At 40.5% G+C, this 282,470-nt stretch overlaps 9 protein-coding genes and 1 long non-coding RNA gene across 13 annotated transcripts; 6 read left to right on the top strand and 4 right to left on the bottom strand.

Moving 5' to 3' along the window:
* The first annotated feature begins 9,227 nt into the window (after positions 1-9,227).
* Positions 9,228-14,412, top strand: kcnk18 (potassium channel, subfamily K, member 18). The gene is made up of 3 exons (XM_008428975.3): positions 9,228-9,585; positions 9,799-9,945; positions 12,527-14,412. Exons 1-3 carry the CDS (start codon positions 9,357-9,359, stop codon positions 13,342-13,344), a joined length of 1,194 nt encoding a protein of 397 aa, XP_008427197.1. The 5' UTR covers positions 9,228-9,356; the 3' UTR covers positions 13,345-14,412.
* A 4,327-nt stretch (positions 14,413-18,739) lies between these two features.
* On the top strand, positions 18,740-42,841 carry slc18a2 (solute carrier family 18 member 2). Its single transcript, XM_008428976.3, has 16 exons — positions 18,740-19,084; positions 19,203-19,379; positions 21,130-21,466; positions 27,458-27,516; positions 27,620-27,703; positions 29,513-29,605; positions 31,086-31,175; positions 31,301-31,344; positions 32,045-32,105; positions 33,318-33,413; positions 34,497-34,575; positions 36,630-36,681; positions 37,184-37,247; positions 37,330-37,449; positions 39,288-39,421; positions 41,711-42,841. Exons 2-16 carry the CDS (start codon positions 19,247-19,249, stop codon positions 41,816-41,818), a joined length of 1,554 nt encoding a protein of 517 aa, XP_008427198.1. The 5' UTR covers positions 18,740-19,084; positions 19,203-19,246; the 3' UTR covers positions 41,819-42,841.
* Positions 42,842-45,347: 2,506 nt separating this feature from the next.
* Positions 45,348-79,341, bottom strand: pdzd8 (PDZ domain containing 8). The gene is made up of 5 exons (XM_008428977.3): positions 78,310-79,341; positions 70,171-70,296; positions 67,712-67,814; positions 50,023-50,185; positions 45,348-49,919 (listed from the first exon to the last, which is right to left on the bottom strand). Exons 1-5 carry the CDS (start codon positions 79,200-79,202, stop codon positions 47,590-47,592), a joined length of 3,615 nt encoding a protein of 1,204 aa, XP_008427199.1. The 5' UTR covers positions 79,203-79,341; the 3' UTR covers positions 45,348-47,589.
* Positions 79,342-83,741: 4,400 nt separating this feature from the next.
* edaradd (EDAR-associated death domain) lies at positions 83,742-109,951 on the top strand. Its single transcript, XM_008428978.3, has 6 exons — positions 83,742-83,972; positions 101,467-101,534; positions 101,890-101,932; positions 103,689-103,762; positions 106,654-106,702; positions 108,273-109,951. The coding sequence occupies exons 1-6, from the start codon at positions 83,939-83,941 to the stop codon at positions 108,659-108,661; spliced, it is 657 nt and encodes a 218-aa protein (XP_008427200.1). The 5' UTR covers positions 83,742-83,938; the 3' UTR covers positions 108,662-109,951.
* A 3,209-nt stretch (positions 109,952-113,160) lies between these two features.
* On the bottom strand, positions 113,161-120,491 carry LOC103476563 (uncharacterized). The gene is made up of 5 exons (XM_081616384.1): positions 120,474-120,491; positions 118,785-118,855; positions 118,583-118,703; positions 118,304-118,479; positions 113,161-118,099 (listed from the first exon to the last, which is right to left on the bottom strand). The coding sequence occupies exons 2-5, from the start codon at positions 118,785-118,787 to the stop codon at positions 113,456-113,458; spliced, it is 4,944 nt and encodes a 1,647-aa protein (XP_081472510.1). The 5' UTR covers positions 118,788-118,855; positions 120,474-120,491; the 3' UTR covers positions 113,161-113,455.
* An 8,360-nt stretch (positions 120,492-128,851) lies between these two features.
* On the bottom strand, positions 128,852-142,641 carry exo1 (exonuclease 1). Of its 2 annotated transcripts, none has more exons than XM_081616386.1 (14): positions 142,483-142,641; positions 141,865-142,053; positions 141,647-141,766; positions 141,228-141,351; positions 140,858-140,995; positions 138,758-138,970; positions 137,599-137,687; positions 137,369-137,471; positions 137,067-137,280; positions 134,662-134,857; positions 131,857-132,379; positions 130,718-130,810; positions 129,933-130,129; positions 128,852-129,074 (listed from the first exon to the last, which is right to left on the bottom strand). In XM_081616386.1, exons 2-14 carry the CDS (start codon positions 142,023-142,025, stop codon positions 128,990-128,992), a joined length of 2,256 nt encoding a protein of 751 aa, XP_081472512.1. In that variant the 5' UTR covers positions 142,026-142,053; positions 142,483-142,641; the 3' UTR covers positions 128,852-128,989. The 2 variants fall into 2 exon arrangements, with proteins under 2 accessions (XP_081472512.1, XP_008427203.1); XM_008428981.2 differs by having other exon boundaries at positions 137,599-137,786; positions 142,483-142,630.
* Positions 142,642-146,101: 3,460 nt separating this feature from the next.
* Positions 146,102-150,567, top strand: yipf4 (Yip1 domain family, member 4). The gene is made up of 6 exons (XM_008428982.3): positions 146,102-146,363; positions 147,624-147,777; positions 148,452-148,623; positions 149,199-149,276; positions 149,392-149,505; positions 150,201-150,567. Exons 1-6 carry the CDS (start codon positions 146,306-146,308, stop codon positions 150,336-150,338), a joined length of 714 nt encoding a protein of 237 aa, XP_008427204.1. The 5' UTR covers positions 146,102-146,305; the 3' UTR covers positions 150,339-150,567.
* A 1,232-nt stretch (positions 150,568-151,799) lies between these two features.
* On the top strand, positions 151,800-228,156 carry birc6 (baculoviral IAP repeat containing 6). Of its 3 annotated transcripts, none has more exons than XM_081616382.1 (73): positions 151,800-152,229; positions 155,727-155,908; positions 156,629-156,766; positions 159,000-159,193; positions 160,067-160,178; positions 160,987-161,069; positions 161,175-161,400; positions 161,489-161,658; positions 163,018-163,076; positions 163,227-164,861; positions 167,466-167,615; positions 167,706-167,931; positions 168,269-168,429; positions 169,329-169,460; positions 169,763-169,894; positions 170,179-170,345; positions 170,604-170,737; positions 172,469-172,630; positions 173,095-173,226; positions 173,313-173,410; positions 173,503-173,650; positions 173,744-173,877; positions 174,553-174,699; positions 174,772-174,959; positions 175,425-175,733; positions 176,625-176,724; positions 176,858-177,072; positions 177,173-177,381; positions 177,539-177,891; positions 178,000-178,219; positions 179,083-179,219; positions 179,299-179,436; positions 180,253-180,380; positions 180,474-180,605; positions 180,728-180,943; positions 181,022-181,205; positions 182,673-182,876; positions 183,185-183,318; positions 184,402-184,555; positions 184,647-184,763; positions 185,635-185,795; positions 188,313-188,439; positions 188,526-188,636; positions 188,728-188,986; positions 189,058-189,629; positions 190,398-190,573; positions 190,685-190,781; positions 191,822-192,016; positions 192,117-192,317; positions 192,520-192,799; positions 193,631-193,887; positions 194,492-194,600; positions 194,778-195,005; positions 195,094-195,994; positions 196,079-196,222; positions 197,308-197,437; positions 200,421-200,552; positions 200,663-200,824; positions 200,904-201,077; positions 202,098-202,297; positions 202,505-202,841; positions 202,983-203,200; positions 205,537-205,701; positions 206,238-206,403; positions 214,011-214,233; positions 214,530-214,675; positions 215,515-215,625; positions 216,612-216,829; positions 217,693-217,854; positions 218,875-218,952; positions 221,432-221,620; positions 224,539-224,673; positions 226,867-228,156. In XM_081616382.1, exons 1-73 carry the CDS (start codon positions 152,025-152,027, stop codon positions 227,044-227,046), a joined length of 15,009 nt encoding a protein of 5,002 aa, XP_081472508.1. In that variant the 5' UTR covers positions 151,800-152,024; the 3' UTR covers positions 227,047-228,156. The 3 variants fall into 3 exon arrangements, with proteins under 3 accessions (XP_081472508.1, XP_081472509.1, XP_081472507.1); XM_081616383.1 differs by having other exon boundaries at positions 175,422-175,733; positions 180,477-180,605; XM_081616381.1 differs by having other exon boundaries at positions 175,422-175,733.
* Positions 208,176-211,294, bottom strand: LOC108166965 (uncharacterized). Its single transcript, XR_001777362.2, has 2 exons — positions 210,250-211,294; positions 208,176-209,195 (listed from the first exon to the last, which is right to left on the bottom strand). It is a non-coding gene; the product is annotated as an uncharacterized LOC108166965 (long non-coding RNA).
* A 3,955-nt stretch (positions 228,157-232,111) lies between the features above and the next one.
* Positions 232,112-282,137, top strand: ttc27 (tetratricopeptide repeat domain 27). Its single transcript, XM_081616385.1, has 20 exons — positions 232,112-232,420; positions 238,386-238,569; positions 239,126-239,249; positions 241,548-241,691; positions 243,804-243,906; positions 249,080-249,238; positions 249,377-249,522; positions 252,649-252,761; positions 256,519-256,585; positions 262,599-262,712; positions 267,328-267,423; positions 269,551-269,673; positions 273,891-274,118; positions 275,425-275,523; positions 276,383-276,435; positions 277,945-278,110; positions 279,796-279,993; positions 280,395-280,506; positions 281,575-281,675; positions 281,907-282,137. Exons 1-20 carry the CDS (start codon positions 232,330-232,332, stop codon positions 282,030-282,032), a joined length of 2,547 nt encoding a protein of 848 aa, XP_081472511.1. The 5' UTR covers positions 232,112-232,329; the 3' UTR covers positions 282,033-282,137.
* The last annotated feature ends 333 nt before the right edge of the window (positions 282,138-282,470 follow it).

The raw sequence follows: 282,470 nt of genomic DNA, 5'->3' as shown, positions 1-282,470 counted from the left end.
ACTTCACTCTGTTTAACATCGACTGTTATTACTGTTTGGAGTTGAAGCTCTCGTGGTTAAAAAGTAGGTAATGAAGGGAATCACATTCCTAAAGGAACCTGTGTGTTAGAAGAGCTGCATGCTGTGTCAAGATTATCTGTGTGTCTGTTTTTGACTTGCAAAATGTACAATCTGATCGTTTTTCTTGGACGGAAAACTTTTTTAAACTAATTTAATTAATAAGATGAACTTAGTGCATTATTTGGTAAATGATAGAATACTTATGATTGAATTTAAATTACTTTTTTTGAAAGTACCTTGAGATGGCGTGTGTTTAAACTGAATTAAACTACCAAAAAAATAAAAGCATTTTCAATTGGTTTTAGAATGATATGGTAAAACCTTGAAATTAAAAGTCCTGCCGATGAGGAAAGTTGAAATTTTAACTTTTCCGACTCTTGAAATTTTTCATTCCCCACCTGAGTGTCCGATTACAAAATGACATTTTCGCACAGAAAGGCATTCGGTTTTGTTCTGTCCTTTTAGACAGCATCATAAAAAAATAGGCAAGCTGACGAGTGTGAGAGCACGGACCACCTCTGGTGACTGTGACTCAATCTGTGTGGAAATGCTGTAAAGTTATGCAAAAACAAACATTAAGGAGGAAGAGAAAGCCGGACCTGTGAGACGTTCACAGCTTCTCTACCAACTGCACCCGGATCTGTAAGAATCATCGCAGCCGTTTGTCAGGATAACAAACGTGACCGAGGGCAGGTCAGCGTGGATCTGAACCCAAACACTTCAGCTCAACATGACAAACATTCACTTGGATGATCTCACCTCTGGATTCTGCAGAGAGGACGGAAACATGTTAGTTGGTCACACAGCAATGAGGCCTGAAGGAGACAAAAGTTGAGATTCTGCTTTAGGGATGGGAGATTTCATCAACAGGCATCGGCTGTCTTGTTTACAGCTAACGCAACAGTTCATTTTTCTTTTTTTAAATTGTTCTGACTTCACAGCCTCACCTGCATCATCCAGTCGTCGCTCCTCAGCTGCAGCCCATCGGCATCGAGCCACGCCTTGGTGTAGCCAATCACGATGCCAGCCTCTTCTTATAAGGCCCTCCACCCAGGGCTACATCTGCTCCTCGTTGAGCTTCAACTTGGCCTCCGCCCCTTCTCCCCCCCCATCCTCCCAGCTCCATCAGGCTTCCTTCATTCCTTCCTTCAACCTCCACTCCACCACCAGGGGGAAGACGACGTCTCTGATCCTCATCCTGTAACTGCTCATCTATGTTTATTGCAAAAACCCTTTATTCATGTCAATAAAACTTTATAATTGCTGTTTTGTCTCTGTGGGAGTCTTTTCAGGTTGGGGTGAAATGAACAGAAACTAAAATCAAATACAAGATACATTTCTGTCCTTCAGGAAAGTAGTCAAAACTACAAGTATTTAAAAATATACACGTATACACGAAATATACACGTAAGAACTGGAAGAAAAAAGAGCAGAGTGTTTTTTTTTTATAATTAAGCTAAGTGAAAGAGAAAAAGCAGTTTGAAGGACTAGTAATTTTTTAGAGTCGTACACAAGGATTGTGTAAAGATTAGACAAAAATAGGAATCAGTAAAACTCCAGCATTAATAGTTACAGTGTTAAAAATAACAGAGCCTGATCTGTATCAGTAAGACTTGGAAAGTTTTGGTACAATATTGCAGGATAATAACAGGGAATTTCTTCATTATCATTGCTGAAAAAACGGAAAATACAATGACAGAGGGAATTGCCATCCTTTCTCCTGAGTTACAAAAAAAACACACATACTTTTAATGTTTGCATCGAAAAGGAATGTAAAAAATAACCATGGGCAGCGATCTGACACTGAACCGGACGGGATTCTGGACACAAATCTACGGTGTCGCGTGACAGCGGTCCATCCACTCACACATCCTCCCACTGCTTTCAGCACAGTTCAGGTACTTTGTTAAAAATAAAAATAAAAACATTTCCTGTGAACATAATCACGCCTGTGATCAGATTGCGCCTCGACATAAAACGAAACGCGACGGAACACTAGAGTGACACAAAGTCTAGGTCACGACTAAATTATGTGCAGACAGAAGCAAAGTTCAGAGAACAATGTTCACACAAAAGGAACGAGAGACGCTGGGAGACGAAACGGGAGTTAAACGCAGACGACACGACACATGACGTGTGGGAACGGCTCCAAGCTCTCCTGAATCAGACAAGCTGAGCTGCTAAATCGCTGTAACATGATCTGAACTTCTTTAGTTTGTCATGAGGCTCAAACTGAATTTTATCCAAACACTCATGGAGATCTGATATGCCAGCTTATCTGATGCCAAGTGTTGCAATTTGGCTTTAAATGTGAGATTGTTTTTAATCAGTGTTCACTGTGGATGGAGGCAGAGCTACGATGGAGAAACCAGCCGGGATTAGGATGTGGTGGCAGCGTTTAGGGGTGGAACACGGACGGCTGCGCTGGCTGCAGTATCCATCACCGCTGGGCGTGTTGACATCAAGTCTGACTTGGCGACTGTTATCTGGCTGCGTATCTGCCTTGAGCTGCATTTGTTTAGCAACATGCACGTTCATTTGATACTGTAGCGCAAAATTTCAGCAGCAGCTAAGCCGACCTGCCACTGACTGGATAACTGGGTCTGTATTAATAGTTGTATATGTACATGAAATGTGTCCTTTAATGTATTTGTCTGTCTATACCTGACTGTTTCTTGTGTTCCTCTGTGTCCATTTTAAGGGGTTTTGTCCTCCAGCTCCGACTTACTTCTTCTTTTGTTCAGGGTCCTCCAGGACAGTAGACATAATATAATAGACGCCTCATGTACCGCTCTCGCCTATTGTCGCTGACGAGATTTAGGGCGGCCATCTTGGAGCGGTACTCCACTCCACTCAGCGTTATGTGTTTAGCAGGTACAATGACGTATCAGCGCATTTAATCGATCATAACACGCTTTTTTGTTACTGGAAACCAGATTCAATCATCTATCAAATCTACATTTATAACAATTGTATTTTTTAAGTATGTTTTTAATACATAGTTCAGCATATTTAAATATGCTTAGTGGCTATAACAATAGAATAGGAATGGAATATTCTGATATTGATGTACGATGAGCATATTACAAAGCACACAGCCGTTCATAATTTATTTAATACATTATTTAGTAATATTGATACATATTTATATAACTATATATAACAAATAAATAATAATTAATAATGACACAAACAAATAATGATTAATACTGAATAATATATATTGTATGTATGTATGTATGTATGTATGTATGTATGTATGTATGTATGTATGTATGTATGTATGTATGTATGTATGTGTACATACAGATATGTATGTTTTTCAGCAGATGAGTTCTTGCTTCAGAGAGATTCAGAAGCTGAGATTGAGTCCAAAATCCGATGTGAGATTCATCCGTGCTGCAGTGAATCCGTCTCTGTTTAAAAATGTCTCCCACTTCTTCCTGACATCGTGTCTTTAGGAAACCTTCAAAACAAAAACGGAAGATTTGGAATCTTTCTTACTTTTGACAGAGTGAACAAATTACACATAAATAATAGTCTTTACCACCTGTGTAAACTTTGCTGGTGAATGTTATAACACGTAATATAAGTTTTATAATATATGTCACATTGTTTTATTTCTAATGTAGGCTCTTGTGTCAGATAATCTAAGTCAGTGTTAGAGAATAATACAATTTTTTAGATTTACGGAATTTCAGTTAGCCTTCATAGAGGGGCTGTAAAGTAATATTCTAATCACAAAATATACACAATAATATGTCCATCTTACTTGTGAAATGTTGTCTGTGGAGCCCTCACATCAATAGTCCATCAATCAGAACAACAATATTCCTCAGTGCTGAGGCATCTTCTGCTGTTTTGGTTGAGCAAAGTAGGAGGGACTACCGCTCCAAGATGGCCGCCGTATTTCCTGCGCCAGAGCAGCCAATGCGGGGTCTACTCTTATATTATGCCTATGTCCAGGACTACTATAAATATAAAGTTGTTCATTTCCCCTTCCCTTTTTGTTATTTGTTCCATTGGGAGGCAAGTTTTATAATCCATTGCCATCCTTTTAATTTGCATTGCTCAATTTTTGCTTTTTCCTTCTGTATTAATGATAGGCATTTGAATATTTTCACTTGAGTGATTATTGCACCTTTATAACATTTGACGATGCTAAACATGTGATGTGAACGTGATGTGCGCTGCATGCTAGCACTATTTTTTCGTACAGATTGGGCTGGAGAACAGAAGCACATGCTATTTTAACCAAAACCAATGAGCATCAACACAAATTTACTAAAAGAAACTTCCATACATTCACCACTAAATGCTTTATATTAAATAAAATGTAACTACTGCCACCTTAAACCAAACAACAACAACAAAAAAAACAGAATCATCAGATGCAGTTGCCTTGATGGCAGCTACAGTCCAATTACCACATAACACACACAGTGCAGAAGTTCACCAGTCGCACCTGTGCATTGTGACATCCAGGCCGCTGTGTGGTAAATGTTCCAGCACAGAGTCAAAATATAACATATAATCTCGTGAAGAGGCTCAGTCTGCACTGATGGTCAAGATATGCTTTCATATGCATGTTTTGATGTTGTCTGGTGTTGTGTTTGGTAAAACACTCAGTGACTTTATGAGTAAAAAGTGAGTTATAAATAGAGTATTCCTCCAGAATGGTCAGAGCAACTCCTTCTGATCCACTTACTCATTAATTCAGCGAACAACTGTTTGCTAACTATGCTTAAACAATGTACAGGGTGAACTCTGCTTGGTGAGAACTCCAAGTGTAGTGGTGTTATGGACTGCTGCAGAACGCAGCCGGTGTAACACATTGTGAAGGTGGCCATGCTTCATGCTCGTGCTTGTTCCACATCAGGTATTTCAACTTTATACCCATATTTGCATGTAAGAGCAAAGTAGATGCTGCATAACAGCAAACAATATCGATTTAAGATCACTAGAAACATTTAATGTCAAAATATTCTACACTTGGAAATTGTTCAGCAACAGGGGAAGATCAACCAAAAGGACCATCGAAAACCAGGTGCTGCTGGACTGGCAGCCACACAGCTGACTGAAGGAGCTGAACAGTTTCACAGTACGGCTTTTAAATGGACATTAAACTAAACTGCTTAAGGAATAAAGAAAAACAACAGTTTGTTTTCAGACATTAGAAGAGAGCAGCAGCAGACCCTGATGAATAAATGCTTTACGAGGAGAAGTCTCGTCTTTTTATCGCTCTTCTATAACGGTAAAACTTCTCTGAGTGTCTGCTGAACTTTGTGGAACTTCACCCCACACACACATACACACACACACCCGTCACGGAGAAACACCCGTCACACACAGAGAGACGATAACTCATTAGACTTAAAGAAAAGAAAAAAAACGGAGACAGCAGCAGTCAGCTGTTGCAAATGAGTCTGAACGGGATTCTAAATTACTTATTTTACCTTAAACCAGCACAACATTTATCTAAAATGCACAAGCGTTCCCACCTCCTCGAATATTATGTCCTAAATACAACAAAATGATTCATTCTGATAATGTTTCTTCTAATCAAAACATCCTTTTCATCTCTTCGGCTATAAAAAAAATGTCCTTGGGGCTTAATCAACTTTCAGTATTTAAAAAAAAAAAGTGTCTGTGCCAGTGTGATAAAACATTTTATATACAATGTCTAAGTAGCTCTTGACACACATTTCTAAAGGCTCTGCAGTACTGCATGATCCCAAAAGTTTAGATGTTCTGCCTCCTTGTGAAAGCTCTCACTCCTATGATCTAAATAACTTTGTCCTGATCTAAAAGCCACTCTGTCTAATAACTGCTGTAGGATTCCTAATTAACAGTATAAGCTTTGTGGGAATCTTAAATGACAGCTGAATAAACCCTTTTCACACCAAACACCATTACGCCTCTAAGGTTGCTTGGTTCAAAACCTTGTTTTTTTAAAAGGTTGTAATCAATTTTTTTTTTGCAAATTCTGCAACAAACACGACCAACAAAATCAAGGTTTTACATTCTGTCACTCTTTGTTGCTAATGGCTTTATGCTACGGTACCAGCCGGGTCTTAAATAATGTAATCATAACTTACTTTGAAAAACTATAGCTTTGTTCCGTATAGTAGCAAATTACTCAAAAATGAAGCAACATGATATTCTTTCATCATAAACCTAGACTTACACTTACAAGTAAATGTTTTTTGGGGGTTTTTTTCCACTTGGAACTCTTAACATGGACATTAAATTGAAAAAAACCAAGACGCACAAGTCTCTTTAATTCATAATGCTTTTTATTATAAACAATCTCATTCGATTTAGATGAAAGATTCAATTTGCATTGTGAGAATTCACTGTAATGAATGTTGATGTAGTACCGGCAAACATCACAACAAATATTATTTGTGCCAAGAGACAATATCAAAGTCTCAAGGCACTTATGAAACAGAAAGTCAGTCCAATCAAATCACCCAGACAGGATTCAAGTTCAATTACACACATTCCAGTTTGACCATGAACCTACGATCAAATTGTTTTTAAATCATTCAGGTTTCTCATAATAAACTCAAACCCACCCACAGCGTCAGGCCCTGAATTTCGGTCGCATACAGACTGCGATCTGCTTGACCCAGACCGATTCCAAAATGCCAGACGGTAAACGATGGTCTCATTAAGGAAGCCGGGTGAGTTATGAAGTCTTCCCTTCACTCCTCAGCTTCCAGCCTGAGCCTGCAGAGGTGAGCGGGCGCCTTCCAGCAGCGCCCCGCTCATGACGGGACGAGCGGCCGTCTGCTGCAGCAGGCCGCCATCATCCTTTTCATTAGTTTGCTGAAAAGCACAACAGAGGAGCACAATGGTTTCAGTGAGCAGCGACTGATCACACTTCTTACTTTAACTTCCTTCATGCTTTAGAACTATAACCAAGAGACATGAAAACTGGGCATTTGTTCTTTTTTATATTGTACACAGGCATACCCAGACACAGTGAGAGGTTCTTGAAATATTTTAAAGAAATGCCGTATCTGCTATTTAGTCAGTCTTTGCTGCGTGGCAGTAAATTGATGAGTAATAATAATCAGAATCATCATTACTGTAATAGATTACGAGTAATTTGCTGACATATTTTCTGTGATTGCCATTCAGTATTAGCTTCCATGTCTTTTAATAATGGAAATGTGCTTTTTATGGTTCACAGATTATCTATATGGGAACAACAGCAGAGCACAAATAGTAGCGTTAAAGTTCAAATAAAAATTCCCTCTCGTGTTTTCAGTCTCTTCAGTACCAATGTCTTCTATATTCTTCTCCATCTCTAGTCATACTGTTTTCATCAAAATGTTAGAAATTATTTTTGACCAAAACTATGCAACGAACAAATAATCATCCTCCCTAAAGTGTTCGAGAAAAGCTCATCCTTTTCTTTGACAGATTTCCAAGTGCATTGTTCATCTAATTTTAATTTTAAAACAACAAACAAACCATAAAATTGGTGAATATTGTACAGTCAGTCTTGACATCATGTAAACACGTGTTAGAATCTTCACTCACCTGAAAAAGAAATCTGCTACTTTGCTACAGGACTCAGTCTGTGCTCACTCCTCCACCTAACGCGCCACATCCACACTGAATGAAAAAAACAAAACAAAACAAAAAACATAATGTTTGATTTCAATGCAATCATGCTCTGATTTGCCATTGTTGATTGGCCATTGTTCCCAGTCCATAATCAAAAAGCCAATTTACACAATAAATAATGGTGCTGTCAGTCCCAGATTCATCGGCTGCCAGGAGGGTTTATTGGTAGAATATCGTGGGCGCCGTGGAATCAGATCACTGGGCAGTTCAGCAGCCAAAAATGACTCAAATGCAACTTTTAAGCCTCTAAGGCCCTCTTGTGGTCTTAAAAAGTAATACATCTAATATATGCATAATAACAGCATCTCTAGATGAACATATTTCCATGTACATCTTTCGTATAGTTTAAATTTTTATTCATTTTTTATTTAGGTTATATTTAAATGCATATTTTGTACATATTTTGTAAATTTTGTGTCGCTTGTTGTTATACATTTGTATGTACTAAAACTTAATACTTTGGATGGAGTAATCTGTCAACAAATAAGCAATTTCTTCTTGGGGATCAATAAAATTTACTCTATTCTATAACAGTGAGCCACAGGTGTCCATTTTAAGCTTCTTTTTGTTAAAAAATAAAACTCAGCTTCCTATAATGGTTAATTGAAATGATGTGTTGCAAAGAGAAACATATGCAAGTTACTTTGTTTTTGTCAAAAACTGTTGAGAGAAAAAAAACTCTCTTCAGTCGTTGTTTCCCAAAGACGAAGGAAGAACTCATTATTAGTAGTATTTTGGTTTAGTCTTGCAGGCCTCTAATGCAGAAATAATTAAAAGACCAAGATAATCTCCATATTCAGTGCAAAATGTCTCCTATGCAGGAGTAGGAACTGACCCAGGGTCCGTAACAGAGACAATAACTCTTCCAGTCTCTTTGTAATACTAAGAACAACTGATGAAATGTTTATTTGAATTTTAAGCTCATGCTGCCTTCTCGGATGTTTCTTTTTTTTTCACTTCACCTGTGTCTTCTTTGTTTGATGCCGCTGAAATTAGCCTTTAAAATATTGAATCAATCAGGGGTTATTTCACAGTTTTAAGAAATTTGGAATATCCAAAGCCATTAGACAGGATTATTGTGGAAGAAGTTCTTCAAGGTCCAGTTATGTTTGTATCAGTTCACGTTATCTATAGAAATGATGTAAAGTATCTACATTTTGTGGGATCTCACCCGGGTTCACAAAGATTTATATATGTATTTCTCATACAAGGATACTTTACAATGCAGATATTTTAAATCATCCTGTATTTGTGTGTATTTTCCTTCCTGTGATTAGACTTTCCTGTATTTTTATGAATAGATCTTAATCAATAGCTCAAGCCATTTATTTATTTATTTATTTATTTATTTATTTATTTATTTATTTATTTATTTATTTTATTTATTATTATTTCTTTTTTTTTTTTTACGAAAAGCGGTACTCTCCACATTCAAACCCGGAAAACGTTTAAGGAGACGATGTCGATTAACACAATATGATTACCGATAATGCATGTACGAAATAAAATAACATTTTGAGCCACATTCATACCAGTAGGTGGCGCCAATGCATGCCATACTTTTTGCTAACAGCCAGTAGAAAAAAAAAAGAAAAAAAAAAACTCATCAAGAGGAAGCAGAGACACCTGCTGAACGCTGCGTGGAGACAGACGGGAGGATGATCGTGTCAGGAGAAACAGCTGTGCTCCACGAGACTTGGCACGGGAGATGCCGCGCGCGCTTCGGGAGGCTCTTTCCTCACCTGACGCTGTGCTGCGCCTTAGTGGCTTACACGATGCTGGGCGCCTTCATCTTCATGCTGGTTGAAGGGGGAAGTAAATCCAGCACCAAAGATGAATACCGCAACTTTCTGTCGCAGATTGTCGAGATGGTCCAGAACGATACCAGTAAGTCTGAGCGTATTACAGCTTTTATTGGAACATATATAAAAAAATGTGTATATATATATAATTTATTTATTTATTCATCGTAGTGATAATGTTTGGAAATTGGATCTAGGTACATAAGAGTTGTTCTTAAGTCATTCCATTAACCTGTTTTGCGGAAACAGTTCGTTTTGTGGTTTTGATGTCCTCTAAGCATTCTCCTCTTGGTTTCAGATAACAATTCCTGCACACACAACCAAACAATTGACAAAGTTGTGAGACAAATGCAGGAGGGTTTCAAGTTTATATGGTTCCAGAGCCCCAGCAGATGGGACTTTTTTGGTTCCGTCTTCTTCTGCTGCACTATTTTTACAACTGTTGGTAAGTTGGTGTTAAAATGTGCGGTGCAATGTGGACAGGAGATGGATTTGATGACTCTTTCTCCAGGTTTCTGAAGTGATGCCTTCCAAACTCTCACACAGCAGATGCGTTATGCGTCTGGGCGTTGCCGTGGTGTTAGTAACCAAAGTGATCACAAAGATGCTGTCAAAGTTCTCAGACCGACATAGTTGATCTGATCATTTATGTGCACATTATTTCCAACAGCGAATGTGTCGTGGATAAACAAATTATTGATCTCTGAGCTCCAGCCAAAGTGGATGACATGTAGTCGAATGTTAATCTACTTAAGATCACAACAGACAAGATATGCGGATGTTAAATAAGAATTGGCTAAGTACTTCCTCATGTTAAAAGAAAACTGTCATTTCGAGTTAATGTGGTTATTCAACCATTCTTCACTGAGATAGTGTGGACAGTCTTATGAACACAACGGTCTGTTCATAATGCACCCATAAGCAGAGCATCACTCCACTCTGCTAATTAGATACTATAAGCAGAGATTATAATTTAAAGCAAAACTACAAGAACATCAGTCTCACGCAATCCAAAATAAGCAAATCTCAGGGGATTATGTTGTCTCTTCAGCTTTCCTAGTGTTTGTTATGTTTAAAGTTCACTAATTTAAACATAACAAACACATTTTCTTTTCTCAAACCTACTTCTCCTCCCATGACTTGACATGAAAGAAACAAGTGAAGATATCACTGACGTCTTCTTCTGTCAGTTGCACGACTAAGTACTAAAAGGCCGTCAACTAATGGCTAATGGCTTAGCAGCAACAGGAAGTCCAGATCACTCAGAAGACAAGCCACTTTAGATTGAGAATGCCTTTTACGTCGCCACAAAGAGCTTGTTAAAGATTTAGAGGCCTAGTTGCAGATTTGATTTTTGTCTTTGTACAATCAAAATCCATAATGCACTCAGAGGGAAAGCAAAGTTCTCACTACTGTCAGATTTAAAAAAAAAAAAGTTATTTGTTGGACTGGCACAAAATATGCTTTTCTTAAAGGACATTTTTTGTTTCCTTTTCAGATGAGGCTTGATTTGACTAAAGCGCGTTTTGGTAGTCTCTGTAATTGAAACGTTTAATGGAAGTCGCACCCGGCAGGGATATCCATTTGCAATCCATCTACAGCCTCACAACCTGATATTTTACTGTGAAATATCAGGTTGTGAGTCCGTAAGTTTTCCAGTAACAAAGGTTACTGGAAAACTTACGGACCACTTGTTCTCTGTTGTTTTGTCTTCTAATCACTCATGTGTCATTTACATTTATTGCATTTATCAACTTCACATTGTCATTCTGTTTGTCTTTCCATAGAAGGTGCACCTGGCTCAGTATCTGTGTGCTGAGCTGGTTTCAGTCATGGACTTTAACTTTATTATTTTTGTTTTTAACTTTGATTACTGTAGCTAATCTCTTTCTTTTCTGGGAAACGTATTCCTGGCTTAATTCTTCTGTGTTTAGTTGTACTTTTCTCATTAATGCAGATGCACTGTTGAAATCAGAAGTTTGCATACACTACAGAAAAAAAACATTTTCTTTTTCCTTTTCGCACAGTCTGACATGAAATCAGAATAAACCTTTCCTCTTTTAGATCAGTTAAGATTACCAGAATGTTTCCTATTTTCTAAATGCCAGAATAACGAGAGGGAATTTTTATAGGCATTGTTTTTTTTTATTTAATTGTTGGTAGGAATTTTGGGCCATTCCCCCTGACAGGATTTGGGAAACTCAGCCATATTTGAATGCTACCTTGCTCACACACACACCTGACTTTTCAGTTCTGCCCATAAAAGTTCAATAGGATTTAGATCAGTGTTTTGTGATGGCCGCTCCGAAACACTGACTTCGTTTTTCTTAAGCTTCTTTGTAACCAGCTTGGCAGTATGCTTTGGGTTATTCTCCATTTGGAAGACCCATTTGTGTCCAAGCTTTCACTTCATGGCTGATATTGCATCAGTATTTCCACATAATGTTCTTTCCTCAAGATGCCATCTATTTTGTGAACTACACCAGTTCCTCCTTCAAGAAAACAATCCCACAACACACTGCTTCCAGCCATGTGTTTCACAGTTGGGATGGTGTTCTCAGACTTGCAAGCTTCCCCCTTTTTATTCTCCAAATGTGTGTGTGTGTATATATATATATATATATATATATATATGTGTGTGTGTGTGGTTCTAATTTGTAAAATCATCAGATAGCATGAGTTAAATTTCCACCATTATGTTGACGACACTCAGCTGTACTCATGTAGTTTGCAGGCATGTCTTGGATTGTAAATGTTCTGCTTCCAGTTTCTGACAAAAATTGGAAGCAGAACATTTTTGGTTCTGGTTCAAATCGTCTTTGGACCAGGACCTCTGAAAAACAAACTGCTCAGTCACTTGATCTGGATGACATTAAATGAATGTTAATAATCATATTAATCTAAGGAGTCCCATTAATTTGACTACATTTGACGGTTTCAAGACCGAAACAAGACACCATGCAGGAATGTAAGCAGGCTTTGTCCACCATGTTGATAAATTGTCAATTGCTCCACTGTGACTGTAGGATATGGAGACATCTATCCAGTCACCTTGCTTGGTAAAGTGCTCTGCATCATTTATGCGATGGTGGGCATTCCTCTCATGCTCCTGGTCGTTCTCGATGTGGGAGACTTTCTCGCTTTTGGGATGTCCAAAGCCTACAACCGCGCCCACACCCTCTTCAAGAAGTGGTTACGGTGGAGAACTCGCAGGAGAAGACACTGGTCAAACCGGCGGACTCTGGACGACGGCACCTTTGTTTTCAGGCACGACGGGGTGATTCGCCAACCTCTCGATATCCAGCAGGTGCTGAAATCTCAGGCAGATGTTCGACACCACTCTATTCATCTCCAAAAAAACAAAGATATCTTTGAAAAGCTGCTGGCGAGAGATAATTTAATGAGAAAGGATCCACTGCTCAGGTCCCTCTCCTGCCCTGAACTCGACCAGATGCCAAAACCACCTAGGGAATTTGCCATATGGGATTTCTCAGGGCTAGGCAATGTAATGGAAGACTTTGACGTTCCATTTATACTGATTCTTTTCATTGTAATTGCATATATTTGCTTCGGAGGTATAATCCTACCACTGTGGGAAACTGAGATTGAAGGATTTGACTCTTACTACTTTTGCTTCATCACACTCACTACAATTGGATTTGGTGACATCGTACCTGAAAACCACAAGTGCTTCTGGATAACTTCCCTTTTTATTGTTGTTGGCATGAGCATTATGTCCATGGCTTTCAAGCTAAGCCAAAACAGAATTGTTTCTTTTTATCAAAACTGCATCCGGTTTATTGGCCGGGCAAATACTGATGTGGAAAATGTGGGAAAAAAGTAAGTCAAGCTCTTCTGAATCAACTTTTGGGATTGTGGAATTTAGTATTTCCTGGATTTAAGCAATTATTTATTGTGTGTTTTTCATAAGCATGGGTAATTATGAAGTCATGCATGTGGCAAACACTTTATCCAGTGAATAGCTGTCATCATTAAAAATATTTGTTTTCAAACATTTAAAGATGTAGTATTGTTTTCCAGTCACTTAGTTTTCCACACAATCAAGTAACTGTTACCTTCATTTCTTATAATACTGCATATATCTTAGTTTAATGCCTTGAAATAGGGCCTCTGTCTCTTTAAAACCTCCTGCTCTTTCTGAAACTCCACCTTCAGGAAGTCATTACAACATGGCTTCTCTATTAACCCTTTAACGTTTTTTTTTTTTTTTAACCAGCGTATCACTGAGGTGTAGCTCCTATAATGAGCTCAGCAGATGCACAGTTCCTCCTGGTGTTTGCCAATTGCTTCTGGCTAGTTTGAAGGAGCTGAGTAGGTGAGTTGTGTGAGAGGTGCTCTATGAGGTGGAAGCTTGGAACCGCAGCCGTGAGGTTCCAAGCTCACAGCTCGCCTGCCTTCATCGTAGAAGGCAGGAGAAGGAGATGAACCTCCTGCTGTCTTAAGAAATGGGATCATTTGTGCTTTTACAAGTTTTTTTTTTTTTTTCATGGTTTCTGATGGGAAAGCCCCCCACCCCCACTTCTCACTGTCAGACCGTGACATTTGCCATCCTCCTCCTGAGCGTGTCAAAGCGCATCTCGTACATGCATGAGAGAATCATGTTGATACTCCCAGGTATGTTTTTGATGAGGGAATAAGATGATGTAAAGCTAAAAGTCCATTTTTACAGAATACTGCCCCTATAAAAACTGCTCATCAGGATTATCCTGCAAGAAAGTGATTTGACAGTTTTATTTTTGAGTATTGCATGAGATTTTTTATCCAAAAGATTTACTGCAGAATATGCAAAAAAAAAAAGTCCATATATTTTCTCTACATGGAATTGATTGCAAGTTATTTGTGTTTTGATTGTTGTATTTGTTCTTTGTAATTAAAGGCATACTACCCTCAACTTGAATCTGTAACTGACTTCTCATGCCAGAGGTCAGCTATGCATGGATTATTATTTTTAAGTTTACATTTTTAAACATGTAGCAGACAGCCACACATGAAATGCATAGAAAAACACAAAAACAAACAGGATAAAGACTCGTATCATACAGGCCAGGTGACACGGATGGAGAGGAATCTGGATCCTCAGGCTTCTATGTGGTGTCTGGAAAACGTTCCCAGATATGAGGTGAGTCCTGTAGCAGAACAGCTAAAGCACTAGGTAAATTAAACCCTAAAGTTCCTTCACTTTTTTAAAATTAATTTAGTTTATTCAATTTAATCATTTCAACAGCGTGTTGACTTCCCTGCCTGAGGAAATAAGATGTTGGATTTGTTTTGTGCAAGACTTCCTCTGGGAAGCTCGCATCACGCTCCTATTTTTCCTCTGTTCTGAATTTAAACCCCTTGTGTAGAGACGACCTGTGATGAAGAAAACCGAGAAAGTGGTCACAGGAAGCAGGACTGTTTAGTGACGTAGACAGGGATGCTCTGTGCCAGCCAAATGGAAGGGCTAATGGAAGTCATTATGACATGACTGTGTGTGTGACTGACACAACTGTGAAGTGTTGGGGTCAGAGGTCAGAGGGTGGTGCCATCACGTAATTGATTATGTCACATTGAATAATTATGTGTAGTTATTGAAACGAGCTCCAGATATAAAACTATTGGCCTGATTGGGTTTTTAAAATGCACAATGACCTAAAGATTATTACTAAAGAACAAAGGAAATGTTTTGAAGTGGTAACTGCAACTTCCTCACCTCTAAGTCCCATAGAAAATCTGAGGGCAAGGCTGAACACTTCAATGTGAGCAAACTGGCCCTAAAATCCTGATGGGATTAGGAGGAATGGGGTCGACCGCTATTCTGAGAAATTTGTGGAAGGTTACCCAAGCCGTGGGGTTTCTAACATAATTCGCCCAGATACTCAGGAAACGTATTCTTCTAAATTTGAGAAAAGTTGAAAAATCCCTAAAAATATCTTGCATTATTTTTTGACTTTTTAGCAAATTTCATACTTTTAGTAATCCTGGCATAACACAGGGTCACTTTGGTTGGATTAAAGGTCAGACAGCATCCACTATGCTTCTTTTTTAACATGATGAAACCATGCAAAGGGAAAACTGGAACATGTGAAGCTCACACAACGAGGTTCCTCAGGTTGCATGGACCATCCTGTGAATTAGCAGTGCTAAGCAGGTACTTTGCTGCCCTCTGTGGGGATGGATACGGTTAAACATATTAGGTTTTATTATCACCAAGAGCAAGTAGAAAAAGAAAAACATTGCCACATCCAGCTAAACTGGATAATTTAATTCAGTTTGGTTTATATATCACAGATTCACAACAAAAGTCATCTCAAGGCATTCTTCATCCTCCACTTCTGTACTATATTGTGGCCATTAATAGAGAGCATAAAATAGAGAAATGCCTTCAATTTAAATTGTCATGATTGCTTGGTTTGAGGAAAAATAGCTTCATAAAAACATGTTTTCTAAGTTCTAAAAATGACAGTCATAGTGTAGTCTACGTCTATTGTAGATCGGAAAAGGTCATGTTAAAGCTCTTGAATGTTGCTGAAAATTCCTCAAGTTGACATGGGGGTGGGGGGGGAATTCAAGTAATAATCCCCTGAAAATAAAATATTAGATATATTGAACTCAACTTCCTTTGAAATGACATTCCGCTGTTTGTTTAAAACATGGGTGTCCGGATCCAGACCTACCAGTTTTAAATGCATCTCTGCTCCAATGCAGTTGATTCAGATGACCCAAAGGCGTCTTCAGCATGTCCAAAACTCTGTAGACGTTCTGCGAATGAACCATCATTTCATCCAGGTGTATCGAGCTAGAGAAAAAAGTAAAACACACAAGACAGCGGCCCGCGAGGACTGACTCTGACCACCACATGTAAGTGTGTTTTGTCTACAGCAGCAGCACCAGATGGTGCTGTTGTCAAGCAATAGTAAAGAGTATAAAGTGCACAAAGCCAACTTTTACACCAGTAGGATTGTTTGTTTTTTTCTAAAGATATCTATTACATAAACTCTAATAGATCATTTTTACTCCCAGTTTGAATTAAAATATGTGAATGCCAAAAGAAACAGCGAAAGGTGTGCTATTAGTCAGTTTCCATCTGCCCATTCGTTTTCTAGCACACTCATCCTTGCAGGGTGACGAGGGCAGTGGTGTCTGTCTCCAGCAGCCATTGGACGACAGGCGGGAACACCCTGGACAGGTCGCTCCGTCCATTGAAGGGCGTGCTTTGTTCTGTTTTCCGCAAAAAAAAAAATCAACAAATGTCTCAGTCAAACCTTTAGTGTCAACATCTTTTTAAATTTTTTTTTTTACATGTGCGTCTTATAGAATGTTATTGAAAAGTTTATTTATTTTAGAAATTACAACCAATGGAAACACAGCATTTAAGATTAGATTATTACAATGGACCAATTAAAATAAATAAACAGAAACGTAAGCTCAAAAGAAAGTTTAATACATGCTGAAAGGTTATGATGTTCAAAAGGTACTTTTGAATAATTTATTGGATATGACTGTTAAGTCTCCAAATCAACATCATAGTCACAACAAGAAAAAAAAAGGTTTTTGTCTTGTGTTTTTTTTTTTGTTTTTTTTTACAAAAGCAGCAGATATCTTTGGGTTTAAATATCTCCAGGTTGCAGATAATTGCTGATGCTTTTTTAGTCCTATATTTCAGGGATTTGAAGGTTGTGCCAGTTTGTGAATGAATTTCATCTCGTCTTTAATCTGTGACTGGGGGGGTTACAAATGTTTGCATATGAAGGAAGGGGTTTTTAACCCGACTGGAGCCTTTGGTTGATGCAAAAACTACAACATAACAAACAATGCACCAAATGCACTAATCATGGCGAGGCTAAGAGGGACAGAAGACTCTAATCCTGACACCAGTCGACCAGAAGCAAAAGGCCTTCGTAAGGAATAATGCAACATCGTGGTCATAAAGTTCATTTGTTCATAAAAGTGTCATACTACTAACAGATTATATGGCAATCTTCTTTCTTACAAAAAAAAATACAAACGGTGTTCTCAACAAAACGCTGTGTCGTCACATCAGGTCTGGGCACTTTCATTTAAATACCAATACTATTGATACCAGGGTGAAGCTGATCAATACTTTAGCTTCCAGTCTCTCTTCCATATGTCCAGCAAATTACTAAACTTTGCTCAGAGTCAGTATTTAAAATGCCAACTATCAAAAGCCTACGTTTTTTTCATTTTAGTGCAGGATTTTATTTTATTTTTTTAATCTTTACAATATTTGCTCTCATAACATCATCTTTCTTAATTGCACAATCTGTTTACTTCCTCCTAAGTACAGCTCGACTCCGACGCTGCGCCCAAACAGCACACTTCTGTTTTAGCTCTCTCAATTTTAGCATGCCGCTTAAAAACAATTCATACTGGAACTGAAAAAATATGCATGTATGTAATGATGTGTTCAAAGCTCAATGAGGTTTTTCTCTAGCCTGTGGAATCACTGACGCCTTAGTTTATATGGCACTGGATGAATATTTTATTTTTATTGTTTTTATTGTTGTACTGTCTGTTTTTGTTTTTGTTGTTTGTTTTTGTTACTTTTTATGGACCTTATTTATGACTGAATAAATAGGATTTTAAAAAACTATGTATGCCTCAAAACTTAAATATTACTATGACTGAATATAATAACCTTTTTGTCTTAAGTGTTGAAGGAGAAAATAGTACACCTGTTTACAATACATGCAGATTACAGTGACAGGTGATAAACAAGTTTGTGCAGTAAATGAATGTGAATGTGAATACAATATGAATATGAATGTGCAGTAAATTATTTGATTTTTTTCTATATTTTGTTATATTGTAGTCAGTTAATAAAAATAACTTTCATTAGCCCTAAATTGTCCTGTATTTTATCAAAATTATTAGCTTCTGACTGAACTCAAACCACCAAAATATTCAATGACAATGACAGTAGAAGAATAAAAATATATTATCAGAATTGGTTTGTTATAAAAGAGTTCCAGATACACCTGTGTCTGCTACGTCACATCTACTTTTAGTGTAAACCATGTTCAAAAAGACAGACAGACAAAAAAAAAAATTCCCATTTAGCATCTCTGCTACTTCTGTGTCCAGAAAATGTTGTTTATAAAATCTAAGACATTAAATGTGAATATTCTCCAAGAAGCAGCTGCATTCTGGTTCCCTTTTCTTCAGCTAAAATTTGAAATTTTATTTTGTTTATGTAAAAAAAAAAAAAATTCCACGGGAGGGAAATGTCTGTTCCAGGGCATTTGATCTGAAGATGGGTGTGGAAACAGCAGCTCTCTTACGGCCCTGGAGGCGTTTCAGCGCCGCGCCGCAGGGACGCTGAGGGACGGACTGCTCTCATGTTTGTCTGTGTTATTCCGGGCAGCGCTGCTGTTCAAACTCTGGCTTTGTGTTGTTCTTGGTGGTGCTGCAGCATCTCTGCCCTGATCGCGTGAAGACAGGTCTGACGGGGACGTAAACATTAAGAGGAGGGTGACGTCAGCAGCAGCAGCAGCTCCAGTCAGTAAAAAGACTTCACCTCATCCACCTCCTCCTCCATCTGCGCTGCTGCCTGCTCCCCTGAGGTAGGACAGGAGTTCCTCTGAAGGCTCACAGTTTCATTCTAACCCAACACTATTTATTTCTTTTTCTTTCTTCTTCTTCTTCTTTTTTTTTTTTTTACTTTTTCCGTCATTTATTCAGGCAGAGTTAAAGTCCTGCCGCCGCTCCGCTGGGACTAAAACACCATGGGGGGACTAGATGCGCTCCGTCAGTTCACGTTGATCAAATGGCTGAGAGAGGAGCGACAGTCCAGGAAACTGATTCTCTTCATTGTTTTCGTCGCTTTGCTCCTGGACAACATGTTGCTGACGGTGGTCGGTAGGTGCAACCCGGCGTCCCTGCATGAAACTTTTGCACTTTTCTCTCTTTTCTAACTCATGTTTTGTTTTGTCCCCCTCCTCCTCCCTAATAATCATCTCTGATCTTCTTTTCTACGTGACCGTATTTCAGTCCTTGAACACAGGTGATGAAACTATAAGCTCTTCTGCGGCCACTTATCACCGCCGTGTTGTATTTCAATATATTATTATTATTATTATTATTATTATTATTATTATTATTATTATTATTATTATTAAAATAATAAGTTACGATGGCAAAAAAAATTACGTTAAGCAATTTTTGAGATTTTTAATGGTTTAGTTGTGTTTTTTATTTATTTTTGTTGTTGTTGTTTGTGTTTGTGTTTCGGGCTACCGGGATCCATTTTGACTTCATCTCTGTTCAACACAGACAGGTCCGAAATCATTGTAGGACCTGGAACAGGCCTGATCATTTACATTAAAACCACAACTGCATCTTCTCACTTCTTCTTCCTTCCTTCCTTCCTTCCTTCCTTTTTATTTTTTTATTTTTTATTTTTTTTACCAAGACTATCTGATTCTTTACAGGAGAAGTTTGCTTCTGGAAAGAAAACTTAAGAAAAGCGACCATAATCTGGCAAAAACACAGCAAACTAACACAATTCAGACTGTTTCTCCAGGCATTTTTTTTTATTGATGTCATTTTTGCCTTAATGCACCATGTCAAATTTCAACTCCACAGAATATGTTCTGCACATTTGAAAAAAAAAAATTATTATTTATTTTGTGCCGCACAGTTGCCTTTTGAAAAAATCCACCAGGCACATCTCTGTAACCCAGTCCTACTGCAGCCATTGCTTTGAGCCATACCTTGTAGTGAAGGTAATGCAATTTCTGAATAGCTTCTGAGGGAGGAAAAAAAACGCATTAAACGGGGATTTACTATGGAAGGAAATCATTTAAATGTTAATGTCTTAAATATAAAACCTAAAATATATGTTTAAAAATACATTTATTCTTGCTTTTTTGTTATTTTTTGTAAGTTTATTGTTAATCATTCAATTGAGTCGCAATTTTAAAGCTTAGACTCTTAAAATTGTTCATAAATACGTGTTGTATACATGTCAGGCTTTTGTTCTGCTAACGTGGTTGCGGCTACTCGGTTCCGGTACCAACAACGTTTCCCTCCAAATGACATTCCTTTTGTCCTTTAGGCTTCAGGCTGTTTGGCTCTTTGATCCTCAATCTGATAAGTAATATTTGTCTTGAAATCTTCCGCCATCTTAGAATTCCAAAACTAAAATGCCAAATGCCCCATGTCTAAGCAAAGATGTTCTGATCTTGTGTAAAATATTTCTCCACTCCTTCCATCAGTGCGATGCCAGTCAGCCTGGATGTCCACCTGGGATCGTTGATGCTAAAATATCGCCTGGTCTTTCGAAAGCTTTGTATTCAGCAGCTGTTTGAAAGTGTTGAAAAGTAAACTAAAGATAAAGAGAGACGTTACTAGTCATGATCATTACGTAGACATATTAGTGAGTAAAATGTATTTATATAGCACCTATCAGGGAGATAGGCTTTACAAAGATGCAAACATAAAATCATAAAGACATACATACATAAAAGGCAGCAGCCTATTATTATTACTTAAAGAGAAATGTTTTGTGATGCGTTAGAATAAAACTTTGACAGCTTTATTTGGATACTGATGTCCATTAGTCCTGTTTCCCTGTGTTGCTGATGCGTTTGCCTCTCTGTCCCTGTAGTTCCCATCATTCCCAGCTACCTGTACAACCTGGATGAGTCTGCGGATGTGGAGATAATGAACGGCAGCCTGTCGCCACAGGCTCCCTCCGGCTCTTTCCAGGCTATTGTGTCTTTGTACGACAACAGCGTCAGGTTATCAGGCTCCAACTCCACCGTCAGCGCGGGTGACCCGGCCCGCCCCACCCCGGCCCACGCACCGCTTCCACGCAACTCCTCCGACTGCCCTCAGTCCACCAGCAGGCTGCTCAACGAAAATGTCAAAGTTGGGATGTTGTTTGCTTCCAAGGCCACTGTGCAGCTGCTCACCAACCCCTTCATAGGGCCGCTGACCAACAGGTACGGCTCTGCTCTGCTTCGCTCTGTCAGTTACAGACCGAGCCGTTCCTACGTTGAGCTAAATGTCGACATGCGCCTGAGTGAACAGCTTCTTAGGGATTATGCTTCATACCACTTTTATATACTTTGCCTTCATGTTTTAAGACCTCAAAGAAAGAAAGTTGTCTTCTTTAGCCAATTTAATAATGAAACAATCACTGACTAATATTGATAACAATGATTCAAATTTGACCCGTTTTGTTGGATTCCAAATTGGGTCAAATCTAGAATCTGCAACCTTCTACCAATTTTGAAACTTCAAAACAGTTTTCATCTAAAAAACTATTTTTGTTTCACAAAATGAAGACTGACGGTCTTCCCAAACTGTTTTCATTCACGGTTAAGATCAGAATTATTATCCCCGCTGATGAAATTACAAAACACTCTCAATAATTCAGTTCCAGACTAAAGGTTTTCCCATGAAAGTTTGAAACGTGGCGATGTGATTTGGAAGTCTGTTCTTTGGTCCGAAGAGACCAAACCTGAGCTCTTTGGGCACAAACAGCGATACTTTTGTTCGGAGAAGGAAGAGAGAAGTCTTCAAACTTAACAACATAGTTCACAATGTTAACGGTGGTGGAAGCATCATGATGGCTGAGGGCTGCTTTTTCTGCTTCAGGCACTTGGAAACTCGTTGCTGGATCATGAAACTAGAACATAATGTTGGTATTTGGAAGGATAAGTTAAAGAAATCTGCTGCGACATAAAAATCCTAGAGTGGCCCAGATCTCAGTCCCATTGGGAATCGGTGGTGGGTGCTTCCAATAGGCCGTGCAATCTAGATGAGCTGCGATGATTTGTCATGGAGTATGAAGAGACGTGCGTCAGCGAGGCTGCTGTCAGATGTACGACAGAGAGGCCACCCGATTGGCCATCAAATGTCAGGAGGCGTAACGATGTTGGCCTCACCAGTGTTTCAGTTTTCTGGTCAGAACATCTAGAGCACATACTGATCAAACTGATGGAGGTTTTCCTCTTAACGTTTTGGAAGCAATATGAGTAGGTGCAGTAATAAACATGGCCATGTCCATGGAAACAGTAAGAATATGAGTTTCCATCAGAGGCTGTAGTTGTTCCTAATGTGCAGCAGAAAGATGCTGCCTCAGAAACGTTCACATTTTTAATGCAGATATTGGTCTTTATGTGTATTTAGTTCTAATCATTTATTTATTACCTGTCAGGTACTTATTATCTAATCATTTATTTAAATTATTAATACTGAGTACGGAGGAGGTCCCATTTCCAATGCAGTTAGAAAAATATAATAAGTGGTAAAGTAAGAACTAATTTGATCAATAATCAAGGTTATTCTGCAGGCTGCTCTAAAAAAACAAACAAAAAGAACCTCTGAAATTAAGTAATGAGTAGCATATCATCTAAATATCAACTTGTGAGAGTTTTTGTTTAAATGTGCGCACTTTACTAGAATATCATTAACATATATTAAATTCACTTTTTATAGATTTGTAGTAAAATCTTAGACTGGTCATTGTTTTGTTTGTTTTATTTAGTAGTTATGGAGAAAGCTCATCCCAAAACTACTGAAATAAATGATTTAAATACAACTGCTTTGTATCTCAAGTCATAAAGTTTATTTACTAAAAAGTTTTTAGTTTTGTTTTCAGGGTGATAAAAACCCAGTGGAAATAAGAGTAATCATTTCTGCATAATATTTAATCCAACAATCTAGTTGCATTTTGCTGTAATCTTACAGTACGTACACTATTACTTTTTGGTTTTCTGCTCAATGTTTAGTTTTATATATTTTTGATCAATCCTATGTGTTTTTTTCCTCATTTCACTGTATGGTTTTAATCATTTTTAATTCTAAAGTTTGTGTTTTTGAAGTGCAGATGTCTGAATCGTTTGCAGCATTTCGTTCACATGCTGTCAATTTTTTGAATGACAATAAAGTGTCAAGTATCAAATGAGCATGTGAGCAAGCTGACTCAATAAGAATAAGTTTAATAGTAATAGGAATTTGGATGTAAAATTCTTAGCTATTAATTTAGATACAGAGTTAAAAAAAAAAAACATATTGAAAATCTATGCACAGATGGATAAACTTACTTGGCCTGTTTGGTTTAAAACCTCCTCAACTTGATTTGTTTAGTCAGAACTTTCTTCAGATGTTACGGGAACCTAATGGGATTTTGCAATAAACTCTACAGAAGAAAAACTGGAAGAGAAAAATATCTGACATGAACCAGACTGGATGGAGCTGCAGCACTGAGACACACACTTCTTACACATCACAGGCTTCCTGTCAGAAACGGCTGAAATTGTGAATTAAATTTCCCGTTGTGTTTTTAAAACGGAAAGCATAATTGCATGTATGGTCTTATCTATGCCAATATCTAACAAAAAAAAAAAAACAGACTCCGTTTAGGGGGTTTTGATGAAATGGCAAATGACAGTTTGATGGGGAATTTTTTTTGTGGATAAAGATTCATAACGACATATCTAAAACCACTGGATCAAACAGAGCAGAATTCCTGATTACAGAGGTTTGGATGTGTGTGCATGTTTACATTTGCCTGCTTTTGCCCAGATGACTGCAGTGTGAGAGATGCTCAGATTTCAAACCAACAGGAGCGTGACAGATTGAAAAAGAAGAAGAAGAAGCAAACGTCAGGATCAGCTTGTCAAACCTGATAGCTGGAGCAGCCACTGACACAAAGACAAGAAGCATTTGGTTGGTTTTTATGGATTTAGTTCTGTACTATAGCTAAACAGTTTTGAGATTAAAGCCAGCGTTTCATCGGCAGCTGCAAACGTTTAACACGAAACTGAACAAAAATCTTTTCATCTTTAGATGTACGATCTAGATAGATACAGCGATGGATCCGAGCTGCTTGGCTGAAATTGATTTTTGACCAAAACATGCACTCAACTAAACAAGCTGGTTGCTGCTATCCCACTGTTGCGATAGTTGCAATAAAATGTGCAATAATAATTACTGCTGTAGCCTAAGCAGAGGGTAGACCACAGGTTTAAGATGTGCTGCTTTCTGACAGGAACAGATTGTGTCTGTGTTTTTGGTTTGGGTTTAAAATATCGGTTTTGTCGCTCTAACATGAAGCACTTCACTCAGTTGTTGTTCCTATCAAGGTTTACCAGATCGCAGGGCAAAATATGCAGCCAATGGGATCATTCAGTGCAAAAGTAATGCTCTCAAATTGTCCCAACATGAGGCATCAGTCATCATTTGTCAGTGTTCTCAAAGGCCTGTCATGGCATCACTGATCACTTTAAACCTCAGTTTATTGGAATGGCTTCATGACATAAACTGAACGAGTGCAAATGTAAATTAAGTAAACTAAAGATACATTCCGTGGTCTTCATTGATCACTTTCATTTCTAAAGTTCTTAAATCAGTTTCTCTGGGTAGTTTGTCACATGTTTCTCATCTTTGGTTGTTAATTAATACTTAATTTCCTTTTGTGGTCAATAAATCATATATTTGCATATATTTTAAATTAAAATAGGAGGTGCAAATGCAGTGATAAAACTGTTCTGCTCTATCTACTGAAAAAGATTATTGCAACTATTTGCATAATTTATTCATTTTATGTTAAAAGTTACTTATTTCTTTACATGAAAAGTAAAATTCAAGTAAAGTTAAATACATTTTTGTCAAGAAGATTAAGCAAAACTAAATGTAGTAAAGGAAATTAGTAAGTGCACTGGAAAATCTAATCAGTTCACCAGAGTTGAAAACATGGTGCAAACTCATTGCCTCAAAACAATCAAGATTGAAGTCTTTAAAATGTTAGCAAGTTGTACATCTTAAGTTTATACAAAACATACAACTTTAAGGCATTACTAACTAACTTGATCATTTTAAGTTCAATTAAGATAAACAACTTTTGGTGTCCACCTTGCATTAACTGTCACTGGAAAGCAGTGATAGTCTGATGACTTATTGTAATAAAATTGATAATCATAAGCAGAGTGGGAGCGGCGCAGACATCTCACCCATGGTGCAGTTTCAAATATGCAAATATAAATGCCATAAATAAGCGCTCTGCTGCTTATTTATGGCAGCAGAGCGCCGTAAACTGGTAGTATCCTCATTCTAGATGAACTGACTGCATAGATAAAACTTTGGAGTCTTTGTTTTGCCTTCAACATCTTAAAACTAATTTTTGTGATCAATACAAAAGTGGTTTAATTAGTTGCTGCTGGTGGTGGCACAATGCATTGTGGGATAGCTTGCTAGCTAATCCTGACTGCCACATATAAACCAATGTCCTAAAAAAAAAAATTATATTGCAACATATAAACGCAAAAGAAACTATTATGTGGTGTGATTTAAGTATTGTAAACCTAAAATAACTTGATGAATTTTGTTTAGCTGTACATGAACTAAATAGCAAAGACATCTGAGCATATTTACTACAGCATGGTCCAGGGCAGCAAACTGATAGACATATATTTGTGTAAAGATACTAACTTGAGTTTTTAATGCTGGTTTCACTGATTCGGTCACATTAAATTTACTTCACCACAGATTCGTTTTTCTCAATGCGGCAAATAAAATCATTTGGATTTTTGTTGGCTTTAGACCCAGAGCATCCAGACATAACGGTGCTGTGCCTTAGATGTAATGATGTGCTGAAATGATTAGGTTGTCTGGCTGCTCAAGATTGGCATCGCTGGAGGATATTCTTCATGTATTTCATTATTATTACTATTTAATCTTCCAATTATTTGATCAGCCATTTTTGCTGTCTTTCTTATGTGTATGTCCAGAAAGCGGGTGAACATTTAACAGTAGTTTGTATCTGAATTATGTTTCTGGTTTACAAAGGAACTGTGACCATAACCCACAGCGCACATTCATTGTTTCAGACCCAGCTTGACCCATTAGTATTTGATTTAACCACTAAGCTTATGATGTAAAGAGGACAAAAAAAACAAAAAAACAACCCTTAATACAGACAAACTTGTAGTTATACTGCAATATTCAGCTGTTCTAGAGGTCGGCCGCTTATATCGCCTGTTCTGCCAACTCCACAGCCTTGGAACCCCAAAAACATTTTTAAGCGTGACAAAAAAGGAAAAACTGAAGAACTGCGAAAGGGAGCAAATATTTTCACAGTTCCAGAAGCGAAGAAAAACTCTGCTAGATCAGATATTGTGTTATTTATTTATTTATTAGCAAAATTGCAAGTACGTGCTCTCAATAAATTGACATTAATAAATGATTCTCAAGCAGGTCTGCAGCTTTAACATAGCCGCCCCGTCCCTGATAACGAGACGCGTTTTTAGAGGGAAAACAAAGGGCTGACTGCCTGATATCTCCAAAATTTATCCCAAAAGCAATATTTAGTTTTTCAGAAGGACACTTCATATGCAGTAATTGAGGCATTGCAGCTTGACTGTGCCTTTCACTCCTCACAGAGGACAAATCGAGACAATTCAAGTGTGCCTGATGTTTACTGCGAAAACATTGCAACTCTGATCTGACGAAAACCAAGCTCGGATTAACACGGCTGGTTTACCCTTTCAGTCCTCACTAACACAGGTTGTGATGAACAGACATGAAGACATAAGGACACAGTAGGAGGACAGATTGTGGAAATTAAGGTTTCTTATTTGTAAGAGGTAAGCAAAATGAAAAGACAACAGGTTATTATCAAATAAAATAAAAAAAAACAGTTTACCTTGTTTACAAATGTCTCTTGTGAGTTATGGGTTTGTTTTCAAAGGGTTTCTGTTCCTGCCTTGTTTTCAGATTGATAACAGTTTTCTCAGTCGTTGCTTCATCCTCACATTTTCAGATGAAATAGATTTTTTTGTTTAAACGTGATTTTTTTTTTTTTTTACCTCCTCAGCTTCTACTCAATTCTCCATAAAAATGCTTAAGTATTTCTACAACCCAAAACATGATGTATATATTGCTATTGCAGATAAATAACACGGCTTTTACCTTCTGTGTCCCTTTAGAATTGGATACCAACTTCCTATATTTGCTGGCTTCTGTATCATGTTTCTGTCTACCATCAGTAAGTTCAATCAAATCAGTGCTGATGATCAATAAGTCGCCCTGCCTGCTCTGTGTCGGATGGTTCATTCTTTGTAATTCTGCTGTTTTTTCCTGCTGTGAAGTGTTCGCCTTTTCATCCAGTTACACTTTGCTGTTTCTGGCCAGATCGCTTCAAGGTGTTGGCTCCTCCTGTTCATCAGTGGCTGGTAAATAACCTTTTAATTTTACAAACTGAAGACAACCTGCCGGTCTGTTTGTCTATTTGAAAGTTGATGAGGTTCTAATATTGGAACAAATGCCTTCTATGCTAAGGTTTTCCCCAACTTTTATTGAATCATGCTACGTTCTTAAGCTCTGGGTTTAAGAACATCTGGAGTTAAATGTAGGTATCATGGCTTTGACTTTAGTCTCTTTCATTAAACATTTTGATGGGCCCGTTTTGGTCATTTGGTCATAACTCACCAATCCATGCAGGAACACGTCGTTCTCACACTTTCAGGAATCAGTTTGGGATAATGGAACCAAACATGGAACCAAGTTGGCCTGGTGTGACGTAGAGCAGGACGCATAAAATGTGTGCCCCACTTCTCTGATTCTCGGTGTTTCAACACATCAGTGGTGTGTATGGCCAATGGAGAAATCACCCTTGAGTAAAAACCAGTGACCTCTTTTGTCTTGGTCCACGTCACGATGACCTGCCCTGTGTTTATCCAGATAAAACTGGATAGTCTTTGTATATGAAGTACAAGTTTACTTTAACCCCCCCAACCCATTTCATCGTGATCTTTTTGAGAAAATGTTTTGGGAAAGTATTATGCAATTTTAATGTAATGTCATTGACCTTTTTTTTTCCTTGGTCCAAGTCAGTTGCTATTCTGGATCAGGTCAGGAACTGACAGTGTATAAATGGCTTAAACAACCCCCAGCCTCGTAGCTTGTAGAAACATGCTAGGAGGCTGGGGGGGAGGGGGAAGCAGGGGAAGGAGGTGAGACATAATGTAGCATCAAGGGATGAATTAGAACCCGACCTCAAACATACTCATTCATGCACAGATGACAGGTGACATCTTTAAATTGTACAGATTACTTCTGATATCATCCACATTTAACACTGTTCAAAATGTAAAAATTAAGTTATGACCAAAAAAAAATTTAATGTGAAAATTACAAATACAGGATGAAAACAAGCTGTGGGTCCCTGGACAGACAAGGTTGATGCTGGGTAGAAATGTTGTGCAGAGGTTCTCTTCTCTTCTCTTCTCTTCTCTTCTCTTCTCTTCTCTTCTCTTCTCTTCTCTTCTCTTCTCTTCTCTTCTCTTCTCTTCTCTTCTCTTCTCTTCTCTTCTCTTCTCTTCTCTTCTCTTCTCTTCTCTTCTCTTCTCTTCTCTTCTCATCTTCTCTTCTCTTCTCTTTCTTTTCTTTTCTTTTCTTTTCTTTTCTTTTCTTTTCTTTTCTTCTCTTCTCTGAACTGAGCAGCAGGACAAACACAAACCATACTGTCATGTCTGGCACATGACAGTTTATTGTGGCTAGAAGCAGTAAAATCCTTTCATTTACAACTGAAGTGTTAATATTGGGATCCTGTGAATAAATACATTTTTTAGAATTATTTGCTCTCAATTGTTTCATGCAGGTTTGGCTCCCTGACAAGCAATTCACCCGTCAGACAAACAGGCGTTAGATAACACAAAAAAAAGTCTAATAAATTGAGACTCATAGAATATTTATTTTTTTTTTTTTTTAGTATTTAATGAGACTGATATTATTTTTAACACATGCTGTTCATACCCATACATTTTGTGTAAGCGTTAGCAGGGAAACATCTCATCCAGCCACTTCCACTTTGTTACAGTTATATCTTTCACATTTTATTATTTTTTTAAAAATATTTTTCATCTCAACATGTCATTACTTTGTCGTCTCAATCTCATTGTGACTCGGTTGTGCGTGTTTGGAAAGACGTTTTTAATCCAAGGCTTGAGCTGAGGCTGCGGTGTGTTGCTGCGTGTTTCTAGGTATGGGGATGCTGGCCAGTGTGTACACAGACGACGAGGAGAGAGGTCACGCCATCGGGATCGCCTTGGGAGGTCTGGCTCTGGGAGTGTTAGGTATGCACACACTCACTGCAGCCTGGCTTCACATACTTCGGCTGCATAGTAGGAGCCATGTGTACCGCACGACCTGCAAACACCTTCAGCATTTTCCTGTTGAGTCCTTCCTTCACCCATATCTAAAGGAAAGATATATTGTTATTACTATTATTTTTAAATATATAAAGCATGTCTTGTATGTATTGATATCTTTATTTTAGATTGTTTTCGTTAGTTTATATGATTATGTTCATTAATTTCTCAGCAGTATATATAATATGTTGCTGTAGTGCAAAGGAAGAGCACTGAAAATGCATCTAAGAATAGAACAAGGGTTCTGTTGTGTTGTTCAAGGGCACTTCAGCACTAAGCAGTTTATGCTTCCAGTCCGAGTGTTGTTGCTCCACCAACAGTACTGGGACTGGAAGCATTATGAGCTGATGTGTGTGTTTCTTGGTCAGAATCAAATAGAAAGCTGCACTCACACTGCAGCCTGAAGTGACCCAATTCCGATTTTTTATTTATTTTTTTTGACGTAATGCGACCTGTATCTGATCTTTTCATGGCAGCCGGAACAGCACAGGTTTTGTTCTTTTTCAAATGCGACCCGGATATCCGACACGTATCCGATTCAAATGTGACCTAATGTCCAGGTCGCATTCATCCGACCTGAACGTCGCCTCAATCACATTGGGACATTTTTGAGAAAAAGCATAGGAAGCCTCCAGGTTTAATTCCTACAGCACTGCACGTACAGTTTTCCTCTAGGAGATTGATGTTTTCTTTGTGTTCTGCGTTCTGTTATCATAATGATACAATCTTTCATTTCAACAAATTACAGTAAAAGCGTAAATGTTTTTAACTGATGTCCCATTAACAGATGTCCCATTTTTACATTTTATATTATTTGTCTTTAAAACCTTATCCATAGTTTACATCAGAGTCCTCTGTTACATTGACCAAATGTAACATATACAGTGAAAACAAAGACTTGTCATTCTGAAGTACTGGCATGTTCACTGGCACACATATTTAATTTTGAGAGACAAACTAAGGGTTTTTGAGAAAGAAACTTTCTTTTGCATTTAATCCATGGTGCTTTGTTGTTTGGAACAGCTGCTTTGAGAAAAGCACGTGCTGTTCTGCAGATGTCAGAAATGATTTGAGAAATGCACCAAAGCGACTGAGGAAAACTGTAACGGGTGAGCATGTTGCTGCCTTTGGAAAAGCAGGTTCAGTCACTGAATGCAATTCATGGATCAAAGACGCCAGTCCTTGATCTTGTTTAGCAGTAGATATCACTATTGACCACACATAGAGCCCATCATTTAAGGACAAAGGCCAAATAGAAAAGAACATGTAATTTTATAAAACTCTGTACCCGGACTGTCATTTACAACAAGAAAACATAGGGTTGCCCTTTCTTAGCATCCATACATTCATTGACGGATCGGACGTGCTAACTGCAGTGATTCTCAGTCATTGTTGTCTCCTACAGTCGGGCCCCCGTTCGGCAGTGTGATGTATGACTTTGTTGGGAAAACGGCTCCTTTCCTTGTTCTGGCATTCCTGGCGCTCTTTGATGGGGGTAAGCGCCGATGGAGAACAGGCAGACTCCTAAATATTGCTCAGGGTTACTTTACCACTTTGAATCATCTCTAATCAACTGGATTCCAGTATCTTTTTATTTTAATATTTAATATATTTTTTCAGCTCTGCAGCTCTTTGTTCTTCAGCCTACCAAGGTAGAACCTGAGGTCAGTGTGTTTCTCATCCATTCAGCTTGAATATGCAACCCAGCTGCCCTACAACTGTTAATAAGTCGTACTGTGTCGGTTATCTGTCCGGCAATGTTTTCTACATATTTTATAAGATGCCAAGTTAGAAATTGTCAAAGCCTCACATGGTGATGTGAGGCTTTGGCACTTACATTAAGCTCTGAATGCATATTTAATTAAGTCTCATGCCTTTATTCAATCAAATGGCTCCCTGACAGAGAGAATTTACCCTTATTGAGTTGAAACTGAGAGATAAATAATCAATTTTGTGAGACTACAATTTTCCATAAATATTTTTTTCTTTATTTACTTTTTTTTTTTCTACCTCCTTTCTTGCATGTTATATATAACCAATGTATCAGTCACATCTGTTGATTGATACATTTAATATTCCACTGTTTGGGAGTTGTCAGTCACCGCAGTCATATTCTCAGTTCATATCAGAAATGATCTATTTGACTCTTCATTATTAGCACTTCTGTTCTTAAAGACTCAAATTTTGTAAAGCGCTTTACAGAAAACAGAAGAAACATGCAGTTTGTAAATAGTTGTTATTGTCAGTGTCGGTTATAAATAAGAAACATATTGCAGTGCAATGCTTCTAAAAGTTGCTTTGCTCAGAGGTATCGACATGCAACGCTGTACGTTATAATCTACATGTTTTTCTTCGTTCACACAGAGTCAGAAGGGAACGCCACTGTTCACGCTGATGAAGGATCCGTACATCCTGATCGCTGCTGGTAAGGAAGCAGTAGCAGCACTGCAGGTTTGAGGGAAGTTTGTTTAATGGCGTTGAAGAAAGAGCAGGAAGACTGATGGACTCAGATGCTGTTTCAGGTCATGTGGCCAAGCTAACAGAACCAAAGCTCTGCTTGGTTCAAATCACGACTTCTAGTGCTGCTTGCTAAACAGTCTGAAAAACCGAGGAAGCAAATTTTATGTCACTCTGACTATTTTCACAACATGTGGGCAAACCTGGAACAGCTCTGGGCCGAATCTGGGTGGGCTAAAGGGAAACGCTCCTTCATCTGACCTTACAGAGAGTTCCACACCCCACTGTCTGGACCCAGTACTGCACACATTTTATTCCCCTTTTTTTCTTTCATTATGTAGCTATTTAGAGGCTGTTTGCATTATGGACACCGCCTCAGTATTCCAGAAAGAACATCATGGTCAAGACTACCTTTATATTTAACTAAATATTTGCAGAAAGGGTAATATTTACAGAGGGTGTTGACAATTATTGTAATGATCGAGACTTTGTGATGCAAACTAGTTGTTGAATTTTTGTATACTTCCTCCCTACTGCCTTTAAATTGACAAAAATAACTTGTTTTGGGATTTATTATTTTTTGTTAGCATCATTTCAGTGGTTACGTTTTAGTCAGAGTTATGAACTAAAATAAAAAAATGGTAAATGGACTGAACTAAAAGACATACATTTAACAGAAAATGCTGGTTCGGTTTAGTTTGGTTGACAATTCTGTTCCATATCTGATAGGATGGATCGTATGTATACTAAATTCTCTGAAATAAAAAAATAAAGTGAAAATTAGTCCAAAGTGAAATGATGTTTATTTGTAGACTGGAGAAATATGTAATATAATAACAAAAACACTAAATTAACCTGCTATTGCCTTGATAAATTATTTCAATGGAAAATTTTGTTGATGTTTTATGTTTCCTTTTTCCTCATAAAAGTATGACTTTGAAAGGAAGAGTAGCATTTATGTTAGCATAGCTGTTCGTGATTCTAACCAAATTCTTCAGCTCCAGTGTTATAAAACATCTGCCATAATGGGATCAAACAGGTAACAGAGGCAGCTGGCTGGAGCTGTTTATGTATCTTGTTCCAGATGATTGTTTGTTGGAGGAAAAACACATTAGAACCAAAGAACAAAAATAAACCATAATTGAGACTGTATGTAGTTATCTTTAATCTTCATCTCCAGGTGCCATTTGTTTTGGAAACATGGCAATTGCCATGATGGAACCAACTCTGCCGATCTGGATGATGGAGACCATGTGTACCAGGAAGTGGCAACTAGGTATTTAAGCAGAAAATGCACAAAACTCACACCGCAACCTACACCGCCACAGAAGCACACAAATGTAAAAAAAAAAAAACACAGCATATAACCAGAACATCTGCTGGTTCAGGTTTACTGTGTTGAACTGTAAGTGAGACTCCTTTCTATGAACATTGTTGTTCAGAAGAAAATTTAGAAGAATCTAACTTTTAAAAAGTCTATAATTTTACATTGTCATCTATTCTATTGTTAGATTTTCCCACCCCAGGTGGGACTCTTTGCTGCTTCCCCACGGTTACCTTGGTCAGGTAGCTGCTTCTCTGAATGGTGCTGTCCTTGTCAAGCTGTTTGGTTGAGGTATATAGCTGAGGTTTGTGGTTGTGCACTACTCTTTCCCCTTTCCAGATGAGGAATTCTGGGAGAAAAGTTCACAGTTTTGGTTATTGTTTAAGCGTCTCTACAAACTTCCTCCGTGTCTGCTGGGTTTCCTGGTCTTCACGATGCTGCTTGTCCTCCAACACCAAACCTCTAAGGATAAGTCCTTGCTAAGGCAAAACAGCTTTGTTGGGGAAATGAAAATACATACTAATGGGTTTGTTCTGAAAGGGAATCAGGTGCTCTGGATTTTATTTGAGGTTTGTCAAAGTAACATTTTTAACTTCATCATTAGAAGCTACTTTGCATTGGTCTATCATCAAGGAACTGACGATTGATGTTTTAAAGTGATCAAATGTAGACAAGTGTATTTAGAAGGTATACTTTCAACTATGAGCTGTGTGTGTATGTGTGTGTGTGTGTGTGTGCGTGCGTATAAAGCTCTGTTTAAATTGTCAGTTAGCAGATGTTGTTGACATTGCCTTGCCACAGACTTTTCTATTATATTTTTTTTCCTGCTCGCTTGTATATGAAGTCTAGGTCAGATAAAGAGGATGAAAGGGGAACAGGATATTAGGATGTCACATGCTGGCAGGTGGAAAGGAGACTTCATTACACACAATGCGAGATGTACAGCAGCTCTGTGTGCAACACTGATAAACATCTCCTTATCTTTGCCTTTCTGCCCACACCTCTGTTCCCTTTGTGTCTCTGTCTGTGGCCCAGGCATCGCTTTCTTACCAGCCTCCATCTCCTACCTTATTGGAACCAACATCTTTGGCTCGTTGGCACACAAGATGGGAAGGTAGGGAGGGAAATTGTCCTTATCTACTTTCCTCCACTCTGCCTCTGTGGATGTGGTATCTGTTTCCGCTCCTATAAATGAGTTTCAGGGGTTTTAATGTTTGCGTGATTGCGCCGTTATTGAAGCCTTGACAGAAAAAGGCATTCGGTAATTCCGTTATAAAAATGTAGACTTTTCTTTAAAAATGATTTTGTCGTTTGGCAAGCAATGGTTACTGGTCAGTGTTACAGTAACAAATTTCTTGAGAAGTATGAGAGTGCTGGACATTTTATATACCGTTTTTTTTGTTTTGTTTATTTTTATCCTGCCTTTATTTCTTCATGAGCCCTGCCCATTATATGATTCATCAATTTACAATATCAATTTATAAGTTGCAAAGAGAAAAAACAACAACAAACAAACAAACAAAAACGTCATTCAAACAAGATTTTTAACAGGAAATTTTTATCTGGAGCTTTTAAACAAATGAATTACAAGAGGAGAAAATGTCAGATGGATATGTGCATTTCTTCAGCAATGTTAGAACAAACTTTAAGCTCTTCATCTGTTAGTTTCATTAGTATTCAATCCCAAATCAATATCAGAGCACATTCAGTACAGTCAACCCACAAAGACAGCAAGGAAAGGGACAAGTGACATGAGGTGGGTGATTCAACATGACACCAAACCTGAATCAGTGACAACTGCTAATACTATTTAGTAGCAATTCACACCATAAGTTGTCTCAAGATACTTTAGAGAAAAAGAAAAAATGTTTTCTTTTTAATCCAATTATACAGATAAATTCCATATCAGCCATAAACATTCAAACTGAAAACTGGCTAAAAGGTTTTCCATCTTAGAAAACTCAGCCTTGAGTCATTCACTCACTGAGAACAGTGGAGAGTTGCTGTGTTGTGTCGTTGACTTTGCAGCAATCGCTTCCATCAGTTTGCTGCCCTGGTCCATGCTGTAGTGATGCATATTTATCTTAACGCCACTTGACTCCCTGACTTTTCTCATGTGTCCTTCCTTTGTTCCAAAAGATGTTCATGAATGGCTCTGGGGATCGGCAGCCCTAGAGCTAGCCATGTACTATCTACCAGGTGCCTTATCCACTTCTGGTTGATCTGAAAGATCCAGTCATGGATCCAACCTCTGCTCATCCCCTTTAACCAAGTACTAAAATTGGGAGACAGCTTAACCTGCAGTATTTGCTGATTCACTGCAATTGTGTTGATTTTGTGGTGCCAACCAGTGTGACAGATTACACAAATTGTTCCATCAGGTGTTTGTCCATAGAAGATTGTGTGACTTTCAAACACTGTGGACAAAACGACTAATTTGTTCATTTTTGCTAATTTGTGAAAAGTACATTGAAAAAGCCCCTGAGTGATGCAGCCACGCTGGGCAGAATGCCTTAGCAGAGCCAGTTTAGTCAGATTGTTTGTTTCAGCACACAAACGGGTAGCTTTACATTAGCTGCCAACACACAGCGATTTTTACAGGAAACTGAACTCCTAACCCCTTATGCACGACTTTTGGACCAGCACGTTTCCTCCTCTCGATTCATTGTTTCCGCAGCATTCAACTTCACGTGTACTAACAGCCACTTTTGTTCCAAACACTAGTAAATATCTCAGCTGTCATTACTCAGAGGACTATTGGCTCGGAACAATTAGATTAGTGACGGACTGTATCCTGACTACTTCACATGCTCGTGGAAATAAGAGATGACTTGATTTTTTTCTTTTTATCTTAACTTCCTTAGTTAATGAAAAAAACTTTATTTGTACAAAAGTCTGCTTTTCCCGGAATGTTAGAAACTGCCATGTCTTAAATGTGGATCAATAATCATGTTATGCAGATCTGCCTTTTGTTGTGATTCACCCAACAACTGCAAAATGGTATAACAACGCTTTAAATTATTCCTTTTAAGCTGACATATGAAGTACACAAACCTATGAACTGTAGAAAATGTGCTGATGTATTTGATGCTGTGCCGACCTTACATTCATCCATTTTCCCTTACATTGAAAATGAGTCAGCTGTGACAACACCTGTTTGTTTTCCAGGTGGCTCTGCGCTCTCATTGGAATGGTGGTGGTCGGCTTCAGTGTTATTTGCGTGAGTATATGAGAGACGTTTGAGGAAACAGAGTAAACGCACACCTTAAAGTAAATTTTATCAGCAGTACTTGGTTAAAGTATCAATTTAAAATGGATGTAAAACATGAACCGAAGCTGAACTTTTTATTGGGATTCAGCAGAGTGGCCAACTGGGTTTGGCCCCTTGTTGCTACAGTTTGTATGTTTCTGTTTTCCTTGATCATGCCAGGATTGTAAGCCAGTTTCCTCCACAGCTCAGTGTGCATGTTTGTTGGTTGGACATTCTAAGTTGCCCTGTAGATGTTAGTGTTTTCCTGGTTGTGTGTTTTCCTGGCTGTGTGTCTGGAGAACAGGTGGCCTGTCCAGAGTGTTTTCCACCTTTTCGCCCAATGACCACTTAAAATAGACACCAGCCCCCCCACATCCCACAATTCTTAAAAGAGAAACATAATTAACTGAATGGATGAATTTGTGATAAATTATAGAGACACTGTGGTTAATAACTAATTTGTCTGCTTTAGGTTCCTTTTGCCAGAGACATCTACGGTCTTATTCTTCCAAACTTTGGTGTTGGTTTTGCCATTGGTGAGTTCTCACGTCTACTTGCTTTGTTGCTACGTGTAGTCTGAAGTGATAGTTACACATGATTTCTAAATGTGTCTCACAGGCATGGTGGATTCCTCCATGATGCCTATAATGGGTTACTTGGTGGACCTGAGGCATGTGTCCGTGTATGGAAGTGTGTATGCCATTGCTGATGTAGCTTTCTGCATGGGATTTGCTTTGGGTAAGTAAGAAACCAAAAATAAAAGCTTTGAACGATACAAATTATTTAGCTAAATAATAGCTAACGCTATGTCAGAATACTTACGTTTTTTTTTTTTATGTCTGTTGAGTGTAAAAAATGTACTGACTTTGTCTTTTATAACTGAGTTTGTTTATCCGCATCAGTTCATTAAAGAGCCATTAGGTAAACTGGCCAAATGCAATTCATTTACATTAATTTGATCTAATTGCAATTCAATTCAATGCCATTTGCATATAATATAGTGAGGTTCAGACACAAATTTATCTACGGAAATTTTAAACTAGAACTACCAGCAGTTATCTACAGGTTCCAAGCTTGACTGAGCCCCTGGCAATACCCCAGGGGCAGCAAGTATCCTCAGGATACTGTGAGGATGAGGGCATTCTGATCCTGAGGTATCCTCTCCTCATCCTGTCAGCCCAGTGTTGTCTGGTCTTGACTCCTTAAAGGTGCAGGCACCATGCAAAGCTCTCCTCCACGTTTCCTATCAGCTTGGTCTCTGCAGGTGTCACTGCAGGTCAGCCAAGAATTGTGAATTTGGAGGACAGTGGTTAATTCTTCAAGGTTTTGCAATTACAATGCATTCAGCCTATGGGTAAATGTGTAACACATTTTAAAAATGTGTGCTGTGTAATCATAAATACTGTAAGACGACTCTGTTTGCATCTGGACCACACAACAGCCACTGAAAAGGCCCTGGGTCAAAGGAAATGTAATTAAATAATAAAAAAAATCTGATCTGGAGTTAAAAAAAAATAATAATATAAAAATAGTTTATCATAAAAATCCCAACATGTTTTCTGATGACTGGTTCTAAATCTGGAGTAATATAAACATATATCCATGTCCCCAGACTTAATGACTTTTTAATGAACCATAGTAATCTGCCATTTCAATCTGTAACTTGCAATGCATACCCCAATATAAAAAAAATGATAAAGGCATTAGATGTTAACAGGACCAATGACCATAGCACAGGTCAGGAAACATAATGAAGAATCTCCACAGTTCCAAGAGGGTTCCCTGTTCGACAGGATCAGGAGAACGGTCAGGCCTTTAATGGTCTTTGCTTCCCTCCGCGGGCTTGGAACCCTAATTACCATCTGACTGCAATGTGTTCCACAACCAGAGTGTAACATATGTTAGAATCTATTATGTGAATGAGACCTTTGAGATTTTGATTGGAGATTTAAAGGGCTTTATGATTATTATTATTATTATTATTATTATTATTATTATTATTATTATTATTATTATTATTATTATTATTATTATTATTATTATTATTATTATTGTTACTATATGGAGAAGCAGCATTCAGCTTCTATGCACCATAAATCTGGAACAAACCTCCGGAAAACTGCAAAAAAATTGAGTTCACTGTGAGGTGAACTCAAAGATCGTCTAAACAACAGCAACACAGAGATGAGAACAGAAGTTGGTTCTCTTGACTGAGCAAATGAATTACACCCAAATGACTTACTAATCAACTAAAAAGTTCAACATCTTCTTGTGAGAAACAAACTAAAGCTTTCATCCAACTTGATCTGATCTTATATGTTCTCTTGTTCAAGAATGAACAAAATGCTTGTGTTAAAACGCTTCATTATTTTCCAACACCAACTGTTCGCCAGCCTTTGGCCCAGATCTACTTTCCTTCATAAACAGCCTCTCTATTCAAGATATGACAATCAAAACTCCAGAACTCGACTTCAGTGTCCTCTGACTGTCTACTATTAATCTACAGCTCAGATTTATTCATCTCAGCACTAAAAAAAGTCAAGCAAACAAATCTGTGCAGTGTTTCCTTGTTGCAGGTCCATCCATTGGAGGATCCATAGCTGAGAGCATCGGCTTTCCTTGGCTGATGACCATCATCGGAGTAGTGGACATTTTCTTCGCTCCTCTCTGTATCTTCCTTAAGAATCCACCTGGACAAGAAGAGAAAATTGTAAGTTTTGACCCTAAATTCAACGTTGCCTATAGGAACAAGTCCATCAATGAGATGTTACCCAAAATAAAACTCCAGGATGGTGCACCCTGGACAGAAATTTAAGTGAAAATGAAAGCAGCCGAAGCAAAAAAAAAAAAAAAAAAGATTCATTTATTTCTCTACTGTTCACCTCGGTTTAATGCATTGCGCACTTTTGGCCTGACAATACAATTTGGCTTGTTGAACAGGTAACAAAAAAACAAATAAGCAAGGCTCAAGAGAAAAATAAAAAAACAAAAAAACAATCACCTCTTTAGCTCAGCCCCAAGCGAAACACAGCACAGCGCCACTGTGTTCCACGTCAATTGGATTTTAGGGAATCTGTCGAGAAGTAAATGTTTCCAGGTTGTTAAAAGGTTACCTCGCCACCTGGATGCAGGATCAAAATAAAAAAGTGAAGCAATGTGTTGTGTTTATTACGCTGTAGAAACATATTGGTATTAAACTGATCTGAGCTCTATTGAAGAAAACCGAGTCTGAAACAAAAACATGATGTAAAGAACATCTCGGCCTGCCTGGAGAGCAGACTGCAGCACTGAGCCGGTAAAAACAGCCACATCAGACTGTGTGGTTTTTATCTGGACCAACAGAATTAGGCTGGATTTTATTCTGTGTGGGTTTGTAAAGACTCCTTGAATTTCACAATGGCTTTTTTTTTTTATCTGCATGTTTTGCTTGTGATGATTTTGAGCTTTGCTGGCCGACTGGAGGGGCTTAGGAGACAGAGTGAAAAAAAGAAACAGAAGAACTGATGTAGTAATTCTTTCCATGTTAATATAAAGTAAAAAGTCAATAGCAGGAGATGGAAAACGTTTAGTTGCTGTTGCGTTATCTCAGACGATGTCCCCCTACAAAGGCATCACAGCTAAACACAACAGAAGCTACTTCTAGAGGCCAGACGGAGCTTCTGTAGAACGAAGCAAAAACGAAAACAAATTGGAGAGTAGTACAAAAAAATAGTCAGTTTGTCCTCCAGACGCCTTAGCTCATTTGAATTATTATGTATTTTATTTGACTCACAGTTTAAGAAATTTTTAGTGCGTACAAAAGCATAAGAGGTTTTCTGATTCATCACAGAGCAGCTCTGAGACAAACAACCAGACGCACATCTGATTCATTTAAAATGCATGTTTTGGACATTATCTGGAGAATTACAGTCAGTCAGATCATAAGACCTTCTGGTTGTGATGAAACATTGAGAAAACTTGGCAGAGCTGGAGTGAAGGTCAGCTGAGGCCAGTAAGGTCAGCCATTTAATTCAAGCGTCTACAGGAACACATCCATCCATCCATCCATCCATCCATCCATCCATCCATCCATCCATCCATCCATCCATCCATCCATCCATCCATCCATCCATCCATCCATCCATCCATCCATCCATCCATCCATCCATCCAACCATCCATCCATCCATCCATCCATCCATCCATCCATCCATCCATCCATCCATCCATCCATCCATTTGATTGTGTCTAACTTTGATCCCACCAACATGAGCTAATCTTTGTGAGCTGGCCTGATACAGTCCAGCAGTGTTTTGTTGATCTAATCCATCCACCTGCCTGAGTGCCTTAACCACCTGTGTGCGATTCCTGGTAGAGCAGCCGTCATCACAAGCACTCTGTGGCACGATGCTCATTTGTTTTATTCCACTCAGCATTCATTGGCTCACTAATTCCACTGTTGTTTATCTTACATCCATCTTTTGATCACCTCTGCTATTCCCTATCTTCGGGATTTTTAAATCTTTTCTGAGTCTTCTGATACGTTTAAGGGTTCGGACAGGATTTTTTTTTTTTTTTTTCAGGCAAAAGGCTCATTGTCCAAACGTCTAAGCTTTGGACAATGATCACCTCTGGTTAAATCAGAGCAAGATCTGTAATGCTAGCAATAAAGTTTTGCGGCACAGCCTTGAGCTTGCTCCAACTGTCTCAACAGGCTGAAACTTCTTCTCTGCAGCTAAATCTTCTCACTTGGAGTTTTTGGATTGTTCCAGAAATCTTTTCTTTTTAGCTGCAATCTTCTCAGCAGTTTCCCCAGAATGGCGGCTGCACTCCTTTGTTAGGAGGAAAGCGTTGTTGGCAGATCGACCAACGCTTATAACCCTTGACTTTTAATAACAGTCAGTCTGTGTGAGAACTCACCCTGGGAATGCATTGAATAATTTTCATGCATTCAGGTAAGGTTGTTGGGAAAATTATTATCATTATTTTAATAAGAAAACCAATTTTTTCTGTCTTTGCAGGCGATCTTGATGGACACAAATTGTTCAATGAAGACAAGGTCCTACACCACGCAGGGGACGTACTACCAGGGCGACGACATGGACCCAGAATATGACGATTATGATTAACAAGACGACAGCCAAGCAGCTGAACCCCCTCAGATTCTATATTTTGTTGTACAAAAAATTTAAAAAAAGAAAAGAAAAGAAACCCGGGGAATAAAATGAAGAATCACAGCCAAGATAATTCCATGTCAATGTTCCTGCATTTGGTCGTCACTGTTCAGTGTTCTCTTCACAGTCGTATCGGAGGAAGCCAAAGTTGTTCTTAATATGTGCATTTTGTGACAAGTGGTTTTAGCCGACAGCCTTATTCAGTGAGAAGATGTGTCAAAAAGCACTTTGCAGATAGGAAGGGCAGCGAGGACAGTCTCTCTGATGGTTTATTTCGAATTCAGAACATGTTCATATTTAATGTTTTTTGCCCTTTGAGTTCATGTGTGTCAACATTACTGTCTAGAAAATATTAGCGGAACTTGATGTCCGGGTTGTGATAACTGCTAAGTGTGTGATATGTCAACAAAAGTAAGAGAAATTTGTTACATTTGTTTCAGATTGATGCAAATAACTGTTATGGATGAACTGCAAGGGGACAACAGTAGTGCCAAAAGTAATTCATTATTTAAACCAAGAATATTGGTTTTTGTTTGGCGATATGTGTTCAGCTTTAATTCCACAGAATTTGACTAACCCATGAAAAAAAAGAAAGATACTAAATGAATTTGAAAAAAAAAGCAGCAAGTGCAAACATAAAAACGTAATGAAAAATCTGTAACATTTTCAGTCCAGGATCTATATGGTTCTAAAGTAGGGTTCCTTTTGTTTTTGTTTCTGCTTTTGTATGTTGAATTTTGGCAAGACACGTTAACAGTTAACAAAAGTAGTTGCTGTCCTGTTTTTTTTTTTTTTTTTAAAGAAACATATCAAATAGGAGTATAAAAATATATCCAGCTTGTGAGACTGTACACTGTACTGGGTTAGGACAAGGAGAAAAGATTTTAACGATATTTTTGGGGAAACTATTAAGCCCATGTTTTTTGTTTTGTTTTGTTTTGTTTTCACAAATAAAGATTTTACAAATTCAACTCACAATTATTGTAGAGTAATGCGATACAGTCTTGACCAGTCCTCTGTTAACAAACGCAAAGTCCACAAAAGTGTGAAATAACTTCAGTGACAATTACTGAAAGTTTCTGAAAATGAACCAATTAAACTTATATCTCATGATGATGATGATGGTGGTGGTGGTACCTCTAGAAAAAATGTAAAATCATTTGACCATAGGGACATGTAGAGCTGAGCTATGTCCTCTAATTAGCATAACGGCTGTCTTTAAGCTGGTAACCAGTCAATTGGCCTATTTAAAGGGTGACCAGTTGTCAGTGTGCTGTTTGGTGACGTGGTGCACCACACTGAACATGTACTACAGGAAGCAAGAAAACTTGATGCTCCTTTGGCTGCTGCTGCACAGATTATTCAGATGTTTCAGAGGTTTCGGTAGCCAACCAGCAGGAGGAAAATCAGAGAAGGATTTCATTTTAAATGTTCTTTACCCAGAAACATACCGTTTGTAAAATCTTTATGTGGCTTCACGTGTCATGGACTGGGATTGGTTTGTTTCTTTTTTTTTTTTTCTCTCTTTCTCTCTCTCCATGGAAACGATGACACTGAAATCAAATCCAGCGACAGTTTGGATTTTCAGCACCATTAGCTTCTCTCGCCTTTAAATGCTTTGAGTATTTTACTAATGGCCGTCTTGCTTTACATGTGATTTCACATTCCACCCATGGGAGCTCAGAATGAGTCAAGCAACATGCGAGCTTTTTCAGCATGCTCCAGGAAATACTCGTGTTGATTGTCTGAAGCGCGTGCTGGAAGACAGCACAATGAGTTGCCATGACAGGGAGATGTGGGAGACAGTACACTGTAATCAGTCTGTCCATCTTAAAACTGGGCTTCAATTACTTTGCAGATGCTCGCACAATACCTCTGTTTCCTTATCAACAAAAACCGGAACATTTGTCTTCTTGAATAACAATATTAAAGGGAAAAAATATATTTATATATATATATATATATATATATATATATGTTTTGCAAAAAGGTGCAGCAGTAACATTAAAATATTCCGAGATCCTCAAAGGAACCCATCCTAAACTAGAATACGATATGATATGCCTTCCCTTACAGGCAGTAAAAACTGTCTCACTACAGATTATTAGTCTCAGCATAACAGTTGCATAAATGGAGAAATAGGTCTTTAATTTTCTGATACATATTGTTAAGAGGGTTTCCCCTCAGTGTATTACAAGACTGGTGGGCCACCAGGCTTTATTTGTGCTCCCACCAGGATTAGCATTGTTAATTTATCTTAGTGTTTTTTTAATGTTTGCCTTTTTTAAAATACTTTATAGTTGGTGTCTAGGTATTAATCTTCCAGTCTTCCAAAAATGCATAACTATCAAGTGAAATTTTCAAATTTCTTGGGAACTTTGAATCTACATTTTTTAAATCAAAAACATGGCGACTGGATGGAAGGCCTCCCTAATGCCCCGAGCACTAGCAAGTTTTCTGGGGGAAACCCTGGTTATAGATACTGAACTTGGGACTTCCAAATAGGGCTGCACAGTGGAACAGTTGGTAGAGCTGTTGCCTGGGTTCGATTCCCAGCCTGGGGTCTTTCTGCATGGAGTTTGCATGTTCTCTCTGTGCATGCGTGGGTTCTCTCTGGGTACTCTGGCTTCCTCCCACAGTCCAAAAACATGACTGTCAGGTTAATTGGCCTCTTTAAATTGTCCCTAGGTGTGAGTGTGTGTGCATGGTTGTTTGTCTCTGTGTTGTACTGTGACCTGTCCAGGGTGACCCCACCTCTCGCCTGGAATGTTAGCTGGAGATAGGCACCAGCAACCCCCCCGACCCCACCAAGGGACAAGGGTGCAAAGAAAATGGATGGATGGCTCGATTTAAAGGAACTCAGTGTTTCAGCAGTTTCCTGGACAAGCTGCCACCAACCCTTGTAATAGGACATCCCTCCTCAAATAGGACAGGCCTGTCCTCAAAACTTCGGACGGACAGGTTTTTTTGGGGGGGGTTTTGTGGATTACAAACTCTTGAATTTCATAAACGGTACATTTTCAAACCTGAAAAGAATACTGTACATCTTTTCCTGAGACACAATATTTCTCAGAAAAAAGGAAATCTGAGAATAATCTTATGCAGTAATCTTATGTTCCAGTAAAAAAAAAAAAAGGTGTTACCAAAAGGGATCCAAACTGAACACAGTTGAGCTGATATCACTGAATTTGTCAAATTCAATTGGTCAAGCAAATGGTGCAGGTTTCAGGTTCTGTTCACTTGGCCAACGTATGATTTGTTGGAAGAGCAGACTTGGACAAGACTGACTCGGTGCAAATAGTTATATTGTTTTAAGATAGTCTTTAATCAGAAATGAAGCAAATGAAAAGGTCTTGGACCAACTGTTCTACTTTCAATCACTCACAAGCAGTTGTCTGGTTTAAAGACATTTAAAAATTAGCTGAGTTTTAAACATGAACTAAGTTGAAAGTAAACTGGGGGGAAAAAAAAGGCAAAACGATGGTTGGAATTCAATTATTCCTGTTTATTTAAGCTATGTACAATAAAGCTTCATTACAAGTCTTTCTCCAAAACTTTATACAACACCCCTTAAAATACACACACACACAAAAAAAAGAACAAACACCATGTTGACCTGCTTGAAGCTGCGGTGGGCAGTCGTACGGCCACTGAGGGATGATGAGGGCAGAAGCGTTCTTTGTGACAGAATAAGCAGCAGAAGCGAGAACATTGCTTCACAGCCCGACGGAGGGATGTAGAGTTTAAAGTCGACTACTCCTTTGGGAGTTCACCACTTCACAAAATCCCCCCCACAGTTTATTTCTGAATCTGGGATTTATTCCTGATCATCAGTTTCAATGCAACAAAAACCAAAAACACTTTTGAAAAATTTCTGCAAAGGGAGTTGGAGGTGGAGAAGTAAGCAGAAATCTAAAAAAATAAATAAAAAAAAAATCATTTTGCTTTTTATGGCTCTGGTTTATTAATTCTCTCTTGGACATGAATGTTGCAGTTTGGGCAACACTTGCTCATTTAATTGTTAGTCACTATTCTACAAACTTTCTAAGCAAGTGAGTTGTTTTATGGAAACAACACAAAGAGGAAGCTTTGTGCTGCAAGTATGTTTCGTCTTCAGCCTCACAACAGAAGACCAACTGAACATGGGCAGGACATCACTCTGCAAATATCACTCCATCATCTTTGGTCAAATAATTGTGCAAAAAAAAAAAAAAACAGGACATATTTAGTTTGTTCTTGGTCAATAAAGAGAGACGCCAACATAATTCCACCAACACAGAAGGAAAAATTTTCACCCTCCCTTAAAATTGCCCTCCCCCAAAAAATCCTCAAATACTTTTCATAGAATGTTAAAACTTAGTAGCCTGTTCCCAAATGTCTGTTTTAGTTTGTTTTGTTTTTTCTTTTCATTATTTTTTCCTCTAGCTCAGCATCTTGCTACAATTGTTGGGAATGCCTCTCACCACCTGCATGGGAAGCTGCAGTTTCTACTGGCCACCCAACAAGAGCTGCATTAGTAGCACAAAAACAGAAAAACTTCTTTCCCATAGAGAACGTCTCATTTCCAGCCGCACTAACTGATCTCGGATGCAGAACATGTTGAGTTTTGGGGGGGGGGAAATTTAGCTGGCTGCCATTAGCTGCACCGCTGATTTTATTTTTATAAAAAAGGTTGAGAAACAAAGCTGTAAGCACACATTACCCACTAAACAAATATACATTCATCTGGGCTAGAATCCTAAAGCAAAAAGAGTGTAATCCACAGGAAGTTAGTTTCACTTACATACATGAAAGCAAACAGCTTGAATTAACATCTACATGCGTTCGGGTGTAGCATTTATTCAGAGAAATTAGGTGAACCGTCAAGGATTTCTGACGTTGCATCCGTAATGGTTTGTATAATAAAGTAAAAGAGTCATAGTGAAGTCCAGGATGGAGAAGAGTTCTGCACAAAACGAGACGTTGGAAGTCAAATAAATAATAATAATGAGCACAGGAATAGATTAAAATTAGCAATCAGGAAAATTCCATCTTGTACCACTAATTACTCAAAATAAACTTAGTTACAAGCATTTAAAGAAGGAAAAAAAAAAAATAGTACCAGTGCATAAATACGTTGCAACAAATATTAAAAAGAAGTTTTGCAGCAGGCCGAGCTGCTGCCAAAATTCTCACATTCATCGGGAAAAATATCATCGAAACAAGAAGGAAGGATGAATGCAATCATAGGTAAGTGGCCGAATGGAGGGTTTCTCATCCATACTTCAGATTGGCCTGTTTCTCAAGGCAAAATTCTCAAAGTGAACAATCATTAAATGTTACTGTTCTCCACTTTCAAAAAATGAAGAAATGTGCAAATTTTGCAAAGACCTTCAAACCAAAGTAAGATTACAAGGGTTCCAGTAAAACAAAACAAATCAAACAAACCTGAAAAACAAACACTTAGCACAGACAATGAAAACAAAAGAAATCCTAGGTCTTGCAATGGGATCACAAATAAAAACATCAGTAGTGAAATCTCCAAACCGTAATTTTATTAACATTAAAGAAAAGAAAAAATAAAATAAAATAAAATAAAAAGGTGAGAGTGAAAATACCTCAACGTCCGTGTGTTTAGGACGGACTGGACAAAATCCTCAGTATCAAAATCATAAATGGGACATTGCCTTGCTGAAAAGCCCAAACCCACTCCACATGTTACGTTTTCATCTCTTTCCAAATCTGTACTAGTGGAGTGCCTCCACACAGATCTGCTCCTCACTGATCTCATCCATCAACGGCACCTCCACAGGGCTGCAGATGTCGCTGTCATACACCTCTGGTCCCATAAGGACTTCCTCCTCCAGACTCTCCGCTTTGCTTTTGAATCCTTGCTGCTCTGAAGGAGACATACTCTCCACAGACTCCAAGTCCTCTATGCCTGCTCGGTAGTGGATCATCAGAAGAGTGAGGGCCTGAAGTCTCTCACCTGACTTGGCCAGAGCAGTACAGATGAGGGCCTTTCGCCGTGAATCCGTGGCCTCCTTCTCTTCCACCATAAGAGCATTATTGTGCTCCAGCTCCTGGTCAATTTCTTGTTGGAGTTTGTCCAGCATCAGCTCCAGCTTCTGCGAGCGCTCATCTGTGGGCAGGCCCCTGTACAGGTCCCGGCCGATCTCCTTTACGGCGATGAAGACGCTGTCGTCCAGTCCGCCCTCCTTTCGTACAAGTTTGCTGGTGCCACTGCCGCTAGCTGGCTGCTTTGATGGGCTTGCTCCACTAGTGTATGTCTCAGTGTCACTGCTTTCGTTGTCAGATGTGTTGGGCGTTTGCTTGGGTGACGGTTCCACAGCTCCAGGCACCACATCGGTCACCTGCTCGAGTCGTGTCTTGGGTACCTGGCGAAGATTAAGCAGACGTGAGCTGGTATTGATGATGTGACGCGTTAACCCTGTGGCCCGGTTCATGGTGGATTTGGCTTCGGGATCAGCACCACGACGTTCAGCCGTTGCCACGCAGAGAGGACTTTCAGCAAGGCACTTATCCTGGCACTTCTTATGGCAAACGTAGGAACAAATTATACACTGCGAGGCTGCCTTCGTCCAAACTTTCTTTTTGCAGTATTCACACCAAGTAGGGTTCTGGAACTGCGTGTCGTGGAAGCTGTGACGGACTTCTTGTGACTGCATAGTGCTGTAAACCAAATCATCACGTGGCGCAGAGGGAGTGGGTTCTTTCTCTCTCAAATCCTCATCGTGGAGGCTTCCTTCACGCTCCCGTTCGATCAAGCCCACCGGACACTCTAACTCACCCTCGGCCAAGTAACAGAAGTTTAAAGTGATATCTCCATAGCATAGCTTTTCATTGAAACCCTTGTGCGTGCTGAGATTGCGTAGTGCAGTGCGGCTGACATTTGCTTTTGGCTCTGGGGGCCCCAACCTAAAGATGCTCTGGTACTCTGCAGAAGACGTAGCCATACATTCCAGTGCCACATGCTCCAAAGGGAGGCTGACATGACCCAGGCACAACAAACTGCCTAACTTAAAGGGATCTTTGCACCACAGGGCCACATTGAGATACTTATGGTGAGTCTCCACCTCAAACACCACAGAGGCCTTGGACCAGCATGCTGTATGTTTACTAAATACAGTTTCTGGGGATTCCCAGAGTGAGTGGTCATCTAGACTGTCTCTTGTGCCAAAGGAAATTTCTGAAACTTTGTCCTTTGCTTGATCTGCCTTGCTGCTGGTAACAGAGCAAGAACTAAGAATCTCATCACTGGTGTCTGCTGCTTTTGTATTCTGTTTTCCGTCAGACTGCTTGATGCTCGTCTTCTCTGTGCCACTCTTATCCTCAGTGGTTCCACAAACTGAAATCTTGTCTAACGATTTTTCAGAAGCACTGGTGGTGGTAACAACAACAGTGTTTGTAACCAAGTCAACACCTTCCAGAAGACTGGTTTCTGAGGATGCAGACGTCAACCGTATCTGTGGTCTTGGTGGCACCGGGGGACGTGAGGGAGGAGGTGGAGGAAGAACAGTGGGCCGATGCACACTCTCACCTGGTTCACTGCTGGTTTTATGTGGTGAGGGTTTGGGTGATTCTTTGGGCTGGGGCTTTAGCGGAGACTGTAGACCGACAAGGTTTAACTTTCGGTTCAGTATGGGTGATATAGTACCAAGGGGCTTGGAAGCCAAGTTGGCCACTGTTCTTTTAGGACTTTGGTTAACAGCAAGTAAGAAGTCCTCCTTGGTTTCACTGATATTTGCGTTACTTATATTAGGTCCACTAGGCTGGTTGAGTTTGGGGTCCACAAGCAACTCCTCAAACTCAGAGTCCATGTCTTTGTTGTCAGAAATATCAGAAAGATTGGAGATGGGGGCTGGGTCCTCCTCATAACTTGTTGGCTGCGGAGTGAAGCCAGTTTCCTCTAGCTGACCAAGTCCCTCCTGTAGAGTCCCAAGATTTCCTAAAGGAGGAGTCTGATGGCGAATTGGTCTCTCATATAATACCACCACCCTGTCTCCTGCCTGTTTCAACAGTTTGGGCACTTGAACTGAAGATGTCACTTTCACTCCTGTCAAAAGAAAGCACACATTTTTCCTTCAGTAAAACAAAGACATCTTGCGTCTTTTAAGCTTTCAAAAATACATTTTTCTCCTTAATTAAACAATGAATACCTCCAATAGCAATGAGGCGATCGCCCTTCTGTAGGTCAGCCTGGGATGCAGGAGAGTTGGGTGTTACCGTTTCTATGCTGACATAGACTGCATCACCTTCCAAGGCGGGTATGTGCCTGAACGTCATCCCCACATTGCCACATGGTCCTTTAACAACCTCCGTCTGATGCAAACAAGCAAAAGAAAATTTAACAGTTACGGAGATTGAGATTTTAGAAGTTATACATGTTGGATTACAACCTTATTCTTTACAAGCACTGACAAAGATATTGGAAGGCTCAAGGTTGCATTATGTAATATGATCAGCGTCTTAGCATGGGGTGAACATTACTGATATAAAAAGGCATGCTCTAATCTGATCCAGGGTGGCAGTCAAGGAATTTAAAAAAAATTGTATTGAAGTCCCTGACCAAACTCAAATCCCTGTCAATGTTGATTACGACTGGTCTGTTTGAACGGTCAGTTGCATCATATCAATCAATCAAGTTTATTTGTAAATCACATTTCAGCAACATGGCAGTTCAAAGCACTTTACAAAGGGAAACATAAAAGAACATCATACTCCCATCAATTGTGAAAACAAATAACAGACATTACATTTTCTCAAGTGCCGTCATTAGAATCATCAATACACATCAAATGTCGATCAATATTCTGTTTATTATGGTTCAAAAGCAACTCTAAACAAGAGGGGGTTTTAGCCTTGATTTAAAGAAACTCAGTGTTTCAGCTGTTTTAAGGAAGTTTGTTCCAGATTTGTAGTGAATAAGAAGGTGGTGGGTTAGTACAACCTTCTATGTTCCACCAAGCAGCAGGTCTTTTAGGTATTGTGGTGCTAAGCCATTCAGTAATATATAAACTAACAACAGTATTTTAAACTCTATTTTCTGAGCTCCAGGAAGCTCATGGAAGGACTTTACAACCGGGGAGTCGTGCTCTACCTGCCTGGTTTTAGTGAGAACGCCAGCAGCAGAGTTCAGATTTTGGACCTGAACCTTAGTTTCTAGCAGTAACAACTGAAACTATGTGCTGACTCAAGGTCGCTCTTCTTTCGGACCACAAATAATTACTTTAGTTTTGTTTCTGTTCAGCTGGAGAATGTTATGTCAGATCCTGGCATTTATTTGTTCTAAAAATCTGTTCAGTGCATGGATGGGTTCAGAGTCACCAGGTGACATGTAGAGCTGTGATTCTCCAACATGGAATATTTTCATATGACTAATTAGAAAGAAAGTCCAACTATGACGTCTTCAACCCATCCGAAGTCACTCAAACTGAGGCAGTTATTTGGAAGAGTTCATATCTGGCCCAGAACCACAGCTGCAGAAATAACAACATGCTCACTTTATGACTATTTGTGCAAAGCAGCAAGAAGTGAACAGCAAATAATAAAGTGAATACAACCTGGAAGTATTTTAAGGTGACCAGTTGAGATTGCTAATCTGACAATCGTATTTTAGGATGTTTCAGAGTATGGGAACTATACGAATGAGGTGAATATGGAAAACATTGGCAAGGATAAAGATGGTGCAGGTGCCTTCATTTAAAAGAAAGAAGAGCTGACATGGTGTGGGAAGGCAGAGACAAATGACTGTAATTTCCCATGCTATCATTTGTTACTGTTCAGCTGGAAGGTAGTGATTGAGTTAGAGCTGGCCCTGAATAAGCAGATGATCTATACATACTGGCAGGCGAGGGGGTGAGGGAACGGGTTCAGCAGGTGGAGGGCTAAAGCTCACTGCTATGGGTGTCCTGAGCGACACTGTTTGTAGTCAGGTTACATGCCAAAATGGAACCAAACGTAGAACTGATTTAAGATACAATCTCCCACATCAATGATACAAACTTACCAAACATTTAACTTTTGTGGATTTTGCCTTGCTGATTGAAAAAACTGCATGGCTCTGACTGCAATATTACTTACGTGATGTATATGATCATGACCATAGTTCTTATAAACAGGTTTTAAACAAGTTAAGTAAATTAGCTTCTCCCCAATTAGATAACAATATAACTAGACGACTATTAACAGAAGCATTTGACAACACTGACTTTTTCTTTAAATAAAAATGTAATATTTCAGAAACAAAAATGCTTAAGACATTTGAATGCTTGCAGTGATTTTGTTCGACTGTACTTTTCTCTTCACAGTGGGAAATTACTGTTTACAGCACACACACAATTTCTGGTAAGCTTTATAGCATTGCATCCTATTACGGTGGCGCTGGCACATTACATAAATCAGCCAAACATTTGCGATTGGGTAAAATCCGATTCAATTGTTTAAAACTTCAACAGAGTTCACGCCTCCAGCAAGCGATTGTTTCTCAACAGGTCCAGACCTTCCGTACGAAGCAATGTGTAGAATAAGTGGCTAGTCTTTTCCAGGCTAGTAGTTTACCCATTGACACAATTTGTACAAAGTGAACTCTCCACACAGACAGCAGAGAATATTATAATGACTGAACAAAGATTGTCAGAGTCCTTAAGTATAAAATTAAATTGTTTTTCAGGGTAGGAGATGTGGTTTTAGCATCTGGGGCAGTTACACTGATGCCATACATTACAAATAATGTCATACAACACAAACTACTACACAAAGAGTAGTTTGTGGTGAACGAGATAACTTGACAATTCACTCAAATAATTATATATCGCACCTTTTTGGCTAATAACTGGGATATTGACCTCCATGCAAGCACAATAATTGGAACAAGTGCTTGTCCATGTAACCTACTTTGTGTGAGAGTAACACACAAAGGAGGCCATAAGGTTCAGGGTAACCCTAACCCTAAGGTTACTATGGGGACAAATGTAGAAGCTACTCATAATAAAATAACTTTCATTGTTTCATCTTTGAGCAAACAACCTGAAAACTGCATAGAACCACAGGATATGCAAAACATGGGGATATTAAGCAGGATATTAGAAACAGAAGAGGACATATATCCTCATTTCAAACCTAATGACTTAATCCATCTAACACAGGGTGTCGGACCAAAAGAGGAAATCACCTATTCTTTCTGAAGACAATGATTCGGCATTAATTGTCTTGGACACCATGCTTAGAAATAAAAGTAAAAATAAAATAAAAAATAAAAACATGCCTTTTATATCAAAACTTTTTTGCGTAGTTTTCATGGTGGAAAAAAAAAATTGGGCTCAGTTGAAATTATTCATCTCTAACTCAAGTTTGGTTGCAACAAAGTACAGGTTTGCTGAACCATGCAATACTTTGTGTTCTCTGTTACTCTTCATAAAAGCTACATCTGGTCTGGCGTTCTGTTTTGCTATGGGGTGAGTTGGGGAGGGGTGGGAGTGGGGGTTCACACTGACTAAGATAATGCTGCCAAAAAAACGTAATGCACTGCACAGTCTCTCTCCTGGACAAAGCTTTTGCTACGACTAACTGTATGTGCCCAGATTTATCCAATAGACTAGAAGACTGGTTCAGAGCTCACCTTTATTGTACTCTGGCTCATTGTGTTTGAGGAAAAGAATTTGCTCAGCTTTACCTTTAACTAAATCAGAAAAAAAATCTCATCCGAGTATCGTCTCCGACCTGGATTGAATTTGGTGCAGCTTGACCACCACCTCACATCAAGGAAAACTTATTTGATAAGGAATTAAACTTTCCATCAGCAGACTGAGTTGCAGAGGCTTGGACAGGCTCGCATTGTGGCGCATTGTGTTGCCACCATTTGATAAACACCATTACAGAAAAAAAAAAAAAAAGGAAAATTAATAATATCAGGAGGCTGGTTTTTTAACAATTAAACCTTCACTCCATGTATTTCATATGCTGTCACTATTGTCCATGTGTTGTGTCAATATGTCAGTGAAAGCATCATATCAATACAAATTCCAAGCATAATGCACATGTGGTTGAATTTCTCTTTACAAAATGAGGTAAGCGAGAAGCTAGCCACTGGTTCATGACCGTCACTGCAGTCTCTATTGTGGTCACTCGCCTTGCAGCAACTGCAACCGACAGTTGTGTGGCAAATAACGGGATCATATTGGCAAGAAGGGTGTTGAAGTGCGGACTTCACGCGGCTGTAACAACCATTTGAAATAGTGTGTCTGAGAATTTCTGCTGGCCAAAACAACAAGAGTCCACTTAGCCACCTGTGCAGATCCTGGAAATGGAGTCCTCTCCTCAGCCCAACCCCACCCCCATCACCACTGGGCCTGCTAATTAGATGTGGCAGGGAATTGCTGTGCACTTGCCTTGCAGCGACTGGTACCCTATAACCATACACAAATCGATCTGACATGTGGTATGAGATTAAATTACCAAGCAGCGCAGTGACAGGAAAGAGTTTTCTCCTCCCCAACCTCTCCATCTCACAAACACCCTGGCAGACCTGCTGTAAACCAGAGGGATGTTCAACCAAGCAAAAGGAGACGCCGTTTCAGTCCACCTACCACCTGGTTACCTTCCACTGGAAATTTGTTCCAGGTAGTCAAATAACCTTCTAGTCTCAGAAATTTATAAGAATGTTCCCTACAGAAGATTCGCTTTGGCAGATTGTCAATCCAATCTCAATTAACTGTCCACATAAATAAAACAAAGCAATTGCATATTTCAATTATAGTTGCAAAAGAAAAGCTGAAAAGCCACCAATAAAAACAAAAAAGTCAAAAGAAGGAACATTTTCCAGAGATTTCTCAAAAACACGTAACCAACAAAAGATGAAATTGAGTCAGTAGCTGCTGCCTGTGTCGACAAAATGATAAGACAGTCAAATAGATTTGTTTCAAAGTTCCAGGAGGATGACGTCTTCAGCAATTTTCTTTATTGTCGCAACATATCAACAAGGTCTTAATTACCCCAAAGAATCTTTCCATAAATTATGTGCATCTGTCTTTTCCCGCATATCCATCCGGCTCCGCCAACATGTGGACGGCTGCTCGAGTCCGCCTCACTGCACGCCACACACATCGAATGCATTCACAGCAGAATGAGAAATAGAAATATTGCTATTTGCAAGGCTTTGTGAAGTGATGTTTGCCTATATATAACTTGCACAAATAACGCTGACATTTTAAGAAGTGGAATCGAATTGATTTAAGGTGGTGGGTTTGTAGCAAACATGGTAACATAAGAAACCTTCAAAGTTCAACCTCTTCGGTTTTATAATGCAACTGCTTTAGTGGCTAGAAGTAATTTTGGTCTAGTAGCTTTACTTTTTTACATTCTGGTGCATATGGTCTGAAGCTCACAATGCATCAGTGTGTAAAATAAAGCAGTGAGAGGGGGGATTTTATCAGAGGTTCTCTTTGGGATCAAAGAAAGATCGGTCCAGTTTTCAATCCCGGAGGATAACAGGAGATCATGATAGCTCCCAATTTGAACATATTAACCTTTGATTTGTTTTGTGGCCGAGCAGATATAAAGAGAGGCTGCTTCACCAAAACAGACGGTGAATTGTTCCATTTACATCTGGCCTGTTCATGCTGCTACGTGCCGTTTGGTTTTTCTCCTCAGAGACAAGAAACCAGGAGCTGCTTGTTGTCTTAGTCGATGTTAACAAGGTTAGCCGCTGCTGCTCAGCCCTGAGAAAAAGCACCAGCACACCACAATTAAACTGCAAATTGCAGACGCACTAAACCAGCTCTCGGGAGCCGAAAGGGCAGAGAATTCACATATCACATTTTGCATTTAAAATGAGCTTTCTTTTGTAAGTACTAAATAAAGATAGTTTTTTTAATAGTTCCTAAATTCAGATGAGTTTGACAAATTGCAAATGGTTAAGATAAAATGACCAAAAAAAGATTCCATAGGGAATTATTTTTATCCTGTCTGCCTTCGACTTTAACTTTTCAACAACTGGATCATTCTCGAAGCGAGCCAACATATGAGCAATGAAATTAAAGTCCACAAATACATTGACCAATAGTCTCCTTTAATGCCACACAGAAGAGGTTATGAATTAAAATATTTAAAGAACTTTTTTTTTGGAGGAAAAAATGTTCTTTATTTTATGTTTCTTGAAATTGGGCTAATATTGTTTATGGTTAAGAATTGAATTTTGTTTTGTTTTTTAAGATCTGTAACAGTGGTGGCCTTTACTGAACAGTGAACTGACATGAAATATGGTAGAGAGAAAAGGGAAAGATATGCAGCAAATGGCCCGAGATGGGAAACGAACCAAGGTCCACCATGTTGACAACCGGAGGCTCTAAACACGGAGTCCGTGTTCTGCCACCTCAGCCATCAACGTCACAAGTTAAAGAACATTTATGGCTGCTTCTTGACTGTAACATGCAAAATTTTTAAACCTCCTGAAAGAAAGAGTTTGGACTTTAGTTAATAACCTAATTCTTCAGCGCATGTTTAAAAAAATAAAATAAAAAAATACAATGTTCATTCAAAACATATGTGCTGAAAGAATGAGCAGATCTTTTTAAAACTGAGCAGATTCTGAGAAGAAAGTCTCTAAATCAGATTTTTTTTAAATTATAATGTCACCTCAATAAAAGCTAAATCCTTACACAACGTCTAAGGTTTGAGCAACGGGGTGAATTTGAGAATTTGGGGTTGGTCAATTCGCGTAAATTGCAAACAAAAGAAAACATGCACTTTAATTCACAACTAGACTGACCCCTTTAGCATTACAGATCTCTACAAGCACCTAACAATGAGATCACATGTTCCAGTTAGGCCAGTTAGGACGATGTGCAGTTTTCGGTCACTTTGGTTTGAATTGGACTGAAGAAACTCATTTGGGATGTTTGTTTTTATTTTGTCTCTTTTTAAAACCAATAGTGTTGATTGATTCATTGACTTCTCTCGTTTCTTGGAGGGACGTAACATGTTCATAAGTTGTAGCTCTACTAATAGGAACATTAAGGTCACTGGCCGTACCCCCGTGTTCAGCTCAATGTTGACAGTTCAAGCATGTTCGTCCATAAAAACAATTTTCACAAAAGTTAATTTGCATGATTCTGGGAATGTAATATTCTCTCCGTATGCTTGGGCTAAAACAGATACACAGAATAAACACTATCTGTTTCATCTATGAAGTCAGCAGCTGCTGCTCCTGAGCAGTGACCGTATCACGGGAGGTTTGTTTGCGCCACAACTGGAACATATGAGAGCTTTTGACAGAGCATATACTGGTGGTGTGTGGAAATGGGAGCAGGCCTCTATTTGCACTTGAGCAGAATGGACTTGCACTCTCCTTTGTGAATCTATTATGGGCACAAAGGTGACAGAGCATCCAGTCAAGCAGCTGTACACATGCTACAGGCTTGCTCTTTAGAGGAACTTCTCAGAAGTCAGCTTGCAACTAATTTCACATCCCAGCCCCCACCCTGTCAGTTGGCAGCAAGACACCAATGGGTCCCAACTTGTCAATAAATAAAAAATAAACATGTTACCTGACAGACTGGGGTCAGACCTGTGCTGACTCGCCTGTCAGCATCCCACCACTACTGCAGGCTTTCTGTTGTCCTGGATAAAATTAGATGAAATATTGTGCAGTGTGTCCCCAGCTTAACTCAATGGTTCTGATTTTGGTTGATTCAAGTATTTCTATAACTGACTACATGTGGATTTTTTTTCTCTCTCTGTTTTAACTGAATTGTAAATATGACAATACGAAGACTGATCTAGTTCTGACAATCTAAGAATAAAGAGCACCGGCCGACTGACCTCCAATTTGTACAATTAAAATGACAGAAATGACATTACAGCCTTTAATACACCCACATAAGTAAGTTAATTCATGGAACTCCAACCGGTTTATGCCGTAAAAACAAATGAACGGATGTTCAGCCCAGCACTGGATGGCATGTGTTTCTTGAGCTGAATGATTAACCTTAGTGTTACATTTGTGATTGTTTTGAGGCTCGAATCTGAATTTTTAAGTTACTTTTTCTTTTCTTTTTTTTTTATTGTATGAGGCAGGTTTCAAAAGCTTGAACAACAAAAGCTTTGCCATGGAAACATAGGAAAACAAAAAGGTGTTCTGGCTAATTTGCACTTGAATTGACAGGAACAGCGGTTTGGTCGCCCACACAGTCCCCTTTCATAGCACGGTCATTGTGCCACAGCTGAAAAATAATCATCTGTCATGACTGTTGCATAATCCTTGCTGATTGGATGACAAGTATATTTTCACCTGCTAGCAGTCCCCCGAAAAGGACTCAGACATCATCTGCAATTTAATACATTATCAATTTGGCATTTTGGTTTTCTTCCCTTTGAGCGCCGTGGCTCGTCTGTCAAGCAGACGCCAAGCTTGTTTCACTGAACTCCCATCAAGTGGCCCCTTGACCGCACAGCATTTACTTATTCATGTAACATTTGCACACTCTCACCTGATTTTATCCAAGGAATAAACAAGTCTGCAGGTTTTGAAGTCAAAAGCAACTTGTTTTTTTTTTTTCAGCAAAGCCTCTGAATGTCCATGAAAATACAACATCAAACACAAATCTCTTTTAGAACAGAAACAAACTAGTGATTTAATTTGTCTAATATGCTGCACAATAAATCTTATAAAATGTAATTTTTGTAAAAAAAAACAACAAAAAAAACATAAGTATATTTTGTGGTTTCCATCATTCTAAATAACGTTAATATGGCTGACAAAAAACAGACATGCCTACGTCATGTCGGTCATCTGATCTTTGCAAACGAAAAATTCTTCAAAGTAACACTATGATTCAGGAATCAGTCACATCTCCAAATATCACACAGCTCACAAAGATCTTGTTAAACCAAGATTAATCTAAACATACAGCAATGCCTGTGTGGCACAAGGCAAAGAAAAGGCTTGCACATCAGGAAAATATCAAGTTTCAAATTTACTCTTGAAAAAGAAAATGATATTAATGACTGACACTTTTTTTTGACTGAATTTAAAATGTATTGATCTTTGAGAATGCATTCTTGCATTATTATGCCATGTCCAGTATTTAGTAGAAACAATAGAAATCTGGCCTAAGGTAGAGATCTGCAGTCTACTGGCTAACTGTGGTAATGCTTGTTGACGTAATCAGCTGGTATCAAAATAGAGCAAGCAGGAAGCAGCCTGACTAAGAGCGCAAAGGAAGAGCTTTTTAAAAAAACAGATGCAAAAAATGTAAATTATGTGGACCTGACTCGGGTTTAAGCTTCTGCGGTCTTAGTGTGACGCTCAGGAGGAGTGCAGCAGATGTCACTGTCAGACAATTGGGAAGCGGGGGATAGAAGCGCACACAAAGTCAGTGTGACCCTACCGGGACGCGCACGGGGTGAAACTAGCTGAATGCATTGGAAATTTGGCCAAAATTCAGTGGTGATATAAAGGACATTCAGTTGATTCCACAGAACAGAAGATTTACACAGACGCACATAGAGCAGATAGCATAGAAAGCATGTCTTTTATAGTAAACGCAGATTTACACATACGCAGTTGGGTAGTAAATGTAGGTTTCCTCACAAGCTTCCAGGGAAAACAACCTCTACACAAGCTCCTCTCCCACCAAGAGATAAACAGATGAGGCCTCCAGACTGATCCACTGTGCAACTTTCACTATTGAAATTCCTTCACTTTGGTTTTGTCAATATCAACATTGTCAATATTGGATGGCTTTGTACTTTTATAGCGTTTTATAAAAATCTCAAAGCACTTCACACTACAGTCAGTCGTTCAACCATTTACACACACACTCACACGGTGATGGTGGCAAGCTACTGTAGGCACAGCTGCCCCAGACGGCAGACTGCCCACCAGAAGGCAAGGCGGGTGAAGTGTCTTGCCCAAGGACACAACGACAGAGGCGGGGACACCGGGGACCAAACTAGCGATCCACCAATTGCAGGGCAAACTCCTACCTCTCTTCAGGAGTACAAACATAGTCTGTACTCCTGAAAATTGTTGTCTTGATGGTTCATTATCCATAGTCCAAAAATAAACTCAAAAACTTCTCTCCTGCTCAGCCACTGCCGCTCCCATGACCACACCCCCCAATCAGACCAGCTGAGATCTTTTCAAACTCTGTTAAGGACATTTGAGAGTAGAAAGAACATTATGAACTTAATCAACGACTGGAACAAGATTGCTGAACGTTTGTTCTTTATTTCAGTCACTTCCATTCCCACGAGAAGAAGTTGACCTACCTTTGCATTTAATTTTGGGTAAGTTTGTTTGGTTTTATATCTAGTCAATACAGGTAAATAAAAGGAAAGTGATTCAGAGCAGACTGGTGGATTGCTTAATTTAAAAAGAAAAAAGTCTACTTATGTGCATATTGTACATTTAGTCAATATGAACATAGTTGTATATTTATTTTGTTTGCTTTATGTTATTCTTCTGTTTTCTAATGTATGGTGTGTTATATGATGTCTTTACGTTTCCAGAAAGTGAGAATTTGTTCTCAATCGACTTAATAACTATGGTATAAAATTATATATATGTTTAAATATAAAACTGACAGGTCTTTCATTCGGTTTGATACTTGAATATAGCACCACTATACACTACACTTTATCAGGAACATTGCTTACATAAAAAACCAATTGCTGTTGGTCATATGTTCAGGTATTATTTGCAGTTATGAGCATTGACTTTAACCCTTAACATCTAACAGGTAATTTCTTCTCTGATAAGAAGCCATGTCTATGGGGCCAGCAGAAAAACATCCCAAATAGTAATGGCAACAAATCTGTAATGTGGCTGTGGCTCTGCTGGTCATGCACATGGCAGCTGGTCTATTGAGTTTCCTTGGAGGTGAATTGATCACTAGAAGAGTGATTAGGAACAAACAGCTTGTAGGACCAAGCTCTCATGTCTTTAATCTGCTTTTTTCCATACAGCCAGGTATTGTCAAACACAATTAGAAAGAGTCATTTAATTGACACGGGACTGTGGAAACGGCTGATAAATGTATCAGCTGCTACAACTCAATGAGTTTGTTACAAAATAATGCCAAACATAATGAATCCCTTGGGTGTGCTCTAACTACATGCTGGATGCACATGCTGTTGTGTACATAAGCTATTGTGGAATCTTTTTATAGAGTCCAAACAAATTGGCTTCCAGATTTTAAAGTGATCCAGAATTGGTAGAACATGTTGGCCTAAATATATTGTAATTTTTCTATTAACTAAAAAAATGCTGGTTGTGATAGGCCAAAACTCACAATTACTTCAAGAATTTATATCTTTTATTACATTTTTCACCCATGGAGTTTGCCATTTTTTCACCTGATGGGTTGATGGCACGTTTTGGTCTGTTCTGTACTTTACTAAGCACAGGAAGGCTAACTTTACCCGAGTTGTTTTTATCAATTTGCGTTTGATTGTTGTAATTTTAGATAATGCCACACTGTGCCACTATTAGCGGAAATTAAAAAAGACAGTGAAGTGAATCTGGATAATTTCCCACGTTTAAAAAAGAAGAGCACAGAGGGAGAGAGTCAAAACCAAACACAACTTCAGAAGTACCTACATTTGTGCCCTCAACATTTCTCTCCAGAAGACTGACAAGCAAAACTGACAAGAGGTAACAATCAACTAAAAATAAATCCCGTGCTATTGTGCTGCCGTGCTGAGACAGGACAGAGTTGGAAGCTCTTTGAAATGCTATTGGAGCTACCCTGCTGCCGGTAGTGAATATGAAACCATCGATCCGACTGGACCAGGATCGGATCGACACCGGACCCTAAACAGCTGTTACCAAACCAGACAAAGATCTACATATGCTGGGAGAAAATATCAAAGACACGCAGCACTAACGGAGCTATTACTACTTGAAATGCTAACAGAGCTATACTGCTGCCTGTTATGTCAGATCAGCATACGTTGTCAGAACAGAATACAGGCAGTTAGTACGCATGTGCGCATTAAGAGGGCAGCAACATTTAAAGGAGCTGTTAGTTCAGCATACGCGACAAGATACAACAGAAATAAGTCGATGAATCATTTTCAATGATAACTAGATATATATATATGCATTATCGTGGTTTCAAAGTGTATTTAAAGCAAGGTCTAGCTGCAGCTGCAGTCAACTACAAAACACGCCCTGAATAAAACATGCCTCCCTTTTCCTGGTTAACTGCTAAGTGAGAATGTCATACAGCTGCTATTAACAAAGTTTAAGGCAATCTAACTTCTACGTCATGGTGTTAGGTTGCTGATTAAATAAAAGCATATGGCAATGGGCAGCGTATACGTGTCTGACAAATTTAGCTGTCAGTTTATGCTACACGTATGACAATCACTTTTGACACTGTATGCTGATCTGACAGCATAAAATGTCTGACAGCTAAAATCACTTAAATCCATGTCTGTCAAGTTTGGTTGGTTACTCACAAACAAATGTTCTCGATTGCGTAGTTCACTGTCAAAAACAAACCCCGAGAGAAAGAAATCCTTAATGGTCTCTCCAAATAACTGTAGCATTGATTAGTGAAGAGTGCTTGCATAGATTCAGTTCATTCAGGAGTCAGGCGATTTACAACTCCATCATCAAGACAGAGATATGGAGGTATTAATTAACAACAATCACCACATCAAACGTAATGAACAAAGTCAGTTTGTGAGATCAGGTGCAACACTTCCAGTTTGTGCTCCAAGCGTTTGCTGACATGCTGTGGTGTCAATGTGTTAGCTGCTTAATGATGACGATGCCAATATTAGCTGGTCGACACTAAAAGACTGGAGCAGCAATTCTGAAATGTCATTCAGAATTGCTGAATTTCTAACAGAATACGTAAACAATATGGCAGAGTTTATCATTCATATCAAATTCAAGACACATTATTCCAGGCAGGGACCGGTACGTTTTGGTGCTCGCTAAAACGGGCTCAAGGCAACGCCTCAGAGCACCAACAGGTTTTTCAACATACGTTGCTACAATGAGAGGCATAAACCATCATGAGATCATTAAACTTAAATCTAACATTTACAACTGCTTTTAGTTTTTCCGTCTTATCAGAGCCTCCAGTGGAAAATCCAGGCTCATGCAGTCGGAAATCCAAACATGCCCCTTTCCTTTCAAGCGACACGAACACACTAAGAGCAACAAGTGTTGCAACACAACAGGACGTTGACCAGCATGCATGCTTGTATGTGCACACACATCCCCCTTTCTCTGCCCCTTCAGTTAAGCTGTCAGCAGGCATCATCACTGAGGGCTGAAAATGAAATCGACAAGGCAGATGTGCAAACATGCCTGACATACTGGACGTCACCACTTAAAACACAGCACACCATGGATGAGTAATAATAAAAAGAAAATCACAATTTTCTACAGAAACAGAAACAGAACAGCGAGTTTTTATTATGTGAAGCTTAAAGACTTAGACGAGCTAAACGTGTGTCCTCGTGACTCATGGAGCCATTTTTTGTGTAGGCTCCTGCAAGTTGTATTCATACATTTAATGACTAGCTTTCAGCAGATAAATCCATGGAAACATTGCTGGTAGTAAACAATCCCTGGTTTAACTCCACCGAACACTACTAGGCTAGGAATAAATATCTGTCTCTACAGACAATGGTTTATGACCTGCAAAATAAACTAAATTTAAAACAAAACTTCATATTATGATCCAATTGTTTTTTTTATTATACCATGCTATTGTAGTTAATAATCCATTTTGATTTTGATACAAAGACAAATGGTGAGCAAATCTGTTGACAGTCAGTCAGCTGATTCATGAACTCATTACAATGATCAACTGTCTGGGGGGGTTTTTCAGCTAAAGATGAAAGAAAATAAAAACAAAATTAAAAAAAGAAAATGAAATTCTGCTTCAATCACAAATAGCAAAATCCTATTCCTAGTCTGCATCAATTAAAACAGAAGTCTGTCTTTAAAGATTACACTGGCTTGATCAGTATTATTATTGCTTGCCTTTTTTTATGACTCTGTGTCATAGTACTGGAAGACTTAACCAACATGTCGAATAAACACACTCCTCATTAGATTTTAAATATTTTCTATGTGTCATTCAGAACAAGAAGAACAAGCTGTGAGTTGAAACAGGTAAACGAGAGACAAACGCAGCGCAACTGTGTTCCAACAGAAGATATTTCAGCCCTGAAATCTATCAGCAATAGATCATAATAAATAGCAAGGGAAAAAGGAGATGATAGATGGGGGGGGGGGGTGAACAAACAAAAAGCCTGATAAAACTGGCTCGTCTCCATTGTGGAAATTCTGTCCTGCTGGAAACACTTAAGACGGAAGATGGAGAAATTAAACTACCGTAATCCCAGCTAACCAGGTTTAGAAAGACAAACCACATAGAGAACAGCAGAGCATGTTGGTAAAACCGTTATACTTTAAGGCAGATATTTATATCTGGGCATCATCAAGGGGGAACAGCAGAGAAAGAGGGTGAATTGACCTTTTGCAGATGGTATAGTCTTTAATCCTTACTACTGAGTCCTGCTGAGGACATGCAGACTGGGGAGGGCTGATAAATCAGGCTCAAATGCCACTAGGAATCTGCATTTGTGTGCCTCTATTAACAAAAAAGGAATACGGACACTTTGAAGTGGGTCCACTCACAGAGGGCTGCGCTGAGGGCGAAACCGCTCGGGTGCAGAGACTGAACGGTTCACACAGTATTCACCGATAGAAAAGCTGCCTGCACCTTCACCTGACGATGGGACAGCTTGCTTCATTCACGTCTGGCTCTCCGCTTCAGCCAAAGGACATAAAGCAAACGCCGCAACAGTAGAGATCTTGTACAGCTTGAGACAAATAAAACCAATTTCCAGTTGATGGCCATGTTTTACAGCAACATCCACCACCTTAAATCAATCAAATCAATAAAATTGGATTTGTATAGCACATTTCAGCAGCAAGGCATTTCAAGGTGCTTTACATAATTAAAGAAAAAATAAAAATAGCATGTGACATTGAATAAACAGTAAGAAAGACAACTTCATGGAGACGACCGATTCTGATTTTACTCTGCATATTTATCCCTGGACATTTACACTGAAATCTCAAACTGCATAATGCAGCTCTAAACAGACAAATGTACTTTTTTTGTCTACATTTGGCACATTGTCTGAAGTTTAAACATACAGTTACATAGGCAGGTTATCACTGGACAGACTGCTGCTGAATGAGCATTCTGCGTGTAGGCCTGTCACAACAAGCAATAAATCAATTAGTCACATTAGAACAAGCTCAATAATCTCCATTTAAATGATTTATTGTTTTTCTCTTTTTCTTTCCCTCTTTCTACAAAAAACTGGATGATAAAAGTCTTCAGTCTGGTGCACTGGTCCCAACTAGCCCTCTTACAAAAGACAGCGTTGTTTACACAGACTTCATAATTCGTTTTGTTTATTGTTGTTTTATTTATGTTGCATATTTAAAATGTCTTCCAGTTCCAGTGTTGAATGTTAATTAGAATTTAAAGGTTATTGATCTTCTAGAATATGTTCCTGCCATTACCATTATATTACTTGAAAAGGGTCTCAATGATATTATTGATTATTGCAATAACGTTTGGGACAATTTATTGTCCAGCAAAATTTCTTTGATAGGCCTACCTGTGTGCACCATCACCTTATCCTTATTTTAAAGATAGATTTTTGTTGTGCTTTGTGCATTTAGGAGGTAGGGCGCCGTAATATTTCGAAAATATATCACCATCACAGTATCAGTGTGCGTCATATGCATTTCACAAAGAACCGCTTTGAGTCCAATAGTTGTTGGCTTATATATTTTACGAGTTCTGAAGTTGCCCTGCTGGCTAAATATTGCATTAGCATCAAGACTACAGAGTTTCATCACAGCAAAAACTCACACTGGACACAAATAACATCGCCAAAAATGTTAAAGGTCACATAAGAGAGAAGGAAGCACAAATTAGAGAGAAAAGAAGAAAACAGGCAGACATCGCAGCATTGCGATATTTACCAATATGATTGCCATCACAAGATTTTCGGCGCTGAATAACTGAGGACCAGTTACAGCAGCAAGCTTGTTACAGAGGCTGAAGAGTCCGCTGTTTGCTAATGCATTTACACACTGGGAGAAGGAAAAAAAAGTTGGCCAGTTTCAGAGACAGACCGATTGATGTGCATCACACATGAGTAAGGGTGATAAATTCTAGGTAGGATATGATATTGATGAGACGATGTGCGAGGTGTTTACAGGAACAGAAACGATGACCGTGTCCACACGGGATCACTAGAGATGCTTTGGGGGGCGTCCGGGGTGTAACGCAGGAATATTTGGCTGTCAGGGTAAAGTTCACACATTAAGACATTTCCCCGTTGGAACCAAGCAGGCTCTGCAGATATATTGTTTTCTTACCACATAATGTCTCCTGAAAACATGAATAAATTACAAACAGCAAGTTTGATATGAGAGCAAACTGCATAAATGACCTGACTGTGTCTGCAGAGTAGAAACCAAGACAGAATAACAAAAAGATTAGACATTTTAAAATGGCAGCTCTAGGGGGACATGAACGGGCTTATGTCGTCTCGGAGCAGGTTGTGGTATTTTATTGCCCCCTGCAGGACAAGTTCTCAACTGCTTCTCATTATTTAAAGGCGCGACATGAGAACTGGCAAAAAGGTTATTATTGTTCAACAGAAATAATCTGCGAGCCTTTACAAATGCCATTGGGAGGTGTGTGGACAGCTCGGCAGCGGCAGGTTGGCTGGAGCCTCAGCCGGTAATTAGGTGTGACATTTTCCCCTAAAATGGTCATTAGTCACTTCCAAAGCAGCCTGACGTGACGACTGTAATATCTCTAAATTGCAACAATTAGAAAGGTTTGCTGCAAGGGGCCTGAAGATTTCCTTCGCGTCGCAAAATGTCAACAATGGAACAATCTGATCAATGCAGAGAAGACGACAGTGAGCTTTTATTAATGTGTCATTTTGTCAACGTTTTCCAATAAGCAGCATACGACAAGGAAATGTTTTCCTCGGTTTTGCTACATTACAAGTTTTCGTGTATTATTAAATTGGCATTTATGTCTAAACTGTCAGCAGAGCTTATTCAATCACAATACAATGACCCAGAGATGTCCCTTCATCTCTGCCTTCAGACAGCTTACAACAGTGCAGCGCCATCTGCTGGTTGTGATATGCAGTACAGCATCTCTTAAGATATTCCAGCACTGTGATCAGTTTGCTTCTGAGTATTTTAAACAGCAATCTGTTGTTGGAAATGCAGCATGTGTTCAGGTAGCAGCAGATAAAACTAAGCCTGGTTCAAAATAACTATTGTTTTATTACATACAATGACATTTCAGTAAGTATAATTTTTTTCCATTCAATTTTTTCCTGAATGAATGTTCCTCCAATCAAAGCTGCAGAAAAGACGAGGTGATTTAAGAAAAGACGAGGTGATTCTAAAACTTTACACACATCTGCACTAATAAATGTGGCCTTCTATATTCTCGAGCATTAATGTTATACTCAGCACATTAAAATCAATATAATAAATTGATACAACAAAAAAATCTGCTGAACTTGGAAAAAAAAAAAACTAGTGTAGAAAAGGTGAGTTTTCTGTTTAAAAAGACTTGAAGGCAGGTTGTTCCAGATCTGGGGGATGAGGTTACCTGATCCAACCTGGGCTGAACTAAAAGCATCTGGCCCATCCATGTCAGAGCTCCTTCTGCTTCTTCTTTGCGTTGTACATGAATCAGCCGAGAGCAGGATAAGAACACCAGACAGGAGAAGAAGAGTGGACAGAATGGAAAAACGGCATACCCGCTTTATGGAGCTGCGCGTCTTCTCCTTCCACTGCTGGCTGCTCAGCTCCAGGGTGCAGTGAACATAGGTTTCTCTGTCGTACGAGCCCAGGATGAACAGTCTGCAGGCGCAGGACAGAAACAGAGAGATCATCAAGACAACCGCAGGAAGCCATTCTCTGATAGGGAAATCCTTATGGCTGAGGAAGGCCAAGGAAACGTCAGTCGAGAGTCCGCCGATGTAAGCGGGTTTAAAACTTGTTTTGGTATGGAGGGATTTTAATGCCATGAGTCGAGAGCACACATTTTCAGTCTGAAAGCAGGATTTCATGTCTGTTGTTTTCAAAACTTGTCATACTTGTGGCTACATGTTCAGTCTGAAAGCATCGCTAACAGCCTACAGATCCACAGAACCAACCGTTCTGTGAATCAATATCTATATCGATTGATGGATAAACATGTCTAGATAGATAGATAGATAGATAGATAGATAGATAGATAGATAGATAGATAGATAGATAGATAGATAGATAGATAGATAGATAGATAGATAGATAGATAGATAGATAGATAGATAGATAGATAGATAGATAGATAGATAGATAGATAGATAGATAGATAGATAGATAGATAGATAGATAGATAGATAGATAGATAGATAGATAGATAGATAGATAGATAGATAGATAGATAGATAGATATAGATAGATAGATAGATAGATAGATAGATAGATAGATAGATAGATAGATAGATAGATAGATAGATAGATAGATAGATAGATAGATAGATAGATAGATAGATAGATAGATAGATAGATAGATAGATAGATAGAAAGAAATGTGTGCTTTCGACTTATGGCAGGAAAATTCCCCCATACTTTGAAAGCTGATTTTATGCTCAGTAGTGTGCTGCTAACCACAACCACAAGGTGGCAGTAATGTATCAAGTCGTTTGAAGCAAAACTTTATGACAATGGACTATTGTCATTACTACACCTAACATGTAACTAGTAGTATCTTGGGAGAGCTACATGAGTCATAACTTGTATGGGAATTTACATTGGAAGTACAATAAATAATAGGGGTGGGGCATCATCCCTACATAGCCAAGCTCACTCCTTGAATATGTATAAAAACTTCAAATACATGTATGCAAGTGTAATTTTATTTTCCCTTTCTCTGTACAATACTCTACGAATTGTTAAATATTCAAAAACAACTAAAAAGAAATAAAAGCACTAATAAAGACGGGCGTAGCTACAAGGGTGAGTGAGAAGGCCGGTGAAAGAGGAGATGATTTTAATGGAAAGCTCTCGTTATTACTAGATTACGTTGATCCAATCATTTGTGGTCCATAAAACACGCTGAGCCCCATCTCCCTCTCACACACACCCCTCTAACACAACAACAGGCTCTGCTTAATTCATAAAACGCTTTCACAAATGGTCAACATTCTAGATCTAGAAAGGTGAGATTTTTGAAGATTGACAGCGTCCTTAGTGATGAGCTCGCCACATGCTTTAGGTTTGAGGATGTAAAATTGAAATCAGCTGCATCAAAAAGGCTTGCAGTCACACAAGGTGTCGAGGTGAAAGAGAGAATACACCTTTACAGATCTGGAGAAATCGGATGACTTCAGAAGAGCAGAATGTTTGAATAAACCCAGATGATCCTTGTCAGCTAGTGGGACTGTTGTTTTTAACCAACAGGATAAGCAATATTTGGAAAATAATGTTTTTCTTTGTTACAACATTTTGCCTTCTGGGTAGAATTACTGGTGAAAAGTGATGTCAGAACATAAAAACAATGAGGGGCATAAGGTCTGTAGTGTGAAGGATTTGTACTTATCACCCAGACTGCGTAATGCTAAGTGGAGTTCTAATTACAGAAGAGGACAGAGTGAATGCAGCAGGTAGAGATGATTTTTTCCCTTTACCTACTCACTGACAATAAAGGATATTTATTTTCCAATTTGAATTTAATTAAACTGAAAAGGGACTGCAGATGAAGATGATGTCAAGTTGCTGTTGCTAACCCTGGATTCACAAGGATTCACGTGGTGGACTTCTACTGCTCCTTCCCTTTGGTTTAGTTCTGTTAAATGATACGTGACAACGCATAATGTGTTTGGTGACCAGATGTCTTATTATGGCTAGCTCAGGCAACTTGAGAAATAAAAAAAACTTCTTTTTTTGTGTGCAAACCTGAGTATATCGGGTTTTGGGTGTTTTTGAGGACTACAGTTTTATTTGATTTAGAATTTTTGGGGGGTGAAATTTTAGATGTACACACACTAGTGCCTCACTCTTAATACTGACAGATGTGTGCAGACCGTAGACATGATCAAAACATCGTGAACCGACCAAAAGACGTCGAGAGACGAGGTGCAAACCAGGTCCGGTGTTCAACATGACAGTCTGCGGACAAAGATGTCCAGGTCAGTCAAGTAACAGAGGTGATGAAGTGAAAGTGTGTCACCTGCTACATTCGATAAGAGTGACTCTGAGTTTGCCTTCCACCAGCCTGCCGTCCTGGACTGACAGATCCAAATCGCAGGCTGAGCCCAGCGGAGGCTGCACTTGGAAGGGAAAGAAGGGCTTGTATCTGCAGAGAGAAAGAGAAAAGATGTTTAAAATTCTTAAAAGTTAAAAACTCACTTTACATGGTTCAACACAGAGTACGTAATTATGCTCAATTCAAATCCTGGGGCATGAAATTCAGGCAAATTCACCAAAACACAGCTAGAATTCATTCATTATGAATTACTCTGACTCAGTGGTTCCCACTCACTGCACTGTAAGGGACAGCATCAGCAGGTTAGTGGTTGCTCAGAAGGCTGTTCAGACTGAAACCAGAACCGCTGATTCCGGTGCTCCTTCAACTCATCCTGAAGCAGAAGTTACTTCTCTGCCTGATTCTGCTGCTCCTGCCCCACCTCATCCAATTCCCTGTTTAGACAGTCTACTGGTCACTCCTAAACATCTCTCTTGTTTACACGAAACGTCAACTTATAGAAAAGTCATGACATAAACATAAAAAGAGTGCCAGCCCTGAAATATCCTCTTTGGTTTCCCTAAACCCAACAGGAAGTCAGGGATCTTGGGTCAAAGTACGCCATTTTGGGGTTTTCCACGTCATTTTTCATTTAACTCTTCCTAGAGATTGTCAGCTAGGGCGTGTGGCAAGGCCTTAAACTTTTACTACTCTCCTTGAGTCATACAGGGAAACTCCAAAGCATCACCTTGATTGCTGCATTAAATCAACATCCAGTTCTTAACAATACTATCCGCCCTTATGCAGACATCTCCTCCCTGAAAGACGGCTTCTTATTGAACCTGATGACCTACAACGACAAGGCTTTTTATCCTGGAGGTTGTAGCCATGACAAAATGGTAAAGAAGCAGAAAAGGAGAACATCAAAAAGGGATTATTTTCTGCACAATAAACTCTCTAATTTACAAGCACCTGAAGTTTGCAGGTGTTTGTGTTTCTTTAAGTATTCTGTGTACAGTTAAGCTCAAAACTATTCATACCCCTGGTTATTTAGATGCATCATTTTCATTCAAGCAAAAAGTTTATTTTTGGTAAGATATGATACATAATTTACAAGAAACTGATGCCAAAGGAGTATCAGTTTGGATACAAAGCTTAGAAGGTCTCATTATTATTTTAGTGTTTAGCTCCTTCTATTGGATCTATCAGATCCAAGTAGCAAGTTAAAATTAGTCTCATTAGTAAGTCGTCTCACTATTGGCTACCCCCTTACTCTACTACTGACTGGCTGGTTATGGTGACACCTGCATCACATACCCTTAAATCTTTAATCAGTCTACGTTACAACACAGAATCACTTAACAGAAGCACCTGCTGCAGGTTTTCTGATGAGATCTCTCACTTCCCCCAAGAACAGTGAATAGACATTTAAAAGTACTTCTATTTATAAATCACTGAAAGGCTTGGCACATCACGATGAAAGACTTATGGCTCTGCACAGAACTTTCCCCCTGCCTTACAGAGGAAAGTTGTCACTCCTATGTGTCACCACAGGAGTGTCACCAGTGCCTGTTCAAGTTCTCACTACTCTGGGATTCCTAGAAACCGGAGCATTTCTGAGGGATGTGGCAGATCTGGAATGTCAGAGTCATTCCTGTGAGCCACGCCGGTCATATTGAATGACCTCACCTATATGTTGTCTAAGATACATAAGGTTCCCCCCCATACTGCGGCTGAACAGGCAGATGTTAAATTGCAATGTGCAGCTAAAAGCCGATCTCTTGACGCCAATGTCCAAACCCGTTTCCACAACTACGCACCGGTATTTATAGACATGTGGTTGTCTACACCTGGTTTGCCTTAAAAATCATCAAACCTGATCTGTTTAGAGTTAATGTTGCTTTAAAAAGTTTGTGTTTGTGCCACACATATTCACAGAAGGTCAGGATTTCCTTCAGTGTATTATAAGCCTGGCGGGCCACCAGGCTTTACTTGTGCCCCCACCAGGCTAAGCATTGCTTACTTTTGGATATTGGTGTAAATATTTTGACTGCTTTACCTAGAATCAAAGATTGCACATTTAAAAAGACAAAATGGTAACACTTTATTTGAAGGGGTGTGCATAAGACTGACATGACACTGTCCTAAACATGACATAACATCTGTCATGAACATGAAGAAGTCTTTATGAATGTTTATAACAGTTGTCATGAAGTGTCATTCGGTAAATAATGACACTTTTAATGCAAAGTTGCTCTAAAAGTTGAATGAATGACACTTCATGACAACTGTCAAACATTCATAAAGACTTCTTCACCCCTTCAAATAAAGTGTTACCGATAAAATAAAGTGAAACATAGATAGATATTATGTACATATATAGAGCAAACCAATCAGCTAAACTGAACTGTTTTCATTATGTTTGTGCCAGCCATCGATTACTTTTAGAAAAGTGAAATATCAGGGTGTGTTTGAGTCCTTGAAAACTCCGACCTCAAGCTTTTTCATTGCCGAGTGTCGCTGCTCCTGCTCTCTCACTGCCCTGCCACATTCCTGCCCAGATTCACTCCCACTATAGTGAGGAACAGACATCGATGGAGATGCTTCAAACCTGACTAGACCAACCCGGAGATTAATCAGTTAGAGTGAGACTTGACAGCAGAGAAAAGGGCTAGAGACACAGGTAGGTTTCAGTGGAGCTTTTACCTTACCTGATGCAATCAAAGAGGAAGTAAGCATCACTGCTGCACTAAGCAAGGCCCACAGAATACTAGCTTTAGTGACAAACGTCTGAGGTCAATCACCTCAAGTGATTCAAATGGAGGGCTAGAGAAACCCCTCAACATCACACCGCATCCCACATGAGGTGGAGGGCAGTAGTCACTCCCCACATAGCGTGACACGTTGGAGGCAAGCACAGTGACGCAATCGAGCAATAGCAATCAAGTTTTAACTTTATGTAAAATTTTGGCTAAATCTTAAAGCTACGCTAACAAGAACAAAATGCTACAAGACTTTGCAATAACAGAACATTCCATGCGGCATTATACTTAAGTCTAAAGACCAATGAAGCTGTGGGGAAACACGTCCACTTTTACAACGAGCAAGATAAGGTGACGCTGATCAGAAGCCTTCCCAGTGGAGAAACAGCTACCCAGCATAGTGGACATCAAATAGAGTATTCCCCCATATGTGAAGCTGACTGCTGTTTGCAGTAATGCCTGGATTGCCTCCAGAAGGCTGCGGTCCCAACCCTCCCCTTCTGTGAACCACCATCTGTGCCGCTCAGCAAATCCCAAGGCCCTATTATTACATCACCCCATCACACTCACTCTACATGATCAGGAGATAATGCACACTCACATGCGCATGTTCAGAGTTTCTTTTGCAGCACTTCCCTTCTCTAGACAGGTCTTTGTGAGCAAAAGAAAGACGTGAACCATTAAGTATTAGAGAAAGAAACTCAGATTCTTTAAGCTCCAAATCTGCTTTCTAAGGCCTGAGAGTGTGTTTACAATCATTATGCAGTTCACGATAGAAAGACAGAAAAGCACAGTATTAAACAGCCAGCCATGTGGCTATTTTGAGAAAAACTTTTTTTCTAAAATGATGCACAACTTGTAAAATTGTTTATTAGATGGTGCAAATTATTTGGTTGAACAAATGTGGGTTTTCAGTAATAGTTTAAGGGTTTGCCATGTTTTGCAATCACAGAAAATGGGCACTGAAAGCATATAACAGGGGAAAATTGAATTTTATAAAATTTTTATTAAGATCATTTTTTTTACTATAAAAAAACAAATATTGTGCGTATGGAACTATTTAGAGCCTTTGCTTAATACTTTTTTAATAAAGTTCAATGAGAGTAAATAGCCTGGAGTATTTTTACACACTCAGCTTGGAGGATTTTCTCCCGTTCTTTTTAAAGTGCTAAAGGTCAGTGAAAATAACACTGACTGTTTGTCATCTGCACTTTATGCATTGAGTCATTGTGATAACAGGTATATGACCAATCAAGTCACTCTGATTAAAACCAGGGTTAGACTGATCAACCATCATGACAGGAGTCTTCCTGTCATGATGGTTACCTACCCTACCTGCATCAATCAGTGGTCTCCAATAGTTCAGTGTGGCATATGGACCCACCAATCCTGACCAACCTTGATTTTTTTTTAAGTTCCTTGAACTTCCGTAGTTCAGAGCTCTTTCAGGTCAATCATCATATTTTACCAGCAAGTTTTACAGCTTTTACTTTGAATTCAAGTCAACTCCCAAAAGGGATGACTGCAATATATCTCAGTTTCCCCCTGGCGGGCCACCAGGCTTTAATTGTGCCCCCACCAGGATAAGGATTGCTTATGCATTTAAGTCTTTTTAAAATATTAGCATTTTTAAGACTTTACAGTTGGTATTCAGGTATTACTCTTCCAATTGATAATGACACATAATTATCAAGTGATATTTTCAAATTTCCAGTCAACTTTAAAAAAAATTTTACTCAAAAACACAACAGGCCACTGGATGAATGACTGCCCAGCACCCAACCACCAGGCTTAGCAAGTCTGATATCTGAGATCTTTTTAAGAGGGGAAAAAAACTAATAAAATGAAAATCAGATTTAGAATAATAAAAAAAAAAATCTGATTTTATTTGGAAGCGACATTTCCTAACCCTACCTGGAAGAGCGCTGGTTCTGCCAAAATTAGTGCACTTAAAATTCTGTTAGGAGCCTGGAGCACAGCAGAAATTTCTAAAATCTGCAGTCATTTCAACACAGAGTACATATCCTCTGCAGTGTTGATGAAAAGCAAGGAAGTCAAAAGAAATAGAAAGCATAAAAAGGGAAGCTGAGAGAGTCAGAGTGAGAAGAAGGAAATCTTGCATCTTGGGTTTTGCTTATCAGGTTTAACAATGGCGGTCATTTTTCACACTGTGGTTTCCGAATGTAGAAACATGAAGGTAAACAGGCCACGTTCTGCAGCAGGGTGGGTTCCTACTGGGGAGTTCAGAAGGAGGAAGCAGCAGGATGACAGTGATGCCGGTTAGAGAGCAGTTGTCAGTGAAACTTCCCTTTTAACAACAGAGTTTACACAACAGCTCTGGTTACATGGCACACCACCTTCAATGCAGGGACAGCATCACGCAAAAGAAATTTTTTGGAGCTTTGCATCCTGCTATAATATTACGCCATCATCAAAAACATAGCTGGAGGTTTGTCTTGATTCTTCTATGCATTTTGAAGAATTTTTTTAATCTCCATGGCAACCATTCAGCTGTGCAAAGCCTGGGTGGACCTAGCGCCCCCTTTGAGGTGCAGCTCCTCATCAGAGCTTCTGAGCTTCCACCTCTCAGAGCAGCCCTCACCCCTGACTCCCCTACTCAGATCCTTCAGACTAGCCAGCAGCAATTAGCAACCACCTGGTCGAACTCTGCATCTGCTGAGCTCATTGTACGAGCTGCTTCTAAGTATGACGCTGATAACGTTGTTAAGGGGTTGATAGGGGAGTTTTCCTGCTCTTTCTGAACCAAGAGCATGTATTTTCACAGACAGAGGTCCAATTTCAAGGCGTTTCAAGGCGTTATTTTAAGTCATATTTGAGTTAGCATTTTTATAACAAAATAGATAGTCATTTAATTATGCTATAAAATGGCGCAATGTGTCTGGGGAACACATAACACTGCCCCTTTAATAGTTGCAGCAGTCTCACATGAGGCTTCAACACATTTAGTTTTGTAGAAATGGCCCCTGCTGCACTCACCATCATTTTAAACCTGATAAACAAAACCGAAAATCCATTTTCAAGATTTCCTTTTACTCCGACTCTTTCAACTTCCCTGTTTTACGCTCCGTTTCTTTTACTTTGTTCCTTCTCAACAGTGCTGACACTATGAACTCTATCAATTGTGTTAATCTAGGCACCAGATAAAAGAACTATTCAACTGCACATCCTGTTGATTTTTCTTTCAATTTTAGTCCAGCTGGGAGTCTGAAAATCTTTATTCTCAATCCTCTCTCTCTGAAAGACTTGAGCATTTTCTCTGAGTTTTGCTTTGTGTAAGTGTTAAACAAATGTTTTATACAGTTATGCAAATATTTCAAAATATTCTGGTTTAATTCACAACGTGTTCTCTGCCCCATAACTATTTTCCCCCTCAACCACGACTGATAAACTAAATTTAGAATCACATGACACCAAGTTTGTGTTTGTTACAAGAATCTACACACAACCTTCCTTTTTACATGAATTATTTAGAGAAACTATTTTATCAATTCCAACTACTTAACTTTTAGCCTGGCTTTTACTCACCAATGGAAAATACAAATGCTTGTGACTAGAAGATTATTTTTACATTTGTTTCATGCCAGCAGATCCAAAAGTAAACATATTCCCATTTTTGTTTGTAAGGCTATTTTTGTGCATGTTCTGACAATTCCTCATTAAGTTTATAGGCATTACATAACACTAAATACATAAAATATATTTAGTTACATCTGACAGTAAAGAGTTACCCAAGTTTCATAAAAAGAAGCTGGACAAAAAGTGAACATATTACCGTTGTGTAAACAAAAACAGGAAAAGGAAATTGCATCGAAAATGCCCCCATCCTGTTTTAAGAGACTTGAAGAGGGATGTCAAAGCCACATATATTCTGATTTGTTTAATATTTGTTTTTGTATGTAGCAATACAAAATATTTACATTTTTAAAGTACAAATTCTCAGCAAACCAGCTGAGCATAAAGTCCAACTACAAAGACAGTTTCAGTTTGAGCAGCTGGAATTGGGATGTATTAATGAATCCAGCATGAAAAATTATCATTTTTTAAAGAGATTTCATTTCAAATCAATAACCTTACAAGATACATTGGGTATAACTAGAGGGAGGGAGAAATGGAGTTTGGTCCAGCTTTGCAAAATTCCAATTTCCTTGCTCACATAGAGCCACCAGCATCTGTTGAAGGAGTTTAAAAACTTGCATTATGATTAATAACAGTGAAAACAGTAGCATCTGCTAGTGGGAGGACAGCTATCTGAAATCTGAGTCATGGCCCAAAATTTGTTACCACACACGCACACACACACACACACACACACACACACACACACACACACACACCTAGAGCATGGAAAGAAAATATGCCAGAAGTTGGTTTTATATTCAAGTACATTTTACTCATTTCAAACATTTAAAATAAAAAGTTCTCATTTGTTTAAGAAGGTTGCAGGCCCCCTGGGTTATATTTGAATGCTGTGAAGATGATGATTATGTGGGGGTTTGTAGATACGTCAAAAAATAGCTTTATATTATAATACCAACCTTTTTTTTTTTTTTTTTTTTTTTTTACAATATTCATGATCTTGATGTGTGGCCTCAAATTAAAATGAGTTTGACAAAAGCAACCACTTGTCACACGACATTGTGAATTGACCGTGCAACAATTTCTTCTTCAAACCGACGGATTACAATAATTTTATTTAATCTACTGAAAGGAGATTAGGTTATGTGACTTCAATAAACGTCATGCACCAACAGGAAGTTGCTAAGAATCACCGTTGATCCCTAAACGAAGGGCGTCTGGGCAGACACCGGTCTAAGAAATCTTTATTCCATTTTCTCTCGGTTGATTCAGAATCAGATCTAAACTTCATTATCAGTACACGACCCTTACCGTCTTGCAGTGCTTGCAATGAATCTGTGCATCTTTGAGGTCAACTCAAACAAAACCGTTTCTTTGAACACTCAGTTACATCTGTTTAAATCAGAGATCATAATCCCATATTTCCATAAATCAAATGGCCCAAACCAGAATTAGAATTACAGTGGAAATGTAGCATATATCAGAAATATGTGAGATTGTTTATTGTTCACCTATAAAGTAAATGAACAAATAACCTGATGCAGTGGTACATTACATACTAAATTTGGGAGTGAATTGTTGGAGGAAGAAGGGAAGTTGTGGTGATTGGCAGCAAAATAAACACAATCAGGTTGTGGCACGTGACTGTGGTTATTTTGTGTTTATTTTTTGCTCTTGTTCAAATCTATTTGAAGTGTTGTGGTTTTTGCTCCTGAAGGGCTTGTCGCCAGCAGCTTGTTTGTGCTCACTTCGCTTTGGGGCCTACCTGATTTTGTAGTTGGGCAGGGTGTGCTTCTTCTTGATGACGCGTTTCAGCTGGTTCACTATGAAGGAGGTCAGCTGAGGCAGCGGCCTTCCCTCAAACTGGGACTTCACCTCAAAATCCACCAGCGGGTCATCGAGGAACGAGAACGACCAATGGGAGAAAGGCATGCGCGTGAACTGCAACCGGAGCCTGCCCACCACGCGCCTCATCTTGACGAACAGGTAGGCAGACTTGCCGAACACCAGGTCCACGTCTATGGCCAGGTGGAAGCCGCCATTGTACTCGATGTCCACCTCGAAGTTGAGCTCCTCGGGCATCCCGTCCTCGTCCAGCTGCGCCGGTTTGATGAGTTTGGCTGATTTAAAGACCGGGAGAGAATTCCCCAGGGAAATGTCCCTGAGACTGAGCCCCTCCAGGAGCCGACCCGCCGTCTTGGTCTGCAACAGCTCCTCAAACTCCACCTTAATCTTTTTGGTCATCCAGTGCCTAACCACGGGGGTATCTCTAAGCTCTCTGAACAGAAACAAGAATATCGCATTGAGGAAATTGCACGTTTCTGTTCTGCCAGCATCTGCGAGTTCGCTGTGTGAAGGCGGCGGCGGCGGCTGCTGCTGTTGTTGTTGTTTGGGGCTGCCGCCGGTGACAGCCGCTTCCTGTTGCCGGCTGAGGACGGCCTCTTGCGGTTTGGATGCAGCGGCTGTCCCGATGTCTTGCTGGTTCGGTTCGGCGTGAGAGACATTGAAATAATCTTTTAGTGCGCTATCAGGCACTACTTTGACATACTGAACGGTCCTACCTAAGGGCTCTGGGTTTCTTCTGTATATCAGCAAGAACTGTAACATCAGCGTAACGACCGCTCCACAGAACGCAGAGATCAGTATTAGGTAAATCATTTTGAGCCGTCGCCTCCGCTGCCGTCTGTCTAAGTCAGATGCTTTCCATGGCCAAACATTTAATCGCGTCAACGAAGCAAGTTCCACCTGGTCGCTCTCTAAGCTGCCATATCATCTGCTTCTTTCCTGAGCTGGGATCTCCGCACCTGATTGGACAAGAGGCTTACGTTGTATGCGTGATGACGAAATCAGTAGGCATTTCAGTCGGTGCGTTCAGGGAGAATCAGATTTTAGAGATATTTCCAGAAAACATGATAGCGGAAGTTAAGCTTGAACGAAGCATACACAATATATATGGGTGAATATTTATGATTATTTAGGATTCTCCCTTTAGAGTTATCCACCGTGGATCCTTTGCTTCGCCTCACCCTATCTTCTGTAACAACAGCCCTCTGTACATGCTCTTTCACTTCACATACATTTTATATATTATATTTAAAAAAAATTCTGTCATCTTCTACTTTTTTCTCACCTCTTCGGTATCCCTGCCCTGATCATGTACGAGCAAACTCGTCTTGTGTCTAATCCCTGATCCCTCTTACTTACTGTTTCTTGTACAAACTTCTGTAAATCCCAATAAAAATATTAGTTACCATCTACACCTTCATATCCTTTTGTTTTGTTTGAATATACAAAGGGATTAATTAAAGTGTGTTTAATTATTTCCTGTTCCTGCGACCTCACCATGAAATAATTTTACGTGTCAGATTCGGCAATCAGAGTCGACATGTGGGGCTACCACTGATTTATTGAACTCCATTAGCTTCATTCTTTGAAAATCATGGAGTCCCTAGTAATGTAGGATTTTTATAAGCTTTTCCTTGAGTTCATTGGATACATTTTACAAGTAACAGCCTCCCCTTTAAGGTCTGTTCAGGGGTGTTCTAGCCCAATTATATTTGAATGTTAATGGTATACTGTTAACTAAATAACTATTGCACTGCCTTGACATTGCAACTCATGTTTAAAGCATAAATACATTTTGGGGAAAAAAATAAATAAATAAAAAGATGAGTTGAAGCTGTCATAGCTGCAACATTAAATACCCCAGGGTTAAGAATGAGATGTCACATAATTACATATAGTGTATTGAATAAAAATATATAGTGGACCCACAATATATGTGAGAGTTAGAACACTGAGTTGCCTGTAAATGGTCAAAAGTCCAGATTACTTGAGATCCTCTCTAAAAACGCATAACTGGCCATTTTAATAGTTCAAACATTATACACACTTTAATAAGCATAAATACATGCAGTGGAAACAGGCTTAGCACCACCACAGTCGCTAATATCTACAGTATTCTCTATTTCCATTTTTGGGGGTACAGCCAATCAGCTAAAGGAAATTGAATGGCACACCTGGACTGGCTAGTTTGCAAGATAACCTTGGAGGAGACCCAATTGGAAGATCAGATCTGGGACGTTCTCCATCCTGGTTCCAGGACAACAGATTCCTTATTAGCATCCATTTATGTAACACTTCCAAGACTCTGAATCAAATCACCTATCTATCAATCTATCTGATAAAAAAAAATGATTTAAATTGTCTATGTAGATGTGTGGCTTATCAATGTGAGATAAATAAAAAACGTTTGCATTGTACTTAGAAAAGTCATGCTGATTTCTCTGTAGCACTGAGTTAATGTGGAATAAAAAAAATTAAAAAGGAAGAATATTGTGCTTCCTTGACCATCCAACAGGGGTCCCTAGAGTAATCTTCTTTGCTATTGCCTCATTATGTGCATTGGCCCAGCCAGCGTTTATACTTGTGAAGTCATTGTAACTTTTGAGTCACATGTTTCAAGCGGAGTATTTGTTAAGTTCTTCAAGGGTTCTGAAAAGCTGTGCTTTGACCTTTGAACTCTCATACGCCACTGCTGTCTCTAAACTCCTAGATGAGTTGCTGTCTCTCCTGGGAAGGATCAACGAGTGACATGTTTTCCCCACTTGTGAATGAAGGCTGTCACTTTTGGTACGCTGAATTCCCAGAATTAGACCTAATTTTTGTAACTCTTCCTAGAGTGGTGTATGTCGGTGACTTTGTCTCTCATCTGTACATGACTTTGGTTGCATCGGGGCATGGTGTGCTGGAGCTCCTGGATTGGATGAGAAGAGGAAGAGCCCAGAGGAGATTCATGGACTTAGTTGAAGAAGTACATGGAAATGGTTAGTGTAACAGCTGAGACATGTGACATGGAGACAGTTAAATCCACTGTGGCGACCCCTGAAGGATGCAGCGAAAAGAAGAAGTCATGTTTTCACATAGAGCCAGTTTGGTTTGGCTACATCTTGTCCCTTAATAAGCAAATGCATCATTTGAAGATTGCAAATTTTTATTTGATGCTTTAAAGTGTCAAATAAAGTATCTGTAAAGTATCCTTTACAGATACTTTGCTAGGAACACTGACCCACCTATATCCTATTTGTATTTTCTTGTACATTTGCTGCTAAAATAACTCACAGTATCAATTTAATCGCCCCCCCCCCCAAAAAAAAGACTGGAAATGTAATTCACTGGCCACAGCTGTCAACTGTCATCGACCGCAGTGCTTCGGAGCGGAGAGAAATCGGCAATGCTCCTGCAGCTCTGTGAAAATAATGTCTTCATGTCATATTTTTCATTATCAAAGGTAAAAGTAAGACAAAGAAGAGGATTCTTTTGGACTCTATTTGAAGAACTAAAACTTTTCCTCCACTGAAACACAGCGATGCTCTCGTCATCCTGGAGAGGTTCAGCAGCAGCACACACATAGAAACGAGCACAGCCAAATACAGAAAGGCCCTTGAGGAGAACTTACTGGAGAGAGCAGCAACCTGAGACTGGGAGGGAAGTTCAGCTTTCAGCATTGAAATGAGTAAAAGGAATCAGCCAAAGCCCCTAACTGCTCAGAGATATTCTGTAATAAACAGGACTCTTATTTTTATTTTTGTAAAAAAAAAAGTCAAATTTGAATGATGAAAAAACAGCAGCGATTTACCTTTTTCTGACTAGGACTTACTGGTCTATTTAAGGAGACATATTCATAAGTATTTTTTGTAAAATTAGACATGGTTCTCATTTGTTCAATTAAAAATATACATGATTCACTTAGCTATGCTTGGCAAGCCTATGGAAATCTGTTTGCTTTTGTTTCTTCACTTTATCAGCACAAAAATATTTCAAATAATATTCCAAGCAAGCCTCCACAAACATACCATTTTGAGAATGTACAGTAGTTTAAAAGCTGTTGCCTCTAATATTTTAAATTTTGCTCTTTTTACTTTTTTTTATCTGAAGCAATGGCTGGACCAACAGGCATGGCAAAAATACTTTTTAAAATTCATCTGTCCTTTTTCTCGGTTTATCTGTTGCTGAATATGGTCAGGTAGATGCCTATAAGCACAAATACATCTCTAAATAAAAGAAGAGTAGACGCTACATAGCTATAATTAGACTATACATCAGTTACATAAATCAGTACAATTCCCCCTGTAGAACAACACACAGTAATTGCATTTAAGGTTTTCATTTTAATATTTTAATGTTCATATTTTATTAATGCTTTTGTGAAACGCACTGGGAAAAAAAATTAGCAAAAGCTCCAATTTGAAGCAGTTTTTGCAAACCTCATCAATTTGAGTTTATTGTTATTACAATAAATCACAAGTGCTACTATTATGGTTATTGTTTTTTCCATGCCCACTTATCTAATATTTTCCAATATTGTTGATATTTGTTTCGTGTTTGCGTTTTGTTTTTCTTTCGTATTGACTCCAGACGAGTATTGATCCTAAACCTTGTTCTGCTGGAGGATTCCTCTCTACCTTCGCCTCCAGCTTTCCCAGTGTGAAGCAGGGCAATCCGCTGGTTCTTCTTAGAAAGGCAGCTGTTACAACCTGCCACGTTTATCTCCTAAAACTGATCGCATCATATAATAATTTGATAACTATACTGTCGCTAATCGGATTTGAATAGGACTGTGTTTGATTGAATTGGATGAATTTGGACTGCAATGCAAATGATTGGATCCCATCTGGACCGATATCATTCTGTGCTGAATTTAATTGAACTATTTGACTATAATTATAGTCCTACTTCTTAAGATTGACTTTGAGCTGCCTATAACGGGTTCGAGCAACCCGTTGATTAAAAGTTTTGGTTGTGTGCGTCCATTTATATTTTCAGAGATTTTAATATTTTCTTTGCTACAATAAACATGTGTTCTGTTGATAAGACTGATAACAATATTTCCTGATAGATTAAGTTTGCTAGCTGTTTCTTATTATAAATGATATAGTTACAAATCTGCAACTGTGACCGGATGCAGGAAATCAAAAAGAGCATAAAGAGTAGTTTAATTAATCTCTACCTGCTCATTAATGTGATGTGCTTTGAAGAAATTAGGTGTACAACGTCTGCTGAAAGGTAAAAGATAGCAGATAAAAGATAGTAGGTAAAAGATAAAAGACGTTTCGTTAATCGTCGTGGTTAACGGAACGCTTGGGTGCGAACCTTCACGGGGGGCGAGTATTAAAATGACGAGGGGTACGTGAAGGCAGCATTAATTGCGGTAACCTGCCTCCACAGAGGCGTCTCACCTCATTCCGGAGAGACGCCGCCGCTCGGCTGGCTCGGCTGCTTCCTCTGAGTTTCCAGTGAAGAATATCGGAGTGCTTTTTGAGGCATCATTCTGAGTAAAGAGTTTCACTCCAGCTTCAGTTATTTCTCTGCTTGAAGACCTCTTAGTCTTAAAGATGAGCAGTTTAATGGCGTGTAAGGAGCCGTTTGGTGAGTACCCGGCTTTGTTCATGTCACTTTACGCAGTCTGTTGCTTGCGAAGTTTCATATTGTATTTTTTAAGTAACAGTGATCCTTATCAGCACAAAACTCTCCGCACATATATCTTACTCATTATTTCCATCTTCTTAAAGTTGTGTGTCAAGCAATGCATTTAAGTTCAATTTACTATAGTCACAATATGTATGCGCGTTTTTTGTTTTTTTTTAACCACCCTAACAAACTGTTAATACTTATTAGTTATCATTTTTGTGAAATGTGGTCGGAAGCCAGCAGATGTGGAAGTAAATGAGCGGGCAGGGTTTGACTCACTCCAACCAAGAAAGTTTCCAGTTTGAATAAATTTCCTCCTTCAGAAAGTGGGAAAACCCACTGACCTTTGTCCAGGTATTACTGCTATCAGATTAGATGTCTGCTGAAGCTGTTCCCTCCCTGTGACCTTCTTGCATCCTGCTGAGTGGAAACAGATCTACGCAGTTCAACCACACACTAGTGATGCGGTGTCCAGCCACAGGAGGATGAACAAACTCACGCAGAATGAGTTGTCATCCTGTAGGCGTCCAGACACTATTACTTTCTGTTTTATTAGCTCATGCGGAAGGACTAGGGTGGCATCATCTGCACGCTGACCCCAGTTTTTGTTTATATATATATATATATATATATATATATATATATATATATATACAGTTGGTTCATATATATATATGAACCAACTGTAGTTGGTTCATATATATATGAACCAACTACCGTTAAGAAGAGCTCCCCTTTTCTGTTCTTCATTTGCATTATAAGTTGTTACTAACTGAAGCGATACTAAAGTTTATTTTACATTCCGAATCAATTTATTTATAGAACACTACATAAGTCACCTTAAGGCATTTAAAAAAAAGAGAAAGTCAGTTCATGTCATTCATGCAGACAAAGTCCAAATAAAGTGCATGCAATTCAAAACAATTCAGAGTTATCAAACAGCGCATTCAAATTCAGTTTATTATTTAGATCAGTTCATTAGTTTTCTGTCCTAAGACCCTGCAGATTCCACTGAGCCATTGACTTGCATCATTCACTCCTTATGGATCAACATGTTGTGACATTTTGTCGATGACTTTACAGCAGTCCTTCAACCTGAGCATGTATGTAATGACAACAGAAAGAAAAACGTTCCTTTAACAGGAAGAAACCTCCAGCAGAACCTGGCTCGGGGTGAGCCTAAATCAGCCACAGCTGACTGGGGACACAAAAAAAAACACAGAAGTTCTGATCCAGGAGTACTTTCCATTTTGAAGAAATGTAGAAAGCTGACAGTTATTACTTCTTTAGTGGCTTCATCTACGAGAGAAACTAAGATAAACGGAAAAGCTCTGAGCTGGTTTCCAACGTTGTAGGATCAAGGAGAGTACATACCGTTAGTCACAGTGAAGCCTTCTGTCTAAGAGAGAGACGAGGTTAACCACTGAAAAGTAGGGCAAAGTATGTCATTGAACATTAGGTTCTGCATCAGCTGATGTCTCGCTCTGGGAGGGTGTCACAATTAAGCAGGACATCAGACTAGGCATGAACGATATACATTCATTCAGTCTACGATGGAGATATGTAGTCTACTGGCTAACCACGGTAATGCTTGTTGATGACATAACCGGCTGGCATCAGAACAGAGCAAGTGGGAAGCACCATGGCTGAAGGCTTACGGAAGACCTCGTTGGAAAAATGTAAATTATCTGGACCCAGCGGTCTTAGCACGACGCTCATGACGAGCGCGGTAGATGTCACGGTCAGACAGTGGAAAACCAAGTGGTAAAAGCACAGATGAAGTCAGTGCAAGCACAGCGGGACGCGTGCAAGGTAAAGTTCGCTGGGTCCAATGGACCCCATTTCTTAACCCTCCGGTTCCTGCCATCTTAGTGTGATGCTCAGGAGGAGCAGGGAAAATGTCACGATCAGACAACGACTAAGCGCCATGGGGTGGGGTGACGGTCTGACAGTCTTTCAGAAACCACATAACGAAAACCTTGGAGAGGGTAAAAAACGTGTGTGGTTTTAATGGCTCTGTGTCTTAAGACCATGGGAGGGTTAAACAGTGAAACAGGAGCAGAAAAAAAGTCATCTGCAGTTCGTGGAAGAGGAAATACAAGCATTATGCTTTACCACCCTAAAACGAAGCATGTGCTTTAATTCCAGCAATGCCAAGCAAGCACAACTCTCTACAAGTTCCAGTAACAATGCTGAGAAGAAAAGGCAGGATTTCATGCAGACATCCATTACATTAAAGTTACTGTTTTCTGTATGGAGATACATTTTTCATGTATTTAACTTTGAACAATAAATATGTCTGCTGGGAATTGTATTTGGGAATTAGTTTAGTTCATACAAACTGACTATTATTGTTGTTACTCCTGCTGCTGCTGTTGTTTGATGGTGGTAGTAGTTGTAGATTTTTATTTTCATAAATACATTTGGAAAAAAATCTGTTGTGTGTTCTATCAACATCACATTGGTGTAATAAATTGTAGAAAAACAAAAGTAGAACTCCAGGCTGTTTAATAGTGAAAGTAAGCTAATTTTGCACATTGTGAAAGGAATTGAATGGATGGTGACTGAACATCTGTGTAGCCTTAAGAAAACTACTAATCAATGAGGCTAACCAAAGAAAAGGCTGCAATTTATTAGAGAGCATAAAAATTAAACTCCAGTGCAATGGAAGAAGGTCATGTGATCTGATGAATCTGGATTTACCTTATTCCAGAGTGATGGGCTGATGAAGTAATGTAGCCGTCATGTCTAATGTCTGCTGTAGCAGTCGGTGGGGGCAGCACCATGATCTGGGGTTGCTGCAGTTGATCAGGTTCAGCAGCATTGGGTCATTGAGGCCAGCTGACTACCTAAATATGTGTGACCAGGTGATGCTATCAATGGATTTCTTCTTCTCTGATGGAATGAGGATATTCCAGGATTCATCAGGGCTCAAATTGAGTGCATGGTTCAGGGTTCATCAGACATCAGCTTCATCACAAAGTTCAGACCTTAACCCCATTGAGAATCTTTGCGGTGTTCAGTGGAAGGGTCAGAGGTCGGACTCTCCCATTATCATTACAAAAGCTTAGAAAAAAAAAAAAAACAAATCCAATAATGGAGGGAAATGAATCTTGTGACTTAGATCTTTATTCATATCCCAATGAGCAATTAATATTACAACAAGTCTCAGTAAAAACACAACAAAAAAACACACAAACACCATATCAATGTCTCGTGTCAAAAGAACAAAAAGACAAAGCAAACAGACATGATTGCTGGTCACTGCATGAGCATGCGCCCAACTCCAGGGTCAATTACTCATTCATGGGTGGAGATAATGATGTATATCACGATACAATTTGTATAAAACTTGCAATAGAGTTAAAACTTGTTTTACACTCAGTTTTGTGCATGTTAGTTTGTAATGTTTAACTGTGTTTTTAATGATAGGCAGCAGCTTGATCTCAATGATGAGTCCCTGGTTAAATCAAACATAAGTAAATACATTAAATATATTTCTCTATATAGAAACACAACAACTTTAATATAATGGATGTCTGTGTGGAATCCTGCCTTTCCTGCCCAGTGTTGTGACTGGAAGTTGCAGTGAGTTGCACATGCTTTGTTTCAAAGTGGTAAAACAAAGTGCTTATTTTTCTCATCTTCAACACACTTTGCAAATATTTTTTTTTTTGCTCCTGGTCTGATGGTTTAATCCTTTTTCCGTCTTGAGAGACAGGGTCATTTAGACCTCACAAGTTTTTTACCATGTGCGGGTCGCACTGAGCCTATGTGCGCTTTTACAAGGTTTTCTTTTCGTTGTTTCGGAAAGACCATCAGACCGTCACCCCGCCTGACTGTGACATTTGCCATGCTCCTCCTGAGCATCATGATAAGACTGCTGGAGGTCTGATAGATGGGTTAAATTGGACCCAGCCTGCTTTACCCCGTGCTCGCACTGATCCTGCATGCGCTTTTATCCCTAGTTTCCTCGCTGTCTGACCGCGACATCGGTCAGACAGTGAGCCACAAGCTCTTCTGAGCGTTGTGCTAAGACAGCGGGAGGTTAAACCTGAACCAGATCCAGATAATTTATGTTTTGCATGTCTTTTTAATGAGCACTTCCTTTGCGCTTTCAGCAATGCTGCTTTCCGCTTCTTCTGTTCTGATGCATGCCGTCATCAGGCATTGTCACTGTTACCGTATAGACTACACTTCTATCATAAGCCAAATTTCTGTTTCTGTGGTATACTGTTTATATCTAGCAGTCCTACTTTTCACCTGATTGCTTGCGAGAAACGGTATGAATGAAAACCTTTCTTAACATTGTGTATTTGTGTCAAAGCCAGGTAATTGTCTGAAAGTCACTTGTACTATTTTCAGTTATCTGCATAACGAGGTTTATATTTACCAGCTGCTGTCTTCTCTTAAAAAAAAAAAAACCCAACAATTTCCTGCCCTGTGCTCTACCAGTATACCACAGAGGTTGATTATCTCCTATTGGTTGAGGCATCGCCAACTCTGTTTTCTTACCCATCGTTACCTGAGCAACTTGCAGTCTTGTGTTTGAAGTTGGATGATCACCATAATCACCATGTTCTTAATCATACTTCAGGTTAGCAGGTGTTGCAGGTGCAGTCCAATGCGATCCAAGCATGAACTGCAGCTCCTTCAACAATTACTGTATTAAATCTACAAGAGGACATGTATGCGTTTTTTTAACACCTATTTTTGCACGAAAACTGAGTGAAACCACACCTGCACTGACATGTCAGTTAGAACTCAGTGATGCTTTCACACCTTGCAGCTCTGTCTGTGGAATCATGGAGAGTCAACTCACACCTCTGTAGATGATAATCTGAGCATTTTGTCAACTTCTATTTTTTCTTTTCTTTTTTTTTGTTGCTGTAACTTGTACATCAGGAGTCATGATAGCAAATATTTTCAGGCCACCCATCTAGCATATGGTGACAAATAACGCCCACTGCAGAGAATGACTGCCTGTAATTCAACACAGAGGTAAAAAACCACCTGAAAGTGAACTTACAAGTCAGACGGGGGTTCAAGCACCAATATTATGGCTTATTTGAACTAAACAAGTCCTACATTTTCTCTGTCCTTGTAATAAAACCTCAAATTTCTTCACAAAGCAGTGCCCCAGCATTTTGGATTGGTCTATTTTGGTTCCAATTTTTTTCCAAAAAATTAGATTTGATTTGGAAAACATCCTTCCCACATATGTAGAAAGTGTCTCTGGAAATCTCTAAAGCCATAAGAGGCTTGGTGTTTATCAGTTTTATATGCCATTATAGGCGGCAATTGCTAGCAAACTGATATACAGGGTCATTGGTTGGAGAAAGAACCAAGGTCCTGTTTGGGCCAGTATGGAGCTAGTTGACAGTCCAATTACATTGTTGAGTTCATGTACATTGTAGGCCAACAGCCCCAAATTGTAAAACCTGTAGACAAACATTTTCTGGAAATTGGGTTCCAACTAAGAGAACATTTCTATTTCAAAAAGATAGGCATGTTTCCCTTGTGAATAACAGTCAACTTTCTCGACACAAACTAACAAAGAGTTCAAGGTTTAGCTTAAAATGTTCTAGTCTTAAGGGTTTGCTTACTAGCTTAGTATATCATTACTAGTGTAGTTTATGCCATTAAAATAAATACAAAAAGCATTCACATCTACAGGTCCTTCTAAAAAAATTAGCAAATTGTGATAAAGTTCATTATTTTCTCAAAAAATTAGCATATTGTGATAAAGTTTATTATTTTCCATAAAGTTTATTATTTCCATAAAATTAAACTGTCATATATTTTAGATTAATTGCACACAAACTGAAATATTTCAGGTCTTTTATTGATTTAATACTGATGATTTTGGCATACAGCTCATGAAAACCCAAAATTCCTATCTCAAAAAATTAGCATATCATGAAAAGGTTCTCTGAACGAGCAGTTAACCTCATCATCTGAATCAACAAAGTAACTCTAAACACCTGCAAAAGAGAAGGCCATCATTGACACCCTCAAGCAAGACACGGACATTTCTGAACGAATAGGCTGTTTGCAGAGTGCTGTATCAAGGCACCTCAGTGGGAAGGAAAAAGTGTGGCAGAAAACGCTGCACAACGAGAAGAGGTGACCGGACCCTGAGGGAGATTGTGGAGAAGGGCCGATTACAGACCTTGGGGGAAGCAGTGGACTGAGTCTGGAGTACAAACATCCAGAGCCGGCTACAGGTGTCGCATTCCCCAGGTCAAGCCACTTTTGAACCAGAAACAGCGGCAGAAGCCTCTGACCTGGGCTACAGAGAAGCAGCACTGGACTGTTGCTCAGTGGTACAAAGTACTTTTTTTGGATGAAAGCAAGTTTTGCATGTCATTCGGAAATCAAGGTGCCAGAGTCTGGAGGAAGATTGGAGAGAAGGAAATGCCAAAATGCCTGAAGTCCAGTGTCAAGTACCCACAGTCAATGATGATCTGGGTGCCACTGCCATGTCAGCTGCTGCTGTTGGTCCACTGTGTTTTATCAAGGGCAGGGTCAATGCAGCAGCTATCAGGAGGTTTTGGAGCACTTCATGCTTCCATCTGCTGAAAAGCTTTATGGATATGAAGATTTCATTCTTCAGCACAACCTGGCACCTGCTCACAGTGCCAAAACCACTGGTAACGGTTTACTAACCATGGTGTTACTGTGCCCAATTGGCCTGCCAACTCTCCTGACCTAAACCCCATAGAGAATCTGTGGGATATTGTGAAGAGAAAGTTGAGAGAAGCAAGACCCAAAACTCTGGATGAGCTTAAGGCTGCTATCGAAGCATCCTGGGCTCCATAACACCTCAGCAGTGCCACAGGCTGATTGCCTCCATGCCACGCCACCTTGAAGGCTGCTAAAGGATTCCTGACCAAGTATTGAGTGCATAACTGAACATAATTATTTGAAGGTTGACTTTTTTGATATAAAAACACTTTTCTTTTATTGGTCAGATGAAATATGCTAATTTTTTTAGATAGGAATTCTGGGTTTTCATGAGCTGTATGCCAAAATCATCAGTATTAAAACAATAAAAAAACCTGAAATATTTCAGTTAGTGTGCAATGAATCTAAAATATTTGACAGTTTAATTTTTATCATGACATTATGGAAAATAATTAACTATCACAATATGCAAATTTTTTGAGAAGGACCTGTATAATATAGTATAGTCACATTTGCTCCAGATCCTTGTGTAAAGGCAGTATATCAATTTTATTTATTTTCTTTTTATCGAGATTCAACATCAATTCCCATTTCTGGGGGAACTAAAACTAATTTGCAATGATGTAAGACGTTAACATTGAAATGCCCAGGGATTTCTGGCACCATAGGGTATTTTCACACCGGTTAAGTGCCCACAATTTTGGTCCCATTGGGGACCAAAATTGCAACATTTGTAAAATTTTCAGCTGGTATAGTTCTCTTTCACACTGCACTGTCAAACCAAACAGTATAGAAAAACTTGTTCACCCCCTCACCTGTGGGGGTGCTGCACCAAGATCCACTGCAGGAAACAACATGAAGACCTCAGAAGAAGACACTGAGCGTAACTTATTTCTTCACGAAATGTAAACGAATATGAACTGGTGTTAGATTTCAGTGGCTGTGGCTCAGGTACAGCTACCTTTAGCTGCTCTTCTGTCTTCCAGTTCTCTCAGTCCTTGGAAATGCCGCTTGTGATGCTTTTCTGCTCACTTGTTGGATTCCTCACCACAAGGTTTTCTGAGTTTTGTGGCAGCCTCGTCTCACTCTGCCTGGCTGCGGTTTTCTGAGCCTGGCTCCTCATCTCAATCCATGGTCGTTTCAGCCTAGAGGTTCACCTCGAATTGACCCCTCTGTTGCAGACTGACACTAACTGAGTCATTTGCTTTGTTCACAGCCAGTTGTTACCCACTAAATGTTAGGTCCTGCTGTGATAACTTCGGAAAAAGTAAAGTCACACAAAATGCAGATGTTCCTCATTTGTGGGTTAAATAAACATAAACAGGACAAAATATAAGTACAATGCACCTCTGTATTGTTTATCTTCTATGTTTCAATTTATTATCTATGTTTATGCTATTATAAATATTGGTTTAGGTTTAACCATACATGCTACGACATATTCTTATGTCAGTTCAGCCTGTGCAATAGCTTTTTTTAACATCACTGTTGTCAGTGGCATGAAAATTATGTTAGTTCGATACGGCTTTTTATTCAACTTTTAAAACAGTTTTTCTTTGTTTTGTACAGTTGGATGTAAAAATTCTTATTTAGTTGACAAAAATGACTCTGGTATATCATCAGGCGGCCATATACATTCTGATTCTCTGTAGAGTCAGTTTCAGATTGATGTTGTGATTACTTATATGTATCTTGATTTCTATTATGGAAGTCTTAAGCACATTTTTTTCCTTAAGGGTCAGTGTTCAGTTCTGTGAAAAACATCAGTAAAGGAAGGAGGAACACAGCTTGGTTGATTTGGGGTATTTGAGAAAAAGGGAAACTGAGACTAATACCAAGACAGGACAGAGAGCTGTGCTACCAGCAGCTGATTCAACATGATCAAAATATAAAGTGTCAAACTGTTTGACATCAGTGCACCATCAGACAGTCATCACAGAAGATTGTGATAAAAACCTAATCTCAGAATGTATAATAAATCACTAATACAACATACCACACCCTGTTTCACTGCTCTAGTTCTAAAAAGCCACTGAAATTCAATTTTGGCTACTAATACTTATATGTGGCTTATTCAAATTAGTAATGGCGGCCAATTCCTTTTGAACCAGGGATAGATTTTGGCAGCTATACCAAACTCTTCCCATTTGATGCTGGCAAAATCACAAACCTTTCTAAAATATTTTTGTGTTTTAATTCTTCATTAACTTTTGCAAAATTGTTTAAATGGACTATAAGTGGCTTACAAATGTCATTCATGTGAATGTGTGAGATATTATTGTGACACTGCTTCACAATGTTTACCTACCACTTTGAAAACTGATCAAAAACTCAACATCTCACTTTCGATCTGTGTAGTGCAACGGCAGGTGTCCTTTACAACCAGCCAAAATGTGCTGAAACAGAGGATTTGATCACCCCGCCCCGGCCCGTTGTCTTCTGATCCAACATGATTCAGACTGTGTTTCCATTGAAATGGCACAAATTAGAGTTTCATCCATCCATCCATTAAACACGCTTAGTCTCATATTGTTGCTAGGGGGGCTGTCTCCACAGGTCATCAATCGAAAGACAAGATACACCCTGGACAGGTTCACCAGACCTGGTATTACAAAAGTAAATTGTCTTAATGGAAACACTGCAATTTAAAAAAAATAAATAAATAAATAAAAAATGTGTTTTGATAAGGTTTTTGCGCCGTCATATTGTATTGAAACTGGTGTGTTTCACAAAACTTCAATGAAAAGGCTTTTTTTTTCACATCGCATGAGTCACTCCAGTTTGTATACAGCAGCAAAGCACTTAGTTCCTTGGGTGATGGGCAGCTGACTTCGCTCAGTTCATCAGAAGTTGAGTCATTCGAAAGTGTTGAATCCATAGCTCTTCTGTAAAACCACTGACTACAGTTTCCCCAAAACACCTGCCATCGTCTCCTCTGTTGGCTTCTATATGATGAGTGCTAGCGCCACTGCTGAAGTCTGAATATAATGTCATATATCTATTTACATCCGTCACCTCCATGATTATCAATGACTTATTGCATGAGCAAACTTGTTCACGTGTGATTTTCATTGCATTTCTTATTTAATTGATACACTGTAATTGCAAAATTAAGTTGTTGGGTTTTTTTTGTGGTTTTTTTACATTAGAAGAACATCAACAAACTGTTGCGCACATTTCTATTTTAAACACGGTTACTGTAAGAAAGCTACATCGTGCAGTTTACATAACCAGAGTTTAGTGGAACGATTCCTTTTGAACAGGAAGAAACTTCCAGCAGAACCAGGTTCAGATCAAAACATGCTAAGGATTATGCATGTGTACTGCATGCACATATCACAAACATTGAAAGTGTTTAGACAGCCACCATGAAGACTGTGGCAGAGCTTAGCCAGGGGTATCATTGACGCTCATTTTGCATAACGTTCATGTTAATGTTGCTGTTATAAGCCACTCCCCTTTTTTCCATTAACCTGCTGCATGTTCTGAAAGCACACATAGCCCACAATCAGAACGAGTCGGTGAAACACAGGAGGGCTTGCAGATGTGTTTTTATTGTGGGACCACGAAGTGAAAGGGGCTACAACCAAAGGAATCCATGTTATTCTTGGTTTCTTACACCAGATATGCAACAGGATTTGCATTTTGAATGAAATGAAATTGTTTTGAGCATTTTGGCAAAAACTTTCTGCCTCCAGCCCAAAACAGTGGAGCTAAGTGTCTGATGAAACCTGTGCTGCTCAACTAAAGTGTCAGATTGGATGAATGAGTGCAGGTCTTTGATTGTCATGTCTCTGCAGGCCTCGCGCTACCACACCTTACAACCCTCACTGTGATTAAAAGCATCAAGCCACTTCAAAACACCACTTACCATTTTTAATTCCTCCTTAGGAACATATTTGACAAATTGCATGTATTTACAAGTTTCGGTTTCTTAGCTCTCGGAAAATAAAGAATGGCTAAAGAAAGTCTTTTAAAATGCATTCAGAAAATATCCATCTAAAGCCTCGGTATTACCAGCCGACCGCCTTGCAGATGGCAGAAACAAGTAGAGCTGCAGGGTGTTGACAAGTACCTTCTTGTTTTATTTTGCTTTGAATTTTTTTTAATGTATGTGATCTATTTTGATCAGGTGACATGTGACTAAAGAGATAGTATAAACATAAACACACTAGCAAATACTCTTGACTGTTAGAGGCACACTGCTGACTGACTTTGTGGAAGTGGTGTGTGTGTGCGGGTCCATGTGCGTGTGTGTGTGTGTGTGTGTTTATAGCTCCTTTCAGTCTAGACACTACCATGGTCTGGGTCAGGTATTGGCATGTCATTCACCTCCATTCATGTGTGGAAACAACCACATGTCAAGCAAGGGCCCACTTGGCTGCTCTTTCATAGCAGACTTGGGTGGTCAAAACTGAAAAGCTGGGTTCACCTGCATGGAATTACGGCCCTGAGCAATGAATTATGATGTGGTTTATATTTCATCTCTTGAACTGTATCCAAAGCGTGCAGGTACATGCTCTCGCATTCCCAGTAAAGCTGAACAATGCTCCACTGATCTTGGCTACAACATACATTTGATAACTAGGTGCCTTAAACTAGAAGAAAAGCAATGGCATGTAAGCCCGGCCTAAGTAAGTTTAGTTTGAGCTATTGAATTGAAGTTTTGGGATAGATTAGGACTGTTTTTTTTTTTGGTTTTTTTGGTTTTTTGTTCTCTTTTGAGTTTTGAAACCTGACTCTTCAAATGTCATGCAGTTGATTTTTAAAAATATATTTCAAGGATTTCAGGTTGCAAGTGTTATTGAATATATTCGTACAATTGAGTCAAACATCAAGAGAAGACAACTACAGTGGAGGAAAGAAGTATTTGATCCCCTCACTGATTTTGAAAGTTTTGTACTCGGTCTATGATTTTCTGGTAGCTTCATGTGAGAGGTGGAATATCAAAAAGAGAATCTAGAAAATTAAATGATATTTAAATAGTAAATAATTTGCATTTCGTTGAGGGGAATAAATATTTGAAAACAAGGGTTTTGCCACCAAGTATTAAATGATGTTTTACTTGGGTGCCAAATACTTATTTCCTTCAATGAAATTCAAATTCACTTTAATTTCTCATTTCATGTCATTTTCTCAGTTTTTCTTTTGATATTCTATGCCAAAAGAACATCAGGAGATATTATTTTAATATCTTTATTTCAACAAAAGAAGAATGTCATAAAATTATGACATTTTTAAAGTCGGTGGGGGATCAAATACTTATTTCCTTCACGGTACATAGTGAAACAAGTTAATCAAAGATGGACTTTATTTATATAGATAGGCTGGCCAAACCTTACTGTCATATAAAAGGTTTTACATGGTGGTTATGGTGATACAAAGTATCTTTGTTTGTGGCTCTCTGAGGATGTATGTATGTATGTACTACACATACACATACCTGTCAAGTCTTCCGTTTTGGCCGGGAAAGTACCGTACTTTACTCCTCTGTCTTGGCGTGCTCCCATATTAGTGTTTTCCTGTAAATTTTCTGTTTTACAGTAATTACGTCGCTCTGTCAATAGTCTCCTCTCACTCGTTTAGCAGTAGTCGGAAGTCTTCCGATTGTTTCCCATCTGCGCCGAAACCCTCTACGCTCCGATGGCGATATTCTCAAGTCTAAAACTTGACAGGTGTGTAACATAAAATGACCAAACAAAGCCATAGGGGAAACTTTGTTATAGAAGAATTGGTAACCATGTTACTAATGGTTAGGGTTAAGATATAAAGATTATGCAGAGGTGTGAGGAAGGTTGAAAGTCCAACAGAGAAATTCTCGAAAACAGAAACACAAATCTTTTCACAGATCAGAATGAAGCAAGTCATGAATTGTCTGATCTACACATGGTGCAGATTTCTAATCCTGGTTAGACTTGAAATCAGCCATCAAGTGTCATTCTCTGCAAAATCTGTTGTAACGTGAAAAAAGCAGCTTTTTCTGTTCTGCAGTTTAACGTGAACTACAGCTTAGTTTCTCTTTTGTCTTCAACCAACCAGCATCTTCTTTGGTGGAACCCGTTTATTTTTAAGCTGCTGAACTTCTATTCAAATTCAATTTGAAAATACTTAACTCTAAGAGAAATGAAATCACTGAGGATGTTGATGGTAGTGTGGATGGTTGTTGTGGATAGTGATGCTGTGAACAGGATGGATTTTCTGTAGCAATCAGTTTTGCAACAAATCTGAATTGTAAAAATCTAAGCTGTTGCTGTGTGACATGGTAACAGCTTCATATCTGAGCAGCAGAGACGATATTTCACAGTAATATGTCCCAAATGACACTATTAGTTTTTGACAGCTCTGCTATTCCATCTCTTTTGCTTTTTACATCTCTGTCTGGCCACATGGTTAGCAAGCCTCTCCAGGATTTTAAGTTGCCACAAAAATATTTACTGAAGACCTGAGTGGGCATTGTGTTTTCCACTGGTAGCATAAGTTCAATCGTCATCAACTACCAACTGCATTCTCATCTGCCCTGACCTTATTTTGCTCATGGATTTTTGTGCATATCTCTTGATTTTAGAAGCAGAACGAAATACAACTACCGCGAGCTAAAAAGAAACGTTAAAATGATGTCTTTACACAAGTATTTTATGAGCAAGTGTAGCTGATTTGATGGATCTTAATTATACAACACATAACATCTGAAACCTGACCTTCTCTCAGCAGGTTAGGACTTGTGGTATGGTGTTCTACCTAATCAAACTTCTTCACATGCTGTGGAGGAGGATGAATTTCATTTAATTAGCTTCCATTTGCCGTAAGGCTACTCTTTCTTCTCGATACACAGGTGTAGATTCTAAAGGGAGAGCTACGCAAAGATCAGAAAATGCTTCCAAATTCATTCATTTTCTCTTCGCAATGTCAATAGTGTTGAGTATATGCATTAGATTTTGATATTGCGACATGTATTCCAATCAATCAATTAATTTTATTTATGGAACACCCAGCAGTTCAAAGCGCATTACAGAATAATAAAGAATTGACCCACAAGATAAAAACAAACGGTATCCTCCCCTCTCCAATTTGGAAAAACACAATTGTGTGGAAAGTGCACAGAATGTATTCCACAGAATCATAAGATATTAACGCAATTATGCTATGATGACTGGATTGGAAAGTAAGACTTTTGTACACAGAATGGATGTATTATTTTTAAATAAGTGAAAACAAGTAAGGGTGTGGCTAATTTGAGCAATCTTTCAATTAGGCACAGGTCAAGAAGTACAATAAAGAACAAATTGCACTGTCAAGATAAGCCATAAAAACATTAAAACAGTTGTGTACAGGATTGCTTTTTCACTTGCACATTTCAAGACACAGTCGGTTTGTTTCTTTCTAGAGATGATAATAGTGAAAGTCGTGTGGAAGCAAACGGCATCATTACCAACATTTCCTAGTAGTGTGGGTTTGTCTAAAAAGGATGTGACCATGGGGATTTACCTTTTTTTTCTGTTTTGATGTGCTCTGGCAGTCACTTCCTGACATTTCTGCCATTAACAAATGTTACCAAATTTAGAAATGAACAGCAAGTGTGATTAATATATTTTAATTTGATTACCAGTAGGTGGCAAAAGCATTATCTTGCATACAAGAAGGTTGAACGGGTGATGCAACATTACTCCATACATGAATTATTTAGATGCTTTGTAATTAATTAAGACATTGTGATTTGACAAATTTCTATTTAGGAGCAAAAGTGAACTTTTTTTTTTTTTTTTTTACATTCTGAGAGCAGTTCTTATTGACTGAATCAATAAATCCACATACAATTTTTTATTATTATAATGTACAACAGTTTCTGCAAATTGGAGAGGTGTAGAAAAATAAAGTAGCAGAGAGTGGAGAATTTCAGTTTTTCTTCTGGTAGCGTAAGGCCGTGGCAGCATAACAAACAGGATGAATTAAGCCAGTCTAACTATAAAATTTATCAAAAAGGAAAGTTTTAAGCCTAGTATTAAAACTAGTCTTAAAGGGACAGGGAGCTGGTTCCACAGGAGAGGAGCCTGATAACTGAAGGATCTGCCTCCCACTCTGCTCCTGACCTGCCGATTTCAATTTTGGCCAATATCAATTTTTTTTTTGTCTGAAAAGTTGCTAAATATAGCAGCAAGTCGCTAATTTGGAAACTGCAAAGTGAATGTTGTTAACGGTGCGCATGCAGATAACTGGTGAGCGGATCTGCCAATCAGGGACAGCGGTTGATTATCAGACCTTACATAAGATTGGTTTTTAATTCAGGTATTGACTGAAGGTCAATCTCCAAAAATTAAGGAAATCTGGAGCTGATTCATTGACTAGTTTGTTTGATAATTAAATATTCCTCTTATGATGATTGAAGCTGAATGCAAAATTGATCTCCTAAGCAAAAAAAAGGCATCTGATGAACATATAACTTTGGATGAAACAACTACTGGTTGTAATGGTTTTCAAGACAATTTCCCAAGAACTTCTAATAAAAACATAATTCAGTTACCACTCTGGGTGCATTTTGTTGTTCAGCAGTCAAAGCAAACCCTGATTCAACAGAAGGCAAACAGCACAGCAGGGATGTGTTTCAGTCTCTAAAGAGCGTCAGTGTGGTCTTGTCTTGTACTTTAAATCTCCACAAGCAGTCATGATTTTTGATCTGCTGAAAGAACGTTCAGTACATGAGTTCACTGCTCTGCAATCAACCACTTGATGACTCATCTAAAACTATAGAGATATGGGGGTGCTGTGGTGGCGCAGGGGCAAAGCACAACCCACGTATTGAGGCCTTGGTCCTCGTGGCTGTGTTTGCAGGTTCTATTCCCGGCCTGTTGACATTTGCCGCATATCTTCCCCTTCTCTCATTACCCTATTTCCTGTCGAACTACTTTCAAATAAAGGCCACTAGAGCCAACAAAACCTTAAAAAAATAAAAAATAAAAGTATGGAGATGTTTTAAAATGATTGCTGCATCTTGTTAATCTTTCCATAAGGACCTGTGTATTTCTTAGTTTTTGGAAAAAATCAGTAATTATTCCAGCATTCAAAACAGGTCAGGACTTTGTGGAACTATGGCCCTTTATCAATATCATCAGGCTTATCTCAAGGATGTGAAAATGTAGTAGCACAACTGATAGTATTTAGGACCCAGACAGCTCCTCCACCTGCAGCAGGTTTGGTTCAGATCACGTTGTTTTACCGAAAACTGATCCCTGGATCATATTATTTGTTTCAAACTAATCAGAAACTACATACCAAGTCATCATATTGCCTGACAGCGTGGACACAGACCTCTCCTACTGTTACCAAATGCATAAAAGCATAGACAGAGTTGAAAACTCTGGGACTTACTACCATCTGGTTTTAAGACCAAAACTGACATTAAGATATTTATTTTCAGGCTTAGAAATTGGCTAAAAACGAACCAGAACTGCAGTCATTTATTGTGGTTGTTCTGAGTAAGAAGTCTGAAGACATTGTTTAATATCTCTTAAAATGAAAAGTTAAGATTAACAGTAAAAAAAAAAACAACAATAAACTGATCAGTATTTTATTGTTTTTGACCATTAATCTTTACTTTTCAGTTAGATGAAGTGTTTGAGGGCTGTCTAGGAGCAGCTGTTGTGAATTAGCCCTGGCTGGAAACACTGTGGTGCAGGTATTAGATTGTTTTGATCTGGTTATTTTATCTGCACCTGTCAAATAAACAATAAAATAAAAATAAATTGTGTAATTTTGCTTCAGACTGTCATCGGCTCCTAACAGATATGTCCATGTCATGAAACCTCGTAGTCAAAACTTAGCTAAAAACACCTGCAGATACTGGAATTGCATGAATATGTAGCAGTTTATATTATATCACTTTAGCTGATCTGACTGGTGTTCAGCTTGTTCTTTTTTTTCCTCTGTAGCTGGAAAGCTGAAGGTAGGAAACATTTGATAACTTAATCCTAATTGAAGGTTTCTGTTCAAATGAGCTTTTTCTTGCTCAATGAGTGTAACTCAAGAAAGGCCAAGGCTGGTCTTTATTTTGGAGCTCTTTGGATACAATGACTTACAGTGACGTAGAGTGATGAAGGCCCACATTGCCCCTTCCAGGTATTTTCTGCTGATGAAAAGGTTCCTTTGTGCTTCTCTCCCAATACCTGCCCAAATGTCGCTGGTAAAATTTCTCTTAAGTACCAAGGTTACCTGATTTTAATTTTTTATTTTTTTTTGTAGTAATTTTTGTGCTGAAGAGTATTTTTATTTATTTATTTTTAAATCCAGGGAATTTTTATATTCGCCTTTTAGATTAAATCCACCCTCACAGGTTGTACACATGTACGATGTCTGTGCTTTTACAATATAAGAAAGCAACATGGAACAAACCGGTATGTCATTCAAATCGGTGCTTTTCGATCATCTGGAATGGAAATGTGACACCTCTGGGTTTTTGAAAATTCCCCAGGGTTTTTTTTTTTTTTTTTTGCTTTGGATCTCTTACATTTCTGAAGTCCAAGGCACTTGGTGGATTAAGCAAACGAGGTTTGCTGACGTGTGTACAGTAACTCCCACTGTTCATCTTGCCAATAATTGTTGTTTAGTTCTGCTGCCTTCAGAACTACATTAAGCTCGCATCATGTATGGTCCTCCACTGCAGGAAGTGGTTTTCCTGTGTTTTGAGCAAGTAATGCTTTGACATTTCGTAGAAAGTTATTGAAATAACTAGAGATTAAATGAACATGGTTCTTTTCTTTTTTTTTTTTCTTAGTTGTTCCAGACCGAGTCATTTCTGAGCCTGTTGAGGATACGGACACCACCACCTTTGTGGCAAAGTTTGTAAGGAGTATTTTTTTTTTCTCATCTCTTCCTGCCATCAGTAAACCATACCACTGTTGCAACTTGCTCCCTGTCCAGTTTGTTTTTGTGATGATTATGCATTGTTCTCAATTGGAAAGCTTTGCAAAGTCTTGCAGTAATCTGCTAAGAAATGTACCAGAACTGAACACACTGTGCTGTGACTGCCAGTGCCAGAGGGCTCATCGCAGAGCAAGTCATGGCAGGCTGCTCTGCGTCTCTGCGTACAAGAGAGTCGTTTTGTTCGGCCTTGGCAGAGGCAGAGCTTCTCTTCCTTAATTAGTCTCGGCTTTGTTCACATGTAATGTGGTCGTGTTTGTCCTTGTCTCTCCTGCAGTCCTTGGAGGCCAATTATCCTGTCCAAGTCACAGATCCTCACGGTAATAAATGCTCTTACAAATTTGATGTGTTATGCCAGTTTTAGTCAGGAATACAATGTGCTGCACCAAAAACCCTAAAGAGTCATTCAATAAATTTAAATATTACTGACAATTTATTTATTTCAAGAACGTTATGACCAAGTGACACACATTAAGTGGATTAATTACACTTAGGTGGAAATGTGAAAGCCTTTGTTTTTGTTAATCAATGCTTTTCCACTCAGTTAATGAAGAAATCACTTTAAAATTAGGATTTTACATCAGATCAATAAAAAAATAATTTTTTAAAAACAGAAGCATATGTTCTTAAATGTTATTTTTCAAAAGGTCCTTTTAATTCGACAAAAGGGTCTCAAATTATTATATAATCTAATTTATTGAATATGACTGTAAGGAATTACAAAGCAAAAAAAAGTGTTTTGGAAATAGGCAGTTGGAAGTAAAATTTGTTGCACCAAACAGCCTACTTAGTAAATTCAGCTGACTTCTAGATGAGAGTCATCTAATTCTCAGTTAAATTATTTTTTTCCCACATCATTAAAAATAAAACGGATATATTTGTTTGTTAATAATTTATTTGTCTTTCTACATATTTGAGAAGTGAGTATAAAGCAGATGCTGCACTTTCATTCAACATGGAAGGATGTAAAAAAAAAAAAAGTAAAAAAAAAAAAAGAAGAAAAGAGCCCTCGTGTCCACCATCTACCTCCAAAAACCCGTTTGTTAGTCAGTTATAGACACATTTAGAGATGAAGTGTATGTTCTGCAAATCTAAAGTGGGTTCCCTACAATAACCAGCAGCCAGAGTGTTCCCTGTTTGGAGAATTAGATGAAATTTCACACGAAGGGAGTTGAGCTTTTATTGCTTCTCAGAGTTAAAACAACTCAAAAGTTTCATGTTGCATTTGCAAAGATGCAGACATTGTATTTTATAATGGAAAAATTTTGTACATTTGCTTTCACTTTTAGCCCTCTTACTACCATCATCTCCACATTTTTAACTGATTCAACCCTGCCTCCGTGTGATTTTTTAAATTTTTTTAGTTCTTTGTTCAAACAGCCTCAAACGTGTCATACATAACAACAACGGCTGATCACATGTCACATGGTGATGCTGCAGCTCCACATTAAGGATTCTCAAAACATTTCTGAAAAACATTCCATGTGGACACGAGCGTTTCTGAAAATGACAACCTATCTTAAAAAATAAGATCACTCCCAGGTGGGCAGAGCCTCAATGCAGACAAGATTTGCAAGAAATTACCTTTTTCTGACCTTGAAACTGTTATTGCAAAGTCAAAAACCAACAGTAATACCCACAGAAGCTCTTTAGTAAGATACTGACTGTTCTTGAGAAGCTCACAGAACCCCACTTGAGCTAAAGCTTATGTGCAGGATCTTTTAGGGTAAATAAAACTCAGACATTAGAAGAATGAGCTTTGACATTTAATGCTGGGCGGTTTGATATTTGTGGTAAAAATCTCTACCAAAAGGTTCCAGATAGAATTCTCTTAAGCCTAAATTTTTGTCTCCCAATCAGTCAATCAAAACATGTATATGAGATGCTATTTTAGATCCACAATCTGCCAGAACAGAAATTACAAACTGAAAAAGAGATTCCATATAGAGCCTTGAAGGTAAAGTAAAAACATTCTTTGTTGTTAGCCAGTTTTAGAAGTGGCCACTGTTTACATGTCTCTCTTCTAATACGAGGAAAACATCTAATCCTGTGAATCCTGTAATATTTGCCTGGCAGATGCTGTGACACTACATCTTAGCTCCATGGCCTCTGGGTACCTGCACCCCTCCTCTCAAGACAAGATCAGACAGGTCAGTTGAACCATGGTGTTCTTTTTCTAAGCTGTATTTGCCTTAATTTGCTAGGACGGCATCATGTTACCATTTGAAATATTATCTTTAGGTTACGGTCAATTTGCACTGGGGATTAGCACACAAGAAGAGCACATTGTAAAAAAAAATCTCAATTATTCAAAAGGCATAAGGACAGATACAGGAAAAGGATAACTAACCGAATGTCCTAAGGAAAAAACATGCAAAACTGCTGTTGTACTAGAAAAGAGGTTGTCATGAAATGAATTTCAGGAATCATATAACCAGCAAACTGAGTGCTGTTTTAAGTTCTACGTTTGAGTGGGTGCAAGAAAAAACGTTGCTTCGGCCGTGAGATTAAAAAGTGCAGCGGTGCTTTGTTCATGTTGAGAGAGTTCTCAGTGCTGTTTGATTAGCTAGTTGGCTTAGCAAAAATAAAAATCTATATAAAGCACCATGCAGTGTCAATATGATCACATAACCACAACAAAACACAATCAACCAGCCTGTCAAATGCTGGGAGGTCTTGGTCTGAACTCTTTGGATGCCAAACCCATGTTCAGAGGTCAGAAGGTCATTCTTATCCCAAAATCACTAACAGTGAAGATGAAGGTGGGAAAATCATGGTGCTGGGATTTTTTTTTCAGTTAAAATAATGGAATATTGTGAAAAAGATTACTTTTTTTTGTCACTCATTTCATAAAATTTAACTCATTACATAGACTCATTACACATGGAGTAAAAATATTTTTGTAATTTTGAGGATAATGGCTTATGCATAACAAAAACCCAAATTTCACAATCCCAGAGATTTTGAATGTTGATTTTCTGAAAAGAAGGTTCATTTCAAAACTTTGACGGGGTTAAAGGTCAGGGGAGCTCGCTTTGCCAGTCAGGCTCAGTTCCACCATGGTCACTGCAGCAGCTGTTGGTATCTTTTGGAGTTTGGGTCAGAACCAAGTTCTGCTGGAAAATCAAATTTGTCAGCAGAGGGAAGCATGAAGTTTTCTAAAATGTGCTGGACGATGTGCTGAGTCGACTAGACTTCATAAAAGTGGACCAGAACCAGCAGATGACATGGCAGCTCAAACTGTCACTGACTGTTCAATACAAGTAACAAAGTTATTTTTTTTTACAATTTTTGAGAAAAATCTGCAATAAACTCCTAATTATGTATTAATGCAAAAAAAGATCAGAGATTTGTTGATTTTGTGTGAACATCCACAATAATTCTCAAGAAACTGGAAAAACTGATTGACATAATTTGGCAGAAAACGGATAAAAACTGAATTCATTTGATTGATTAAAATAATATTTAAGCACACGTAGTGTTTAGTCTAGAATCTAGAGGGCCACATAAAAAGCTATGGCGGGCCGGATTTGGCCCACGAGGCTTGAGTTTGACACGTGGTTTAAATGAAAACTATCCAATCTTTCTCATCTATATGCAACGAGTGTATTTTGCTGTTGTGATATTTTCTTCATAATGAGAACATCTGACTGTGGTTTTGAACTAAGGAATCTACAAGCGTCACCGTCTTTTTTTTTTTTTTTTTTTTATCACGTTGAACCGTCAATATTTAGACAAATTCGGATTGTTGGTGGAAAGTTTTTCTCCCCCCCCTAAAGAACACTCCTACCACACCTTCCTCTTTAGGTCTGAGAACGATGCACAGCGTTTAATTCCTCTTTAATCTGTGCTGTGAGCAAACAGGTTGTGGTTTTGTTTCGCTGCGCAGCTGCAAGCTCCTCTAATAACAGAGCAGCCGCTCTGAGGATAGAAAGACGGCTTCCATCAGTCTGTGGTATGCAACTTTCTCAAAGAGAGCTTTGATGGTAAGACGCTTTTAGAAGAAGAAGAAGAAGAAGTCATCAGCTGAAAGTGGGGAAGGAAATCTGACCGTTCACAAATGTGTATTGATGAAATATCGACCCCGGGGACATGGAAGCAGAACCTTGATGTACTAAAAATGCACTGCTGGGTTTCTGTTTTAACACGTTTCACTGTAGGAGCATCCAGGTAGTGTCTGCAACATGAAACAATAGATGTACAGCTCTGAATGTTGTCACTTAGACGTAACCACACTTAATTTATCTTAAGACTCTGCATTTCTGATTTCTGATTTTTCATCATGAGGGATTATTGATATTAGTTTTAAATAATTGTTTACGTGCACCTAAATAATGCCAAAGGCTTTCCGTTATTAGTTCCCCTGTCAGATGGCGCAGTCTAGAAAGAACAATGTAGAGGAGCAGAGGAAGAAACGTCGTCCAGGCAACTTTCAAAGTGGGGGAGGTGTTGGCGTTGTGGTGTTGCACGTCATCCACATCAGATAAAATCTTCTCAACACTGTTTCACACAAATCATGTTTTACATTAAGATGCATCATATGTACAGTTCCTATTAAATGTATACAGTCCCCTGGAAGTTTTATGATTTTTGTTGATTTTTCAAATCAATCATCATCAACAAAATGTCTTTTTTTTTAAATACAAAAAGAACTGATTTTTGTGAAATTAGTTAAATAAAAATATTTGACAAAAATAAGTAATATAAATAAGTGATATATATTATTAATTATTGATATATATTATTAATGCAATATAAATTGCATTAATTGAAATGGGTTAATTTAGAATTGGATGAAACAGCTGGTAATATCTGCTGAAGACACTAGTGCAGGATTTCTCTTAATGGATTCAGAGATAATTAGCACCCTGTAATTATCTTGTATAAATTGTTATTATCCAAAATGATAACTACCTCTTTTTCAGGGAGGAGTGAATTCATATATATATAATTATTTTAACCTTTTGTTCTTGCCAAGTGTGTAAGATCCCTGTAGAAATGACTATATGAATAAATGTAACTGTTTATTCTGTGCTTGTAGCCAGTTGAAGATGTGGAGGACTGCACTTGCCCAACATCTACTTCAGCAGGTAAAGTTTGTTGGGTTTTTTTTTACTCAATTCAGTTCAGTTTGTTTTTTTCACACTAATTCACAACATGTCATCTTAAGCCACTTTACACAAAATGTCAATTCAAATTAGTTTTACGCCCCTTCATATAGACCCAAGTTATTATTTCATACAGTGAAGTTTGGTTCAGTATTCACACCGGCTAAAAAGCTTATCAACAGTTTTTAGGGTTGGAAAAGTAAAGTGAAGTAAATAGTTAACGACAACAATAGCTCCATTTGAGGCTTCATGTGGAAGAGAAACACAGATAAACTGTGTGTGGGTTTTGAAGTCTACACTTTGAAAGACGGCACAGGAAGTTAGTAAGACCTCAACCAGTGACTGCGTAAGATAGAGACGAGATTAAACACTGAAAGAAAGTATCAACCGATTCATCTATAGCAGGAGAGAGTTAAGTCGGAGTCTAATAACTAAAGGATCTGCTTCCCATTCTACTTTTCGAAGCTCTTTGAATCACAAGTGAACCTACAGTCTGAGAGCAAAGTGCTCTGTTTGACACATATTAAACATTATGTGTCATATGTAATTATTGCAGAATCATTTAAGCATGAAAACTGCCATTTTTGTCTGAAGTGTTTATTTCAAAATGCTACATGGAATTCCAACTTCCATAATCTGGATGGTAATCTCTGTCAACTTATTCTAAAATCTCTCCAACGAGCACACAGGAAAACTAGTGTAACTCTTTTACATATTTGTTAAAACTCTCACTATGTCCTTAAAGTGGGACATGATGCAGATAATCTGGAGAGGAAAAAAATCAAGCTCCTCTTTTCCCTTACTGCACACCTCGGTCAGAAACAACCAATCAGAGCCAGGAGGAGGATCTTAGCACTGTCAATCATGTTCATCTACACGCTGCTCACAGCCTCCCCCTCCTTCACCACGCCAGAGCCTGGCGTGATAGCTCAGGCTAGTTAACATGGCCACCGATGACCGTGGATAAAGTTTTCCTGTAACAAGAAGCTGCTACTCTGCCATTATACTCGCAAACTGGCAGTGTTGAGCAGTTCGTACACTCACAAGAAATGTTTTCTTGTTTCCATTATTTTAATGCAATCCAGAGAAAAATACATCAAACTTTAAGATAAATATGTACTTTTGTGGAGGCATCCCCTTTATTGGTAATCATTTATTTGCACCTGCTGCTCCTTACAGTAATGCCTATGGAAACTGGCTGCTTGAATTGATTTTAGTGAATGAATTTATAACTACAATATATATATATATATATATATATATATATATATATATATATATATATATATATATATATATATATATATATATATATATATATATATATATATATATATATATGTCTTGCTGATATTCTGAAGTTGTACTTAAATGACCCAAAGATCTAAGGAGGACCAGGAGGTTTTGTTGTTTTTTGTCCTCTTATGACTCATTTTTTTGGCAGTGATGATGAATGAAATGATTACTATATCAGTTAGCTTGATGTTAGAGACAGGCTGGGTTCCAAATAGTCTCTGAAGTGAGCTCCTCTTTTTGTCCCTTTTGTGCTCAGACTGTCCCAAACAACTGCAGATTCTCGCCAGCCCTTGTGAAAAATGCTGCTGCCCGGCGCCCCCACCCAAGATCAGCGACCTCATGAACGACAAAGACCTGCTGGACTCGCTGCGACTGAAGCTGGACCCAAACCACTGCACCATCAAAAACTGGAAGAACTTTGCAAGCCGCTGGGGAATGAGCTATGACGAACTCACCCTGCTGGAGCATCGGACCCAGGGCTCCTTGTCTCACAGCCCCACCCAGGAGTTCCTGTTGCGCTACAACCAGAAGACGGTCACCGAGCTCACCGAACTGTGCCGCATCTATCAGCGCATCGACGTGCTGCGGCTGCTGCAAAGCTGGATAGAAAAGGACTGGCCGTCACGTTGGCAGCAGACTCACTAATAAGTTGAAGAATGTATATTTATCTGTTTGTTTCTTCTCCCAGGGTGTACAAGTTTTGGAGTTCTTTTATATTTTTTGGATCCAAGCTACAAGTGTTTTTGTTGTTGTTGTTTTTTTTTTTGTTTTTTTTAGGCAAATACTTAGAAAACGAACCTTTGAAAAGAAAACAGGTAATGGACAGAAAAAGGAAGAAGAATGTCAGTGTTCTGGTCACTAACGCTGATTATAATAAATATGTGACTGAAACACCGATGTATAGGTAACAGAATGATTCATATCCTTCAGCTCTCCACCTGTGGTGTCGGTGCTTTTGTAGAGCTGTCTGACGGTTCACATCTCTTCCAATATAGAGTTAGAACAAACACATGATGCAGCTCACCAAAGGTACTGTTGTGTAGTTGAAAACAACAATAAATGAGATGTTGAGTTCACTTGATTTGTATCGCAACACTTGCTTTAACCATAACGTAGCCAATTCACTTAAATTTAAAAATACTGTTTGTGTCCCAAAGGGAAGCTAAATGTTGCTGTAACTTATATCATCCATGTATCTTCAAAGAGCTGCAGCCGGTGGTGATGCTGTGGGCAGGAAGGTCTGCTGCTAGCCATCAGTGAAGCAAGGGTTGGAGAAGTACAAAACTGTCGTTTTTACAGATTTAACACAAGTGTTTGGTTTTTGTAGTGGTTTGCATTGTCACCTCACAGCAACATGTTCTATAATAAAAAAAAACTTCAGCTGTGCAGCCCATTCTCTCTTTGTGAATGCGTGGATTTTCTCTGAGCCTTCCTCTGAGACCCCTAAAATACTACTTTTTACATGAATGATTGATGTTGAATTCCTCTTAGGACTGAGTGTAAACTGCTGGCTGTTTGACATACTGGTTCCCAGACAAGGAAATACCTGATACTCTCTTGTTGCTTGCTTTGATAAACCTCTCCTCATGTTGTAAAACTAAATTTAATAGGGTATAGCTGCACAAAAATCACAGCTCCATACTTATTCTAATTTTAAAATCACAGTTCAGTACTTTACTTTTCAGTAGCTTCAATCAAGACAGATTTCTGAAATTAATTTGATGTTATGTTCCAAACATTAAAAAAGTAAAAAGTTAAGAACTGACTGGAGATTTGATTGGATTTTTTTCCCAGTGAATGAAGTACACGCAGGCATAGCCAATGCCTGAATACAACAATATAACAATATAGCCACTTGAAAATGGTCAGTGTTCATGTTTAATACGTTTTAAATGACATTGTGCCCATATTTGAGAATAAAACATGTTTAAATCACTTTGGAGTCGTTTCGCTATTTCAACAACCTAATGTCCGAGCTGGGATCAGGTCAGTACTCCACACAAGTCAGGTATGATTGTTCTTAAGGTGGACAGATCACAAAAGCCCATTAACAGCTGTGCAAAGATGCACATAATTGTGGAATAATGGCAGCTTTTGCACTGCTGGAGGACATGACCAGTGGAAGGGGTCAGAGGGAGCCTGTGCTCAGAAATGCTGCCATGTGATGATTGACTGGCTTATTAGCCACTTCAGATGCCCAAGGGAATCATCCTGGAACTCTGTGACCCCAGCATTACAGCGTTCTCTAATTCTTGCAAATTGGGATGTACAAAGGATCGATGTGCAGCCACATGCGTGCTCACAGTTCTATGCATCAGAATTATTTTTCGTGCTGCACTTTTCAATATTTGTCTCTTCTCCCAACGTTTTGTATTAAAGCTGCATACTCTATGCAAGAGCCCCTAACCCCTAGAGCCCCTTGTATCTGTAATGTTTGAATTCACCTTGACATTGTTTCATGTGAGCAATTTAGGTAAATGCAGATCTAACTGGCATAAAGGTTACGACACATTTATAAATGTGTCGAAAGCACGAACCTGAAACAGGCGTACGACACTTTCCATACCAAGATTGTGATCTACAAAAAACAAACTTGATGGTGGGAGAATATGCTGATGTGCTGACTCATCACTGTAAACATTTATGTATAGAGGTGACACTTGTGTGAAATGCTGCACAGTGGATGCAGTGGCACTGCTGGAAGACCTCGCAAACAGGAGAAATAGGACGCATTTTTAAGAATCTCTAATATTTTCTGGCCATTAATGTGGAAGTCAAATGTGATGTTTAGTGGCACAATGGTCTGGCTCAACACATGACTCTTTCATTATGGCACAAAGCAATTGTTGAGTCTATATTTCATGGGTGGATAATCTGTGTTTGGCCATCGTTTTGTAGAATTGGTAACATTGGCTCTTTATTTCCCAAAGTTATGAGGAAGAAACCAAATATTTCAAGCTGCCTGAAATAATCTGTTCCCCCTCCATAACACAGAAACAAATTAATTTACCAGCATGTCTAATCTTCTCATCACCAACAATAAATCCTGTGAATTTGGTATCATTTGTTCTTTATTTGCCAAAATTATGAGGGGGGAACCAAATATTTCAGGTGCCTGAAATAATATATTCCCCTGTTCAACTCTCTTTGGCAGGGCCGAACCAGGCATTAGCAAACTAAGCAGCCACTTAGGGCCCCAGGGCCACTAAGGGCCCCCTCAGTGGAGCTGATTTATTTTTTGTAATAATTTCTATGTCATAATATCAAAGACACACAATTTCACTGTGAAGTGATTTGTTTTTACAATAATATTTGATCATGTATGTAGAGATTATTTTATTGATAAAAAGAAACAAAAATAAATTGCTCTTCGGGGGCAGCTGGTGGCCGCGGTAGGTACCGCACCCTTCGCCGGTAATATGAGCTGCCGTGCAGCATACAGAGCATCCAAACGTCCAAAGCTCCGGTCAGAATTTAAGTAAGCAAAACAATGTCTCAAAAACATTGTTTTGGGAAGGAGAAAAGAAAGAGGAAGATTAGAAAAAAGCCAAGATAAAGGTTTGTTTTAATGTGCCTTGGCAATGTAATGTAAAAGATTTGTAAAGCTGCCAATAGAAAATTAGCTTGATATCGTCCAGTTCGACAGCCAAACATTTATCCTAGCGTCTTTGTTTGTGTGAAACTGAGTTTTAACTTTAAATGAGTTTATTCTCATATTTCTGAGGTATTTTTGGCTTCAAAATGCCGTGTTTGATAACGTTTGATAACAGTAATTAAAACTTCTCAATGTTTGACATTGTCTGGCAAAATGTTTTTACGTTAGGCTACATAGCTGCTACATCGATTAGCTACTCTATGCTGTAGTTGGGGATATGTCGTTTGTTGCTGAGAATAATCATTTTGTGGCTAAAACAAACATTATTTTTACATCAACTTCTAAGTTATGTGAAACTTCTGTTAAAATCATTTGAAGGCTCAGAATCAACCCGGTACTAGTGCCAGTCCACATTCCAGGGGAAAAAGACTCACCTGGTATAAATAAAAATTTTAGCTATTGGAGTTACACTTAAGAGAAATTAATTTAATCAAAGAATGTCATAAATATGTGTGTAGGGCTGCACGGATTGCAGTTTTCTGGCCGATCCCTAGTTACTGATCTTTAAAAAGCCCGACCTGCCGATTTTGATTTTGGCTGATATGTCAGTAAATATAGCAAGAAAGTCACTGAGTTGGCAACAGTGGGGTGAATATTGTTAACTGTAAATTTGTAGACCTGACTTGGTGGTCCAGTCTGTCAGTAAAACCTATCACTGCAGAGCAGAAGAGATCAGAGGCTGATTTATAAACCTTTGCTGACAAAGATAAGATTAGGGGATAAGATGGGCTTTAGATATATGTATCGGCCAATCACGATCCCCCAAAATTAAGGAAATTGGCACCCAGAAATCAACTGGTCAATAAATCAGTTGGCCAATAAATGTGTCCTACACATACAAACATGTAAATAATGTAAACAGCACTGCCTGAGATGCAATAAGTTTATAGCTGAATGATCTAATGATCGGACTGCTGATTGCAGCCAGTCTAATTTGTTTGCAGAACTAGAGGGCCCCAAAACCAAATTTCGCTTAGGGCCCCATGGAGGCTTGGGCTGGCCCTGCTTTTTGGAGGTCAACTTACTTACCCAAGTAACTTTAGCAAATAAGCAGAAAGTGTTACCAAATTCACAGGATTTGTTGTTGATGAAGAGAGGATTAAACACAGTTAAATACTTGCCGGTAAATTAATTTGTTCCCATGTTATGGAGGGGGAACAGATTATTTCAGATAGCTAAAATATTTGGTTCTCCCCCAAGTAACTTTGGCAAATAATGAGCTTAGGCAAATAAAGTTGGTACTTTGTAATAAAGTCTAGCTTTTAATTTGCCAAATCCCTTTTGAAAAAGAGATTGTACAACTCAGCAAGGTTTCTAATCTCATTAAATGATTATAAGTTTATATTTCAATGAAATTCACATCAACATACTAATTTTAACAGCTGAGATTTCTAGAAACAAAATTAAACTGCAAGTACTCTATCTGTCCATTGTAGCTCTTTGAAAATAAACCATCTGGTTCTCCTAAAACAAAGGAATCAGACTTGAGGATGTTTCAGTGATTTATTAAGCAACAACAATTACATTTACAAATTGATCTTAAAATGTTAAATGGCAAAAAACGTACTCAGAGTTCTGTTGTTTACTTTGATAACATGCAGTTTACTAGGTAAAATGTACTCAAATGAAAAAGTTTAGAAAAAAGCTTGCATAAATAACAGGAATATCAACATAGCTCATTAAAAAAAATTGATTCTATTACCATAATACAAACAGATGTGAATTTGATTTAAGTACATGTATGTACAGACAGCATTTCAGATTTGAGTCCTAGTTTTTAAGAGTCAGACAGCATCGGAATCATCAGAGCCAAGACAAAGCATATTGGCAAGACTCTGGGATAGTCTCTGATTTTCATCTGCTGAACCCTCTACAGACCCAGGCTTTTCTATTTTTAAAGTACCTAGAGAGGAATCTTCTGCTTCTGCAGAGGCACTGACATCTAGACTAGGAGCAGCAAGTCTCAGATTAGCATCTTCCGTTTGTAAGACACTGAAGGGTTTTTCCTTTGACAATTTCAATATCTGCATAAGATCAATTTTGCCCGCTGCTGTTGCTGTATTACTTACTGGCAGTTTTATCCCTTTCCTTACAACAAAGTCCTGTTCTTCATTGTCACGTTTTGATAAGCCAAATGGATCAGAAAAATCACCAAAGCCCTCAATGGTTGATTTGGGTAGTGAATGTAATCTGAATATAGGAACATCAGTTTCAATATCTGAAGCATCATCATCATCGTCATTATCATCACTTGCACCTGCATTGACCTCTCCAGGTTTCAGCTTTGACCCTAAAAAGCTCAACTTTGGTATTTTGATATGTGGGAATCTGGACTTCTCAACATTGGCATCTACATCTGGAGCGTTAATGTCAACTTTGGGTCCTTCCACCTTTCGTCCATTCAGTTCCACAGCAGGAACAGAAATCCTGGCATCAGCTGTAGGACTGCTCAAGTTAACTTTGGGTGCCTCAATTCCTGCATTTGGACTTGAAAGATCAAGTGCTGGGACCTTGTAATGAGGCATTTTAAAGTCTCCGAGACGTGAATCTAACTCTAGATCTGGTGTTTTGATCTGTCCATCAGGTGCTGTAAGGGCTAGTTTTGATGGGTTGGTCTCCAAATTTGGAGATTTTATTGTGACATCAGGCGCTTCCAGTTCAGCGTTTGGCAACTTGGCATTGAGATCTAACTTTTGGCTTTGCAGTTGTGTTTTGGGTGCCTCTAGATTCAGATTTGGTGTGTGTATTTCACCTTCAATCTTGGGAACTGAGAGATCAAGATCAGGACCGGAGAGATCAGCATCCAAATCGACATCAGGACCATTTACCTTCGGTTGAGAAACTGTCCACTTTGGTTTTTTAAAAATGGGCCTTTTGATTTTTCCAGATGGAGAATCAATGTCCATCTCTGGTTTCTTAATATCAACATCAGCTTTAGGTAAATTCAGATCAATGTCTGGTGAGTTAATTTTACCATCGATCTTGGGAGCTGAGAGATTAAGATCAGGACCAGAGAGATCAGCATCTAAATCAAAATCAGGACCATTAACCTTCGTTTGAGAGATTGTCCCCTTTGGTTTTTTAAAGGTGGGCCATTTGAACTTTCCAGATGGAGAATCAATGTCCATCTCTGGTTTCTTAATATCAACATCAGCTTTAGGTAAATTCAGATCAATGTCTGGTGAGTTAATTTTACCATCGATCTTGGGAGCTGAGAGATTAAGATCAGGACCAGAGAGATCAGCATCTAAATCAAAATCAGGACCATTAACCTTCGTTTGAGAGATTGTCCCCTTTGGTTTTTTAAAGGTGGGCCATTTGAACTTTCCAGATGGAGGATCAATGTCCATATCTGGTTTCTTAATATCAACGTCAGCTTTAGGTAAATTCAGATCAATGTCTGGTGAGTTAATTTTACCATCGATTTTAGGAGCTGAGAGATTAAGATCAGGGCCAGAGAGATCAGCATCTAAATCAACATCAGGACCATTTACCTTTGGTTGAGAGATTGTCCACTTTGGTTTTTTGAAGGTGGGAAATTTGACCTTTCCAGATGGAGGAGCAATGTCCATCTCTGGTTTCTTAATATCAACATCAGCTTTAGGTAAATTCAGATCAACATCTGGTGAGTTAATTTTACCATCAATCTTGGGAGCGGAGAGATTAAGATCAGGACTAGAGAGATCAGCATCTAAATCAACATCAGGACCATTTACCTTCGGTTGAGAGATTGTCCACTTTGGTTTTTTGAAGGTGGGAAATTTGACCTTTCCAGATGGAGGAGCAATGTCCATCTCTGGTTTCTTAATGTCAATATCAGCTTTAGGTAAATTCAGATCAACATCTGGTGAGTTAATTTTACCATCAATCTTGGGAGCGGAGAGATTAAGATCAGGACCAGAGAGATCAGCATCTAAATCAACATCAGGACCATTTACCTTCGGTTGAGAGATTGTCCACTTTGGTTTTTTGAAGGTGGGAAATTTGACCTTTCCAGATGGAGGAGCAATGTCCATCTCTGGTTTCTTAATGTCAACATCAGCTTTAGGTAAATTCAGATCAACATCTGGTGAGTTAATTTTACCATCAATCTTGGGAGCGGAGAGATTAAGATCAGGACCAGAGAGATCAGCATCTAAATCAACATCAGGACCATTTACCTTCGGTTGAGAGATTGTCCACTTTGGTTTTTTAAAGGTGGGAAATTTGACCTTTCCAGATGGAGGAGCAATGTCCATCTCTGGTTTCTCAATGTTAACATCAGCTTTAGGTAAATTCAGATCAATGTCTGGTGAGTTAATTTTACCATCGATCTTAGGAGCTGAGAGATTAAGATCAGGGCCAGAGAGATCAGCATCTAAATCAACATCAGGACCATTTACCTTTGGTTGAGAGATTGTCCACTTTGGTTTTTTAAAGGTGGGAAATTTGACCTTTCCAGATGGAGGAGCAATGTCCATCTCTGGTTTCTCAATGTTAACATCAGCTTTAGGTAAATTCAGATCAATGTCTGGTGAGTTAATGTTACCATCGATCTTGGGAGCTGAGAGATTAAGATCAGGACCAGAGAGATCAGCATCTAAATCAACATCAGGACCATTTACCTTCGGTTGAGAGAGTGACCACTTTGGCTTTTTAAAAGTGGGCCATTTGACCTTTCCAGATGGAGGATCAATGTCCATCTCTGGTTTCTCAATGTCAACATCAGCTTTAGGTAAATTCAGATCAATGTCTGGTGAGTTAATTTTACCATCAATCTTTGAAGTTGAGAGATTAACATCTGGTGTATTCCAATCTCCGTCCACTTCAGCTTTTGGGCCATGAACTTTATGTTTTTTCCATTTCAGATGAGGCCAGTTGATTTTTCCTGAGGGAGCATCAACATCTGGAGCTGTGAGGTCAGCTTTGTGGAGATTCAGTTCAGCTTTGGGAGCATCAATGTCACCCTCGATTTTTGGAGATGCAAGATTTACATCTGGTGCGTTTAGGTCTCCATCTATTGCCAAGCCTTGAACTTTGGGTTTCTTCCATTTCAAATGAGGCCAGTTGATTTTACCAGATGGAGGATCAATATCAATGTCTGGGGTTTGCACATCAAGGTCTTTGTCTTTAATATCCACCTTTGGCAGGTTCATATCAACATCTGGGGGATCAAGTTCCCCCTTCACATTTGGAAGAGAAAGGTCAAGATCTGCAGGATCAATATTTGCATCTATATCCAAACTATCCTTTGAGCCATGAAATTTTGGTTTCTTCCACTTTGTGTGGGGCCAGTTGATTTTACCAGATGGGGAATCAACATCTACCTCAGGGCCTTTGATGTCTGCTTTGGGAAAGTCAATATCAACATCTAAATCCCTATCAGCCTTTGCCGTGGGCATATTGGCATCAGGTATTGAAATTCCAGCATCTAGATCAGTATCTGGTCCTTTAACTTTGGCGCTCTTCCATTTTAAATGTGGCCATTTGATTTTGCCTGAAGGTGCCTCAATATCAGCATTGGGGGATTCTAATTTTAGATCAGGGTCATTCAAATTTCCTTTTGGCTCATTGAATTCCAAATTTGGCTTCTTAAAATGTGACTTTGGAGTCGATAAATTGAGATTTGGTGCATCTACCTTTCCACTTACAGATGGAAGATCCATGTCACCAGAAACATCCATTTCTGTTTTTGGCAGTTTGAAGTTTGGGCCCTGGTATTCACCTGATTTCAAATCTGGTTTATCAATTTTCAAGGATGCATTTGGCATCTTGACTTGTGGAGCTGACACACTGACAGGCGTTTTAAGCAAGCCGTCTATATCTGTTTTTACATCTGATCCTGGTAGTTCTATAGATGGCGTTGTGACTGCAGCATCAACATCGGCTGATGGCTTATTAAGGTTGAGTTTGGGGAGGTCTCCTTTGATAGTGGGGCCAGTTATTCTACCATCCACTCCATGTTCAACATTTAGCCCTCCACTAAAACCTGACTTTGGAGCTGATAAGTTGAGATTTGGTGCGTCTACCTTTCCACTTACAGATGGAAGATCCATGTCACCAGAAACATCCATTTCTGTTTTTGTCAGTTTTAAGCTTGGCAACTTGAAGTTTGGGGCCTGGTATTCACCTGATTTCAAATCTGGTTTATCAAGTTTCAAGGATGCATTTGGCATCTTGACTTGTGGAGCTGACACACTGATATCAGGCGTTTTAAGCGAGCCGTCTATATCTGATCGTGGTAGTCCTACAGATGGCATTGTGACTGCAGCACCAGTATTGGCCGATGGATTATTAAAACTGAGTTTGGGGAGGTCTCCGTTGATAGTGGGGCCAGTTATTTTACCACCCACTCCATGATCAGCATTCAGCCCTTCACTAAGGCCGTTGAAGGAAATCGTTGGCAGGTCAGCAGATGAATCCAGTGAAAGATCTGACTTTAACAGCCCCTATAAAATGGCAATTAAAAAAAACCTAGGTTAAGATATGACTTGCCAAAAAAAAAAAGTAAATTTCAACTTTACTATTAGTCACGCATTGGCTCCACACACTACAGTACTACCTGTGCTAAAGAATTATTTTGATTTCAGTTTTATTTTTGGTGATAGAACTGAATCAATCCGGTTGCTTTGCTCCTAAACACTAATATTTACCTCTGTAGAGTTTTTGAAACCCAATCCAAACGAGTCAAGCCCAACACCAGCACTCAGGTCCTTTTTCGTCAGAACCTTCATATTGTGTTCATATGGCTTTAGGGTCTCCAGGATGGTACGCACATCACTTTCATCAAGGTTGCTTAGATTTATCGTGGCTCCGACAATATCGTCCTCTGGAACAACGAGTAAAGAAACTGATTAGAGATACAGTTTTAAGTTTGTAAAACACACACTGTACAGAATATTTATCTTTTAGTTTGCAAGTCTGTAGCTTACCTGCTTTTATGTCACTTTTTGCAGCGATAGTGTTATCTGCATTCCCTTTAATGGAGAGTCCTTCCGCGGAGCCATCCAGAGCCAGGCTTCCTGAAATGCTGGCACTCTTGCTTTCCCCGCTCTGTGAACAGTAAGGGGGGGAAAAAAAGTGAGGCGTGTTTATAGCCACATATTTATCATCATTATATATTTCTTTACTTACCATTTTTTGTATTTATGCCCTCATGTCACGGAATGAACGACAAAATGTAGTAGAATCAAAGAAATCTCACCTTAAAAGAAAGCAAAGAAAAACCTTTGTTGGATAAACTCTGACATAGAAGCACAACAACAAAAGCTGAATTCAGATCTATTCTAGTCAACATTTAAATCTGAGCATGCTGCTTAGATTATAAAACATAGTTTCTAATCTGGTTTTATATTCCAAAATTGCTGAGCTTCTGTGTGAAGCTCTGTTGAACATGACCAGGAGGAGCTATGTATTGGTTTAACAATTTAGTTAGAGCTATAACTTATTTCATGTTAAATGGAAATTATGAAAATCTTGAACCCGCTACCAGTGACTGATGAAGGCAAACAATCAGTTTGCACTGTTTGCATCAACCTTCATCAGTCACATAATAAGTTGATGAACTTATTTTCATCAAGTTGATAGAGATTCTGAAGGCAATCGGTCCAAAAACAATGTAAAAATCCAGCAAGTTACAGATATTTCAGGTAACTACATCCTGCTTAAGTTAATTCTTTGTGGGTTTTTTTTGAGAAGCTGACAGAGAAACACCCACGTTCAGACTGTCTCACGCTTCAGGAATCCAAACACAGGAATCCAAGCCTGATTTGATGAAGGGAATGTGTCCATCCAAACCTGTCGGTTCAGATGCATTCTGGCTGACACACACAAGCAGCCCTTCTGCCAACCACGCCTCAGTGTTTTCACACGTAAACACAGATTCCTTGCAAAGGTGCATTAACAACAACAGCCCAGGCCTCAAGTGTAGCCATTGCAAAAGAAATTTCAAACATGAAAAAATAAAATAAAATCAAGGCTGATTCATAGTTCTGTAACATTAAAAAACAAAAACTTTCCTTTGACTAACATGAATCTAAACTGATATAAACTGAATGAAATATAAAGACATTGAAGAAATTAACTATGGTTATAATCGCTACAGCTTTAGAGATTTTCATTTTCTCCTCAGCTGCATTGGCATCATTCATTTCCAATGACATGTTCAAATAGAGTAGGATTTACTGGAGCCTATGCTTCTTATCATTTCAAACCACCAGAAGTTGCAAGAAATTAGGAAAAGGAATTTACTAAATCCACAAAACACATAAAGGCAAATGTCCCCACATTAACCACAGTTAATGTGGGGACATTAACCACAGTTAATGGGGACGTCTTCTAAAACAACTCTGACTTGAAAGCCACTGCGTGTGAGTCTGATCTGCAGAGTCATCTGCCCCGTCACTAGTTACCCTGACAGCAAAACAAATTAAAGCATAATCCAAGATGCAACGCAGCACACAAGATAGCTGAAGAGTCGGATTTTAACCAGAAACTGCAAAATGAAAACGACCACAATGAAAACCTCAAATGAGTGTGTGGACCAAATCCGTGTTTTGAGCTACAAGTGAAGACAGTACATCTTTCTAATTCCTCCAAATTAGAAAATTAAATTCCTGGTGTAAAATAAGTGAGGCCTCGTAGCTGCATAATTTAACCCAAAACGACAAAAGAAGCTTTTAAAATAGATGCATTTACCATAAATTCCATCCATTTAAACCAAACTACAGGCCAGTTTTATACATAATTGTACACTTTTTTTATCTTATCATCCTGATTTAATCACCATCCCTTAAGTAAAGGCAACATACTATAGGGACTCACCTCGCAGCCCTGCCAGAGATGTCCACTCTTCAAGGTATCACTGCTGCTTTGTTAGGATGAGAGGAACTAGCCTGTTAAATGCCTGTAATCATCTGGAAGAACAGGTCGGACAGCATCAGGACCGCCCTGTTCTTGCGCCCTCTTTCATTTGCAAAAAGCACACTTTCCTACACACACACCTTCTAGGTTGGTCTCTTAAGCAGCCCGAAACCTAAGCTAGAAAGTGCGCCTCAGAAGGAGAGAAACATACCACTCCTTTTTAAAGAGAGCAAGGTTTACAGATAGGAACAAATACACTGTTTTAAAACAAGCAGTGCAGAGTTTCTTGTTTTTTTTTGTTGTTTTTTTTTTTCACTTTTATTGGACAAACAGTGGCGTATAAATTTGCCAAATCCTTCCTGTTTAGAATTTATCTCTCACGGTTTAAAAATTATACATTATACTAAATCACTCTCTTCCCTACAGAACTAAAAGCTGTTTGAGTGTACTTTCAGTGTCATTCATTTCAAATTACCACATTATAACACCTGAATGGCAAAGCCTGTACGCCTGTTCCTCCTACTGAAATGATCAGCATCTATCACAACAGTAAAGGAGACATTGTTTGATGGCTTCAAGCATGCAGTCTGAAATCTTCACACCACTTAAAGCCATGTAAACAATTCAGTGCCGTGCTAAACTTTTAACAGATATACTTGTCATAGCGATCCATCCATCCATCCATTTTCTGCCGCTTATCCGGGGTCGGGTCGCGGGGCCAGCAGCTTCAGAAGAGACGCTCAGACTTCCCTCTCCCCAGCCACTTCTTCCAGCTCCTCCGGGGGAACCCCAAGGCGTTCCCAGGCCAGCCGAGAGACATAGTCCCTCCAGCATGTCCTGGGTCTTCCCCGAGGCCTCCTCCCAGTGGGACGTGCCCGGAACACCTCACCAGGGAGGCGTCCAGGAGGCATCCTGACCAGATGCCCGAGCCACCTCAACCAGTTGAGGTGGCCCAGTTGAGGTGGCCAACTGGGCCACCTCAACTGGGTGGCCCGCTGCTCCTCCTCGACGTGGAGGAGCAGCGGCTCTACTCTGAGTCCCTCCCGGATGACCGAGCTTCTCACCCTCTCTCTAAGGGAGAGCCCAGCCACCCTGCGGAGGAAACCCATTTTGGCCGCTTGTATCCATAATCTCATTCTTTCAGTCATGACCCAAAGCTCATGTCCATAGATGAGGGTGGGAACGTAGATCGACCGGTAAATCGAGAGCTTCGCTTTTTGACTCAGCTCTCTCTTCACCACAACGGACCGGTACAGCGCCCACTTCACGGCAGACGCTGCCCTGTCATAGAGATGTCATTTATAAAAGTATGCATTTGGTTCACGATTTGAAAAATGCTATATGCTTGAATTATAAACGTAGAAAAAAAATTTAACATTTCTTGACTGATGTGAGGATGAGTTAGGACACCTGGATCATTTTAAACTACGCCAAGTGATGCTGAAACATCAGAACTGAAGGGGGAATATTCTGATCTGGTTTAGGATTTCATGAAAAAGAAGAAAAATCTACAACTTTTTTTTTGCCCATCTTGGACCAGTCCATAATCCAAGATGGTTATCTTGGAAGCATACCGTTTCTCCGTCTCTGTAACTGCGTAAAGTAAACATATACAACATCAGCTCAACATGCATCGCTTTCCCCATGTGAGCCAACTCAGTTCTGAGAACATTTACTGCACAATTCTCTGAGGGAATGGAGTTTAGAATCCCAGTTTTATATCAGAATCTCCATCTGACCATTTAGAATTATGTTAAAGGCTATAATGAAGTGATCCTCAGTGCAGTCCAGTGGAATCTAGAATGTTGGCAATAAATCTGAGCTCATGTAGTGAAGAAAACCCATCATGTACAAGTTGGACATTTTTTTTTAGCCATTTTTGTTTTAGCAGTTGATCAAGAGAGCCATCTAAAATTCTTGGCAATTTAGATATCAAAACTAAATGAGTCACTACCCAGTCCATCCAGTAGAAAAGTACAATGTGATGACTGTTGGCAAGAGAAACTAACTAGGGTGTTGTCTGTTCTAGATCATAACTGAAGGATGAGCAATTGTAGCTAGAATTCCTAATAGGGAGAGGTGGACAGAGTGAACCAGAGCCTGTTAATCTGCTGCCATTCAGAAGAGTGGAAATAAAAGCTCGCCGCTTCATTAGTTCTGACTTTAGGTTCATCATTCTGACACCAGCACAACAAGCTTCATATAACAATAACTTATGTTACAGCAGCAGCGCTTAAAAATAATCTGTGATTTTGAATCCACTTCAAAAGTAACCATAATGACACAACAACTTGCTCAGCTGACCTTCTTAAAAGATCAATAGTTATGTCTGCAAATCTGAGAAATTTAAACTTAAGAGAAAATTTTCTCTCAACTTTTTTATTTTTTTTAACTCATTCTACTTTGATCCCTGTTGAACTAATTACATTTCAGAGATGGTGATGCTTTTCTCCAAACAAAGCACAGGCAGGAGCCTGTTAGCAGAGAACGTCTTTACAAAGCAAATCACTCAGAAGAAGAAGCTGCACCATGATGAGATGCTACTTAGGTCTGCCCTGACGTATTCTCTGAAAGTCCAAAACTAATGCATCTGTTGATCCAAATCCAGACCTGTTTGGGGTGGGGGTTGAGAGGTGATGTGGGGAGAGTGGGTGGTAACAGGAAGGTAAGATTTGGGAGTGAGGTTTTTTATAAGTCTGTTCTTGTCTGTCTGACAAGAACAGACTTACAAAACCTGCAGAGGACCTCAGCAAGGTGCAAACCTGGGAGACAGGTGGGTGTCACAAAGACTGAAATATCAAAAATCAGCTGCATAAATTACAACACTACAGGCAGGAACTCATTACTGGAGTAGAAACAGGTGAGTGATTGCATTGTTGAATTACAGCTGGGAGAGAGCATGAACAAGTGACAACAAAACTCAGTCCAACTAATCATAAAAATGTTACAAAATGAACAGTAACCTCCAAACTGAAACATCCCGTCTGTGCTTCCCACCAGAACATCAGCTTGCGTGGTCCAACTATGGTCACGCACTGCCTGGCTGAGAGCTAGCTCATTGTTTTCAAGGCTCGTGAAAAGCAGCATACAAATACCAACAAACCCAAGATATAAATCAAAGCAGTCATTCCGTACCTGCCTGAAGAATCTCAGTGGGGTATTTTGGTCCAAAAACAACAACCTGAGCCGGTTCAATCCAGAACCTTGGAGAGACAGACCTTCTAGGAGAAAAATAAATGCTGCTGCTGTGAGCACAGAGTTCAACACAGCAGCCGTCAAACAAGGTATGTCCATTATCTGCAGCTACAGAAGAAGCGCATGGTGTGGACATGACCTGAGCAGGTCTGTCTTTCACTTCTGACAAATTCAGCCAATATCAGCTGCTGATTCATATTAAATACTGATAAAAAAAAATATTAGTATTTAATATGAAAAAGTGCCTGCGATGGAGTGGCGACCTGTCCAGGGTGTACCCCGCATTTCGCCCGAAGTGTCTCGCTGGACATAGACACCAGCAGGCCTCCTGACCCCACCAGGGACAAGGGTGTGCAGAAGATAGATGGATAGATGAAAAAGTGTAAAAACAACAAAAAAATAAAGAATTTTATTTTTTTGGTCTTTCACTTTGGCACTTGTGTAAGCTATAAAACCCTCATGGTAAAAGAGTTTCACAATCACACCACAAAGACACTAGAAACAAAAACCAGAAGGGTCAGCCACCTCAAAGCTGCGGCTGCTGGGCGTAATGCAAATGATCAACCATATGCCTTTGAAATGCAACAGGAAATTCAGCTATTTGTATAGCCAGTTTCTGTCCTCCCGTTCCCTCAGGTCTTGCCTTTTTTTTGGAAGCATCACCCACAGCATGATGCAACCGCCACCGTGATTCAGTGATATGACCCAGACCGTTTATAACATCTAGTGGTTTATCTGACCGGTGAACGTTGTGGGTGGACACCCATGTCTTCACAGCAGTGGCATCGGTGTTGGACATGCCTGAACTTTGTGTTTCACCACAGTTTAACAGAAGTTAAAAACAAAACAGTAAGGTGAGTTTTGTCCTACAGAGAAATCACTTTCTTTTGACTGGACAACATAAAAACACAAAAACTGAAGCTTAACTTCTTAAATCTGACCCAATAAAAAAAAAAGGAAAATTAACACAAACAAACCGAAGCAATTAAACAGACTGTTATAATTTCACACGTCTTAAAATCGATTTGTGAGAAGTAAAAGTTTTGTATGAATTTGTGATGAGCAAACCGAGAGGCGCAGAGACTGCAGGTGCTGGTGGGGATTCTGTTTGCACACGTCTCAGCTGCCGGTTGCTTTTTCTAGAATCAAACAGAAAAAAAAAAAAAAAAAGTGGTTTTATGATCCACATTTCCTTCGCTAGCTTCTCTTCAGGTCTTAACTTGTGGCCTTTAATGAATACCTGTGGAGCAGCATGAAGCAGGCTGGGGTCTGTGAAACAAAACACTTGCAGTCACACACAGTGATCAACCATATGCCTTATAGAGCTACATTTTCAATAGCTCTCTAAGCTGCTTGCAGGTTTTCCTGTCCGTTCACAATGCAGCGCTCTAATTCAGACTTGGCCTTCTACTTGGTACAAAGTAAAATTCCTGCATTATCACTGCCCTGTTGCAATACTGCTCCACGGCGGGGAGGTTGGGGGAGGTGTGCTGCATACTTGTTGATAGCTCACTGCGAGCAGCACATTGTCATTCCGGTACAACAAAGTATGAGGAGAATGTGCAGAAATGCGAGTGCCATACATGCCACAAAGCAGCTCTGAAACCAACTCTGACACAGAAGTGAAATATGCCAAAACTTCTATATTAGTTAACTCGTCAGAGGCTGCTCCTAAAGACGAGTTCTTTACCGTCCTGTGGAGAAAGGAAACACATTTCATTGAGTTTTATTAGCACCGCAAAGTTAAACAACAATTAGGGAAGCAATTTGCAATATCATAATGTGCATAACAGCGAGCTGTGTAAAAACAATATTGGTGAATGAAAAGCAAATCAAATATCAGCAGATAAAGACAAAACTTAACTCTTCATTTTATTTAAATCATCTTTCACAGATAAAAAAAAAAAATCAGCATTTCACACAGAGTGAGCAGAAACACAAACAAATAAAATGTGAGTAAACAGACCCAACTCTCGTAGTAACAACTTCCTCAGCGTCCCAGTGGTCTGCAGAGGTATTGGAAGAAGAGTTTCCGGCACAGACCTCTTTCGTTCAGTCCACAAATGTTCAATAAGGCTGTTGCACTGGAACGGGAGCCACGGGAACCCATTCCAGAGCCTTCGGGTATTCTTCTCTACTCGCTCCAAAGGCAGCTTTGATGCGTTTCGGATTATTGCTTTGTTGGAACAAGTCTTAACCTGCTGAAGCGGACATGCTGACATTAAGGAGAAGGTGATGATTTTGGAGGCATTACTTTGTTATTCTTGTCTCCTTTGTGCAGCACACACTAGTCTGACTTAGCAAAGAAACAATACCACAGCATGATGCTACTCCTACCATGCTTGACAGCTGGTGTTCTTAAGCTCGAAATCTTCAAACAGCCAGATTGTGGAGCTTTTCTCTAGAAAGCGATAGACTTGTTGGTGCCAACTGCTTGAATAAGGCTGGTGTTGATTTCAGAGGTCTTCCTTTCTCAATGAGTCGAGCATAATGGAAAACGTTCATCTCTGTGATCGGTAATCTTGTGTTCAGTAACCGAGTGATCACTAAACCTCTGTTCAGCAACCCAGTGTTCAGCATCCCAGTGTTCGGTAACCAAGAGTTCAGTAACCCCGTTTCACTAACTCTGTTGGTCAAACAGCTTCCAGTTCATGGCAGATTTGAGTTTTAGTGATCCATGAATATCCTGGCTTCCTCTCATCTCAAAAGTGACAGTTTAGGTTCCAGGGCTTAAGTTTGGCAAAGTGATGAGAGCTGGGGGGTTTATGTTGGATTTGACAATTATTTAGGAAAAAAGCTCCAAAAATCTTTCCCAGCTTATCTACATCTACATGTATCCTTAGACCTGAGAGCCATGTAGGGAAAAAAATCTATGTATTGCTGAACTCCATGACACTTTGACATTAACGAGAAATTCTTTCATAAGACTGAAAGAATTTCCACAACCTTCAGTCCAGGTCAGTGAAGAATTAGGTAAATATATGCACAATTGGAATCTAATCTGTGTGGATTATATCAAATCTGAAATATTTTGACACTCGTTTTTAAAAGTTGCATGTTACATCCCAACAGTTGCAAGAAAAAACTTAAAAGTCCAAATTAAAATCAAATATCTATGTTGGAGGATGTAAACTTTTGACCTCAGTTGTACATGAAGACAGAAGACGACTGCCTGGAGGGACGCAGAAGAGGGGAAACCCCCACTCACGTTATTTACACTCAAATCCATTGAAATAGATCAATGAAGAAAACCAGTCATGAGTTGTTTTAATAGTTTGCAGCTCGAGTGACTGAATGCAACAGTGTCACATCATCTACCTCCTACTTTCTGATGGAGGATGTGGTGAAACTGTGGTAGACTTCCTTAACGCAATGTGCCACTCAGAGGTGGAACAAAAACCATGTGTCTAAGTAGTTGAGACCACTCACTGCAGACAGCTGAGCTTGCTCCATTTTTTATTTTCTTTTAACTGAAACGTAAGTTTTATGTAGGTTGCGGCAGCAAAGAAAGTATAAAATATTTAATGGAAATGATTACAAAGTATAATAAAAACATAAAACGGAAAGATTTGTTCAGTAGCCCAGTCAACTGGAAACATATAAACCTAACTCAATAAAACCACAGACAGCTCTCTGACAAGTTACTGACACATACTGAAGAAGTTACAATTTTTAATTGCTGCTCTCTATGAATTCAGAAAATGTCAGAGTGGCAACACCTGTTAAAGGCAGCTCAGATCATGTGGCTTAAAGGGAATGTGGTAAACCTGCATTCTGAGCGTTCTGAGGTGCTGGGTGAGAAACAAGGTGAAACTTTAGCCGACAGCCTCAGAGACAAGAACTCATACAGAAAAGCTTCAGCATAGAGCATAATCAGAATATATACCCAGTTATCTCTGCTTATTATTTGGCTGTACTCCATTCTTCCAGCTGTTAAGGGAACCAATATCTATACATCTGTTTTGTTCAGTGAACTGGAAGCAAAACACATTCCTACCGTTCTGCAACAGTTACATACCGGGACTTCCGGAAGGTTTCCTAAAGAAACTTTTGGGGAGTTTCCTCATAACTTACAACAACATGCTGTTCTTTTTAAGTTACATTTTAATACCGAGTTGCCAATAGAGGAGAAAAAAAGCACCTTTTTGAACTGCTGTGACATCAAATCTTTTGTTTTCCTAAGTATCTTCATGATGAAGCTGAAAGCTCTTTCAGTTTTTCAATGTTTCATAAAAATCACCCTTGAAGTTCCATTTACAACCAGCTGTACAGATAAAAGAGCCCAAGATCCAAAAAATAAATAAATAAAAAAAAGCTCATTTAATAAAATGAACTGGCTTTACACCATGTTACAGGAGCACAAAGAGACGTTCTGCCGTCACTAATCATGCTCAGACCGGTATCTGGATCAGCTCAGGTATTCTGTCCCACAAGACTGGAGTGACTTATGGCAGAAATCGTGATAATCTATCTAATGGAGGCTCTAATAGTCAACTAGAAAGAATAAAAACCATTTCAAGGGGAAGGTCTCCATTTCACCTGCTTGGCAGACAAATACAAACTCCAGCTTTCTAAGTGATGAAGGACACCTACTCAGGAATCCAGCAATCAATGTCTTTCTTAGTCACAGTTTTAGACTGTTGCGGGAAAGAGAAGTGGCAATTTGCGCAAAGAAACACACATTGAATGAAAAGTTTAGACATTTAGACACACCTGGCTGAAAATAAACACCCTTCAGATAAAATCAGCACACAGAATTTTAAATCTGTCATCTCTGGTTCGGAGCACGAGAACAGAATCGTGTTAGGAGACATACCAAAGGTCTGATGCCTCAGATGAACAAATACCAAGAACAAAACCAACTGCAGAAATGAAAGAAATTTCACATCCAGGCATCTTTTTCACTCAGGAAGAAATACGAGGCCAATGATTACTGTGGCTTGATTTTAAGTAACAGAATCCATGGAATGGATATGAAAACGGCTCAAGGCATTTTATCAGATGTACACACATGCACACACACACCCACGCAGACAGGCATGCCCTGTGTGTTTTACAGTAACCTTACCTCAGGGCCTGTAAAGCAGCCGCAGCAGCTACAGCCCACATCACCATGCTCCATGAAAAACTCCACATGGGACATGTTTGGATGCTGAAGAGGTTTTTATTTATTTAAAACTACAGTTTACAAGTTGATGAGAAATTATTGACAACATACATGGTATGTGTAAAAGCTTTGCTTTCAGAGCAGCAAGCAAAGCGGTGCCCTCTGACCTCTGAGCTCATGTAGACTGAGGAAGCAGCAGGTTGTCTTTCACTGGAGACATCGGCTCTCCTTTCTTAGAGGAGCTGACCTTCACAGTTTCCCTGAAAACACACACACACACACACACACACACACACACACACACACACACACACACACACGCACACACACACACACACACACACACACACACACACACACACACACACACACGTATGAGATCTGGTGGGTTAACACCTTTAATGTCAACACTCGCTTCATTCTCATATTTTGTCACGTTACAACCGCAAACATATTTCATTGTAATTTTCTGTGAAAAACCAACGTAAAGTGGTGCACAATTGTGAAGTAGAAAGAAAACGATACACAATTCAAAACAATTTTTACAAATAAACCGAAAGGTGCAGTGTGCACAAGTATTCATCCCCTTATTCTGAGAGCAACAAATTGCCTTCAGAAGTTGTCTGATGACTTCTAATGACTAAATAGAGACCACCTGTGTGTAATCTAATCTCAATAAAACAATACAGCTGCTCTGTGACAGGGAGGGGGCAACATTCCAATTACAGGGCTTCCCCCGGTATATTATAAGCCTGGCGGGCCACCAGGCTTTACTTGTGTCCCCACCAGGCAAAGCATTGTTTTTCTTTTTTTTTAAGTCTTTATAAAGTGTTAGCATTTTTTAAAGACTTTTTAGTTGGTGTTCAATTATGTGCTATCTCTGAATAGCACATAATTATCAAGTGATATTTTCAAATTTCTTGTCAACTTTAAATATTGTTTTAACTCAAAAACACGACGGACCGCTGGATGAATGACCCAACCCAACCACAGGGTTTAGCCAGTTTTCTGGGGGGAAACCTTGAATTCTGTCAAGTATTCAATACGACATCTGAAAATGTACATTATCACAATGGAAAACATCTTGCCTCACTGCAAAATGTCCATTATTCCCTTACTTTTTATAGCTAAAGTTCTTCCAGAGGCTGCTTATAGTGGCCTGCACTCCGGGGTTGTTCTCGTTATTGGCTGAGGAACATTTCTTCCCAGAACCTGCAGTCTTCTTCCTCAGACCGCTGGCTCTGGCTGGACCCAACGTCGACATGTTCACCGCCTGTTTCTGCATGCTGGATTTCGGCTTGGACAGTCCGGAGACCTGAACACAGCATGTTCACGTCACAGAAAGAAGATCCGGCTATTCTAAACACTTACCAGGCAAGTCTAACCTTAACAACAAACGGCAACATTTCCTATGAACTGCAGCAGCTTAGAGAATATTAGCACATTAGTTCTCTACAGTTTCCGTCCAAGTTTAGATTTCTTTGTAAAGGAACCAACTCTGTCAGATGGCCCAAAACCCGGTCACATGTTCACCACTTCCACTTCTAAGAATGCCCGTTCAGTGAAGGGCCACATATACAGCGAGGTGAGGAAGCTTGTGACAGATGGGTTCCCACTACTACTACATGCAGTAAAGTCTGGCAGCTTCTCTCATAGTTCATTCTGAAAAATTCTGTTTACTTGATCATATGTTCCGTAATGATTTAAGACACTGCCAATCCAGATCTCATAACATTCTTGTTACTTGTATAAGGGATTTGCTAAGGTCTGAATAGTTCATTAAATCAGCTGTTCACTTCAACAAACTTACACAGAACTCTCTAAACTGAAAGTAAAAATAAATATACTTGCAGTGACGCACTGTCCCTTTAAAAAAACAAATGAAACAAAAGTGTAAACCCACCTTTGACCCCAGCATGCCAGGTTTCCTACAGGTCTCCGTGAAGGAAGCAGGGCTTTCTGTCACTGGTTCTGAATCAGTGCTTGAATTCATCTCCTGACAAAAAAACAACAAAAAACACACAAACGGAAACCCATGAGAACATGAACCTGAGATTCCCAGAAAATGTCTACATTTCAGCCCAGTGTGTGTGAGACAGGCTGGGAAATCAAGACTTTCCAGGTTGTTACTATTTTTCTACCACTGCAGATGAACAGCATCAAGATTCGGTTGATCCGTTAAACGTAGGGCTGGACAGAATGACAAAATAAGTGTTTTATATCAGTCATATTGATAATTATCAGTAACTATTGATTAGGTTTTTTTATTTTAAATATCTAAAATACTGTCAAACAGACTTTTTCTATTTAATCCAGTTTTCACGCTACACCGTTTTGCATTTTAAAATTTGATTTGATTTTTTTTTTATGAGACACGGTGGCGAAACCTGACACTGCTGCTGCATGAGTTACTCTACAGGTTGTTGCTAGGTAACAACTTACTCAACCAGTTGTTTAGGCTGCTTGTAAAATGGCATCTAATAGACATTTAACTAATTGTCAGTGACACAACACTGGTTAATCGCTCCAGTTTTGATTAACTTGCATAATGAGGGAAAAAAAAAGCAATGTTGAAAGATGAAATGTGAAAGTCTGCACAAATATTACTTGAAACAAATCCAGAAACACAAACAAATCCCTGCTTCTCTAAAGCAAAACCAAGAACTGAGAGTTCGATTGAGACTCCAATCGAACTCCCAGTTCGTCTGCAGACCAAAGTTCGTTTTACTTTGGTCTGCATCGGATGATGAGAATCTGAATTTGAAACCGTCTCTGGTGGTTTCTCTATGTTTCTTTTCACATAGAGAAAACTCAAACTGGAAGCCGTCACTGAAAACCACCAAGAATGTTCAAGAAGAAGAAGAAGACACTGTGTTCAAACCTATTTGAAAACAAAGTGAATGTTCTCTTGTTGGTCATTTTCTGGGAATCATTTCAGACTAAAGTATTTGACAGTTGCACAGTGCTTTATGCTTTATGAAACAGTAGTTACCAACAGAGCTATTAACACTGGTAAAGGCAGTAGAAAATTCTGGAACTTACTGTCTCCTCCTGGGAGGAGAAGGAGCAGCTGAAGGGGACAACTTCCTCTTTGTGAAAGGAAGTGGACAGGGACTGGGAAAAGTAAGCACTGTCCTGGGAGGGAGGAGAGTCTGCGGGAGGAGAGTCTGCGGGAGGATCCTCGTTCTCAGTTTTTCTCTCAGGGGAAGAAGAGCCTGCGGAAAGCTGACAAGTTGTCTGAAGAGCTGAGGAAGTATCTCTCTTGTAGTGGAACTGCTGCAGGGCGAGCAGGCCTGAGGGGGTCTTCGCCGCTCTGCAGAGCCCAGCACTGGAGGAGGCGGAGGAGCCTGACCACTGGAACAGCTTCTGCCCCTCACTGGATGAGGTGGGGGGGGATTTGGCAGGGGACGTAGGAGGGCTGGGGGTCTCTACAGGTGGAACATCAGGACCGTCGCTTTCACTGAGTGAAGACTGGTCCTGAGACGGGTCCCCAACCGTCCGCTCCGGCTCCCCAGCGGATTCCTCGCTGCCCTCGGTAATTACTGAACTTGATTTGCTGAAGAATCTGCAAAGGAGGATACGCTGAGGTTACGCTGAGAATTCAGGCTTTGGACAACATGCCTTGAAACATATATTGGTGGAAATGTGTGAATGGAACCACAATTGGTAAAACAAAACAAAAAAGAAAAAAATAGTCTGAGTAGTGAGCTGAACCTGTGGAGGAATTAGGAAAGAAAATCTATCAAAAGGTCATTGAACACAGACTGTGGCCAAACATGCTGGCTGTCTGCAGTCAGCTGTGACCTGCTATTGGAGCACAAATAAACAAAACAGGGAAACACACCAACAAGGGTGTAAATGCTTAATTTTTCTCTAAAACGATTTAAAAAAAAAATCAATTAAGAAGTGTTTGACTAAGCATAAACCATAGCTGTCCTTTTAATGAAAAAACAATCCATATTCAGTCAAAAAGACTAATGAACAAACACCATCAATTTAGCCCCATGTGGTTTGTTTGCCGACTACCAGCAGCATTCCTCTGGGGGAATTCAGCACTATTTGTCTCTTCTGCACCTAAACACAGTTGGGACGGGTCATTAGTCCGTCTATCAGTTGCCTGAACCCGTCTCACTGGCTCTTTCTACAGAGAAAACACTTACTCCAACAACACGGAGACAATTTTAAGAACATATTTTTGTAAAGTTGCACGCTGTTGCTTCCAACCCCAAATGTAATTGTTGAGATTTCATTCAACTAAAATCTACCAGGGATAGACATAATTTTGGGCTCAACTGCAACTGAACACATTGATATTAAAATGAGAGTTTTGTTTGTCATGAAAGTCATTAAGGAGCCTAGATGAAATATAAACAACGTGAGAAACCTGAGCAGCAGTGAGAAAAGGGTGTGGATTTCCATGAACACATTGTGGTTTTTCTGTTTGTAGCCTGCCAACCAACTGATGGTGTCACATGCAGCGCTAAACATGGATACATTTTCCGGTAAACAATGAGAAATGCTTCAGCTGGCAGTTCATTATGTGGGCTCTTTCTCACAAACCTCTAAAGGATTACAGCATCAGATGAACTGTAGTCTAGCTGCATACAGCACAGTTTAACCAACATAAAAACCAAGGCAAATCGCTCTGCGTGGAGTGGAGGAGTTTAAGTCGGGATCTTGTTCATGAATGAGGGACAAATGAAGCAGGAGATTGGTAAACAGATTGGCGCAGCGTCTGCAGAGAAGCCAGTCTGTTGTGGTGAAGAGAGACGAGTCAAAAAGCAAAGCTCTCGATTTACTGGTCGATCTACGTTCCTACCCTCATCTATGGTCACGATCTTTGGGGCATGACCGAAGGAATGAGGTCACGGATACAAGCGGCCGAAATGAGTTTTCCCCATAGGGTGTCTGGGCTCTTCCTCAGAAATAAGGTGAGAAGCTCAGAGTAGACTCAGAGTAGAGCCGCTGCTTCTTCATGTCAAGAGGAGCCAGTTGAGGCTCACCCACATTTATTTTTTGGGGTCACTGATCATTACAAATGACAAGCGTTTGAAATCATACCTGGTCCTTGGAAAAAATGTGAAGTCATGCTTGTACATTCATGGCAAGCATTTAAAATCCTTCAAGTGAGCAAAATGAAATAAAACACAAGTAAATCAAATTTCAAATTACACAATTTATAGATTATAGAGATCATCTATACAGTTGCTAAAACAAGCAAGTAAAATGGTTTAATGCTTCAAAGCTCATTTAATTTTAATTCCTTCTCGCTGAACCGTTTGGGATTTTTTGGTTTGTTTTTCTCTGAGATTTTTCTGTCAGCTTGTTTCATCTGCATGGAGAGCTCCTTTGACTGCATGTCATCCGTTTACAGCAAAAATCTGTATCTAAATGAACAGATTTCCCACATCTAGAAACAGCCTTTGAGTCAATTGTCCATTTACGTTTTGTCCTTTTAAGAAGGAAGACAGCACAAGGAGCTGACACTCCTAATCCCTTCATCCAGTTTGACTGGAATACCATCAAATGAAAGCTGAAAGTTTGCATGTTGTGTCCATCAAATAACTATAGTTGGAAAGTGTTTCAGTAAAAACAAAAAAACTAGTGTCGGTGTGTGAACATAACTGGACCTCACTGCATGCGCCTGTGACGGCTGGTGCCAGAGGATACTGAGAGTCATGGCTGAAGATCTTCTTCGGAGAAGTTTTAAAAGACATATCAGAGTATTCTAGTTAAAAACAAACAAAAAAAATCGTCTGTAATGATTCAGAGAACTGAAGAGTCATCTGCATTAAGATTCGTACAGCGTACAGCCAGTTAGATGACGTGGTTTAACAGTGACATCACCTGCTGTGGGTGGCCTGCCTGCCTTCGTCCTGGGACTCGTGGTTTCTCCGCTGCAGCAGGGTGATGAAGGCGAAGCAGTTCCGCGGTCGAGGCTGGCTGCTGGAGGCCGGCTTGTCTTGTCGCTGCTCTAACTTGGAGCGTTTCAGCCCTGAACTGGAATACTGCTGCAATACTTCTTGATCCGATACACAAGAATCTTACAAGGAGACAAAAAAAAGATACATTTGTATAGACTAGAGTCCTGCAAATAACAAACATGTGTTTATTTATTCATCTTTTCTTTTATATTTGGATTATTTATTTATTAAACGGACTGTAATGAAAATCACGACAAGGGCAGACCAACTACAGAGTTCTAGTTTTGCATAAAATATATATTATGCTTCGATTATTATGAAATATATATTTTATTTTTAAAGATAAATAGCAATAAAATGTTTCATTCCAAAGTGAAGAGCATCCATCAACACCCATCCCAGTATATTATGCAATCAGGGCAGAGCCAAATTTAACCCCATCTTGACTGAGTCTTTGACTCCATCTCCAGCTTTGTTCTTTACGGTGGATGCAGCACCTGATCCTGGTGGACTTCATGTGTCAAACATCCTACTGCGCCGTTTCACTTCAGGTAACTTAAAAACATCTGAGTTCAATAAAGTCATCTCCACTGCGTTTTTCATGTAGAGGTAAACACGTGACCCCACCCATCCGAACTACATTATATGCTTTAAGGTGGAGTCAAAACACTGAACTTCAACCCAGTCAGACATTTGAGTCAGACGTTTGAGCTCGCTGCCTCCTGTTGCATAATGAGCTTCATTTCACCCCTAGCAACCCGCTTCCCCGCGTATTATGTTGTTGTGGGCGGAGCCCAACAAAGCCCCACCTCTGAGCGTTTGACCCCACTGATCACCAAAAATTTTAATTGTTTCAGGACGGAGGCAAACGTTCCACTTTCTGTGTCTGAGGCTACGTTCACACAGCAGGTCAATTTAGGAGTTTTTTTGGGGTTTTTTTCCGGCATAGCCATTCACTCCACTAATTAAAGGCGACTTCTGACAGACTTGTATGTGAACGGTTTACAACCCCAAAGCCGCCCGCATCACAGAAGAATGAAGTGACCCCACATCAACGCTTACGTCCAGATTTACCACGTCTAGCGTCTTCTGATGCAGATTTATGATGTAAAAGTCATACAATGTGACATGACCGTTCAGACTGCAGACGCACTTCGTATTCAATTTAGATATGGAAGTGGCCAAAGTCAGATATTTTGGTGTGATTAAAAAGATCAGAATAGGGCCCTTCAGACCACCATGAAGAAGTTGAATATGGGTCACATCTGGGTAAAACCAACATTGGATTTGGGTTGTTAGTCTGCTGTGTGGCCTCATGCTCTTCAAACCTGACTGCATTCCTGCCAGAGCCTTTGAACTCTCCCATCCCTACTCAACCTTAATTCCACCTATAAGTGAGTCTTTGACTCCACCCATTCTTACTACTTTATGCATTTCAGGGCTGAGACAAATTTGGCAACATCCGGCCCCAGTGGAGTCAATCTTGTCCCCGCTCCTTTATGAATTTTCAAACCCAACCGGATTTTCTCAATTATACACTTAAAGGTATAATTAAACATTTGACACCCCCAGTGGATTTTCATTTCAAACATTAAATTCTACAATCCTTCACTCCACCTGTCTCTACAGCACCATACATTTGACTGAAATATTTCAACCTCACCATCCTTCAACCATTTCACATTTGTGGGGCATTAAACCCCCCCAGTCCGTCTCTATCGCATCATAATACTCTGACTGAGCCAAATACAAAATCCTGACATTCCATCTTAAACATCTGACTCCAGCCCACCCCCCTTCATTATTTGACCTGCCCCACCCTTACTGCAAGATGCATTTAAGGGTGAAGCCAAACATTTACCAAGCCGCTCTCCATTAGAAGCTTTAGGGTGGCGTCAAACAATTAATTAGGTCTATCCTTGTTGTATTATAACCCTCTAGGTGAAGACAAATATTTAGCCCCACCCATCTCTATTGCATTATAAATCTCAGTACAGAGCTGAACTTTAACAGCGGCCATGTTCTTGGCCCATCCATGTAGCAGTGGGTCCCACTGCTGGGGGCTCTAGCAGTTTCATGGGGCGGAGCCTAATCCTTTGGCCTCAGATTCTCAGGTCTGGGGGGCATGCCATGTGTCCTGCTGCAACACGGGGTGCTCCATGCTGCCTACCCTGCAGCACTGTACACTTCTTACCACAATAACTCTTATTTATGCACAGCTAGATGATTAATTTGGTCTATCTTCCAGCAGCTCAGTGTGTATGCCAGACCATTTTCTCCCCGACTCAGCACAATGAGACCATACAGCGCAGGTACGGACCAGCTTACCTTCTCTCAGCCTCTTCAGCGGCTGCTCTCTGTGTTGCAGTCTCAGGTGGTCCAGGCTGATGACTCTCTCCTGCCCCCTGGTGGAGGGTGGCTTCTCTGTGGAAACGTCAGGGCAGGGAGGAGCAGCAGAACCTGGCGTGAAGCTCTTGCTCCAGATGCTGAGTCCTGCCACAGCCGGGCAGCTGCTCCAGCTGTTGCTGCGAGCTTTGCACACCTAGAAAGATATTTCCCAAAGCAAAATTAAATGTGAGGATTTAGTTTTTTTTTTGCACTGGGACAATCATTCGCTGTAGGAAAGCTACCGGTGGACGGGGGCTGTCTGGACTGAAGTCATCCATCCTCTCCATGGTGTTGATGTCAACGTTTCCCAAGGCCATATCCAAGCCTTTGTCATCTCCTAGATTTCTGAATTCATTGTCATTAAGGAATAAATACTATCCAACAAAAAGAAGAAGAAAGTTAAAATGGCTTATATATCCAGACGAAACTAAAGGGGAAACGTTTCGAGGTGCGATGTAGGACTAAAGGGTACGTTCCAGCGTAGTTGAGGGAGGCTGGGTCGATGTGTTGAGGGTAAGGATTAAGGGGCACCACCTTCCTCATGCCAGGATCAAACACCAGCTGGTAGAGGAAAGTGTTATTGGCTCTGACGAATCCTTCAACGTAGTGCTCAGGAACGACCACGTTCATTTTCAGGTACTGGCCCATCTTTCTGATCACCTGGTAGGAAGAGAAGAACTCGCACTCAAATCTACTCCAGAAATCATTCATTTAGATTGTAGGCTTCAGTTTTGCTGCTGCTTCCTGCATCTTTTTTTTGCATTCATTACTCCACAAACAAACAGCTATCTCGTCTGCTTGATAACTTACGATGACACGCCAAAAGATTATGGTTCAAAACAACACAAAAGTCCCCGTTATGATTTGCCATCTTGTGGTTGGATGGATCAGAAGAAGATCTCCCCCTCCCCCCCACTTTCCTATCATGTTTATTTCTTGCTATGAAAATGATTCATAACAAAAATCACAATGAAACAAAATTCACTACTTACACTTACTTATTTATTTCTGCTGGATTTAAAGACGGAGAAGTGGGAACTTGGGGAAAACTGTTCTTTTTCTTGTTGGACTTTTGGTTAGTGTCTACTTTAACATCTTGTGAAACTGAAGATTAAGCTAGAAAAGCTACATGTGCTTTCAGATGGGGAAAATCTGGATAAAATAAGTGGATAATATACCAGGCAGATGTGTAGATATGTAGCACACAAACCTGGCTAGATTCTTCCTGCAGTCTTGCGACACATTTCATTAAATTAATGAATAAAGTGAGTCAACAGATGTTCTTGGTATTTTAACACATACTTATATCACCTAAGACTGAGATTTATAGTTAACTGTAGTCAAGTCTAAAAACCATCAGGGTTTAAGATTGTATTGGAACAATAATCACCAACCAGCTTGACAAACTGCATCTAAAAATTCATTATTGTCTATAATTAATACCAAGTTCAGATTTTTGAATTTGGGGTTTCTGAAACACTTTTACGAACTGTAGGAGAGTCATAGTAATCATTAAAATGGTAATCACCTCATCCCTAATTACCACATTTTACATTTACAAAAGTTTCCAGTTTTACCCAGTTTCTAGAACCGTGAGAAACATAAAAGAAGTTATCAGCTTGTGCACACACCTTCAGAATGTCAGGGTCTTTGGCAAGCCGGAGCAGCTTGCAGGCCTTTCCGAGGCCGATTCCATGCAGGGAGGGCAGGTAATCACAGCCAGCGAGGATGCACATATGGCGAAACTTCTCCTCGGTGAAAACGTCCCCCAGGGAGCGACAGCGGCCCAAGTTCTTCTGATCTATCTCTATTCCGTTGCCCTGCTTGTCCATTTTGAGAATCACCTACAAAATATTAGGGGAGAAGACAAAGTTGGTCAGCCGTTGTTCCTGCCAGGCAGCTAATGCCAGGCAGCGGATTTTAGAATATTCTCATCCATCAAATTACAAATGATACAAGGAAATTGCCTTTACTGGAAAATATCAAGCAGTCGTTCAACACAAAAAGCTTTCTTCAGCCACTGACAATCTTTCCAAAGTGTAAAAATGTACAGCTTAGTTTTATACATCAGTATTAACATTTATTAGCATATTTCTCCTATCAGAATATCTGGTGGCAGACTTACACATCTTACTCTTTCCAAGTTGACAGATGAATCTGATTCTGTTGCTTTCATGAGGCAAAAATAGTACAGCGGAGAAATCTGTGGTGATGGAACAAGGGCCTCTGGGACAGAGGAAGTGCTATTTATACTGATGCTAGAGACACAATCATAAACAGAACGCATAGCTACAGAGACGACAGCGAGAAAACGTTTCTACAGAGCTGCAGCGATTCCAGTATCATGGACTAACTCACCTCTACATGTCTGCAGTGCTCAGACCACAATCATTTAAACTCCTGTTGAAAACTCAGCTCTTCCTCTGGCCTGTGCCTGAGCAGAGCATGGAGGTCTTGGCTATTAAAGGATGAAGCGTGTTCGGGCGGTCACGCAGCCGGGTGATGCAGGTGGGGGCTTTGTTTAATTAGGGCAAAATTATTACTGGCAATTTAAGTCGACCACACACACTGTTTGTTTTCGCTTTAACGTGAATGAAGGTTTGCCAAGTCCTCATCAAAAAAGTATAATTATTACATTAACTATGTCACAAAAAACAACGACAAGGAAAGACATCCAATAGGTAATAGGGGTGGACAATATGGACTTAAAGTTTTATCACAATATTTTGTGGTAGTAATGTGATAACAATAAAAGTGATGACAAACTATTTATTCCTTTTTTTCACGTAACTGTATGACTGTGACTGCGTGTCACAGAATGTCGATGGACTGGTAAACTGGGAACAATCTTAGTCAAACAGACCAAGGCCCTGCCTGGATACAGCTGAGGCTCCTGTCCATCCAGCCATCCATCCATCCATCCATCCATCCATCCATCCATCCCCTGCTCCATCTTCATCCTACCATCAACGTCCACTTCTTAAAATGGAAGACAGTCAAAATAAGAAGTAAATATACAAAAACGAGAAGGGTGACAGCCCAGGCTGGACCAAGTTCCATATCGCCATCATGCACAGTCCAAAGTAAAAATCGACAGACTGCTGTTAAGAGGACTCCAACAAGTCTTTAATGTGAGAATATTTCACTTAAAGCTTAATGTATCTTAAGCCTTAAAACATTAAGTGCACCAGTTACTGTGTTAGTTGCTGAGTGTGTACAGAAGGGGTGGGCATTTATAATATGTTTCATCATTTATCAAGATAAATTTCTTATAAGAATTTTGATTTATTGTTGCCACATAAAGTTTGGAAGTCTGTACTGACTGACATCTTCACATTATGCACTTCAGCATCCGCTGACCATGTTCCTTCAGTTTACGTGAGATGCTGTCATTCCCAAACACTTCCATTTTCTTATAATACAGCTGACAGTTGACTGTGGAATATTTAGGAGCGAGGAAATTTCACGACTGGATTTGTTGCATCCTATCACAGTTCCACGCTGGAATTCACTGAGCTCCAGAGAGCGAGCCATTCTTTCACAAATGTTTGTTGAAATAGTCTGCATTCCCAGGTGCTTCATTTTATACGCCTGTGGCCATGGAAGTGTTTGGAACACCTGATTCCGATAATTTGGATAGGTGAGCAAATACTTCTGTGTATCATGATAAAACTTGAAGACCATATTGCCCACCCATAGTGTTAAGAACTCATTGCTTAAGTTCTACTTACAGTTTTGCAGCCAAATGCCAACAGGTCAGAGTCCTCAGTGATGACAGCCTGAGCGAACCCAGTTTTAGTCAGATAGGCTAGCTGAGCATCGGCTTCATAAGGGGCCACAATGCAGTCCACCCCCCTCTGCCTCGCAGCCTGGACCAGGAAAGCATCTCATGTTAAAGCACATCTACATTCCTGTACAAAGACATAGAGTCTGCAATACCTAAGAGTCAGGTGTATAATAGAAATAATAGAAAATTTTATGAAACAATTTCATGTGTTCAGGGTTGACTATCCTTCATTTCTATGTCATCTGGGTTGCACATTCACTTTGCCGGTGCAAGCAATAAAAATGTTATTTGCCACATCAAGACAGAAGTCAGACCTTAATAAGGTTATGAGCCATGGCGGGGGTGATGTTAACACAACGTCCGAAGCAGTCTCTGGCCTCTGACAGTTTACCTTCACGCAGCAGCTGTCGTCCTTTTTGAAGGTTGGCTTCTCTGCGCCTGTAAGACACGTGAGTAAACAGGATGGTCAGTGAACGCAATGCTGTAAAAAAAACAGCTTTGGCCAGTTGGGTTGAGTTTAACTGCACTTGCTGCAGACAGAGGACTTTAGACTTTAGAGGTTGAAAGGAGAGAACTGGGGATATTATGGAATGACAGGAAACGGGGATCATGTATATTAATCATAACTCAGATACTGTGAAATTAAACAATATTGCAATTGCATATTGCAGCCCTGGTCAGAATGTGTTTTTAATGTACAGAAAACTACTGCTGAGTTTGGGTGAATACTCACTCTCTACGAGTCTTTTCCACTTCCTGTTTAGAAGGCAGATTGCGTCCATCAAACACCAGGATGGGTCTAACTGAGAAATTCAACAGCATATCCACAAACTTCATGCAGTACCACACATATCTAGAAAGACAAACAATAAGAGGGAAGACATAGTACAATGGTACGTTTCATGTAGTTTGAATATGTGTTGTTTCCCTGAAAATGATAGAAGAGCTTACTGATCAGTCGGTTCCCCTTTAGCCAGCTTCTCAGCACAGGAAAAAGCTCCTTTATGAAGCCAGCAGTACGTGTCTACAGCCACTGTCTGGCCTTTATATTTTTTAACGTTGACGGGCTCTGCTGCATCTTTGAGGAACTGCAACAGTCCAGAGATTCCCATTCTCAGTTTCACCACACTGATCACAAACCTGGGGGAAGGCAGGAATTCACAGTCAGACTCTTCCAGAGGGCAAACACACTGTAATAACTACCAACTACACCACTGTTGCGTAGTCCATGATGCAAATAATGGAGAAAATGATCTTGAACTAGAAGTCAACAACGCAGATTCAGGGTAAAATGGTTAGCTTTACTCGCCATCTCCTTATACAGTAAAGTAATTGGAGGTCAAACTAACACTAAGCATATGTCAGAGAAGTGACTGTCTGTCTGGAAAACACCTGCGGAGCAACCTAATCACAGAAGCTCAAATATTTTGCAGTATTTGTCAGGTTAGAAGTGAACTCGATTGTGGTTGAAAGTTTGACGACACATTGCGCAGCGGTTACAACAGTTGTTTAAGTAGGACACCAAGCATTAATATTCCTAAATAAAACCTTTTTAGAAGTCAGACTTACCTTAAACACGCAGATATGATCGGGTCAACAGTGCAAAACTGGAGCGAGTTTTAGTTTTAGCGGTAAAAAGACGGAGTCAGTAACAGCTACTACAATTGGCTGTTACAAAGACAAAGTGGGCGTGTCAAACTGAAAATCATCCAATAGAAAGTACAAAGGTAACGGAAGTGGAAAAAGAAGCTTGACCGTCACGCGCACGCGCTGTTGTGCCGCCGCCCAACATTGACGTTGTTGTCGTTCAGTATGTTTGTCCGCAGCCTCAAAGATCAGATACCCGATTTTCAGCGGATCTACCTTCGCCTTCTTCGGTGTTCCATTATCGATCAGTCAATCAAATATTATCTATAAATCACTTTTCATAGTCAAATGTAACGCAAAATACTTGAGTTGTTGACATACAAAGAAGTGACCGAAATGATCAAAACAAGCAAACAGATTAGATTATTGGTAATAAAACACAGCTCTCCTCATATAGTTATCAATTTTCTATAGGCTTTAATTATGTGTTGGTATGTAACCAATACATTTTTGTCACAGGTTCACCTGCTTTCTGGAAGCTGAATTAGAAACTGGACTAAAATATGAAGGACTAGTGGGAAGGTGTTTACTGAATGTGTAGCACTGGGGATATTCCAGACAGGAAAGTTAATCCTTTTCAATTTATATTCAACTGAATGCTCTACAAGCCAAGTCAAGATATTCAAGGTTCAAATGGATAAACTACATAGTAGTTTTGCAAATATTCACTCATTTGGAATTTGATGCCTGAAACGCATTCCAAAAATGTTGAGACAGGGACAGCAAAAGACTGGGAAAGTTGTGGAATCCTCAAAAACACTTTCTTGAAACATTTTACAGATTAACTGGAACCAGGTGTGTGTCATGATTGGGTATGCAGTGGTATTAAACTACATTTCTCAATGACCACTGTCCTGCAACTATTATAAGTTGACTGTCAACACAATTAATTGCTACATCTAGAAGTGCAAGTTAAAACTCTACTATGTAAAGTGAAAGCCATCCATTAACAACATTCAGAAAAGCCACCATCTTTTCTGGGCTAGAACTTATCTGATATGGACTGATGTAAAGTGGAAAGTGGACAATCATATTGTAGATTTTTTTTTTTTACTTTGTTCCACAGCAAACACATTTCTCTTAGACATAAAAAAAGATGTTTGCATCAAATCGGGCATCAACTCTTCACACTATTGGATATGGAATGGAGAACATGGGGTAAGGTTAGGCTGGATGAAGTGGTCTGCAAAACATGACCACAAACCACATTATCTGTTTGCTCAGTGATATAACATGATGTATCCCAGATCTGCAGCCAAGGATTTTCAATAAAGTAAACATAAGATTTGAAAAGAATTCTTTCCAAACTTTCCCAAAACAGAAATGGACACCAAAGACATATTATTTCAGAAGACAGAAACACAGATTATTCTAGACAAAAATAAGAACTGACACTTTAAAAGTTATTATTATAACAGAAAATATTATGGAAAGATTGCAAACTTAGGAAAACTGAGGATTCGCTGACCCACAGAGAGTGGAGTACTTTAGGAGGAAATTCAGAGATGGGGAGCAGACAATCACTCATTGGGAGTCATCATCAAACTGTAAACAAGTGATTGATGACTGCAGCTGGATTGTGTTTGTTCTTCCTGTTAGATTCCTGTGAACTCACCATCAATACAAATACAGTGAACAGAAAACTCAAACTGTCTGACAACAACAGGAAGATAATATTCGTGGAAGAGCTCCTGTCATATCCGGGTCACGCAGATATATTTGATTACTGGCCTCAGCTGCTGTGCAGAACTGGCCTGACTGGTTGCTGTTACTGGGGGTGGAGTGGAGAAGATACATTTGTATTTCAGTGAGCTATGGAGGAATCAGTCGGAAAGGAGACGGTCATGATTGTGTGCTTGGGTTGAACACTCAAACCTGGAGTCTGGAGTGTTCTGATGTTAGTTATGCTTTCTGTCACAATAACAGAAAAGGACTTATCTCCTCCTCAGTTTCTAACAGATCAGGAGTGTATATGGACTGTCTTGCTGGCATACTGTCCTTCTACAGAGTCTCTGACTCACTGTTCCATCTGCACACATTTAACACTACATTCACTGAATCTCTGTATCCTGGATTTAAAATCTGGTCCTGTGGTTGCAACAGCACCAACAAGTGGCCACATTTGAATACTGCGAGTTTAGTCAACAGATTACAATGGATGAGTGTTTAAGAAAAAAACCAAACAAAACAAACAAACAAACCCCTCCCAATCCCTCCACCCCCCCTCCCCCAAATAAAAATTATTACTAGCAAGAAAAAAATCAAGAAAAAAATCCGGTGTTGTAGTTTAGTTGGCATGGTGAACAAGTTTTCATTGGCACAATTTTATCACTGTGTCATCTTTTCTAACTTCCAAGCAAATTAAGCAATATTTATTTTAATTTTAACAGTGATAGTTTGCATTAAAAAAAAAAAATCTCCATTCAATGTAAAATTATATTGGTGTAGACTGTCCATTTTTTTCTATAGACAGACTGTCACATGAAGCATGAATTTGTCACCATCTAAGTTTTCTCCAACCTTCAATTTGTCAGCAAAATTTTTAAAAGAAAAAAAAAACAGTGTTTCAACAGTTAAATATCTTCCTTACAGCAACCAATCACTTTGACACCTTTCAGTCTGGTTTCCATGCTCACTATAATACTGAGACTGTTTCCGTCAAAGTGTTCAATAACATCCACATAAATACAGACTGTGGAAGAACCACAGTGCTGGTTTTGTTGAACCTCAGTGGAGCGTTTGACAATGTTCACCACAACATATTGTTGAAACAATTGGAGAGTTGGGTAGGACTCTCTGGTCCAGTACTTGGTTGGTAAAAGGTTTGAATCTTACATAAAGAACAGGGATTTCTTTGTTTCAATAGGTAACTTTTCATCGAAGCAGACAGAGAGCTTAATCCTCCTATTAAATATATGTAATGCTCCCACTAGTTTAGGTCATAACAGTTAAAGACTAGCTATCATAACTACACAGATGATCACAACTCTACATCGTGGTGTCACCAGGTGATTCTTAGCCCATCCATACACTGTACAGATTTTTAGAACAAATCAATGCATGGATGTGTTATAACTTTCTCCAGCTGAAAGAGAAACACAAGTTATCTTTGGACCTAAAGAGGAATGGTCTTGACTAGAGCAAGCACAGTGATGGGCTCAGACCTGAAACTCCAGAGCCACTTAAACACAGTTACAAAGTCAGCCTTCTATTACCTGAAGAACATTTCCAGGATTAAATGACTAATGTCCCAGCACGATACAGAGAAACTAATCCATGTGTTTATGTTTAGCCACTTTTATTACTGCAACAGTTTCCTCACGTTTGTCTAAAAAAATCAATTATAGCTGATCCGCTGCTCACGTTCTCACAAAAACCAGGAAGGTAGAGCACATCACCCCAGTTCTAAAGTCATACACTGGCTCCCTGGAACTCAGAAAATAGACTTTAAAATACTGCTGTTAGTTTATAAATCTTGGGTTTTCATGCTGCATTTCGCATTTCCCAGCACGAGAAGATGACGTGAACGCATCGTACGACGTGTCTGGTTTACAGCTTCCTTCGCACTTCCGGTTTCTTTCCCCACAGTGAAGACAGAAAGCAAACAAAATGCATTAGTTAAACTTTACAGTTGAGCTGTGGCTAGTGACAGCTTTATTTCCGTGACCCAGTATATTTTACCTACCGCTTAATTAAATGTCTTTGTCCTGGACTTCATAGGTGAGGCTTTAATAGGATAGCAACCATGCAGTTCTCTCCCACCAACGGAGATTTCACGTTCGTCTCCTCTTCAGAAGCTGAAGGTATGCTAATTGCTGCAGCGCAAAGCTAGCAGGCCCCAAAGAGTGATACAGTACATGTCCAGCAGCAGTCTACTTATTTCGCTCTGTTTTATGTAGACTATTGCAGCGAAAATCATACGCTGGTTTCCTCTGCTACTTGTTTTAGCTTTGTTAGACACATATAGGACGGAAGGAAAACATGTAGGTAACAAAGAGCCTGATATGATATTTAGTTGTATATTGTTTATGTTAACATTCCATTAAAAGGGGGCTTTTTGTGGCTGCTTTGAGCCATATAGTTCTGGCTCTGTCGACTCAAATCTAACTTCCACTTGTTTACCTATCGCTTCATAGTGACGGGATGAATTTCCGGTTTAGTTAGCGTCTTATATTAGGGTTCAGGAGTCAAATAAATTACTGTTCTTTAAAAATAAATCTTGAAAACATGTGTAAAAGCAGAAAAAATACATGAAAGACAAATGAGAACCAAATAAATTTTCTGTGCGCAGATTTAATTTATTTAAGCAATTTCTTTTGTAATGCCTGTTTCCGTGTTTATTTTTCCTTCAGTAGTTGTTTCAGCTAATGGAAGCAACTAAATTTGTGCGCACTGCGCAGATCTAATTTGTATAAGCAATTTCTCTTGTAATGCTGCATATTTCCGTGTTTATTTTCCTCCATTAGTTGTTTCAGCAAAGTGGCGTTTCACAGAGCGCCATTCTGAAGAAACCCTAGATAAGATTTTTCCACAATTCCACGTTCCTCCTTCAGTCCCAGTTCATTCCATACTGTGACTCAGGCACAAATGAGAGAGATGGTGTAAAACAGACCGTCTTAATGTAAGGACACTAGCACATGGATCTTCAGTATTGCCCAGTAAAACTAAGTAATAAGCTAAACTGATCGTAGCTTGTCTATGTGGATTAAAAGCATCTTTGTCTTTTCCAGTTTGACATACATCTTTGCAAAGGATCTGAAATGGTAGATTAAAAAAACAAATCCACTAAACAAAAGCGGTATTATAACCTAAATTATATTTTGAATACTTTAGAATTTTTTTGAATAGAAAACAAATTCACAGTAAAAGCCAACTACTGGACTTTATAGTAATAATATGTTATATTATCATCTGAACACTTGATTGTTTAGCTTTTGCTTCCTACCCATTTATGTTGATTGTGTTTAATTTAGAAATATCACGTTTTTGTTCTGCATTCTGCTGCTGCTTTTATTGTTTATAAAAAGGTACCATTAGTCTGAAATCATCCATGTGATCCACAGACCTCAGTGGAACCATCAGCGCCCCTGATGTTAAACTGAACATGGCCAGTGAGGGAGGCAGGGATCCATACGCCACCACCTTCCTGAGGCAGCGAGGCTACGGCTGGCTGCTAGAAGTGGAAGAAGATGACAATGAGGAGAGCAAGCCTCTTCTGTAAGAGTGTGTTTTAGGTAGTCTTAGAATTTGTGGCAAATAAGTTTGGGGGGAAAAGACAAATCTGTTATTTCAAGAAGTGTCGATGCTGCCTTGGTATAAGTAGGCCATTCCTTTTTTATCGAGCTTGGTTGGATGTTCTTTTAGAAATCTTTTTTATTTTTAAAGGTTTTGTTGGCTCTAGTGGCCTTTATTTGAAGGTAGTTTGACAGGAAGGATGGTAATGAGGGAGGAGGAGGACATGCGGCGAATGTCACCAGGCCGGGAATCGAGCCTGCGACCACCGGCATGGGGACTAAGGCCTCAATGCATGGGTTGTGCTTTGCCCCTGCGCCACCACAGCACCCCCTTTTAGAAATCTTTTGTTATTTGACTTTTACATTCTGAAGGAAAGAGCTGCTTGTATTAGTTTCTTTTATTATTCATTCAACAATGAACAGATTGTTTACATCTGACGCCATGCATCAGGTACCAGAAGGAAGGGATTATTGATGTATTGTTGAGTTATTTTCCCTACTTTACACCTCAGTGTGAGAAAGATCAGGTAATGCCAATTTAAATTTGACAGAAGCACAGTTATTTATAATGTATTCCTGTTTCTTACATGAATCTGACCTTTAGCCAATGTCAGGGTAAATATCCAATTATCCTTGTCTCATCTCCTGTGTGAGCAGGGAGGAGCTGGACATTGACCTGAAGGACATCTACTATAAGGTCCGCTGCGTGCTGATGCCCATGCCGTCTCTGGGTTACAACCGACAAGTAGTTCGAGACAACCCAGATTTCTGGGGCCCTCTGGCTGTTGTGCTCCTTTTCTCCATGATCTCAATCTACGGGCAGTTCAGGGTGAGCAGAATACGGATGAACACAACTGGTTGCTCGGGATGATTACTTGAAGCATCATCTGTTTACTCTAGTGATAATTCCCTGTGATCAGTGGGGTAAACCCTAGACCACTGCTACATAGGCACAAGGCAAGCAAAAGAAATAGCCAGTTATCATATTGTAATGTTCTGTTCTTTTAAATAAAGTCACTGTCTAGTGACTTTATTTAACCCACCTGTTTAGAGTTGCTTTTGAACCCTAATATGTGGAACGTTGACCAATATATTAGACGTTATTGATGATTTTGATGATGGCACTAATAAAAATTTAATGTTTGTCACTGGTTTCTCAACTGTTGAGCATATGTTGTTTTATAACTTTGTATTTTTATGTTTTTATTATGTAAAGCACTTTTAACTGCCTTGCTGCTGAGATTAAGAGGGCAATGGGAATGCACATGGGAAAAAACTTTGTCATGCAGGATTCACATGGGTGATTCCCTAGTTTTTGAAAGCAAGATCAAAACAAAGCATTCTGGGGTCAAAGGTCATTGTCCAAGCTTTAACTTTGGACTGCGTTGTCTTTTACACATGTAGGTTGTATCTTGGATCATCACCATCTGGATATTCGGATCACTTACCATCTTCCTGCTTGCTCGTGTCCTTGGTGGTGAGGTAGGTCCCGCCTCCATCACAACACAACCGCAACCAATCAGCGAGTTTTAAGTTTTCTTTATTTGCCAAAATAAGGTTGTTGTTTTTCTGAGTGCTCTTTTTGTCTCCTATGTAGGTTTCTTATGGCCAAGTTCTTGGAGTGATTGGATATTCTCTTCTTCCTCTCATTGTCATAACCCCTCTGCTTTTAGTGATTGGAGGGTTTGAAGTGGTGTCCACGTTAGCCAAAGTAAGTTCTATTTTATTAAAGACTCTTAATCAGACAGTTAATTGGATTTTTTTTTCTCACTATTTTAATCTACATTTGTGTAATTTAGACGTATTAGTGGATCAATTTTCTTCTATTTAACTTGGGGTATTTCTCCACTTCAGAAACCATTCTTTAATTGAAGAATGTAAATCTAGCCCCACAGATGGGCTATTTAAACAGTTTAAACATCAATCTCGAGAAAATACTGTGAGGATTGAGGATTATTTTAGACTGACAATTATAATGCAATACTTAAAGAAGTCCTATCCATCAAAGGAAGGTTGTTAAATCCTTCATTGTCTTGTGCCACTGCTGTTGTAGCTTTAAATGGTGAAACAAACCATTTAGAGGTTTTCATTTTGAGTAAGAACATTTGATTCCATGCTGGGCTTATTCAACACTGTATAGGCAAACTTATGTTTTACATAAATAGGATTTGGGATATTTGCACCATAAATGGGATGTTTGATGTCAGTTAAGGAAGAGGCCAACTTTTTTCCATGAATAGAATCTTTACACATATTGTTTATATGTGTAAACAATATGTTTACACATATAAACATATTTTGATCAGTGTTTGATCAAAAGCACTGTAGAAACTGTTATATTATTGGGTTCTTAATCTGGTGGTGATTACTTCAAAGTGATGATGTTGTCATGTGTTTCCTTTCCAGCTCTTTGGCGTGTTCTGGGCTGCCTACAGTGCTGCTTCACTCCTCGTCGGAGATGAATTTAAAACAAAGAAGCCCCTTCTCATATATCCCATTTTCCTATTGTATATCTACTTCCTGTCACTGTATACTGGTGTGTGACTGGATAAGTCAAAACTACAGACCTTATGGCCATGGACAGTGACCCTGAGTCATGTTGGGGGCATCAAACAACTAAACCCAGGAGGTCTTTTTTTTAAAGACATATTTGTTTTTTTGTTTGTTTTTTTAACTCTGGACAATTCTAGGCAGTGAGGACATTGGGAATATGACTGTAAATAGTTTTGCCCTTTTCTTTGTTCAATAAATGAATCAGATTTTGCAGCTTGTACCTTATTCTGCAGGTGTCTATATCATAGGTGCTTTACTGTCCCCATATGCCTGGTGTTAGTTGTAGTTTGTGAATCTGGACATCATTTGCTGGATTATAACCTTTTTAGTCAATCCACTCAATGTTTAACAAATATTTTTGTGCATACAGTGCGGTGGAGGAAAAGACGAGTAAGAGACTGCAACACTGTAGATTCCTCAAGATAATACACTCTGTTCTGTTATGGCAAACGTCCATTAATGAGGTGCCTTGTTTTTCCTTTGTCAACTCTATCAAAATAGAAAATCACCTTACAAATAGTTAAAGAAAAGAAATGGGTACTTTGTAAATTAATCATGTATTTGTTGACTGGTCACCAAGTTATTTATGCTAAATAACTAACATTCCTTTCAGAAATTAAAGAAAAATTTTAAATAAATGAATGAAATTGTTGTAAAATATGGCAGTTCTGTAGTTATTAAATAAAATAGAAAATGATCACTGAAGCATATGATGTTTCTAAAACATACTTTGTGATATGGAGGAAACAGTTTAAGAGATTGTCAGTTCCCTACTATATCAATTTGTTCATATTGTAGTAAAATGTGCTCCATGTTAGACTGGTTTGTAATGAAATGTACTTTAAAATAGATGAAAGACACTGTTAGCACACAACAATGCGCTAATAATTATTAGATTATGAGTCAGTTTTTGGGGACACGGCATAAGTAGATAGAAAAATGAAGTAATGTTTGAGGGAATTATAAAAAAAATGGGATTTCCAAGAACTAAATGTAGAGATGCAAATTAATTTTGTGAGCTTTCATGATTCACAAAGTTGAAAATGTCACCTCACCTGTAATAGCTCCAACTTTTCTTGGAATACTTTGCACCAGGGGAAAACAGGTTTATGTCATGGGGTTAGTTCAGGGTATGTGTATTTCATGTTGCTGAGAGTTTTCACATGTAATAAAAACAAATAAGTATGGCAAAAAAAGATGTTCTATCAGTTTTGCTAAGATACAATTATGATCCATGAACACATTAGTATATAGATAAAAGTATAAGTTATGTGATATAACAGTGAAAATACACAATGACTAGTGTTAAATGCAATTAAAAAAAATTAGATTATGCATGGAGGTAATAATTATTTACTTGCGCAGTAATAAAAATTTACAAGCAAAAATGTTCATCAGCTGTTCTCTCTATGGCTGTTCTCGTTTACTCTTGATGTTCTCGCGAGATGTATTCAAGCGGTACGCTAGCTCCGTGTTCCTATGGTGTAAGTGACAGAGCCTAGCCTGGAGTTCCTCAGCGCTGATGGTGAATAGCCACCGTGGCTGTGACGGGCGGAGAAGAAGCCGCAGAAGGCTGGGGAGTGGCAATTCGGAATCTGCCCCTTAGATGAATTCAATTTAAGTTTATCGTCAGGTTCTAACAAACCAAAAAGAGGAGGAAGGGGAAAAATAGGAAAGATGGCGGCCGCGGCCTCGCCGGGCTCGTCCACCTCCTCAGACTGGATTGTAGTGAGAGACGGTTGCCTGCGTTGCGACGAGGAAGGCCTGCGAAGTCTTTCCTACCACCCGGCCCTCAACGCTATCTTAGCCGTTACCAGCCGGGGAAGCATTAAAGTGATAGACGGAACTTCAGGGGCAATTCTTCAGGCTTCAGCACTGCACGGTAAGTACCGGAGTTCTCTGTCAAGCCCTGACAACAACACTTTCAGTTTTGACAAGCCAAATACAGTTTGTCAACAGACTGTGTAGGGACCAGCACCCTGATGTGTTAGCTGCTCCCGGCAGCCATACAAGTGGCCTGTTGGGTTTTTGACAGCTGGGATTGTTGCACACTGTTCTGGCTGCGTAAAACAAAGCATCCTCAGCATCTTGACATAGGAACGATTCTGTTATCATTAACGTCTGTATTTGGTGAATGGCATTCACTATTTGTCTCTATAGACTCAACATGACACCTCTGACTGTAGCTAATGGCTAGCTGTAGGACTTTGCACAGCGCTAACTAACCGGGCAATCTTCTAAAGTTCTGCCCGTCACACGCGGCCTGTGGTTAGGAAAATGGGTCCAGACGTAAACATTGGCAGTCGCTTAATAATGAATAAATGAAAACTGTAGGCTGTCTGAATTTGGTCTAGTTTAGGAAAGTGGTAATGCTTTTAGCCGCTAATGTATTTTGCTACTCGTCAGCCGCATAACTTCACAACTCACCGGCGAAAGTCAGTAGAAGCTACCAGCGTGATCCTGATGTTACAGTCACACAATGGTGGACTGTAACATCCCTGTAAAATGATAAAGGGGAAGCTGTTCCTGCTATAACTTAGCATTTAACCCTGTGACCGATCGAAGACTGAATGCCAGCACTGAGAGTACCAACACTTCATGTTAACACGTTTCTGTTGAGATCCGGTCAGATCAGAAACCGTGTCCATCATTTTTTGTTTTCTGTAGTTACTGTCTGTAATAATGCCCGATAGCATTTTATCAAGTTATGAACTCCTATAGTAAAATACAGGGACTTTATTTAATCAGACCGCATTATGGATTTGGTGTAGCTTTTAAAACTATATTTCATAAATCATATGTCATCTGATTGGTCATTCCTGCGAAAGCAAATGTTTGGTATATCTAGTCTTTTATTTCATATATGTTTGAAGTGTGATGAAAAGCGTTATTGACAAGTTGATTTCTCAGTTTGATAAGACAACCATGTTTACATGTTCATAAACCTGCAAATGGTTTTTAACTGTAAAAGTAGGACATGTTTTTTTAAGTTAAGTTCTGTATCTGGTGAATGTCTATGAAAAGCTGTGTGAGGTGGAAATATGGCAGACAAATCAAAACTTGAGTGTTTCAATGACAGGGCACCCTTGAATGATTGCAAAGGTGACAAAAAATTATTTCATGTTATGGTTTCTTGTCCAAGACAGCAATAATAATAACGTTCTACAGCATTAGATTAAACTTTCCTGGATGCTTTCTCTCACAAAATGTTGCTTACTTTAGTAACATGAACCTAAAACAGATTTTAGATTCATATCCTAATTTTAAGAGGCAAATTCTTTATTAACAAAGTCTTTAAATGAAAATGTTAAACTATGTAATAAGTGATATATTCAAAACTTTCAGCATATTCATCAGCTGATGTCTTCCAGGCAGTCAGTGCCTACTTTCAGCGGCAGAGTTAATTCCAGTTTAAGATGTTAGAATACAGTCAAGCATTGAGAATTAGTGTTGAAATTATATGCTGAACATTAACTCTGTGGTTTAATTGGGTCAAAAACTGCTCTGTGTTGACCTTAAATATTGTGTTCACAAATATTATTAAATAAAATAGTTTGAGAAGGGGGGGAAACATGGAATAGGAACTTTTCCTATGTTTTAAGAAAAAACACACATGTTGATGTATTCTTAGAGGGATAATTCAGTGAAAAATCCATTTAGCTCTATTTGACAATGTTCCATCCAGAGTTCTCTCTATGTTCCAGTTTTACAAAATAATATCCGCAGTTGTTTTACAAAGCATTTCCACCAACTGTTGATATTTTACTTTTTTTTCTTCTTCTTCTAATAGATACATGCAGTTGTAAATCAGATAAAAGAAAAACCTGCCTCGATGTTCATCCGGAGTATTTCATGTAAATTTGCTCATTGGTCAGAACCTGTTTCTGTTCATGTTAATTGGATCATTGAAAAAGCTGATGTTATTAACAGTTGTATAACCTGTTAACGAGCCTGCAGACTGCCTCTACTCTTTCCACTGGAAACTTTTATGTGCTGTTTGCAGCAACAGGTGGAGGAGGAAAGGCACTACTGTATGCACTTTATTAAAACAACTCTGGGATCTCATTAAAGACATTTAAAATGTTACAATAAAGTTTTAACAGTTTAGGCTGACAGTTTTTATTTTGGATTTAAAACGCTGACGTTTTCAGATCATACCTCATCATTAGCTTAGTTTGGTTTTTGATCTGTCAAACATTAAACAAACGGTAAAAATGGCACACTTCAACGAGAATAAAATGTCTAATTAGCATCAGACTAACAGAAGCTGACTTTCTTTTGAAATTACCTTCAGTCAGTGCTGCTTACAGCTGAACTCATTGTCCACTGAAAACGTAGATGTTATGTCTTTATACACTTGGCCTTTTTATATCTCCGATGGCTTTAATAAATCTTCTTTAACTCTGGTTTTCCAGAGTGATCAGCTTATCAGGGTTATGAAGTAAGGTAAAATGTAGTCAATAGCACGTGGAGAATCATAAGCATTTTGACTAATACGGACTTACTCCACTTAGTATGTTAATGGAGTAAGTAATGGTGCACTAAGGCTTTTATGAGGCTTTTATTTTGAAATTTTCAGTAAGCTTCATTTTAATTGACCACACTAATCCCATGTTTAACAGTAGCTTGGTTAAGCCAGTTACATAATGCCCAAAACACCAATTACCTGTTGTGAAAAATGTGAAGGCTTTTATTTTGTAGGGTATGTGTTGCTCTGATTTTGACAGTCCAAAGTGATTGTCTGTAGTTCTAAATGCCAACTCAGCCCTCTTCTGTAGTAAGTGAGAGTTCCGCCATCACTTAAGTTCTAAAGAGGAGCTCAAGGTGGAGAAAGTGTTCTGTCTTTGTGAGACACCCAGTCAGTTTTTCTGAATAAAGCAGTCCGAACAACCGGCTCCCGTTCAGGAACCGTGAGAAGTATTCAAAAACCGTTTGACGCGTGTAAGAGGGCCATTTCTCATCTCTGATAGTACCACGATTCATATCTGTACCTCTCTCATAGTAATGGCACGGATGAGAGGGAGACGGTGTGCGCTGAGCTCTGAAATTTTTGAGAAAAGGATGAAAATAAATGGCTGGGAGCCTGAAGTTACCCTCTGATGCCAGTTCACTCTGAAGCACGTTGGCAGAAAACCGTAAGCCCTAGAGAAATGTTGCACTGGGGGAAACCCTGATGTGTCTCATAACATACTGCCACACAACATGGTGGCAGTTTTAATAAAGATGGTAAGAACATATTTTTGTGAAAGTCTATCTATAAAGCAAAACAGCCCCTCTAGCTGACTCGGTTAATCTCTGTTCCAGTAGAGGTGACGGATCGGAGCTTCCAGTTGGATCTGACAGCTAACTGATTAATGTTATCCTGTCGTTATGTGCTAGCTAAACCAGGCGGCCGCGTCAGGTGCCAGTACTTCCCTGCAGTCGACAAGGTGCTTTTTGTGGACGACTACGCCGTCGGGTGCAGGAAGGACCTGAATGGCATTCTGCTCTTGGACACGGCCCTACAGCCGCCGGTGGCCAAGCCGGAGGACGTGGTTCAGCTGGAGCTGCCGGTGACAGAGGTGAGGCTGCACTGTCGCGTTCAGACAGGAAGTACTTGATGTTGTTGTAGTTGTTGTACGTGGAAGTTTGACGCTTATCATGTGTTTGTAAACACGTTGATCTTGGAGTTCTGTCTTTTGAAGTAAGAAATGTTTTACCTGATAAATTTATTAAATTATTGGGCTTAACTGATGCCTGATTATCAAGAAATATGAACGATTGAAGGTTAGCATTGTTCAGAGTAATTGTAGGAGAAACATTGAATCTCGGAGCAGAAACATCCTTCAGAAGGGAAGCAGACTACATCTGCATTCTAGTAGCATTTTTTTTAAAGAACAGAGATTCAAGAGGAAGTTGTTTTTTTTTTTTACCCTCACTGAAAGAGGCTGAAAATAAGTCGTCTCTGGTAATTACATCCAATATGTAATTTATTGTATTCCGTTAGGATTTTGGAAACATATTCACCTCTTTTAAGGCCTTTTAGCTGAATATCGTTTATTGGCCTAACATGCAGTGACAGTCCATTATGATGCATCAATACTGGAAGAGCAAGAAGCTCAGATTATAACCGGAACAAATTGAAGTAAAATTCTTAGATAATTTCACACGATTTATTTAGATGTGTTTACTCCTTGGTGAAGGAGGAGGAGGTGACTGATTTCAGTTCCCAACCAGAACTTGGACTTCATGAGAAAACAGGGCAGGGTTTTTTCCTAACAGAAATGTTTTTGTTTATTTAGGCGCAGCAAATGCTGTCAGCATGTCAGGAGAAGATCGATGTGTCCAGCACTGAGGGGTATGAACTCTTCATCAGCCAGCTCAGAGAAGGTCTGAAGAATACCTCACATGAGACTGCGGCCAATCATAAAGTAGCTAAGGTAAGCTAATGAGAACAGAATGTGGCATAAAGAGAGAATGCAGCAAATTTCTACTTAACATGTTGCAGTGTTGGTCAGATTTATTGGCATCTCAGATAAAGACTTGTGAAAATCCTTCATATAAAAGTGCATATAAAACTATGAGTTCAACAATTTATTTCCCATGTAACTTGAAGGCCTTTTCTCGAACCTCTTTCAAGACCTTTTGTGTTTTTGACAAACGAATGAGACTATGACACCAGCTAAACTGCGAGTGGGCTGGTTTTGAAGAAAAATGAAACAAATAAATGAAGGGAAACCAAAGTGGTTTAAAACTCCTCTTATCGTCACCACTGGGGGGCAGAATAGCAGAAGGAGGAGAGCTCAAATGTAGCATATCAGCAGTATAACTTTTTGCTTATATATATATATATATATATATATAAGAGGTAGAGGTATATATATATATATATATATATATATATATATATAAATAAATAAGCAATGAGGTTAACTACAGCTAGAGTAATGCAAGGTTTGTTGGAGGAGACAGACCAGAGCAGTCTGGGTTGCCAGGAGACAGCTGACTGGTGGGTCATCACTTGAGGGAAGTTTGATTGTAAATGAGAGAGAAGGATTTTGCAAAGAAACTACATTTTTGTGGGATCTTTAAAACAAAAAACAACCAACCAACCAACCAACTCAAATATTGTTTGAGTTGGTTGTTTTACAGATGAATGCTGATGTGACAAAACACTGTAGCTGATTCACCTGTAGCAGCAGCAGCAGTGATGGTAGGAGCATGCTCTGAAACAAAGCGTCTATCCTGATGTGTTGGCTTTTGAAAAATGAAAGTTGTCTGTATTGATGAACATTGCAGTTTGTTGGAAGAACAGAGAACTAAAATACTGTGTAGTTTCACACATAGAGCAACAATTGGGAAATTTTCAGGTGGGGATGCTCTGATTAGGTTTTTTGCTGCCGATTGCGATCACTCATGAGAGCCGATTACTGCCGATCACCAATACCAATCACATGGATTGGCTGTCAAGTTTTCTCTTTAGGTATAAATGCTGCTATGTGATTTGTCAAAATAGATCCATACAATCGCCTAATTAAGGCAAAAATACGCAAAAAGCATGCAGTATTCAGTCAAAAAGACAACTGTAAATCCTGCAGTCAGTAGTACAATAATTAATAGCAAGTCTCTCAACATCCTAAATTATACGCAGTCAGATGAGTCTCACAACACCGCCTATATCAAATAACATCTAGTGAAAAAGGAAACATTCATTCAAAATCAAATGTAAAATGTAAATTAAAATAAACAATCCTAAGTTACTAAATCCAAACTGCCTGTAAAGCATGGCTAATTACACTGGTTGGTTGTTTCTGTCAGTGGTGTTAGTCTGCAGAATACAGTGAGGAGGAGGAGGAGGAGAAGTAGCTCGATTTACCCCCCCCCCCACACACACACACAAATTATTTGTCTCACGTAGGACAGCAAAAGTTTTAGTACATATGTTAAAACCTTTTTAAAGCTACATGCAAAGTATGAGATACAAGTGTTTTTTGTGATCGGCAACTAAAGAGTTTGTTTGATTGGTCATCACCGATCATATTTTTTCACGGAAATCAGCTGAGTATGATCGGTGGCTGATCGAGTGGTACACCACTATTTTCAGTTTATGATCAGAAAATATGAAAGAAAAACTCCTGATGGTTTTAAATTAAGTGGGCATAAACTTAATTTATACACAGGTAGTATGTTTTAATCCTATACATTTTGGGTCATAAACTGTCCGATATAATGGTGAACATGTTTATTTAGCAAAAAATTGGCCAGTGGTGTCTGACATTCTTTGGTATTGAATGAATATTCTCATAAAATAAGGGAATAAGAATCACTGAGTCTAATTTGGGTGTTAAGTTTTTCGGTCTAGTCAAAGGCCAAAAGGTCAAAGAACAATGCTAGTTTTTACAATCCCAGATTGTAAAAAGTAGCCAGATTGGCTACTTCATGTGTTTGAAAGATCATGGTGCTAAATAATGATGAAAGGCTATGGACTCTGCAGCAGGCACTCTTCTTCTTATTTAAACTAAATTTTGATAGTTTGTGCACATAAAACAAGAATCAAACTTGTTGAATAAATCAAACTTTGATCCCATTGCAGTTGTAACTTTGTTTTATGAACACTGTTATTGTTCACCTTGTTTATCTTCCTCTATCTTCTTCTCTATTGCTTTTTTACAGTGGGCAACGGTCACTTTCCATCTCCCCCATCATGTACTGAAGTTAGTGGCTGGAGCCATCGTCAGCGAGCTGAAGAAGATAAACCAGAACGTAGCTGCCTTGTCTGTAGCCTCCTCCATCATGGACAGGCTCTCCTACCTCTTGTCAAGCGCCAGGCCTGAGCTCGGGGTGGGCCCTGGACGCTCTGTAGATAGGTTAGACCACTACGTTTATACCTTATGAGTCTAGGAATTAGCTTATTTTGGGGGTTAAACGCTCAACTTTTCATAGAATTCCATTTTGCACATAAGCATCGATTAAAAATGTCAGTTTCTGTAATCTTTTGATGCAACACATATTTTTTGTTTACTTTAATGTTAATGGCCAAACCTTTTAGATCAACTTAGATAAAGGAACTTTTATAAATAATGTTTTTTTTTATTTTTATTTTACATATTTGTTAAAACTGTCACATCATTGTGACAGTTTGTTACCAGAAAGAGAATCTGTGAAGCAATCCATCTCCTCAACCTCCATCCTGACCTATTGTTGCTGCCTGAAGAAATGCACCGCTCCCAACCAAAAACCACAAATCAGAGCCAGGAGGAGGGTCTTAGCGCTGTCAATCAACCTTGTGTAGTCACTGCTCACGATGGGGAAGCAACTTACAGTTACAGAGAAACTGTTTATCTGCCGTCATTGTTGGCTATGCTAACTAGCCTGAGCATTTACAACAGGATCTGTTGTCAGGAAAAAACTGGCAGCACCACATGAGATTATGATCGACTGTGTTAAGTCCGGGCTCTGATTGGTTGTTTCTAGTTGGCATTAAGAGAACCCCGCCCCCCCCGCCCAGATAATCTGTCTTGTCACAACTTGGTGACAGCATCAACAAACGTGTGGGAAAAAAAAAAAAAATTATCTAAAAGTTGCATACTGCAACTTTAAGATTCCAACTTGCAGAGGATTTCAGGCAGCGTTGAACATATGAAGAAAACGCTTTTTCTGCAAATAAAACCGATGCACTGGTCATTTCCAGACCAGCAGTCAAAACATGGTTTGCTTCTAAAAAACGTTGCTTTCTGCAGATCCCTGATGTACAGCGAGGCCAACAGGCGGGAGACGTTTACATCATGGCCACACGCTGGTTACAGATGGGCTCAGCCTGATCCGATGGCTCAAGCAGGGTTTTATCACCAGGTAACGGGGAGACACATTTTACTATACTAACATATCTAAACACCAGCATGTAGTGAAGCGACTGGTTGCCTAAATGACAATGCAAAGCATCAAGGTGGTATTTGAGATGATGAGTCTATATATCTACACTAAGGCTGGACAATATGACTGAAACGTATTGTCCAGCCTTATGGTAAATGGACTGAACTTATATAGCGCTTTTCCGCTAACTACTCTGTATATTAAACTTGTGAGCTACTGAAATACATCAACTTTTTATAAATATTAACATTTATTGAAAATGACTGTAGTTAAGGACTGCTACAGTGACGCAGGTCATCCCTGAAATTCTGATTTATAGAATCTCAAATCTAAATCTGCACTGTGTTACAGAGAGTAAACACAATTAAAACATGCTTTATCTGCAACATCAGTCATTAAAATGGCACATTACTGAAGTATTAAAATTTAATAAGATGGGTACATTAATGATATTATATCAGCCATTAGGTAATGCATACATTTGTGTTTAGGTCAGGGGTAGTTATCAAGGAAAGGATATTTATCAGGGCGAAATGACATAATTAGAGTAGCCATACTGTTGCAGAAGTATGTAGTCAGGTTTGTAGCTTTTCTACTAGTGAAGCAAATTTGGGGCAGTTTTATTTTGGTTCTTGGTTGTTCAGTTAGATCCATGGCCTCACTTCTCCCACTCTTTGCATGTTGGACGTCGGTAGCAGTACTAAATTCAACCATCAGTCAGCAGTAAATATACTTTCTGTTTTTTATATTTACAAGTTTTATTGCCATTCTATCTTTCTGTCCACAGCCTGCCTCAACAGGGGATGACAGAGCTATGTGTTTCACCTGCAGTGTGTGTCTAGTCTGCTGGGAGCCGACGGATGAACCCTGGTGAGTGGAGTACAAATATTAATAGCAGTTAGCCGCCAGCTACAGTATCGACATCAACGTTTATGGATGCGTCACTTGCTAACAGCGCTTCCTTGTGTCCCCCAGGTCTGAACATGAGAGACATTCTCCCAACTGTCCATTCGTGAAAGGAGAGCACACTCAAAATGTTCCTCTGTCAGTAACCCTGGCGACCAGTCCAGCTCAGTTCCCCAATAGTCCTGACAGCTCAGACAAGATCGCCTGCTATGGGTTTGGCAGCTGCCCACAGTTCCTAGCTGCTGCCACAAAGAGGGGCAAGATCTGTATCTGGGATGTTTCTAAAATGATGAAGGTAAGAGCTGTTAATGCACGAATCTGAAGTCTGACCTATTTTCACTGTGTTAAGCCTTTGGTTAAGACAGCAATTTTGTGCTCAACAGGTGCACCTAAAGTTTGATGTGAACCCATACGACCCGGCCATCCTCCGGCAGCTGATCCTGTGCAGTGGTGAGCAGGGCCAGCAGGCACTGACCGAGTCTCGAAGGCCCACTCTCACTTGGTTGGAGGAGTCCTCTTCCTGCTCTGACCTGCCCAAGCTAGAGGGGGATAGGTAAGGCATAAGACAGTCTATAATGTCAAACTGGCTCTATTTCGTGTTAGACACAGGAAATCATTTCTGCCTGTAGCCATTAGACTTTATTATGCCTATGCCTGAGTACCTTAAATCAAATTTTTTCTGCACTCATTTATAGATTAACATATTTGCATGTGTTTGTTTATTTATTTATATTCTATAAATCTATTACTCAGGCAGTTCTGTCATAGAAATCTTAACTGCAGTAAATAAAACAGATAAATAAAACAAAATGACGAAGCATTTCAAACACTGAGACCTCAGAGGAAAAACAACATTCATCCTTTGCATTTTTAACTCATAAAACCAATAATGGTTATTAGTGTTTTGAATTTCCAAATAGTTTTTTAGTTCATCTCATGTTCAAGGTTCATGGTGAGAAAATATTTTTTCTAAAATCGGTGACTCTACTAAGCCACATATATTGAAGTTTGTAGATAAAAGTTGTGTGCTTAAATTTTAAAAATCAAATCAAATATACTTTTTTATTCTGACAAACTACAGCAATGTGAAAACATTTTCAATATTTAATTTCAAGATGTATTCATAAAATGTATTAATAAACATGCAGTAGCTGTTTATTAAATGTTTTGACAATTTATTAATAGTTTTTTTCATCAATACATTGTGCCACAATTGGCACTTTGGGGACATTTGTGATCTTTATGTGGCTCAAAATTAAAATGAGTTTAAGACTCCTGATTTAGATTCACCAACTGAGAACTTCCAGAGCATGAATAACACAGTCACCAACCAGAGGCAAACAAATGCCGCCAGATTGAATACTTGTTGATAAATTAAACATTTAAATGGTAATATGTCAAGTCGAGGAGGTCATAACAAATGTTATTTAAAAGGCTGTAGCCTGGGGATCTGCAAGCTATTTAATTACAACCCGTTGGTGTTGAGCCCAGTCAGAGTATAATCAGTCATAATAGTACATTCAAATTAAAAAATACTTTATTGGTCTCAAATTGTAATTCAAAATACTGAACCTTTAGTAACATTCGGGTAATTGTTGTCATGTTTGCACTAGTTCTGACCAGCACAGTTAATCTAATATGGACGTTTAGTCACTAGCGTTGCTTTTTCCTATGTTAATAGTACTTTTTTTTTTTTTAATTAATAAACAGCGGTTCTAATGACACGGTATGAAATTGTTCAACAAAACACAGGAAGAGCTAAAAGTTAAAATGACTGTAAAAAAAACAAAAAAACCTGCATGCGCACGCACGCACGCACACACACACACACACACACATACATACACACACAGTGACAACTGGTATGAATTTATTGTCTCTTTTGTTCTGAGGTTTTTGATCACTTTTTCAGTGATGACCAGCTGGAGGACTCTGACAGCGAGGAGCCTTCACGATCAGAATCGATAACAGGTAAGTAACCGTTGTTAAGGTACTGCTTACCGTTAATGAAATACATCTATGTTTTTCCAGAGTCTGAGCAAAAACATTTTAAATTATCAAACGTCATAGGTCTCACAATACAGTTTAAACAACCTCCTAACTGTATTGATCATGTTGCAGGTCAGCCATCCCAGTGGGAGAGCATGGACTTGAGTCTCAGTGTGACAGCGCTCAGTGTGCTACAGCAACCAGAGAAACTTCAGTGGGAAGTAGTTGCCAGTGTTTTGGAGGATACTGTCAAGGACTTGGAGGAGCTTGGTGCAAACCCCTCATTAAACCAAACAAAGGCCAACAGCCAGGCCAAACCAAAAGACAAGGTGCCTGAACACCACAACATTCCCTTTCCCTGCTTGCTAGCTGGAGGGCTTTTAAGCTACCGCTCAGCCTCCATTACCCCCATGGATGTTCCACCATCTCCCTCAACTTCAACACGCAGGACCACTGATGGTCCACTAAGGACTCAGGCTGCTGAGCCACATGCTGCATCTCTACAGGAACATGGTCCAATGGAGATAGATCCTTGCCACCCTCAGTCTGGTACCCAAGAGCAAGGCTTCTCTAACTTGGCAGGTTCTCAGCTGCTGAGTCCCTCCTCTATGCCAGCTGTGCGCAGGACTGTACCTGTGCTACTGCTATATAGTATTAGAGAGGTGGATGACAAATCCTCAGGGCAGGTATTTGCTCAGATGAACAATTTAATGAGCAAGGGTCTACATGAGGAAGGCTTTACTGTGCCACAAATCATTGAAATGGAGTTTGATACACATGAGCAACTACTTCTTCAAGACCCTCCCATCACATACATCCAGCAGTTTGCTGATGCAGCTAATCTAGCAGGGATAGATGGGCATGTGGACAAATGGAACACACTGGCAGCAGCAACTGTCTCCAACCCCCCTCGACCCGGAACCCTGGTACAGTGCTTAAGGCTTCCGAAGCAGCTGGAAGAAGAGAATCTTTTTGTGGACTCCATAATGCCGTGTTGGGACGGGGTGCACCTTTTGGTTGGTCTGAAGCCTTGCGGTTTTGAGTCTCTAAGTGCTTCAAACCAAGTTGAGGCTCTTAACAATCTAAACCGCCTCCACTCAGCCCTTTGCAACCAGCGCGAAACAGACTCCCTTCGCCCGTTGGCCAATGGAATGGAAGGCCATCTCCCAGGGGGGTCTCCACCTCAGACCCCCTTCATAGTACCTCCAGGAAACCACCAGCAGCAGCAGGAGAGGTCCCAGAGTCGTGGGAGTGGAGGGGGCTATCTCGCACTTTACAAGCTCAATTACTCCACCCGGATTGTCACTCTGGAAGAGGAGCCGATCAAAGTACAACAGATTTGGGACCCTTGTGATGCCATTACTTCTCTAATTTTGCTCCCCCCAGATGTGCTTGACAGTAGAGAAGATGAGAGTGAAGAGGCCTCCGAAGAATCAGTTCTTTCAGCTTCAAAAAACGGTTTTTCTGGGCCCGGGGCAGAAATTGAGACTGCATGTGAAGCGGGCACAACTGGGAGTGCTGGTAACATCACCAGTCCTTCCACCTCTGCCTACAGCCACAAGGAATGCAAGAAGGCAGAAATGACAGGTCTAGGACACCTGGTGGTCACCACACAGGCTGGCTTTATCATGATATTGGACCTATCCACTTTGGAAGTTCTAGCGAAGGTGGAACCACCCAAAAAGGATGGGTCAGTTGAGGAAACTGACCCATTTGTCTCAGTGACATACTGTTCTGGAACGGACCGCCTTTGTGCCTGCACTAAAGGTAAGGACTGTTTTCTGTTCTTGAATATTTCTGCAAGCACAGTTTTTACTTTTAAGATGGAGTGAAAGTTTGGAGAGTGATTTTGACTGCAGAACTTCTACAAGTTCAATTTAAGGGTGAAAAAAAGAGACATTCACACTTTCATAATAGGTCAATCATTCACACATGTCTGAAGCAGAGCTGTGGCTGAGAAATAGCAAGGACATATACACACAACTTAAAAAATTTTGTGGTTTTATCAAATCAGTGTATAGGTAGAAGACCTTATGTAAAGCTTTGTGTTGCTTGTATACTATGAGAAAGTCTTCGGTTGGGTTTCAACACACCAAAATCATTCATTCCTAACCACAAAAATAACCAAGTTTCAGACAGAGGTATGCTGTAACACCTTAATTCTTCTTTTGCGTTGAAAACCAATTTTCACTATCCTGATAGGAAACCAGCCCCTTGATCTCTGCTTTGCTTCATGTCCATGTCGGATTTTACCCATTTGCTAATGTTTGGTTGAGAGTTGTGTGTGTGTGTGTGTGTGTGTGTGTGTGTGTGTGTGTGTGTGTGTGTGTGTGTGTGTATGTATATATATATATGTGTGTGTATAGCGCACCAGCTCTGTGAAATTGTGTGTGCTGTAATGCTGTAAACAACTATTCCCCACTGCGAAGAGAGAAGTATTGAGTCAAACTATATATTTTGCCAGTAATAAAATGCCTTCAACATTCATATTGGTCCAACTTTAATTGTTCAATATTTGCAAGTGTGACTAACATGGACTGAATGGCTTCTTTCACTTCCTCTGCTGCGATTACTAAAACTCAACACAGACTACAATTCTAAAACATGTACGTAATCATTCACAACCCCTCCTTTTGTTCACTGATCGTCCCGGTTGAAATTCTACCAGAGGAATCAAATTCAGTGTGAGAAATCCCAGATGGAGCACTGAAGGGAGATGAGAATTGAGCAGAATTGTGTATGCAGTGGCCAGGCTGTTTTCACAGGCCTTTGTTCTTAAAGACCCAATAATTTGATTGTTAGTTTCTCATTTTAGAGTGAAGGGGAAGAAAATGTTTCTCTTCTGCTCTAGCTCCAAAACCGAACTTCAATATTGCAGTGTAGACCAGATTTAGCCTTGAAAAATCCAATCTATGCATTTTTTTAAGCTTCAAATTTGTGTGGATTTCTCGAAGCTATGTTTTCCACATGTTGCAGAGTCTTCCGGTCTGTTCCACTGCAATCTGTACAAAAATTGTGGGGGAGTTTGTGAAAATACTCTCACTAGTACCTTGGTAGATTTTTGAGAATCAATAGAGAATGTGCATCCTTTGCTGACTCTTCTTGGACAGGTGTGTCTAGTCTTATAACTCCAGAGGAAAATCTTAGGGGTGTGGACTGAAAAGACGGTAGTGTTCCTGATCCACCTCATGAGGTTGAAGTGGTTGCTCTGACTCAGGCTAAAATTATGTAGTTAGTAACTCATCTCTCATTATTCTGGAATGTTTACTTGATGCTAATAAATCATTTTTTTCTTTTCTCATTGGTTAAATAATTTAGCTAGTTTTAATTAAGTTAGTAGGGATGTAATATCTTGTCATATAAAAATGTCAAATATTTCCCACTGAGGGGACTGTTAGTCAGTGTGTCTTTGCCTGAGCAAGTTGTAGAAGATTCCCTGACTACTTTGTGTCTGAAAGAAAGACCGAACTCCAGGGCCAATCTGTTAGAATCTTCATTGTATCTGTATAGGCTTTTTTTTCACTGTGAGATGAATACATGGACTTCTGTAGAAGCATAGTTGAATGGGGTACAACCTGAGACTCCCTCTTTGGTATGTCAAAGTACAATACTGTATTTTAAGGTTCAAATCTTCCAAAGCTTCAAATCCGTCTGTCCGTCCACCCACCCATTCAGTCATCCCTAGTGGGGACGCGAAGGGTGCTGCTGCCTATCTCCAACAAGCGAGAAACTTCAAACTATTTTCCCAAATCTTTTATTTTTAATCCCAGCAGAGCTATAGTGAATTGGTGTACTAACATATTTTATATGTAAATGTAAAATTTTTCCAGTTTTACCAGAGATTAATTCAGGATGTTGCAATTGTTTTCTGAGTAAAAAAAAAAAAAGACAATATATAACCATTTACTTTTATCCGAAAATCATTAAAAAAAAATTGTATTCCATAAATGCTCGCTCAGCTGTGAAAAACACTTCTGCTTATTTTGCGAGACCTGGAATTTGAAATATTTAAGTATGTCATGTTAGCATAACTTCAGTTTCTGAAAAGTTCCAGGATGTCATCTGTTGTTACTTTGTGACTGATTTTGAGCAACATTACACATCAAGCTCCAAAACATAAACTATACCTTTCTACATAGTTACTGCTTACATCCTGGGGTATGGTTAACAGAACTGAATAGGTCAGCAGTACTATGTCATAAATGGACAAGTAGGATTGTTATGCTGTTGTTTTGTAACCATTTAGTTCATTAGTTCCTTGTTGGCTAAAGTCAACAGAAATTATTTAATTGGTAAGTTTAACAGTCTTGGTAGATTGTTTTTTCATTCCTTCAGATATTTTTATGTCATGGTCACTGTTTGTCTCTAAAGGTGGAGAACTTCATTTCCTTCAAATTGGAGGAGTTTGTGATGATGGGGATGATGGAGATATGTTTATAGATGGCCCCCTTTCTAAAGGGGCTGAGCCGCTGCTTGAGGGGGCCAAGCCCTCCTCCAACCCGTCCAGCCCTGGAATCACAGGTAGGAGAGGGACAATAAAACACTCCGTCAGTTTTTAAACAAAAGCATGTCATTTATTATTATTATTATTATAAAATGGCCTTTGTGCAGGAGTGGACCTCCTAGTGGACCAACCTCTGACCACTGAGAGTCTGGCGTCATTGATGGAGTTGACCCGGTTTGAAACGTTGACGCCGCGTTTCTCGGCCACCGTTCCACCGTGCTGGGTGGAGGTGCAGCAGGAGCAGCAGCAGCGGCGCCACCCACAGCACCTTCATCAGCAGCACCATGGCGATGCGGCCCAACACACCCGCACGTGGAAGCTCCAGAGTTACAGGTGATACTTCAGGCAACTTTTTCACTAACCTCCCATGTCAGTCAGGGCTGCCACCAACAAATGTTTTTAAACTGAACGGTCTAATATAGTGGAGAACTGTAGCAACAGATGTTCTTCCAAAAATCTAAAGCTATGTCATTTTTTGTAGTAAACTTTGGCTTTTATTTTATTTTATTGTATTGCACTGGTTGTGAAACTGATTTAACATATTGAAGGAACCACAAATGAATCCGTTAGAACAAAATGCTCTTTTTAAGAAACTTCAAAAATTTCATAAAGTTTAAAACAATTAAGGAAGCCGACTTCCTGTTTCTAATGATGACGTTGTGTTTTTCAGCTCCAGCTGGGACGAGCATGTGTTTGAACTGGTGCTGCCTAAAGCATGCATGGTGGGCCATGTGGACTTCAAATTTGTCCTGAATCCCAACATTGTCAACATTCCTCAGATCCAAGTCACTTTACTGAAGAACAAAGCACCAGGGCTGGGAAAAGTCAGCGGTGAGAGCCAGTTTCTTTCCCAGCACACATTCCCCGTAAATGTCTTTACTGTGTGGAAGGATAGGGACAATCAATAATGAAAAAAATGACAATCATCATTATTTGGTGAAAAAAGAGGGCATAGGTTATTAGTTTACACTTCTTTCTGCTACTTTTCTGAACAGTCTAATATTTTGGTAACCGTTTATATTTCTTTTAGTTGTTGCAAGAACGGTTTGTGTTGTAGTGAATTATTAATAAAGTGAAATAAAAGTATTTCATGCACTCATTTATAAAGTCACTAATTGTATGTAGTGACTATTATTTGTTAAGGGATTACTCCACATCAAAATAGTGACAAGCTGTTCAGATCAACACTGCTGAGCAATGCAAGTCTGCACATTATGTGTTTCTGATGCATGATTTTGTCTTGGAATGTAAAGTGTTTCCATACCAGTGAATTGACTGTAATTGTTGTCTGTAGTCAGCTCAAGACTTCACAGTCTCATTGCTGGAGTTCTTTTCCTTGTCTGAATAGGTGCCGTCTACCCGGGGATGCTTTATAGCAACATCTGTTGCTTTTCTTGTCCTTCTGCTGTCTTGACAAAACACTGCAAAACCAATGTGGATCCTTCACTGTTAGGACTCTGATAGACTTTTCCTTCCGACTGAAAGACAAGACTTCCTGCTGCTCAGGAGCCTTAGATCAACTTTTCAGCCTATCACATTGTTTCTTTGAACAGCCAGCACAGGAAAACCTAACACAACACCATTGCTATGTTTACTCAAAAAGCTTTGAGAACATAAATATGGACAAAAGTTGGACTTGACCAACCTTAAAGCCTACCGTGCCATATGAGGATGAGCACTCCGTACAGTAGGATTAAACCAGTGAATTTATTATTTACTTTGTTCTGCAGATACAGCGGTGGACAGACAGATTGCTTTTCCTCTCTCAAACGTCTTGCAGACCAACGGGGACAAGACCAGCCAGCCTCTTCTGCAGGACTTCACAGAAGACATCCACTTCATGGACATTGAGGAGACATCAGGTGAGAAACGACTGTAAAATTCAAGATGAATAAGTTCATTATCTGCCTACGGTTCACACTTCAGGAAAATATCAGTCCTCTGAACTTTTCCCACTTGTTCATAAGGTTTTAAAGTAACCAGGTGGAGCCTCATTAAGGTGTGTTTTAATCCAGTTGGGTCTAGTGAGTAAATCTTGTTCTTTAAACTCTGCAGAACCGAAGACCAAACTCTGTTTTCCTTCTCTTGTCTCTCGGCTGGAGTTCAGGTTGCTGAAGCCGTTGAAGCCTCTGAGTGATTCAGCGGTTCTGTGTGTCTTTTGCAGGATCGGTGCTGTGTCCATTCCTTGAGGACCATAAGGAGGATATTTTGTGTGGGCCGGTGTGGTTGGCCAGTGGGCTGGATCTTTCTGGTCACTCTGGCATGCTGAGCCTCACCAGCCCCAAGCTGGTCAGAGGTAAACACAATCTGCTGCTTTCAACTGAAACCTGCCTTTCCAGTTCTGTGAGATAAACAGCTGATAGATGCTAAAGATAGCAACCGCAAAGCAAACACTGGTTAGATTTTTGAAGTGTTTTCTCTGCTATGTTTGCTTGGTCTCTCCTGCAGTGTAGTCGCAGTATGTTTCTATGTGTTTTTGTTGGAAGTGTTAAGTTATCTCCACATCTACGGAATGTCTTCTAACTAAACGCGATGTCACCCTGAGGCGTCGCGCCATTAAAATATGTGCTTGTGCTGCAGGCATGGCGGGAGGGAAGTACCGCTCCTTCCTGGTTCACATCAAAGCGGTGAGCGACAGTAGCATGGAGGAGAGCCCGAGGCCAGTAGTGAGGTTGCCCAGCGCCAAGCCTCAGAGCTCCAAAGCTCACTCATTGTCCTCCCTGCTGCAGCAGACCCAGGCCTCCAAGGTGAGACTCTCTATGCTGGTAGTTAAACTCCTGGGCGATTTGGTTCAGTTTTAAGAATATCTTACAAACTTTAGTAACGGCTTGCTTGAGGAATTATTCTGTTTTAAAGTATTTCATGGAACTGGTGCAAAGCTCTGTTATGAGATGGGCAGATCTCACAAAAGCTGCCATGTCAGAACTGTTAAGTTTTTAAAACTGCAGCGCGTGACTCCGGGTGAAGTCCTCATCACCGGTTGATTTCTTGGTGATGTAACATAGGAGAGAGCTGCTACGGGGAAGACGGAGGGATCAGCGCAGTCAAAGAAGGTGGAGAACCTGCGAGGCTGCGACCTGCTGCAAGAAGTCTCAGTCACAATCAGAAAGTTCAAGAAGACATCAGTGCCCAAAGAGAGGTGTGCCCAATGTCATTTTGGATATAAAATCATCTACTGGAAGTATACAGTGGTGTGAAAAAGTGTTTGCCCCCTTCCTCATTCCCTGTTTTTTTGCATGTTTGTCACACTTAAGTGTTTCGGAACATCAAACCAATTTAAACAATAGTCAAGAACAACACAAATAAACACAAAATGCAATTTGTAATTGAAGGTGTTTATTATTAAAGGAGAAAAAAATCCAAACCCTCATGGCCCTGTGTGAAAAAGTGATTGCCCCCCTGTTAAAATATACTATAACTGTGGTTTTTAACACCCGAGTTCAATTTCTCTAGCCACACCCAGGCCTGATTATTGCCACACCTATTTTCAATCAAGACATCACTTAAATAGGAGCTGCCTGACACAGTGAAGTCCACTAAAAGATCCTTAAAAGCTACACATCATGCCGAGATCCAAAGAAATTCAGGAACAATTGAGAGAGAAAGTAATTAAGATCTATCAGTCTGGAAAGGGTTATAAAGCCATTTCCAAAGCTTTGGAAATCCAGCGAACCACAGTGAGAGCCATTATCGACAAATGGCGAAGACATGGAACAGTGGTGAACCTTCCCAGCAGTGGCCGGCCGCCCAAAATTACCCCAAGAGCGCAGCGACGACTCATCCAAGAGGTCACAAAAGACCCCACAACAACGTCCAAAGAACCGCAGGCCTCACTTGCCTCAGTTAAGGTCAGCGTTCATGCCTCCACCATCAGAAAAAGACTGGGCAAAAATGGCCTGCATGGCAGAGTTCCAAGAAGAAAACCACTGCTGAGCAAAAAGAACATTAAAGCTCGTCTCAATTTTTCCAAAACACATCTTGATGATCCCCAAGACTTTTGGGAAAACATTCTGTGGACCGATGAGACAAAAGTGGAACTCTTTGGAAGGTGTGTGTCCCATTACATCTGGCGTTAAAGGAACACGGCATTTCAGAAAAAGAACATTATACCAACAGTAAAATATGGTGGTGGTAGTGTGATGGTCTGGGGCTGTTTTACTGCGTCAGGACCTGGAAGACTTGCTGTGATAAATGGAACTATAAATTCTGCTGTCTACCAAAAGATCCTGAAGGAGAATGTCCGACCATCTGTTCGTGAACTCAAGCTGAAACGAACTTGGGTTCTGCAGCAGGACAATGATCCTAAACACACCAGCAAGTCCACCACTGAATGGCTGAAGAAAAACAAAATGAAGACTTTGGAGTGGCCTAGCCAAAGTCCTGACCTGAATCCTATTGAGATGTTGTGGTATGACCTTAAAAAGGCCGTTCATGCTCGAAAACCCTCTAATGTAACTGAATTAGAACAATTCTGCAAAGATGAGTGGGCCAAAATTCCTCCAGAACGCTGTAAAAAACTCATTGCAAGTTATCGCAAACGCTTGGTTGCAGTTGTTGCTGCCAAGGGTGGCCCAACCAGTTATTAGGTTTAGGGGGCAATCACTTTTTCACACAGGGCTATGATGGTTTGGATTTTTTTTCTCCTTTAATAATAAACACCTTCATTTACAAATTGCATTTTGTGTTTACTTGTGTTGTCCTTGAGTATTGTTTAAATTGGTTTGATGTTCCGAAACACTTAAGTGTGACAAACATGCAAAAAAACAAGAAATAAGGAAGGGGGCAAACACTTTTTCACACCACTGTACTTGTCTTAGCTTTAGTGTTCTGGGTGTTTGCTCCCAGGTTAACAGATGTTTGCGCTTTTCAGGGTCCAGCGCTGTGCCATGCTGCAGTTCCCAGACTTCCATGAGAAGTTACTGGATGTGTTGTGTCATCAGTTAGAGGACAACCCAGGCAATGAGCACGCTCAGAGCCTGATTCTCGACATCCTCTGCTGGCTGGCGGGGGTGTTCTCCAACGGACCCTGCAGGCAGGCCTGAACAAATGGCGATCAAGTAGGGGTGTAACGATGAAACCAGACGAGTCGATCAAATCATTTGGAGAAAACTAAGCATTCCTCCTTTAGTTATATTTTGTTACTTCCTTCGATGAACGATGATGTTCATCGCAAATTCACTTCAAATTCTAATGATCATTTGACAGTGGAATTGGAAGACATTTTAAATAGCCAAAATAAATAAACAAAACAACAAGAACAACAAATGAAATAAATTGAGATCAAACCACATGACTGAAGGCTTTTATCATCCAGTTTTTGGTAGAGAGAAAGAAGAGAAAAACGAGAAATCGCAGAAATGCTCATCTTTATTGATCGTGCAATTAATTTATTGCTTATTGCGACAAGCCCAGGTCTGGTACCGTTGCACCTCTACCCATATATTTCATCTAATCCTGTAGGACTTCATTCTGAAGTGTCCTGCTCTCTGTTTTCAGCATCAGGGAAGGGAAGGAGGGCCTGCTGGCCAAAACCAGGAGCCGGTTAACTGACATCGTGAGGGTGTGTTTCTTTGAAGTGGGCCGCAGCATAGCCCACAAATGTGCTCGATTTCTTGCACTTTGTATTAGGTAAGAAACATGTAATAGTAGTTTGTTTGTGGGGACTGGACTCTGTGGTTTCTATGGCAACCATTGTTCTCTGTCTCTTTATTCAGCAATGGGAAAGGAGAGCCAAGTCAGCAGGGATTTGGCATCAGCCTTCTGAAGGCTCTGCTGGATAACATGGCCTACTTGCCTGCCGCAGCAACTGGTGGTGAGTACCTGAGCATGCTGGCAGAGCCCCACCCCCACCTGTTGTACTTTTGTTTCACCCTTCGTTTGTTTCTCCACGGTGTCTTTGGACAGGCTCTGTGTTTTGGTACTTTGTACTTCTGAACTACGTGAAGGAGGAAGACCTGGCAGGCTGCAGCACAGCTTGTGCCTCCCTGCTCACCACCATCTCTCGACAGCTGCAGGACCGTCTCACCCCTCTGGAAGCTCTGCTGCAAACCAGGTACGGTCCGACTCGGCCCGAAGCCGCTCCACAGGTGAGAAACGTTTACACTGCTTAGCTTGGTTTTATGTGGACTGTCTTCCGTCCCCTCAGGTACGGTCTGTACAGCTCTCCATTTGACCCGGTGCTGTTTGACCTGGAGGTCAGTGGCTCCTCCTGCAAGAACGCCTTCAACAGCAGCATCGGGGTCCAGTCCGATGAGATCGACCTCTCTGAAATTCTCTCAGGTAGAAGCCGGGCTTTGTACTGAACTCTTTCTCATCAATGTTAAGTAATAGTTGAGTCAAAACAAACTACTATATCTCATTGAAAAGTTACTTGTAAGTTAGATTTATCTTATTCCAAGTGCACTAATATATTTGCACAATAAATTAGACCAAACTTACCTGCCTGATGGCGAGTCAGAATTTGAAGTAGCAAGGGTTGCCATGGCAGCTGGCGAGCATTGATCGATAGTGCTACTCTGTTTTCCCCCCTTTCGGACCATTCTCTGTAAACCCTAGAGATGGTTGTGGGTGAAAGTCCAAGTAGATCAGCAGTTTCTGAAATACTCAGACCAGCCTGTATGGTCTGAGTATTCAGAAACAACCATGCCAAGTTCAAAGTCACTTAAATCACCTTTCTTCTCCATTCTGAGGCTTGATTTGAAATGCAGCAGATCTTCTTGGCCATGTCTCCATGCCTAAATGCATTGAGCTGCTGCCATGTGATTGGCTGGTTCAACATTTGCGTGAATAAGCAGTTGAACAGGCATACCTAATAAAGTGGCCAGTGAGTGTACGTTCCAGCCATAAAAACGGTTGATTTCCAACTGTTGTGTTCAAGTAAAATTTGCAAAAACCCGATTTAACTAGAGGAGACAGGAGGATGTTGCATGATTTTTGGTCTGGACTGTTTTGCAGGGAATGGGAAAGTGAGCAGTTCTGCTGCGGCAGAGGGCAGCTTCACCGCACTGACTGGACTCCTGGAGGTGGAGCCCTTGCACTTTACCTGCATATCCACCAGTGATGGCACACGGGTGGAGCGAGATGATGCCAGCATGTTCACTGGTAGCTCTTCCTCGCTTTTTACCTAACTTTTGTTCGTCTTTCGTCTGCTAAACTTGTCGTTTTTAAACCCAGTGAGTACGTTTGGTGTGACTCCGGCGATGGGCGGCCTGTCAACAGGGACGGTCGGAGAAGCTTCAACAGCTCTGAGTTCTGCAGCTCAGGTGGCCCTGCAGTCCCTGTCGCATGCCATGGTCTCAGCCGAGCAGCAGCTGCAGGTGCTGCAGGAGAAACAGCAGCAGCTGCTGAAGCTCCAGCAGCAGGTGAAATTCTCATCAGATTTACATCCATGCCAATGCACGACATCCGTGTTTGGAAGTCATTAAAGGGGCAGTATTATGTAAAATCAGAATTTTTGAACTTTACGTCATGTGTTGCCTTGATTCTTTCATTCATGTATTCATGTTTGAGAAATCCTTTAGTCTCCCATGGCATTCAGTTGTGAAAGACTCCTCCACTCAGCTCCTCAGACTAGCCAGCAGCAATTAGCAAAGACCTGGTGTCACTATAGTGTATGTATGTGTATATATATATATATATATATATATATATATATATATATGTATATGTAAACTGAAGGCAGAATAGTTGCTTAATTGTGCTATAAAATGGCACCATGTGCTTGGACTATACATAATACTGCCCTTTTAATCCCTGCTAAAAATGGTGTCAAACTACTTGTCAGTCTTTTTGTTTTATGATTAAATCTGGTGTTGTTGCTGAAGCAGAAAGCAAAGCTGGAGGCCAAGCTTCATCAGACCACCTCTGCTGCTGCTGCTGTGGCTTCTGGTGTTGGATCCATGAGTAACTCTGTGCCTTCCAACTCCTCCGCCCCGGGCTTCTTCATTCACCCCTCCGATGTCATCCCACCGACACCAAAAACCACGCCCCTCTTCATGACCCCTCCCCTCACGCCGCCCAACGAGGCGGTGTCTGCAGCGTTCAGCGCAGAGCTGGCTCACCTGTTCCCTGGCCCCATGATGGACCAGGGGCCCGTCAACATGGCCGCACACAAGAACACGCAGAAAGCCAAGCCGGTCAGTAACCTGGGCCGAATGTCACATCAGTTTTGGTTCTGATTTCAAGAGCTCAGGATTCCAACAGTCTGCTGAGCGACCAAGGCTGACACTGACTGACACCATCCTCTCATAGCTTATTTCTTGTGGTTATTGTTTATCTGGAAAACTATAAAAACATTAGGTCACAACAAAGGAAAATCCTTTAGCTTTTTCTTTTAAATGCAAGTCTATCAGTTGCTCTTACTGGTCTTTCAGGGGTGAAACCGCAAATCACTAGACCATAAATTTGCGCAAATTCTATTTATTGCACTAGGATGAGGTGGGTTTTTTTTTTAGTCGTATCACAAAGCAGCAATAGAAACACTTTTTGCATCATTCCGGTTTGTATACAGCAGCTTATTTCTAGACACTGGCCTCCGTCGACAAGTGCAGCTGGCTCCATAGCATTGCTCAGTTCATCAAATATTGAGTTTGTCATTTGAAAGTGTTGAATCCATAACTCTTATATAAGTTAACGACTGCAATTTCCCAAAAACCCAGCTTGTATATCTGCTCTCAAGTATTAAGAGTCTTGCTGACGTCTCCTTTGATTGCTGGTGATGGGTGCCAGTGACACGGCTGAAAATACAAATATATCTCATGTCAGTGTTCACATTTGTCACCTCCGTAATTTTTAACAGCTTTTTTTTAATGTGAAGTGCGATTTTCAATTACATTTCTTATTTAACAGAAATGCAGCAATTGCAAAATTGTGCTTTTACAACGTTGGCAGAGTATCAGATAAGTTTTTTGCACAATTGTAAATGGAAGGGCAGCTACTGATTTTTTAGCTTTCCCTTCTTAGGCTGCTTGTTTTAAACAAAGTAAAGATGTTGGTGTGTGTTGAACTCGGAGGGTTTTGTGTTGCAGAGCCCCATGGGCAGTGGGCTGGCTCTGGCTATTTCTCAGGCATCTCACTTCCTGCAGCCTCCTCCACACCAGTCTATAATCATAGAGCGGATGCACTCTGGTACGTAACGCTGACTACTGTACTTGCATACGACATACACGTTATTACTTTATTTATTATCGTTAAGCTTCATGAATACAATATCCTTGACGCAGTTTGTGATGTAATTGGTCTGTTGTGCGTTTCTGTGCAGGAGCTCGACGCTACGTCACCCTGGACTTCGGCCGCCCCGTTCTGCTGACCGATGCACTGATCCCTACCTGCGGAGACTTGGCGTCTCTGTCCATCGACATCTGGACGCTGGGCGAGGAGGTGGACGGACGCAGGCTGGTGGTGGCCACTGACATCAGCACCCATTCGCTCATTCTGCACGACCTGCTGCCACCGCCTGTCTGCAGATTCATGAAGGTCAGGTTCTCTGTATTCTGGTGAGAATTGTGGGGCACGTGATTCCGTCCCACTCTATAGGTCCCAAAAGCCAATTAATGCATCCGAGCTGTTCCTTCAGATCACTGTGATTGGACGCTACGGCAGCACCAGTGCGCGAGCAAAGATCCCGTTAGGCTTCTTCTACGGCCACACGTACATCCTGCCATGGGAGAGTGAGCTTAAACTAATGCATGACCCTCTGCGGGGAGAAAGTGAGGCTGCCAGTCAGCCAGATGTGGATCAACATCTGACCATGATGGTGGCTCTGCAGGAGGACATCCAGTGCAGGTGATTCATGGAGAGGGTCAGGGCAGATCATCAGTTGTTGAGAGAACCAGATGGAAATGTGTGGTGTTGGTCAGATTCAGTTCTCACCAAAGACCTCAAACTTTAAACGGCATCAGAAATGGTTGAGGTAATTAGTGCTTTCTGCTCTGTTCTCCAGGTACAATCTAGCTTGCCATCGATTGGAGACTCTTCTTCAGAACATCGACCTTCCGCCTCTGAACAGCGCCAATAATGCCCAGTATTTCCTACGGAAACCAGACAAGGTGGTAGAAGAGGACCAGCGGGTCTTCTCAGCCTATCAGGACTGCATCCAGCTGCAGCTGCAGCTCAACCTGGCCCACCATGCCGTCCAGAGGCTGCGGGTGTCCCTGGGCGCCTGTCGCAAGTCTCTGCCCAGGGCCTGTGACCCGGAGGCCCAGGGGCTGGTCCACATCTCCTCCACTGAGCAGCTCAGGACAATCATCCGTTACCTGCTGGACACGCTGCTCAGCCTTCTGCACTCCAATAACGGTGAGGCGTGGAGCACTGATTGGGATTTACTTCAAGTAATGACCGTATTATGGATGTTTTACGTGGTTTGCACACTTGATTCATTGATTTGTGTGTTTATGCTGTCAGGACACTCAGTTCCCTCAGTGCTCCAGAACACCTTCCATGCCCAGGCCTGCGAGGAGCTTTTTAAACACCTCTGCATCAGCGGAACGCCGAAAATCCGTCTTCATGCTGGACTGCTGTTGGTGCAGCTGTGTGGGGGTGAGCGCTGGTGGGGCCAGTTCCTCTCCAACGTCCTGCAGGAGCTCTACAACTCTGAGCAGCTGCTTATCTTTCCCCAGGACAGGTAGGACAACACAGGAGCCACTTCTCTGCCTTTGTTCCACAAGTTGCCAGAATTTGGGCTTTAATGAGTTCTGAGTCTTTTGCACTTAACTTCCACAAAGACATGAAGCTTTAGTTTGAGTAGACAGGAAGTTGAGGAATGGAAAAAGGTTAACTTTTTTCTGATGTGGTCCGCTCTATTACATATAGAGAATGCACTTGGTGGGACGGACACATTTCTTGGCTCTCACAGATCAGCTGTAAAGACCACAGGGGGGAATTGTAGAGCATTTATTGTCAACAATTTGCTTGCTGAAGTTAAGCTGTGTTTATTAGTTTCAGGTCCAGTGAATAAATGCATTATGATGAGAGAAAGAGAGACTGAATGTATTTTCTCTTAGCAAGGATTATGAAATGGTGCTTTCACTACAAGAAAAATGCTCAGTGATCATATTTTCAGGGTCTCAGAAAACGTAGTGTGTATTATTTTTTGTCCGATTCTCTGCCAAAGAAAGGGGAAACTTGATTGTTTCATCCTCAGTGCACAAAGGAGCGTTATCGTAGGTCCTTCCTCCCAGCAGCTGTTGCACTTTATAACCATCACTGCTCCCTACAAACTCTCTGAGTGTTTATGTCTCTACTATTATTTCTACTTTGACAAATTTCAAATAACATTGTAAATGTGTTCAACATCTGTCCATGATGGTGGCTCTACAGGAGGACATCCAGTGCACAGAATTTTTAGTTCTGTTTTTACATTAGTTATGTCTATTTTTATCTTTTGTGTGAATTTACATTCTTGGACTTGCTCACTGAGGGACAGTTATGGACATTTTTCTGTTCTGTTGCGGTTTGCTGAGACTAAAGCCTGTCTTGTTTTGGCAGAGTGTTCATGCTCCTGTCCTGCATTGGCCAGAGATCCCTGAGTAACAGTGGCGTGTTGGAGGGTCTCCTGAACCTGTTGGACAGTTTGCTCTCCCCTCTGCAGCGACCACAGGCTGCTTCCCAGCGCAGGACAGAAGGTAATCCCAGTGCAGCACATACTGACACAATCATCAAAACATGCAGAATTGGGTAAAAAAATGAGTCCGTTTCCTCCAGGCATTTTGGACATTCCCATGATCAGCTGGGTGGTGATGTTGGTTTCAAGACTCTTGGACTATGTAGCCAGCATTGAAGATGAAGCCTCAGGGGCGAAGAAGAACCTTGGAGGGAAGGAAAGGGATCGGCCTGTAACAGGTAGAAGACATGATGCCTTTTTCATTTTTTCCAGCTCTACAGATGCATTTTGTCATTTGTAATGCTGGTACAAAAGATTTTCTTTTGAAATGTTTAGAATTTAAAGACTAAAAGCTCCCACACACTCATACATGCAGTTGGTGTTCTGTGAGCCGTGTAGACTCTGTCCACAGATGTGTCAAAAATTCTTTGCCAACATCACATCTGATTGACATATGACATTATTTTAGGAAGGTGATGACATGTAACATTTATCAAAAGATTTTATTAGGCCTGTCTCAATAACCAATAAATCAGTTAATTGTACAATAAACTAAAACAAGCTCCATAATTTCTATTTGGAAGATTTGGCATTTTTCTGTTCTCTCTTTCTTCCAAAAACTGGATGATAAAAGTCTTCACTCTGGTGCTTTGGTCTCAACAAGCCCTTTTGATGAAGGACAATTTTGTTTACAGAGACTTCATTTTTTGTCGTTTCTGTTGTTTTCGACACTTAAAATGACATTTGGAACTTCCAGTTTCAGTGTTAAATTAGAATTTAAAGCGTATTGATCTTTGAGAATGTGCTCTTGCATTATCATGCCTTTTTTTTACCACTTTGCTACTTGAAAAAGATTTCAGAACAGCAACATCATTTATTGCAATAACTTTTATCGCAAAAAATGTGTTATTGTGACAGGCCCAGTTATTACCCATATCCATCCTACAGAGGAAATAATAATTTGTTTGTTAGGGAAGGGCTTGCTCCTGTATAGACAGTTTGCTCAAACTGTTCTGTTCTTTCCTTTTGTAATGTTTTGTTTTTCTGTTCCTCAGGGATTCAGTGGAGTTTCATCAACAACACGCTTCAGTCTCAGAACTCCAACAGGACAGCTAAAGGCAGCAGCAGCCTGGATCGGCTGTACTCACGGAAACTTCGCAAGCAGCTCGTTCATCACAAACAGGTAAACATGTTTAAGTCCAAAGCCAGAATGACTGAGGAGCCTTACAGAAATACATCTGCAGTGTTTGTTTTAATTGTGCCTGTTTTATTGCAGCAGTTAAATCTATTGAAAGCCAAACAGAAGGCTTTGGTTGAGCAAATAGAGAAGGAGAAAATCCAAAGCAACAAAGGTTCCTCTTACAAACTGCTAGTGGAACAGGCCAAACTCAAACAAGCTACATCTAAGGTGAGAACCTGTCAGACTTTTAACATCAAATGTCACTAAATGAACAACAGTTAGGAACAACTGTAGTGTCAGATTCTTCAGCTGTATGTTTGATTGCCTTTGGCTCTGTTTTCCTCCCTCAGCACTTTAAAGACCTGATCCGTCTGAGACGGACAGCTGAATGGCCTCGCTCTACACTGGATGCAGAGTCCACAACAGCCAAAGAAGCCCCAGAAGTAGAACCTCTGCCCTTCACTCTGTCCCATGAACGCTGCATCTCTGTAGTGCAGAAACTCGCCCTGTTTTTGCTCTCTATGGACTTCACTTGCCATGCGGACCTGTTGCTATTTGTCTGCAAGGTATTTGTCTGAAATAAGGTGCAGATCTTCTAAATGTTCTCTGTATAGACATGTGACCAATGTTGTTTGTCTCTGTAGGTACTTGCTAGGATAGCTAATGCCACAAGACCTACAATCCATCTGTGTGAGGTGGTGTCTGAACAGCAGCTGGAACGCCTTCTGCTACTGCTTGTAGGAACAGACTTCAATCGAGGGGACATCTCCTGGGGAGGGGCTTGGGCACAGTACTCCCTCACATGTATGCTCCAGGACATCCTGGCAGGTCTGTTTCATTTGGTTATGACCCCCACTTTTTACCCAATTGACCCAGTTGTTGCATGAGTTGTTGGGAGGGTGGAAACAGAAATAAAAACGTACAAACATCTCAGTCTAACCACGGTTTGACTGAGATGTCTCATTATGGGAAAAACCCCATAATGAAGGATGTATCTAAATTCAGAACATTTGTCTTGGCACCACATGACTTTTAACAAGTGAAACAACTCTGATTGAACACACTGATATAGGCATGTTGCAGCGCAAGATCCCGCCTCCCTGCTGGAGGCGAAAGAACTGCTCGCTGACAATGATTCCCATTGGTCTGAGCTGTCAAGCGGTCAACATAACGAGTTAAAGCTTAAATGTGCAGACACCTGCCTTCCTTGTTCCTTGTTGTTTTTGGATGCTAAAGGCGCTTCTCCACTAGCCCACCTCTGACCGGTACGGTCTTGGCCAAATTTGTTTTCCATTAGCAAATCCGGCGCAGCTCAGCCCGGCTGTTCTCAGATTTCAGTACCTGCTCAGTACCTCTAGGGGTAGTACTACCAGGATCGATAACGGTACGGCACCGAAACCATTTGATTGACAGCTGATCACATTCATTAGTTGGCTCGTGATTTACGTCACTGAAAACTCCAAAACAACTGTAAAGTTTAGCTGTGGGGCTATATGCAGATATGCCATCTGCTATCAGAGAGCTGTTCAGTATAGAGGAACAGCTATGGGTTTAATCACGATCAGCGCCAGGACCACATGCGCTAAGTTTTGAAGTAGAATGATGTTGATTTAGCAGTTGTGCTAGCAGCTAGTTGCTCTTAAGAAAGGCAGCCGTAAAGAAGAGAGAAATGGAGCAGCTGGTCAGCTTTCTAATAGACATTTTTCTGCTGACAACTACATAGTATTAGCTTATGAACTACATAATATTAGCTTGTGAGATGATTTTTATTTTGCCTTCAGACTAAAAAAAGAAAAGTTCAGACGTGGCTATTGGTTTACATCTTTTGACTGCAAATCCAAAAGCTTGCGCATTTAGAAAAAGTGCCGGAATGTAATTATATTAACATGTACAGCAAAAATAACCAAATGATCGGAGTCTTTCTCATTATGTTTCGGCCAGTAATGAATTTCTATAGGACAAAATGAAATATCTGGGTTTATTTGAGTCCAGAACTACAAACTTGAGGTTCTCCTTTGCCGAGTGTTGCTGCAGACATCAGTAGAGAATTGAACACAGCTGCTGCGCGCTCACGACCCGCCCTCAATAACAAGGAACAGACTACATAAATGGAAAAGCTCACTACCTGAACCGCACTGAGGCAGACGGCGACCGTACCGGTTAGAGGCAGCAGTTCTCCCCCATCTTTCTAAGTTAGCCATGTTGTGACGATGGGTTGGATCACAGATGATGAGGGTTTTCTCAGCTCAGGGTATGAAGCAAGTTCAGCATCTGACCTTGTTGTTCTGACCCAAGGTGAACTAATGTCTCCGGGCTCTCTGGATGCCATGGAAGAGGTGGTTGTGGGTGAGGAGGCAGGGGCGTCATCGTCCTCAGCCGTGGCAGACTCAGACGACTCTTTGGCCCAGCCTTCCACCATTCCCCTGGTAGAGACCATCGATGAAGCTCTGGTGCCAGACATCATCGCAGGGACCACAGGGACCTCCACCGTGTTCCAGAGTACGTGGGGCCCCTCTATCCGTTCACCACATGTCCCACAGCAGTATTACTGTTAAACCCAGATATTTTTAGATTGCACTATGAAAGGTTTTGGAATACATTTTCCTCTTTAATATAAATACTATAAATGTGAGTTCATCACTTGCTTTTGATCGAGCTTGTTACTATGGCATTGACAGTTTTTCAGTTAGGTTTGCTGGACAGAATCTTTGCCCTGCAGTATTTGCCGTGTTGCTGTTAAGTGTCTGTTGCTTAAATGTTTTCTCGCATTAACCTAGTAATACTAAAGATCTTTTTGTTATCCACAGGTGCTCCGCCTCTATCGTCTTTGGAAAAAGATAAAGACATAGACTTTGACTTGCTACAAGACCTCATGGATGTCGATATTGATCCTTTAGATATTGATTTGGAAAAAGATCCACTTGCTGCCAAAGTATTTAAGGTATGTTGATTCTATGACTTTTGTTCTTTCATTCTCTTTCACCTATCATCAGTTTAAAAGCTTAAAATGCCAAAGGTTTCTTATTTGTCCATCAGTTAACCTAGAAATGACTTATCCAAGACTGTCATTTAGAAAGGTATCATATTTAATTATAATATTTCTGGAAGTCTGGGTACGAATGTATAAACAAATAAAAGATTGGGAAAATATTTGTACTTCAAGATGTTATTCCCAATTCCATTATTTGTTGTCCTTCCTTAGTGTCGTCCTTCCTTACTTGCATAAGAAATCGTTTACATGTCAGTAAATTTACGTTCTTTCAGATTTTCAGAAGACCGGCAATCTGATCCAATGGATCTTTTAGATAAAATGTCTTCCTTTGGTTTTGGAAGAAATAGATTTTCTTTAATTTGCTCTGTGTAAATACACTGATTACTTTTAGTTGGTAACAAAGAAGTGAAAAGCCCATTAAAAACACAAGTAATCTGACTTTGTGTAACTTATTGGGTCTCCATAGAAAGTTATTTGGTCTTTACCAGGTCTACAGTTACTAAGATGTGTTCACATCGTCGTTATTTACAAAGCAACAAAGTCCAAAGTTGGTGTTCCCATTGTGCTTCACAAGACTGAAGGAAAGTCTCAGGCGTTGCTTATCAAATAATCTCATTAACTGATTTTTATCACTCCATAAAATCGTATTAATGAAAGTCCATCATTCTGCACAAAGAGTGGCTGAAAAGGCCTAGTCAAAGCCAAGCCTCGTTCTCATTGAGATGCTGTGATGGGATATGAAGGAAGACATGTCTGCAAAACCTATTCCTAGCAGTAAAATAGGAAGCTACTACTGAGTCACTCCTGCTCAGTATTCAATCATGGGGTGTACCTAGTTTTCTGCACAGATCTTATTACATGTAAACTGGAATTTTTCACTTGAAGGTATATTGAAGTAATTTCAGAACCTGGTAAGGACAAAATATTAAACATTTTGTTCAGCTCCACCTGTCCAGTAATAACTAGAATCGGTTGTTATGTTGTATTTGTGAGTAACAAATTGTCCTTGTGGTTTTTTTTTTTTTATCTCAGCCAATAAGCAGCACCTGGTATGACTACTGGGGTGCTGACTATGGAACATATGGGTACAACCCATACATCGGAGGGGTTGGGATTCCGGTATCCAAACCTTCGGTCACCCCTGAAAAGCCAGCCTCTCAGTGTGTGTCGGTGTCTGTGTCTCAAGGTGAACCTCTCCTTTTGTTCAGCACCAGCTCTACTTTTCATAATAGCTTCCATCCAACCCTAGGCTAAATGCTCGGCTTCTTGTTTTACAGCGCTGGATGCCCGACTTGAAGTTGGCCTGGAGCAGCAGGCTGAGCTAATGCTGAAAATGATGGCAACTTTACAGGCTGACTCCATTCTACAGGCTCTCAGTTCCAGTTCATCTACAAGTAAGAAGCTCAATGTTGTTTTTTTTTTTTTTAAACTATTTTATTAGATTTGAATAGAGCAGACTGGTTCTGAGGAAGCTTTGAGTATTTAGTGTTTTCTGCAGGGTTCTTCAGATCTTCTATAAGTCTGTAGAGAATTAGCTAATCTGTTACAGCATCAGAACCCGGGACTTAAAAAGGCTCCACAACCTGGTCAAAAGGCTCTAGTTCTGTTCTGAAGATGACCTGATGGTACAAAGAGGCATGATTCCGAAAGTGAAGAACATCATGAACAGCCCAGATCATTCTCTTTATAAGACAGTGATACAATAACAAAGTGTCTTCAGTTAGAGACTTGGTTCTGATTCCCTGTGATACAGACTGCTGAAGGAGATCCTTCCTACCTTTAGCCATCATCATAATTCTCTATAATCACACAAACTAGATAAGTGGGAGTAAGACCATTTTATTTCCATTCGGAGTTGAAGTATTTTTAAATAAAGTTGTTCCCTATAATTGAGGAAAGAGCTCAGGACCCCAGATGTATTTTTTAATATAATTTTTACTCAAGTTTTATGAAGAATTTTTTATTTTTTTTGCTGGATGTTGCTGGATCCCAGGGTTACTACTGTTATTGACCTGCTGCTGCTGGCTTTTTGTTTGCAGTCTGGCTCTGAAGAAGAAAGGACTTGTTGAGAACTTCACTTTGATCCCTATTTATTGCTTCAACTCTTCCCCCATGGAAATAACTGTCCCTTTATCTTTGTTACTTATAAACACAGCAGAAGGCTCAAAATCTTTTCCTCTGGGGAAAAGCCAGGAAGCCATAGTTGTGTCAGTGTGGCACCATGCTCTGTGTACCACATGAAGACTTTGTGTGTTTGTGTTGCAGTCACCCAGCCCGCCAATGGGACCGACGACTCCCTGCTCAGAGCATTCCACAGCGGGGGCTCCCCACCCTGCAGTGGCCCCACCATCCAGCCCTCCTCCGTTCCCATTCTGAGCAACTGTTTCAACAAGCTTTTCTCCATGCTGCAGGTCCACCATGTGCAGGTGACTGACTAAAGATGCTCCGTCCTTGCTGCCTGTTTTTTAGCTGAGTTATATCCAGGACATTTGAAGCAGAGAATCTGTTGGGAAATGTAGTCCTGCACGTTCGTCTTCAGGCTTCTTTTTTTTCAGGGCTTTTGCGATATTTACACCAGAAAAGCAGTTTAGTAAACAAGATACAGGACTTCCCCCAGAAAACTCACTATCGGGGCAATAGGGCAGTCATCCAGCTGCCCGCCATGTGTTTTAGGTAAATCATGTTTATATTTGACAGGAAATTTGAAATCATCACTTGACAGTTATTCATTATCTAAAGCAGTGGTCCCCATACTGTGGCCCGCGGGCCGAATCCAGCCCGCCTCCACATTTGGTCCAGCCCCCTGAACAATACCAGAGAGCGTTCAGATTTATTTTTTTTGTTTCATTTACCGTATTTTCCGGACTATAAGCCGTTTATATGTGGATTTTTCTTCAACCACCAGGGGGCTCTTTAGCAGGAAGTGAATCATTGGAAGTCTCGGTTACTTGCGCGCCAACACTGAACCCACAAGCAGCAAAATGAGTAAGAAACAGATCAGGTGTCTTTGGAAAGTTTCTTTGCAAAGGGGAAAAGGCCCAGAGAAGAGACGGGAGAATGGATTTATCCCGGACCGGTAGGTGAGTCCCACATTACTCACCTACCGGTCTTATCTTGTGTGGCATGTTGCAGCCACTCCCTTGCTCGTGCAGTTGTCGTGTACACCCGGGCCCCATAGACTTTGCATGGGTTTTCGTACTCGTGCTTGGTGAAAATCAAAGCATGAGTATACGGGTTTGCGTAACATGCGGCGACTGGCTGCTATTGAGGCAATGAAGCTTCATGCTGCTTTGCCACATAGAGACCAAGCAGGCTGTGCTCAAGCAGCACACCTCGGGTGTTATTATCTCCCATCACTCCCCGATGGGACCGTCTCGTTGCAGAGAACAAACTTAGGGCTCCTGTTAGTCATTATCGTGAGTTAAAATTTTCACGAAAGTAAAATGTTCGTTTTTGTGGCGCTTCTGTTATTTTGAAGGGATATATAAACGCTACCATAGCGACCAAAGTCAGAGAGCGTTTGGGCAGTGGTCGAGAGGAGATGAGTAGAGCTTGTGAGTCTTAAGTGTGGTTTAGACAGCAAGACTTAAGAATTGTCGGCCGATTCTCCAAACCTCTGTGACCACAGAGCTGATAAAAGTACAACAGGTTCGATCGGTTCATGTCTCCAAGGCAGGAGCAGCACGAACCGATTCCACTCACAAACATCCTGATTCCAGAGGATAATCCAGTAAAACCCCCAACATGGCAGGAATTTAGAATAACCAAACACGGATGACGATGTAGAAGCAATAGTGATAGTTTGTGGAGTCATTTTAATAGATAAAAGACGTAACAAAAAGAAAAGGCGGTGGATAAAAGACGACGGGAGCAGCCGCTTTATTTGCTGCACTATGATTTGAAGGTGACTGTGTTTTTTCATAGTTAACATTTTTAACTGAATAAGCATAATAATGACCTTTAGATTTAATAATAAACATTTCCACATATCATCTCCGATATCTACCGGACTCTCAGTTGTACAATATGTCAGCTGTTTGGGATTCCCCTCTGTTCTTACGTCACCGCACTTTCTGATTGGCTACCTATCACATTCAACAGGTTGTATTCTCGTTCTCCCTCTCTCCCCCAGGCCGCAACAAAATTTCCAAGTCTTGACCAGTCCGCGGTAATAAAAAGGTTGGGGACCACTGCTTTAGCACTTTTACTGTTGCAGTTACCTTCGGAAACTACCGTAATCAGTTCTGTTAAATCTAATCTTGGCAACTTTTTCTTTTTCAACCATAATAAATGTGATATTCAATTGACTTATGACTCAAATTTTGGCTGTCCGCCCCCCTTTGCTGCTGTTGCATCGTTGTGGAAAACCTGGAGCGGCAGAGATATCCGTGGTTTATATGTGTATGTTTACTGGTTTAAAAAAAAACTTTGGGGTTGTGGCTTATAGTCCAGTGCGGCTCATAGTTCGTAAAATACGGACTATAATCCTTCCTGGATTTATTCTGTGAAGAACCCAGAGAGGGTTATTTGACTGTGCTGTCTGGAAAACAATATATATTTTACATTTAGGTACTCCTACAATCGTCACACTTTTTCTGTTACAAACTGACTCCGGCCCCCCACCAGAGAAGGGAAAAGTTATGTGGCCCTCACAGGAAAAATTTGGGGACCCCTGATCTAACGAGTGGAAGATGAATACCTAAACACCAGCTATTAATCTTTAGAAAACGGCAATCATTAAAAGAAATTACATAAATTAACAATACTAAGCCTGGTGGGGGCACAAGTTAAATCTGTTGACCCAGCAGGCTTGAAGTACACTGAGGGAAACCCTGAGACAGCATTTTTCCACCATTTTTATCATTCGAGTTGGAGAAGCGATGAGCTTAGTGAGTGTTTATAATAAGGAGCAGCCAGGTGAAATGTGTGTGTTCTCCTCCTAGCTGGAGTCGCTGCTGCAGTTGTGGCTAACACTCAGTCTAAACACGTGTTCTGGTGGCAGCGAAGACAGTGGATCAGATATTTTCCTCTTCAACGCCAGCCGGGTGCCCACCATCCCACTCAACCAAGGTGGGCTCTTAAACCCCCCCCGGCCGTTTCAAATTGCTTTACTGTTTCTGTAAGTGTTTTTAACGTGTATGCGTGCGTGTGTGCAGCCTCTGTCAGCAGCTTCATCTCGGTGCTGGCCTGGTACCCCAGCACTTCCCTGAGAACATGGTGCCTGGTGCTACACTCTCTCACCCTGATGACCAACATGCCCCCCTCTGGTCAGTGGGGCCCTCACAATGCAGGAGGATGTGTGTGTGGGTGTGCACGTGCTTGTGTTTGTGTGTGTTAAAGCTGTGTTTCTGCCTCCAGCCTCCATCAGCGTGCTGAACTCCCAGGACAGCACGGCCCAGCAGATGGTGTCGGATCCCACCCTTGTCCATGTGCTGGTGCGCTTCCTGTCCAGCAGTAGCACCAATGGGACCAGTCAGCACAGCTCCCAGGTGGGCCCCACCGCCACACAGGCCATGCATGAGTTCCTGAGTCGCCTGCAGGTCCACCTATCCTCCACCTGCCCCCAAATGTTCAGCGAGTTCCTGCTGAAGCTCATCCACATCCTATCCACTGAGAGGTGAGCTTCCAGTCAAATTAGCTTAATCAGAGTTTAAGAGGTGCAGCTGACTGGTTGTGCTGGCTCTCTAGGGGCCCGTTCCAGTCGGGTCAGGGTCCTCTGGATGCCCAGGTCAAGCTGCTGGACTTTACCCTGGAGCAGAACTTCGAGGTGGTGTCCGTGTCCACCATTTCCTCCGTCCTGGAGTCCATCACGTTCCTGGTTCACCACTACATCACGTGCTCAGACAAGGTGGTGTCCCGCAGCGGCTCTGACAGCTCCGTGGGGGCCCGCGCCTGCTTCGGAGGTCTGTTTGCCAACATCATCCGACCAGGAGACGCCAAGGCCGTGTGCGGGGAAACTACGCGCGACCAGCTCATGTTCAACCTGCTGAAACTGGTGAACGTGCTAGTGCAGCTTCCTCTGTCAGGGGACCGTGAGTTCAGCGGGCGGTTGCCGCCGGTTGGCAGCGGTGCCGCCGACAGCAGCGTCTCAGATGAGGAGAAGGTCTGTGGAAGCAAGGAGAGCGTGGCGGGAGGAGTTTCGTCCAGTCCCGGGGCCCCTGCTGGCGTGGCTGACCTGGTGCTAGCTAACCAACAGATAATGAGCCAGATCTTGTCAGCGTTGGGTCAGTGCAACAGCAGTGCCATGGCAATGATCATCGGTGAGACTTCCGTTCAGTCATCACACCACTTTAACTTTCTGTTGGCTTCGTCAAACTAGATCAGCATCTTCACCTGCTTTGTTTTGCCTTCTATTAGGGATGCACCGAACCATTTTTTTCACTATTGATACAATACCGACATCTGAGTTGAGGTATTCTATCGGATTGACAGATCTGATACAGAAAAACAGTGCTGAATTAACTTGATGGTTTTTTTTAAAACACAGGCATAAAGGTACTGAATTTCAAATTTATTTGATAACTCTGCACCAGTACAGCACATGTAAATACAAAAATGCCTTCATAAACTTAGCCAAACATGTAAAAACAACTCGACATTAATTTGTTCACCCAGTGCAATCAGGAGTAGGAGAGCCAATGTAAAATAAATAAACTGAAACTGGCAAAAATAAACTGCAACAAAACTTTTAAACAGTTCAGAAAGCGCATTTAGTAATTTTAAATACAATGTAAAATAATTAGTATCGCACTATGTCCCCCAGAGCACAAAACAAAGAATTAGACTGACTAGATCTGCTCTGATGGCACATTGTCACTCATACCTGATCTAGATTTTTTATTTATTTTTTTATTTTTTATAAATATCGGTAAAGATGCAAACATTAATATTGGATTGGTGCATTGCTGTGGAAGTGTTTTTAATCAAACAAAATTGAAATTCTTGAATTTAGCAGCTCAACAACTTGCGTGTGTTAATGATGATGATGATGAAAACTCTTGACCCAAATGCCGGTGTCTTTCCTCCAGGTGCCAGCGGTCTCCATCTTACCAAACATGAGAACTTCCACGGAGGTCTGGATGCCATCTCAGTGGGCGATGGCCTTTTCACCATCCTCACCACTCTGAGCAAGAGGGCCAGCTCAGTGCAGGTCATGCTGCAGCCCATTCTCACTTACATGGCCTGCGGGTACATGGGCAGACAGGTACAACCAGCCGGCTGCTGCTGCTTCAGCTGCTCCCATCAAGTGTTGAAATGCGCTATTCGAAAGTAGAGTGAGGCAAACCTTACCAGGTCTCTGTTTGTTTGATGGTAGGGGTCTCTCTCCACCTGCCAGCTGTCCGAGCCTCTTCTGTGGTTCATCCTGCGAGTGTTGGACACCAGTGAAGCTCTCAAGGCTTTCCATGACATGGGTGGGTGTTCACAAATGTAGCTTCTTCTTTAACCATGGCAAAAATCAGGTGGTGGCTGATTACTGCCACAACAATCAGCCACAGCAGATTATTAGCCACAGTGGTTCATGGTAAATATTGTCATTTTATTTTGGGGGTCCATAAATGTTAAAAATAGTGCCGACAACTGATTAAAAAAAGTTAATGAGATTAATCACACTCTGGCCGTGTGATTAATCAGGATCCTTGTAAGCTTGAAATATAAATATCCATGCAGCTGTGCAAATAACCCCTGCCGCTCTCCAGCCAATTAAATGCAAGCAATTGGCAGATTTTTTATTTTTATTTTTTTAAAGTAGCTACCAGGTAATGTAGTCTCCCAGTATTTATCAGCAACTGAAGGAAAAACATACATACATGAAGTAGAAAACTTGTTCAGGGGAAAACTGACAGATGAGTTAGATTTTATTTTCTAGTTTTTTGATGCCACGCCCATTTTTGATGCCAATCTGGGCAACTGCCCATATAGCCCAATATCAAAAACCGCCACTGTATGCACATTTTCAAAAAAGTTTTATTGTCTCAAGCCAAACATGTCTGAAGATTCTTTGTTTTCAGGTTTTTTTACATTCAGAAAGATTCAGAGGAATTCATTTTGTTTCTGTTGTTAATTTAAAAATGTATCTCTCCGTTAAGTTCCTGTGGAACTTGTGCGATGAGGCAACAGCCTCTTGTCCTCATCCAGCTGAGTAACCAGTGTAATTCATGCATATGAAATTTTGAACTTGTAGACGTAGATGTGTACAGGTAGGCTAAAGACGAAACACAAAAAGGTTGAAAACTTTAAACTTTTTTTGCTGTCTTCTGTCGCTGAAAACGTTTCTCGCTGCTGTCAGTCACTTCCTGTGTGTCGCTTCCGTAACACGCTGCTGTGAACTGGGTAACTCTGTAGGAGACACTTTTAGGTCAAAACAGATGAATTGACACAAAAATTTTCAGATTAGTGATATGCATTAACGCTGACAACCCTAGTGATAACCAAGTTTCTTCTCACTCTTCAGGAGGTGTGCAGTTGATCTGTAACAACATGGTGACAAGCACCAGAGCCATTGTGAACACAGCACGCAGTATGGTGTCCACCATCATGAAGTTCTTGGACTCTGGGCCTGGGAAAACCGCCGACGGTAACCTTAAGGCCAGGGTGATGACGTCAGAGCCAGACAACGCTGAGGGACTCCACAACTTCGCTCCCTTAGGTACATTTTATCTGACTGTTTTCCACATCAGGCAGACAACAGGTTCTACACCTTACAGGTTATAGCTAACAAGCCTCTGATTGTGTTTATCCGTCACTAGGCACCATCACATCCAGCAGCCCCACTGCACAACCAGCAGAGGTTCTCCTTCAGGCCACGCCCCCCCACCGCCGGGCACGCTCAGCTGCCTGGTCCTACATCTTCCTGCCAGAGGAGGCGTGGTGTGACCTCACCATCCACCTTCCTGCTGCTGTGCTGCTCAAGGAGGTCCACATCCAGCCTCATCTAGCTTCTCTGGCCAGTGAGTTGGACTCCAGTCAACAACCATAACTACTAATCATAATAATAATACAGGGTTTCCCACAGAAAACCTGCTAATAATAATAATAATAATAACTCGATGTATATTGCACCTTGTATACATTGAATCGGTACATGTTTTTCCCTGTCACTGGAATAAAAACTTGTGGTTATTGTTCCCTTTCCCTCCGTTCACCATTCAGCCTGCCCGTCCTCCGTCTCCGTGGAGATCAGTGCAGACGGGGTCAACATGTTGCCTCTTTCTACACCGGTCCTCACCAGCGGCCTCACCTACATAAAAATCCAGCTGGTGAAGGCCGAAGTGGCATCTGCCGTGTGCCTGAGGCTCCACCGGCCGCGGGACGCCAGCACCCTGGGCCTGTCTCAGATCAAACTGCTGGGACTGACGGCGTTCGGCAATACCTCCTCTGCTACGGTCAACAACCCCTTTCTACCCTCTGAGGACCAGGTCTCTAAAACCAGGTACACACTGCTGCCTCAATAAGTCTGTCTGGGTGTAAAGCAGCCGATGTTGAGAGTAGAGATGCACCGATCCGATATTAATATCTGTATTAGTCCCGATATTGAAAAAATTTAAGTATTGTGTTTCGTGACAATGTGCTCAGTCTGTCAAGGCCAGATCTATTTAGTCTTAATTCTATGCATTGTGCTCTGAGCGATGTTGCACTTTAGTTATTACATTTAAAATTCCTAATTAAACTTTTGAACCATTTCAAAGCAGGTTTGTCGTTGTTTATATTTACATGTTAGACCAAGATAGTCAACCTATTGTTTTCATCAGTTTCTTTACTACAGTGGTGCCCAAAGTTGGTCCTCGAGGGCTGGCATCGTGCATGTTTTAGTTCTCTCCCTGGTTTAACGTACCTGGATCCGATGATGGCTCATTAAAGGCCTAAGAAGAACATTGACAAGCTGAAAAGGTTGTTACTACCACCAGGGAGAGAACTGACACGTGCAGGATGCCGGCACCACTGCTTTACTATTTGTTTTACATTGGCTGTTAGACTCCTAATCACACTGACTGAACAAATTAAAGTTGTGTTATTTTTACATGTTTGACCTAGCTTGTGAATCTATTGGTGTATTTAAGTGTGCTGCTCTGGTGCAGAGTTATGAAATAAATTTGTAATTCAGTACATTTATGTCTGCATTTAAAAAAAGAAACACTTTAAGTCAATTCAGCACTAATGTTCTGTATTGGATTGGTATTGGCTGATACTAAAGCTTAGTATTGGTGTGAAAAAAGAGGATCGGCGCATCCGTAGTTGAGACATTCCCTCTCTGCCTCCTCAGCATTGGGTGGCTCCGCCTGCTCCATCACTGCCTGACTCATGTTGGGGACCTGGAGGCCATGATGGCCAGTGCTGCAGCACCCACAGCCAACCTGCTGCAGACCTGTGCTGCCCTGCTCATGTCTCCCTACTGCGGCATGCACTCCCCCAACATCGAGGCAGTGCTGGTCAAAATAGGACTGCAGTCCACGAGAATCGGACTCAAACTCATAGACATTCTGCTGAGGAACTGTGCTGCCTCTGGCACAGACCCTGCAAGTGAGTCCACACAACCGCTAAATTGATATATTCACTGACTAAATATTCACATGGTGTAAATAATCATAACCAGCTCCTGTTTTCCTCAGTGACGATGCTGCTGGTTCTCTATCCTTGCCTCAGTGAGCTTTTTTCTTTTCTTTTTTTATTCTATTTCTGTTCAGAAGCAGAAATGTTTCTTCATAAGCCTCACTCTGTCTTCAGGCAACTTCCAACTGGATTCAGTTGTGTTTACTCCTGTGGGTTTCTTATTCAATTCTCTCGTTTGGAGCACTCAACATGCTAGATTTCTCATATTAGAAAGGCCACAATTACATCAGAGTTTGCTGCCATGGCTGTGCCTTCATCACATGGTGGAGCTACTCTACCTACATTGATTGATGATGTGACATGTTTTTGGTCCACTGTGGAACCAGTAGGTTTTCCCTCCCATCTTCCTGGTTTCTGCACTCCACTGCCAACATTATTGTTACTTTTCAAAAACTCGACAACCTGCTAAACCTAGAGATAGCCCAGTGAAGTCTGGGTAATCTCTGTGTTTAATTAGTACATTGTGGGTGTAACCTTTCTGTGTGTGTTTGCGTTGTGTGTTTGTCTTGAACAGATCTAAACAGTCCTCTGCTGTTTGGACGCCTGAACGGCCTTTCCTCTGACTCCACCATTGACATTCTGTACCAGCTGGGAACCACGCAGGACTCTGGAACCAAAGACAGGTACAGACCACTTCTAGCATCACTTTTCTGTCCCGTTAGTTTCTCTCTCCCGGAGGAGAAATGGTCTTTGAGAACATCCTTCAGAGAGACCTGAAATGATAGAAACATCCTGGTGTTTCTCTCTGTGGTGCATGAACTTGTGGGTGAACATGATTGGATGTTTTTTGTGTCTTCCAGGATCCAGGCTCTGCTCCACTGGGTGTATGACTCGTCCAGAGTGGCAGGTCATAAAATGAGTCCTCCGGCAGGTTACGCTTCTGCGGGCTCCACCTCCTCCTCCAGAGAGTACGGCCTCCTCATGCCGTCTCCTTCCCACCTCCACTGCGTGGCGGCCATCTTGTGGCACAGCTTTGAGCTGCCTGTTGACTACGACCTTCCTGGGCTGCTCAACAGAGAACTCTTTGAGTCAGTTCTGCTCTTCTGACAGCTGGATCACACACTGTTCTAGTTTAGAATCGTCATGGCTGACGCTGTTCTCTATTCTGTCCTCCAGGCTCCTGTTCAACTGGTCCATGTCTCTGTCATGCAACATCGTGCTGAAGAAGGCTGTAGACAGCCTGCTGTGCTCCATGTGTCATATTCACCCCAGCTATTTCACCCTGCTCATGTCCTGGATGAAGATCGTCTCCGTGCCGACAGCCAGCCACTCCCACGCCCAGCAGCAGCGACTTGCCATGACGGACGACGGGAAAAAGCAGCACGACGCTAACGCCAGCACCAGCGGACTGACAGATGACTCGAAACATGCCAGACCACCAGTCAACCTTTCCGAGTCCCAGTTGACCACCCTGGCAGCCGCTTCCCAGTCCCCAGGAGCCATCCAGCAGCTGCTGGACTCGGGCCTGCCCTCGCTGCTGGTGCGCAGCCTGGTGCAGTTCTGCGTGGGACTCCTGGTCAGCGCCGACCTCCCTCTGCCTGCCGCTCAGGTTGACAGGCGCCACCACCACCACTACCACTCGCCGTTGCCCTCGCCGTCCCAGCACGGCAGGACGGTCCTGGCCGCTGAACTGGCTGCTCCGGTGCTGCGCTTCCTCACGGAGGTGGGCAACAGTCACGCCATGAAGGACTGGCTCGGTGGGCCTGAGGTCTACCCTCTGTGGACGGCGCTGCTCTTCCTGCTCTGCCACTCCAGCGCCAGCGCTGGTTCCGGTGCTGCTTCCAGTGCTGGTCCCAGTGCTGCTTCCAATGCTGGCTGTCAGCCACTGGCCACCGGATCCGCTGCAGGTCCACCTCCAGTCCACTCGCCGCAAACAGGGTCTCACTTCTCCCAGCTGTCATCCAGCCAGGGGGGGGGTCTTACCACACAGCAGAGAACGGCTTTAGAGAACGCAACCGTGGCTTTTTTCCTTCAGTGCATCTCCTGTCACCCTAGCAACCAGCGGCTCATGGCACAGGTCTGTATCAGCATCACACTGTCTTGACCTCATCCTCAGACAATTTCCCTCAGTGTATTCTAAGAGTGTGTTTGCTGGCTGCAGGTGCTGTGTGAACTCTTCCAGTCGGCTCCCCAACGAGGCAACGTTCCCATCTCCAGAAATATCTCAGGCTTCATCCGAAGACTTTTCCTGCAGCTCATGCTGGAGGATGAGAAAGTCACAGTCTTCCTGCAGTCCCCCTGTCCGGTAAGTAATCGCTTCCTGCTGTCCGCTCAGTAACCGCTTTCTGTTGTCCAGGGAACCTTTAGAGGAGCAGTATTATGTAAAATTGACTCTTTTTTTTTTTTTTTAGCTTTACATCATGTTATAATGTTTTTCCCTTATTAAAAACATACCTGGAGTGTTGCTCTGACTCTTTCATGCATGTTTGAGAAAACTTTTAATCTCCCGTAGAAACCATTCAGCTTTCCAAAACGCATGGTTGGACCTACCGCCTCCGTTGAGGTGCAGCTCCTCCTCAGAACTGCAGTTTCCAAGCTTCAGAGCTCCCCCCTCATAGATGTCCTCCCCCATGACTCTCCCACTCAGTTCCTTCAGACTAGCAACAATTAGCAAACATCTGACGGAACAGTGAATCTGCTGTGAAAAGGTTAATAGAGGAGCGATGTGATGACTTTCTGAAGAGGGAGTTTCAGAAAAGGAGTTTTTTTTAAAAGACAAGCCCAAATTTGAGGTCAAAGTTCTTCTAGGTCATATTTGATATATATAACATTTTTATAACAACTGAAAGTAACGTAGTTAATTGATTGTGCTATAAACGACAGTATTTGCCTGAAAAATATGCATAGTACTGCCCCTTTAATTAGATGATAATCTTACATTCCTAATTAAACTAAATAATAATCTGCTGTAACATCTGCTAATTTGCTGTAAAGTTGAAAGCTGTTGAATTTTACCTTTCATGTTGTTCTGGACGAACAACATTTCTCCTTGTTTCAGATACGCTGATTGATCCTGTGTTCAGTTGTAAACACAAGAGGGCAGTGTTTGATAAATGCTGAAAATGTCCAACTTAAATTCCATAGTTTCTGCAGCTGCACATCCATCCATCCATCCATCCATTTTCTTTACACCCTTGTCCCTTATTGGGGTCGGGAGGGGTGCTGGTGCCTATCTCCAGCTAACGTTCCGGGCGAGAGGCAGGGTACACCCTGGACAGGTCGCCAGTCTGTCGCAGTGCAGCTGCAGATGAAACCATGATATGGATGAAGCCTCTCAGCATGTCTTCTTAAAGAGAGCATTTCTAAAACATTATGTTCTTTTTTCCTCAGTTATATAAAGGTCGCATCAACGCCACCAGCCACATGATCCAGCATCCCATGTATGGAGCAGGCCACAAATACCGCACCCTTCATCTGCCAATCTCTACTACACTAGCTGAGGTCCTCGACCGGGTGTCTGGTATGTGATCTTAATGCTAACGTCAATGTCATCAAACTGTTCTGTGTCTGTCGGTCCATATCTGTTCAGGATATTAAAGGGATCCAAGATTAGTTGACCATGTTGACCTAAACATGTAATTTTCCTGTTAACAAAAAAATTACTGTTTGTGATATGTCAAAACTCATAATTACTTCAAAAAATGTTCATCTTTTGATATATTTTCACCCAATAGGTTGGTGACGTGTTTTGATCCATTCTGTACTAAAATCTACAAAGTAAGCACAGGAAAGCAACTTTACCTGAGTTGTTGTTTATCATATTCCATTTGACTGGTACAATTTTAAATAATGCCTCATTATGTCCCTGTTGGTTATAATAATAATTTAAAAAAAACTATGAGGTGAATGTGGATCGCTTCCCACACAAAAAAAAGAAGAGAGCAGTGGAACACAACTTCCGAATGATCTACATTTGTGCTCTCAACATTTCTCTACAGAAAACTGAGTCATTTGTACGAGCAAAACTGACAAAGGCTCTAACAGGTAATTGTTACTAGCTAAAAATAAATGCCGTGCCGACAATTTTTATCCAGAAAGAGCCTAAACCCTGCTGCCGCCGGAGCGGAAAACGCTTTGAGAAACATCAGACAGCACTGGACACAGAAACATCAGACAGCACTTTTAAAAGCTAACAGATGCTCAAATGAAGACAGGACTGGACACAGAGCTATACAAATACTTACCGGATCACACTGTTTGACTATAGGTAAGTGTCATTCATTGTTGAAGCTGAAGATGGCACCAGAAGCAAACCACCAGCTCCTACAGCCAACCCTGTCCTCTTCCTCCATTTGGTCCTCCTCATCTTCATTACCTCTTGTGATTCCTCAATTCCACTTGATTTCAATGCACTCCAGTTTAAATTAAAAAAGCTTAGTGACGTTACTCATCGCTGTTTTGGCTGGACGGATCTAGCGCAGTTGGACCCATTATGTCATTTACCCAGAATGCATTGCAGTGTGAAATACATTGCGACGTTCGTGTGACAATATTTTATTAAAATTTATAAAACCTAAACAACCTACAGTATTATTACTGTATTGTTTTTACATCTAAAATAAACATTTCTCAAATAAAGTGTATTGTTACAACTACTCATGGATCCTTTTAAATAATAAGCTTTGGAAAAGAAAAGAGGGAACCGAACCTGGTCCAAGAGAGCTAAAATAATTTCCCTTTAGCTCAGAAAATCATCTGTTTTCTTTCTACATTGTTCCTATCCCATAATTGGGAGCTGGTTTATTTATGCAGAGTATTTCAGATGTTGCCATGGTGTTTAAAATGTCTATCAGGTCACATCATATTTCCACTAGGCCTGTCGCGATAAACGATAAATCAATTAATCACACGATAAATTATCGACCTCATTTTAATTATCGGCTTTATCGTCTCTTTCTGCCTTTTTTCCTTATGTTGATGACACTGAATGAAAACAAGCTCAACTCCGGTGCTCTGCACTGACCCTTCCTCATTTCCTTTGTGTAATGTCCAGCGCACACGACACGAGTTGTCGGCCGACTGTCGGCCCATGTTCAAACCCTGAGAGACCACATAATAGCCGACAGAAATCCTAGGTATAACGGTTCGATCGGGTTCGTCGTGCCGTGTGGTGTCCAGCCACATGGGCACAAAATAATGGCTACAAGTCCAGTTAACTAATCTTAAAATCAGGCATTAATCAATGCTTTACTAGAATCTACCTGTGGTGCATGTGGCTAGAGTCAGCGTAAAGTCCTGACTGAATGAAAATCATTGTAACCTATTTATGTCACGTTAACGAAGAACAGCTGAAAAATTACCAGGTTTATCAACTGCGGTAGCAATTTGGCTCCAACTCTTCCCCTTGTCATTTCTATATTCTTTGCACGAAATGTTGAATAAACATTAATGTTGTTTCCACATATCATCTCCGATGTGCGCTGGACTTCGGGTTGTGCCGTGTCAGCTGTTTGGGATTCCCTTCCGTAATTTCCCCTCAGCACGGAGGAGAAGGGCTTTCTGATTGGCTACTTGTCACATTCAGTGTTAAAGCTCCCAATAAGGAAAACCCCTGATTTAGATCGGAGCGGCCAGGACAATCTAAATCACACTACAGGATGATCGTTACAAAATCACCAATCTTAGATCGGTCAACGATCTAAGATCGTCATAAAGGGAAAATAGGGGCAAAAAATCGTGTAGTATGAACTACATTAGGTAGTCGGATGTGCCCATCTTCTCTATTTAAATCTAGTGATTACTGAAGGGCAATATAGTATACAGACTTCATAATCTGCACTCTTTTGGTTGAATGCAGTATTTATTTCCACTTTGGCTTTATGTTGTTTAGTTTTTATTCAAGTAGGTTTTTTGTTAATGGAGACTGAGAATCAATTAACACTGGAACTGATTTAGTTCATCAGTTCCAGTGTTATGTGTTCTTTTGAAAATAAAGTGTATCTATCTATGGCAGGAAATAGCATGCATTATTAGTCATTTCCATTAAATCAATGTCAAAAGGTCTTGAAACAATATTATCGTTTATCGCAATAATTTTTTAGACAATCGTCCAGCAAAATTTGTTATCGTGACAGGCCTAATTTCCACTTTAATCTAAGCTTTCTGGTCATTTTCATTTGACGTAAAACAATAAATTTCGGTTGCTGTCTACCGTTGCAGAAAACTTTCACCTTTCACCTCTAAGGAATCCAACTTTAATTATTCAACCTACTGCTTCCTAGACAATAGTTCCGACGCTGAGTGGATGCTCTGTAGACGGCAAGGTCACCTCTGCTGCAATATGACCTGTTAGCTTTTAGTGAGCTGGGTGCATGATTAATGCTTCACCTCTTGACACCCTGAAGGACTTGATGGGAAACCTGATACACCACTGCTGCTGCTGAATTGTAGAAGAGTCTAGGAGACAAAACATTCCTTTCTTTTTTCTCTCTCCATCAATTCAGACACTCCCAGCATTACAGCAAAGCTGATCAGTGAGCAGAAGGAGGACAAGGAGAAGAAGAATCATGAGGAGAAGGAGAAGATGAAGGCAGACAACGGCTTCCAGGACAACTACAGTGTTGTTGTAGCGTCAGGTACTTTGGTGCATTCCTTAAATAAAGAAAAGGCTGTATCTACTTTGAAATAGTTATCAGTCTGTGTTTCTGTCACTAAATTCATCCAGGGTGTCCATCCCTCTCATTAGGTTTAAAATCCCAGTCCAAACGAGCTCTTCTGACTCCTCCACGACCTCCGTCAAGACGGGGTCGCATTGTGAGCGACAAGCTGACCTCTTCGTCTGGTGTGGACCCTTCAGCCAAAACCATCAGCGTGCCCGTCTTCCATCTTTACCACAAGCTTCTTCCAGGTACTGCAGGCACCTGCTGACGGTTGGCCTGAACACAGTCAGAGCTCATCTCTGATATCTCTGGTGTCGTTGCTTTCAGGTCAGCCCCTCCCCCCTGAGATGACCCTGGCTCAGCTGCTGACTCTCCTGTATGACCGTAAGCTGCCACAGGGATACCAGTCCATCAACCTGACCGTCAAGCTGGGCTCCAAGGTCATCTCTGACCCTGGCCTTTCTAAGACTGATTCCTTCAAGAGGCTTCGCACTGAAAAAGGTACTGGAGAACCTCTGTCCTCCCATTTACAATTTTTGCAGTAATGTGACCTAAGTTCGATTCAGAGCAATCTATTCTGAAAAATCAGTCAATGCATGTTAGTAAATAATGATTAAATCCATGTGGTTTGTTTCACCCTGCCGGTCTCTAGTTCCACCAGCAGGGTGATGTAAAGACATGAAAACAATAGCAGGTGAAGCTAGTTTCCTGAAAATCTGTTCTCTGCTTTTTCGCTGATCTGTTTTTGGACCAAATCATACAGCAACTACATTGGATGGTTTTAGTTACTTTTGTAACTAATAATGTTTTTTGTAAGTTGCAATAGCAATTCATGCTGATTTAGTTATGTTCCAGAAAGAAGTCTCCATATTCCTCTGCTAGCCAGACTACATGCCCCTGTAGTCCTGTGATAGTTGGATATTTGTATTCCTTGCTTCCGTGCAACATTTACGTCTCATTTAATTGAAGAGACTGAAGGACGTTTGGTGGGGACAGATTGTAACAGGGCTAGACTCGCTGGCATCCAGAACAGATGTGGCTACTCCACGTGTGCTTATATTTAGATGGGGTTTTGCAGACTCATGTGGCCATACAAGGTCAGATTAATCTTTAATATCAATGTTTTGACAGTATCAGCAGTGGAGAATCTGCAGCGACGCTCTTCTCCATATAGATTTCTAAAAACAGACTCAACACAATCCACACTGTGGATATTACCACTACATGATCTCTTGGGGTTGTTTTACTTTTATTTTGAAAGTTCACCTCACCTGGTGGCTTGGTAACAACAAAACAAACCGCATCAACAAACAACATTAAATACTTGACAATATTTGCATCACGTGGTTTTTTTCTAATATGTCAGCAACTCCTAAACCTCTCTACTCTTCAGCCTTGTTTTAAGATGAAATATAAAACTTCTATAAATCATTTTCTGACTAGTAGTAGACGTGCGAGGTAGAATACATGGATAGGTTGCAGGGGTTTTGTGAAGATGACCTCTGTGTTGTCTTGCTGCAGTGGACCACTGCGACATGCTCAACAGCTGTCCTGAGGATGAACCAATGATGGCCAATGAAGAATGTCTGGATGCTGCAACTGACGAGTCCCTGCTGGAGACCAACCCCATCCAGTCACCGCTGCAGGTCTTTGCTGGCATGGGGGGGCTGGCCTTGATTGCAGAGCGACTGCCCATGCTCTACCCCGATGTTATTCAGCAGGTGAGTTAAAGTCTGACAAAAAGATACCCATCGGTGTTCATCTTAGCTGAAGTTCTTCTAAGAAGTTGTAGAAAATTGGTCTGTGAAATCAAAGATAATGGCTCCTTTGTGCAGTAAATCCATTGACTCTGCATTAGTCCACATGCAGTGATGAGTCATGTGCTGAAACCGCTGCTCAGTTTCTGCTCTGCTGGGTCCTCCTCTCAGGTCAGCGCCCCGCTGATCCCAGCATCCAGCCAGGAGAAATCTAAAGACAGCGACCAGTTTGAATGGGTGACCATCGAGCAGTCAGGCGAGCTGGTGTACGAAGCCCCCGAGTCTGCTGCTGCAGAACCGCCGCCTGTGAACAAGCAGCAGTCCCAGTCCTCCTCCTCCTCATCTTCCTCCTCGGTGCAGTCCATGTCGCCCATTCCGGCCCACTCGCTGGCAGCATTCGGCCTGTTCCTGCGCCTGCCGGGGTACGCCGAGGTGTTGCTGAAGGAGAGAAAGCACGCACAGTGTCTGCTGCGTCTGGTGCTGGGCGTCACAGACGACGGAGAGGGCAGTAAGTCTGAAAACATTTTCCTGCTGCAGAGTCGAGCTGCCATGCAGACACCCAACGCCTTCACTCATCGCCTAAAGCTGTCTCTGAGTAAAACTCTGGTCAACTTTTTTGACAGAAGTTTTTGCTCTGATCTTCTCTTAGGTCACATCCTGCAATCCCCCTCTGCCAACGTGTTGCCCACCCTGCCATTCCATGTTCTTCGGGCGTTGTTCAGCAGCACACCTTTGACCACTGATGATGGAGTACTGCTGCGCCGCATGGCTTTAGAGATCGGCGCCATTCACCTAATCCTGGCCTGTTTGTCAGCTCTGAGCCACCATGCCCCTCGAAACCCCAACGCCAGCAGCAACGTCTCTGAGGTAGGCCCCACTGAGCCCCACACCTATTAAGTTCAGCTCTGTATGAGCTGCATTTAATCATTGTATGAGGTCTTAGTGAATAGATGTTGCTAAGCTTCATAGGCAAGTTTCCCAGAATCTCACCGTCTCTGATATTTCAGTTGTTAGATGTGGCTCAATACCCTGTTTACATCTTTGCTTAGGTATAAATGAGTGGTGATATTAACACCTGCTCACTTGTACTAAAAGTGGGTGATGAACTTTTAGTGGAGAGCAACCACTTTTTATTTTACATGAGTCTATTTGTGTGGTTAATTTCTTACTAAATTAGCCCTTTATGTTTGGAGTATTTCTTGAAAAACTGATAATCATAATAAATGCTTATCTAGCTTAGAGAAACAATGTTTCAATTAACCACAGCAAGCTGTATTAAAGGTATATACAGGTCCTTCTAAAAAAATTAGCATAATGTGATGAAGTTAATTATTTTCCATAATGTAATGATAAAAATTAAACTGTCATATATTTTAGATTCATTGCACACCAACTGAAATATTTCAGGTCTTTTAATATTTTAATATTGATGATTTTGGCATACAGCTCATGAAAACCCAGAATTCCTATCTCAAAAAATTAGAATATTTCATCTGACCAATAAAAGAAAAGTGTTTTTATATCAAAAATGTCAACCTTCAAATAATTATGTTCAGTTATGCACTCAATACTTGGTCAGGAATCCTTTTGCAGCCTTCAAGGCGGCGTGGCATGGAGGCAATCAGCCTGTGGCACTGCTGAGGTGTTATGGAGCCCAGGATGCTTCGATGGCAGCCTTAAGCTCATCCAGAGTTTTGGGTCTTGCGTCTCTCAACTTTCTCTTCACAATATCCCACAGATTCTCTATGGGGTTCAGGCCAGGAGAGTTGGCAAGTCAATTGGGCACAGTAACACCATGGTTAGTAATACCAGTGGTTTTGGCACTGTGAGCAGGTGCCAGGTTGTGCTGAAGAATGAAATCTTCATATCCATAAAGCTTTTCAGCAGATGGAAGCATGAAGTGCTCCAAAACCTCCTGATAGCTGCTGCATTGACCCTGCCCTTGATAAAACACAGTGGACCAACAGCAGCAGCTGACATGGCAGTGGCACCCAGACCATCACTGACTGTGGGTACTTGACACTGGATTTCTGGCCTTTTGGCATTTCCTTCTCCCCAGTCTTCCTCCAGACTCTGGCACCGTGATTTCCGAATGACATGCAAAATTTGCTTTCATCCGAAAAAAGTACTTTGGACCACTGAGCAACAGTCCAGTGCTGCTTCTCTGTAGCCCAGGTCAGAGGCTTCTGCCGCTGTTTCTGGTTCAAAAGTGGCTTCACCTGGGGAATGCGGCACCTGTAGCCCATTTCCTGCACATGCCTGTGCACGGTGGCTCTGGGTGTTTGTACTCCAGACTCAGTCCACCCCAAGGTCTGGAATCGGCCCTTCTCCACAATCTTCCTCAGGGTCCGGTCACCTCTTCTCATTGTGCAGCGTTTTCTGCCACACTTTTTCCTTCCCACAGACTTTCCACTGAGGTGCCTTGATACAGCACTCTGGGAACAGCCTATTCGTTCAGAAATGTCTTTCTGTGTCTTACCCTCTTGCTTGAGGGTGTCAATGATGGCCTTCTGGACAGCAGTCAGGTCAGCAGTCTTACCCATGATTGCGGTTTTGAGTAATGAACCAAGCTGGGAGTTTTTAAAAGCCTCAGGAATCTTTTACAGGTGTTTAGAGTTACTTCGTTGATTCAGATGATTAGGTTAACTGCTCGTTCAGAGAACCTTTTCATGATATGCTAATTTTTTGAGATAGGAATTTTGGGTTTTCATGAGCTGTATGCCAAAATCATCAGTATTAAAACAATAAAAGACCTGAAATATTTCAGTTGGTGTGCAATGAATCTAAAATATCTGACAGTTTAATCATTACATTATGGAAAATAATGAACTTCATCACAATATGCTAATTTTTTGAGAAGGACCTGTAGTTCAGATTTGCTTGACTGAAGCAGGGACTGCAAGAGTGAATAAATGAACTGAACAAGTTCGGGTTGCCCAGCAGAACATTACTGAACAGGATTTGGATTGGGGACAATAATGTTGTTCTGCCTGGATTAATATAAAGCCAACAGGTTCAGTGATCAATAGGAGACAAAACAAGACTAAGTCAGCCTTGAAATTATACAACTTTGCACAAAAGTGTGGAACAAATAGTGTTAAATAGGAGGAAACTTGGTTAATGGACATGGAATATAAATAAATCCTCCACCTGTTTGTATAGTTTAATTCTCTGTGTGCGTGTGTGTGTCTGTGTGTTTCCAGCCGCAGATGTCCAGTTGTCACAGTGGTGGGACTAGTGAGGAGCAGCAGCTGTACTGGGCTAAAGGAACTGGTTTTGGTACCGGCTCTACAGCTTCAGGCTGGGATGTGGAGCAGGCCCTTACCAAGCAGAGGTTAGAGGAGGAACATGTCACCTGTCTGCTCCAGGTAAACATCAACTTCCCTCTGCTCATCTGTGTTTTTTAGATTTTTATTTTAGCAATACTGTGAGGATTATTGTCTTGCATGGGCTGTTGGTACAGGAAGAGCTTCCTTGTTGGGTCTGTAGGCTATCTGTGTAAAAGTGTGCAAGGTGGTTTAGGGATGCTCTCACATTCAGCAGCTCAGGCTGCATTTATGTCTTACACCCAAATACACACCCAAAACTTATTGTAAAACAAGAATTTTTTTCTAAATTGACATGTTTCCATTAAATTATTTTCAAAATGTGAAATTGCTCAATTATATGGTCAATGGAAACACAGCTGTTGTTACTGGTGTATCAAAAACCCTATTGAAAATAAATGCAATGCAAATCCTGGTGGGTGAGCAAGTAAAGCCTGGAGGCCCACCAGGCTTATAATACCCTGGGGGAAACCCTGTGTTGAAAAAAAAAAAAAAAAGTTATAAACGACACATGTAAGATGTTAGCTAAGGGGCTGTTTTGAAGCTAAATGGAATGCTTGTTGTGTTGGGTCCACCAGGTTCTGGCCAGCTACATCAACCCGGCGGGCTCCAGCAGCCATGGCGCCGATGCCTCTGCAGACAGCAGAGTCCAGAACAGCTCAGCTCTGCCGCCAGTGCTGCAGGAGCTGCTGAGCCAGTCCTGCCTCATCCCTGCCATGTCCTCCTACTTACGCAACGACTCAGGTAGGCGCCATGTCTCTCCAAATAAGCACTTGGATAGACAACGGGGTGGGGGAGGGATGCCCATGCGATCAAGTTCTTCTTTCTACCCCACATTTCAGAAATGGTTGTGGTTACAGCCAGACCAGAACATCAGCATTACCGTTTTTTTGCTAAACGAATTACATTTCAAATTCATCAAAGTGTGATAATTGAAATAGGTCTTTTATTCGTCTTTAATTGTATATCTGGTAAAAGGACAATGGTTTGAGACGTCTTACTCTTAAGGGCTAATTTTCAGATGGTTCTTCTAAGACTGATTATATTTGGGATGAAGATCTGTTAGCATTTGTCCTTTGATGCTCTGTGGCTTTAGAACCCAACTCTGGGTTGGAGTTGCAGTATCACTGACAGGGGAATCTCGCTGTCTACATTCTGGTATGTTTTGAATAGAAATGGGCTGATTTTATGTTTTTCCTTTTGTGATTCTTTCAATTTCTACATTAGTGATGCAGAAATTTGTGTAAACAGAGCAGAGCATAATAAAAACAAATTTTTATTTGTGAATTAAATGAGAATTTGATTGTGTTCTTAGTAATTGTTTCATTCGGGGAATAGCTTTTTAACTGCTGCTGTTGTGTAGAATATGGGCTGTTTATCCAGGTGAAAGACAGATTAGCGGTATGGTAAATGCTGTGAAGTTGAAGCTTATTGATGTGGTGCTGTATATGTAGCACATGCTCTGGTAATCCCTCGTTTCTTTCCTTTGCCTTGTCCAGTCCCCGCCTCATGGCGGACTGGAGCACAGTGCGCAGCTCTACCTGTCTGTCATGTGCTGACTTAATTTCTGTGGAGATGAGCCTGGTGACAGTCTAAAGCTGAGCTTCTGTAGTCTGACTGCAGGTTGAGTCTGTTTGCAAACTGGGATCTGTTTAGTCTGCTGCTGTTGGACTTAACAGTTCATCTCAGTACAGGACTCTAAGCTGCTTCAGCATCATCTTCACAGGGTCTTCTGTCCTTCTGGGCTTGATTCACACATTTGATATTGACTGTACTTGCATATAATTGTTGGAACAGATGACGGGAGCACATTTTTTCCCTGATTTTATTTTATTTGTTTGTCCTTTGCTTTGTTTCAAAATGTGAGCAGTGTTTTTCAGGTGTGGCCTTCAAATACGTCCATAGGTGTGACTCCAATTAACCTATCAGAGGTTTCTGGAATGGAGCCCAAAAGGTGTTACCCAAGTCACACAGTTTAAAAGACAGTTACCTCTGACACTAAATGTATGTAAACAAGAAGATAAATTCCTTGACAAATACCAGACATGACCTCCCGACCCCCTCGGGAGGTCAGGAGGTGCTGCTGGACTCCAGCAGCACCTGTTCACGCCATACACACACACTATTCCTGTGGATTTACTTTCATTTATACCAATTCATCCTTTGAGCTTGAGTTGGGGATTCATTTTGCTAAATGAATAAAGGCACGAGAAGTCATTACCATAGTTTTTAAAATCATAGGTTACATCTTAATTTCTCTAAAATGTGCACAATGTTGTTTATAGTGTTCCAACTGTCAGTCCATCCCTTGTTTCCTTTTATTTCAAGAAGTAAGGACTTGTTCTCAATAGTTTACCTGGTTGAATGAATGTTTCCCTCAAAATTCAGCCAATGTCCATCAAACCTAACCAGGTCAGAAGTGAACTGCCCACTGCTCACCCACCTTTCTCTGTTACCAGCAAAGCTTAGGCCAGCCATCACAGCAATGGTTGCGGTTTATTTAGTAAACTGCATCATTGATCTGTACATGTAGACTTTATTCAGGTAGTCATAAAAACAGCATTGGTAAAATGGAGAAAAAGTTACAGAAACTGACTCTTCAAAAGTAGAAGGAAAAAAAACCTATTTTCTGTAAGGGTTTCTGGACACATCCTTCATCTTTTATGAATATGAACAAAAATACGAGCAAAATAAGTTTGCTCGTATTTTAATACATAAGTTACTTTTTTTTATCACAATCTTATCTTTCCCCTAAATTCTTACCCTCTGTAAAGATGTCCATTTACAAAAATAGCTCCATGTGTGAACTTTTAAATCTTGGAAATGTTTTTTTGTTTTAACCCAAGAATAGTAGTTTATTTTATTATATTTTAGAAATCAATCTTCTTCAGGATGTAGAGCTGTAGCAGGAGTTTTCCTGAATGCCATGTGTATTGTGTGTGTGTGTGTGTGTGTGCAAGCGTGGGTGCGGGGAGTTCAGGAAGTGAGGAGCGGTGCTGGTAGAGTGGGCCTGACCAATCACTCCTCCAGGTTTCACTCTGCGCTGTGGAGGAGGACGACTGTAGAATTAAATCGAGTTCAGAGTCATCCTCATTGGTCCAACAGTCCCAGATGCCGGTAGCCAGAAAGCGTTTGTTTCGGGTGGACTCCCTTTCCTCACGTGACTCGTCTCGCATTCGCTTTGAGCCCTTCGTTATCTCTCCAGCTCAAACATATGGTGTGGCGATATGGCTTCCTCTTTGTCATCTTCAGCCACTTTCTGTCGTTTCCTCCATCTTGATCTGGGATAGGTGTTCATGTCAGGCTGCAGTTTTTCCTAACGTCTCATCATTGATCAGTGTTATCCAGTCATGGGATTCCATCCTCTCACACTGTGGTGTAAATGTAAACGAAAACTATCACAAAGAGGTTAAGGAAAGTGCCAACGATGCCCAGCATGGCCAAGATGGACTCCTCCTGCTCCTCTTTGGCCTCCAGCGCCCGCACATCGTCCAGCGTGATGACGGTGGTGCCCATGGTCCTGTAGCTCACCTGACCTGGGATAAGAGAAATTTATGGAGGCCATGTTAGACACAGAACAGCACTGCTTAGTTTGACACAGAGAAAGGCCGAAGTTATATTCTGAATCCTGGTGTTTCTGATCTGGAACAACTGGAATTTAATGTCAGCACAGACTCTGGGATGAAAGCTTTAAAGCGGTGACTTCCTGCTTGGACCACCATCAAGATGGCCACATAATGAGAAAGTTCATGGTTGAACCAGAGTAACGAGAAAAATTCCCCATATAAACCAAGCAAACCTACTCTGATAAAGCGTTAAAAAGAGGATGAAAATTATATTACCGCCTTGAGCATTAAACACCGATTGAAGTCCAATGGGTGACGAACAGGGACGCATCTAACAGGTTCAAGCTAACAAACGGGGCACTGTGTCAAGAAATGACAGACTTGGAACTGATTCTGAGAGAACTAAAAGGATTTGATCAAGAAAATAAAGAACAATTAGAGACAACAATAGAAGAAATTGTAAAGGCGAATACCAGAATGGACGAGATGGAAGGGTGTATTGGGAAGACAGGATCCAGACCATGAAAGAAGTCATCACGGCTATGCTAAAGTTACACACTAAGCTGGGGGACAAATGGCTGGATCTGGAGAGTCGCTCTGGATGCAAAAAAAACATAAGGGATCAGAGAAGGAATCAACATCGGTGATCTCATTTGTGAAAAATTCATTCCATGAAGGTCCTGAGTTAAATGATGCTATGACCAACCTTCAGATTGAAAGCTTTAACGCTCTCTCAGTGGGGTTCCCCCATGCCGAATTAGAAGCCTGCGCAGCTGGCTGTTACTGATTAACATCCTCCACTTGATCAAAGATGGCTGTTCTCAACAAATCTTGAAACTTTCTGTTGCACATTAATTTCCTGTCATTCTGGTAATGGTTCTACTGCATTGTCATTTTTTGTGTGAGCCAAAGAACTGCTCAGGATTAATTTTTCTTTGTTATATTTATTGCCTCCTTATCATTTTTGGCACAACTTTCCTGCTGTCCTTGAAAATCAATTCAGATAACTGGGAAAGCAGCTTACCTTAAGGCGTTTTACGTACAAAGCATCATCCGGAATGCTGTTTGGGACCTCAGAGAAGAAATGTGTGTGAAGCTGCTCCAGGCAGCGACAGAGGGGTAAACAGGGAGAGACTGGGTGTGTTGTCACCACCTCGGTGACGGGGGAAAGGAGGCAGAAACAGAAACGGATCCACGGCAAATTCCCATGTTCCTCAGCACCAGCTGCAAAACCCTTTCGCCCCCCACCTTCCTCTCTGCTCCTTCACCCTCACTAGTCTCTGTGGAGTTCCAGTCAGCAGGCTGAGACTCTGGCAGCAGGGGTCTCACCTACTCCATCTCAGCCCCTCACACACTCTGCTCATCTTTCTTTGTCTGCTCAGTCTTCTGAGTTCGGCTACCTCACTCTGCCTAAACTCTGCCACAGAAACCCGCTGCCTTCTTCCACAGGGTCTCCATAAACCCGCACATACTCAGCTTGATGCTGCTGCTGCTGCCTTCATTTCTGGGGGTGTCATTGGAATGTGAAGCCCCGTGCCAGCGCTTTGCATCGTGTCTGTCGGGTGAGCTGGTGGCATGTCGCTGGCAGCCAGCACAGGGGAGAACAGGCAGGTCCACGGATTGAGTCTGCTGAGGAATATTCCAGAGGAGAGAGGAAAATCCAAGATCTAAATTTGCAGAGAAGCGAGCGCAGCCTGAGTCTCTTGTCTCAGTAGATGTGCTGGAAGGAATCACCAGAGACGGCAGCCTTCCGCTAGGTCTCCAGCAGTTAGGCACCGGGGACGACGGTGCATTGCATAACCAAGCAGAGTGGAGGGAAGGAAAGGAGGACGGTCCTGATGGTTGTGGAGAGGAATGAAAAGGAGCATGAGGACGAGAAGGAAGGAGGGAGGGGGGGGATTTGCTCAAGCTTACAGTCGTCTCCTCCTCTCCCATTGCTATGGGGGATGACATGCACACACGCTCGTACACACATGCTTAACACGCTATCTTTGTGGGGACTTTCCACTGACTTCCATTCATTTCTACATCTTAACCCTAACCATTATATGCCTAATCCTAACCAAAATTCAATTCACATCTTAGTCCTTAACCCTAACCCCTAACTCCTAAACAGCATTTCCCCTTGTGGGGACCAGGCTGTCAGGAAACTTGTTCACCGTGGCATGAAATACATGGTACATGCACACACACTCATAGCTTCCACCAAAACAATAGGCAGCTGCAAAAAGGCAAAATGAAGTGAATCCAGCCCCACTGCCTAACGTTCCATTCAGGATTCCACCAAGCCCACCATCAGCTATGATCAGTGAGGTAGACCTGGAGATCAGAGGGATGGGAGGGGAAGGACGGATGAATGTGGAGGACGATGAAAACCTTGAGGAAAACAAGTGGTGGACTGGACTCATTCTGTTGAATTCTGATGTCTGGGGGCTTCTTGACATAAATACTCCATGCCTCACTTTGATTTCTGGAACAGTTTCTCTGCACTTAGAAAATTGTTTATTAAAATGAAAACTTTTTCAGGTTGTTTTTCTATGAAGAAAGCTTAAGACAAAAATATACGAGATACACAGATTTTCATCACACAAGATTTCTAAAGCAGTCAAGCTGCTATATTTTAGTGTTAATGTAACTTGAGTATTTCTCAGCTAGTGTGTATTTTGCATATTGTTTTTAATGCAGCAGCAGATCATTTTAGGAACTTGACCTGGAAAAAAACAAATCGGTTAAATGTAACCGTCTGAATATTTCTGATAATAGCAAAGCGCTTCAGGCTACTTTTTCTCCTTTCGCATGCTCCTGCCTTGATGCACACTCTTTCCAGTGTCCGCTGAAGCAGAGTGTGTTGGCGGAGACATGTCACAGTCTGACTCTCATCTGTTTCTGTGCCCTGCAAGGGTCACAAAGACCTGACACTGTCCAGCCGGGAGCTTGAGTCACAATATAAGCCACCCACTCAGTGCAGTGCGACCTGCACGCTCACTGCCTTCCTTCCCTTAAGATATCAGCACACATACACACAGCATGCCGCTCCCCACACTCATTCTGGTTGGTAAAGAGCTTGTTGTTTTTGACTCGCGGTGAAAATGTTTTTCTGTGTGGTCTGGGGTATGTTGGCACCAACCCTGTTTTCTCACTGGGTTGGTTAGCCTAAGACATGAAGAAAGCACAGCAGTGGCTGAACCAGGGGTATGAACTTGCATCATTAACAGGCGTTCATCATCGTTATGATAAATCAAAGTTCCTATCGTAATTTATTTTAAATAAAAAGTATAAGTGATGCAATAAATTCCCATCCCCACCATATAGCTATATGTAAGACTTGATGCTCTATGGTAGTGGAACCGTCCCTTTAGACCTTCGACAATGGTTCTTAATAAATCTGGCTCAAACTGACAGAGAAGCAACTGCTATTATTTTAAATGTAGATATAACAAATGGAAGTTTTAGTTTATTTTTAATGGAATAATGACATTTAATTTCTTTAACGAATGACACCATAAATAATTTTTAGATGTTTTCCTTCTCATTAGGTTGGAGACAATGTGCTTTTGTTTTTAGAAGAGAATGTATCAAATTTCTTTTTGCAAACATCAAATTTTTCTGTCTTTTTTTTTGTCTAAAACTGTGTTCACACTGCAGCCTGAAGTGGCCCAATTCCATTTTTTTTGCCGTAATGTGACCTGTATCTGATCTTTTCACGACAGTCTGAACGGCACAGGTCGGATTTTTTTTTTTTTTTTAAATGCGACCCAGGCCATTTGGATATATGATAAATATCCGATCTCTTCAAATAGGACCCAACGTCCAGGTCGCATTCATCCGACCTGAACATCATTGATACTCAACAAATGTCCCTAGTCTGCATTCTGATGCATGCAAGCGGGAAGAAAAACAACAAGCATGTCCGACTATAATGAGGATTAAGTTGTTAATGTGCCGGTGTTCTATCGGCTCCGGTTTGACAACTTCAAAATCGTAAGCTATCCTCCACCATTAGCATCCTTGTTTACTTCCGCAAACACTGAGAACTTCTGGTTTTTTATGGTGGTTGGCAAAAGACTGAGCATGCGCTCTATGTGTGACGTTACTGCGCCCTCTACACTTTCAGGTCGTTTGCCATTCACACTGGAGAAACACATACAGGTTGTACATTTGGAAGTGTGAACGACCACAGCAAAAAAAATCTGAATTAGGTCACTTCAGCTTGCAGTATGAACGTAGCTTTTAAAAAGGAATAAAATGGTGGTTCTTAAAAAACTACGACAAAGTTCTTCAGGCGTCCCTAAAAAACAATACATAATTCTTTTTTAAAATGGTCAGGTAACACTAGAGGCTGTACAGGGTTGTATTTAGTTGGACAGAGGTAAAAATGGCTCTGTGCATAAAAGCTGCAGACCCCTGAGCCAGACGATCAGAAACTCATCCTGTTCAACAGCACAGCAGCTCAATGCAGTTCTAATGGGAATCCCATTTCACTGACTGCAGGAAGATTTATGGTAGTAAAAAAGTGAAAATGAACTTTTTCTCTGAAAAAGCCTCAACTAGGTTTGAAATATTATTAAAATGGCTTTCTCCATTCTAGTTGCAAGCTTTTCAGCACTGTAATCTACCAGTGTTGGCTATAAGCCCCTTCCTCTGTGAGAAAACTGTTAACTGTTTGATCCCTGTTCTTCTGCCTTCCTCTGCCATGGTAACTGTTTCATCCCTGTTTTTTCCCTATTCCTCTGCTATGGTAACCATTTCATCCCCATTATATTTTTTTGGTCCTTCTCTCTGCAGTTCTGGATATGGCTCGCCATGTTCCACTGTACAGAGCACTACTGGAGCTGCTAAGGGCCATTTCCACCTACACAGCGTTGGTCCCACTCCTGCTTCCTCTGTCTGGGGATCCTGGCCAAGAGGAGGAGGAGGAAGATGAAGATCATTCTGAGGGACAGACTTCTGTAGGCATGCTGCTGGCCAAAATGAAGACATGTGTGGACACGTATACAAATCGCCTCAGGTAAGACATGATGCATAATGCCAGCTCAACATCATTTTTATCACTTTGTTTCAATTAAAATGTTATTTCATGCTCAGCAGACACACAGTTGCACACTTTGTTTCTGGAACAGAATTGTGCTCAAATGTTTGGCTTCCATTTGGAGAATCCAGGCACAGGTCTTGACAGCAGCTAAAAATGGGTTGTGCCTTCATTCCAGTGGCCTCAGAACAACATTGTTTGTTGTAAATCCATGAATCAATCTGATGAAGAAGACCCACAGTGAGACCAACATGAGTGTGTTTTGTGTATTCCAGGTCAAAGAAGGATAAAAGCAAAGGTGTGGTGAAACCAGATGGCTCGGACCCAGAACCTGAGGGTCTGACCCTGCTGGTGCCAGACATCCAGAGAACAGCTGAGATAGTCCATGCAGCTACTACCAGCCTACGGCAAGCCAATCAGGGTGTGTTTACACATAAACGAGCACTTTTCAGTTTTCTCTAAAGCTTGACTTTTAACACATAAAACATGTTTTCCATACAAAATCTTCGGTACTCCATTTCAGAGCTAAATGTCTCTGGATTTACATTTCAATGTTTCTCTCTGTGATGGCCTGACTTTGTCTTGCCTATGTGATGCAACAACACACCAAGGAAGTCTAAAAGCAAACAGAAGACTCTTGACTTCTGTTTGAGTCCTGAGACTGAAATCTGCCATTAGCCCCATAGAAAGTCCATGTAATCATCTCCTTGTATAGCTAAAGACTGATCTGAATAAAGGGCCACATAGACATGTGGAGATTTGCTTCAGATGTGCAGTAATAGAGTTGGAAGAAGATTCTTCGACCTCGTCATTAGTCAGACCCATCAATAAAATGTCCAGTACATGATGAATCATTGCGTCTTTAAAGTTGACAGGAAACTTGAAAATGTCACTTTATAGTTATGCATTTTTGGAAGATTGGAAGATTAATACCTAAACAACTACAAAGTCTTTAAAAAAGGCAATAATAATAGAAAAAAGAAAAATTAACAATGCGAAGCCTGGTGGGGCCACAAGGAAAAGCCTAGTGGCCCGCCAGGCTTATAATGCACTGAGGGAAACCCTGATGAGTGTCCAATAAATGGTGATACTTTTATCCCAATTCAAAACATCCAGGAAATTCTCAAATTTAGCCTCACTATTGAAATAAATGTTTTGTGTTGGTATTGATGTTGGATGATGGTTTGCATGTGAGAAATATATGTTTGATATTTATGTTGCATTGTATTTAATATTTCTCATCCTCATTGTCTTTTTAAGAGAGGAAACTAGTTGAGTCGTCAAAGAAGGTGTCGAGTCGGCCCAAACCGCTGTCAGTTCTCCGCTCCTTGGAAGAGAAATACGTTGCTGCTATGAAGAAGCTCCAGTTTGGTGAGTTCTGATCTTTGCCTCTGTGGTTTGGTTTTAATACATCTTGCTACTTTATGCCTGGTATGGTGCAAGAGATGGGCGATATGGCTTTAAAAAAACTCCCCATTTCTTTATGCCAGATTCAATTTTAATCTTTTTTTTGTCTCGCTTTGTTTTCTAAAATATAAATTACACATATCAGAAAAGCTTTTAAAAAGTGGCTTTTATTTCAGCCACTCCTTCTGTGAGTTGTACGACAGAGTAATGGGGTCACTTTTGTTTAATCGTGAGGATATTGTTATAGTATTACCAGGATAAAGATGCTATATTACCAGAAGAACATCTTTAAATTATGAGAAAATTGTAGTTTGTGTGATGGGACAAAGTTTGGATAGAAATAGTCATCAAGATCTGACGTGTCCACCGGACTCCATGTGTTTTTCTTTGAAATGCTCAAGATGTTGCTCAATCGCTTCAAAGTCCTGCTATTGACTATAATTTGATTCTATTGTGTTAAATTTCCTGATCTCTAAATCCAATACCAAAGTGGTTCTGATATAAATTTTTGTGATGAAATAATTTAAAATTCCCTCCTTCTTTCTCTGAATATACCTTATTCTGGTAATATTCTAACAGTTTTCTTGCATTATTTCAACTTTGTCATGCAGCTTTATTCTTCTGTTACATTGACTATAGTCTTATAATATTATGACGTTATTTTTTTAATTAAAAAATTCAAAAATCATAGAATGGACCTAATACTCTGTCATAGATTTGACCTGAATGCAAAGTCCAATTAAGTAGAAGCTGTAAAAAACTCTTGTTGAATAACATGGCTGCCCTGAGCTTGCTGACATCGCTCTGAACTATGAAAACTCAAAGAGAGCATAGGTGGAAAAAAAAAAATCCTGAGTTTTCCAAATATAATTTCTTCAGAAATTTGATGAAATTAAAGCCTAAGTGATGCAGAACCTTCTAACCTGTCTCCCACCCTCTACCCCACACAGACACGTTTGAAATGGTTTCAGAAGACGAGGAAGGGAAGCTGATGTTTAAGGTCAACTACCACTACATGTCGCAGGTTAAAAACGCCAGCGATACCAACAGTGCGGCCAGATCACGGCGCCTCGCCCAGGAGGCCGTCACCCTGTCCACATCTCTCCCTCTGTCGTCTTCGTCCAGTGTCTTTGTCCGCTGTGATGAGGAGAGGCTCGACATCATGAAGGTAATGTGAAAGCATGAACTCCTCATTAAACGGTTGTCATGTATGTGTTTACCATGCAGCAGCTTCACTGATGTTTGAATGAATGCCCCTCAGCCCATTCTGTGATCAGTTTTTCTTCCCTAAATGTCCAGATGTCTCTGTTTGACTGTGTGTTGACAGCAGGATACTTGGTAAAAAACTCACTCTGAAGGGTTAAAGATTTCCACCATCCTCAACCTCTCACAGCTACAGGTATCAGGAGCTACGTTTTGTTTGGGACTCCTGATACCTGCTTAGCATTAATAAAATAAAAGGTAACCAAAAACAGTTGCTGAAAAAATATGATATACAACTCCAGTTCCATACCTGGAGTGAGTGACATTTCTTGTGTCCAGTGAGACTAAATAAGTGCTGTACAATCAGCTTATAGTATTGCGTCATGTGTCCGCTGCTGCTGTCCATCACTGTCCTGGCAGCTCGGGCACTGGGAAAATGCTGCTGCATCAAATTTATTCAGGTGGGAAGGATTTCCTCTCTGGTGTCAGGTCTTCTGGTGTTTTGGAACAAGCAACACTTTGACATTCTACTTTAGTATAACTGTTGCATATCATCTTCCATGACGATTAATTGTTTACCACCCAGAACTATGTAAACTTTCCCAGTGATGAGCTGATACTGCAGTGTGAACAGAACAAATAGATAATTTTTGTTTCGCTGGAAATTTTTCTGTTGCAATTCTTTTCTACAAGTAATTAAAAAAAAAAAAGTTTATTAGCAGATTTTAATTAAAAACGTTTTACTTCACAGCTTTACAGAAGCGTCTTTGTTTCGCGGGTGGATTGTGTGAATAATGTCATGTTTGCGTCGGCTCTCTGTGTTTCCAGGTTCTCATCACTGGCCCAGGCGACACCCCATATGCCAATGGCTGCTTTGAGTTTGACGTGTATTTTCCCCAGGACTATCCCAACTCCCCTCCCCTGGTCAACCTGGAGACCACCGGGGGACACAGCGTGCGCTTCAATCCAAACCTCTACAATGATGGAAAAGTACGTCCGCCTTTTGTTTTTCTTCTAGTTAAATTCTTCTAGAAAAGTTAATTTCCAAAATCTACTGAGTTCTAAAACTTCCTGAAACCTGACGTCATTCTTTCTCCTTTTTATTTGTGTTTAACTGAATCTTTGGGGTCTTTTTTTTTCTTGTTGTGAAGATGATTACAGTGCAAAATGAAACCTGAGATGTGTTGCCTATCTAAAAACGTCACCAAGTCTTTATGATTTGAGGAGTTATAAGAAGGAATCTTTCGGAGTTTTTTCCAGACATTTGTAAACGTATTCTGCCTCTATGGATTCCTTCATTTGAGAAGAAGGTCCAAACTCTGACGTTCTGCATGAGTTGCTCCTCCTCATGAATTTAACGGTCCCTTACAGCCACTTTAAGGAATTGCTGGGACTTTAAACGTCAGTGGTAGCAATTCATATCAGTGATGGATGAATCATCTAACTGTAGAAGAATTCTAATCATTTTGATGCACAGGGATAAATAATTGTCCAACAAATTGTAATTTTAACATAAACTTTGACAAAGAAGATTTAGTTTGAACCAGCAGGATAGCTGAACGGCTAACTAAACCAGACAGGAGGTTTATCTAGATTCACTTAAGAGATGGATTGATCAAAGGAGATCAGGTTTCTTCACCAGAAGGTTTTCTTTCATTGGCTCCTTACATTTGACTTCCAATTACTTTCTTTTTAAACTCATTGCTGTTATTGAAAGAAGATAACCGAGTTGTATTCCCTCAGTAACAACTTCCGCCACTAAGAGTGGTGTAACCACCATGAACCAGCCATTCAACCACAGTGTGTTTATGTGACCCGACCATGTTTTATTCCTCCATTCTACTGATTGGTGTTGTGTTGTAAGAATCTGAGTGGAAGCAGTACGCTGCATCATTCTAACGAAGAGAACAAACTTGTTTGTCCTCAGCTTATTCCTCAGTCTACTGACTTCCACTTCCACTGTTTTTAGGGCTTTGTGCTCAGACTGATCCCTGAATGCTTTCTGTCCAGGTGTGTTTAAGTATCCTCAACACATGGCATGGGAGACCAGAGGAGAAGTGGAACCCCCAGACCTCAAGCTTTTTACAGGTAACCAGGACTGCTGTAAGCAAATATTTGAGTAATCGAGTAATCTATCGATTATTCTTACATTTAATGAGTTATCGGATTAATAAAATGATAAAACATAACAGCAGTGTTACTATTGGATATCAACATCAGTCCAATTTTTCATATTTGAGCTTCCCTAACAATAACTTTTCTGTAGTTTAGAGAATTAACTTGTAACAGTAATGGCTCACTTTCTAAATTAACCTGAAGAAAAGTCATATAAAAATCTGAAATTATATTCAATTTATTAATAAAGAGGCAAGCTAACAAATACACTGATAAAAAATGTCTATACTCCAGCTTTTGGTTTATGTATTCATCTTCAGTCAGTTTAATAGATGAACTCTCACCTTGCCCAAACATTTATAGTTTTTCTGTCCATGTTAGCGACGGGATTTGACACCTTCATTAGTCACACACAAAAACTCATCTACCAGCTATGTACCGACCGCCACGATGCGTTCCGCCACCCATTTGTTGAGACTGGGATGATATGAAATTAATTTTCTGATTTGACGGTAAAGCAACATATCTAAAGCACAGCCGTCTGTGGTGTTCAGTGTATCTGTTCACACCTGCAGCTCTGTTCCCCACCACCAGGAAGCAGCTCCAGGAGGAGAAAAGCTGCCGTACTTCAGGCATTGTGCCAGTCATTTTAAGGATCCTTATTGGTCCTCTGAAAAACGAGAAAAACCCGGACATTATCATCAATCAATAAACCGCACCCCGGATAAAACTTGAAAATTGGGCGTCATGCTGCTTAACTTAGCTTTCGTCAACAACTCGTAGGCAGAAGTCAGAGCGCTGCGCAATGCAAATAACGACCCGGCCGAACGACCCGGCCGGAACACGGTGTGCTAAATAATAAAACATAATTTAACGAAGCTTCAAGGCAGATAAATTTTCCTCGAGGAATTTTAATAATCAAGGAACTCTAATCACTCGAAACGTTTCAGCATTACAGGTAACATAAACATCTGTCCTGTGGTTAACTCATTAAGTTGGTTGTCAGAAGCCAGAGTTCATCACTGTCCAGAGTTGCGAATTAATATACTTTTCATTTTAACAGTTGACATTTAATTGTTTATTGTGGTACTATTTTAACAAAATGTATACAGACTGACACAGGCCCATCAAAAAATTACAATATTGTGAAAAAGTTCAACTTTAAATTTTCTCTCAACTCAGAAATCTATATTCATTACACAAAGTAAATTATTTCAGACCTTTAGGAAACATGGGCTACAAACGACTTACCTGGACCAAGGAGAAAAACATCAAGGCTGTGGCTCGTGGTCCAAAGTCATCTTTTTCATTTAGTTTATTTATGTAGCTCCAATTCACAACATGTCATCTCAAGGCACTTTATAAAAAAGTCGGCTCAAAATTGAAAAGCTGTGAAATAGCCCTTTATTACACTGGTAAATAGAAAGGCAGCTTCAGTGTTGTTGTTTTTATGATTTATGGAACAGACATAAAACAAAAAGTGAACTACGTAAGTGGTTTGTTGTCAAATGCTGAGACTGTTAATAACACTGTTGTAAAAATTTTGACATTCAAGTCTGGAAAAAGCCTGAGCCACAACAGTCTGAGCGTTTCTTTATTATATGAAGATAAATTATGAATGGTACAGCAGCTCATTTATAGCTATAAGGGACTCCTGGACACTAGTTAGCCACTCTGGACCAGTTTGACACACAGCCACACTGTTATTTGGCCCCGTTCTGCACATAATCACATTCTTTCTCCAGTACATTTATTGATTGTTGTTCAGGGGAGCTGGAGCATTTGAAAATGGATATCTTTCTTTCTTCTTTACAGTCTCCCTCACCCCCCTTTTGCAGAGATGGGGAGTACATAGAGATGTCTCCTTTGATTATTATTCCAGTTAGCATTCTATAGATCAATAATGGAAATTAGGAGGGTGGTGATCTGGAGACAAGGGGCAGGGGGCGGGGCTGGTAATCGTCCATATTTGCTTCAAGTTGGGGCAGACCACTTTGTGATGGATGCATGGGGACTGAAATCTGTTGCTGTCTTCTAAGGCCAGCAGACAGGCCATTAAGTTCACCGCCAACATTTTTGGCTCTGAACCAACAGAGTGATGACGAAGGACATCTTTAGTCTCTGTGGGACAGGCCAAGTCATTTATTGGCTGTTAATGAAAAAGGTTTAAAGAATGCAGTGCTAAAATGTGGCCAAATCGTTCCCTGCCTTTGTCAGACTGTTCTACGCTGGTCCGACTCTGCCAAGATCATTTCATGGGTTTCACAGTTTAAGGACGCCAGACTAATTTACTTCTAGTCGGAATAAAGGTTATGTTATTAAAATGTTCCTCTGGAAGTTGCCTCTTTGTAGCAAGAAGTGGTTGGGATATTTTCCTTCTAGTCTTAAGTAACGCGTTCCGTTCGATTTCAGATAACCCCCTTCTCCTTTGTGGTTTCTAAATCTGCCGCAGGTGCTAGTGTCTGTGCAGTCCCTCATCCTAGTGGCTGAGCCCTACTTTAACGAGCCGGGGTACGAGCGTTCCCGCGGGACCCCCAGTGGCACCCAGAGCTCTCGAGAATATGACGGCAACATCCGGCAGGCCACGGTCAAGTGGGCCATGCTGGAGCAGATCCGCAACCCGTCGCCGTGCTTCAAGGAGGTAAGTCTGGTACTTCCACAAACACAGTTACATCTTTGAGTAGCCATTGGGGTCTTGGGCTAAACAGTTATCTCCTCTTCATTTTAAAGGACAACTGAACCCTTTTCTGGGGTTCAAGCACATATGTTGAAGGAATGTTGTTGTGCATCATCCAAGATTTCTTATGGTCTGTAACTGGTTGTTCTGACTATCAGACACTGACCAACATCTTGTGGCTCTTCTACTGCTTCGCATGATATCACTACATGATGCTAGTTCCTCAGTCCCAGTTTCACCCTTACAGCTTTTTTTCCATTAGAGCTTCTGCCACTACCTCTCCAGGTGTTCTGTGTCGGGTAGCGGAAGAATTTTAAGTTTGATTTTGTTTTCCTTCTTTTACCTTCTTAAAGTAATTTAGAGATCTAGGGGAAAGTTAAGACATTATTTCGAATACTAAATCTCTTAACTTCATAGTATCAGTTTGACATTGATTACTTTTAGAGTCCAAGTGAATATTTATCCCAAATACAAACTCCACATATCAAAGTTTTCCACTCACCTAACCTACCTTTTAGCACTTTGCTAATTTTAGCATAACTACACCAGGCACACTTTAAATGTTCTGTGTAGGACTGTAGACAGTTGTCTCACATCTTTTATTGGTGACCTTGAAAAATCTGTAAACATTTGTTGTAGTTTTCTGGATTGTAAAATGATCTGGTAGGAACATTATTTCAGATTTTATCCTACATATTGACTGTGAGTTAATACTTGACAAGAAAAAAACTAAACTTCCTAGCTACCTCTACTGCTCTTTTATCCGCCTCTATAATAAATCGCAGTGCGTTCCTACAACAGTTGAATAATGACTGCTAGTCACTAATAGGTCGATCTCATCTAGACATCGGTACTGAGTGCCTCGCAGTCATAACATTTTTAGTCCTTATTGCTTTAAATGGTAAATAAAATGAAATGAGCAGACAGGAGTTAGCCTGCTCCGTCAGCAGCGTGCGTGGCTTACTGAACACACAACGTTTTGACTTCTGTCTGCTGTCCTTAAGCGCAGGAGATGAATGAGAGTCGGCTAATGCAGGAGTCCTTTCTGCAGCGCCGCTGATGTGTCCGTCGAGTCCTTCACTGGTCCCGGCCTGTCCCGTCACTCCTCATGAGACGCCATCTTAAGCACTTAGAGTTATGGCACATAAATGTGTCAGTGTTAGGAGTGGCAGTGAGACAGGATTATATTCAGAGTGTCTCCTCTGAGAAAATTGAGGCTCCCCCCCCTCCCCAGAATCACTTGATTCTTGTTGGATTGTTTTCACAGAACCAGTTAAATGTTAAAAGGACTGAATTTATTTATTTATTGCACTTTTTCTGGCTTCATTGGTCTTCCAAAAGCCTGGCCTGCTGTTTACGACTGCAGTCGATACCAATTTTTTGACTGTTACGTTTTTAGAAGGTCACAATACACCTTATCTGTTCCAGTATTAATAGAAAACATTGAACGATCCCCACGAAACTATTTCAAAACTACTAAATTAACCAAAGAAAACAGTTAATTTGGTTTCTTTACTTTTTCATTTTTCTCCAGAAACAGCTCTAGAGAGATGGGTCGAAGGTTTTCTAAATATATCAACAAAGTCAGCACTTCCTTTTATGGCCTTTTAGAGCTGTTGATTTACTTTTGTTTTTGTCTGTTGTGTTCCAAGTAGTTCAATTACCCCTAAAGACAGTAAATAGCAGGACCTGGTGGTCTGTCTGGGTTAAATCGGTCCTGTGTGGCGTCTATAGTTGGATAAAAAATACTGCATTTTCTTATAAATCACTAAAGATGATTAAACATCTACAACGTGAATCATATCCAGACATTAGCTGGGTAGAAGTGTTGTTTTTAAAGCTCTCCATCTGTCTCCAGCTTAGTGAAAAGCAGAGGAAGTGTTTACAACATGTGTGACCTTGAAACGGGGACGGCTGCCACGCCCCTCTCGGTGGAACAGAGGCATCCTTGGTGGTGGGTGGAGCCGAAAGTCAGAAAGAGGAGGATTGATAGCAGAGGAAGCTGAACAGGACAGATAGAGAATGTTTCCTAAAGCTCCACTTTGCTTCTCTTCTCCTGGTGAACGGCGAAGCAAACCACCTCCACCGCCCCCACCACGTCCCCCATTCCAACAACGGAGCAGCAGCTACAGACCCATTGTTAGAACACTCGCTGCATGCTGATGGCACAGCATGAGCATGACGACTGTTGCTAGGACATGGACCAGGGGAGTGGGGGGTTTACCAGACGGTAAAACTGGAGACTTGAGCAGAGCTGATGGGCATGTCGTACTGCCGCATTGATCAGCCTGAACACTTAAAAAAGTGAAAAGGCGTTGAGCCTCATTCACAGCTGCAGTCCTCAGACATGATCAGCTGAATTATGATTCCTGGTAACCAAAACGGACAAGCAGCTCCTTCTTCGCACAAGAACCGTGAACACTAGTTATGGTAGCTCACAGTTTCCACATTCTGTGTTGTCTGTTGAACTACAACCTCTATCAAAGAACCGCTCAGCTTTGAAATCAGAATGAGCAGGGCAGACTTTAGAGGGAACCAGAGGAATGAGATCAGCTGGGAGGAACCTGATTGGTTCATCTCTAACAGGAGTTTCTGTTTGTTAGCTGACAGCACAATGAAGAAAATCTTTGTTCCAGATGCTTGTTTAGCTTCCTTTTTCTGTCGTCAAATCAAATTGAATGAATGTGTGAACCTCCGTTTTCTATGCATTATTAGTGACATTTCTAGCACCATGTGGAGGAAATCTAACCTGTATAAAAATGTCGGTTAGTTGCATTCATGCATACATCCAGACTGAAGCGGACCGTTCAGTCTGGATGTATCAATGCCTCCTGTATCAAGTGATGTGGGAGTGACCGATGTGGTGAACGGTGTGTGTGCAGGTGATCCACAAACATTTCTACCTGAAGAGAACCGAGATCATGTCTCAGTGCGAGGAGTGGATCGCTGACATCCAGCAGTACAGCAACGACAAGCGGGTCGGCCGCACCATGTCCCACCATGCAGCTGCTCTCAAGGTACTCTCACCCAGTCAGAACACGCACACATACAAAGAGCAGTCCAAAAAGCACTGAAAACCCGAACGTGCCTGAGGAAAAGAGCATGTTTGATCACTATATATTGTGTTAACAGCAGTTGGTATTCGTCAGCAACTCACTGGCGTTTTGCAACATAAATAATTATCCAGGCAGAGGACATGGCGCTAAATAGTAAACCATAATTCCTCGAGGCAGATAATTTGCCTGGAGAAATTTTAATAATCGAGGGAATCAAATCATTCAGTGAATCATTACAGCCCTTGTTCAGTTAAATTCAAAATGGTTTCATGAATTATATTCTCATCTACTGTCAGCGTTTTGTTTTGTTTTTTGCCTTATGAATCATTTCTATCCCAGGCCGTGATGATTGGAGGTGAAGCAGGTTTACATTTATTCCATCAGGAGGAGCAGATGTAGTTTAAATGACGGACAGTATTCTTCAGGTTTCTTTATCAGATCCAGACCAGAGGTGTTGCCTAGGTAACCGATGATCCTTGAGCCTGGTGTTGCTGGATAGTGAACATCATCACGCATCAGTGTAACGCCACATCTCCTTAAATTAGAAAAATAAAATTTAGTGGAGTTCTGTTGATAAAAAAATTCTTCTACGTTATGTAGATTCATCACATGATAAGTCTGGAAAACATTTTGGACTGCAGTTAGGAGGAAGACGACTGATTGTCAGATGTCCAGCAGACTGTCCCGGTTAGCCAGGAACCATCTACTGCGAAAGAAGTTGGTTGTTCGCAGAGTTCACATTAATAGAAAGTTCAGTGGAGGGAAAACTAATTGCAGAAAAAGGGCTAAAGTCAACAGGGGTAAGAACCTTAAGAGGAGGATGGAACATTAACTGTCTGATGATGATTGTTGTGGCCATTTATGTTAAATTTAGTGAATTGTAATTTCTATAAATTTCGTTTTCTTATTTGGGCAAAATATGGAATATACTCAAGTTTCTTAAGAACCAAAATCTATAATTAATTGTTATATTTGGAAGTGTTTAGATCTCTTTGGTAACCGTTAGACCCACCCATTCATTTAAGTGATTAAGAACACATCGGGTCTATTGTTTGGAAAATCTCTGGTGTGTTGACAGGAGGCTTTTGTAAAATGATTTTTTTAACCACTTTTTGAACTTGAAACGTCAAATTAAGTTAACTTTTTTTTGCAACTACCATATTTTCCGCACTATAAGGCACACCTAAAAACCTTCAATTTCCTCAAAAGCCGACAGTGCGCCTTATAATCCGGTGCGCCTTATATATGGGCCAATATTGAGCCACAACAGGTCTAGCAGCTACGGTAAGCAGCCGCCGACTTCATTTTCCCCCATAGAAGAAGAAGCGCACGGTGCATGATGGGATAGTTGTCAGAACGCTGGTTTGTTAATAAAGTTTGATAATACATTTAAAACCAGGGGGGGAGGGGCGGAGGAAGAGAGACAGAGACTGCAGAGGCAGCATGTTGGTTGGTCTGTGTTACCCAGAAAGCAGTTGGGCACAATATCGCAACACCAACACTGTGAGTGAAACAACGACTGGGGCAGACTACTATATAAAGTACTCGGAGACCACTTCTTTACAAATGTGGATGTGTAATAAGAGTACGGAACAAATTGGTAACCCAAACTGAAGCGTCTATTCTATGCGCCTTATAATGCGGTGCGCCTTATATATGAAAAAAGTTTTAAAATAGGCCATTCATTGAAGGTGCGCCTCGTAGTGCGGAAAATACGGTAAGTTGTAAGAGATTTTTGGTAACTATTTTGTCCATATTTTTACAAGGAATCATATATATTCAAAACAATCAAGTCGGAGGTGCGTGCAAGAATCAAACCACCCGTTATCAGCCACAGCCTTTGTGGGAGATTTTGATTTTGGATCCTAGAAGGCCGCTACAATGATCCTGCAGAAAGGAATTGGTTTTATGTCTTAGAGAAAAACGTAACGATAACTCAATGAAACATTAACAGCGTCTTTAAACTGGAAGTCATTTAGGTAAACTAGCCACTCTGACTGCCCCAGCCTTCCTGCTGCAGGTCTTATGAGGCCTTATGAGGTCCAGCCCAGTCCTCACCCTAAACCTAGCCAGCTGACAAACGTGCTGTGGTCATGTTTGGGTGAACAACAGCCCTCCTAATAAATGTGTGTGTGTGTGTGTGTGTCCCTGTAGAGACACACGGCCCAGCTGAGGGAGGAGCTGCTGAAGCTGTCCTGTCCCGACGGCCTGGAGCCCGACGGAGACGAGTTCTCTGAGAAGAGTGCCGCGCTCATCCTCAAAGACCTGTCCAGTCAGGACACAGAAAAACCCACAGGCAGTCAGGACAGCCACTGCAGTGAGGGCCAGCTATGAGCCCACCCACCAGGCCACTCGGACCCCACTGACCCTCCCGCCCGCCCCATCTTTTCCAGCATCTTCGGCCCCCTCACCTTCCTCTTTCTGATGAATACTCTGTAAAGACTGGATGGCTTTGAGAGGGCGAGCCATCACTTTGTCAATATTTGTATGTAAAGATCTAATTGCAGAATAGTAGTGGAGGGAGCTCAAGTACCAGAAGCCGATGAGACAAACTCTGAACTATGCTATGCCCTTATGAAAGAGTCAAGAAAAACTTTTATTCACCTGTAAAAGACTGTAAACATTTTGTGTTTTTTTTTCCAATTGTGAAATAACCACTGATTGGTATGTTATTAAACTTGTTTATGTATACATAATGGCAGAGAAAAAAATGACAGATTATATAAGGGAAACTACCTTTAGAGAAGAATGTTTACTGAATGTTAAGTCCCTTTTTTTTTTTTTCTTTGTTTTGTTTTTTTGGTGGGGGCGGTGTTTTTGGGACTGTTAGAGCGGTGGTAGTTGGAACCAAGGATTTATTGGTCATTCTTAAAGCATATTATTTAAAAGAAGAAAACACACAGGAAAGTGACTCTCGGAAAAACCTCTGGAGATCCCACGCTACCTTTGATTTGTTTTGGATCATATCCACTTCAATAAGGTTTGAGATGGACATTTTTAACTCATGTTATATCCCTTTTACAGGCTCCAAATTAAAAGGCTTAACCACACTCTGGATCAGCATTTGTCGCCTCTTAGAACTTCTCCATGACTGCTTTCCATTCACATGACTGTAGACGGCCAGATCGGGAAATGTACTTTAAAGGCTTGTGCATGTGTCTGTGTGTTTTCTGTGCGTGTGCAACAATCCCCCGTGAGATACAAAAGCTGTGATGTGCCTTTGATCTACACCATACCACCAAATACTCCCAACAGAGTACCTTTGCTGAATAATCTGCTATTTCTACAGATTTCTGCTCCGTCTAGCTAAAGAAAACTGCTTTGATTTGATTTTATTATGTTGAAACAGCAGTGGGAAAAAAAAGCACTTTCTATTTTACTCACTCCTTAGTACAGTCACATAATCCTTTTGCTAGGACATTAAATGGAGCTTGAAAATATGGACTGATTGTGCGAATGCTTTTTTTTTTTTTAAGCAGGATGTCCACTTTTGCCCTGCAAGAGCTTGTTTTGAGCTTGTGATGTAGTCAAAGGAAAGGCTTTAACTGCTCAACATCTTATGGACAGGTAAACAAGTTGGGTGGCATCAACTCGCTCAGTCTTGATGAGAGTTGATGCCATACATACTCTACATAGTAACTTGCGAAGCAGCAGTTTCATGTTTTGCCTTCATGCCTCCTAACTGCTTAAAAATAGTGAAAACGGGAAAGGTCATGCCACCAGCTTGCTAGTATTTTAATTATAACAATTATCTATTAATGATTATCAACATTGGTTAATATGAAACGCTTACATCTTGATATGTTTTTCAGCCATATTGTCCTACCTTATGACAAGGTATATTTAATCAATAGTTTTTCACAAAATTGTGAGCCTACTGAAAAGTCTAGTCTCCATGTTAAGTTCTTTGTTAAAGCCGTTGAACTCCTGCATTAGTGCAGCATGGCATGGAGGTAATGGTGGTCTTCAGCTTGTTTGTGTTGCTAGCGCTGGTGTCTGTGACTTTGACCGGTGGAGGTTCAAGGTTTAAAAGGAGGCGTGACAACAAAATGAGGTAGAGTTACTTAAAAGTTGCAAGTCACATTTCCACCAACATCATCGTACAATGGCAGAAAGAAGTTGCCCTATTGAACCCTGAGCAATTTCACTGGACAGACCATGAAAAAGGGTTATTAAAAAAAAAAAATATTTACTCAACCTATGTCGTTGAGCCTGAATGTGACATCACATTCAGGTTTGACACAGATGGGTTGGTGGTGGAGCTGAAACGTGCTACAGCACTTTTGGCTCCACTCCACTACCTGCTGCTTCCGAACTGTCAGGTCCACATACTTCAGGACTGTTACCACTTTCTGAAAAAGCATGTGGACCTGACACTGTGTACCCCACATGGCATGAGTGCTTTGAGAAACGGCTGCGGTTACCCATTTCCCATGTGGATGGTGGGTACCACCTTACACTGATCTTCATGCCAGTGTCCTTCCCAGAACCTGACACGCATCTGTCCAAGAAGTCCCTTTTCGCCATCTATACCTGTGAGATGTTTAACTGCATCGTTCACGAGGACTTGGTAGGCTCTCGTGGATCCTTGTACTCCAGCTTGGGGATCCACGGAACTAGACCACCTACCACTGACTTAGCACCCCACACTCCTGGATGTCCTCAGTGCTGAGGGTAAACTGAACTTCCTGCAGTTGTATGTGGACTCCTCCCATGTCCACAAACAGATAGGCATTCAATGACGGGATTAGTTGCATGCTGTATGTCACACCCTCAGTTTCAGCAGGTACTTCTTTCCAGGGCTTGGCAATACATCTCCCACATGAAGGACCTCAAGGACAAGCTAGTTCTCCAGCTTAATCTTCGTATTGAGCAAATCTGTAGATTTCAGGACAAGATCCCTTGGGAAATGGACCCAGAGTCGTTTTTCTGCAGGCAGGCTTTGACCATGGAGTTGGAAAACCCTTTGGTTATCCCGTTTCGGGAGACAGGTTTCCAGGATGGCCTCATCTCCACCCTGGACAGGGTGCTTGGGCACTTTGTCAAGGAAGTGCGGAGCCTATATGAGCACAATGAGGGAGTTGCCCAGTACGACATTTGTTGGAGGTTGTTTCAAATGGAGCTGACGTTAGAGGAACTGTTTTATGGGCGTCCTCTCTCCCCATTAGACTTTCAGCTGAGTGTGAGCCTTGGGACTAACACCGTGAACCTCAAGAACCTTACGCATAACAGAGGCTTTATTGGGTTGGCGCCACACTCAGCTGGAAGTGCTGGCGAGGTCCCACCACCCTTAGAGCATTGGAAGCAAAACAACCTCCAAACCAAGCGTCTGGAGCGCATCTTTCCTGTGTGCCAAGCACTTGACGCAGCACCTGCTGTTCTGGGTGTTAGGATGGTTCCTCTCTTGCTTCGTGACATCTTACGAAGAAACGTGGACATCCCTTTTCCAGCACTCAAAGCAGAAAAACCACCAGTCTAAACCTTGAGGTCTTCTCTGAAGATCTGAGCACCAAGAACAGTTTCCCAGCACCGAATACTCTTGGCAGAGCTAGGGAGATGCACCTCAGAAGAGTGGGGCTGAGGAAACGCACCAGGAAAGGTAAGTGCTCATTTCAAACGATAGCACTGTTGAACTCAAATTAAACTACCAGAAATTCTAGAAAACAAATTGACATTTTTACCCAAATTTTCTTTGCACAGGAAGGATGGCCCTGTCTTCAAGAATGTTCAACCAAATATCAAAACACAACTGGAATAAAGAACTGAAACAAGAAACCTTTGGTCTGTAAATCAATTAAACAACATAATATCAATTATCCTATTTCATTAGTTGGTCTCCACTATGTCTCTCATCTTCCTCCTGAAGGCGACCCACAGCTCCGCTATGGAGTTCAGGTTCAGGTCAGCCTCATACCACCAGCAGGATGTCCACCTCTGTCCTGCAAGAGCTCGTTTTGCCACTGAAAGTAAATTATAGTTTACTTCCAGTAAACTTTTTAGTAGCAGCTTCTGGTCTTTTTGGTGGTGTGTTCAGGTGCAGAGTCCTGATGGAAAATGGATGCTGGGCTGTTCTTATCTTCCTCCGGACATTGAATGTTGCCGGGGAGAATAACATCTGGGTTTTCTCATGGACCTCCTACCCTCACAATATGATCTCGGACAGACAAAAAAAATATTCAAGAGCTGTGAATTGGGGCATCCTATTAGGGAACTAGTGGTATGTTCCATTTACATTATTTCCAGGTGTTGGAAGTTGCGGCTGAGGATGGTCACGTTAACAGCATTCTAACGTAATTGGAGAAGTTGGGATTCCAATATGACAATACCCAAGTAGAAATTCTCAGTAGTACCTCTTACGAACGTTGTTTTCAGCTGTTCTTTTGACATTCAACCATAAATGTCAAAATGTGTTTAGCTTGCAGTCACTACATGTTACACTGATTTTAGATTCACTCTTAAGGGCTTGACACATGGGAGGCAGAATCACTTCCTCTTCATTCATTTTCTATGTAACTTATATTAAGAAGCATCAGTCACCTGCCCTCCTCCAGCCAAGCAACAAGCAAAATTTGAGCATATAAAATTTTTAGTTAGTACACACACAGACTAGCGATGTGTCACAGAAAGTTGAAAATATGTAAATGTTGTCACCTCACTGGTGTTGCCATAGACTTCCGTGTGTTGGTTTCACATCGATTGGCGGAAACTGTCGTTTTTTGCTACAATTCGTAGCTCCCTTTGTGTGGAGCCCTTTACAAGTGTACTGTAAACATGTTTTTACCACAACTTGCTATTGTTGATATGAGAAGCGGCCATATTGGTTCTCAAAGTCAGAGTCTGAGAAATGTTCCTACAAAAATATATCTATCCATCAGATTAAAAACAATCTGATGGATAGATTTTCGAGTGGGAAGTCTGACTTCAGGGAGGGTTTTTTTCCAGTTGATTTTTAAATATTTTTTTTAAAGTCCCGACTACAAATAGAATGCAGCGCAGCATATGGTTCTGTGTAATCTCATTCTTTAATATGTCACATGTTTATAAAATATGTTCAACACAAAATAGCTTGAAAAAATTAAAACCACATTCACCCCCAATTATTTGAGTTATTTATTTTGTCTCGTTTTAAAAAAAATTACTTTTGTCACTCTTGTATATAATTTAGCTGTGTACATACAAATATTAATATCCCAATAGAACACACGCCAAAATATAAAACTTGAGCAAAATATGAAACAAAGGATTTGAAAACATTATCATTGTGAATCAAATTGAGCAAAGCACTAATTTGTAGCAATGAGTGACAGAAAGCTGGACGCTGCTTTTCAATAGGATTAGCGTCACAAAGTGTTTTGCCCTGTGCCCCCGATATAACTGGATCCGCCTCTGCGTTTTCGTGCAGGCACGGTTTCATTGCTTTTCCCAGAATGCAATGCGCATCTGTCATGGCTGCTTACTGACGCTTCTGTCGGCACATGGATAGCTAGAAACAATCTCTGTCAGATTCAGGCGTTGTGATTCGCCTCAGTAACCAGGGTGCCTGGAGCTCGGTCTGGTGTGGGACCGTCCTGGCTGCACGCAGGAGATCCAGCCGACGTTCAGCAGAAACGAACAGCCATGTTGCTCAGCGTAGAGATTCCAGTACTGAGAGGCTTTCTGACAGCCAGCGAGGCTGCGAAATGGACACAAAACATCTTTACTGATGCAGGTGAGACATCCACTTGTTTATTTCATGGGCTTAATACCGCCTCGGCATCCGATTAATGTTGCCTTTAAGCGGCATTAACTTTATTTTCAACTTAATTGGCTGACATTTTTGTTATTATTATAGGATGGTGAATCTGGGGGCGACAGTGTCGGAATTAAATATCTTAGCCCCATTTCCACAGCGTTACGGATTTGTCTTTTTCTCGAGTGAACACAACATAGACCCATTTTAAGAATGGACTGTATTTACCTTAAGGTTGTGCAATGAAATATCAACTGGAGAGACGTGTATATTTATACTTGCAAAATAAAACCGGTTTCTAAAGAGAGGATCATCTGTCTTAGCCTGTCTGTTCTATTCGAGTTGTCTGTTAGTAAGTGATAGTTTTACATGTTAAATGTTGTCGTCTCGTGCTCAGTCTCTGAGCTCTCACGCGGCATCTCAACCGGACCACGAGAACATGAACATCAGGGACAGATGTGGGAACATGCTTGTGGTATGCCAGGGGAGGGAACCTTATTACAGAAGTATACTTGTATACTCGGAGAGTATAACAGAAAAATACGAGTTGGTGTTAAATTAGAAAGCTCCTATGTGTCTCGTACCGAGCTGTGCCTCGATAACAGTCCTTACATCCCTCTGCGCCGAACTTCAAAGGCATGTTTGGCTATTTTTATTCCCATTTGGATTCATTAATATTAACTCCTTATCGCTTTCGTGTTAAAGGTGTTCTCTGTAATCAATCACCCTCCGTATTGGTCACCCAGTGGCGCCTCAATTGTGGAGAAAAATTCTGTTTCTTCTCTCATTCATGATGAGCCAAGGAAATCCCAGTTCTACTTGCAATCCTAGTAAACCAGGGAATCTGTTAATTTTTATTTTTACTTATTTTTAAGCAAGCAAGCCAAAAATAAAATTAATAAATATAACTCATTTCTGAATTTGTGTCACTTCACTTGTAAATTTAATCCACTAACCAGCCGAATTTGGAAATGAAAGCTGGGGTAGGTATTTCAACTCGAGCTCTTCATTTTGAATGTTTCCATACCCCCATTTGAACTGAAACATTGAAAAAGTTCAGTGCATCTTTAAAACATGTTACAAGTCACACACCGTCCCTGCTGGCTTTCAGCAGCAGGCGGAATCAAACAGATATAAAATATTGCATATATCTACAATATTGCAAAAATGCATGTTTTTACTAAGTTCAGGCCAATTTCTTCACAAAAAAAATTGCTTGAGCGTAATTAAATGTTTTTTCTTTATTTTATCTTGAGAGGATTTTAAGCTTAAAATTTAGCATGTTGAAGCACTTTAGACGTTGAGTTCATGAGTTCTTTTACAATTCTGCTTCAAATAAAGAGCATCGTTAGTCATTTACTAGGCAATATTGCTTTTGATGGACCTTTAATTTTTTTTAAGTGAATCTGTAACACTGTGACGTTAACTCAATGTGATTAAAAACTGGGGTGCACTTAACTTTTGTTTTGGCACACCAGGCAAGAAGTTGGTGTAGAGTACTGTCCTAATGACTTGTGGATAAAAACATCTTGAATCTCCTTGCAGAGATTCCTGTTTCTCCTTCTGATTACAGAATGTTGATAGGATGGGATGGCATGGCTCAGAGGTGACTAGTCAGTCATATTAGGGAGTGAGAGAACCTGCCATAATACTCTCTGTGATAACCCTTTAGAAGTTGTTGAGTATCATGGAGGCCTTGCAAACTCTCCTCAGCTTCTACTTGGATAGAGTAGTCATCTTGTGATCAGAAGGTTGTAGGTTCGATTCCAGATTCCTCCTGCTTACAGTTCTATGTGCCTATCGATGTATAAATGTGTGTATGAATGGGGGAATGCCACTCTAGTGTAAAGTGCTTTGAGTGGAAAAGCGGCATTCTGGGTAAATACAACCAAAACAGACGCAAGAGTCTTATTGAGTCTTAGTGGGAGAAATGACTCATTATTCTTTGTCAAAAACAAAAGAGAAATCCTACAACCGCTAAAATCTGATTCCACTCCATTTTTGTTTCCATTTGGTGAGAAGGGGGGTTCGGTGTCCTCTTCAAACGTTTTTGTGTCGATTCCTGCTGTGGTTCTTGGTGCAGCGCCACCACAGGCCAGGAGGGGGAAAAGTTACTCCAAGGGGTTGGTTTTTTTGACTCAGTGCAGTGTGAAGGAGAACCACAGCCTCTGAAATGATAACAAATGTTGCAACTTTGGTCCCAATCGAACCGTTTGTACTGGACTATCAGATGTGAAAATGACATTTAGTTTTCTAGCACTTTTGAATTTGTTGAACTGTTTAGGGAATTTACAACTGTTCCTATAAAAGCGAGAAAAATTAGGCTCGTGACTATCAACTGATAATCCAGAAGTTGTATTTTCTGTTTTATATAGAATCTTACATCAGTGATCGTACTTGGGACAGTGGTTGGGTCAGTGACTTGTCAAGGACATGAGGAGGCACTGTGGGGCTGGGGAAGGAACCAGTAACACCGGTTAGTGGGCTTTAACAGCCGTCTTTATAGCTGCACCATTTTAGCATAAGGTGTAATTAGAAGGAGAGGGATGGGGTGTCCACCCAACCCGGGATGGGTTTAGAGGAGAGTTGCTGAAAGTCTTTATGATAGGACTGCATGATGGCGCAGTGGGCAGATAGAAGGTCATATCCCAGCCTGGCCTGAGGTCATTCTGCATGTTCTCCGTTGTTCATATGTGGGTTCTCCCCAGATACTACGGCTTCCTCCCGCAGTCCAAAAACATGACTGTTGGCTTATTTACTCTATGCATGCAGGGTTCCATTTGGAAAAATATGGGTCAGTTTTACCAAGAGTCAAAAGTTAAAACACCAGCTCTGTTGTTTGCAGTTTTAGAGAGTTTGTTCTAATTAGTCTTAAATTTCTTGTTTCACATAGGAAATAATGTTCATGTTTAATTAAAGGCATAAATCATCATTCCAGCTAGCGCATTGAAAATTGCGTATTGTAATTTCTTTATCTCTAGTGCAGAATACAGAAGCTGCATTTGAAACCAGAATTACTCACAGCACTGCCTGTAATTACTTCTGTCGACCTCTTATTTATCAGATTACCATTATACTCCAGTTGTTTACTAACATTATGGTAATTGCTCAGCAGGAGAAACCGGAACAGATTATACAGAGCGGGACTGTTTGGACCTGCTTTAGACAGCCGCTGTTATTTCTCTGAAGCTCCATATTTCAAAATGAGTTTTAATTTTAGTGATGTGTGAAAAGGAGAGGCCTTTTCAAGTCAGCTGCAGAGCAGTATTAAGGCAGCAGAAATCTCTGGAAATAATCTGATCCCTCCCCCCAAATTCCCCACAACAGACCACCAGCAGGATTCCCAGCTGTGCCCTTGTGAGCCATCGTGGGTCTACATTGTTGCCCAGCTTTGTGCGCTTCTGCAGATTCCATCCACAGTGAGCCTAATTAAGGGTAGCTTATTTCACTAACCTTTTCTGAGTTATGAACTAATGTGAGGGCCTCTCCTTTGTTTTCCATAATTGCTGCCATTTCATCGGCCCGCCTGAAGAGGAGCGGGGGCTTCATTAAACGTGTGGCCGTACCACAACCATTCATTTCCCCTCTCATAAAGCTGGGGCTGGCTCATTCTCCTGCTTGTCCTCTACCTCTCCCACCCCCTCCTCCTGCTCTCATGGCGGCCCCTGGGTTTCATTAGATCAGCCGTGAGATGAGAATCTCCGCAGCTCCTTTACAATGCCAGCAGCACCTTATTAAAGCCAAGGGTACTGTGAAGGGGTCGTCTGATTGACTAATGGAGGCGTCTGCAGGCAGGCAGGGAATCTGACTTCATGACAGAAGCAGAGGCTAACTTTGACTCTGTGACAGAAGGCAGGTAGGTCTACAACACGGATCAGAACTTGATCTTTTGAGTCATGTAAAGGGAACCCCAACCTGGTATCTGGAATCAGACCTTTTTTAGACGTGGTTATGTTTTCTAAATAGGCATTTTGTGGTTATGTCATCAGAGGAGATATTGAGAACACATAGTTGTCTGGCCTGCTTTCTGTGTGGAGGAGGTAAATGGAAAAAGTCCAGAAGAAACCATGACCATGGTGATAAATAAAGACCCTTTGCTGTAGGGATTGATCATGTATTGCTCCAATAAGTAAAATTGTGTGGAAATTAACAACAGATATTTATTCCCATCTTGCTGCCGTTTGTTTCTGGAGGCGGAGTAGAGGGGGTCTCGGTTGTATATCTCTCTCACTGCTTCAGTTAAACTCCCCACAATCCTTTGCTGTATCACCATCACATGGCCCACATGACCAATCTTCTCTACTCCGCCTCCTCAAATAAACGGCAACAAGATGGAAATAAATAACTTTTTAAAAATTTTGGCCTAGTTTTTATTTATTTCTTTATTTTTTTTGGACCAATAACGTGATTAAAAAAATTACTATTGGTCTATGTCGATGTTAGTGCCGATATATTATGCGACCATAACAATATACATGTCAAAAATCTGTGAATCTTGCCGATCCCATCAATATTAATCGGATATCAGCCCAGATTCTCACGTCGATGCATCCTTGTTTCCCTACCTGAAGTTCAGAAGCACAGCCAGTCTTCTGTCTGCCATCTCTAAGCGTTTGTAGATGAATTCAGATATAGTAGTGCATACATGAAGGAACATTGTGTAGCGTGTTGTCAGTTAAAAGTCCACCGTGCTTCGTGGAAGACGGCAGGAAGGTGGATCTGTTGGGTCAGACCAGCCCTGGAGTTCCTTCAGCCGTAAACAAAATGTTGCTAGCTTTAGTATTCTTGGCATGCTGAGCTGTCTGCTCTTGCCTTGAATTTAATGGATGTTTTCATGTAGGTGTGTGTGTGTGGCACTGTTTGTTAATGTGGCCAGGTTCTATTCTACAGCTCAGAACACCTCTTCCTCCTTCTCCTCCTCCTCCTTTGTTGTTTGTTGTCTCCACCGGGGAACAGAATGCAATCAGTGCTAATGAGCTAAGCCGGCTCCCTCCACAAATAAAAACCTAATGAAAGACGAGGAGAGTTTCACTGGAGCCACAGCGTTACTCCTTTGTTGTCCTTCTTTCTTTTTCCATCCGTGTTTGACACCAGCTGGCCGTCTGTGTCACGGCATCATGAGGGGAGACCCCACATCCTGCTGGCTGTATCATTCTTAGAACCTAAAATGATAGAACATGAGATAAATACTTTTTTTTTTTTTGTAAATTTATATGTATTGAAACATGTTATCATAGCAAACAACAAACATTATTCAGGTCTGTGGAATTAAGAGATGATGTATTTAAATCTGATCATCTAATGATATTCATAACCTTTTGGTGGAATATTGTTTATATCCGTGAAGAAAGCTTTAAAAAGCAGTTCCTGTATTCATAGAACAGAAATTGGAAGGTGGCCTGATCACTTTGATGTCAGCCTTTCTCAGTTCACACATTGCAGACTTTGTGCATTATTTTTGCACACAAGAGATTTGAGCATTTATGACTATTCATCTCCATAATTCATAGATACTTCAACAAAAAGTAAAGACAAGTGTCTTGATTTCCAAACTTTTTACAAGTATATGAAGTGACTGTGGACGAGGCCTATTATAGCAACACATTTTGCTGGACGATAAATTGGCACATAAATTATTGCGATACATGATAATATTGTTGTTTGGAGTCCATTATCGAGTAATATGATGGTAATGGCTACTGGAGGACATTTAAAATATCTGAAAAAATAAACAAAACAACAGAAACGACAAAATGAATTATGAAGTCTCTGTAAACAAAATTGTGCTTCATGCAAATTAATATGACTGACTTTGTTTTAATTGATCGTGTGTTTAATTGATTTGTTGCTTATTGTGACAGCCCTGCCACAGATATGAAACAAAGAGTCTGAGTTTTGAATGTCGTCTGTCTTGTTTTCAGCTGCTTTGTTGGTCTTGTTGCAGAAGCGGGGCCCTTGCTGCGGGCCCTTCTGGCCGGGGACTTTGAGGCTGTGCTGCTCAGCCCTCAGGTGGCAGACGTGCTGACTGGAGACGGCAGCTGCAGAGAGGGGGAGGATATGGAGGCCTACCTGGAGAGATGCCTGCTGCTGTATTTGACTGCCCATGGTGACGGTCAGCTGAACAACAGGTAGCCCAGCACGAATGCTGCTGTTCAGTCAAACTCATGTTAGATTTTCACCAGTAACTGATGGTTAGACATGTTCTCTTTTCAATTGTAAGCTCTTAGAATGAGACAAGGTGGCTGCGACTGGAGGCAGGTGGAAGTACAACTGAATAAAACGCATGCCACGGCTTTCTGGTTTTCATTTATGAAAAAAATGTTTTTAAATCAAGTTAAAACTACAGTTTTTTTTAATCTTCCATTGTTTCATTGTTTTTTTTTTTTCTCAACTTTTTGGTAGGTTGATCTCAATAAATGTGGTTGTGATGTGTTGCAGAATTATTTTCTGAATCAGGTCATAGCTTCTCCTGGCTTCTCCTGGTTCCTGTGTCCATTTCGTCTCTCTGATGTCCTTTTCCAGACTCCTCGTTTCTTCATTCTCTATAGGAGCTACGGTGGAACCGGTTGAAAGTTTCAGAACTTCCTGAAGCTTCTGCTCACTGTGACTTATAAAAGCCATTTATTAAGTGAGTAAAGCCTTTTAGTAAAGCGGTGGTGAGTAACTCCGGCTGTTCTGTTGCAGGGAGCTTGTCGTCTTGGCCATGGCCGTCTCCTGTCTCCACCTGTTCGCTCAGAGCAACTGGACTGGACCTCCAGTCTCTCTCCACATGTGGGACCAGCTGCCTTCGGCTCTGCTGTCCTCTCGGGTACGACGCCGTTCTGTTCTGACTCCTCATCTCATCTCATCCTTCCTGCAGAATCTGTTTGTTGTTCTTGTGTTTCCACCCTGCAGTGAGTCTTAGAAATACGAAAGCCTTCAGATCACACTTGCATTTACTGTCTACTGTTTACTGCTGGCTTATTGGATTTAGTTTTCATAACTTTGTTTAGTTTTAGCTAGTGGTGGGACTTGATAAAATTTTTTTAATTGAGTTAATTACAGGGTCCGTAGTTGTAGAACTTGTTTTCTGAACTGCTGGTAATTTAACATATTTTTAAATGGGCTGGGTCTTTTGGCTTAATATTGTTGCCATCATTAAGACAGTCCCTCATAGGCCAAAAGAAATCGCTTTTACAAAACCAACTGGTGAAGGACCTATTGTCGATGGTCGATGAATTTGTCCAATCGCCCAATCTTAATGGAGAGCCTAAACACACCACCTGCTCTGTTAGACCTGCCAGACCAATCAGCAGGATGATGGATGCTGCAGCAGACCTGGCCTCCAAAATCAATATTCAACAGCTGCTGGTGAGGGTCGGTTGCTTCCTAAACACGACAAGGAAATAAGTTGGTTGGAAATGGAAGTGTGATTTCATAGCGTCACTGACCATACGGTCTGGACATGGCCTTGACCTGACCATGTGAGCAACACCAGTGTTGTGAACACGTCAGATCTGTTTATTCCACCTCCTCAGCTTTATTATCTGCTACATTTGCTAAGTCCTATTTTTAGGACTTAGCAAATCCAGAGTTTTCAGAGACAGATGTAGGACGACGGCAATTTGGAGACACAGGACAGGTTCCCAGTAAGGAAGCCTCTCCTGGGTCCTAATTACAGAAGCTTTCAAGGTATTGCTTCCTCAGAGAGCCTCACATCCAGGCATGCCGTAGCAGCTATCACACTCATATGTTTAGCATCCGTGATTTATGTACCGTCACACCGGCTGTTTCCAAGCAACCACCAAGACATGCATGACGGGACAGGTGAGACGGAGCACCACCATAGAAGGGCATCTCTCATGTTTATATTCAGTAGTTATGTGTACGTAACCAAGACAATTGCTTCTAACAGGAAATCTTTTTTCTTTTGCGAGTTTAAAGTCCAAACCCTTCCACAGACTCCCAATCAGTTTCAAACTGCTACTCCAAAATCTTAATACTGCTTCCACTCAGATCAAACATTTCGTCCAGTTGAAAGATTACTCTAAGCCTCAATCTGCCCAGGGTAGGATTAATTTTGGAGCGTTGCTATGAACTTCATGTTGGGGTAATAAAATTTATTTTTCTGAATGTCTTTTAGACATCATTGTTGTTTTCACACAGCAGCCACTTCAGCTCACAGAAGATTTCTCTCCCTTGCAGGCGGTACTGATAGTACTCCAAAAGTTTTTCTTCTCAAGACTTATCCAGACTGAGGTCTGGATAACCGTCTGGCGGACAGGCAGGCAGGCAGGCAGGCAGGCAGGCAGGCAGGCAGGCAGGCAGGCAGGCAGGCAGGCAGGCAGGCAGGCAGGCTCTGTCATGCAGATCATTAATGCTTTCATAGATCAACATAATAACTTTTAGTGTAGCAGTATTTTCAAAGTAAACCCAACTCTATCATATCTACATTAGGGCAATTATTTTAGTTCTCAATTAATCGTTCTGACCATTGGTACATTCTGCAGATTTTTCACTTAAGCCATTTTTCTTTTTTTCTTTTTTTTGCACAATTTTTTTTCTAAAACTATGGCATTTAAGGAGTTTTTGGTAGAACATATTTACAGACAAGTTTTTTTTTTTAATCTTATATGACAAATCTCTATATTTTCTGTACAGTTTTGCTTACTGCTCTTGAGTGTGGTGTTCTTTCAGCAAAATGCCTTTTTTGAGTTTGTACACTCCAGCTAACAATTAGTAGATTATTAAATTTGTTGGTGATTATTTTAATAACTTATCACGATTAATGTGATTAATCATTTCAGCCCAAATCAGCATACATTCAGTGATAATTCCAATATCAACAACTGTTTGAAAATATTCACCATTTTATATTTAAATTTTTTTTGGCTAAATACATTTTCTAAAAACTATGTAATTATTCTGGAATTTAGCAAAAATGTAGTCTGATTTAATGTCAGACAGTGAGGAAAAAAAACGGTGTATTCAATATCTGGTGGCAGCCGTTTCTTGATGATTGTAAGAGTTTAATTCCAAATTTCAGACCGATTTCTCATCTTTAGTGACTGTTCTGTAAGAGGGTGATAAATCACCTCTCACCTCTTTTTGAATATTTTTTTTCTAGAGTCCCCAGTTGTTGACGGAGGCGACCCTCTCCAGCCTGCTCCTCGACGGCGAGTCGGTGTACAGCCTAGTGGTCAACCCGTTCCTGCTGCTGCTGGCCAGGGTCATTCTCACCAAGTGCTCTGCCAAAATGGAACGCCTTCAGGTACATCAGATTTTCTCTTGCCTAATAACCAGAGCATCCGCTCATCCTTACAAAGTCTTAAAATTAATCTATTTCAAATTAAGGCCTACAAATGTCTTCGGTGCATGAAAAAATGTAAGTTGACCTTAAATACATTAATCACAGGTCTTAAATTTTGTCATGAGAGGATAAATGAATCCCATATATATTTTCTTGTGGGACCTTTCTATGTTTTCCTGAAAGTTACAAAATCATAGGTAGTGTTTCCACACACAGCTTTTCTATTTTTGTATTAAATGATGACAGGTCAGAGTTTCCACCAGAAGACCTGCTAAGCCTGGTGGTGGGGGAACTAGAACTGTCCACCAGCGGCCCACCATTTGTTTTGTTTAAAAAATGTTAAACGTTTCAAAAATTTCCAGGTGCACAATCAGGCATCGTAATTTGTAAATAATAGAGTGAGGCCAATGGGAAGCGCAGGGATAAAAAACACTATTTAAAATAAACAACCATTCTTAGCCTGGTGGGGGGTGGCAAGTAAAGCCTGGTGGCCCGCCAGGCTTATAATACACTGGACGAAAGCCTGCAGTTTCAAAGCTGTTGTGTGTTTTGGGATCTTGAGGTTAGATTCATTTTAGAAGATAATGTGTCTGGAGTCATACTAACCAGCCTTTTGTTCATTTAACCAACTATTCGGTAGCTGAAAATTGAATGCAACAGTAGAAATTCTGGATCCATCTCTGCACTTCACTGAAAGAGAAGCTGTATAACAGGAACTGGCCGTTAAACTGACGCCAGCAGACATTTTTCCTCAGAAGACGACATCAACAGCTGGATCTGGACACCCAGAAAGTCAGTTTACTGTTTGGTGATTTAGTCATAATGGACTCCTTTAATGCTAACGGCCTATAAGAGAGTGTTCTCTGCCAGATAGTGGGGTGGGTGAGCTGGCCTAGTTTTTCTTCTCCTCATCTTTAGCTGGTCATCTTCCCCTCCTGCTCTCTGCCGAAACACACAGGTTGTGTTCAGACGCAGCTAATTGCCCCCTTAAGCACGCTTGACTGGCCTGCATGTGTGAATACGAGCTGCAGTACACTGATTCAGCGAGACAGACTATTAAAGGTTCGTGCAGCTATGCTACAGAGGATGTGCTGCGCCTATACTGCAAGATGCAGCAGGCACCCGCAAACTGACTCGCAAATAAGATTTGACACGGTTCGGTTCCTCTCCTCTAGTGCTGAACAAGAGCAGGAGGGCAGAAGGAGAAAGCGTTGGCTGGCTGAGAGACATCGCCGCTTCTTTCTGTTGTAGTCAGATGGAAAAAGCAAAGCAGTTTGCTGTTTTTACTGCGTGTTCAGCAGTTTTCCTCCGGCGTGCGTCTTTGTGTCTGCTGGTGTTTTATTTGTGCTGATAGGGCCTAAAGATCAGCATGTCCAGGTGAACTCTGAGCGGAATGCGTGTCAGTTCCAAACGCTGCCTCGTCTTCTGGCCTCGCAGCCTTTTACGCCTTCTGCAGTGCTGGCATTTATTCCACACGGTTTTCAAAAATAATCCAGGACATTTGAACATGAGGCTGTATTCATCCATCCATCCATTTTCTTTCACCCTTGTCCCTCAGTGGGGTCGGGAGGGTTGCTGGTGCCCATCTCCAGCTAACGTTCCGGGCGAGAGGCGGGGTTCACCCTGGACAGGTCGCCAGTCTGTCGCAGGGCAACACAGAGACACACAGGACAAACAACCATGCACACACACTCTCACACCTAGGGACAATTTAGAGAGGCCAATTAACCTGACAGTCATGTTTTTGGACTGTGGGAAGAAACCGGAGTACCCGGAGAAAACCCACGCATGCACAGGGAGAACATGCAAACTCCATGCAGAAAGACCCTAGGCCGGGAATCGAACCCAGAAACTTCTTGCTGCAAGGCAACAGCTCTACCAACTGCGCCACTGTGCAGCCCATGAGGCTGTATTGTTGGAGCATTAAAAGGGTTGATATAAAACCAAGTCACCAGTGGTGGCAGTTGAATGCATCGGTCTTTAGGACTTATGCCAACTTTATTGCCTTAAACAAAAAGAGTCCATCTAATAGAAGCTTGAAGATGGCTGACCTGATCTGTTTCTGGGTTGCAGCTCCTGCCCTGGTGGACTCTTCGTTACATCAACCTGCACCAGCAGATCCTGGAGGCTCGCTCTCCACAGCTCCTCAGCTTGGCCCACTGCAGCATGGACAGAGGTCTGTAGGAGCTCGGCTCTTAAAACGGTCCAACTTTGGTGTCCACTGGGTTAGGGTTAGCTGTGCATATTAAGGTACATTTTGTGTTTCAACTATTAAAATAGGCAGTTCTGGGCATTATTAGATGGAGTCTCAGAGTACCGGTGGTCCACTGTGCTAAAGGATTTTGGAGACTCATAATCCGGATGTCCAAGAATTTGTATTAAAACCTTTATTGCCCCTCAGCAGGGAATTTGACTGTGTAGATAAAAAGTCAGAATGCATACTGACATGATGACACAAATTACTGCAAAGAATTGGAACAAGTTCAGTCACAAAAAGGTACAACAAAATGAGGTGGGATTCTGTTACAGTATCAGTTAAGATAGCATGTGGGATACGACTGATTGATATCTGGAACTAAAGAAAACGTACAGCTGTAAAAGAGAGTGACTGCTGGATTTCATCGCTGTTTGCACGGACCAAATATCTGTTGTTTTTGCTGTATTCAACATACCCAAATGCCTCTTAAATGTGCACAACACACAAGCTCATAGTTTTACTCACAAGAGAAACTATTCCTGTCTGGAAGCATTGCCAAAGTGTTGCGTTGTGAAATATCAATGAGGGAATGAATAATAGACACTGAACACAGTGTCTGTGAGTCAGACACCCCTATTAGGAGTTATGGCTGGAATTATGGAGATGCTTTAGGGGCCAGGGGAAAAGTTTCTTTGGAAGGACAAATCCTTTCTATTATGATTTCATAGCCGCTCTCTGACCTGGGGCACTCTGCATGAAGGAATCAGTCCAGATACATTTTCTTCTGTCTGTGCTTCACTTCCGCAGTAGTTTCCTCATCTGTGTTCTCTTCCACTAACTCCATTACTTTACGGGTTAACGCTGCCCCATCACTGGCTGCACAAGTGGAGTTATATTAGGATGGGGTTTCCCCCAGTGTACTATAAGCCTGGCGGGCCACCAGGCTTTACTTGTGCCCCCACCAGTCTTTTTAAAATGTTTGCATTTTTTAAGATTTTATAGTCGGTGTTCACATACTAATCTTTCAATTATACATAACTATCGAGTGATATTTTCAAATTTCCTGTCAACTTTAAACATTTTTTTTAACTCAAGAGCATGATGGGCCGCTGGATGAATGAGTGCTCTAGCACCCAACCACTGGTCAGAGTTTCCACCAGAAGACCTGTTAAGCCTGGTGGTGGGGGAATCAGAGCTGTCCACCAGCGGCCCACCATTTGTTTTGTTTAAAAAATGTTAGTTTCAAAAATTTCCAGGTGCACAATCAGGCATCGTAATTGATAAAAAAAATCAAAAAGGCATTCATAGGCAGCATTGCTTTCCCCTGCAGCAGGGCTTTGTTCAGTTTCAGGTTCAAGTGACCCAGGCCTTCCTGACTCAACTCCACATGGGTGGAAAATTTAGTTTTTATGAAAAGAATGTGTCTGTTTTTTGAGCCGGGACTTCATTTTCAAGTCACTTTTTGCCTTGGGGCAAAATAGGAAGGTGAAGGGCTTTTTCATACACCAAGCACTGTGGTTAGCTGTGGCTGCTTTTAGTTGTGCTCTACAGATAAACTTGGGTTGAGTTCAATTTGATGTATGCTTGACGTATACATGAGGTCAGCGTTGTGCCACATGGCAAAAAGGGGCACAGACACAGCCCCTTATCGCTGTGTCTGTGCAAATGAAATTTTCCACACTGCGGTGCGCTCCTCTGATATTTTGTAACTATGTGAACAGTGTTGTGTGGAAAAACATGGCAGACAAACAAGAACTCCTACTCATGGATATTTGCAAAGACAGATGTCTTGATGATTTGACCTATAAAGACAGTAAAATCACCACCACACTCATTGATGTCGCCATGTTGCCACTAACAAATGTGTGTTTTTTTTTTTTTTGTAGACCACACACATAGCAAAAGGCTCATGGAGTCCAACGGATTCTTAAGGCTGTGGGAGGGTGAAGTGGAGTAGTTTTGACAGTAAACAGCTGCTGTAAACTGAAGACAGTTATAGTCAAACACTTTCCATAACGCATTGATGAAAGTTGCAATATATCTGCCTTATTTCTAGTGGTGGATATTGTTAAGAACCTCTCAGTTCAATTCGATTTCAGTTCTTTGGTTCTCAATTCGATTTGGTATCGATTCAATATTGATTTAAACACTTAAATGCTGATTTAGTAATAGTATACAAATAACAGTAGAAAAGTTAAAACATGACGTTGGACCACTGTTTTTTTTTTTTTTTTTTTTTTTTTTTTTTAAACGGTGGTCATGTAAAAGTAGTGTGCATGTAAAAGTTAATAATTCTTCTTATGTAAACGGAGATAACTCTCATAATATGAACCAAATTGTTGTTCTGAGCCACACACTTCTCACCAGTAGGTGGTGGTAATTCATGCCAAACGATTCACCTCTGATAAACTCAAGAAGAAGGTGACGTCACATCCATCTGTTCACGGCTGCTTGCTGGGAGCAGCGCAGCCGTGACGATGGCCACTCTACGCCGCCGTGGCAAGTCTGCAATCGATGCCTGGCACCAGAGAAATGCCGCTAGCTGCTAAACTAGCTCATCATACTTGCTGTTATCCATAGCCCTTCTTCATCCTACTGTCCACAAAGTGTGAGAAATGTAGGAAGCGATACATTGACTAAACTATGAAAACTCAAACGTCCCCAGACAGTTTGCATGGCTCCTAGAAGTGTGTGAACCCACCGGCCAAAAGGGATTTAATACATTCACAAGGAATTGATATTGAATTGAAGGAAAATTAATTGCACTGCATCAATTAATTTTTTTCTTTTACCCACACCTATTTATTTCTTTGGAACAGGACTGAAGTATTCAGGGAGCCATCATAAGATCTAGATTATAATTCCTGTACTTACTGTTTCCTTCAGTGTCTCATCGAGACTGTTTTTAGACCACATTTAAAACATTTAGTTGGCTTTAACACAGTTATTGTGATGCTGGTTGGATTAAAACCAGACAACAGGTTTGCTGTTATTTAACATGATGTAACGGTTAGCAGTAGTAAAGAAGGAGCAGGATGTGCTGGAGATAAAAATCCTGTGAGCAGAGAGGTGTGGAGGAAGCTGCTGCACTGTGTGCCGGAGCTGTCATCATGTCTGACTCACTTTAGATTGGTTTGGTGCTCTGTGGGGTAAGGTGCTGCTGAATTCATTTCCTCAGCTCTTTTTAATCACAATGTCTATTAGCAGTTGAACAGTTTTAATTAACTGATGTTTGAATGTGCTGCTGCTGCTTTAGTTTAACCATCATTAGTGGAATCAGTTTCTCTTCAGCGATCAAGATCTTGTTTATTTCTTGTCTGGTTACAAACTTTTGAGTGCTTTTCTTTCTTTCTTTTTTATTTTATTTTTTTAAATCAGTTTGCTACGTGACACAGGTTGACAGTTTGTTGTGTTATCCAGCCATTAACATGTTTGTTGAAAATATATTCTCATTTATATAGAAACAACGCAGGTGGTGATCATCTTCTCAACCTGCCCAGAGAAGATTTTGATTGATATTTTGATTGAGTATTTCACATTTTTATGAATTACTACTTTTACATGCATCACCTTCTCCTTAAGCTTCTTACTGATGCTCTGGGAGCCCATTGAAGAGCAGTGTGGATATCATGTCCCTTTTACAGCTGTCTAGTGTTTCCTATGAGAAACAAGATGTTGGGAGTAGAAAAAAATTGACAAGTGTGTTTTTATGAATAAAATGCACAGGCTGTTAAGATCTTTGGAAAGACTCTGCTGTTTGAGTTGAACAGAGTTGAACAACCAGTGAGTGGCATCCTGAAGTACATCACACTGTTACTGGACATGGTTTACCCTTTAATTGGCTAAAATCAAGTGTGTTTTTCTTGCTTAGTAAAATCGATCCACTGGATCTTTTTCTTCCTTTCTACTGATGACACACACACACACCACACACACACACACACACCCTGAAGTGAGTCATTCCCTACAATGTGAAAGCGGCAGTTCTGAAGGTGACTCTGACGTCTTGCATGTAAATCTCTTCCTGTGACTTTGCTGGCTCTGGCTGCTCCAGCCCTGGCTTCGGTTTCTGAATGGTGACTAGTGAAAGAAAATTTCCAAAGAAATGTAAAAGGGGCCAGTCTATGTGAGTATGAGTTAGACCAGAATCGGGAGTTCTCAGGTTGACTTCGGTTTTGTGGGCCTTAAGTTTGAGCATCAAAGCCTATACAGCTTTAAGCAATAGATAATTTATGTCTATCTTTGTTGCATGTCATGTTAATGTCCAGAATTATTTCATTAAATTGAGATAGGGGGGTAGGATTAATAAATGTTCACTTCTTCCTACTCCTTTTCAAACAGGAATATAGTTGCAAACAAATTATTTTGTTTTTTGGTTATGTATGCACATGTTTTCTCTGTCCTAGTTATTGCTTGTTTGCTTGTTTTAAAAAAAAAAATCTGTTTGAAATAAATGAATAAATACAAAAAAAATACAAAAGTTGGCTAATATGTTATCAATAGCATGTTGATAACACTAACTTACACCAATTCAGCATCAGTTTAGCTAAAATGCTAGTTTTAGCTAAAATTCTAATGTTAGCATGGGATCTATTACTAGCATGTTAATCTACAGTAGCATAATTCTAGTATGGACACAATAAGGTATAAGTTAAAACTAGCTAAAATGGTCATCTTAGCTCAAATGCTAATGTTAGCATGCAGCTAAAAGTAGCAATGCATGGGAGGCGGTGCATTGTCTTGATTCATTCATAAATATCAGATTTTTGATCAATTGCTCTGTGCTTTGTTTCCCGTGCTAGTTTCTCCTGGGGAGAGTTTCTTTGTCTCAGTTGAAAGGAGTGAATTTTTGATAAGGTTAGAAGGAAAGAAAATGAAGTAAATTCAGCTTTTAAGGAGGTTGTTGCAATTGTAGCTTTCCTTCTCTATGCTGCAGCTCTACTCTGCTCACATGGCTTGTTTGTAAGAAACACCAAGACAACAATTGATCCTCACAAGTATGACAGTAATGTGCATTCTGCTACATAAACAAGAAAAACACCTTAGAGAATCTAGGTTTTGCTATTGTTCAGTATGGTTCTTGTACAGACCATTGATTCACAGTATTATTGATAGAAGCATTCTTAGAAACATAATTCTGTTTCTTCTCCAGTGCTGAAATGCCAGTCGACGTTGTCGGACCAGAGGAGCCTGGCTATTCAGTTCCACCTGGAGTGTGCCTATATTAGTCTGAACTACTACGAGTACGGGAGCGCCAAGGAGCACATCAACACGGCCAAGGAGCTTTCTGGGCTCCACATCAACATGACAGGTGTGTGGGATACTGGTTGACTTGAAAATATGAGTGCCGTGTCAGAGAAATCTACTCTTTAAAAATGCAGGGTTCTTAAGAATATTTGGTCATGTTGAGGTTGAACTCTTTTTCCTGATCTGATGCCGTTTAATCCAGGTGCTCTCGGGAAACGGACCCGCTTCCAGGAAAAGTTTTTGGCTCAGCTCCTCCTTGAGGTGAAAAGGCAGGAGGGGGAGGAGGAGGCTGATCAGAGGGTCAGCGAGACCAGTCCCACTCCGACGCCACAGGCCAGCCTACCCAAAGTAGGAACCGTCTCTATCTTCATAGCTCAACAATAGCTTTTGTCTGGTTGAGTTCCTTAGTTTGGCTTTACAACTGCTTTACCTATTTTAGACTTCAGTTCTTATTGAAAAGCTTCAACTGTTTGCAATTTCTGTGCAGCCTCTGTGCAGCTAGATTATTCTGTGCAGAATAATCTAGCAATTGATACACTATCACTCATGACCAATTGGTTTGGGAATCAGGGTTGGAACTCATCAAGTCAGCTTGAAATTAAATGAAATTGTTATTTCTGTATGAAGGTCCTAACATCAGTTGACAATGTTCATCTGAACTTCTGAAAGAGTTCAGAAGAACATAAAGTAAACTCAATTACGACATCAGCTTAATAAAACCCAGCGGTTAGCGACTTACCTTTCATCAAAGACACCAGAATACCACTTCACATTATCAGTCACATGGCCTTCACACCAGCCAGGATGTAGGGAACAAAACTCAACATATAGGAATCAACAGTTTACGATGTTTAAGTACATTTATTGATAAATGTACTTAAACATTTATCAATCACTATATGTATTTAAAGTGATTGCTATGAATGCTAAAGTTGTGCTTCTTCAAATTCTCTGCCAGCCCAATGAAGGATCCAGCCTTTTAGGACTAAAACATTAATTCAACTAATAGTTCTTCAAATCTCCTGCCAAGTTATTGTTAAAGAATTTGTGGTTGATGGTTTAATATCCGTCTTTTAAATATTTTCAAAATGTATTGAATGGTTGCTGGGCTGTGTCCCAGGAGGTCTAAGACTCACTGCTTTGCTCCAGTTCTTTTTTTTGTCAGTGCTTAAATTTATGACGTTTCCATTAAGGGGGGAGGGACAGTAAATGGACTCAATCAAGACTGTCATTAGCCGGAGCTAAGCGACTCATTTTATAATGATGGGAGGAGAGAAGAGAAGCGGGTCATGTGTTCATCACTGGGCCAGAACCCTAGCAACCAGGGAGGGGCTCTGCCTCTTGATCTGACAGGACTTTGTTATCCGAGCTGATGCCACATTGTCACCTTGTAGATAATTTTCTGATGGCAGGGGCAACGTCAGCGTTTGGAGCAGTTTAACAAAAGGGATCTAAAATAAAAGAAACAACAGTCCCTTTCTGGCCTGTGATGCATCAAACTGCAGCGCTGTAAACAAGGTTTCCCCTTCATCGTTTTATTTGTTTTTGCTTTTTATCTCACTTAGATGTTTTTGATATTCAAACCCATGTTAATATTAGACCAGTACAACCTGAGCAAATGCATAGAATAGTTTTCAAAGGTTTATTTAATATATGTATCAGGGTTTCCCCTAGAAAACTTACTAAGGCCAGTGCTTGAGGCACTAGGGCAGCCATCCAGCAGTTTCCTGTGGTTTTGAGTCAAAAAATGTTTATGGTTGACAGGAAATTTGAAAATATTACTTGATTATTATGTGTTATTGAAAGACTGGAAGATTAATACCTAAACTCCAACTATATAGTCCTAAAGAAAAATCAGTTGTTAAAAAACAAACTTAAATAAATAAACATTGCTTAGCCTGAACACAAGGCTAAAGTAAAGCCTGGTGGCCCACCAGGCTTGTAATACACTGGGGGAAAACTTGAGTATTAAGCGATCATTAATCCAAAACAACCTGACCTGATGTGAAAATATGTGTACATCCTTTGCTTAGACATGAATTGACAATGAGTAACAACATTTTTATTTGGTTTAATTTAATGTACCACTGATGCAGAATCAAACCACTTAAATCTGTCTTTTAATATGAAGTAGGCCTCAAACGTAACACATTGCGCCTCAGTCTAAGGAAATGAATGAAAGGATTAGAAGCATTAATGGGCATCAATCAATAATGCCTGGACTGGAGAGCCATTATCTCCAAATGAAGACGAACTCAATATCAGAGCACGCTGATGACTCATCCAGGAGGTCTCTAAAGGAAGCAGACTAGTTTCTAGAACTGAGTTAGTCAGTGTTAAAGAGTTAACAGCAAGAAAAAACGTCATTCATGGGAGGCCAAAACTGCTGCCAACACAGGATTTCCCCCAGAAAACTTGTTCAGCCTCGTGGTAGAGGCGCTAGGGCAGTCCATCAGCGGCCCACTGTGCTTTAGTGTTTAAAAATGTTAAACGTTACAAAAATATGGAGGTGCACAAGCAGGCATCATAATTTTGAAATGATAGCGTGCAAGTGCAACCAACAGGTGCAGGACGGTGAAATTGGTGCAAAACCCCTCATGCACAGATTACTGTGTCAATTATGAACCTAGTTTAATCTGTATTTACTGTTGCTGGTGTATTAAACTATTTAAAATAAGCAAATGATGCTCAACTTGGGGGAGGGTGGGCCTGGTGGCCTGCCAGGCTTGTAATACACTGGGGGAAGCCCTGGAACAACAACAATAAGAGCCTGACTCAAATCTACTTAAGGAAAACTCAACCTGGTAATCACTAGGAATTAAAAAATATTCTCTTTACTGACAGAATGGAAATGGAACACTTTGGATGGTGCAGCCTACATCTTTTTACAGCTGTTTAAAAACTAAAAATGTTCTGCCTACAGTCAAGCAGCATGGTGGTGGTATTCATGGTTCCACTAGCCACAATTTATGGTTAATGGAACTATGAATTCTCTAGCAGAAAATCCTGAAGAAGAATGACTGTCTGATGGCTTTATGTCCATGCCCATAATCTGGCATGTCAGAACCAGGACTAGCAGAGAGACAGAGGTTTTTTGAACTCTGTCTCTCTGAGTTAAAGAAACTCAGAACTTGAACTTAGTTCAATTGTACCAAGTGTACAATTGAACACTTCAATTGTATTGAAGACTAAGTGTTTAGTCTTCAATACTAAACACTTAATATTTAATATACTAATATTATACTAATTATAATAATAACATACAGAACACTTAATATTCTGTATGTTCCATTAATTAAAGTACAGCAGGCTTATGCTGATTTTATGCCCTGACTTCTTTATATGTAATAAATCCTTCTTTTTGTTGCAACCCTTGCCATTCTATGCTATACATTGCAAAAATAAATCTTCTCTCACAACCCATAGTTTTATCAGACTTGGACATGTGTGACTGGAGGTTTTTGTTGTTGACAGGATTACCATCTGGACGACGACACGCTGCTGGATCGGATCACTTTAGCTGAGCCCGATCTGTACCAGCTGCCTGACCTGAGTGCTGAAGAGCAGGCCCTCGTCCTGGGTGTGTGGTAGGTCAACTCCCCTCACCCTGTCAGTGTGTTTAAAACATGACTTGGATGGGCTTCAGTCCCCATGACCTGGCACCTGGTCATTGGAGGACTACTAAAATCGGCTTCACTTAAAAATCGGGTGATCACCGATCTCCCAAAATTAAGGAAATCGACACCGATAAATCGGCTTGCCGATAAATCGGTGCACCCCTAGCATAAAACGTTATATACTCCACCATGTGTTCATATTCTCATCGCATTTGCACCCAAAAAAATGGCCCATCACGGTTGTGGTTGTCTAACTATTGTTAAACAACTACAAGATTCTCCTCACTCAGAATCTTGTGGTTGTAGATAAGATCAGTGAATAAGATCAGTCTCACCAATTGTCCGTCAACCGCAGTAAAAGAAATCGCACCCTTAAACAAAGTAATGAAAAAAAAATTGTCCCTGCCCCAGATGATACTTTACAGTTTTTTTGTTTTTTATAAATTTATTTTATTTATTACATAATGTCAAAATAGACCCTACATTATTCCATCAAGCATTTACAATTTTCATAAGGATTTTTAACTTGACAGTTTAATATTGGGTTATCTTGAAGAAGAAGCAAATGCAAATAAAGCAATCCTTCAGTCTAATTTTCTTTCTGGGTTATTTTCATCCAGCTATATGCTTTGTTTTGAAGAAACTGATTGTTGTTGTCGCTTTAACAACAAGGACTTTAGACTTTTTATGATTCCATTAAAGCTGTATTTGTAATGATGTGACGGGTGTTTACAGCAGTTCCTGGGACAGTGACCCGTCCCTGACCAGAACCTGTTTACGGGCCCGTTTCCATCCAGAACCAGGGTGACCAGCAGACACTTAGTTTAATATCGGAGCTCTGTACCTGTCGTTGATGAATTTTGCCGGCGCGGCGGAGGCCAGATGGGTCAAGTGAAGGGCAACGCAGCAGTCAGTGAGATTGCAGGGAGATGATTGATGAGCATTGGGCTCTGTTTAAATTAAAGCCCTATCTGCACACTTGAATGTAGCTCCAAGGTAATGTCAGACAGGAGTAGATTAGACCTCTGAGTCCTCCAAAAAGACACTCATCAGATTTATTTGCTTTATTTTTTTCTTCCAGGCCCTATTTGTTACTGCTGGATCCAGGGAGCCTTGAGAACATAGACTGTCTCTCTCTCTCTGATTTATCCTCATGTTTATCATGATGATGTTGATGCAAAGCTCTTCACACTTCAAACTGAAGTAAAGGTCAAGTGGAGGCATTTGCTTATACACTAATAATTACTGCTATGGTGTCCATCCATCCAACCATCCAACCATTTTTTTTTACACCCTTGTCCCCTAGTGGGGTCAGGAGGGTTGCTGCTGCCTATATCCAGCGAACGTTTCGGGCGAGAGGTGGGGTCACCCTGGACAGGGCAACACAGAGACAGACAGGACAAACAACCATGCACACCACACACACACACACACACACACACACACACACACACACACACACACACACACACACACACACACACACACCTAGGGAGAATTTAGAGAGACCAGTTAACCTAACAGTCATGTTTTTTTGGAGGAAGCTGGAGTACCAGAGAAAACCCACGCATGCACAGGGAGAACATGCAGACTCCATGCAGAAAGACTCCGGGCTGGGAATCAAAACCAGGACTTTCTTGCTGCAAGGCAACAGCTCTACGAACACTGTGCAGTTGGTAGAGCTGCACCAACTGCACATGTGTCTATACACCTGCTGTGGTGTCTATTTATCTTATTATTGTTGCCTAAACAGTAAACTGGAATGAGATTATACTTAATTTCAGGTGGTTGATGCATGGTGGAGAGCCAGTCAGCTGCTTTACAGTAACAGTTGAAGAACAGAACAGGATTCCCTGACTGACTGCTGCTGTGCTGTAGAGATGCACCGATCCAATATTAATGTTTGTGTCAGCCCTGATGATAAAAAATAATTTTGATGGGGTATTGGTGACAATGTGCCCAAATTATAAGGGCAGATCTATTCAGTCTAATTCTATCTTTTGTGCTCTGATCAACGACGTGCTTTATTTTTTATTTTACATTGTTTAGAATTTCCTCTTCCGCTTTCTGAATCATTTGAAAGAAGGTTTGTTACAGTTTGTTCTTGTGTGTTTGACCAAGGTAATCAGCCTATTGTTTTTGTCAGTTTCAGTTCCTTCTTGATTTATTTTGCATTGGCTGTTCTACTCCCAGTTGCACTGACTGGACAAATTCATATTTGTTGTTTGTAAAATAATTGTGCTGTACTAGTTATCAAATACATTTGTAATTCAGTTCATTTATGTCTGAGTTACTGGGAAAAAAAGAAACATTTTAGGACAATTGTTTGTCAGATGATAAACCTCAGGTATTGGGAGAGAAAAAAGTGGATCGGTGCACCCAACTATGCAGAGCTTTCAGCAGTTTTTAGATGACTTTATAGGTCAAGTATCTTATCAGCCTGAAACATTACATTAAAACAGAAATGTGTGTGTGTTTGTGCTTTGTGTCTTTTTTAAGCCCTTTCTCCATATCCTGCCTGTTGGAGTTCCTGCTAACATATTCCACTTCTCTCTGACTTTTCAGAGACAGAACTTCAGTTGAGCTTCCTTGTGCTTGTTAGTATTAAAAGGAAACCTTTACTGAAAAATGGATTTCATTTAAGGTGTAAGGATTTGGAGGATTAGTTGGTAGAGATGGCAACGCCTGGCGAGGCTCATCATGAGCTGCCGGAACGATTCGCTCTGTTCATCGAACACATGGAGAGAGAGAAAGGAAAGAAATTATTTTCCTCCTTTGTGGTACTCGGTCTGACTGAAAACCAGCAGATGATTTCAGCCTCTGGCTTTGTTAAGCCTCTAGAACCCTTGGAGGATGCAGAGTTGAGGCTTATGGTTGAAGGGAACTGATGGCGTTGGAAACGGTCTGCAACTTTGTCTTGGAACACGTTGCCTATCTAAAAGCCGAGCTGGCTTCTTTTAGCAGCCTTCAGCTTAAACACAGCTGTGCTCCATCTTCATGCTCCTTCCTAAAAGAAATGTCTGATGTTTAGTTTCTTTCTCTTTCTTGCTTAGCTTCTGTTGATTACTCATTCATTAGCCTCTAGAATAAATCTGTTCTGTCAAAATGCCCCTATAACGAGGTTCTCTCAAACAAAATTGGAGTAGAATTGAGCGAGGTCAATGTAGAGCGTCCCACGTAATGGCTGCCATGCATCAGACAATATACCTTTAAAATATCTGCATTGACATTTTCACACTCATTTCTGGATTTATGTTTGCACATCCCACACCTGCTCTCAGACGATATTCAGGTGTGTGTGACTTTCTCAGCGCAGCAGAGGAAACCGAGCCGGGTCGGAAAATTACGATGATTCAGATTGTTTTTATTGTCCTCTCTGATGTACGTTCAAATAGAGGCTGACTGAGAAAAGTCATTTAGCTTCTGAAACGGGAGTTATTTTCAGATAGCCGTGACACAGCTCTTGAGCTCAGGGTTGCTCAGAAGGGCTTTGTGTGTGAGAAAGAGATCAACTTTTAGCGATTTGGATCAAACATTTCATAGCCTACAAAGTTAATTTTATATTTTAAGACATGTAATTATCAATTAACGTTCAAATCTGACAGAGCATTTAAAGTTGGAACACGTTTATTTTAGTTCACTCCTTCAGTTCTTCAGCTCTTCATCGTTTCAGGTTTGCAGAGCAGCTGGTGAGTTTGTCCTTCTAATCTATTCTGTTGTCTTCCAGCACCGACTTTCAGAAGAACAATCCCGTGCACAAACTAACAGCAGAAGAACTGTTGGCATTCACTTCTGTAAGTCCTTTTACTGTTCTTTTAACTAGAATGAATTGGTTCTCAATAATAACATTGACATAATCCTCTAAAATGACTCACTGGGATGTTTGTAAAATGTGTATTATGCATAACGTTGATGCATGACGGTGGATGTGTTTCCATCTATGTTTTTTGTGCACATTTTGACGCCTTTGGTTAGAAAAAGTTTATGGAAATGGCAAAATATGAAGTTACTTTCTCATTTTTTTAAAACAGGTTTTGGGACTAAGATTGTTTGTGGATTATCTGAAAAAGAGTTAAGAGTCTGAAGAGAAGATGGAAATACATTTACTTACTACGTTCCGAACCTTCCCATCCACTGTGCCTTACTAGAGGCACGGAGCTTGGGAAAATTTCTAATTCGAAACCTCCAGCTTGGAGGAGAGGACTTTCCATTTCTGAGATGTATGGGTCGTGCTCGTTTGGAACCTCTACTTCCTGTTTATTCCAACCAAGTGTATCGTAAAAATCTAACGAAATCACGTTTTTTGCGTAGCCTGGTTGATTCGCTCCAAACCAATAGAAATTTGCTTGAAATTTGCATAACAGTTGGATGGAAACAAAGCTAGTCATGACACTGTCTGACAGCAACAGTCTTCAGTCGGAGGCTTCTTTATATTCATTGCCTAACTGACTGCTACCAGATATCTTCAATATCCACAGCATCAGCATCCACAACTCTTTTAATATTTTAATAATAGATGTTATGACATTCAAAAGTATTTTTGAAATTAACTAAACTGAATTGAACGTGGACTATCATAGTTTCCATGCAGGAATGTGTGTGAAGTAGTTTACTTTTTAAATCTTTACTTTCCTGTTATTTTCTCTGTATTTGTAAAGTCAAGGTTAAAATCCTAAGCAAGCTGATTTGGGATAAAGGAGGTAAAGGTGTGAGGCATCAGTCATGACCAGGGGTGAAAGTAGTTTTACATTCTTGGGGGTACTATGACAAAAAAAATTATATATATATATTGCTTCTTTGTGTGCTTTGGAGTTTCTGTGCTGATGAATTTTTTTGCGAAGCGATAAAAGCTGGTAGCTCTTGAATTGCTACAAAATAAAGCTGTATTTCCCTCAGCCCACTGGCTGTAATGTTGACACCTTGAGATGCCATGAGACCTAAATTCTGAACATCATGGCATGGAGTTCATCCCAGTTTTCCATGTCTGGCATATAACCATTCATTTCAGCTTTTAAACTGGTTCTATTGATCCTGTGTCCAGACAGAGGGATAATCAGTAGCCTAGCATCATGACCTGTTCGTTCTGAAGATCGTGCAGCTTCCACTTCTCTTTCTAACATGATGCCTCCTCACCCTGACTCTCATACTGATAGGAGGAACCACAGAGCTCTGTTAAGTTAAAGCACATCTTCTGAAGTTGGGATATTTTTCCACCAACAGGTTCCAGAGGAATCGCCTCAAACCAGATGTTGGACTGGATTTTATTTCAATGTCATTTGTGAATGTTAGCTTCTCATTTTCCACAGTGGAGCTATGAAGGTTGAAAAAGGTCATTATTTTGGAGAAAGTCTCATCAACATCAATATTTCCACTAAATAAGAGGCAAAAAAAACTGTTTGATAAAGGAAAAGCCTCTCAGACTCTGAGCCCGACAGCACCAAACTATTTTTTTATATTAGGCAATTAATTTAATTTCACATAATTATTGCGGTAGAATCCATTTGTCTGTTAAATACTTAAACATATTTACCGTGTTTGATGTTTGTCGTGAATGACGTATACTCACAAAGAAGGAGATAATTAGTCCAAGTTTGTCGTTTATTGAACGTTCAGAAATTACAGCGGCTGTGATGCGCAAAGACAAAGATAAAACAACCTGAACAGGTGATCAACTCAAAACCACTCGCACCTTTTTACTCTCTGTCTCTCTCTGTCATTTAAGCACACCCGTTGCCATGGCATCCTCCTGCGCTCCACAAGCAAACCAGAGATTACGTTAAAAACATTCAGTCCTTTACGATATTAGGTTTTCAGGCTTGATATATATTTTGCGATCAATAATAACCCTCCATGAACACAGCTGTGGTTGATTAGTTAATTTTAAACTCCTGCTCTGCTAGTTATTTTGGTAATGGAACTGAAATGCACAGAATTGCGCAACACCTTGTTGAAACAATAATCACTGAGATTATTATTGTTGTTGGGTCATTAATTTGAACACGTTTTGTTGATTTTTGTTGTTGTTGTTTTTTAATAAAGTTACAGACGTTTTGATAACGAGTCAGAGGAGGGCGTGCTGCTCTCAGCGTCCTGGCGACTTTCAGTTTGTCTCTTAATGCCGAGATCGACTCAATATTTTCCGCGATCGACGTATTATTGCGCCGCTGCTCTAGCAAAGCATGAACAGTTCAGAAACAATATGACATGGGAAAAAAGTTATTTATTAACTGATTAAGTCGTGTTTTAGATTGTTCTTGAAGAATTAATCAGTCACGGCTGATTAGTGGGTGGACTCACGGCTGCACAGTGAACCGGTTGATTTTTTACAGCAGACAGTCGCTCCCCTCTCTTGCAGATACTGCGTACCCCCGCTAAATCTTTTAGGGGTACGCAGTACCCTGCCGTACACCCTTACTTTCACCCCTGGTCATCACCACATACTAAAACCCAACATTACTCTCTCTAATTAAATGAGCTGTTTGGCAAAGAAGGTGGAGAAAGACTCTGGGTTATTGGCTCTGTGACTCCAAATAAAAACAGCCCAAAGCAGTCGAACTGGAACCAGCTTCCAACAGAAAGAACACGACTATTTCACAGAGCTTTGGTCATGATCGGTCAATGTTTCATTGCTTTACTTCTCCTTAACCTTGAGGCTTGAGATGAAATTGGAAGACATTAAAACAAAGGCTACGCACCACCGGCTCCGGAAAATGTATTCACAGGTTTCTTAGAGATCCTCAATGTTTTGCAATCATAGCTAGAAATTCAATGAAATCATCCAAATGCAAAGCATTGTTCTAGATAACACTATCCTACGTGTCTGTCTGTGTTACTGTTGCACCAAGTTGTATGGGAGGAAAGAAAAAAAAAAGAATCGGGCTTCAGAGCTGGTTTAAAGGCTCAGCATCAGGGAATCAATATCTAATCAGTGAAAAGGCAAGTTCGATATGCTGCAGAAATGGGAAGCAGTTCAGGGCTGCGCTGCCTCACAACAAACGCTACACTGGGACAATAACGTGATGAAAAGTGCTTTGGACACCACTCATGAATAGCAATTTGAGCTGGATAAAAAGCAGTCGTTGTTTCCTGACTGTGACCTGCTGCCTCAGAGCGCCGACAGTCTATTATTGAAAAGCACTTTTACTTTAGGCCGCATATACACTGATAAGGCATAACGGCATGACCGCTAAGATGGGAAGTAGGGGCAAAATCCTTCTGTGCTGCTCAACTTTTTACTCACTATTTTGGGGCTTATTATTGGCTCTAAATTTCATGTCAGTAACCTAATTTCAAATACCTACGGAGAAAAACATGTTCACCATTTCTTTGTCCCATTGGTAATTCAAGAAACATTAACTTTAAATATTTATTTATTTTTTTAGCTTTGGTTTTCTTGACGAGCATTGAAGCAGCAGCTAACGGCTAGCCAGTTGCGGTACTCTGTGTGTTTGCCTCTATTTTTAAACTTGGTTTTTCCTGCTAAGTTTCCAAAAAGCTAGCAAACAAATAATTTTCAAGCGCTAAGAGCTTTTTAAATACTGTTTTAAATGAGCGTCGTCATCTGTCCCAACAAGCAGTCTTCAGTAGCTGACAGACATTGATGGCGGCTGCTGTGTTATGAGTGGAAAGGAAAGGCAGCGGCTGGCTCTGTGAGCAGGCATCTTCCCAGCCTACATGTAGATCCAGGAATCTGCAGGCTGGTTAGATGGTTGTCACGTGGCCGGCCATCTTCATCAGAGCACGTCTTCTGTTTCTGCTGATTTGGGTTTACAGGAAAAGCTACACCCTGAATTAGAAAGGTTTGGAGATACTACAAATGTAAATGAATTGAGTGTGATGGACCACGTTGAAAAGGAGTCGTCACTGGAAGTGTTTTGAAAAATGTGATTTTATTTTAACTCAAAAGTTATATTTACACTACAATGCTGAGCTTGTGAAAGAGGTCAAAGAAACAAACTGTACTGGTAGCAAAAAAAACCATGGTTCATGTTTTTAACAAACCAAATGTCTGCAGAGCTATGTTAGAAAAACACTGTCATTTTCTTTGAACGGGAATGATGGTCTATTCACATCATGTATACTGTAGAGTCCTTGATGCTATGAGCTTCTTGTATTCTGACTTTTACATCAATGTAAATGCTACAGTGAATCAGAGCTGTAATGTCAGAGCTTTTCTTCTTCCTGGCACTTTCAATGTTCCATTCACAAAGTTCTGATTGCTTCTGAAAAGCTCCCTGTGCTCGTTTATGTTAACAGCTGGGTGACAAATGCTGATCATGTCCCATCATTTGATTTTAATCACCCAGTGATTTATATAGCTATAGAATAACTGCATAATTAGGACAGTTTACTGTTGCGCTAATGACTCCGACAAGACCGGCTAAGCATCCACAAACAACATCAGTGCTTGTTCATCACTGCTACCGACATCGATCACTTTCACGAGACATTCATGTTGTCATTAATAATCTGTGTGGAGAAATTCATCGTTGAGTAATCCTGTCATTAGAGATGATCCTGGCATTAGTCCTTTTCTGACATATCTATCTGTGGGTAAATCATCTGAATGTCTGCACCCCACCTGCACCGTTCCCTGGAAGCCTTTCATCAGCTCTCGAGAGCTGAAACCCCAAGCTGGCCCGGCTATTACACACCAGCTTATCACCGCAGTGCCCAGATAAAGTCTTTGCAGCTCTAATAGCTTTTAATAATTAGGTGTTTTAAATGAGGCTTGCTTGTCGATTTCTCACTACAGCGAGCAGGAGACGTCTTAGACTTTAGTGCAGTGAGGATGAAGCAAATGAAAACTCGGTTCTGTTTCCTGGTTGTACTGCTGTGACATGTCTGACTGCTGTGTAAGCTCATTTCAAACCTTTCAAAATGTTCCTTGTTAACTTTGTCAGAAAAGCACATATTCAAAGTGTTTTGTCTTGGTTCAGTTTGTAAAAGACCAATTCACAACACAGGTCCTCCCACTGAATATCCAGCTCTATGGAGTCGAAATCAGTCCAAATTCAGTTCAATCCAGGCTAATCCAGTCAAACAGGTGATTTAAAAAAAACTTAAATACTGTCCAGTTTGTTCCACTCAGAAATACGTCATCATTAGGCCAGCAAAAATGGTCAAGTTAGGCACAAAGTATGGTATAAGACCAAAATGAAAAAAAAAATGTTTAGCATTGCTTTGTAACAAATCCAGGCAGAAGTAATAATTAAAGGAAAAACAAAACCATGAAACCAACCAATACCAAGTCAGTAAGTCATTCCTGACTTGGGGCAAAGTACTTCCAGTTCCAAATGGCTCAGCAGACAGAGACATTAGAAAAACAAATCTTGTGCACAAACAAGAAGTCTCCCTTTAACTTAAACTCTAATTTTTTTTATTTTATTCTGTACTCTGCAGCATAACAGTGGGTAGTGTTTAGAGTTTTTACTCAAGAGTAGCAATGTTTTTGTCCAAAGTAAAAATTCCAGTGTCGTAACACTACTGCTTAATGAACATGTTTTCCATTATAAAGCAACAATAAAATGTGACCATCAGGTTAGAGTACATAGAACATGCTATACATTTTTTTTCTTTTTTAAATTTATTTATTGCAAACTGTAACAGCTTATTCCTATTTACTTAAATATTCAGAATTCCAGGTTTTGGGAGGTTTATTAAATACATTAGCAAAAAAATGTTTGCGCCCAGAGGAGTTCATCTAGCTTGTCACAGATCAGCAGATTACGCCCAAACTGCTTCCTTTCAAGTGAGGAACGCCTGAAATAATTCCAATCTTCTGTGTCTCTTTTGTCTCTGGAACAGTGTATTCTGTCCCAGCCAAAGTTCTGGTCTGTGGAGGTCACAGCACTCTGCCTCAGGACCAAACTAGAGAGAGGGAGAACTCGGTGTGTTGAGAGAGCCATGATGCAAACTCAGGTAAGGAGGCGGCCAAGAGGGGGACATCTAATGCACCTCATTCATTTGTATGTGTTTTGCGACAGATGTCGCTAGAGTTGGAAATTATGAATATTTGCAGTTGGACGTGGGACATCAACCAATCAGAGAGAGTCCACTATGTGACATAGTGGCCTGTAATTGACATCTTGGCAGGACACATGGGCACCAAGTCGACAAACTGGGCTTGGATGAGATGAAAATGGAGCTGAAAGCGATCCTCATAGTCGCGCTGCTTCTGTGGGTGGTGAAGCTCACCAAACTCAGAACGCTTCTGAATTATCTGGTGAATCCATACAGCTCTGAGGCGCCTGGCAACGTTCTCTTTCTTTCAATAAATAAAGCAAAGCCACTTGCTCAATTTCATCTGCCATTGTACAAAGACACCAGCAGAGGAAAACAACTGACATGCATCTTTCCACACTTTGCTCGTTCCCTCGTCTAGAGCAAAGATGTCAATATGACTCTCAATTATGAAGTGTCTGACTTCAAAGTACACAAGCGTCAACTTGAGACATTGGGCGCATTCAGTCTGAACACAACATTAATATTTAATATTTTATGCCTTGTCCAAACTAGGACTTATCACCCAATACATCCTGGCCGATTCACTTACTAAAAGTCAACTTTCAGTGTTAATTCCTGGCACACAAACCAGATCTCCGCTCAGACTGGTGATGACGGCTGATGTCTGTAAAGTCCTTCAGCAACTGATTGTCATTTACTACCAGCATCGGGATGAGATTGATCATCAGAAGTCATCATGGGCCATCAGAACGATTCAATGCAAGAGAAGGAGATAGATCAGGGTTGGTTCTTTAGCACAGTGAAACGCCCTGATGGCAGCAATCTGCTGATTCATACATCAGTTCTTTCAGTCCTTTTTTCTATAATTTTTTATCTGCAGAACAAGAAAGTCCTCTTCACCTTCATTATGAGTTCAAACCTGGAGCTCACGATGAGTGTGCAGCGTACTTTTTGCACATATATATGTTATATTCAGCAGCAAAACAGAATAAAAGAAAAAAAGAACTATGCTCCATGTACAAGCAGTGCATTTCAAGCAAATGCTGCTCTTTGGACATCTGTTTTCCTGAGTGTGTTGGTGTGTACATGTGTGTCTGCTTCAGAAAGCTACTGACGGCGTTGCAGAGCTTCGCTCGACTCGCAGTGCCGATGAGTAATTGAGTAACCTTGCTCCTTCTTTCCGAACAACCCTGCACACAAACAAAACCATTAATCCCCCACAGCTCCAAATGTTATTTTCGATGTTGATCAATAACATCCCAGAAATGGCAAACGCAGACGTGGGATGGGATTATGAAAAACCTGCTGAAGGATTTATTAGGGTAGCACGGTGACTGTAGCTGAGGACTACAGCTACGGTGCTCCAAGTGGAACCAAATGAAGCCCGGATTGGTTTTGGTTGTTTCTCAGACCTGTCCGGTCTGAGGCCTGGTGCTGCACAGAGCAGGTGGAAGCAGTAAAACCTTTGATTAGCTCTGCTGTTTTCTGTGCCGTTTCCCAGAAAAGTTGCAGGAATACATGAAACACACTTTCTTCCAACTTTACGGTTTTCCCCAACGCATTGTGTCCTGTCCGTGTTGAAGTGCATTGGTAACAAAGCCACTTCTGTTTGTTGCGATTGCTCTGTCAGTGTACAGTGATCAGTTGCTTTCTATTTCTAGGTGTTTGCCTAAAGCTGCTTCACATTTTAGTGCTTTGTTCTCACCACTAGTCTCTCCTGCTCATTTATAGCCGAGCAGCTGCAAGTTCAGCATTTACCTTCTGTGTATAAAATTTTACTTTTAAGAAAGTAATAAAGTGTAAAATTCAGGGTATAATGAAGTATACCAGTAGAGTTCTGTATCATTACAAAGATAATATAACGTTTTTCTCTTTTTTCCCTCTCTCTTTGTTGTTTTTATGTATACACATTTGGTTGTGTAAAATGTGTTTTTATAGGTTGTTGAGTTATGCTTCGTTGTTTGTTACACTGAATTGACTTTTCATGAAAGGGGTAAACTACAAGATTTCTTCTTCAAGCCACTCCTTTTCATTCAAAACTTTTAAACTGAATGAATGAAATAAACAAATAAATTCTAAAGCAGCAGCCCAACACTGCTGTCCATATCTGTCAGGTCAAAGGTTGCATACTGTCTCCTACATGTTGGTGGATCAGAGGTTCTTGTAATCTGACACCTAAGCAGTCTTACCTACATGTGTTAAGACAAATAAACTATTGATTATTTAATTTCCCTCTGGGATCAATAAGTGGTTGTAGGTAGTGTTGACTTTTTTTATTTTTGAATTTTCACATCGTTGTGGAGGAATCCTGGCCTACTACCAACTCTTAAATCCACTGCTTGACTATTTGCATGATCTAATTTCTGCAAAGCTTCAGATTTGGGACAGATGGCATTTTGTTGGTATGGAGAAATGGTTTTGAGGACCAGAAGGTGCAGTCAAATCCCAAGTCATCACCATATTGAAAAAAATTTAACTGGCCACCAAAAACAGGAACAAGTCATCAGGGTGCAAAATTGAGAAAAAGAAAGAAAAACCCATTCCTGGGAAAATAATAATTTTATGTTTTTTATTTTTATTTTTTTTAAATATACCAGTTGAAGTCATGAAGAAATCACTTCGTGTTTAAATAAGTTTCAGACGTTTCAAAATGGTAAACTTTGTGTTTCCTGTTGAATTCTTGACTGTGCAGTTAACAACTGATGGCCTTAATAACATGCAAGGAGTGACAAATGTATTGGCAAGTAGAGCATTTTAAAATGGTTATCATTTTTAGCAATGTCTCAAATATAATGATTAAGTTCATACATCACATCCCTGGTAGATGGTAAGGCTCTGGGAGTTGATGAGCATCCACTTCTGGGACGATTGACTAAAAGGTCAAAATTATTGTGTTTAAGATTCCCCGATATTGGCACGTGCCATATGGAAGAATGCACGTGTTCTCGGAAACCTTTAGTGTGGCAGTTTATGGATCACACAAATATTTAATCCATAAAAATATAACACATTTCCAATAGAGATGTGCCGATCAGGTTTTTTCCTGCCAATACCGATTCCGATCATCCATGAGGGCCGATCACCGATACCGATCACATAATTATTATTTTTTTAATCATAAGCACTACATTATGTGAAAAAAGAACCATAAATTCACCTTAATTTAGACAAAAACTTGTTTTTAATAACTTTTTCCAAGAAAAAAACAAAACAGGCAAATTGTACTGCTAAGTGTAATACTATCTTTAACAGACTGAAAACATATGAAGGCTCTGAAGAGGCTAAATAATGCAAGAAGTCAAAATAAAACTTCTCAACATTGCCAAAGAAATTTAAGTATAAAACTTAATATTCAAAGGCAAATACAGGTTCCATTACAATAAAGACCCACCCTAAGCCACCTGAGTTACTGAATGAAACCTTCCTAATAGCATGGCGGCTAGCTGATTACTGCTAGTTCTGATTGGCTGTTTCTGACTGAGCGGAGTAATTATGCAGAACAGGGAGGAGGCAGAGGAGATCAATTATTTTTTCAGAGATTATTTGTCTCATGTTAGGACAGCGAAAGTTTTAATACATATGTAAAATTAATTTTTTTTAAGTTAGATTCTGCAGCTTTAAACAGAGGTTCGGTGTGAGAGTCACTACCAGGTGGAGCAGAAGCGGCGCTCCGTCTGTGAAATATTACTACATGTAGCGCGTAGCAGCGGTTCAACAGCGAGAGCAGAACCAGCATCTTACATCGCAGCTTGAAGACTTAAATAATTTTGCGGGTTATTTGTTTAGCTTTCTGACCGTCATGCTAATCCGGGTGAGTGTTTGTAGCTGTGCGTTGCTTTACCTGCCATCTGATCGCTCCCTATGTCTTTTTTTACTGCAGTGAGCCTCGATGTAGCCAAACTCTGTCAAGTATGGCATGGCATTGTTTTGATGCCATATTAGATTCGTCGTGTTGATGCATTTTGACCTGCTTCACTCCATATGCTTCAATTTTGCGCCGCAACACGCAAACGTCCTCAATCACTCAGTGCGTTATAGTTCCACATCGCTTAGGATTTGTTGCTGTGAGTTTGCGCAGTGTGAAGGAAAGAGGAGACCAGCTGCACAGGCAGGCTGCGAAATGAGATGCAGGTGACTGGTTTGTGTGATCGGCAGCAAGAGACCGTGATCGGCGATCACCAATCATACACTTTTTCACGGAAATCGGCCGATTATGATCGGTGGCCGATTGATCGGCACACCTCTAATTTCCAAAGCATGAAGTGCTAAAAGATGAGATGGAAGCTTCTTAACGGCTGCAGTCTGAAAGAGTTGTCACTGTTCTTTCTGTTGGATTCTCCCGATCATCAGCCATTTAGTACCTAATGACCATGAAACCCGTCGATACTCGGCAGCCCACTGCAGTGTGTTCTCTATTGGCATATGCAGTGAGGGTCCCAAGTTCATTGGTTCTCAATCTGCTTCAATCATCTCTTTAATCAATAAACTGCTGTTTCAAACTGTAACTGTAGCAGGGTAAATCTAACGCTGCCAGTTCCCTGAAGAACATTTTCACTCTTCTCTCTTGCAGGCAATAGTCGATCATTTTGAAGACCAGAGCTGTCCTGTGAACGAGCGCCTCAAAGTGTTCTACTGCTGCCAAGTACCGCCCAGATGGGCCGTCCAGGTATCACACACACACACACACACACACACACACACACACACACACACACACACACACACGCCATGTACAACAGCTCAACTCACGCTTCATGGTTTTCATTGTTCTGTTACTTCATCATTCACTCTGTCATCTGTCAGGTGCGTTTCCACTAGAGCAGGGGTCTCCAACTCCAGTCCTCAGAAGCTGCTGTCCTGCCTGCGCACACCTGAATCAGACGCCTGGCTGGTTGACAGACCTCTGTAGAGCTGAAGGAATGTAGATGAGGAAACTCTGCCGTTTGGTTCAGGTGTGTTGGCGAGAGGATGCCTCTGAAAGTTGCAGGCCAGCAGCTGTCCAGGACTGGAGTTGGAGCAGCCTAAAATCATCGAGAGAAACATTTTCCAGGAACCAGACTAGTTTTTTTTGTGTTTTTTTTGTTTTGTGTGTTTGCGCTGCTTTTACCAGCTAGAAACTACGGTGGCCCTGAGGTGCAAACTACTTCAACAAATTGAAAAGCGCATAATTAACGAAGCGCAATTACAAATGACAAAAAACATAACATTTCTAATGTATTGGCTGTTGACATGGTGGGACTAAGTCCTTCAGAATAAGTAATGTTTGAAGCTGTTTGTTCTGAGCCGCTGTATGAAGTTTATGCTCCTGATTGTTGTGAGATGCCACTGACTTTGAAGTGAGCGCAACTCAATTCAACGTTGAATTGTGACGTCAACGATGTCTCTTCCCCTCTTCACCCTTAAACAGTAGAAAATATGAGTCTCCCTCAAAAATTACAGCCATCCCTTCCTTTCCAAGGACTTCATAGCAACTCTGTCAGTTAAAAAGCATTAGAACTGCGACAGAATCATTGTTTGATTATTTTTATTGCGTACACCATGGACACAGAGGAAACTCCACATCTGGTCAAATACCTTTGCAGTGGGAGGAGTTACCTCTCAGTAGAGGTGCAGAAAAAAATTTAAAGAATCGCACTTCCCAGTTCTGAATCGATTCAAAAATCCATTTTAAAATCTGCTTAAAAATCTTTGCCGCTCGTTTTTACGAGTATAATGCGTATCACATTATGCATATCATATCATATATGTTATGCATAGCATAACATATATGACGAGATATATTTTTTTATTTAAGAAAAAGCCAGGTAGCTAAGCTAACCTAACGCAGGTAATTTAAGTTACAGAATTATATGCAGAAAGCTAGTTTTGTAGTTTTGTTTAAAAATTATCTGATGGTATTTGATGCACCTTATAGAATCAGTATATTTGTTTACACTGTCTTTTCCTGTTAAAACACATAATTGAAGCAGAATCTCTAGAGCATTTGAACAGGTAAATTGATTTCCAAGTTAAAAATAGTTTCTGAATTGACTCGTGACCCTAACAATTGGAACCGAATCGCTAGACTCTGAAAGATTCACATCTCTACGTCTCAGTGTCTGACCCTGTTTTGGCAGCAGGGTTCAGTGAGAGTTCTGTGGAAAACAGTTCTGTTTCTCATAGCCAAAGCTAACCTCAGCTTGTTTTCAGTGAGTTTTCTGTTCTTACGGTGGAACCCTATAAAGCAACCCCTAACAGGCGGCGAGGAAGCTCTGCTGCACATGTGAAGTCTAAAGAGAGATTTGTTGAACCTTAACGTAGCAGCAGAGCTATGAAGAGGAATTTTACATTGCTCAGAATAAAGGAAGCAAGTAAAATAAGAGTAGTAAGCAGAATCTGTGATAGATAGAATAAGACGTGTCGAGGAGATTAAAAAAGGAAGGGGAGGATGTGGGGAGGGGAGGAGGCAGCAACTGGCAGCATGTAATAACTGATCCAGCAATAAAGCTGGAATGGAAGAGTGTGCATCGGTGTTTGGGGACCTGACGGAGGCTGAGGGGGAGCAGTGCAGCAATCAGCTGCAGCAGGCGTGGAACAAAGCACCAAAGGCCTTTTTATGGCTGAGAGGAGAACATCATTCATTTCTGTACCGCTTGGCGTTCCTATATCATGGTTCTGTGCATTTAACATAGGATGTGTTATTACTGCTGCTAAGTTGGTAAAGGATCAGGATGACTGCTGCTTACTGTTGATGGTGAGAGGAGTAGAGGTTAATGAGTGGAGTGACGGGGTTTGGGCTGGTTCTGCTCTGCAGAAGCTGCTGGCCAGCCTGCTGATAGACCTGGGCTGCATCAGCTCAGCTCTGCTGCTCTACCAGCAGCTGCAGCTGTGGGAGGACGCCGTGGTCTGCTACGAGAAGCTGGGCCAGCACGGAAAGGTACGCTCACACACACACACACACACACGCACGCACACACACACACACACACACGCGCGCAGTCATATTTTCATGACTTGTGGGGACTTTATATTGACTTCCATTCATTTTCAACAGCCTAACTCTAACTATAATCCTAAACCTAATCATCACAGACCTAACCCCTTGCCCAAAAACAGCATTTCCCCTTAGGGAACCAAGAAAATGTCCCCACAAGGAGCAATGGTACCCACATCCCCACATTGTAGACAGAAATAGGTTCTCATAAGGATATAAAAACCTGGTACACACACAAACACACACTCAAAAAGTATCTTAATCTCTCTACCTGAACAACTTCATTTACTTTCAAAATGACTTTAGGAGTGTTTAAAAATCTGCCCTGCAGGGGAGTCATATTATAATAGAATATGCTTTATCATCCCACAATGGGGAAGTGGATATTCACACAGACAGTGAAAATAAAGTAAGAATAAGACTGTACATTAGGGACACTTTTACAACCTAAAAATAAAATCGTTTTTTGCAGTTACTTTTGGTGCAGGATGGACTGGTAGACCTAGTAAGAGAGATGACATCACAGGTGTCGTCTCTGTCATGTAAAAGCTTTAAAGCAACATCGCAGTACACCGGCAATTAAAGCTAGGCTACAGCTGGGCTTTCTACATGGAGACGGACTCTAAACAGAAATCGGCTTAAAGACAACAAGTCAATATTTTTGCAGTGACCATCATCCTAAAGCCCTGACCTCGAAGCCATAAAAAATTTGTGAGCAGAGCTGAAAAGGTGTGTGTTAGAGAGAGAGAGAACCTGACACCAGTCCTGTATGGAGGAATGTTTTATCAAACCATTGTGAGATGTTTGTGGGAATGTATATAAACTTTGGAAAAATCTGTAAAAACAAAAAAACATCTGTTATTCTGAAACAGGAAAGACTTGGTCTAATTTATTGTTAGATGGTGAGCGTCTTTTTAAAGACCGTATGTAAATATGTGGTGTCGGCTATATTTCTGTAATCATTTTTAGCTACACCTCGTGCATAATTTTCTGTTTCGGGACATTGAATAAAAATAAAAAAAAAATCTTGTTCCTGCTTGAAGCCAGATGAACTGCTGTAACATGGGTCAGATCCCAGGCAGCTCAGTCTTTGTGCTGAGAGAGATTAGTGCAGCCTGTCCAATCAGATCACACCCAGCTGGACATCTGCCCTCTGGGGGAGCTGTCGCTGCGTCGTCGCTGGTGGAGCCCAGGGAGCGTTTAATACCCAACACTTTGTCCCGACAGGACCGCTCCTCTCCGTGACCCTGCTGCTTTCAGCAACGCACCGGGCCAGGAAGTCAGACAACTTAATGTGCCGTCTGATCTGGAAGATGCAGGGCTACCCTTTTCCTTCCAGTTTCTAATAATGTGCTGGATATTTCTTAACATTTTGCGTTTACTTCCTGCTTCTCCTTAGATATTTATCCGACCAACAAACCCTCCACGACAGCTGAATGTGTCTTTCTACAGGGTTGTATAAGAAATGAGAAGCTACTTGTATAAATAACTTACTGCCAGTGATTTTCCAATCGGAGGCTTGTTACTGTATGGTTAGTTAAATCCAGGTGGTGATTGTTTTGGCTATACCGTGATTTTTTTTTTTGTTATTATTTGCCATATGAAGACCTATTCTGTTCATCTGTGTGTCCTTTTATATTGCATATTCTGTGTTATGGTCCTTATCTGGAAACCCCCATCAGGTCTTCCAGCTCGGTGCAGGTGTTGTTGTTTGGGATCTGCCCCTGGAATCTGCCCATGGCCCATATTTCTCTGGATGTTTTTAGAAATTCAAAATGACGTCCTTACTCAGAAGTTCTTCCAGTATTATTTAATCACATCACCATTTTGTTTTTGTTTTTTTTTTTGTTTTTTTTAATCCACATTGATTTTTTATTGGATAAAAAAAAAAAAAAACTTCAACAAACAGGTGATAACTTTTCCCACAGATCTTCTGTTTGAAGTGCCAGCTGTTCAGGTCAGACTCATCTCAAGCTGTTGCAGCTGTTTTTCTTTGTTTTTAAAACAGAGCTCAGAGTACTCATCACTCTGACCGGAAGATATGAGACCAACCTGAACTCTGCTCTGATGCCTGGCCTCTATAAAGATTCAGGCTTTTAATTCCACATCTACCTAAACGAAAAACACGACCATGAGGCTGTTGTCAGCTTGTGGTGGAAGTGCTCTGTCTGTCGGACGCAGGCTCAGAGTGCAGATATGCAGACGTGACGTAAGTGCTGATTCTGATCCCTGGCCTCGCTTCGACTCCTCAAGTCCGGAGCTCTTGGTGCCATTTGGGCTTTCTGCCAGCTCTCTTTATTTAATTACACCATCCCTTGTCTCTCCAATTAGATTACCCTGCTTGCCTCTGGCTCATAATGAAAGTCTCCTTCCCCCCCCCCTTTGCCCTGGCTGTGGTGGTCCCAGCCAATAGTCTGTTATGCTCCGACTGCGCGCCAAAGCAACAAGGTAATCCATTTGTCTGGAGTGGTTTGGTCTTCGTCCAATGTTGCTTCTCCTGTTTCCACTGCTGTCCTCTTCTTTCGCTCAGACACATGGTAGCGTGCAGTAATGTTCCTGGACAATAGAAATGTTGAGCGAGGCTCAGCGGTGTGTATCTTCCTCCAGCTCTCTGTGTATTGGATCGAGGTTTGGATCTACTCCAGGGAACAGAATGACCTTTGTGAATGGACTGCAGTCATGTCATGTTTCTGTCTGCGGGACTCCTCCTTCTTCACCTCCTCTCTTCCTGATTTCTTTGCGGTATTAACAGATATTTGTGCGGCACGGCCATTGATCATTGTGGAAAAACCTCTGATAAGTCTTCTGCAGAGCACCCGCACTGTGCTGCGTGTCTTTTTAGTTTCAGCTCCAGGCAGAGCAGCTTGGTGCTAAAGCCCTCTGGTTGATGATCAGCCTCAGATAAAGCTGCCCTTTCTCCCATGTTTCCAACACTTTAATTCAGACTTTAAGACAACTTAAAATTGAAAGTTTCAGATTACAGCAGATGAGCTTTGAGGACAACTTGACCGACTGGGCATTCTAATCAGAGGTGGTCTTTGTAAACATGGCTGTTGAAAAGATTTTTACAAGCGAGTCAACTTCATAAAACAAATTAGTGATAGTCCAGAAACCAGCAATAAAAGCAACAAGCTGAAAGAAGGAACGTATTGGTTAGTGTGTTTTACCCAGAAAGCACTTGGAGAAAATATCGGCAAAACCATGAATGAAACAATGACTGGGCAAGCCTACTATATCATTTACTGGGGGACCACCTCTTTATTATTCTACATACACCTTACTCAACAGGAGAGGGCCCACTTTCTCCAGATGTAACCAGATGTTGAAACAAATTGAAACTCTTCCTCCCTCCCAGACACGCCCCCACACCCCCAGCTCCGCCACTGAATACCAGTACAATGAAGGGGAAGAAACCATTAAGAAGACTTCCCAGTACTTCCCAATAACGAGTTGGATTTTTTTTTTCTGAAAATATTTACCTCAAAGGTCTAAGAACATTAGATGTCTGAAATCTTGGAGCAAGGGATTCTAAACCAGCTTACCATACAAAGACTTGGTCATTAAACTCATAACGTTTTTCCATAGCGCAGTCCCTCCAGATCTTAGCAATTCCATGATGGTGGAAATTCACACAAATCAACAGATCCCACATTTTTTCTGTGTGTTAATGCATAATTGTGAGTTCATTGCAAATTTCCCACAAAAATGAGTCAAAAATATTGAAGTGACTGCTAACTCCCCTCTGCAGGTGGCAATATTTCTTAGTACTTTGACACAGCTCCCTCAGTCTTACTTGATGTCAAATTTTTAATCTACGAGTGACAAAATCGAGCTACTTAAGTTCTTAGAACTGTTTTATTCGCATCTTTTCCTTTATACGTAAATTTGAGAAAGGGTTTAGGTACGGAAAAAAAACATTGCAAAATTCCTAGGAAATATTCCTAAAGTAGCTTCACGAAATTATTGATTTTGGTTGCAAAAAACAGAGGAGCTGATTCAGGAAACATCTATTTTATAATTAGTTTTGCTCTTTCACTGTATCTATGCTGGATGTTTTTCAGATAAAAGCTCTTTTTTTATGTGCTGGTTCTTTAGCCTTGCAAACCAGCCACTGTTCTCCTGTTTGCCATATTCTATTTCTCGTCTCACCATTTGCTCAGGCTGAGGAGATTGTGCGCAGAGAGCTGGAGAAGAAGGAGACTCCAAGTCTGTACTGTTTGCTTGGAGACATTCTGAACGAGCATCAGTACTACGATCGGGCGTGGGAGCTGTCGGGACGGAGGAGCGCCAGAGCCATGCGCTCCAAGGCTCTGCTGCACCTCCGGGTCAAGGACTTCCAGCAGTGTGTGGACTGCTTTGAGCAGTCGCTGAAAATCAACACCATGCAGGTAATCTGAGAGATTTCTCACTTTGTTCCATATGCAGTTGAGGCCTATCACAATAAACGATACATCAATTAATCGCATGATAAATTAAAACGAGTTCAATAATCGTCATTTGCAAAATTTATCGTTTTTCTCTTTCTACCATAAACTGGGTGATAAGAGTCTTTAATCTGGTGTTTTGGCTTTATTGGCCCTTTTTTTTTTTTTTTTTTTTTTTTGAAGGTCAATTTTGTTTACACAGGTTTTGTTTACATGGATCTAATTCATTTTATTTGTTTTTTCTTCTTGTTTATTTTGGATATTTAAAATGTCTTTCACTTCCACTGTTAAATGTTCATTAAAATTAAAGCTTATTCATCTTGCATTATTATGCCATAACCATTATGATGCTTGAAAATTGTGTCAAAGCAACAATATTATTGTTTATCGCAATAACTTCTGGGACAATTTATCGTCCAGGAAAATTTGCTATCGCGACAGGCCTAACTGACATATCATTTTCCAAAACGATCAATAGTATAATCGTAAACCTTTTTCATTTAATCATTTCCTTGCTTGCAGCTAAACTTTTTTGTTGTTGTCATTAAGTCATGTTAGTCATGCAGCTAAATTACTTATTTTGTGACTTTTCTGATATTTAAAAGTCCTTAAAGTTAATTATTGCTTCAACATTTACATGATGTAACAATTTTCAATTTGACCATTTTGTCACATCGTTGTTGAACTATTTTGGGACAAGAAACGACATTCTGTCTACCAACAGCAGAGCAGAGTGGTAGAGTAGTGATGACCTGGTCACCTTGCTGTTGAGTCAACCACGATGCCCTTTGTATGCCAAAATATTATAGCATTATAAAGCGAGGTCTTTTGTCTCCATGACAACGAGATCTGGGTCATCAACAGGACGGTAGCCGCCAACAGCAGCAGATCTGCGACGAGATGAGAAAAGAATCTTTGTTCTGCTCATATTCAGACAACAGCAGGACTCCACACCAGCAGAGAAGTGGTTTCTCTGCAACTACATAAAAGCTCAACAGCGGCTGATGCTGACTGATCATCTACTTGGGTACTTTCTTACCCATTGATTTTGTATTTGGCTTAATTTCCTTAAAGCCACGTTTCAAGAAAAACTTATTTCATCAGACGATGATGACTGAAAGACGTTGCTTTCATGCTTTGAAAACCAGTTTGTTTCTGTCTTCTTGAATCAAGGCTCTGAGTGATCAGACAGAGGTGACTGTGCGTTAGGAGTCTGTTACTCTTGATGCTCAGACTGGCTTTGATTTCCCCGTTCTCCCTCCTCTTGCAGCTCGGCGTGTGGTTTTCCCTCGGCTGTGCCTACTTCGCTCTGGAGGGCTATGAGGGAGCAGCCAGAGCCTTCCAGAGGTGTGTGGGACTGGAGCCAGATGTAAGTGTATAAACATCGCACACTGATCATGACCTGTTGGTTTCCTGGCTCCAGGCCTGGTCCGTCCCAGGGTTATCTTCCTGTGTGTGATTGAGCTTCTAAGTCCTTCACCCCAGCCTGATGCTCTAATCAGCTGTTACAGTGGAGCTGACATCTGGGTTCAAGGTTCAAGGTGTCTTTAATATCACCAGGGTGTAATTAGTGTTACAGTCAGCAGAACAAGCATTTAGCAACTACAAATACACTAAATAAAAAAATAAAGTCATGGTATACATGTAAAACCGTAACTACTAACAGACACACAACGTTCAACAAGAAGTATTGCGTAAAATCTGCTTTTTTAAGTTTTACATCATGTTACAATGTTATTCCCTCATCAAAAATGCCTGGAAATTGCCCATATCTGTTTTTATCAAAATTTAATCACTTTGGTCTGTACAGCTGCTAAATCTGAGCCAGAGAATAGAGAGGGAGGGGCCAACTTCACAAGTACAATCCACACTGTACTTCTGTGTCGTGGGATATTGAAATGATGCTCCCAGGACACGATTATTTCCCAGTGTTGCGCGCTCTTCAGATGTCACCACTCTGTTTGAATGTCCAGATAACAGTGACGTATATCTACAGTACGTTGTAGTTTAAGAGGTGAACGGATGAAAGCGTACGTTTTCACCTGTGCTGCTTCCTGGTTTAATTCCCTCCACTTCATTTTTCCAACGTCCTTTGAGAATCTCAAAGGCCCCAGTTTCAGAATTCGTATTCTGGATAGGAAATGGTTCTGCCTTGCCCTCAAACCGTCTTTAATGTTTCTTTTCTCTTCTCCTCCACTGCCCTCCCTGCTCACTCACCCCTCTTTCAGAATGCAGAGGCATGGAACAACCTTTCCACAGCCTACATCCGCCTCCAGATGAAGTGAGTATGAGTCTGGGAGCTGCTGAATATGTCTGTCCAGGCAAGACATGTTTGAACTTGTTAGTATTCATAGGAGCATCAGTGATATTCAGGTGGCAGGCAAGAGAATAGGATAGAATGATCCTTTGTTCCCCAGGAGGAATGTATGCATTGCTTCTGCAGCACAGAGCGATGTGGAAGAAAATCCCATAAAAACCATACATTGTATAAAACAGCTACGCACGAAGAAAGGTTCACTCAAGTAGAAGAATAGGAGATGGAAATAAAAACGATGTAGAATACGGCGGCAGGCTTGATTACTTGTTAGCAAAAGGTATCAACTCAAAGGTCACATTCAGGTAAAGCTGCACAATATTAGGAAAATATGACTTTGTGATATTATTGTTGAAAATTACATTAAACAGCATCAAACTCTGTTTCAATTCGATTACAGTTTAAGAAATTAACAGGTTGAATGAACCAAATGAATTCAGATTATCTCCACAACAGCCCCAGTGGAGCATTATGGGAAGGTTTATATGGTCAAGAAGCCAAATATTCAAACCTTGTATCGGTGTGAAACTCCTCACCACTGGACACCAGAGCAGTGGACTCCTGTTCAGATCAGACTCTGTGGAAATCCAGTAAACGGGTTTAACTGTTCAGAACCAATTAAACTTCAAATAAAGCAAAAATATTCTATACATATATATATGTATAGAATATACATATATATATATATATACATATATATATACATATATATATATATATATATATATGTTTGAGACTTTTTTTGGAATGCAAGCGAAGCTGCAGCTGTCCCTTCTGCAAATGACCGGCTGAGGTAGAGTTCATCTGGCAGCTTTTCTCTAAACTTCTGACATCATTGTGTTGAAATTCCAACTCGGCAGCATCAGACACTCTCTGACCTCACCTCAGATGTTTGCTTTGACCAGCTGTTGTTCGACATCTTGTGTGGAATGATGAGGAGACTTTTTTTTTGTGGTCACGTTAGGTAACAATACATCACAGCAAATCTTTCAAAATACACCATCTTAAAAGGCTTTCTGTGGAAAAAAAAAAAAAAGCTTTGGGTAATTTTGAGATCAATCTCAGATGTTTTTGAAAAGTTTTGACATTGGAAACTTCCAAGTTTTTCTCTAGAAAATGTACTACACCTATATTTTTTTGTTTCTGCCTAAAATGGCACTAATGGGTTCTGAAACAGAACAGAACCTTAAAGATCCTCTCTGGATTCTCTTCAACCTCTATAAACCTTTTAAATTGTGTATTTTGAAAGATTTGTGGTGATTTACGGTTATCTAAGATTTTTTGGTGGAAGTTTACCACTCCTTTTTTTTCTTATTTATAAAGTTCCCATTACACCATTCGTTCGAAAACAAAGAAAATCCTGATTACATGATTTGGATGAAAGAGGCAGTTGAGATAGATTATTTTCTTGAACTACTTCTCCTAACCTGTTGAGTTGAATCCGGGGCTCTTCTGCTTCCTTTCATTGGCTGACAGAACCAAAGCCTTTCGAACCCTGCAAGAGGCCCTGAAATGCAACTACGAGCACTGGCAGATCTGGGAGAACTTCATTGTGGTCAGCATTGACATCGGCGATTTTGCTGAAGCCATCAAGGCTTACCACCGTCTCATGGATCTAAGGGAAAACTACAAAGATGTCCAGGTAAAGAGCTTCATCCCCCAGCAAGAATTATTTCTCATTAGTTTTTAAAAGTTGTACATTTAATTTCTGAACTAAGCAAGTTAGATTTGGTTTCCCCTCCATATTGTCTGTGTGACACAGCCATCAGACTAAACCTGGGTCTGAACAAAAAGCTGTTTGTTCTGTCCCAAAATGAATCTTGTGCACTGTGGTTACATGATGCAAAGTCATTAACAGCAGCTGAAGGAGAAGCCTCTCTTACTTCCATAACAGTGGTTGCATTCTAAGTGGAAACTTTGTGTCGTCCTAATAAATAAAACGGAGCATTCACCAAAACCCTGAACCGTCAGCTTTGTAAACTCACATCTGCTCTCCAGAAACGGTTGAATCCAAGACATACGTCACCAAACTCTTCAGAAACGGCTGTTTTTGGAGAGTGATTTTACTTTACAGCACTTTTACTTTACAGCTCTACTTCATAAGGGAGCAGTATGAGCAGCAACATAATGTAGGTCTTGGTAGGAAACGCTTTAGATGAATCTGCTGCTGCTGTGTTTGACACTACAGAAGCAGCGGTTTTCTGTAGCGAGCCAGGATGTTAGTTTGACCTTTGACCTCCTAAACACCTAAAACCTGTCGATTTCTGCGTGTTACGTTTACATCAAGCATCGGGAAAGGACTTTAAATGTGTATATGAATAGTTTTGCGTGTTTTCCAGCTGTTTTATCTGTCCAGAGACAGATGTTTCTGGAGAATTTGCAGTTCTGAGCATTCAATACATAAGACATTGTTTAGCTTAGCTAGATACATTGACTCAGAGAGAAAGATATAGTCTCAGTCACAATACAAAATAATGCCTTCAATAAATCCATTTCCTTCCCTGTAGTGTGTTGTTCACATTGTAAAGCTTCATTGCTGCTTAATTGGGAGGATGGCCAGTGAAATGAGATGAAATTCTTTCAGTATTATCCCACCTAACTTCATTATTAGTGGCAGAACATCTGTTCTCTGCACCTCATTTATTTGCTGAATTATTGGGCTTAAATATGTAAATTTGTGAAAGCATTTCCAACTTTCTTAATAGGACTTTAAGGTGACTGAGACACTGATTGTTACCGGCTCACTGGCAGAATGTCAGTCTTACATACACTATGTTGCCAAAAGTATTTGCTCATCCATCCAAATTATCGGAATCAGGTGTTCCAAATCCAGTTGTGAAATTTCCTCGCTCCTAAATATTCCACAGTCGACTGTCAGCTGTATTATAAGAAAATGGAAGTGTTTGGGAACGGCAGCAACTCATCCAGGAAATTTCAGGCCATGTAAACTAACAGAGCGGGGTCAGCGGATGCTGAAGCGCATAGTGTGAAGAGGTCGCCAACTTTCTGCAGAGTCGGTCACTACAGACCTCCAAACTTCATGTGGCCTTGAGATTAACTCAAGAACAGTGAGATTAACTCAGGAACAGTGTACAGAGAGCTTCATGGAATGGATTTCCACTGCCGAGCAGCTGCATCCAAGAGTGAGGCATGATTAATATCACTTCACAGTCATATCTGTTAACAAGCAATGCTAATCCATCTCGTTCACTTTTGCCCCTCTTCTTTAAATCTCTGTCCGCTTGTATAGTCAGGAGACTCGGCAGAAAGACATTGGACTCATCTTTCCGCCGAGTCCAACGGCTCAAACTTTTTTCCCATTTGTAGATTCTACAGATCCTGGTCAGGGCGGTTGTGGAGAATCTGACCGACAGCCAGGGGGCGCAGGCAGGAACCTTGACCCCGAAACTGAAGGAACTTCTTGGCCGTGTCAGTGCGCGCCACAGCAGCGACGCTGAAATATGGCAGCAGTACGCCATGCTGTACGGTGGCGGCCGCAGCTCAAACCTAGACGACAACGACAAGGTTGGTTTCATGCTGGAGCTTTGTTCCACATATTTCATTGCTGGATTTTTTTTTCTCAGCGTTGCTTTGTTCTTTGTGTTAAATAATTGGGTCAGTAGTTGGTTTTTGTTTTTTTATCATTACATTGTAAAAACTTTGTAGTCCATCTTAAAATTAAAGGACTATGAGTGAGAATGTACCAATCCATTTTTTTCAGTTCTGCACAACATGAGATTGGTATCGCCCACCATTAGAGAGATAGAAAGCTGTAATACTCCACTTGTGAAAGTAAATCTTTTGGGCATCAACCTTGATACTCGGACAACAATTCTGAGCGTCAGGCAGCCAGAGAGAACTTGTTAAAAAAAGAGAAAGTGTGGTGAGGTCAGCGGGCCCTTCATGCCCTTTGTGTTTGCCTCCAGGCTCTGCAGTTCCTGTCCAAAGCTCATCGCTGTGAGGTTCAAGCTAGCGGCTGGGAGAAGGACCCTGTTCTTTTCAAGGAGGTGATCAGAAGAGCAATCACCATGGGAGAAGGTGAGAACACACTCAGCTGTGTGTGTATGTCACCACTGTTCACACTTTCCACTCCTCAAAAGGCCAGAATGCAGATGAAAGGATCAGGGAGAAAATGGCAACATGACTAAGGCTCGCAACGTTTCATCTGAATGAAGCATCTCTGAAACAATTTCTTGTGCAATGATGAGACAACAACGGAGATCTTGGGCCATAATGTGAAGCTCCATGTTTGGAGAAAAAGCAGCAACAACAGCTGGTAAACAGCCTGGACACCAGCATCTCGTTTTTCCAACAGTTGACTTTTTTGAGGGCTTGTTGCTAAAAGCTCAGCTTGAGGCTGGCTTCTTCTCATTATCACAACACTCAAATATAATTTTTAGTCTATAGTCTGACTCCTTTGATGAGTAATTTTTGTTTTTGTTACAATATATTTCTGTTTTGGTTCCTATTTTAACAGGTAGGTGGTTACTTTAGCTGCTTCTTCTCTGTAAGATGGCCTGCTGTATCCATGCTGTCATACTGCATTCATAAGTCTGCTTATGTCTCATCAATGTTTTTTTTTAGGTTTGGCAAAGAATTTCAGATTGGATCCTCCTATTTTTAGCCCAACAGCAGAACACAAAACCTAATCTGTTTAAGATTTAAAGTCTTAAAGATCTGCCTTTCATTGTAGCATTCAATACACCAGCAGTCACTAGTAACCTGCAGGCTGAAACTGAAGGGCTCTGAGGGGATAATATGAGCCATACGTTCTTATGGAATAATGTGTGTGTGAATGTTTTTTCATTTCTACTTTGGATTTTACAGGAAGTCCCCCTAAAAAAAACCTGCAGAATTTCAAAGCAGCTAAAGACCTGAGTGACTTTTCAGAACATTTGGAACAAAAGTTACAATACTCCAAAATAGCAACAAATACATATTCTGGTCCCCACTTCTACTGGTAACTCCTGGATACCATCCAGGCAAAGCTGTCTACCAGTTAAGACTGTGCCCACTGTATTCAAGCACCGATTTCCAATTCAGATGCAACAGGCTTCATTAGTAACATTTGTGGCCTCCCCCTGCCTCTCTGCCTCTGTCTCTCAGTGAGCATCAGCTGCAGTGAGAAGAAGACGAGTCCAGCAGAATCTCTCCAGATGCTGTCGTCCAGCCGCCTCAGCCTCCGGAGTCTGGCCACCAAAGCCAAGGTACCTTCCTGAGGTCACCGAACACACACACACACACACACACACACACACACACACACACACCTCACTTCTGGTTGAGAGTTCGTGCAGTCAGCAGACATTTAATACAGTTTGGAGTGAACGCTGAACTCAGTAACTGTGGATGGAATGACAGGAGCATGCAGCTGATTGTCTGTAATGCAACAAGGAGACTAGTACATGTTTGATGCTTTCTGCATTGTGGTTTTGCAGCAAATCCACACAGATGTTGCGACGGGTGAAGTCCATGTCGATCTACGGGACGGCGTTGCTGCTCTGGAACGGCTGATCTCAGATCTGCAGGATCTGAGTGGGAGGCTGCGGAACCAGACCCAGTGATGCAAACTGCATCTTTATCATGACGTTTTTATACCTTCATGTCCACAATATAATGTAAATGGTTGTTTTAAGGTATCAAGAAGTAAACTTGATAATTAAATGCTTCATGTGTTCATTCTTCATTCTGCAAATAATGAAATCGAAACCAGTTATTGACAAACGAAAGGTCAACTTAGATACCAGGCTTCTGTTCATTTACTGAATGTCAGAATATTAAATACTTGCTACAAAATCTCCCCAACCTTCCCTAGTTGAGCTCCGTAGTTTTTCTGTCTGTAGAACCTGTAGGTGCTAAACTATGTTTTTTTTTTATTATTATTATTATTTACCAGATGGTCTGGTAAATTAAAAAAACAACCCCAGCATATACCCCCTGAACACTGGGATGGTTCAGGAAGTAGACGGGTTCTCCAGGGTTTTCCCACAGAAAACCTGCTT

This window comes from Poecilia reticulata, chromosome 15 (assembly GCF_904066995.2).
Source record: "Poecilia reticulata chromosome 15, P_reticulata-male-v2, whole genome shotgun sequence".
Classification (NCBI taxonomy): domain Eukaryota; kingdom Metazoa; phylum Chordata; class Actinopteri; order Cyprinodontiformes; family Poeciliidae; genus Poecilia; species Poecilia reticulata.
Note: the sequence above shows the minus strand (reverse complement) of the source record. Positions and strands in the feature narration are given on the sequence as shown.

Bases quoted from the DNA above. Each gene is read 5' to 3' on its own strand.
- birc6 (XM_081616381.1), top strand. From the start codon at position 152,025: ATGGCGGCCGCGGCCTCGCCGGGCTCGTCCACCTCCTCAGACTGGATT. The intron at 179,437-180,252 runs GTAGAAGACATG...TCTGTTCCTCAG, and splicing joins AAGGGATCGGCCTGTAACAG to GGATTCAGTGGAGTTTCATC. The intron at 184,764-185,634 runs GTAAGAAGCTCA...TTTGTGTTGCAG, and splicing joins CAGTTCCAGTTCATCTACAA to TCACCCAGCCCGCCAATGGG.
- kcnk18 (XM_008428975.3), top strand. From the start codon at position 9,357: ATGATCGTGTCAGGAGAAACAGCTGTGCTCCACGAGACTTGGCACGGG. The intron at 9,586-9,798 runs GTAAGTCTGAGC...TCTTGGTTTCAG, and splicing joins GATGGTCCAGAACGATACCA to ATAACAATTCCTGCACACAC. The intron at 9,946-12,526 runs GTAAGTTGGTGT...CTGTGACTGTAG, and splicing joins CACTATTTTTACAACTGTTG to GATATGGAGACATCTATCCA.
- exo1 (XM_008428981.2), bottom strand. From the start codon at position 142,025: ATGGGAATCTCTGGACTGTTGCAGTTCCTCAAAGATGCAGCAGAGCCC. The intron at 137,787-138,757 runs GTGTGTGCACAA...TCTTCCTACCAG, and splicing joins AAGACCCTGACATTCTGAAG to GTGATCAGAAAGATGGGCCA. The intron at 130,811-131,856 runs GTAAGTTCCAGA...TTTTTTTGTCAG, and splicing joins TCTCCTCCCAGGAGGAGACA to GAGATGAATTCAAGCACTGA.
- yipf4 (XM_008428982.3), top strand. From the start codon at position 146,306: ATGCAGTTCTCTCCCACCAACGGAGATTTCACGTTCGTCTCCTCTTCA. The intron at 146,364-147,623 runs GTATGCTAATTG...TGTGATCCACAG, and splicing joins CTCCTCTTCAGAAGCTGAAG to ACCTCAGTGGAACCATCAGC. The intron at 147,778-148,451 runs GTAAGAGTGTGT...CTGTGTGAGCAG, and splicing joins GAGGAGAGCAAGCCTCTTCT to GGAGGAGCTGGACATTGACC.
- edaradd (XM_008428978.3), top strand. From the start codon at position 83,939: ATGAGCAGTTTAATGGCGTGTAAGGAGCCGTTTG. The intron at 83,973-101,466 runs GTGAGTACCCGG...TTTTTTTCTTAG, and splicing joins GGCGTGTAAGGAGCCGTTTG to TTGTTCCAGACCGAGTCATT. The intron at 106,703-108,272 runs GTAAAGTTTGTT...TTTTGTGCTCAG, and splicing joins CCCAACATCTACTTCAGCAG to ACTGTCCCAAACAACTGCAG.
- pdzd8 (XM_008428977.3), bottom strand. From the start codon at position 79,202: ATGATTTACCTAATACTGATCTCTGCGTTCTGTGGAGCGGTCGTTACG. The intron at 70,297-78,309 runs GTAGGCCCCAAA...TTCTCTCTGCAG, and splicing joins CTGCCCAACTACAAAATCAG to ATACAAGCCCTTCTTTCCCT. The intron at 67,815-70,170 runs GTGACACACTTT...CTGCGCCTGCAG, and splicing joins ACTCTTATCGAATGTAGCAG to ACTGTTCATCCTGGGCTCGT.
- slc18a2 (XM_008428976.3), top strand. From the start codon at position 19,247: ATGGGGGGACTAGATGCGCTCCGTCAGTTCACGTTGATCAAATGGCTG. The intron at 32,106-33,317 runs GTAAGGAAGCAG...CTTCATCTCCAG, and splicing joins GTACATCCTGATCGCTGCTG to GTGCCATTTGTTTTGGAAAC. The intron at 37,450-39,287 runs GTAAGTAAGAAA...TCCTTGTTGCAG, and splicing joins CTGCATGGGATTTGCTTTGG to GTCCATCCATTGGAGGATCC.
- ttc27 (XM_081616385.1), top strand. From the start codon at position 232,330: ATGTTGCTCAGCGTAGAGATTCCAGTACTGAGAGGCTTTCTGACAGCC. The intron at 249,523-252,648 runs GTAGGAACCGTC...TGTTGTTGACAG, and splicing joins CACAGGCCAGCCTACCCAAA to GATTACCATCTGGACGACGA. The intron at 274,119-275,424 runs GTAATCTGAGAG...CTCCTCTTGCAG, and splicing joins TGAAAATCAACACCATGCAG to CTCGGCGTGTGGTTTTCCCT.
- LOC103476563 (XM_081616384.1), bottom strand. The intron at 118,480-118,582 runs GTAAGCTACAGA...TCGTTGTTCCAG, and splicing joins AAAAAGTGACATAAAAGCAG to AGGACGATATTGTCGGAGCC. The intron at 118,100-118,303 runs GTAAATATTAGT...GCCATTTTATAG, and splicing joins GTTTCAAAAACTCTACAGAG to GGGCTGTTAAAGTCAGATCT.